The 288,358-nt window shown below is 39.7% G+C and overlaps 14 protein-coding genes across 31 annotated transcripts in view; 10 read left to right on the top strand and 4 right to left on the bottom strand.

The window, feature by feature from the left end:
• The window catches only part of LOC118811876 (mucin-5B), an 11,469-nt gene extending 6,274 nt beyond the window's left edge, over nt 1-5,195 (top strand). For 2 of the 3 annotated variants that reach the window (XR_005007504.1, XR_005007505.1), the window contains 5 exons: nt 985-1,121; nt 1,615-1,709; nt 2,320-2,442; nt 3,430-3,577; nt 4,481-5,195. Coding sequence is in view for 1 of the 3 variants with exons in the window: in XM_036576433.1 (XP_036432326.1) it covers nt 1,082-1,121; nt 1,615-1,709; nt 2,320-2,442; nt 3,430-3,474 (303 nt within the window). In the remaining 2 variants the exon portion in view is untranslated. Of the gene's footprint in view, nt 1-918; nt 1,122-1,614; nt 1,710-2,319; nt 2,443-3,429; nt 3,578-4,480 lie in introns of those variants that run through there. The other variant, XM_036576433.1, reaches the window with a different exon arrangement.
• A 5,559-nt stretch (nt 5,196-10,754) lies between these two features.
• On the top strand, nt 10,755-42,993 carry LOC118812734 (mucin-5AC-like). The gene is given in 33 exon segments (XM_036577841.1): nt 10,755-10,864; nt 11,251-11,334; nt 11,427-11,688; nt 12,843-12,957; nt 15,700-15,787; nt 16,116-16,219; nt 17,599-17,812; nt 18,236-18,361; nt 18,838-18,955; nt 19,042-19,180; nt 19,366-19,464; nt 20,871-20,937; nt 23,560-23,694; nt 23,783-23,947; nt 24,090-24,184; nt 24,310-24,436; nt 26,743-26,870; nt 26,872-26,984; nt 27,269-27,315; nt 27,407-27,510; nt 28,097-28,248; nt 28,459-28,597; nt 31,180-31,287; nt 31,427-31,606; nt 33,138-33,377; nt 34,910-35,066; nt 35,468-35,590; nt 40,309-40,363; nt 40,651-40,833; nt 40,918-41,374; nt 41,503-41,805; nt 42,352-42,548; nt 42,630-42,993. Coding segments are annotated over 33 exon segments (5,067 nt in total). The 5' UTR covers nt 10,755-10,785.
• On the bottom strand, nt 40,281-44,535 carry LOC118812732. The gene is made up of 3 exons (XM_036577840.1): nt 44,515-44,535; nt 41,673-44,430; nt 40,281-41,028 (listed from the first exon to the last, which is right to left on the bottom strand). The coding sequence occupies exons 1-2, from the start codon at nt 44,533-44,535 to the stop codon at nt 43,231-43,233; spliced, it is 1,221 nt and encodes a 406-aa protein (XP_036433733.1). The 3' UTR covers nt 40,281-41,028; nt 41,673-43,230.
• Nucleotides 44,536-44,684: 149 nt separating this feature from the next.
• LOC118812731 (putative mediator of RNA polymerase II transcription subunit 26) lies at nt 44,685-46,798 on the top strand. Its single transcript, XM_036577839.1, has 4 exons — nt 44,685-44,695; nt 44,856-45,235; nt 45,541-45,620; nt 46,221-46,798. Exons 1-4 carry the CDS (start codon nt 44,685-44,687, stop codon nt 46,701-46,703), a joined length of 954 nt encoding a protein of 317 aa, XP_036433732.1. The 3' UTR covers nt 46,704-46,798.
• A 7,364-nt stretch (nt 46,799-54,162) lies between these two features.
• Nucleotides 54,163-74,137, top strand: LOC118812730 (intestinal mucin-like protein). The gene is made up of 17 exons (XM_036577838.1): nt 54,163-54,314; nt 54,509-54,750; nt 57,672-57,855; nt 59,158-59,359; nt 59,573-59,748; nt 59,836-59,905; nt 60,025-60,146; nt 60,337-60,368; nt 62,045-62,192; nt 64,314-64,354; nt 64,651-64,776; nt 65,079-65,177; nt 65,286-65,417; nt 65,552-65,591; nt 66,540-66,657; nt 67,675-67,819; nt 73,907-74,137. Exons 1-17 carry the CDS (start codon nt 54,209-54,211, stop codon nt 74,135-74,137), a joined length of 2,214 nt encoding a protein of 737 aa, XP_036433731.1. The 5' UTR covers nt 54,163-54,208.
• Nucleotides 74,138-75,254: 1,117 nt separating this feature from the next.
• gtf2h1 (general transcription factor IIH, polypeptide 1) lies at nt 75,255-86,118 on the top strand. Its single transcript, XM_036576412.1, has 15 exons — nt 75,255-75,439; nt 76,716-76,871; nt 80,044-80,236; nt 80,413-80,578; nt 80,703-80,796; nt 81,315-81,464; nt 81,654-81,733; nt 81,842-81,966; nt 82,193-82,280; nt 82,385-82,473; nt 82,564-82,681; nt 82,817-82,907; nt 83,299-83,414; nt 84,790-84,882; nt 85,275-86,118. Exons 2-15 carry the CDS (start codon nt 76,718-76,720, stop codon nt 85,359-85,361), a joined length of 1,644 nt encoding a protein of 547 aa, XP_036432305.1. The 5' UTR covers nt 75,255-75,439; nt 76,716-76,717; the 3' UTR covers nt 85,362-86,118.
• An 837-nt stretch (nt 86,119-86,955) lies between these two features.
• hps5 (HPS5 biogenesis of lysosomal organelles complex 2 subunit 2) lies at nt 86,956-103,791 on the top strand. 5 transcript variants are annotated; one of them, XM_036576401.1, is made up of 23 exons: nt 86,956-87,114; nt 88,386-88,491; nt 89,158-89,268; nt 89,358-89,422; nt 89,565-89,757; nt 90,768-90,898; nt 91,004-91,237; nt 91,474-91,545; nt 91,798-91,886; nt 92,903-93,081; nt 93,256-93,423; nt 93,685-93,844; nt 94,661-94,778; nt 95,537-95,683; nt 95,772-95,834; nt 96,016-96,593; nt 97,738-97,858; nt 98,790-98,939; nt 99,671-99,790; nt 101,134-101,247; nt 101,539-101,645; nt 101,772-102,168; nt 102,468-103,791. In XM_036576401.1, the coding sequence occupies exons 2-23, from the start codon at nt 88,390-88,392 to the stop codon at nt 102,526-102,528; spliced, it is 3,480 nt and encodes a 1,159-aa protein (XP_036432294.1). In that variant the 5' UTR covers nt 86,956-87,114; nt 88,386-88,389; the 3' UTR covers nt 102,529-103,791. The 5 variants fall into 5 exon arrangements, with proteins under 5 accessions (XP_036432294.1, XP_036432296.1, XP_036432292.1 ...); XM_036576403.1 differs by having other exon boundaries at nt 88,381-88,491; nt 93,256-93,414; XM_036576399.1 differs by having other exon boundaries at nt 88,381-88,491.
• A 4,669-nt stretch (nt 103,792-108,460) lies between these two features.
• epx (eosinophil peroxidase) lies at nt 108,461-118,659 on the top strand. The gene is made up of 14 exons (XM_036576406.1): nt 108,461-108,500; nt 108,706-108,838; nt 109,577-109,706; nt 110,418-110,624; nt 111,571-111,949; nt 112,399-112,559; nt 112,845-113,103; nt 114,085-114,255; nt 115,115-115,352; nt 115,551-115,762; nt 116,573-116,737; nt 116,887-116,970; nt 117,695-117,797; nt 117,910-118,659. The coding sequence occupies exons 1-14, from the start codon at nt 108,461-108,463 to the stop codon at nt 117,965-117,967; spliced, it is 2,340 nt and encodes a 779-aa protein (XP_036432299.1). The 3' UTR covers nt 117,968-118,659.
• An 883-nt stretch (nt 118,660-119,542) lies between these two features.
• Nucleotides 119,543-130,644, bottom strand: rab3il1 (RAB3A interacting protein (rabin3)-like 1). Of its 4 annotated transcripts, XM_036576417.1 has the most exons (12): nt 130,462-130,644; nt 128,459-128,761; nt 126,402-126,594; nt 126,002-126,097; nt 125,788-125,865; nt 125,468-125,695; nt 123,949-124,077; nt 123,665-123,777; nt 123,139-123,162; nt 121,763-121,862; nt 121,531-121,597; nt 119,543-121,406 (listed from the first exon to the last, which is right to left on the bottom strand). In XM_036576417.1, the coding sequence occupies exons 2-12, from the start codon at nt 128,665-128,667 to the stop codon at nt 121,321-121,323; spliced, it is 1,323 nt and encodes a 440-aa protein (XP_036432310.1). In that variant the 5' UTR covers nt 128,668-128,761; nt 130,462-130,644; the 3' UTR covers nt 119,543-121,320. The 4 variants fall into 4 exon arrangements, with proteins under 4 accessions (XP_036432310.1, XP_036432311.1, XP_036432313.1 ...); XM_036576418.1 differs by lacking the exon at nt 123,139-123,162; XM_036576420.1 differs by lacking the exons at nt 128,459-128,761; nt 130,462-130,644 and adding an exon at nt 127,080-127,399.
• A 1,086-nt stretch (nt 130,645-131,730) lies between these two features.
• Nucleotides 131,731-140,306, top strand: best1 (bestrophin 1). Its single transcript, XM_036576408.1, has 9 exons — nt 131,731-131,882; nt 132,609-132,703; nt 133,393-133,626; nt 135,270-135,424; nt 135,619-135,696; nt 136,648-136,800; nt 137,014-137,094; nt 137,270-137,421; nt 139,036-140,306. The coding sequence occupies exons 1-9, from the start codon at nt 131,731-131,733 to the stop codon at nt 140,063-140,065; spliced, it is 2,130 nt and encodes a 709-aa protein (XP_036432301.1). The 3' UTR covers nt 140,066-140,306.
• Nucleotides 140,307-141,715: 1,409 nt separating this feature from the next.
• Nucleotides 141,716-143,156, top strand: trex4 (three prime repair exonuclease 4). The gene is given in 4 exon segments (XM_036576432.1): nt 141,716-142,151; nt 142,257-142,516; nt 142,518-142,673; nt 142,675-143,156. Coding segments are annotated over 4 exon segments (702 nt in total). The 5' UTR covers nt 141,716-142,087; the 3' UTR covers nt 142,897-143,156.
• Nucleotides 143,157-143,878: 722 nt separating this feature from the next.
• On the bottom strand, nt 143,879-152,307 carry mpi (mannose phosphate isomerase). Of its 4 annotated transcripts, none has more exons than XM_036576422.1 (9): nt 152,201-152,307; nt 150,893-150,968; nt 150,416-150,543; nt 148,020-148,220; nt 147,746-147,887; nt 147,225-147,404; nt 146,973-147,146; nt 146,519-146,727; nt 143,879-145,487 (listed from the first exon to the last, which is right to left on the bottom strand). In XM_036576422.1, exons 2-9 carry the CDS (start codon nt 150,906-150,908, stop codon nt 145,269-145,271), a joined length of 1,269 nt encoding a protein of 422 aa, XP_036432315.1. In that variant the 5' UTR covers nt 150,909-150,968; nt 152,201-152,307; the 3' UTR covers nt 143,879-145,268. The 4 variants fall into 4 exon arrangements, with proteins under 4 accessions (XP_036432315.1, XP_036432314.1, XP_036432319.1 ...); XM_036576421.1 differs by lacking the exon at nt 152,201-152,307 and adding an exon at nt 151,262-151,368; XM_036576426.1 differs by lacking the exon at nt 152,201-152,307 and adding an exon at nt 151,214-151,258.
• scamp2 (secretory carrier membrane protein 2) lies at nt 151,305-165,298 on the top strand. Its single transcript, XM_036576431.1, has 9 exons — nt 151,305-151,482; nt 157,139-157,216; nt 158,332-158,418; nt 158,658-158,772; nt 159,954-160,082; nt 160,395-160,554; nt 160,762-160,863; nt 163,424-163,541; nt 164,021-165,298. The coding sequence occupies exons 1-9, from the start codon at nt 151,426-151,428 to the stop codon at nt 164,165-164,167; spliced, it is 993 nt and encodes a 330-aa protein (XP_036432324.1). The 5' UTR covers nt 151,305-151,425; the 3' UTR covers nt 164,168-165,298.
• Nucleotides 165,299-166,109: 811 nt separating this feature from the next.
• On the bottom strand, nt 166,110-280,541 carry LOC118811856 (neogenin). Of its 6 annotated transcripts, none has more exons than XM_036576393.1 (29): nt 280,009-280,541; nt 240,217-240,525; nt 221,799-222,074; nt 220,333-220,483; nt 209,404-209,540; nt 203,208-203,362; nt 202,225-202,345; nt 189,537-189,762; nt 188,332-188,486; nt 186,935-187,083; nt 186,651-186,789; nt 185,872-185,921; nt 185,084-185,225; nt 183,945-184,055; nt 179,238-179,432; nt 178,940-179,035; nt 175,935-176,170; nt 175,398-175,536; nt 174,722-174,829; nt 173,554-173,748; nt 173,274-173,306; nt 173,050-173,115; nt 172,820-172,958; nt 171,128-171,345; nt 170,963-171,055; nt 170,486-170,650; nt 168,722-168,967; nt 167,708-167,829; nt 166,110-167,177 (listed from the first exon to the last, which is right to left on the bottom strand). In XM_036576393.1, the coding sequence occupies exons 1-29, from the start codon at nt 280,088-280,090 to the stop codon at nt 167,094-167,096; spliced, it is 4,338 nt and encodes a 1,445-aa protein (XP_036432286.1). In that variant the 5' UTR covers nt 280,091-280,541; the 3' UTR covers nt 166,110-167,093. The 6 variants fall into 6 exon arrangements, with proteins under 6 accessions (XP_036432286.1, XP_036432288.1, XP_036432287.1 ...); XM_036576395.1 differs by having other exon boundaries at nt 171,164-171,345; XM_036576394.1 differs by having other exon boundaries at nt 173,050-173,112.
• Between the last annotated feature and the right edge of the window lie 7,817 nt (nt 280,542-288,358).

The following is a 288,358-nucleotide window of genomic DNA, read 5'->3' as shown; positions in this document are numbered from 1 at the left end:
GTTAAGTATATCAAAAAATGGTTATTTTGTAAAATTGGAACACAGTAGATCTGTCTCTTCGTACAGATTTTCGTAGATCTTCATAGTTTGTATTAAGCACAGAGCTAGTATAACAAACTATATCCATCCACTTACAACAGGCACATATCAAATACAATTTCTGAAGTCAAGCAGTGCTCTCTCTAAATTGAGCTGCAAAGGTCCTAAATATATTATTCAAACACACAGATTGTAGATCAGTTCGGTCTCAGTTGGTGCAATCAGAAAGAGCATGATTTACCTCTGTAGGCATGTTTAAAGCTAGGTGACAGAATTTCATGCGCATGGTGACAAATAGCATATTTTCATAGTTAAATTAAATTCAGAAAGCTTATACAACTCTCCCTCACTTTCTTCTTAATCACTCACGTCCATCAGAACTGCTCTTTCAGTCTTGTCAGTTCTCTTCAGCTTCTTTCTCTCCCTCTCTTCTTGTGTTTAGCAATACATTAAACTTGACTCAGATTTACAAGAATTCAAGGAAATATCAGTCATTTTTTTTTGTTTTTGCCGCGTCCTTTTTTGTCCCTCTTGTTTGTTCAAACTCTCACACTCAGTATGAGGTGAGGTTAATCCATAGACTCTATGGGTTCCATTTTGACCTCACAATAAATGCATAATGCATGTTAATGCATAATGCAATGCATATTTCTAGAAGTAATGCTAGTCAGGAAAGATTATTGAGTGTGCAAAAGCTGTTGTGTTTGAAATGCTGTTCCCTTATTTTTGTCTCAGATCAAATCACAATTTTCAGACCTACATTCTACACCATTGCTCGAACTCTAGGCCTTTTTTTGGTGATCCAAATGGTTCCAACTATGCAAGTGTACATAGTAGACAGCTCTAAAAAGAAAGGAACATTGAGCGGTGTAAGGAAATCTTTTATCTTGCTTTCATCTTTCATATGCTGAAACTTCTGGTGATAATGTGTGTCTTTGCCTTTAGGTTTGTGTGGGAACTTTAATGACATCCAGGCAGACGACTTCAAAACAAAATTAGGACTAACAGAGGGCACAGGTGCAACGTTTGCCAACACAAGCCTATGTCCAACTCTCCTGACGTTAGTATGAATGTGGAAAAAGGTACACGCTTTAACCTTCAGAACATTTTAATGTACATGTATCCAAAATTGGGGCAGCACGGTGGCGCAGTGGGTAGCGCTGTCGTCTCACAGCAAGAAGGGCCTGGGTTCGATTCCCAGCCGGGTGACCGGGGTCATTTCTGTGTGGAGTTTGCATGTTCTCCCCGTGTCTGCATGGGCTTCCTCGGGGTACTCCGGTTTCCTCCCACAGTCCAAAGACATGCAGTCAGGCCAATTGGACATGCTAAATTGCCCCTAGGTGTGAGTGAGTGTGTGAATGTGTATGTCTGTCTGTCTGTCCTGCGATGGACTGGCGACCTGTCCAGGGTGTATCCTGCCTTCCGCCCAATGACAGCTGGGATAGGCTCCAGCACCCCACCGCGACCCAGAAGGATAAGCGGTTTAGATGATGGATGGATGTATCCAAAATTAATGTAGAAGCAGCTTCTGTTTGAAATCTAAATTTGAAATTTGAAAATTCTCTGCCCTTTCAGAGAAATATGCCAGGGAATGGTGTAACATGCTTACTAAACCAAAGGGAGTCTTTTCACCCTGTCATGCTGAAGTCAACCCAAAGGACTACAAAGACGTAAGAGTATTTCTTTTTTCACATCAAATGTGCAGGGGCGAAATTGAGCTATAGCCTTGAAGATGTTTCCAGTAGTCTCAATTCTTTTTCTGAGATTAAATATATGGTACAGTACTATTTGATTTGACAGTTTAACAGTAAATCACTCAATAAATGTTTCAGTCTAACTCTGTGTATTACTGGAGGAGCCTGTTGCCAAGCTGGTCAGCTTAGACTTAGTTAGAATCAGTTTCCTCTCTTTCAGTGATGCACACAAAACTATTTTAGGCCACTAATGCTCCCTTGTGAAGAATCTTCAGTCTGGTAAATGTGTATGTGGGTTAGTTTGCATAACCAATGTGTACAAATACTTTTTCCTTTTCCAAAGAAGAGTGCAGCTTCACTCAGTGTAGTTACTGGAATAAATATATTACCAAATCATATATTCATTCAGATTTTTAAGGGGAAAAAGAAGCTATTTTTGGCTGTTATGTTTGCATAACCATGCAAAATGGGCCATGGGTTCAGGCCCTAATGCTGCCACGCCCCTGCCTATGAATACATTACATGCATAGATGCTATTAGAGGAATTTTATTAATGAACTAAACTGTGTTGCTTTATCTTTTGCAGAGGTGTATTTATGATACATGCAACTGTGCCAAAAGTGAAGAGTGCATGTGTGCAGCTGTGTCCTCCTATGTATATGCGTGTGCCGCCAAAGGTATGGATACAGCTGGAGAAACGCCATATGCGGTGAGATTTCAAACTGTTTAAAAAAAACAAAACAAAACAAACCCCCCATTAAACTGAGTACAGCACAGCTTACTATTAAGAGTTGCTTCAAATCTAATAGTAGAATTGAGAACAAACCGCTGCTAAACTGGGAGAGTAGGCTTTTCATATTCACTTGTATATTATTAAGGTCATAAGTTTGCTTTTTAAGTTTTGAATTGCAGATATACAGCTTTACATTGGTAATAAGGCATGGAGGTAAAATGCGTGTGTAAACTCTTTTTATTAAAGTGCAACTTAAGTGGGACTTCATGAGCAGGCAGAAATGGAGGGAACGGGGTATCAATGAAAACAAGAACAGAAAAGAAAGGGTACAAATTAACAATTTTTGGCAAAGAATAAGATTAAGACAAGGACCAAGGAAACAATAATTAGGAAACACAACAATATTTACAAGGTGGAATTAAACAAAATACACATATTGACAAGGTGGAGCTACAGGGAACAGGCTGGGGCAGAGAGAAAGCAGCAGAACCTTTGTTTGGAAACTGTGACAACAATCGTAGGTCATCCTCCTAATTACTGTCAATGACAAATCAGCTGAAACGATGAGACATGTTAGAACATTAGAGCCAGGTGTGTTGACCCTAAGAGTCTTTAGAGTCATAGACCAGAACCAGACTTGGACACAAACTTCAGTTACATTAATTTATTAATTAATTTAATTAAAAAATAAAACAAAAATTCTCCTTCTTTCTTTCTTTAGCACTCTTTCCCACCCCATAACAATTGGATGAAAAACAGTAGAGAACACAGTCACCTGTTTAACTGAACAGTACTGAAAGCGTTTGTTTTTAGGTGCCTCTTTAACCAGGTTTAACTACTTGCTGATGAAACAAATTTTGTTACATGTTCATCAGTATTTTATCATCACTTAGAGCAGTAACTGAAGTGTTGAAGAATTTCTCCTACTATGAACATGTTTTTCTCATGTTTATCTCTCTGCAGATTGTCCAGGCAATAGGAGTACTACTACAGCCTGAGCAGTTGTGAGACCACCTGCCGCAGTGGATATGACTACACCTGTCAGGTGATTCACACGCCTGTGGATGGTTGTGACCCCCTCTCGGGTCATCAGCAAGGATAGGACTACATGGTAATAATATGAACTTAAAGCTGCACTTTGTTAGAGATTTCATGACCACATCTTATGTCTTTATGTATTAATGTCACACATAGGCTCAAAACGAAGATCTGTCTTGATGTTTAGGTCGCAATCCACAGATTCATCGGCTTGGAGAAGGAGTCAGAAGTAGCGTTGGGCACTATTCCTAGCTCAGATTTTTCCCCTCTTTCTATAAGTCCTAGTTATCAGTGAGCTCCCACAGCACCATTTAGTGAGCCTCTCTAAAGTATAAATGGGCAGAATGTGTTTATTCTGCTGTTCAGAAATGGAATAGGAATTTTATACAGCATCATTCTGAAATACTGTATACCTTATTAGCGTTATACCACCCAACCATATTCTGAAGCACAACCGACATTACAAAATGCTCTCCCACACGTTGCATGCAATTACACATTTCCAAATCCCCAAATCTTACACATTAATAATTCTTTGTTGAGGCATCCCTGTTAAGCACTTGTGTTTAACATGCTGTAACACAGTGTTTCTCAACCCTGGCCCACTGTCCTGGCCTTTTTTGTAGTGTTTTCCCTGCTCCCAGCACACCTGATCCAACTAATCAGCTTATTAATAGCCCATTATTACATTTTTAAATTGGCTGTGTTAAGGCAGGGAAAGCACTAAAATGTGCAGGACAGTGGGCCTCCAGGACCAGAGTTGAGAAACACTGCTCTAACACAACTGGTTTGGCTCATAAGGCAGATATCAAACCATTCAGTCACATGCTGTATATCAGAGCATGTAAAACATAATATATATATTCTAGATGTAATATACATGTAATATACAGTTCCTGGTGTAATATATCTGTAAATAAACACAGATCAGCTTAATGTGTTGTTTCTTATAAGATGTTATTCTGTCTTTCCTTAGCATATGCACTCAAGGCAAGCTACCCTGCACTGGGCAGCAGCAAGTTCCAACTGCTCTGTGGACAGTGTATAAGTGAATCTGCAGACAGTGGTGGATAAATGCATGAATATACCAACAAGTGGATAATTAAGTGTGTGAACCAATGAATGAAGAGGTAGATCTTTTATCATGACTTTAATGTTTTTATTTTATAGTTTTGTGTCCATCCCACACAATTCTGAAACTCCCTGAAAAAGTTTTATATTACACACCTTCTTAACCAGTACTTTAAGGCATGAGCTCTGTGTGTTTCTGACCGTCTACCATCAAATGTATACAAATGTTTTGAACCAAAGAGAAGAGATACAACTTATTCTATATAACACAATAGTGTTATGATGCAGACACATGGATAGATGTCAAAACACAAACAGCAAATTCACAAACACTGCAGAGAAAAACACAACAGCAAAATCAAATAACTGACAGCAAATAGGTCATTCCCCTGCAACTTACCTGGGCCCTGTCCAGTCACATCATGGATTTACATGAAAAAATCAAGCAAGAATTTCAAATTAGTTTATACATCCATACAAAATTTCAGAGGTATTATCCAATGAGTTTTTAGGTTTTGTCAAACTCCCTAGATAAGATCTCACTCAGGAGTCATGGCAGAGATGAGTCTGTCACTCTGGGTGCTACTTCACAGCTGTTTAGTGAGGGTTTTTTGTGTACACTTCACATACTGGAACTTTGTATTGCTATGTATTTGTCTTGGTCTTTACCGTACTGTACATCGTAATAGTACAGTAAACAACATTTGAAGAAATTGCTCTTGCTTGTAAGTAAGCTAAATTTATGGGTAATCACATTTTGTGGTTTGAAAATGTAAAGTGTCATGATTTAAAATTTGAAAATAAAATATATAAAAAAAAGAAAATGTAAAGTGTTTATTCAGTGGTTGCTATTTATCTATATTACACATATACACATATATTACATGTGTGTGTGTGTGTGTTTTAGTAAAAAGTGAGTTGTTCTCTGTTACTATGAGGTTTTAGGTTACATCTTTTGTAAACATGCCTACTTGCTTCCTTCAGCAGTTTCCCATTATTCACCAGAATCAGTCTGATTTATAATGATGTATCTTCAATGTGAGAGTAACTTTTGAAAAACTGTAACTGTTTTGTGAGACTTTTTTCCCACTAGCTGGCAAAGGAAACCAGCTATTGTTGCTGCAAGGAAGTTGAATATCTTATTGTAACCATAAATGTATTTACTATCTTCAAATCATCATAACAATGGAGAGAATGGATTACTCAAGTGACGGATATGATTTGTCTGATGAGGAGGACAAGCTAAAAAGGTAAATTCAGCAAGGTAGTCGTACCTGCTAAGGTGTCTCTTACATCTATTTTCTGTTAAATAAAGACAGAATTGCTGTTTTCTTTACAATGTAGTTTCTTGAACATGCCAGTGATGCAATGATACAAACTAGTGCTCAGGTGTGCTAGATGAGACAAAATGTGCATACTGTGGGGATGCCAGGACTGAGATTGGGAACATCTGGTGTAATGTATGCTCAATATTTTACAGAGAAAACACTGATAAATGAAAACATGAAAATGACCAAAAGAATAATTCTGTCAAATTAATAAGGCTTAGGCACATAATGCTGTGCTATAAAATCGACAACAAAAACATTAAATGGGGTGCATGGCTTCCCCAATGTTGATGTCGTGCCGTACTAGGTGAGTCAACCCCAGCTCCTCCTCTTCAAAGGCAAAGCAGTCCTGAAATTCCACTAAAATCTGCCACATTTCTCGCTGCTGTTTGTCCAACTCACCCACACTCTTTTTCCAGACGTGGCTGTCATTTTATTTTCTCCTCTGTTAGGTGGGACCCGAGTCTCTGATTTGTGTCCTGCCGGGCTATTTATGTATTTATTGTCCAGCTTTCACATCCATAAAGAACCACAGAGAAGACCATAGTCTGGGCATTTCTGATCTTTGTTTGTAGAGACAAATCATTCCATTTGAAGAGCTTTTCAAGCTCTTTGAAGTGCCAATCTGCATGATGTTTCTTGAGTGCTGGATCCTCTGTTCTTATTCATTGAGCCAGGTAGGCAAAACCTGCCCACTATTTCCACATCTTTCTGCATAATTGGAAAAGTTAGCAGTCTTTCTTGTTGTCATAACCTTAGTCTTCTTCATAATGAGCTGAAGTCCCTTTGTTCTTTAACCTTCCTTATAAGGGGCCTTCAGGGCCTTCCGCTATTAGTGTGGTGTGATCCACATATCGAAGATTATTGATATCTCTTCAACCAATCTTAAATCCTCCATCATCATCTTCCAATCCTGCTTCTCTCTTTATTTGTTCTGCATACAAGTTGAACAGGTATGTTGATAGTATGCAGCCTTGTCTGACTCGTTTTCCAAAATGGAACCATTCCGTTTGTCCATTTTCTGTCATGACTGTGGCTTGTTGATCACTAGAGTGGTGAGGTGCTCTGGTATTTCCATTTTCCTGAGGACATCCCATAATTTGACATGGTCAACACAATCTAACGCTCTGCTGTAGTCAATGAAACATATGTTAACTTCCTTCTTGAACTCCTTGGTTTTTCCAGTAAACCACTGAACATCCTCAATAATATCTCTTGTTCCTCTACCTTTTCTGAATCCTGCTTAATGTGGCAGTTCTCTTTCGATGTCAGGCTCTAGTCTGTGTTGAATGATCTTAAGCATAATTTCACTGGTGTATGATGTTAAGGAGATTGTGTGATAGTTTGCACACTCTTTCTTGTCTCCAGATTTGTTGGCATAATTTGTTGAGTACTTTATATAATTAAAGCTTGAAATTAACTTTCCAGAGTTCTAAGACTACGACACACAAATGTACACACCAAAAAGCCAGACAGAGATGCTGTTTCACATTTTTTTCTTTGCATTTTCATTTTGAAACATGCTAGTCCCTAAGGCTAAGGTCAAGAATTGCTGAAATTAGCTCCCTTAACAGACACCATGCAAATAACTACAGCTACATACTTTTATTGTTTGTGACTATTTAAAAGACTCTATTTCTGTGATCCCTGCTTGGGAAGATTTCATAGAAATTCTTAAGAGTTATATTAAGTGAAAGAAGTTCCATTGGCATCATAGATGTAGTTAATTTCCAGGTTAATCAACCACTTTATATTTTAAAGTACTTTAAGCATAATATAAAACACACATCAAAAGAAGACCAAGAAAAAATTATACAATCAATGCCATAACATAATCTTTTTTTTTATATTGTGTAAAAAATACATTTTTTAACCCCAGTTCCAAAAAAGTTGGGACGTTGTGTAAAATGTAAATAAATGTAAATTAAAAACATGATGCAATGATTTGCAATTCTCATAGACCCATATTTCATATTTCATAGAACATAGAACACATATCAGATGCTGAAAGTGAGACATTTTACCATTTCATGAAAAACATTAACTCATTTAAAACTTGATGGCAGCAACGTGTCTCAAAAAAGTTGGGACAGGGCCATGTCTACCATTGTGTAGCATCCCCTCTTCTTTTAACAACAGTCTGTAAATGTCTGGGAAGTGAGGAGACCAATTGCTGGAGTTTTGGGAGAGGAATGTTGTCCCATTCTTGTCTGAGGTAGGATTCTAGCTGCTCAACAGTCCTGGGTCTTCTTTGCCGGAGTTTTTATTTCATGATGCACCGAATGTTTTCTATTGGTGAAAGGTCTGGACTGCAGGCAGGCCAGTTCAACACCCAGACTCTTCTTCTGTGAAGCCATGCTGTTGTGATGGATGCAGTGTGTGGTTTGGCATTGTCTTGCTGAAATATGCACGACCTTCCCTGAAAGAGACGTTGTCTGGATGGGGGCATGTGTTGTTCTAAAACCTCTATATACTGTTCAGCATTGATAGTGCCTTTCCAAATGTGTAAGCTGCCCACACCATAGGTGCTAATACAACACCATACCATCAGAGATGCAGGCTTTTGAACTGTGCGCTGATAACAAGCTAGATGGACCCTCTCCTCTTGAGTCTGCAGGACACGACCCCCATGGTTTCCAAAAAGAATGCGTACAGGGATTTCTCCAGATTCTCTGAATCTTTTGATGATATTATATACTCCAGATGGGGGATATTCAAAGTCTTCGCAATTTTATGTTAAACATTTTTCTGAAATTGTTCAACAATTTTTGATGCAGTTTTTTGCAGATTGGTGAACCTCTGCCAATCTTTGCTTTGGAGAGACTCTGCCTCTCTAAAATGCTCTTTTTATACCCAGTCATGTGAATTAGTTGCAAATTGCTCCTCCAGTTGTTTTTTTATTAGTACTACTTACTTTTCCAGCCTTTTGTTGCCCCTGTCTTTTTTGAGATGCGTTGCTGCCATCAAGTTCTAAATGAGTTAATATTTTTCATGAAACGGTAAAATGTCTCACTTTCAGCATCTGATATGTGTTCTGTGTTCTATTGTAAATAAAAAATGGGTCTATGAAATTTGATCTTTGGGCCCTCAAGTGGCACTGCATTAAAAACAGACATGATTCTGTAGAAGAAATCACTGCATGGGCTTAGAAACACTTCTGAAAACCATTGTCTGTGAAAACAGTTCATCACTGCATCCATAAATGCAAGTTAAAACTCTAAAACACAAAGAAGAAATCATATAAGTAGGATCCAGAAATGTGGCCACCTTCTCTGGGCCTGAGCTCATTTAAAATGGACTAAGGGAAAGTGGAAAAGTGTCCTGTGGTCCGACAAATCGAAATTTGAAATTCTATTTGGAAATCATGGATACTGTGTCCTCCGGGCTAAAGACCACTCAGCTTGTTATCAGTGCACAGTTCAAAAGCCACTATTCATGATGGTATAGCGGAGCATTAGTGCACATGGTATGTGTGATGTGCACATCTGTGAAGGCACCATTAATGCTGAACGATATATACAGGTTTTGGCAACATATGCTGCCATCCAGATGACGTCTTTTTCAGGGAAGACCTTTCTTATTTCAGCAAGACAATGACAAAACCACATTCTGCATGTATCACAGCAGCATTCCTCCATATTAAAAGAGTCTGGGTGCTGAACTGGCCTGTCTGCAGTCCAGACCTGTCATACACTGAAAACATTTGGAGGGTTATGAGATGAAAAATACAGCAAATGAGCCCCTGAACTGATGACCAGCTGAAATCCTATATCAAACCAGAATGGGAAAACATTTCACATTCAGAACTACACCAATTGGTCTCCTCAGTTCCCAAACACTTATAGAGTGTTGTTAAAAGAGGTGATGAAACACAGTGGTAAACAGGCCCCCATCCCAACTTTTTTAGAATGTGTTGTTGCATCAAATTCAAAATGGGCATATATTTTCCAAAAAATAATAAAATTTCTCAGATATGTTGTCTTTGTGGTATTTTCCTTTAAAAATATGATTAACACGATTTTCATATCATTGCATCCTATTTTTATTTACATTCTGCACAGCATCCTAAGTTCTTTGGAAATGGGGTTGTATTTTTAACAAAAAATATATGCATAGTACATTGTATTTCATAATGAACATATAAACATGGTTTCTGTTCTGCTCAGTTCTGCTTGTTATCTGGATTAGTAGTTAATAATGGAATGCCTAGGGCTCTTATTGTTTATTTTTAGGAAATTGTTGACTTGGTGTCTTAGACCAATACATCCTGTAGCTGCGACTGTCTCCAACCATGGATAAATGTAACATTTGTCACACACTGAGTAATACAGTTTCTTTAGCATATGTTTGATCTTAAGCACGTTTCTATGCATTCTAAATTTATTTAACTCTGATTTAAGAGATTGACATTGTTAAGATAAGACATTGTTATCTGATGATCTGTGACAATTCAGAAATAAACACATATTGAACACATAGAACCTGTTTGATCTCAAACACACAATTCTATACATTCAATATTTAAATGATTTTGAATTGTTACAGATCAGATACACTGTAAAAATATAACTTAAAAAAATAAGTAACCTGGTTGCCTTAAAATTTTGAGTTAATTCAACTTCAAATTATAAGTTAAATGAATGTAAAACACATTATTGTTCTGTTTACTTACTGCTAGAAGTTCAATGAACTCAAACGTTTAAGGCAACCAGGTTACTTTATAAAGTTAAAATACTGAATCATTTTTTACAGTGTAACAATGTGTGTCTTAAGTCAAAGCTCCGCCCTGAGATCACTGTTCACTATTCATAAGCTCCATGTCTCTTCAGGAAGAAAGCACAGAGAGAGGGAACAGCAGCCTCTCACATACAGCCTGGCACCCATGGGTACCCTCACCATGCTGCGAGTGTGGGTGCTGAGTGTGGTTACATTACTAAATGGAGCTTCAACACAGCAAACAGGTTAGAAAGTCATGATGGACTTATACACGTCAGTTCTTGGTTATGATTTATATTAGAACTGTAAAAATGTTATGTTTAGTAAGTTAAGTATCTTTTCATTTTTCTATTAGTGCATGTTAATTGAATTGCTTAACACAGCTGATTTTTCAAAATGATTTTGTTGCCTTGGTGATTTTTCTCAATTTAGACATATTAGAAATTAATAATTTCATGAGATGTGGTTTGTTGATATCCTTGTTTACTTGTATGCTTTTTTTTATATATGTTCTTCAGTAAAACACATCAAAATACATTTTAAATTGAGTTTATTACTGTTGTTATTGCTGTTATTTTGACCAGCATCTTTTATCAGTATATATGTCTTTTTTATTTTGTCTCCCACCAAGTGTCCCAAAGGTATATACTGCCAACAACACGGTTTATACAGCCGACAACACGAATCATAGGTGATAGCTATCAGAGTCTTTACGGTAAACATATTCCTACAATATTAACCCAAATCTCCATTACATTAATGGTTATTGAAGGCAGCATTTAAGAGAATATGTTACTGTTTCATCAGGAATCAACGTGGATCACAACCTGCAGGTGTGCAGCACATGGGGAAACTTCCACTTCAGTACATTTGATGGACAGTTCTTCCAACTGCCTTATACCTGCAACCACATACTGACCACCCTGTGTGACAGCACCAAGACTGACTTTAACGTCCAAATGAGGAGGCAGTATATCAACAATCTCCCCACCATCAGCTCCTTCACCATAAAGATACAGGGGGCTGTAGTCCAGCTTCTTGGTGGCAACATAACCATGAATCAGAAGATGTAAGTGTTTTTTGAACGTATGTGATAAAAAACAGACAGTAAGAGTGAGCAGTTTTGCGAGTGTTTGTACTGAGAATGTTACATTTTAGGCTGCACTGAAAATGTGATTTGGTGCTGTAACTTAAAAAAGTAACCTGGCTACTAAATATTGACTTTATTGAGCTTCATTTGATAAGCTAACAGAATGAAAGGCAGATTATGGCTCTGTTTGCTGACTATTAGATGTTTAATACATTCAAAATTTCAAGCCACCTCGTTACTTACACCCAGTTAAAATACTAATTTCTTATAGTATCAACCTAATTCACCAAAAAGTTGAGGCAGTAGGAGAAATGAAAAATAAAATCAGACAGTAATGATGTGCAAATCCCTTTTGACCCATTACAAAGACAAGATATTAAATGTTTCAACTAATTGACTTAATAGTTTTTGTTCACATACACTTATTCTAAATTGATGTCTGCACTGTGTCACATCACCTTTTGTCGTAGCTGTGAAAGTGGATTTTTTTTATTACAGATATATGTTGTTTTTAAATGTCTTGCCCTTTACGAGGTTTCTCCAGATAATCTAAATCTTTATATGACATTCTGCAGCATAAAGGGTAAAAGACCTTAAATTCTCGCAAATGCTTGTTGAGGAGCACTATTCTTAAACTGATGATGCATTTTTGGCAAAGTGATGGGCCTCAACTCATCCTCACTCATAAAGGCCTCTGCCTTTCCTGGATGCTCCTTTTATGCCCAAGCATGATTGCATCACCTGTTTAAGATGTTTTTGGACCATTTTACAACGTTTCTAGTCTTAAATTGCGACTGTCACAACTTTTTATATTGCAGGTTTCAGCATGTGCGTAAAATTTATAAAAATTAATGAAGTTTGAAAGTTAAATGTTACATATACTGTTTTCACTTAAATTAAGGTCAAAGCGAATTTACTTTCTTTTTTAATTAGCATTTTATCTGAGGTCCCAACTTTTTTTTGGACTTTGGTTTGTATATTTTTGACATGATTATCTTGTGAAGGTTGTTCCGATCTGTATGGAATTCATTATAATACAGTACACAAAGGCTTGTTTTAAGAGTTGAAAATGTTTCCACAAACCTCTTTTTATTTGATTCTAACATTCTCATAATGTGTGTATTTTTAAACAGTGTGGACATACCAAGCAATCAGAATGGAATTTCCATTGAGAGAATTACAAGTTTCATTAAGATCAGCTCCAAGCTGGGATTGACTGTCTTTTGGGATGAACGCAACTCTCTGTCGGTATGATCGAACTAAGCTTTTCATTTCATACTGCATTTGCTGCGTATGATTAAAACTGAAGGGAAGATGAGCAGGAAATTTGAGTGTAAATTCATCTTAACTCTTCAAATTAGCACCTAATTCTTATGCTTATCCTACACTTTAGAAAATCATAATTGTAATCTAACTGAAATCAATTATAGATACACTGTAAAAGAAATTAGTGCTATATCTTTCAGTAACTAACCTGGTTGTCTTAAATTTAGTGTCTCCTGAACTTCTGCAATCAATATATTAACAGAATGAAACACAGATTAATGTTCTTACTATTACTATTAGATCAATGAACTCAACATTTTAAAGGGATCTCTGACTGTTAAGAGTATAAGCCTTAAAACTGTGTAAATGTGCAATACTATTGAAATGTGATGTATAAACCAAATAAAATGGTTTTGTTAGTTGTAAAAAGACATGACAACCAAGCAGAATTCCTCTACTAAAAGGTCACTGTTGTTGCACCGTGATAATGTTAAATGGTTACACTGGAATAAAAAAAAGGTTTTATCAAGGACAAGATAATGTTATAGCTAAGGTTGGAAGGGTTGAATTATATATCTGTTTAACTAAATTAAAGCTTTAGCCTGCTGTTTCTTCGTTCAGCAGAAAGGAGAAAGAGCAATCATTGAATGCAGCAAGAAAAATGTCAACTAGTAGTCTTATTTTTAAGAAGATATAAAAGAGTTAACTTGGTTCATACAACATATTGTAATAGTATTGGACATGTATACCATATTGAGGCTTACATGTCTTAACAGTCAGTGTTCCCTTTTAGGCAGCTCAGTTACTTACGTAATTAAGTTAAAGTGGCAATTTTATGCGGCATAATTTCTATGTAAAGAAAATGTTGTCATTTTGAAAGAAATAAAACCTTTTGACTGAAAGTGTATTTGATATACTGAAGGTGACAGATGATTGACAGCTGTAATGAAGCATTATCAGCTGTCGGATCCTTCACTCAGTGTCAGAACTCGCTTGTTGACTGAAAGCTGTACTGTGGTTTGTTAAAAGTCTCTCAGACAAAACGCAAACAGCACATTTTCATGTAAAGAGTGTTTACATACAAACAGTAAGAAGGAAAGATAAATATTGAACAGGATATGAAACTTACATGTCATAATCTAATCAAACAGGGGAACATTCCAAATGGTTAAAGAACATTGGGAAAACTGAACTGTCTGGTTCTGTGAGTTAAATGCTGAGGAATTCCACAAAGATGTTTGGCAACTGCTCTGCAAACCTGAATATCTTTGTTTACTACAGCAGCCAGCCCCATATGACATCTCTCCAGTTAATCCCTGTAGAGAAAGCCAGATAAGAAACTTTGGCAAAGAACCACGAAGTAACGGTTCTACCTGTTATTTTCTTAATAATTTACTAGCGCTGCCACTGATTCAATGGCAGCTGCTAGGAGTTCACAGTAACTGCTCTTGTAATTGCAGCTGGAATCACATCACAATCTTTATATCAAATCCCTTGTTTTTTTAAAGGGGTAACTGCTTGTTCTTACAGTTGCATATGTTCACTAAGAAATCAAATGCTTTTTGGTGACATATTTCATTTATAGAATAAGAAGAAAAAAGGAAGAAATATTCGCATTATAATGTCTTTTCAAGACACAGAAGCTTCATTTGTTTTTGTTTTTTTTTGTTTTTTTTTGTTTTGTCTTGTTTTGTTTTTTTATAAAATGAGTAGTAAACTTTCTTACATTCAGAAGTCTCTGATCCTGCAGGTATCATTCCTGTGTAGTTCCTACTGAGGTGCACTGATAATACACCTACATTTTAGTCCATTAATATTTAGGAAGACTGGAGCTCACATTTATATTCAAGGCACTGCATTAATTCATTTTACTTAATATGATATTATTATTTTTTAACTTTTCATTGCTAAGTGATCCACTGTTGTTTCTACACAGTAGAACAACAAAAGCATCTTACACAGTAGAGTAAGATTGATCACATTAAAGATATAAACAGTCCTTTGGATTGAATAACAAACCCTGTGTCTGAAAATGATATACATTTTAGACTGTTGTAGTCAGTAAGTATAAATATGTTACATTTTTTGGTATGAATTTATTTTTTAACTGATATTATGTAATAATGACATCATGGCTGCAGCAGAATTGTTATCTATGGAGTTAAATTTTATTCTAAAAGTTTAAAATAAAATAATAAAATCTACAAGCAAAATGTTAAGCATCAAAATGTCCAAAATATGTTGCAAATACAAATAATGAGTTAAATCAGACCTAAGTTTTCAAAAAGATTACCTCATTTTCACTCATTCTGAAATAAATGTATTACTCATTTTGTTAGTTTTTGCTTTCATTTTTTCTGTTTGCATTTTTTTGATATATTTTTTTGCTTCTGGAATCACTCTTGTGCTTCTGAGATTTTTCTTTTGCTTTTGACTTTTGGCATTTTTCGAGAGGGGGCAGGTCTAGAGGAGGGGGCTCACCTGTAGATTTTATTGATTTATTTGAAACTTTTGCCACAAAATTAGGTCCATAGTTATCAATTGATCTTATATATGTGCTGCTGATGAAATGTATTTTTATACACACATACATTAAGTACTCAATCTTATACAGTATACATACTCAGATGTTTTTATTGTTGTTTAAGTGCTGAGAAATCCAGTGAGTATTCTCCATTCATTACTATTCAGATAATCACAATATGTACTGTATCTACTCATCAGATTGAGATATCCACAAAGTACAGGAATCAGACCTGTGGACTTTGTGGGGACTTCAATGGTGTCAAGAGCAATGAGTTCAATGAAAAGGGTGAGTCAAATCTGTTAAATAATTGTTTTAAAATGTATATTAAGTGTAAAATATACATTTGTGCCCTGGTTGTATTAACTATTACTGTTCATAATATTTTTAAAGTAACAACTGCCTCATAAACAGACTACCATACATATACTTCTCAGTAACTATTGATGAACTGTTTACTTCTATGAATAATCAAAATACTAATCTGACAATTAGAACATAAATTGTAATGATTCTCTGCACAGCTGTAGTGTTTTACTGAAGACTATAGTGATCTCCAGATCATTATCTTCTGTCTTAGTTACATTTTAAGCACATTTCATATCCATTGTAAAAGGTGAGCAAATGACATCACAACAGTATGGCCTTAAATGGAAGATGGATGCACCTAAGGAGATATGTGAGGAAACGGCGCTCAATACTAAGGAATGTCAGATTGAGGTAGGAGTTCTCCTGATATTTCAAGGATTGACAAGCTCTTTTTTTTAACTAAGGATGTCTTCTACAGCACCAGCCAAAAATGACATGGGCAGTGCCCACCGTAACTCCAGCTCACACCCAGCAATTCAAATTAAAGTACTAAGATTTTGGACTATTGTGATGTTCTCCCTAAGAAACTCAGTGGAGTCAGGGGTCGGGTCCATAACTGAATCATTGATTCCAACCTGCAGAAAAGCTCAAAACAGCCAGGGAAACACTACAGCCTTGCGTGCTAAGAAACAAAATCACCACTCACTATTTTTTTTCTTTTTCCCAGCCCACCACCACACCTGTGTTCAGGCTCTATTAGAATAAAGGTCTCTGTTTAGCTACATGTGTAGCAACACCATAATATGTATGGGATTTTTTGACAATATGTATGGGAGTTTTTTTGTAATGTTGGTTTTTGTTTACTTCATGTCATTCTATAAAATGTGGAATGTGTACATGTGTGTCTGTGGCCATGTATTTGCATATTCCCACAAATTCCCACAAAAAAAAGAAAATACCACATTTTTATTCAGGTTTACTAAAATTTGCACTTGGTTACAATCTTTATAACAGTAACAGCATCTTTTTATATTTTGCATTAAAGTAGACCTGTGCTTTAACATTTTGACACAGACTAGTAAGGGTATCAAATCTCACTTTTACAAGTGCCTAGCTTATGATCAATTCTAGAGTTTTGCATTCAAAATATCTTCATGGGAAACTAGTACAGTGCTAAAGAACAGAAAGCTCTGCAGAAGTAATGACTGATAGCAGTGGTTGTGAAGCAGTGACTGGATGGCCAAGAAAATAAGGAATGGCTTGGGTTGGACTGCCCTGCAAGTTCAAAAATGATGCAGAAGGGGTTAGGACATTTTTGGCCACAATACAACAAAAATCACAAAAAATTAAATCAAACGTTTGTCTTTTAAAAAAATTGAGTTTGTACTGAAATTTGAATATAGAGTACCATTAAATAATTGTTAGTCTTCGCACACACTTTCTGTCAGGCCTTGGTGTGTGTGGATTCATTCTGTTGTTGGAGCGCCTGCTTTTCCTTGTTTACAATTTAAATACATTTCTATTTTTATTCACACTTTTTCCATTATGTAAACATTCCAAATAAATAACAGCAGTCAGCAAACAGCAGAGGTAGTCTTTCTAGGGTATTTTCTCTTTTACATTGCTGTTGATTTTCTTTAAACTATGCTACTTATGCAGTGCACTTTCAACCACTACTTATGAACCTCTTGCAAAGAAAGTCAATAAATTCATTCATTTTTTTCCTAAAGATTTGATTTTGGGCAACTTTCTAGCCAACAGTTTCATCAGTTTCATATCATCATTTACAGAAAACCAAATGTGAAAAGCTGCTTTCTGATCCAGCCTTCAGTAGGTGTCGCAGACTCCTGTCCACTGATGCGTTTGTGGAAGCCTGTGTTAGAGACATGTGTCAGTGCAACAGCAGCCAGGCTGTGTGTGTGTGTGACACACTATCTGAGTTCTCACGCCAGTGTGCGCATGCTGGGGGCAAGCCGAAGAATTGGAGGACCAACAATTTGTGTGGTAAGTAATTAACATAATCAACATAAATTTAGGTGTCATCTGCACCTTGTGTGATGAGGGCGAGGGAGCAGTTTTGTAAAGTAGTGCATCTGAAATACACTACTACTAAAGTGCACTTAAAAAAAGACTCAGCATGTTATGGGCACTTGTTCCTTGTCTCCTTGGTGCAATGTATTCTTCATTACTGTAAAATGTATTCTCAAAGTGGTATTGCTGGAATCTGCAAACCTGGAGCTCTTGGCTCATTCCCAGAGTTCTAAAACTTAACTATTGCTCAGATGTTAAGACATTTTTGAGAGGCGTGGGGTAATTCTTTACTGAAATCTATCATGAGACTGAAAGTAGGAGTTTATATCATTTACTGACCAGTTTTTGTTTTTTTTTCTGAGTGGTAATGTTGTCTCCTGTGTTTCTCCTGTATAGGTAAGAAGTGTCCATTTAACCTGGAGCACAAGGAATGTGGGAGCCCATGCAAAGACTCCTGTTCTAACCAAGAGGAGAGCCAGGTCTGTGCTAAGCACTGTGTAGAGGGCTGTTTCTGTCCATCAGGTAACCCTCCACTCACAAACAAAAGTAAAATAAACCAAACAAATATACCAGGACATTGTACTATATGCTAGACATAGTTTCATCATCTACAAAGTTCTAAAGCCAAGGTGCTCCACCCCTGACTTTGGAAAGTAATTAAAAAACTGGTAACTGTAATCTTGGAACTTTCAGCTGATTCCCAGAATTATTCTTAGAAAAAATTTCATTGGGGAAACAATCAGTTCATTTAGGGAAGTATAGGACATTTTTCAGGCTAGAGTAAATTAGCTATGTCAGAAAAGTATGATCAACAGAAAAACAGCAATAAGAAGAAAGAACAGGCTAGTGTTCTGGTCAGCATATCTAATTAAGATTTGTTTTTAATCTGGTGAAAATGAATTTGTATGTTGTTCCCCTATTTCCACCATTTTGCATGCTGCAAGTTTTGAAGTCTAGCATCTGCAAAATAGTGCTCAATTACATGTCTCACTGTATAGGACTTGTGTTTAACGACATTGAGAAAAAAGGCTGCATCCCAGTTGATCAGTGTCCCTGCATCCACAATGGAAAGATTTACCAGCCTGGACAGTCATACAATAGGACCTGTCAAAAATGGTAAATGAACAGATAAATGTTCACAGATACACACACTGATTGAAAAGAAAAAGCATTGTTTTCATCTTTCACTCTGTTGTGGTCAGTGTGTGTTCTAAAGGCCAGTGGAGCTGTAAGAACCTGGACTGCCCTGGCACTTGCTCTTTGCAGGGAGGGTCACATATCACCACATATGATGGCAAAGCTTACACCTTCCATGGAAACTGCCACTACGTTCTTTCTAAGGTCACAAAACTCATACACATTTATTATATAAGGAAGTTTAAACCAGTGACTGTTCAAAATACGTTCTGTAATGTTATCACTAGTGCAACATAAATGCTCTTTTTATGACCTGTGGGCAAGTTGTAATACGAGTAGCAGTTGTTCGTGTATCAAAATGTTTGAAAATATACTCTTTTTTTCCTCAGGATAATAATGTGACTGTATTGGCGAATCTGGTGCAGTGTGGTCAGACGAAAACTGAAACATGTCTAACTGAGGTCAAGTTCATCATCCCAACAGCTACTGTAAGCATTTCCAAGAATATAAACGTTTTTAAATATTTTAAATAGCTGTTGACTGGTCCAGACATTCCTGCCTTAATCTCATAACCATGTACTTTTCATATTAGTTTCAGAGCGTCTGCTGGTGTAATAAGCCTTAAGAGTACTAACTGAATAATAAGTCTGCAGTTTAATTTAAGGAATTAGGCTGAAACCAGTGATATAAATTAACTATTGGAACTATGGGTATTACAGCACTGCGGCCTCAGTTTAGCATATTTCTATTAATCCACAAACCAGGGATTGATTACTGACCATTAGGGGCCCATTAGAGGTCCCATGACCAGCATAGTTAGTTTGGCTTTTTTAAGTCACAGATAACCCATACATTAGCAGGTTCGTATAGCACAAAGTTCATCAATTAACATTTTTCACATTGGTACAAAATATACAAAAAATACACTATATGGCCAAAGGTATGTGCACACCCCTTCTAATTACTGAGTTCAGGTGTTTCATCCACACCCATTGCTAACCGATATTTAAATCAAGTACATAGCCTTTTAGTCTCCGTAGATAAACATTGGCAGTAGAATGGGCCATAGTGAACAGCTCAGTGACTTTGAGCATGGCACTGTCATAGGATTGCCACAAGTGAGTTTATGAAATTTCTGCCCAGCTAGATCTGCCCCAGCAAACTGTAGGTGCTATTATTGTTAAATGGAATTTAACACAACTGTCAGTTGTGTGCTTCCAATTTTGTGAAAAATTCCCCAGTACTGATAACATAAGTCCACAACAGTAGCACTTAGATTTCAGGAGAACTTGGCAATCATAAATGAAGAATGAGGGATATTTTGGGTAAATTGGAACACAAACAACAAGACTATGCACAACACAGGCAGGACAGATAGGGAGTAATATCTTGCCAACAAACGGACTGCTGCCATCTTCCCCTAACTGTCTACAAGATCGGGTTGGTTGACACATGTTTCATGTTTATTGAGTGATCATTACAATTACTCAAGTATGATAATCTGAAAAAATACTTGTTAATGCACTAGATGCCCAAAGATTTATAGACACCCCTTCTTGTCTTATTGAAAATAAAATCCCCCCTCATTGGGCTGTTCTCTTGAGTGATCAAGCTCCATCCAGTGCCAGTTTGAGATGAGCTGGATTGACATTTGTGATCCAGAACTAATCATCTAACACAGTACCTGACCTCACCTATGCTCTAGTGGCTAAATGTAATCAAACCCTCACAGCAAGGTTCCAATGTCTAATGTAAAGCCTTCCCAGAAGAGTAGAGGCTGTTACTGCAGCAGAAAACCTAGATAAGCAGATGTCTACAAACTTTTGGATGTTTAGTGCATTGTCTCCCAAACTATTCACATCAAAACTTCTTAAATATTCATCTCTATGAACAGGTTACATTCTTGTCCATTGGCACTGTACGAGTGAATGATATTACAAACAATCTTCCAATTTTTGTTGGTGAGTTTTCAATCATAAATACTTTCCATTGTTACCTTATGGCAAAATAGAAAGACTGTTCTTGAGTTATGATGTCTGTCAGTGCAATGGGTGAATAATGGCAAAGTGGGAAATTTCAAATTATATCACTTTGTTTGGCACTTGATCCTCATGTCCTGAGTCATATGTACACATGACTCAAGTAAATGTGGTCATAAATAATTTAACAGGATATCTTAATTAAAGAAAGCTTAACAACATAAAAAAACACATGCCCAATCCCATTTCTTATTTTTATTCCTACCCCTTATTTTTGATTGTCTCCTTGCCCCTTGGAACTGAGCTACAAAGAGTAATGGTTGAAATGTTCTCCTACGAAATTAGATTACCCCCAAATAAAGAAGAAAATAACATCATTAACAGGCTTCTAGCGGTGCTGTGTAGGTGACCCTGCCAGTCTGCAGTGACAGCAGAGGAGCAGTAAAGTTCAGTAACCTCACTGCTCATCTTTAGTTAAATTCAGGGCATCATATGCTTTCAAAGAGGGGGGATTATTTATTATCACCCACCCCTAATTCTTTAGTGATATGAAACCAAAGTCAGCACTGTTTAAAGTGGAACAGGTCATTTAGCTAGCTAGCTACTGAGACATCAGCATACTACTAGCAATTTTTAATGCTTGAAGTAAAGGACAATAAAACAGTGAAATTACAATAAACTGGGATAATACAATGGTTATTGTAATTTGTAACAAAAAATTACTTACATTTATGGGTTTCTTTGGTTGCTTGGACCATGTAGCCCTAACACTTCACCCTACTCCTCTATCTCAACAAAAATTGGGACATCCTACCCCTAGGAGTGAACGCACAAAATGGAGGGATAGGGCTAAGTGGTAGGAGCAAGGGGTGAAATTGGATTGGGCCCTAGATTTGTTTAGATTCTTTATTCAGAAAGAAAAACAACAAATAAAAATGATTAAAATTATTATTAATAATAATCAACATATACATTCCACCGAAAAATATAGTTCCTTTAGAAAATGGCATCGTTGCCAAGCAACCATGGACCGCTGAATGAGGAGAAGAATGTTCGGTGACTCATCGCTGTATATTGTGTTCATTTCATGAACTTCTTAAGTTTTATTTCATAATAATGAGCATATGATAACACAGCACTGTTCAATGCAAAAACCTTAATTTAAGTACTTTTTGGTCACCAAATTCTCACCGTGAGTCTTAATTGGCATCAGTCTAATGGCATCCCTCCTCCCATCCTGAGGCTGAATCTCAAACAGCTTCCTGCTCCCTACATAGTGCATTATGTAGGAATGTAAATCCTGGCTCCTGCACCCCAACAGTGCCTAATGTACCAAAAAAAATGGTCATTTGGCATTCAGCCACATCCATATTTCACAAATAGTGCACTATTTGGCTGTAGAAGCTAGAATTTCAGAAGGTCCATAGCTAGCACACTATTTAGGGAGTACAGAGCCCTTTTGAGATTCAGCCTGGGTTTGATGCTACTTAAGGCAGATTTGAATGAAACATAGACATTTGAAGGCTATAAGCCATTAAGGTGACATTTTTTACACTCTTATATTGCCATTTTACTGTAAATCGTATTGTAAGTACTTCAAGCCTGTGATATAGTAGCATCCTGCTACTGGCTGGCGCCTGGATCCTATGCACCCTCCTGAAAAGGGTCTCTTTCTGTTGTTTATGTTGCCTGTTAGTTTAAGTTGTGTCCATGTGTCTATTGTGTTGTTCTGTGTCAGGAAGTGAGGTTGTTGTGAGGGTAAGTCACTGTAGGGATGAAGGTTGTAGCAAGAGGTGACCTCCCCCATTAGTTCAGTGTACTGGATGTGCTTTTCCTTTGGTGTGTTGAATAAAAAGCACTTAGCTGCAGCAGAAGCATGGTCTCCCCTGCATCCTGCTTTCTGCAGATGCCACAACATGAATGATGTGGTTGGTGAGCATGTTTCTTTTCTTTTAGCCTGTTAGCTAGCTAGCTGGTCAGCCTATTTCTATTAAGAAAATTAGTTGTGTGCCCCTCAGTTTAAACAAAACAGGTTTTTACTTCATCAGAAAACTCAGTCATCCATGCAAGCATCATTAATGTGGGGTGCTGGAGCCTATCCCAGCTGTCATTGGGCGGAAGGCAGGATACACCCTGGACAGGTCGCCAGTCCATCGCAGGGCAGACAGACAGACGTACACAGTCACACACACATTCACACCTAGGGGCAATTTAGCATGTCCAATCAACCTGACTGCATGTTTTTGGACTGTGGGAGGAAACTGGAGTACCCGGAGGAAACCCACGCAGACACGGGGAGAACATGCAAACTCCACACAGAAATGACTCTGGTCGCCCGGCCGGGAATCGAACCCAGGCCATTCTTGCTGCAAGGTGACAGCGCTACCCACTGTGCCACCGTGCCGCCCTACTTCCAAACAATGAACTCAATAATCATTTTTGATCACTATATGCACATTAAAGTATGGAGGATCAAGCTGAAGTGTCCCAATTTACCCTTAGTCTCACTTTACCAATATTCACCCTATTTCTAGACTTGTATTGCTAATTAGTGGAAATCAAAGCCATGGTGTTTGAAGTGCTGCTTTCTTATATTTGAATCAGATCAAGTGACAATCTTCAAGCCTTCTACGTTCTACATCATCGCCCACACTGCAAGCCTTCAGCTGGTGATCCAAATGGTTCCAGTCATGCAAGTGTACATTGTAGCCAGCTCTAAAAAGAAAGGAACATTGAGCGGTGTGTGTTTCCACCTGCTGCTATAGCACTATGAAAATCTTTTCTTATATAATGAACTCCACATGACTAATGTAAATCTTTCAATTAGGTCTGTGTGGGAATTTTAATGATGTCAAGGCAGATGATTTCAAAACCGAATCAGGACTGAAAGAGGGCACAGCCGCGACTTTTGCCAACACATGGAAAGTTATGACCACCTGTCCTGATGTTAGTAACTGCCATCAAGACCCCTGTAGTATGAGTGTTGAAAAAGGTAACTTTAACCTTCAGATAGATGTACACCCCATAATTATCAAAACTTAATATGCAGAACAATACATTTAAAGTAGCAACTTAAGCATGAAATGTACATGAAAAGTTTTAATTGTATAGTTTGAAATTCTATGTACTTTCAGAGAGGTATGCCAAAGAGTGGTGCTCCCTACTTACTGACCCAAAAGGAGTCTTTTCTCCCTGTCATGTTGAGGTCAATCCAGTGCCTTACAAAGATGTAAGTTTAAATCATTCATTACAGTAGCTGTTTTACATCATGTGAGTATGAATTAACAGCAGCTATCACGTTACAGTTCAAAAATTCTTTTAAAGCTTTTAACAGTGTAAATCATTTTTCTGTAGAGGTGCATTTATGATGCATGCAAGTGTGCCAGAAGCGAAGAATGCATGTGTGCAGCTGTGTCTTCCTACGCCCATACGTGTGCTGCTGAAGGTGTTCTGCTTCAGGGCTGGAGAAACACCACCTGTGGTGAGATTCTACTTTGAACAATTGAGAAGTTTTGTGGGAGTAGAACAGCAGTAGTTCCAAATTTAGCCGTAGAAGTTTATTACATCTAGGACAGACACTATTAGATACCAAATTTGAAAATGACTAAATTTATTGACTTTCATTGTTTTAATTAATTTCCATGCCCATGCCCTTGTACCATACTAAGTATAAAAAATTGTGTGTATACAACTTTACCATTATAGGTTATCCTTATCCATGCAAGAAAACTCACTGTATCTATTACTAAGAGTGATCATTTGGTTAAAAAATACGTCACTCAAAAAACTAGTCAGAGCTCAGATAGGTAGACCAATAGTTATACAGTGTAATTAGCATCATTCTGACTTTGCTGTATGGCTGTATGACCTGAAATAAAAATACAAAAAGAAAACAATGATAAGCAAATCATTTAAACCCCATATTTTATTGAAAATAGTGCAAAGACAACGTATCAGATGTATGTAGATAACTGAGAAATACTATTTGCCCATTTTGAATTTGATGCCAGCAACACGATTCAAAAAAGGGGACATGTTTACCACCATGTTGCATCTCCTCTACTTTTAACAACACCCTGTAAGCGTTTGGGAACTGAGGAGACCAATTGCTGTATTTTACCATTCTTGCTTTATATAGTATTTCAGCTGCTCAACAGTCCGGGGTCTCCTTTGCTGTATTTTTCATTTTATGATGCACCAAATGTTTTCAGTGGGTGACAGGTCTGGACTGCAGGCAGGCCAGTTTAGCACCCTGACTCTTTTACTTTGGAGCCACGCTTTTGTAATACATGCAGAACGTGGTTTGTCATTGTCTTGCTGAATTTAGCTTCACTAAAAAAGATGTCAAATTGATGGCAGCATATGTTGCTCCAAAACCTGAATATATCATTCGGCATTAGTGGTGCCCTCACAGATGTGCACGTCACCCATGCCATGTGCATTAACGCACCCCTGTACCATCACGGACGGCTAGCCTTTTAACTGTGCACTGATAACAAACTGAATGGTCCATCTCTTCTTCCTGAAGGACGTGGCTGATTTCCCAAAAGAACTTAAAATTTTTCCACTGAGCTCAGGCCCAAAGAAGGCGGTGGCATTTCTGAATCCTGTTTATTTATGGTTTCTTCTTTGCGTGATAGTTTTAACTGCATTTGTGGATGCAGCGACAAACTGTGTTCATAGGCAGTGGTGTCCAGAAGTTTTCGTGAGCCCAAGCAGTGATTTCCACTGCAGAATCATGTCTGTTTTTAATGCAGTACAGCCTGAGGGCCCAAAGATCATGGCCAGCCAATATCAGTTTTCTGCCTTGTCCCTTGCCTACAAATTTTTCTGGATTTTGGAATCTTTTAATAATATTATGTACCATAGACAATAAAATCCCCAAGTTCTTTGCTATTTTACGTTGAGAAACGTTATTCTTGAATTGTTGCACTGTTTTCCCCACACAGTCTTTCACAGAGTGGTGAACCCCTCCCCATCTTTACCTCTGAAAGACTCAGCCTCTCTCTGGGTTGCTCTTTTTATACCCAATCATGTTACTGACCTGTTGTCAATTAGCCTTATTAGTTCTGAGATGTTCCACTTGCCCTTATACATGGATATATTGGAGCATTTCACTGCATCCTCTTCATGTATTTTTGTTGCTGTTCTATTCTTGCTTTATCTGTGCACTTTTTATTTTATTTATTTATTTTATGCTGCGGTTGTCAATCTCTTTAAATTAAATTTTGTTACTTACAATACAACATCTCCAAAACCAAATATTTCAGTTGTGACAATTTTGACTAATTTTAAGCTTAACTTAAAAACTGCTAGCCAGTACATGACTACAAAGTAGTCAGTTATTGACAGTTACTTAATTGCTGAAAATATGTGTTTCTGTAGTGACCGTTCTTAAGAGTACACCATGATTTTCAGACTTTGGGACACATTTACTTCAAAAACAATAACATTTCTCAGTTTCAACATTTGATATGTTGTCTTCATTGTATTTTCAATTAAATATAGGGTTTAAATGATTTGCACATCAGTACATCACTTGAAAAAATCAAAACAATCTTTTTAAAGACAACAAAAGTGTGTTTTTTTCACAAGTGGAAATTTAGGGCTTAGGGTTTGCGACAGACACTTTCCAACAGAAAGTACCTTATAAATGATGATTTTGTATATGTTTATCTCATTACTCAAATCTCAAATTCTCAAATTAACAGAAAAAAATGTTACAGTGGGGAAACATCTGGCTATGTTGTTGTTACATCTATGTTGTGCAGGCAAGTTTCTCCAAAGATTGTTCAGGCAATATGAAGTACTACTACCACCTGAGCAGTTGTGAGACCACCTGCCGCTCCCTCAGTGGATATGACTACACCTGTAAGGTGTCTCACACACCTGTGGACGGCTGTGCCTGTGCCAAGGGGTACCTACCTCGATGACAAGGGCAAGTGTGTGCCTGCCTCCAGCTGCCCCTGTTACCACAACAATCAGGTTGTGGCCCCCTCTCAGGTCATCAACAAGGACGGAACTACATGGTAAAAGTATTAATATAATCAGTGACTCTGTTCCCTGTACCCCTGTTCAATGCTACTGTTTAACCTGCTCTAACACACACAGTTTAACTCTTCAGATAAATACCAAACCTTTATGAGTTCAATCAGGTGTGTTGGAGCAGACAAAGCAAAAAAATAGTCCTAGAGGATAAAACAGAATCAAGGGAGACTCTAGGACTGTGATTGTGTACAAACCTTTTACTGCAGTAAAATTATATGTAATACACACATATCAGATTAATGTTTTATTTTTAAACTTTTCACAGCACTTGCACTCACGGCAAGTTAGAGTGCCTTGGGGAACTGAAAATTGGTGAGCATTAATTAATTGTACAATTTGATTAATGGAATTGTGTCTCTTGGAATTGACATATTTGAATTGCATGTTTATGTTTCTGGTTTAGACTGCCCAGCTCCCATGTACTACTTCAACTGCTCCAAAGCTGGACCTGGAGCAAAAGGTGTAGAATGCCAGAAAAGCTGCCACACGCTGGACGCAGACCAGTGTGTAAGTACAGTAACAGATGGGTGGTTAAATGGACAGACAGATGGATCAATGAATAAGAATGTCTGTCAGAGAGGGTGAATGGAGAGGTACATCATTTAATGTTATACAACTAGGTGCCAGTTTTATTATATATCTCTGTGTCTATTTCATACATCTCTGCACCCAATGAAGAAGACAGTCCTCAAATGGCTTCTGTGTCAATATATTTACCATTTCTTCTCTATGTATTTGTGCCTGTCATCAAACGTATAGAAGTGTTTAGAAGCCTAAGAGACACAACTAATGTAATAAGATATAAAAGTGCTATGATGTCATATGGTGTGATATCTTACAGAGGATTCATTAATTGTGTATTTAGTTTTTACTTTGATTCAGTTTTGACTTTATTTATATACAGAGAACATCATCAGTGCCTATAGTTACGGTAAATGATACATTTTCTGAAATTTTCCCTGTATGTTGTGGGTCACAGGTGAGCACACAGTGTATTAATTGAATTAAAGCTTCAGAATGAATCAATTTCAATGTCAGAGTCTATAGTTAGTGTAAATAGTAAGTTCCCTGTGTGTTCCTTCTGTGTTCCCAGATGAGCACACAGTGTACATCAGGGTGTGTGTGTCCAAATGGTCAACTGGCTGATGGACGGGGAGGGTGTGTAAAAGAAGAGAACTGTCCATGTTTTCACAATGGAGTCTTCTACCAGCCTGGACAAACTGTTAAAGAAGACTGCAACACATGGTGAGCAAAGCTAACGTGGTGCCATTTATGTGCTGCTGTTGGTGCTGATGTTGTATGCATGTATGTTGTATGTATACTGTAACATGCATTATAAGCACACAGGCTTTCTACCAATGCATTTGTCAACTGATTATTAACTCTCAAACTATTTCTGCTTATATTATGAAGTCTTGCACTGCTTTAACCAGAAAAATGTTATGGATTTTTCAGCACTTGCAGAAACAGAAAGTTTCTCTGCACAAGCAAAAAGTGTCCCAGCACTTGTACCATCTATGGTGAAGGTCATTACATGACCTTTGATAGTATGAGATATTCTTTCAGTGGAGACTGTGAATACGTGTTGGCCCAGGTATGTTATACAATGATTGTTATGCTATATACGGTTATTCTCTTACATCTCCCAATTTTCATCTCTTAAAGCCCCACTTTGTAGCAAAATACTGTATAAACAGAACTACAAAGTGAAACAACAAAGTAATTATTTTTTAAAACAATTATTTTATATTAGTTTTCTTTGTAACTTATAGAGTAAAACATTTGTAAAAGTGCTACCCAGGGCTGTAACTTTTCCTTTCATTTATCTTTTTCCCATTCCTCCAGTCTTCTACAAACTGCCATTACTGTTCCATAAACCCGCTATCCTGTTTAATTTCATTCAATTATTCATTTAACTATTTATTACAATTATTTCCAACCTGTATATACTAAATCCATTAATAGTTACATTGATGGTATTTCATTAGTCTCTCTCTGTCTCTCAGTTTCTGTCTCTTCTGCTCTCTTCCTCCTCTGTCCTAACGGATTACTGAAAAAGCATACATGAAAAGTACTTTATAAAAGTCCATCTCTACCAAACCCCAGCTAATGGAAAAGAAGATACTCATACAGTTAACAAGATGTAATATAGACAAATGTATATGCTGATTTCTAAATTACAAGACCAACACAATCCAACTTTGAACAACAATCAATTTCTTATCTAATCATTAATATAGCCAACTACAGAGTCTGTAGCCTAAATTAAGCAGCTGCTGGAACACAACTAAAGCATGCTGATCCAAATAAACGAGTTATAGGATTGGCATTTTACAGTCATAATCTGTTAATTACCCTCATAAACTCTCAAATTTTTATCATAGCTATATAGTATGTTAGCCTGTGTGTGCTGCATACCTGTAAAGTTACATCTCAAGAGGTCAAACATCTGGGTAGCATTAGTGTAGTGTCTCGTACAGAAATAAACACAGCAAGCAGTTCAGGGCACTAGCATTACTGATTGGTTGGTGAGCGGAGCAGCTCATCATTTTGCTTAAATGCTCCATCTGAACTCATTCATTTTGGACTCCCTCGGAAGTGCCCTCTAGCGTTTGAGAAGTCCGGACATTACAGAGTGGTAATTCTCCTCTCTACAAGTTCTCTGGCCAAATGTCTTGTTGTTGAATTCCGGGTGACCCCAGTTTTATACATTAACAATGAAAGAGTACAGAGCGTCCTCCTGACAGTCCACACTGATAAAGCTCTCCTCCAATACTCATTGATTTTCACCTGCACTGCGGTCGCCATGGCAACATTTGCATGGCTTCATGCTGCCATTGGCTGTGTACAGTGCTGTGAAAAAGTATTTGCTATTTCTTCTATTTTTGCATATTTGTCACACTTGAATGTTTCAGATCATCAAACTACTTTTTATATTAGACAAAGATAATTCAAGTAAACACAAAATGCTGTTTTTAAATGATGATTTCATTCAAAGTGATTGTCCCCTTAGCTGCTAAATCAACCAGTTAACCAAATTCAATTCACTATTTGGTTCAGTTTCACTGCCCACACCCAGGCACGATTATGGCCAGACCTGTTGAATCTAAACATCGCTTAAATAGAACCTGTTTGCCATGTGAAGCAGGCTAGAAGGTCTTAAAAAGCAGCACATGATGCCACATTCTAAAGAGATCAGGACAGTGATCCAGAACGTGTCCAGATCAACACAAAGATGGATTACTGAACGCAAAATTAAGCTTCTGCCGTGGCCATCTCAGTCCCCTGAACTAAACCCCATAGAAAACTTGTGGGGTGAGCTAAAGAGGAGAGTGCATAAGAGAGGACCAAGGATCCTGGACGATCTGGAGAGATTCTGTATAGAGGAATGGTCTCAAATTCCCTGTGCTGTATTCTCCAACCTTATAAGATGTTATAGGAGAAGACTAAGTGCTGTTTTATTGGAAAGGCAGGTTGTTCAAAGTATTAAATGCAGGGGTGCAAATAATTATGGCATATGTGGTTGTGTTAAAAATATTTTTTTCTGGATAAGGGATTTTTTTTTTCTCAGAATAAATTTACTTCCATTACAGGTTGGATTTTTCCCATTTTTCAGTGTGAGATTAAGCTAATTCACCAAAAGGTGAATTGTTTCTAACTTTTTTTATTCATATCTACCTGGGGTACTAATAATTAGGAGGGGACTGTATTTGGATTTTTTCACAGAAAACAATTTCTCAAAAATAAGTTTGTGTAGACTATTTTGGAAGATCATCAGGTGCCTTAAACTAGACTGACAGACAGGAAATGGCTTTCAAGGTACATTACTGCTTAATGAAACTATGCAGAAAATCATGTCAAGTATGATAACAACATATTTTTTTAACAAAAATGTCAGCCAATAAAACATCTATTTCAGATAGCTGAGTGAAGTTGCCTAATGTTAAAGTCATGTGGCTGTTTCTTGATTCAACTCAATCTGTCATAGCAGGTTAAATGTGGCGAGTATGATATCATAGTAATTCTCCTGTGGGGAAAATTGAGCCACCGTTGTGACGCTAATCTGACTGAAATAACCTGAAAAATGATAGATGCAGTTTACTTCACTTTGCCTGATTCATTTCTTAACAGTTGTCATACCAAAATATGAAATCTAACAGCATCTGCTCTTTGCAGGATTACTGTGGCAACAGTCTTAGTGGTTCATTTCGTATCATCACAGAAAATATCCCCTGTGGCACAACTGGGACCACCTGCTCCAGATCTGTCAAACTCTTTCTAGGGGTGAGGTTATCACACAGCTTCCTCTTAGTATCATTGCACTTCAGTACTATCATTAACACTAGTCAATTTAAGACTTTTGAATTGTTGACCATGAAAAGTTGATAAATATTTTCGTTTCTTCCTTTTTCAATGTTTGTAGAACAAAGAGTTCATACTGTCAGAGGAGAAAATTAAAGTTTTCAGTACTAATAATGGCACAGAAATCGCTCACAAAATCTACACTGTGGGGATTTACTTTGTCATTGAGGCCAGTAATGGTCTGGTTCTGCACTGGGACAAGAAGACAAGTCTAAAGATTACACTCGATCCTTTGTTTAAGGTAAGTAAAAAGAAAATCAAAATCCATGACTTTTTTCCTGCATTACACTGCTGAAAATGATATCAATGGAATGATCTTAAACACAGCTTAAAGATTAAAATACCAAAGGCTTCAATAAGACTAGTTTGGATAAAATGAAGAATAAAATGACTTACAACAAATTAAAAAAAATCCAGAAATACACACTCAGTATGTGAAATGCCAATAAAAACAAAAAGCAGTGATTAGCCACTTTTGTTTGACCTGTATTAATTATACAAGAATTTTTTTGCATGTGTTACGGCAGAATGGCTGCGTAATCAGAGACTGTGGGTGCTAAACTGGCCTGTCTGTCTCCTATTGATAACATGTAGCGCATTATGATGTGCAAAATGCAACAGCAAAAGATCCATACAGCTGAAGATTTGTATAACTGCTGAATGACAAAAAAATCTACTTTCAAAACTGGATCAATTGGTGGTGTAACACAGTGGTAAACATGCCCCATTCATGCCTGCAACATGTTTTTCTGAAAACATGTTGCAGGCATGAATTTAAGTAGGAGCTTATATTCACAAAAAACAATTAAGTTGATAAAATAAAACATTAAATAACTTGTTTTTGTATGGCTTTCGTTTAAATATGGGTCAAAGAGGATTTACTAATCACTGTTTCCTATTTTTATTTGCATTTCACATACTGACCTTTTTCTTGCAGTTAGATTAGATAAGAGGTACAATATTATGAGAAAGATTAGATATATTGGCTAGATTCAGGATTGACATGTAATGAAATCTAAGCATCGGGAATACGTATTCAGAATACAGAAATTAAGTATCTGTATTCAGTCCAAGTTGAATTTTATGAAGGCAGTATTCAGAATACAGTTACCTTTAACATTTTTAGGAGAATACTTTTGTAAAACGTACCCAGCAAATAAAAAAATATCATCTTTTAAAATAGTTTACTTTTTTAAATCAGCACACTGCATATAAAGACATACTCTAAAGAAGAACCCAAAAAGCTAATTTTTTACAAACCTAAAGCTCTGTTGAGGGACGATCAAACTGAACAGTGTGAACAGTAGTGGACATGTTCACAAACATCAGTGTTGTTGTGTTGTTAACTGAAATTCAAATGGCCATTTAAAAGTTGAATTTGCAAGATTTGGTTATCAGGATATGGTGAATTGTTTGCTTACTTCATAAGACAGCAGTGGGTTTGTAAGAGCAGCAGCAGTTGAGAATTTTGTAACTTCATTTAAAGAAGTGAATTTTTCATGAAACATATTTACAAAAGAATCAACATGAAGAAAACTGCCAACCAGTAACAGTGAGGATGGTAATGGAATACATTACTGAATACATTTTGAACAGTGTATTCAGTACTCAGCCATCCCTACTTTTTTTCTCCCCAGCACTGTCTAAGTTAGAAATCATTTCACTTGACAATATATAATTTTTTGTGAGATAATGTCTGGATTTGTACATTTTTTGGTCATTTATTTGTATTATTATTCATTTTTGACCCATCCCACTCTTCCCCATAACAGAGAAAAGTATGCGGACTGTGTGGTAACTATGATGGCAACGGGAAAAATGACTTCGTGACTCGTGGTGGGGAGGAAGTGGTGGAGCCGCTTGAGTTTGGAAACAGCTGGAGAGTTTCTTCTGCATGTCCTAAAGCCAGCATTATCAGCAGCCCCTGTAATATGAGACCACACCGACAGGCCTGGGCCATCAAACAATGCAGCATTATCAAGAGTGATGTCTTTAAGTCATGTCACTCCTTAGTGAGTATCCTTTCAGGGAGATGCTAAGAAAATTTAGTAGTTGTTTATTTTATTTCCAGTTAAAGTGGTGATCAAGCACAAGTTATCCAATTTTCAGTGTCAAAACAAAGCAGAAAACATATATTTAACAGCAACTTACAAAAAACTAAAAATATCAATATTTAACTTGTACCACTCTTTACTTTTGTGCACTCTACTGCCACTTTAACTCTTCTATCCTTCCAATCATGTCAAAAACCTCCCAGATACACTGTTAGAAATAAAGGTTCTGTGCAGGTACATTATTAGTTCATCAAGGTAGAGGTCTGCACTGCCGTGGATTCCTGCGGGATCCGCGGGTCCCCCAACACAGTATCTAATTTTCAGTGTTGCTCACATGAGCGCGCATATAGAGAAATCCTGCAAATTAATGAATAGCCTAAATAAAGTAGAATGATCACTAAATCATATATGTAAACAATGTAACAGTAAACAGTTAAAATGAATAAAGTCATTCTCGAGCAACGGATCACATGAACAACACACAAATTCTCATAGGCTTGATCCACACATACTGCTCCTGTGTGCCGTGAGCAACATGGAAAGTCTTGCTTTTCATTTCGGTGCCTATGTTAAGTGGTCAGAGCTTTGAAACAGGCTGTCCCAGATGCCGCGCTGAAGCAGTTTTATGAAAATTAAAGAAGATCGTGTAAAAAATTAAAAAGGCAATTTTTTTCATGTAATTCATGACGAAATATTAGTTGAACATACCGTGCTGCAAACAGATTTCCTGGTTGGTCTACCAGGCTTGAAATCACACGTTGGCTTGGCTAATCACACGTTAGAATGCTGTCCAGGATGAAAAACATACCTTGTGCAGTTATTATATATATATAAATTATATTTTTGTTGAGCAGAGTGACTGAAGTGACCATTTATCTGTCTAGAGAAAGGAACGGCTGTATAACTGTCTCGCTGCTTCGCTCCGCAGCTCAAACACTGTATGTATGAAAGGCCAGCACGTTCCAGCTGTAGTGCTTGCACTACCGCATCACTCACGCCACACAGAGGCAGCATGTGTGAATCAGGCCTTAGAGCGATGCCGAAGCATTCAGTCCTTCGGCTACAGCTGCCAAGCCCAGCAAAACACCAAAAATAACTGCTCAGTGGTTTAATTCCTGCTCTGTGTTTACTGGGAATAAATGCCGTTTGGTGAAGTTACTTACAGTGAGCCTTATGACCACGACTGTCAGGTAATTTCAGCAGAGAATAATGTATTTGTGAATAGACGGGAGGGAGCGGTTGCGGGAGGGAGCGGGACAAATGATAAAGATTTTCTGCGGGAGTGGGATTAAATCTCGTGGAAGCGGGTGAGAGTGGGAGCGGGACTGAAAATAGTCCTGCGCAAAGCTCTACATCAAGGTACAAACAATGTAAATGTATCCTTAAAGATGTTTTGCATTTGCAGTGCTATATAGTGCAGGTCATGTTAATTGGTCATATCCTGTAAGCTGTTCTACTATGGTTCTGTTTTATTCTGTTTCTCCTCTCAGGTGGATCCAGATCAATATTACGATATATGTGTGCAAGACACGTGTGCATGTGACACTGGGGGAGACTGTGAGTGTTACTGCACGGCTGTAGCAGCGTATGCTGCAGCATGCAACGAGAAGGGAGCCTGCATATCGTGGAGGACCCCAACCATCTGCCGTGAGTCTCAATAAAGAAATCAATAGAAGCATCTCTCTTAAAGTGTCAAGGGAAATGCTTTTATTGATGTAATTCACAAGCACAGTTGTTATTAATCATTATTAACTACAAGTATAGCCTTGTAGTATAGTTTTATCACTAGTTGATCTTTAATTAATCATCTGGATCAGCTGAAAACAGTAATCCCCACAATTGTATTTAAGTGATTTAGCTTCATTTAGTTGTTTTAGAAAAAGTATATATTAATGTTTTTTTTAATTCACATTGACTCTAATGGAATAAAGAGAGTATTGGGGATATGAGATAGTCTAACTGTACTAACCCCTGTCATGCAAGCATAGCACAAAGTGTCATTGCCCTTGACTTGACAAGCCACTGACTGACTTAAACTGTTTCTGCAGCTTTGTTCTGCGACTACTACAATGTACCTGGAGGCTGTGAGTGGCACTATAAACCCTGTGGGCAATGTGTGAAAACCTGCAGCAATCCCTCAGGAGACTGCTTCAATCAAACTCTAGTAGAGGGTAAGACTTTCCTGGCTAATACTTGGCCATATTTAACTATGTTCTGTAGATTACCTTTTGACTCTCTGAATGCGCGAATGCTGATTGTGATCCTCTTACATTTAGTTAGAAGCACAAATGGGCCTGTCTGTTATTTAATCTTAGTGTCTAATTACATACAAGAAATAACAGGGCAGATAATTCTGAAAAAATTCACAGATGAGGCTGCAAATGTATATATTTTTGCTCATAATTACCAAATAATCACAAAATATGGAAAATGTTTAGTAACACTTCACTGAAGGTCAAGTAAATAAGGCTATATGACAATAACAGAAGAATTTCATGACAACTACCAAACCTGCATAAATATTTATAGAGGCTTATTCCAATAAGTGGCCATTGTCATAAAGGATATTTTTGTTCACTTTGATGTTGGCATAACACCCATGTCACAGGTTTTTGTGACAATGTCATAATACTTTCTGGAGTGAAATGCCATAGCATGTTATAACACCTTACTTTGTGGCATTGTGTCCATTTCACAGTGTGTCCATTTCTATTAGTGTCCATTTCACATGCAGTTTATAAAATGCAGAATCAGAAGTGAACTTATATATAGCAAGTATGTTGCTCTAGACTTGAGAATTAAAACTGTGTTTAAAGTGTTCTTGTAATACTTTGCTGTTAAGGAAAATGAGAGATTAACCATGCGCCTGTTGTGACAGTAAAGTGAGGTTGGGTGAGGTTAGGTTTTAAGTAATGGAAGTATTATATTAAGTCTACTTCATGTAACATATCAACAATATATCTACTTAATGTACGTAATATATCAACAGTGCATCTTCAGGATATTCACCTCATTGTATTCAGATACTTCACTACTGCTACTTCACTGATAAGTTGTTGATGTGTTAATCTAAAAAGCGAATCTAAAAGGCAAATGTTGACTTGTGGTATTTCACAAGGATCCATTCTTAGGCCCTTATTGTTCAATGTTTATATGTTACCACTGGGTCAAATCCTTAAAAATAACAAAATATCTTACCATAGCTACACAGATGACACCCAGATCTACTTACCTCTCTTGCCTGATGAATACAGTACCATTGACACTTTGTCATTGCCTATCAAAAGATGAGTGTATGAAAGAAAGCTTTCTTCAACTAAATAAAGACATGACAGAGGTAATTGTGTTTGGTAGTAATGACCAAAGACTAAAGATCAGTGCTCATCTTGACACCAGAGCTCTGAGGGCTAAAGATCAACTCAAAAATCTTGGCATAATTGATTCAGATCTGAATTTCAGCAGCCATGTAAAAGCAAAAAGAAAACAGCCCTTTACCATCTCAGGAACATATAAAAGTTTTAAAAATTCATGTGACAACAAGATCTAGGAAAAAATAATTCATGCACATGCATTTATCTCCAGCAGGCTGGACTACTGCAATGGTCTCTTTACTGGCCGTCCCAAAACCGCAATCAATGCTTATGAGAACTAAAAGATTAGAGCACATTACTCCAATTGTCAAGTCACTGCACTGGCTACTAATTAAGTACAGAATTGACTTTAAAGTCCTTCTAATTGTCTATAAATCTCTAAATGGCCTTGGACCAAAATACAATGCTGATGTGCTGGAAGTATATGAATCCAGTAGGTCTTTCTGATCACTCAAAACTGATCAGTTAGTAGTGCCCAGAATCAGAAACAAACAGGGCAAGGCAGCATTCACACACTTTGCTGCCAACTGCTGGGACAAACTCCCAGATGAGGTCAGATATGCTCCAAAAGTATCTTTAAGTCCAGACTGAAAATGTTCTTGTTTACTTGTGTCTTTTTTTTAGCACGGCACCTTATCTTAATCATATTTTTATTTCTTTTAATTTCTTGTCTTAGTTGCTATCTTATTGTCTTTTATTTTGAGCTATGTACTTTGCATGTTCTTTTGCATGACTGTCTTTCAGAAGCCGTTGTGAGGTGCTAGATCTCAGGATGTGATAACTTTGCTATTTTCACTGCACTTCCTTAGCCTTGTATTAGTTTCTTTTAATCACTTAATTTGTTTTATTTTCTGTTTCATTATCTTTTATCTTCAGCTCCTGAATTTTATTTTTTGATTCACATGACATCTAAATGTTGTTCTAAGCTTCATCAGCTCTTTTTATTGAGATTTTGAACATTTGCTAGCATGGGTATCCCAAGGATTGATTAACAGCTTAGAGGTTGGTATTACTCTGAAGTAAGATTTTGTTCAGTTATGGCTGCTATTCAGCTAGTGAAAGCGCAAGCGTTTGGTGCATTTCCTCCCTTGGGGTGCTGGAAATGACTTGAGTACATCACACGGTTCTGTTAAGCTTTATCAACTCTTTGGAGGTTTTTTAAAAGTTTGCTAGCATTTGTATCTTCTTCTTACTTTTTATGCACTTCTTATGTTTTTGTAGCAATCCTTGCAAAAGCACTTCCGAGGTGCTGGATCCTAGAATTGTTATAATCTGTATTATTATCTAATGCTTTTATTTTTCTGTTTGTATGAAGAACTTTAAATTGCCACTGTGTATAAAAGAAAAATATGAACTAAATAAACTTGAAATAAACTTGCCTTGCCTTCCCTAATAAAACTGCCGGTGCAGTGCACGTGAAGTGCTAGTTGCTAATAAACCTGCAGGTGCAGAAAATCGAATTACTCAAGCATTTTCCATCCCTGTATATGACAAAAAATAATAAAAAGGTCATGAAAACAGCTACCGTTATTCTACAAGATAATGATACACCAAGAAGTTCGATACTGTGTTTTTTATAAATTAAAGTCAGTAATAATAGATCGGGACACACAATCTTTTTAAGTTTATCAGTCGATAAAGGTATTGTTGTGTGAAAAACAGATTAAAAACAGGATTTAACTTAAACCATAGCAGCTAGTATACAATATACAAGTCAGTAGTATACAGGTTTGTTATTATCAGCCTTAGGAGCATCTAGTTTGTCAAACTGGGAAGATTTAGAGGTACACACTTTGTTCAACAAATACATCTTCAAAATGGGTTGACATATACAAAACCCAATTCCAAAAAAGTTGGAACAGTGTGTGAAATGCGAATAAAAACAGAAAGCAGCAGTCTGTTTTTTGTAAATATACACTCATTTTGAAATTGATGCTTACAACACGTTCCAAAAAAAGTTGAGGCCATTAATTACTGACAGTCTACACTTTGAGTGGAATACCTAATAAGAATTTCAGCTGGTTCACACTTGACCAGCACAATGTAACTACATGTTTGGCTAACATGCTTTTTGTATGAAAGCATATTTACACCCGGCAGGAGGAAAAAGTTGTAGTTTTTTTTATCCTTCTTTGTATCAGGATCAAACTTTGATTGTGACTTGGTTAATCAGAATAATATTTCAAAACTATGAATTATTACTAGCTGTGAAAGTATGTGATTATTTCAACATCATGAGTAATTATTTGGAAAAAATAATACATTAATTGGTTAGAAATTAGGTTTCAGAAGTATTACTAGATAAGAGTCTTTTTAATGTTGTATCTGTATCAATATAAGTTAATTTTACACTTAAAGCTACCACACACTGATCCAACTGTGTGCAAAAATTCAAACATTGCTTTTAATGAAGATTGCACACCGTTCAATCTTCATTAAAGTCACTCATTTTGCCACTACTGAATTAAGTTAAATCTAGAATGAGACTACAAAGTGCCAGTAGATCAGTAGATCATAGGTGCCTTGAATTTACGCAGAGAAAGACAGTTAAGTCTTTTAGCTAAACAGACAAATGCTAGCAGTCTATTACCTAGATAGCATTACTAGCCCTGTCTTTTTCACCTTATGTCTTTCAGATAAAAAACAGTCAGTTTGTGAAGACGTAGTTAGCTGATACCATCTATAAGGATTTCATAAATGATGTTAGAAATTTTGTTCTATGAAATTTATATGAAAAGAGTGCAAATGTGAACTTAAACTTAGCCTTTAGCAGCACTCTCACTGTTACACACTGTATGGGGTATAGCTGTGCTTTGTACTGTATCTGTTACGTGACACTGCATGGCAGGCTGGTGTGTGGTGGCTCTTAGAAGCTGACTGGAAGATACATTACACATTACATGTTCTCAAGTAGCCTAAAATGAAAACTCCTTGCTAACAAATACATATTTGTTAGCATATAGCATGCCTGTCAATAGCATTTATGTCTTCATGGTTGCTGTTGAAGTTGTACGGTAGCTAAAGTATCTAAGCAGTTTAAGATGTGCTTGAGCTTTAAGCTTCTTCAGTTTTAAACTGGACATAGTTTGGTGCACTAGATAGAATGGATAAACTGGTTGAATTGGTTGTATGGTTATGGTGGTAAAGCTTACAGTTTATCTAGAAGGAGTAATTTAATGTTGAACACAAATAAATCTTGAAAAAACATTTGGTCACCTCATGCATTCAGTTTATCAGAAAATTGGCATGTAATTCAAGAAAATAACATGGGACCAAGTTCAATTTTCTATCTCTTATGCGGGTCTCTTTACTCTTATGAAGAGTGAGAGAATGAACCAGTATACCACCCACGATCCTTTTTTTTTATTTTGTGCTAAAAATAAGTGTAAAGTTAAATACTATTTTTATAGTAGATGTAACATAATGAAAGAATAAAAATGTGAAGAGTCTTTTCTCCTGGTATGTGTACTCTGAGCTTTTATTATTATTCTTTATTAATGGTAACTTTTTTCTTCTAGGATGTTTTCCCAAGTGCCCCACAGACAGGCCATACCTGAACGAGGAAACCATGAAGTGTGAAAACTGCTGGCCATCACATACATCAACAACAACAATAGCAACACAAAGTAAAGCAGGTTCCACCACAAAAAGTTCAACAACACGTATCTCAATGTCCACAACAACAACCAAAATTACAACAGTTGGCTCAACAACATCAAGAACTCCCTCAACCACAGCAAGGACAACAACACAAACTACAACGAGGCCTACCACAAGAAGTTCAACAACACGTGTCTCAGTGTCCACAACAACCAAAACTACAATAGTTAGCTCAACATCAAGACCTCCATCAACCACAGCAAAGACAACAACACGAACTACAACAGGCCCTACCACAAGAAGTTCAACAACACGTGTCTCAGTGTCCACAGCAACAACCAAACCTACAACAGTTGGCTCAACAACATCAAGACCTCCATCAACCACTCCATCAACCACATCAAGGACAACAACACGAACTACAACAGGCCCTACCACAAGAAGTTCAACAACACGTGTCTCAGGGTCCACAACAACAAAAACTACAATACTTAGCTCAACATCATCAAGAACTCCATCAACCACAGCAAAGACAACAACACGAACTACAACGGGCCCTACCGCAAGAAGTTCAACACCTTTTTCAGTGTCCACAAGAACAACCAAAACTACAACAGTTGGCTCAACAACATCAAGAACTCCATCCACTACAGCAAAGACAACAACACGAACTACAACAGGCCCTACCACAAGAAGTTCAACACGTTCCTCAGTGTCCACAACAACAACCAAAACTACAACAGTTGGCTCAACAACATCAAGAACTCCATCAACCACAGCAAAGACAACAACACGAACTACAACAGGCCCTACCACAAGAAGTTCAACAACACGTGTCTCAGTGTCCACAGCAACAACCAAACCTACAACAGTTGGCTCAACAACATCAAGACCTCCATCAACCACTCCATCAACCACATCAAGGACAACAACACGAACTACAACAGGCCCTACCACAAGAAGTTCAACAACACGTGTCTCAGGGTCCACAACAACCAAAACTACAATACTTAGCTCAACATCAAGACCTCCATCAACCACAGCAAAGACAACAACACGAACTACAACGGGCCCTACCGCAAGAAGTTCAACACTTTTTCAGTGTCCACAAGAACAACCAAAACTACAACAGTTGGCTCAACAACATCAAGAACTCCATCCACTACAGCAAAGACAACAACACGAACTACAACAGGCCCTACCACAAGAAGTTCAACAACACGTGTCTCAGTGTCCACAAGAACAACCAAACCTACAACAGTTGGCTCAACAACATCAAGACCTCCATCAACCACTCCATCAACCACATCAAGGACAACAACACGAACTACAACGGGCCCTACCACAAGAAGTTCAACAACAACAACAATTACAACTCCAACAACACCTGCTTGTTTGCCCTTGACCTGTCAATGGTCTGAGTGGTTGGACACCAACTACCCTGATATTGTACCAAACAAAGGAGGAGGCGAATTTGAATCTATAGCTGCCATGTGGAAATCAGGAATCATTTCCTGTGAGAAACCAGCAAAGATTGAATGCAGAGCCAAAGAATACAAGAATGTGACGTTAGCAGATTTGGGTCAAAATGTGACATGTGACGTTTCTGTTGGTCTTAGATGTTATAACAAGGAAAAGAACTTTCCACCATGTTACAACTATGAAATACGGGTAGAATGCTGTACACTTAATAAAACCTGTTCCACCACTACAAACCCATCATCATCAACGACAACAACAGGAAAAACAACCAAAGCCACAACAGGCCCTACCACAAGAAGTTCAACAACACATGTCTCAGTGTCCACAAAAACAACCAAAACTACAACAGTTGGCTCAACAACATCAAGAACTCCATCCACTACTGCAAGGACAACAACACGAACTACAACAAGCCCTACCACAAGAAGTTCAACAACACGTGTCTCAGGGTCCACAACAACCAAAACTACAATACTTAGCTCAACATCAAGACCTCCATCAACCACAGCAAGGACAACAACACGAACTACAATGGGCCCTACCACAAGAAGTTCAACACCTTTTTCAGTGTCCACAAGAACAACCAAAACTACAACAGTTGGCTCAACAACATCAAGAACTCCATCCACTACAGCAAGGACAACAACACGAACTACAACAAGCCCTACCACAAGAAGTTCAACAACACGTGTCTCAGGGTCCACAACAACCAAAACTACAATAGTTAGCTCAACATCAAGACCTCCATCAACCACAGCAAAGACAACAACACGAACTACAACGGGCCCTACCACAAGAAGTTCAACACTTTTTTCAGTGTCCACAAGAACAACCAAAACTACAACAGTTGGCTCAACAACATCAAGAACTCCATCAACCACAGCAAAGACAACAACACGAACTACAACGGGCCCTACCACAAGAAGTTCAACACCTTTTTCAGTGTCCACAAGAACAACCAAAACTACAACAGTTGGCTCAACAACATCAAGAACTCCATCAACCACATCAAGGACAACAACACGAACTACAATGGGCCCTACCACAAGAAGTTCAACAACAACAACAATTACAACTCCAACAACACCTGCTTGTTTGCCCTTGACCTGTCAATGGTCTGAGTGGTTGGACACCAACTACCCTGATATTGTACCAAACAAAGGAGGAGGCGAATTTGAATCTATAGCTGCCATGTGGAAATCAGGAATCATTTCCTGTGAGAAACCAGCAAAGATTGAATGCAGAGCCAAAGAATACAAGAATGTGACGTTAGCAGATTTGGGTCAAAATGTGACATGTGACGTTTCTGTTGGTCTTAGATGTTATAACAAGGAAAAGAACTTTCCACCATGTTACAACTATGAAATACGGGTAGAATGCTGTACACTTAATAAAACCTGTTCCACCACTACAAACCCATCATCATCAACGACAACAACAGGAAAAACAACCAAAGCCACAACAGGCCCTACCACAAGAAGTTCAACAACACATGTCTCAGTGTCCTCAAAAACATCCAAAACTACAACAGTTGGCTCAACAACATCAAGAACTCCATCCACTACAGCAAGGACAACAACACGAACTACAACAGGCCCTACCACAAGAAGTTCAACACGTTCCTCAGTGTCCACAACAACAACCAAAACTACAATACTTAGCTCAACAACATCAAGAACTCCATCCACTACAGCAAGGACAACAACACGAACTACAACAGGCCCTACCACAAGAAGTTCAACACGTTCCTCAGTGTCCACAACAACAACCAAAACTACAACAGTTGGCTCAACAACATCAAGAACTCCATCAACCACAGCAAGAACAACAACACGAACTACAACGGGCTCTACCACAAAAAGTTCAACAACACGTGTCTCGGTGTCCACAACAACAACCAAAACTACAACAGTTAGCTCAACAACATCAAGAACTCCATCAACCACTCCATCAACCACATCAAGGACAACAACACGAACTACAACGGGCCCTACCACAAGAAGTTCAACACCTTTTTCAGTGTCCACAAGAACAACCAAAACTACAACAGTTGGCTCAACAACATCAAGAACTCCATCCACTACAGCAAGGACAACAACACGAACTACAACAAGCCCTACCACAAGAACTTCAACAACACGTGTCTCAGGGTCCACAACAACCAAAACTACAATAGTTAGCTCAACATCAAGACCTCCATCAACCACAGCAAAGACAACAACACGAACTACAACGGGCCCTACCACAAGAAGTTCAACACGTTCCTCAGTGTCCACAACAACAACCAAAACTACAACAGTTGGCTCAACAACATCAAGAACTCCATCCACTACAGCAAGGACAACAACACGAACTACAACGGGCCCTACCACAAGAAGTTCAACACCTTTTTCAGTGTCCACAAGAACAACCAAAACTACAACAGTTGGCTCAACAACATCAAGAACTCCATCAACCACATCAAGGACAACAACACGAACTACAATGGGCCCTACCACAAGAAGTTCAACAACAACAACAATTACAACTCCAACAACACCTGCTTGTTTGCCCTTGACCTGTCAATGGTCTGAGTGGTTGGACACCAACTACCCTGATATTGTACCAAACAAAGGAGGAGGCGAATTTGAATCTATAGCTGCCATGTGGAAATCAGGAATCATTTCCTGTGAGAAACCAGCAAAGATTGAATGCAGAGCCAAAGAATACAAGAATGTGACGTTAGCAGATTTGGGTCAAAATGTGACATGTGACGTTTCTGTTGGTCTTAGATGTTATAACAAGGAAAAGAACTTTCCACCATGTTACAACTATGAAATACGGGTAGAATGCTGTACACTTAATAAAACCTGTTCCACCACTACAAACCCATCATCATCAACGACAACAACAGGAAAAACAACCAAAGCCACAACAGGCCCTACCACAAGAAGTTCAACAACACATGTCTCAGTGTCCACAAAAACATCCAAAACTACAACAGTTGGCTCAACAACATCAAGAACTCCATCCACTACAGCAAGGACAACAACACGAACTACAACAGGCCCTACCACAAGAAGTTCAACACGTTCCTCAGTGTCCACAACAACAACCAAAACTACAACAGTTGGCTCAACAACATCAAGAACTCCATCCACTACAGCAAGGACAACAACACGAACTACAACAGGCCCTACCACAAGAAGTTCAACACGTTCCTCAGTGTCCACAACAACAACCAAAACTACAACAGTTGGCTCAACAACATCAAGAACTCCATCAACCACAGCAAGAACAACAACACGAACTACAACGGGCTCTACCACAAAAAGTTCAACAACACGTGTCTCGGTGTCCACAACAACAACCAAAACTACAACAGTTAGCTCAACAACATCAAGAACTCCATCAACCACTCCATCAACCACATCAAGGACAACAACACGAACTACAACGGGCCCTACCACAAGAAGTTCAACACTTTTTTCAGTGTCCACAACAACAACCAAAACTACAACAGTTGGCTCAACAACATCAAGAACTCCATCCACTACAGCAAGGACAACAACACGAACTACAACGGGCCCTACCACAAGAAGTTCAACACCTTTTTCAGTGTCCACAAGAACAACCAAAACTACAACAGTTGGCTCAACAACATCAAGAACTCCATCAACCACATCAAGGACAACAACACGAACTACAACGGGCCCTACCACAAGAAGTTCAACAACAACAACAATTACAACTCCAACAACACCTGCTTGTTTGCCCTTGACCTGTCAATGGTCTGAGTGGTTGGACACCAACTACCCTGATATTGTACCAAACAAAGGAGGAGGCGAATTTGAATCTATAGCTGCCATGTGGAAATCAGGAATCATTTCCTGTGAGAAACCAGCAAAGATTGAATGCAGAGCCAAAGAATACAAGAATGTGACGTTAGCAGATTTGGGTCAAAATGTGACATGTGACGTTTCTGTTGGTCTTAGATGTTATAACAAGGAAAAGAACTTTCCACCATGTTACAACTATGAAATACGGGTAGAATGCTGTACACTTAATAAAACCTGTTCCACCACTACAAACCCATCATCATCAACGACAACAACAGGAAAAACAACCAAAGCCACAACAGGCCCTACCACAAGAAGTTCAACAACACATGTCTCAGTGTCCACAAAAACATCCAAAACTACAACAGTTGGCTCAACAACATCAAGAACTCCATCCACTACAGCAAGGACAACAACACGAACTACAACAGGCCCTACCACAAGAAGTTCAACACGTTCCTCAGTGTCCACAACAACAACCAAAACTACAACAGTTGGCTCAACAACATCAAGAACTCCATCCACTACAGCAAGGACAACAACACGAACTACAACAGGCCCTACCACAAGAAGTTCAACACGTTCCTCAGTGTCCACAACAACAACCAAAACTACAACAGTTGGCTCAACAACATCAAGAACTCCATCAACCACAGCAAGAACAACAACACGAACTACAACGGGCTCTACCACAAAAAGTTCAACAACACGTGTCTCGGTGTCCACAACAACAACCAAAACTACAACAGTTAGCTCAACAACATCAAGAACTCCATCAACCACTCCATCAACCACATCAAGGACAACAACACGAACTACAACGGGCCCTACCACAAGAAGTTCAACACCTTTTTCAGTGTCCACAAGAACAACCAAAACTACAACAGTTGGCTCAACAACATCAAGAACTCCATTCACTACAGCAAGGACAACAACACGAACTACAACAAGCCCTACCACAAGAAGTTCAACAACACGTGTCTCAGGGTCCACAACAACCAAAACTACAATAGTTAGCTCAACATCAAGACCTCCATCAACCACAGCAAAGACAACAACACGAACTACAACGGGCCCTACCACAAGAAGTTCAACACCTTTTTCAGTGTCCACAAGAACAACCAAAACTACAACAGTTAGCTCAACAACATCAAGAACTCCATCAACCACTCCATCACCACAAGGACAACAACACGAACTACAACAAGCCCTACCACAAGAAGTTCAACACCTTTTTCAGTGTCCACAAGAACAACCAAAACTACAACAGTTGGCTCAACGACATCAAGAACTCCATCCACTCATCACCACATCAAGGACAACAACACGAACTACAACGAGCCCTACTACAAGAAGTTCAACACCTTTTTCAGTGTCCACAAGAACAACCAAAACTACAACAGTTGGCTCAACGACATCAAGAACTCCATCGACTACAGCAAAGACAACAACACGAACTACAACGGGCCCTACTACAAGAAGTTCAACAACACGTGTCTCAGTGTCCACAGCAACAACCAAACCTACAACAGTTGGCTCAACAACATCAAGACCTCCATCAACCACATCAAGGACAACAACACGAACTACAACAGGCCCTACCACAAGAAGTTCAACACCGTTCTCAGTGTCCACAAGCAACAACCAAAACCTACAACAGTTGGCTCAACAACATCAAGAACTCCATCAACCACATCAAGGACAACAACACGAACTACATCAGGCCCTACCACAAGAAGTTCAACACCTTTTTCAGTGTCCACAAGAACAACCAAAACTACTACAGTTGGCTCAACAACATCAAGAACTCCATCAACCACAGCAAGAACAACAACACGAACTACAACGGGCTCTACCACAAAGAAAGTTCAACACACGTGTCTCGTGTCCACAACAACAACCAAAACTACAACAGTTAGCTCAACAACATCAAGAACTCCATCACCACTCCACAACCATCAAGGACAACAACACGAACTACAACGGGCCCTACTACAAGAAGTTCAACACCTTTCTCAGTGTCCACAAGAACAACCAAAACTACAACAGTTGGCTCAACAACATCAAGAACTCCATCAACCACAGCAAGGACAACAACACGAACTACAACAGGCCCTACCACAAGAAGTTCAACACCTTTTTCAGTGTCCACAACAACAACCAAAACTACAACAGTTGGCTCAACAACATCAAGACCTCCATCAACCACAGCAAAGACAACAACACAAACTACAACGGGCCCTACCACAAGAAGTTCAACAACACGTGTCTCAGTGTCCACAGCAACAACCAAACTACAACAGTTGGCTCAACAACATCAAGACCTCCATCAACCACATCAAGGACAACAACACGAACTACAACAGGCCCTACCACAAGAAGTTCAACACCTTTTTCAGTGTCCACAAGAACAACCAAAACTACAACAGTTGGCTCAACAACATCAAGAACTCCATCAACCACATCAAGGACAACAACACAAACTACATCAGGCCCTACCACAAGAAGTTCAACACCTTTTTCAGTGTCCACAAGAACAACCAAAACTACAACAGTTGGCTCAACGACATCAAGAACTCCATCCACTACAGCAAAGACAACAACACGAACTACAACAGGCCCTACCACAAGAAGTTCAACACGTTCCTCAGTGTCCACAACAACAACCAAAACTACAACAGTTGGCTCAACAACATCAAGAACTCCATCCACTACAGCAAAGACAACAACACGAACTACAACAGGCCCTACCACAAGAAGTTCAACACGTTCCTCAGTGTCCACAACAACAACCAAAACTACAACAGTTGGCTCAACAACATCAAGAACTCCATCCACTACAGCAAAGACAACAACACGAACTACAACAGGCCCTACCACAAGAAGTTCAACACCTTCCTCAGTGTCCACAACAACAACCAAAACTACAACAGCATCAAGACCAACACAGCACAGCACAACAGAAACCCCATTTATTGTGATCACAAAGACAACACAAACAATCCCCGTATCACCAGTTATATGTGTGTGCACATATCAAACCAAGCAATTCACCCCAGGCAAGTGCTGCTTTTATTTTACCACTGCTAAAATTTTTATTTTGATGTTTATTCCTTGTGAATTCTTAAAAGAGTGTCTTTTTCATGGTCATGGTGCAAGCTCAAAATAAAGCACCAAATTCCACCACTGGTTCCTGTGAGTGTGGCAGGTATGTTTTCACTATGTTCGTGACCCACACTAACCCAGCGCAGAGTGGTGCACTTAGACTGAATACATGATCGACAGGCATGTTTAAGCATGCTACAGCAGTATCAATTCAAATCAGTTTCTCTCATTCCCTGTAAGAGCTACTGGAGGTGGAGCACTTTGATATTTTCCTAATGGCTTGTATAAAATTGACACATTCCAAATTTAGCGACTCTAATTTGTTAATTTATAACAATCTACTATAACACACAGACTCTACTGGCTTTTTGCTTTTATAACACTTGGTAAAAACAAATACAATGCAGTAACATATATCAATAATCAATACAAAATAATCAAATCAAAAAAATTAATTACAGTTTTCTCTCCTGTCAAAGCACATTTAATGATACTGTGATCAACCTAACCCTCACTGTCACTTTCCTAGCAAAGCAGAAGTGTCTTTTTACATGAGTAGCACATTCTCATTGCTTTCACTCATTTTTCACACACATTTTCAAAACAGTTAACCAGATCTCACACAAAAGTACACTGAATAACTCTGTAAAGCAAAAGGAAAACATGTAGTGACAGCTTACAGAAAATTTTTGGTTTTATCAACCTTCAGTACCCGTGTGAGATACATGCACTGCCATGGGCAACTTGGGTGAAACACTGGACAGGCAAAAAAAAAAATTATATGCTAATCTGATGGCAGACATTTTATTTGGGTATGTATATGTAAGATTTATTATTAACAATTTATTTCATTTTTGTTTTCATACACTTTTTTAATTGTAGTATATTTAGTAAAAGTCATCCAGTGACTGTGCCCCAACAGTTGTAGAATTTGTAAAAGTTTATGTTTGTTATGTAAATGTTTGGTCTAAATTTCACTGGATACTTCAGTTCAGTATGATCTGAATGGCAAGGCTTTCTGTTGTATACATTTTTTACACATCCTTCTACAATCTCCCTGTTTGTCCTCTTTTGTGACAATGTTGCTTTCTACTATCCTCACCTTTTTTAACAAGAGCCTAAAAGCAGAAACATTTGTTCTGAATATCTCAGGAAAAGTCTTTTTTTCTGTTTTTGGCTGAAGGAGGTGTGCAGTAAATTGCCTTGAAACACATGGCTATAGTATATCCAGTAGAGTCCATTGTCTGTATGTTTCACAATTTATATAATGACAGCCCTACCTATTACCTATTCCTCATTTGATAGACATTTATCCAAAACCTCTTTTATCCATGCTTACAGTCAGCAACTGATTGCTGAGTTAGTTGTTTACTGTACCAGTAAAGAAGAGAGTTGAGTAGGATTCAGTTGTGAGTAAATTTTATTGCTGACAGGGACAAATTCAAAGGTTGTAAAAAGACAGTCCAGATCAACAACAAAAATAAAACAAGCAAAGGGTAAATCAGACCATGTCCAACACATGAAAAACCAGAGACACAGGCAAGGGTCAAAAATCCAAAAATAACAAGGCTCAGAATTTGCAGAGAACACTCTAACTAAGACTTTGCAAGGATCATCTAAAAACACAGGCTATATGTAGGGAAATGAATCACAAACAGCATTCAGGTATGCACAGTCAGCTGCCTAAAACTGTGGTGAGGGTGACCTCTGCAGGCAGGGTGGAGGATCCTTAGGTGAGGTTGTGACATTAACACGAGTGCCGAAAGTAGAAAGTAGAATATTTTCTATAAGTATTGTCATAAAGTTCAAATTATGTTTTACACAGCTTTCCAATGAATTTTTGGGTTTTTCTGTAAGTACCCCATGCCCTGCGACTATATAATATCCACCCGCAATTCTGGCAGCCGTACAGGACCATGAAAGAACCCCTGAGTGAAGCATACGCATGCCGAAAACATCACCATTTTTCTGTTTGTCGTAGCGACCCTAAATGCCTAAAATCCCCACTGTTTTCACTATGGGAATCTCACTATGGGAAACACCTCAGGTCGACCACAGAATGGCACTAATGGCATTTGTCCAAGAACAGACCAATCACATTTGTGACACGGGAACTATAACTCTTGTATATAATTCCCTGCAGCTTCCAATTACAACATTCTCACACTGTTTCCTTTGAAGACTACAATCTTTTCTCCCACTTTATTGTTTATAGACGAACCATTCAGGATTCTTGTTGCCAACCGTTGGATTACAGTGATTTCCTGCTTTTATCACCAAGCAATACAGTTGCCTGGTTTTGTTTTTGCATAATTAGTTCATGCTAGCTAGATAACACACGTCTGCAAAATAATAAATCATTAACTGCACAGTGCCCCTTTGATTTAAAAAGGAAATATAATGTTTGCAGTGTCTTAAATTCAGTTAGCCTACATAACAGTTGCTAACTAAATTAATGTGGTCTAATACGCATACATGTAAGGCTACAAGTGGTGGTTACCATGGCTGTTACCATGGCTGATCCATAGCTGACTTGCTTTTAAACAAAGATATACAAACATTTATACATCTGTGCTATTAAATAGTTGTGTAAGTTCATGCTCACTTACTGCTAGTTCCATATTGCAAAAAGCTGCCATACAGCCTTCCTTCATGGAAACAGAAAATGCTGTCCAGTCTTATCTGCAAAGGGCCTGTGTGAGTTCAGGTTTTCATTCTAGTCAAGCAGAAGCGCATCTGATTCCACTTGTGCTCTTGTTTTGTTGGAATGAAAACCTGCTGCCGCAGAAGCTCTCTGTGGACAAGACTGGACACTCCTGGTTTAAAGGAAAGATAATGAGGCATTATGGGAATCTTATAGAAATTTGCTTTCCTTTCGTTCTTTCTGAGTTGTTAATCATTTCATTTTTACTCAATTCTACATCTAGGGTCTTTCATGTACAATGAAACTGAGGGGGCCGGGCAGTGTTCCAGTGTTCAGTGTGGTCCAGCATGTGAAATTCTTACAACGCCCCAACCTTGCCCTTCCACGACTCCTCCTTCTCCAACACCTCCTACTTCTGCTGCCCGTAGTACCACCACTAGTGTTATTCCTACGTCTCAGCCACCTGTGGACTGCCAGTATGTTGATCCACCAAGAAAGGTAATGTGGATGAACACAACCAGATTCATTAAACTTTGACTACAGTTTGGAAATGTTCAACCTGTATGTTTTTAGTTAAAGCGGACTGAACATGTCTTGACCACTAAACAATAGACAATTTGAATTTTAAAAAATAACAATAACTGTTTTCTCGTTTTAAACAATGTATATGAGTCTTGTGAATTTATGTACCGAATAATATGTAGGTGGCATGTACACAAGCCACAAAAAAGTTTGCTATTTCAACCACAATGGGTGCTTCTGAAGAGACACAAAAGATGCAACAAACAAATCTCTAAACAGTTCCATTAGCACAAACAAAAAATTCTCAAGATTTTAACATTTTTTTCACACTTCTCTCTCATAAAATGACTAAAGTGTGTTCTTGTGACTAACAACAAAGCCAATTACAAAAGTTGAGACGGTAGATGAAATGCAAATAAAAACGGAAAGCAGTGATTTATAAATCTACTTTGATGTGAAATCTACTTGTGTTTGAGCAAAAATAGTGCAAAGACAAGATATGTATTTTTATATTGGCATTCCTCATACTGTCCCAGCTTTTTTGGAATTGGGTTTGTATTTGAGTTTCCAAACTTTTCTGAATGTCCTTCACATGAACCATAGACTATGATTTGACCTCATCAAAGCTGTAAACTTAACCTCTACATCCACCAAATGTTAAGAGAGTTGTTTACAGGGTTACAACACTGACCAGGGTATACACATGTGCATCTTCATTGGCCATTTATTTGTGGGTTTACACAAGGGGTAGATAAATGAACATTTTGCATTTCACATACTCCATTTAGGCTTTAAAATCTAGGCACAACGGTTCTTTAGCACATGCTCTTTTGACTCATTAGACACCAACCAGCCACTTCATTAAAACCACCTCCATGTTTCTACACTCATTGTCCATGTTATCAGCTCCACTTACCATGTAAATGCACCTTGTAGTTCTACAATTACAGACTGTAGTCCATCTGTTTCTCTGCATACTTTGTTAGCCCTCTTTTACCCTGTTCTTCAATGGTCAGGACTCCCACAACACCACCACAGAGCAGGTATTATGTAGGTGGTAGATCACTCTCAGTACTGCAGTGACACTAACGTGGTGGTGGTGTGTTAGTGTGTGTTGCACTTGTACGAGTGGATCAGACACAGCAGAGCTGCTGGAGTTTTTAAACACCTCAGTGGACTGAGAATAGTCCACCAACCAACAATAACCAGCCAACGGCGTCCTGTGGGCAGCATCCTGAGACCAATGATGAAAGACTAGAGGATACTAGTACAGAAACTGTGCAGCAACAGATGAGCTACTGTCTCTGACTTTACATCTACAAGGTGAACTAAGGTAGTTGTGTCTAATAGAGTGGACAGTGAGGGGACACTGTGTTTAAAACTCCAGCAGCACTTCTGTGTCCAATCCACAATGCCAGATTAAGATTTTCAGAATATAAAAATAAAAACTATAAATTCAAAAACTTTAATTCACAGTTAACTTTACACTGTCATTAATTATACATGAAATAAATATTAGTAATATGTAACATTTTAGTCCAACTTTGCTTTGTAACTTTTGGAGGTTATTCTCTGTCTGTCTTCTCTAACACTTATTCAGAATCACCCCCTAACGTTAACTGAATATACACCAAACAACATACATACATTTGTATTATTAATGGAAACACAGTAATACTAACATTCTGATCTGCCCTCAGGGGTGGTTTGAATTTTGTACCAATGAACATCAACAAATTAATAATACCCAGTTGAGCCACAAAGGAAAGTAGACCAAAACAAGGCTGAGACAGTTAATTTACGCTCTCGAGACCAAGTACTAGGAGCAGTAGGACTACACTAGGAAACGAGTTTTCATACAAAAGCATTTGAGCCAAACATGTGGTTGGTCATGAATTAATTAAGGAGTTGCACCTGTGTTCATTGGCAAGAAAGTTTTTATTTGATAACTTGCCACCCCTCTGGTGCAAAGAGACAGTAGTTTGTCAGTTATTATGACCTCTCTTGGTAAATCTGCCCCCAAAAATATATAATTGCAATGTGGAAATACTGTATCTTTAGGTGAAAGCAATGGTTTGAAAGCACAGATAAGGTACATGATTTATTTTAATTTCAAATAGTACAATATTTATAAACTGCTTGACTGTATGTTTGCTTTCTTCTTTATGTTCCTCATAATGAAAGAATGGAGAAACCTGGACTGAGGACTGTTTTGTAAAAACATGCAGAAATGGTTCAGTATGCTCCATGTCTGAGTGCAAGGATTCACATCCTGCTATACCAGTGTGTGAAAATCCAAACTCTCAAGCAGAGAAGATTAAAGATGGGTGTTGTTTCCATTATGAATGTCCATGTAAGTTTTGTCCGACTTCAACTGTTATCTAAAACACTGAACATTAAGCAAATATTATAAGTATATAGTGCCGGAAATCACAAAAACTGTACTTAAGAACTTTAAAGTATGCATATGCATTTGCTGTAAACAAAGTAAGGCAAAATAAGTAGCTCATTGATTGCATGATAATTTTGTTCTTTTTTTTCCAAAAGGTAAATGCATGGGCTGGGGAGATTCGCATTACGTGACTTTTGATGGACAGTATTATGCTTTCCAAGGAAACTGCACATATGTGTTGGTCCAGGAGATCATCAAGAAACACAACTTCAGTGTCCACATCAAGAACTATTATTGTAATGATGATCAGAGCTTGGCTTGTCCTGAGAGTTTGACCATATACTATAAATCATATAAAATCAGCTTGATACAGACAAGAAACCCAACTGTGAACACAGTAAGTGTTTTAAGAGTGAAATTGAAACAAACTCAAACACTGTATTATAAGTCATTTATATTATTATATTAGACATTCTGAGTATACTTTATATTCTGCCAAACTAGTTCAAAGTCTGAGTTGAAAAAACCTTTTAGTGTTTTAACTTGGACTTTAAACTGAAATCATTTTGCTTTAAGGGACCCTGTACTTTAATTATGTTTATTATATGTAAAATAAAACATTCTATTTGTCACTAACAAAACAGTCATAACACTACTTAAACTTTACCAAAAGTTTCAGTTATGACTGTTTCATTAGTTATAGTTTTAGCTGATTTTGAGCAGAACTCAAAAACGATAGCCAGTACACGACTAGCAAACACAACTTTCAACAGTTGTACACACATTAACTCATATTTTTCATTGAACCACAAAAAGTTTACTTTTTTGAAAATATTGCAGTGTTGGCAGAAGATGAAAACAAGAGTAGTCATGTTTCTGCTGCAAGAAGTGCTCTTTGTTGAACACACTGGAAGAAAGGGGCACAAACAAGACAACAAGGGCACCAGTAGCCACACGCTTCAACCTGACAGTGACCCCACCCCACACACACACACACACACACACACAAACCCCCCAACTAAACCCACACCCCAACATATAATAAAACAGTCAACACATGCACAACTTAAACTGACAGACAACAACAGTAAACAAACACAGTAAGTCCCTTTGTTGGAGGGCGCATGCTACCATGAGCCTTTGTGTGTGGTCCCCTGCCTAGCCACACTCTGGGTACTAGTGCCGGCAAGTAGTGGGACACTACATAGCCCCCCTTTTAAAGGTCAGCTGGTCCCCAGCAACCTACCAGCTTGGGGATCGCTATGTCAGTAAAATATCTTTGAGACAGGACACTGTCTCTCAGCTCTAAGTGGGCAACATAACGCAAAAGCCCTGGTTCTCAACGACTGAGTATGGACGCAAATCCTTGACAAAAAAAAATTGCAAAAGAGTTTGTAATTCACTTCCGAGTTGCTTTGACATTGTTTGTTCGATGGTCTTCTGGTTGGCAGCAACTACAACCGGACTGAAAATGGGTGGAAATATGTAATATGGTTTCTGATGTTTATCATTTCCAAAATATTTTAGTTTAGTGTAACACAACTTGCATATAGTGTGGCTCCCGTCCAGGTCCTTTTCCCTACAACTTCATACAAGCCAAAGTGTTTCCATAGGCTAGCTCAGGGGTCGGCAACATATGGCTGCTTCACTGCCCTAGTGTGGCTCCAAAGCAGAATTAGATTTTTGGGTAAAAATAAAATAATCCTTCTTTGGAGTAAAATAAAGCTCTTCTGATCGTTCTTAATGATGCTAATTCACCAACCCTGAAGATTGGCGTGCAGACTGCAGTTCACATAGCATCGCAGACAATCTTGTTACGAAACAACGAATGATGAACCTAGTAACGAAAAAGGCAAAGAGAAAGATTTGAGACGAACACTGTAGTTGGTTTCCTGGTATGCTAAATCTGCAACAAGAAACTGTCAAACACTGAAAAGTTGTGAAGCTGAAGTCAGCTTCTCTTTTGAATTTTCCCGTTCCACCTTAAATAGTGCTGCATTAACATTCTGGCGCTTCAGGCAGAATTTAAGGTGGAATGGGAAAATTCGAACAAGAAGCTGGAGAATGAGAAGTGACTTCAGCCTCCAAAACAATATAACAGAGATGTTCCTGCCGGAGATGGGAGGAAAGTGGCTCTAACTAAAGCTTAAAGCAGAGCAGAGTAAGTCTACGTTTTTGTTTATATTTTTTAGCCTAAACTAGGACATTAACACATATTGGACATTAAATGTTGCGGCTCCCAAGGTGGTTTGATTTTTGTTGAAAGGACAAATTGTCTCTTCTTAACATTTGTGTTGTGACTCCTGACCTAACCTGGCTTTTAATACAGAGGGTGCCGGTCGGATTTCTCGCTCATCCAGTTGTGTTTTTGTTATGTGCCGCCACAGAGTGTGCGGGCGCTGCACTTCCGCGTTTCCAAGTTCTGCCTTTTGCGTTCCATCAATGTTATTTTTTTATTGTTGTACCAAAATAGGCTGCCGTATCAGGAACAATCTGAATCTGACCACAGGGCAAGCATTAGCTGGATGTTTTGTAAAAATATACAAGACATAAATGGATTTATAAATATAATTTGCCATTTGATATTTGATTATTGATAAATATATAGATACGCACCTGAACTGTGTCAGTATCTAACAAAATGTAAAGGTAGCTTTGAGGAAATTTTAAAATTGTTAACTCCAAAGTCCAAATATTCAACTCTATGGAGCTCTTCTACTGCATATGGATCTTCTCTGGCAGTCATGGCCAAAACATGTGCAATAGCCAAAAAACTGGCCAGACTGGATTATCATCAGGCATATCCTTATTATTCAAATGTGCCGAAAAGTAATAGATGGTGATACAAAAACTAGGAACATGAATGAATGAGGAATAAAGCTAAGTAATACTACTAGAAAATGGCAAGACCCCAAAACTACTGGGGACAACAGAGAAGTCAGTCCATGATTTGTGAACAGGTACAGGTGATGATGTTGTGTGCCAAAGTAGAGCTGGAGCAGGAGAGGAGCAGTGAGTGCAAAGAAATCATAAAAGAAGGTACCAGCTCACCTGCTGTAAATACTGCTTAGTGCTGAAACTAACCAGTCTGTTACGGGAGGGAAAGTGTCAATAGTTAGTCTCCAGTCAGTGCTGTACTTATACTCCATTCTACATGCAGTGCCTATATATGCACTCATGTGGAACAACAAAAGGCCTCCTGTTAAACCCTGCTTTGTGGAAAAAGCAGCTTTTTGTACTTTGTTTAAACCTTTTAAACAATATTGAAGAGATTGCATTATTAATCATGCAAACCCAAACTCTTTTATTTTTTACCAGGTATTGGTCAATGATGAAAAGAAGAACACAACTTTCTCTAATGCAGACTTTACCATCACCAGTACTGGGATTAGGATGATTGTGACCATTCCTGCTATCAGTGCTGAGATTAATTTCGCAGGCATGAACTTTTTAGTGACCCTACCATCTTCTTTATTCCACAACAACACTGAGGGACAGTGTGGTAAGTGCAACTACAGGTCCACAACAGGCCATGAATGTTGAATATGGGTGACAAATTAAAGGAAAAACCAACACAAAGTGTCTTAGTAGGGTACTGGGTTACCATGAGCCACAAGAAGAGCTTCAGTGTTCTTTGGCATAGATTGTACAAGTCTCTGGAACGGTACTGGGGGAATGGAATACCATTATTACAAAAGATATTCCCTCAGTTAGTGTTTTGGTGATGGTAGTGGAGAGTACCATCTAACACATCTGTCCAAGATCTCTTATCCAGTTGGGCTGCAGTCTGATAACTGCAAATGATTACCTTCATTTTCATATTCATACAACCATTCATTGACCCCTCTTGCCCTGTGGATGTGAGGGGGCATTGCTATCAGGATAGAAATGTTTCATCAGAAAATAAAGTTTATCAATTATAATAACTTTGTACTGATTTGCAGTTACCTTCCCTCTGAGGGGAGAGGTTGACCCAAAACATGCCAGCAAAATGCCCCCACAGCATAAAAGAGCCTTCTCACTGTAGGGATAATACTCTTTTTACTGATGTGTTTCCCACAGATTTGAATGTAGATGTCTCTTTAGTCACTGTTCTTGTTGAAACACTAGCTAGTTGAGCTGTCTATTCTGACTGAAGCTCCTGCTGTTTGTGCCCCAATAATGAACCAACTTTCAAAGGCACTTTTCCTCTTGTCATCTTGTTCCAAAATCAAGAACAACTGGTCCTGCTCAGCATTTTTATACATGACACAGAGCAAACTAGGATGTGAATTGCTTAACTGTATCATGCAGTGCACTTTTCTTAAAAGGCAACAGCATGAGTATCTCAGGTTTTCCTTTAATTTATCACATGTCTGTATGTCTTTGTCACACAATTATGGTAAACATTTACTGGATTAGGTGATATAGTGGTATTTTGTGTTTTAATGTATTTATATTGTAAAACTATTGTATTTTTGGTGTGCTATGTTGTACTTAATGTTATACTCTACATCCGTATCATTGCTGCTGGTCCAAAACATAATAGCATCACAGGAGAAAGAAAAAAACTTCTTATTAACTGTAAACTGAATATGATGAGATTTTGTTCCAGTTTTGGACTGTTTCTATTAGTCCATAAAATAATAGATAAAGTAGACAATAAAAAGGGCAGCTGAAATTTTCACACTTCATAAAATATAAACATTGACACAAATGGAGATACAAAGTTGTGTTCTAACAGTAACAATATGCAAACATGTCAGAAGGTATATGTGCAATTTTTCTTCTGAACTGTTAAGTTTTAACTGAATTGTCTTGGAAGGTGTTTGTGACAACAACAGGAAAAATGACTGCAGACTACCTAATGGACAAATTGGGTCATGTGAGACAATGGCAGGTGCTTGGAAAGTAAACGACACACACTGCCCCTTTATACCTCCCACCATATCCCCAACCTCAACAACAGCTACCAAAACCACAAATGCACCATGTGACCCAGACATCTGCAAAGTCATCCTCAGCAAGTAAGGCAGATGTAATAATGAAGAGATATGGTTATAAATGCAGTACATTCAGAGTGGTTGTGGATGGCCTAGATAGATTCATACTGTCACAGTTTAATACTAACATTACAATATGTCTATAAAATATGTGTTAAGTGAATGATGTCCTTCATAATTTCTACAGTCAAACTGGATTTGCTGTAGTTCTGTAACACGATTTATGTTCTTTTATAGGGTGTTTGAAAAGTGCCACAACTTATCGTCCCCCGATCCTTTCTATACGGCTTGTAAATATGATGTATGCCACAAGGGGAACTCCTCTGGCTGCTACAGTCTGGAGGCATATGCCAGCACATGTGCTGATGTGTCTGTATGTGTGGACTGGAGGAATTTAACCAATGGACTTTGTGGTGAGGAGCAGAAAATAAAATTATCTTTAAAAGCAGGATTGGAAAATGTAGATGATCATTTTCATTAGTGTTCATTTCTTTTTATAGCATACAAGTGTCCCAGCCATAAAGTCTACAAGGCATGTGGGCCCAAGGTGGAAGAAACCTGCAATTCAAAGTAACTGAGCAATTACAATAATCAGTTAATCACTACTGTATTATTTTAGCCCGTCATTCTTTGAACGTTATCTGTTAATAGTAAGGGCCCAATCTTTTTTTTTTTTACCATCAATCCAGGTACAATGAGAAGTTTGTAGATTGTAAGTCTCAGGTGTGTAAAGGATTCAGGGAAGGATGCTTCTGTTCTAACGGCACCACTCTGTTTAACACTGCTACAGACGTTTGTACACCCTTCTGTGGTAAGTTAATACTGTGACTCATATAATATAACAGATGCAGTTCTATAAGCCGTAATACAAAGGCAAATTTTACTATTTTGTGTTTCTAGACTGATCTCTGAACAAGAAGTGCTCAGACTGGGCTTTTTTTAAACTTCTTCAGTAAAGCAGTCTATAAATGTATCTGTAAATGTATTTTTTTGTGTCTTAGGTTGTGTAGGTCCTGATAGACTGCCTAGGCAGGTGAGTTAACTACACAGTTTGAAATTTTCTTTTGTGAAGCTGGATCCTTCTACTGAAATGTCCACTTTTTTATCTATCTATAGGAGTCACTGGTGTTACTGATCGTCATTGGTGTTACACGTAAGAAAGGTAACACCAGTGACATTTTTAATGAAAAATGCCATTTTACAAAATGGCTGCTACAGAGTATCAAACCACATGTTGTCAATCATGGAATATCCACTAAAATATGTAATTTAATCCATTTGTTTCTATTTTTTCACAATTACCCAAGAATAATGTAAGTCATACCAGTGACGTCAGCTGAAAGCTTCATATGTAATCATGAGCTGAATGAAAAAAATTCTGACAACTGAAAAGACACTGTGGACTTACCATGTGATTGTCTTTATAGATCCTCAGAAAATAGGTAAAAGGAAGTCAAGTGATGTCATCAGTATGATTTCAAAATAAGAGATATTTTGTTATGCAGTAACACCAGTGACACAACTTGTGGGGACAACTTTCATTATATTTTTTATAATATTTATTTGGCATTTGTTTTTTTTATGTTGTTTGAATCATATATTTCATAGTCATGTATAGATTATTGCAGTTACAATTACAGAAAAACATGTTTTTTACCTCAAAATATGGCAATCACCCTTTACACGTGACTGTGAGGACAAGCACTTCTGTGGTGCTTGGAATTCTTTGGCTCAAGAAGGTGTAATTTTTAAAATAACTTATTGTTTTATTTTAAAATATAAATAAACTGTAACCCTAACATGTTTTTCTGGTGTAATATATCTGTAAATGCTAGGAACACAAAAATGGACATTTCCACAGAATGACTCAGCTCTGACTTGTTGTAAAAATGTAATCAATCAATCAAAGGATGACAGCTTGGAAGAAAGCAAATATTTTATTAATACAGTCGAGAAACAAATGCATGAGCATACAGCTTTGAAAATGACAAAACACATATGTGGCTTTTTATAGTCTAACAGAGCTTCACTACCTTGGGAGAGGTGAAACATTACTCATAACTTAATATCACAAGGTGTTCTCCGTAGCAAAGACAGGTTCAGCAACAGAATGTGACCCTGAGGTCATCACCTCTCTCTAATGGTTCAGCGAGAAAAGCAATTACATAAAAGAGGAACTGAAAGGAGACGTACTTTATCAAATCACAAATGATCAACTCACTATATTAATTAAATCAATAAAAATATTGATCCTCTACATTGATTGTATTGTATTAAAAGAATATTAATTACATTGATTCCAGTGTATTAAAGTCCCACAGGACCCATTCTCATCTGAAACTACTGACCACATACCTTCCTCAGTTAGCACTGCAGTTTATCTCCCTGGCATATTGGTGGAATGTTTTATGATTTGCCATAAAAGGTTTTTGTAGCATATGAGCACCTAGTATAGTGTTATGGAAATGTCAATAGATGACTTTATATCTTTTATAACATTTCTGCCTGTCCTGAATATTCAAATAGTACTCAGGAAGGTGAAGATTAGACTCTACTTTAAATTCATCACAAAATAATCTAAAATTATTTTAAAATCCAGCACATAAACTTATAGTTCATGGAATACTGTAGATACACAGAATGGGATTACGGAGCTTTAGGAAGCAATCTTACTGTTTTGTTTGCTCTCACTGTGTGTTTTTCCTGCAGCCAGGAGACAAATGGAAAATAAACTGTGAAGATTGTGAATGCAGTGCTGAGAACATGGGTCCAATATGTAAACCTGTCCAGTGTCCAATCCTTGAACCCTGTAAGCAGGGCTATGAGATCAAAACAGATGATTGCTGTCCCAAGTGTGGTGAGTGATCAGTACATTGTTTTAGGATTTATTCCATTAAAAGGACTAGTTTTGAGACTAAAATCCAATAAAATATACCAAAGGTACAAAGTATACGCTAATATGCACAAGTGTTTGCCCTGTATTTTAAGTATAGATATTCATGTTAAGCCTCAGCATGTGTTTAGCTTTAAACTGCACAATTTTACCAGAAGCGGTGAGACACGGCCTCCGCAGCAGAACGTTTCTGTGATGCTGTGTTTTGTAAGAGAAAGAAGCTGCCAGAGTATTTTATACATGCTCGGAACAAAATAGGTCTCTTTGTCAGGGAATCTGACCTCCGCAATTTAGATCATTAAATTCAAATGTAATTTTGTTGTTTAAGTGAATAAATATCACATATAACCAGTAAAGACATCAGGACTGCCCCTTTGGTATCATTTAATCACTGCAGTAGAAATAAAAACTAACATTAGGGCAACTTTGGAGAGCACCCTGGGTCCTTGCAGGCCAAAGAGCATATATGAGAAAATTATACTTTATTAGGAAAAGTTATGTTTTGCTGACAAGCAGTCACAGCAATTTGCTAAAGAGAATATATGTATATAGGTACACCCAGACATGTAGCCACAGGTGGGCACTGATTAATTACATGCATACCCAGTAAAAAAACTGTATTTAAGATACATTTTTTAAGAGAATGAAATTTGATTTTTTTCTACTGCCATTGTATTTAGTCATCATTCCTGAATGTGCAAGGTAGACCCAGTTCCCCCCAGCCTTCCAAAGCATGTCACCACATATGAGCTGCTTAGGCAAGAGAGGACCATTTGAGAGGAGCTCTCCATTCTCTTCCATTCTTTCAGTCTGTTTTCGGTCAAAAAATAAACATCATTAGTATTCCTATTCAGAGATCAGCTGTTGCAGACTTCTCTTCTGCCGTTTGATCCACAGGTTGGACAATCACTTTATAGTTTCAAAATGAACATTTTTGTCTGACAATACAGAAAATGATGTGATGCTGTGACTTAAATGACTACGCTGTAATGTTTGAAGTAGAGGTTCCTCAATAGTACAAAACACAGAGAAGGTCTGCTGAATAATAATAATAATAATAATAATAATAATAATAATAATGGTGAACAGTACATTTTACAATTTTGTTTAGTTTATAATGATCAGTATTATAAAACATGTGCAGTTGAGGCTATGTTGTCTTTCTCTTGCCTTGTTGTTCTGTTCTCTAATTCTACAATGTATCTAACAGAACTAACTAATGACGGAGGAAGTAGTAACCAAAATTTATTATGTGGTGAAAGTGTACTGTGTTGTGCTGAATGGTTGTGGTTTGTGTTCTCTTCAACACGTTCACAAAAATGTGCTGAGCAGTTCCTACGTACAGTATGATTAATTGCACCTTATGCTGGAGATTTGCGTCATTAAGGCGCCTGTGCAGTCTGACATATTCCTGCTATCCACCAACATGATTGACCTCAGCTGGTCCCAATTTAAAACAGCAGGGAAGAAAGAGTCCAATTTATATACCCTGCCAATGGCTAGACCAAAGACTTCTTCTTTAGAGGCTTTAAAACTTACAGAGTGCACCCTTCCCCCACTCATATTTCAGACAGACAGTTACACACTTAACCATTTCAGAGACTTCACAGGTATCACATAGACCATTCGCATGTTAACCAAGCAAGTGTAACGTGGAGTTTCGTTATGTGTGGCCAAATCTATTCAAATCAAATAAACTATTTTAATGGGAACAACCCCCAACCTGCATTGTAAACATTTGCATTATAAACATTTGCTTTTGTAAATGATCAGGCAAAATAATTCATTCATAAATGAAGGGAGAGTTTTCTAAAGGATACATTTAGGCTTTTCTGTTGTTTCCAAGGAACTTTGAACATGTATTTAAAAAGCTTAGGATGCATTATTTGGAAGTGATCAGTTACACACTAGTAACACTGATTATGCAGGCATTCTCCCTCTCTCTCAGCAATAAGTCTCAGTCTCGCAAGCTTTACTTTATATGACACACACTATGCCTCTATATTACACCTAGAGTTTATCTTTTAAAGACATTTGATGAAGTATTTTTGCAGTTGTTCTCAGTCTGCCTTTTTGTTTTATCAGGGCCCAAGCCAGTCTGTGTCTCAAACAACACAGAATACTTGGTAAGATTTATGTTTCATTACTGGATTTCACTTTGCCCACCAACGTGGTATGATTTATGCATATTTTAAGCTTGATGTAAGTTTCTTGGCTTACCTCATTTGGAACAGACTACACAGTAAGGATCATCTTTGTGAATTCAGTAATACTTTCACATGCGACATTTCACTTATGATGAGCAGTTCAGCAAAATTGTGTGGGTGGTGGTTTGCAAAGATGTGATATAGCATGCTGAACAGTTTACAGTTGGAGAGAAAAAAACATCACTGACAGCTGACTGTGTCATGTCCTTTTATAGCCTGGAGTTAAAGTTCCAGATACAGACAACTGTAAGGACTGCAGCTGTGGTTCCACCGCGGACCCCAAGACTGGACTACGAGCTATAGAATGCTCTATAGTGACCTGCAACAAAACCTGCCCTCAGGTAACGGCCTTAATCTACATTAATAATGTCTAAACAATGAACTAAATGGTCACACATAGCTTTTCATCTATTCCCAGTGTCGCTAGAACATATGGTCTTCCCTGTCTGTATTTTAAGTGAAACTTAAGTGTAACCAAGGCAATAAAACAAATTTTCTTACAACCTCACTGCATGACTTAATCCTGGTTACTTCTCAATTATTTTGTTTTAGAAGCAGCTTGTGTGCAAAATAAACTTCATGTATTGTGCCATAGTAGTCTTGCAATAAATAGAGGACTAACTAACGCTGTTGTTTTATGTAGGGCTTCAGCTATGTACTCCACCCAGGGAAATGCTGTGGAAGATGTGTACAACAACAATGTATTTATACAGGACCAAACAAAAAAGTATACACTATTGAGGTATGGGCAACAGAGTGTGATTTTAAATTAGATTCAAAAAGTTACCTATGACCCCTGCTTTACTGCACCGTGGTCATTCCTGTCTTTGTGTCTCTCATACCATTTCAGGTTGGAGAGAGCTTTAACCCTCCAAATGAAAAGTGTGCATATAGCTATAATTGCACTAAAGTCAATGATGCATTTACGTTGGTGGCAAACAAATCTACATGTCCAGCATTTAACCCAGAAAACTGCGTAAATGTAAGTTGATCAATCTAATTTGCTATGCAAAGCCGTTTACTCTGGTTAACTTGCATTCGATTTTTCAGAATTGTAAGGAATGTAATAGTAATGCATAGTAATCAATAATTACAATTTTACACTGTTTTCTTAAGGGCACCGTGACAACCACACCAGATGGATGTTGCAAAACTTGTAAGATGATAAATTTTCTTTGTCTCCATTTCTCTCTCACTAATTACTAATCAGTTTCATTCAAAATGTTTAATCAAAATGGTCCAAATAATGCTTTTAACTGATTTAACCACAAAGAGCTGTCCATAGTACACACAGTCCTACCCTACACCTACCCATAATCTTAATTATGTCCTGAATCTTACTAACAGAACAGTACAATGTACAAACCGCCCTCTGAGGCTATTTTACATGGACTTTACCTATAGTTTCGAAATTGAATAATACATTATCATGCTGCTCCTTGGTTTGGGAATGCAAAAATTTTATAGCATTAGAAAAGAATGTATCAATGTTTCTGTCTTTAATGTGCATAATAATTGTGCGTTTGGTAACTTATTATATCAATATGAGCTTCTTTGTGCCCGGGCTGTCTTCATCAGGCATGGGACACTTCTGACATAGACTGAATGGTCTAAATGTTGCATTTAAAAAAGAAAAAACATAATTCTGGTCCTAAAGTGTGATTGGCTGAATTCTGAAGCCATTGTAAAATACTCACTGTACACACATCAATTGAATTCTGTATCAATGTGCCAAGTAATAGTGAAACATAAAACATTTACTCTTCATAGAAAAATCTTTGGCCGTGAAGTTGCTTGGCAACTAGAATCTAATAGATTATATATAATAAATTACATTTTAAGTATAATCTTAAAAAACACTCTATTGTTTGGTGTAAGGTTAAATGTGATTATTATTATTATTAAAAAATTAAAAAGTTCTAGTTTTAGTATATTGTATTTAGTTGCTGTAAAGCAGTAAGCCACTTAAGACCTTGAAGTGATTTTACTGTAATGCTGGTGCATAAAATCAATGTTTGAACTGCTCTTGCTTTTCTTTGTGATTTTTTTTCTTCTTCCACCTTAAAGTACTTTGACTATAATACACCTGCATTTCTTCTCTCAGGTGAGATTCAGAACTGCCGTATTCAGAAGAACAACACCTACCTGGTGGTCAATAACTGCACATCTGTACGTTCTGTGGAAATAACCTCCTGCTCCGGCGCCTGTGACACCAGCTCAATGTGAGTGTGTTCACTCACAAAAACACACATACACATTTGAAATAGAGGTATAGAAACAGGTAGAAATTGTAAAGCAGGAAAAGGAAACTTAAAGTAATGGTTCTGCAAAAAACAAAAAATCACAAGGTAAGGCTAACATTGATAACAGACACTAGAACTCAGTAGTCACCCAAATAGCCCAAATAATTTCTGTAAAAAAAAATACTTCACCAAAACTTTCTTCAGCTCCCCCAAACCGCTTCTAGGTCTTCTTTAAGCTTATCCAGACTTGTCATGTGGTTTAGGGTACAGTATGACTTACTGTGAACCAAAAAAATAAACAAAACTGCTGGACCTGCACCTCAGGTGTAGGAATGCTGATCTACAATCAGTTTTTGTGACAATACCAGCCCTGGTGTTGTCTGAAGTGGCTGACCGCAGGGGTGACATTTTGTTCATTTTTATAGTTCAGAGAAGTTTTGGGGATATACTTACAGAAAAAAGTAGCTATTTGGGTGATTATTGCATACTAATGTTTGTTAGCAATGTTAGCCTCGCAGCTCCAGTTCAAAATTTGGACACAATACACACCTTGGCTGATTGAAAACTGTGGATAAAAACAAAGTGGAAAATTGGGTAAATTCAATTTTTTGCCAGACTATTATTATAAAGGGCCTGTATTATTTATTCTTGTATAATTTTTCTTGAATTTTCTTGAAATTTTGTTTTTCCACCTACAATATTTGTGTGGGTTTATGTATCTTAAACAGTCATAGTTCATTTTTACATGACCATTTCCAACTTCTCTTCATCCCTGTTTATTATCTCAGATCTGATTAGCTGTCTTATATTGTGTAACACTCTTTATAACAGGTTTTTAACAATGTTGACATACTACATCAAGTTCTTTAATTTCAAAAAAGTGAAATAAGTTTTCCTTGATATGGGTCCTTTAATGCCTGCTAGGAAGTTCAAGATTTCAGCACTTCTGTTCCTTTCTTCATTCCTCTGGTAACCATGTCTCTTGTGTCTGTGCAGATATTCGATGGCAGCTAACATCATGATGCACCGGTGCTCCTGCTGTCAGGAGCTGCGTACCAGCAGCAAGCAGGTGGAGATGAACTGTCCTGACCGGCGCCAGTTCACTCACACCTACACTTATGTTGAAACGTGTGGCTGCCACGTGACAGAGTGCCAAAACAAAAAGCTGTGAATAAAAAAAGCACACTCAATTCTCACCAACTATTTTCTATAGTCTTTACATCTGATAATGGAACGTTGTTGATTTGAGTCCAAGTTACGCATCAAATGGTGAGATAAATGTATTTCTCTCTGCGCTGTAATGCCATAAGTTCTTTTATTAATGATTAGTATGTTATATGATCGATGCATAATTTATTTGATTTTTGGGCTACAGGGTTCTATGTTTTGCTATCTAAAAAAGGGCACAAAATGGATGAGCATTATAATCTCCTGCATGCTTTGTCTTAACTTCTTGTCCTAAATTCCATTTCTTGAAATATTATCTTCTTTTGAAATAGGTCATTTCTTTTAGAATCAATGTTTAAAAATAAAATTAAGCAGCATCAATCATGGTGTGTATTGTAATCTGTTTGTAAGGAGTTTTCTACAATGTTTCTATACATCTGCAGAACTGTTTAAATTCCATTATACAGTAATTAAACTAGTAATAGATTTGTAACGTATTTGAGCTTTAGTCAACATCCAAATGTTATTGTTACGCAAAAAGTCCAAGAAGGTCTACATAGAGGCTTTCTCAGTTTACTTACATATCCATTTGATTTCCTCAATTGGCAGATAATCCTCAGGTGGTTTATGCATTAAGAAATCTATCTCTGAATCTGAGGAGAGGATCATGCTCTTTAGTGTTGGCAACATTCACTGTTAGGCGTAATCTGCACTTATCTGAAAAAAAAAAATCTGAAAAATATGCAGGACGAACACTTTGCTGCAGCTAGCCCAGAGGACACCTGGAAAAGCATGATGATGCAAAGACCTACAGTAGGGTAAAGAACCAAGTGAAGCCATAATGTATGTCTAATTACTCTATTTACTGTCTCAATTGCAACAGTTTCTCTGGCAATATGAAGTACAGCATATGAAGATCATTGTAACATTGCTGAAATGTAAAATATTTAGAGGTGGAAGACTCCCCATACACTGTAAAAAGTGACTCGTCAGATCTACCTTAAAAATTTCTTACTTCTTATGGTAACAAGTAAATTAATTCAACCTAAATAAATACTTGGAATGAACGATTCTACTACATAGTTTTAAGTTGAATAAAACTAGTTTAATTGCTTGTTACCACATGAAGTAATTTTTAGGTCGATTTAACGAACCACTTTTTACAGCGTAAGATTCAACATACTGAATATTAAGTAACCTCCTAGTTTCAGCAATACAGCTTCTTCCAGTCATGAGGGGTTAATTTGACATTTCCTTAGAGATGTTTGAGCCGGTCCTTGTACAGCTTTACTACATCACAGTTCTATAGACAGACCTATGTCGGTGTACAGTACAGTTCTAGAGACAGACCAATGACAGTGTACATTACTTCTATAGACAGACCAATGACAGTGTACAATACAGTTCTATAGACAGACCTATGACGGTGTACAGTACAGTTCTAGAGACAGACCAGTAACAGTGTACATTAGTTCTATAGACAGACCAATGACAGTGTACATTACTTCTATAGACAGACCAGTGACAGTGTACATTAGTTCTATAGACAGACCAATGACAGTGTACAATACAGTTCTATAGACAGACCAGTGACAGTGTACATTAGTTCTATAGACAGACCAATGACAGTGTACATACAGTTCTATAGACAGACCAATGACAATGTACAATACAGTTCTATAAACAGACCAATGACAGTGTACAATACAGTTCTATAGATGGACCAGTGGCAGTGTACATTAGTTCTATAGACAGACCAATGACAGTGTACAATACAGTTCTATAGACAGACCAATGACAATGTACAATTCAGTTCTATAAACAGACCAATGACAGTGTACAATACAGTTCTATAGACAGACCAATGACAGTGTGCATTAGTTCTATAGACAGACCAGTGACAGTGTACATTAGTTCTATAGACAGACCAGTGACAGTCTACAATACAGTTCTATAGACAGACCAGTGACGGTGTACATTAGTTCTATAGACAGACCAGTGACAGTCTACAATACAGTTCTATAGACAGACCAGTGACGGTGTACATTAGTTCTATAGACAGACCAGTGACAGTGTACAATACAGTTTTGTAGACAGACCAATGACAGTGTACAATACAGTTTTATAGACAGACCAATGACAGTGTAAAATACAGTTCTGTAGACAGACCAATGACAGTGTACAATACATTTCTATAAATAGACCAGTGACAGTGTACAATACATTTGTGTAGTCAGACCAATGACAGCGTGCAATACATTTGTGTAGTCAGACCAATAACAGTGTACAATACAGTTCTATAGACAGACCAGTGACAGTCTACATTACAGTTCTATAGACAGAACAATGACAGTGTACAATACAGTTCTATAAACAGACCAGTGACAGTGTACAATGCAGTTCTATAAACAGACTAATAACAGTGTACGATCCAGTTCTATAGACAGACCAATGACAGTGTACAATGCAGTTCTATAAACAGACCAGTAACAGTGTACAATACAGTTCTATAGACAGACCAATGACAGTGTACAATACAGTTCTATGGTCAGACCAATAACAGTGTACAATACAGTTCTATAGACAGACATGTGACAGTGTAAAATACATTTCTTTAGACAGTCCAATGACAGTGTACAATACAGTTCTATAGACAGACAAGTTACAGTGTACAATTCAGTTCTATAAACAGACCAATGACAGTGTACAATACAGTTCTATTGTCAGACCAATAACAGTGTACAATACAGTTCTATAGAAAGACCAATGACAGTGTACAATATGGATCAAAAATTAAAGGTATACTATTTGACATTGTGTATGCGATCTGAAGTTCTGCACATGCATGAGTCATGACAGCTTATCAGACATGCTTGGGAGTTTACAGGTGCTAAGTTACTATTGGTAAATCTGTGTTTAGGGGTGAGTTTTAGAGAAGTATAGCTGGGATTAGGTGCAACCTGAGCAATGACTGACACATTCCTCAGCAGGTCAATGACCTTGTCTCAGCTCAAACAAACAAGTTTATTTGTTTATTTTTAAAAATCAAATAGGTCAGATGATGATAAGTTTCACTGGATGAATTTTGAGAGGCAGAGATCACAACTTTAGCTTTAATATGGATACACATGCATGCTTATATACTTCATGGGGTTGTGTATGTGTCACGCAGTGTCTAGTAGTTATTGAGCCTTGCTCTCCTTTATTGTATTTTATTTCCATCATATAAGTGGGGCTCGTGTGTTATATTGCATTATACATGGTACCATGAGTGTTGTTGCTAGAGGAGTCTACAGGAGGCTTTAGCAGCAGACAGCCCTCCACTCTCTTTCAGGGGCTCAAAACTTTCAAAGGAGCCTGTGCTATCAGATCTTTACGTGTGCTCAGAGCAATCCAGTGAGGAAACTACACATTTATTGTCATGGTGTGAAATGATCTTACTATCATTTACTAGCATTTACTTACTAGATTTTAAGGAACTGCAACAGGATGCAGGCTAGCAGATAGGCCTATCCTCCAGAATGTTTTTCAGCACTATGAAATCACATGCTAAATCACATACAAGTTCTTTGTGTACTTGCAGCTAGGAATAGTATTGGCAGTTTTCCTACTTTTATGTTGGGCCTCAGGGTTTGAAAGACATGCAGACAAGTAGGGGTGGGAATCTCTAGGCACCTCATGATTCGATCCGATTCAGAGGGCTGCGATGCGATTATAAAACGATTATCGATGCATCTCGATGCATCTTTTTTTTTCTATACATGATTTCTATTTTCTTACTGTCTGAGGACTTGGTAGTTTTAAAACAAAGTATTTGTAATGATCCATAATGCATTTACGTCCAATATCTTTTATTAATAAAACAAATGGAAGTGATGTGGCAAGTGAACTAGAAGGCTCTCATTCACTGCTCTTGTTTGGAGACGCTGCTGCCACTCATCTGCGATAAAATGCGCTGTTACGGTGAAATAAGATCCAGTGGTGATGGATGACCACGCAGCACATTATATATTCTTTAGTGATTTTATAAGTTCGGTTTTGGTCTCGTGATAGAGCGCGAAAGACTGCAGGTCACGTAGCAACGAGGTTTCGCCGAGCGAGTAGCGAACGAAAAAGGAAAAGTAGGAAAAGGAAAAGGAAAGATAGACGAACATTTGGAGATGAATGGACTTATTCGCATTTATAAGCAGTGCAGTTGGTTTCCTGGTACGTTAGCTAAATCTGCAACAAGAGCCTGTCACACACTAAACAGTTGCGAAGCTGAAGTCGCTTCTCTTTCTAATTTTCCAGTTCCACCTTAAATGGTGCCGCTTTTACATTCGGCGCCTCAGTCAGAATTTAAGGTGGAACGGGAAAGTTCAGCAAGAAGCTGGCGAATGAGAAGCGACCTCAGCCTCGTAAAACAGTCGAACGCTGAGAGACATTTTACAAGAAACTAATCAACTTTTGAGGAAAGGTTTTCTAGCGGAGTTGGAAGAAAAGCAGCTATAGCTAAAGCTTAAAGCAGAGCAGAGTAAGTCTGTGTTTTCGTTTATATTTTTTAGCCTAAACGAGAACGTTAACACACACTGGACATTAAATGTTGCGTCTCCCAAGGTGGTTTGACTTTGTTGAAAGGACAAAATGGCTCTTCTTATTATTTGTGTTGTGACTCCTGATCTAACCTGGCTTTTAATGCAGAGGGAGCCGGTCGGATTTCTCGCTCATCCAGTTGTGTTTTTGTTATGTGCCGCCACAAACTGTCCGGGCGCTGCACTTACCCACTTCCAGGTTCCGCCCTTTGCGTTCCGTCAACATTACGTTATAAATTAAATATTTAGAAAATCGATTTTTGACATTGATGAATCGATTCAGAATCGTCCACGTCTGCATCGCGATGCATCTAAGAATGAATTTTTTCCCGCACCCCTACAGACAAGCACAGATAATTAACTCTATTTGGGACTCTGTGGTTTTTCTTTTCATTTTGTATTTTTATACAGTTAAAGCAGCAAAAGCAGAGAGGTGGCAACCCCACACCTGTAAAGAAGGATGATGTCCTGACTGAACACCCCGTTTTCATGATTTTTTAAGCCAGAGCATAACTATAGTGTTGCACCTGTACTGCTCTGACTGGCTTTCATATTTGTAAAAACTGACCAATCATGCAGCAATTTAAAGTTTATTTATTATATAACAAACTTTTAAAAAAATTTAAAAGACTGTTAGTCAACAGATACCCTGTAAATAATCTAAATGTGAGTAGCTTTGAGCAATGTGCCAAAATATTTTGGGTTCACCCTTTTTTCCAGGCCATCCTTCAATTCAGTGCGCAATAGCATCAGCTTACATGTAGCAATTTTCATATTTTGACTTTTTCATGACCTCGTAATTCAGAGGATCCAGTGATATTCAAGAGAAAAATGTTCACAGGACAAACCGAATCAGTTTGCAACATTTTTATTTATCACAGGATTCTCTCATAGAGAAATTCCTATTAGACTCGGAGCTCCTTATATAGGCATAAGAGCATGACGCCAACTACAGAATGACGTCTTCAGTGATCTATATGTCTACAGGTAAAACCCTAGTTAGCAGGCTAGCCTGTTAGCATTCACATTGCTGTTGCTTTTCTTACATTTTCACAGCAAAAAAGAAAAAGACTGCAGCAACAAAAAAGTCAGGTTAAATAGATCTGTGTACAAGTGTAATTACCTAAGGCTGGGCATATATGACTTTTAACATCGAACTTTGAGCTGCATTTTTAATATATGAAAGGTGCTTTATGAATAAAGCAAGTGCTGTACATGGGCTTTTCTCTGTCTAACAGCTCGTCCTCTACCCTCGCTCACGTCTGTCTCTCTCTCTTTCTCTCTTGTGACAAGAATAGTGCTCAGACTTTAGTAATGAAATACAGGTTCAGAAAAAAACAGTAGCGAATCAGCAGGAAGGTGAGTAATTTTTCTGATGAGCACAGAGCCCAAAGCACATTACTGTGGAAATACTACATGAGATAAACTCCTCTGTAAGCTGTGTAAGACTAAACTGAAATACAGTCTTGCAAGCCTGTGTCACTTCCCAGCCTGCCACCAGAGGCCGTCCTGCGTTACCTCCTTCTCCTGTCATGTCCCAGTCTGGCCACCAGAGGCCGTCCTGCGTTTCCTCCTTCTCCTGTCATGTCCCAGTCTGGCCACCAGAGGTCCTCATCACCAAAATACTGGCCTGTTGCCATGATAACGTGCCACCCACCTGCTGTTTCCTCATTATCTGCTCCTTTAAAAAGTTCCTCGGGATCAGCAGAGAGGATTCATGAAGGTTTATTTCGGATATGATTTTTGGTTTTGGTCACAGTTTGAGAAGTATTGTGGAGCAGAAACAAACTTGTATGCATCTCATTCATTTCCAACAACTTGTTTTGGTTCAGCAGCTCTCGGAAAGGCTAATTATTCATTGCAGAGACTGCAACAGCCAGCATGTAGCTTGATAAACAGTTGTTTCCTATCAGACTAATACAATCTGTACAGGGAAGCTCAGATCGCTTGAGAGATTACTTGATTGCCTTTAATAATTGATTGTTTGATTAAGTTCATAAATGTTAAGTTACATAATGCATGGTCATAAACCAGCTTTAACTCCATGCTGGCTGAAAATGATTCACAAAAACACATTTCTTCTTTAACTTGCATTCCTTCACCGGCGCCAATTGCACTTCAGCTTTCAAAGGCGAAGAAAAGGTGTTAAGTATCAAAAGTCCTGGTTAGGTGTGGCACATCGACAGCCAATCAGATCAACTCCTCTCATTCCCTTTAGGAGCTGAGCATGCGCTGGTGGTGAAGCACAGTGATAACTATGTTCCTAATGGCAAAATAGGCTGATTCCATTACTTTTATGGATAGAGAAAATCTGATCGTCATACAGATTTCACTTTGATATTTTAGTAGTAAACTGGACCACCATAAAAACTATAAGATGACCAAAGCCGTGAGAGGTTTTCATGCAAATCAAATATTAGTGCATTTGAAAAGCTAGATTCTAATATACATTTTCTCTGATTTGAGGTGAAAATTTTCCCCTGCTATGGTTTAGTGTTTTAACTTTGAAGCATCATGTTGCTTTTTCAGTTATCTATAGCATTATACATTAAATTCTTATGTATTCTGATATGCTATGTATATCTTATGTAAGTTATTCAGCTATGTGCCTCTCTACAGTTGAGCCTTAAACCCCAAACATAATTACCATTATTTTGTCTCAGATTATGTAAAATAATAAAATAAAATGTAAAAAAAAAAATCTCCCAGTTGTCTCTAACCACGGGAAGACGCAGATAATGCAAAAATGACTGATTTTGACGTGCAGAGTTAGTACTCGGGAGGACTTTAATTTTGAAGTGTGGCTCTTTGACAGTGCACATGAAGAGCGCGGCCACAGTGTCTGCGTTCAGCGCTGTGGGTGTTTGAGGGAGATGGAGAGCCCGGAGGCTGCGGGGGCTGATACGTTAGGCGGCGGTGTTCACTCTGAATAACGCAGTAAATACTGAGATTAAGGTTCTGTTTACCTCAGTAACTACGGTATAAACACTGAGGTAACAGCTTCAGTAACGTCGGAGCCCCAGGAAAGTATGGTTTGAGTCTGTGTCCATGTCACCGGTTCTCCGCTCGCACTGCCTCATAGCCCTGTAGCCTGAGCTAGCGGACTAGCTCTGTTGAACTCGCTGGCGAGACGTTAGCTAAACAGAGGGTGGCTGAAGAGTTTGAAAATCACTAGATAACTATATAATACAGACTACTACGTCCCGAGTACTCACACTCCGCGTTTGGCTCGGCTTCGTCTGTCCCGTAATTAGCGTTAGCCATTAATTCTTATCTTTCTGATCAAGCTTAGCTATCCTATCCTCGCTAGCCACGACTGTCCACTGTAGCAGTGTCTTGTGTTAGAAACGGGTTTCGAGTTAAATAACGAAAGAGCCATCAGGAAACGGGATCCTGTGTCTGAGGTCTGCAGTTCGAGCTCGCTACGTGACACATATTTCGACACGAACTTCATAACTGGATTGCTCTTTCTGTGAAGTTGAATTACCAGGGTGTCCTTACTGTAGCCTCCAGGGTTCAGGGCAACTTTAGGGCAGAGCTGTCAGACAGTTTGGCTAACTTATTAGTTTATACTTAAATAGTCCGTCCTGCTGCCTTGTAACTCACAGCAAACAGCGCCCTATAGCTACATAAACCAGAGATTGGAAATCCATGTAGGCTTTGTAGCTGTAACTTCTAACTGAGGCTGTCTGTTTTAATATTTAGTTAGCTAACCTTACACGTTCGTTGCAGTCAGATGACAAGCTTTTTAGCTACATGTGCTGTTTGACTAGGCAGCATACGGTGCTGAGTTAAGTGAGGATAGGTATTTGGTAAATATTGAGTGTTTAAAAGTAATCTAGTTCGGACTTTGTTTAGCCTGCGGGCGAGAATAGTTCAGTCTAGTTCAGTTTATGCAGTTTTTGATGGTGTTTTTTTAAATGTGACCTGGATCTACTTTTATACAGGTGCATAGAGTTTCTTTGTCATTGTATAGAGTACAAGTACTAGGCATCTAAATAATTTCTGTACATTGCATGCTGTAAAAAATCTTTTTTTGCTTTGTGTATGACAGCATAGCCATAAACATGCATGTGATCCTGGTATCAATAGAGGGTCCTAAGAAATCTTTCCTTATGTGCTTCATGAGGTTTGAGCAAACACAAACAATGGAACCAAGCCTAACTTGCTGAGAGCAAACAGTGGGTGTGCATGAGCAGCAGGCCACATAATTTTAAAGGAAATGTTGATGGACTTTGTCATTGTGCATGTGAGTGCTTGATTTCCCTGTTTTGTTTATTTGTTTGTTTTTAAAAACAGTGATGGCGGCCCTGTCGGAAGAGGTGCTGTTGGTGGTGAAGAGGGTCCGACAAAGGAAACAGGATGGAACGCTTTATCTTATGACCGAGCGCATAGCCTGGGGCCCAGAGGGAAAGGATCGCTTCACTGTCAGCCACCTGTACGCTGACATCCGCTGTGAGTAACACCGGTCTGTCTCTAAAGGCCAAATCTGTAAACACGCCGTGTGTTACAGGTACTGCCTCAGGTAAAGGATCCTGAATGAATGTAATATTGACTGTGAAATAAATCACAATGTTGGTCATTTTAATTAAGAGATTCTTGCATTTTTTGTTTTCTCTGTTTGAATTGAGTCAGGCAGTGCGATGTTAGAAGAAGCTGACATCAAGTTTTCCCTCGTACCAATCAGAATTAGAACTATTCCGTTACCACACCTCCACCACTACACAAACCAAAGCCTCTTTAGATGTAGTTTCAGCTGTCAGTTGCCTCATTTGCACATCTTGACAACAGTGAGCTTTTCAGAGCAAGATATAGTCGCTGGATTGGAAAATGTTCATAAAGTTCTGCGTTTAAAAGGTATACAAGTTTTGTTTGGGGATGCATGATGTCAGAATCATATTAGCAAATGATGGGCAGATGATTATATTGGCCAACTTTTGATTACATGTGTATCATACTCTGAAAGAGTAGAATGTGTTGGTGATGCCAGGTCACTACACTAAAGTGTCTGCATATTATTAGTTTTACTGCATTGTTAAACTGCTAATCCAAATGGATCAGGTCCCAGTTTATACATTTTTATAACTGTTTATGTATCTGCATCAGCAACAACGCTGGTAGACATGTAGATGACATCAGTATTAATTCACAGTTCCCATATTAGTGGAGCCCTAGTTTGGTCTGAAGCATCTTATGTTTGCCTATGGACTTACTGCTTCTGCCTTACATGTGTCTGTTTTTGAGCCTGTTCACACCTTGCATTAACACGTTTTGTGTCTGGATTGTATCTGGATAAACTCTTGCTGGATTCCATCTCCATTTTTCAGATGGGCCAAAAGAGGTCCATTTTTACTTTACCCACATTTTCCTGCATATCACGTGTAATTTCCGTCTTACTTATGTTTACTTTTGTCTTCGTTAAGATATGAATAGAAAAGCTCAGCTTTGACGTTTTCATGGGCCCGGAGTGCAAGTAGGCTTTTGGTTTGGAGCTAACTCCAGCCTCGCGTGTCCTAGTCACCTAATTGTTTCACTGTTTTTCTCATCTGCCACTCACATAATTGTACAACCCCATTTCCAAAAAAGTTGGGACACTATGTAAAATGTAAGTAAACACAAAATGCAATCATGTGCAAGTCATTTAAATCCTATATTACATTGAGAATAGTACAAAGACAACATATAAAATGTTGAAACTGAGAAATTGTATGGTTTTTTGAAAAATATATGCCCATTTTGAAATTGATGCCAACAACACCTTCCAAAAAAGTTGGGGCAGGGGCAACAAAAGGCTGGTGAAGTTGTATAATGCTAAAAAAACACCTGGTGGTTGATTGGCAACAGGTCAATAACATGATTGGGTATAAAAAAAAGCATCTCAGAGAGGCGGAGTCTTTAAGAAGTAAATATATGGAGGGGTTCACCACTCTGTGAAAGACTGCATGATCAAATAGTACAACGGTTCTCAAATAACATTTCTCAACATAAAATAGCAAAGAACTTCTGCTTTTCATCATCTACGGTACATAATAACATTAAAAGATTCAAAGAATCTGGAGAAATCTCTGTATGCAAAGGGTGAAGCCAAAAACCAGTATTTGCTGGCCGTGATCTTTGGGCTCTCAGGTGGCACTGCATTAAAAATAGACATGATTCTGTAGTGGAAATCACTGCATGGGCTCAGGAACACTTCTGAAAACCACTGTCTGTGAAAACAGTTCATTGCAAATGCAAATTAATACTCTAAAAAGCAAAGATGAAACCATCTATAAACAGGATCCAGAAATGCTGCCACCTTCTCTGGGCCTGAGCTAATTTAAAATGGACTGAGGGGAAGTGGAAAAGTGTCCTGTGGTCCGACAAATCAACATTTGTTTTTGGAAATCATGGACACTGTGTCCTCTGGGCTAAAGACCACTCAGCATGTTATCAGTGCACAGTTCAAAAGCCAGTATTCAAGATGGTATAGGGGTGCCTTAGTGCACATGGTATGGGTGACATGCACATCTGTGAAGGCCCCATTAAAGCTGAACGATAGATATCTATATACGTGTTTTGGCAACATATGCTGCCCTCCAGATGAAGTCTTTTTCAGGGAAATCCTTGCTTATTTCAGCAAGACAGTGACAAGACCACATTCTGCATGTATTATAGCAGCATTGCTCCGTATTAAAAAAGTGTGGGTGCTAAACTGGCCTGCCTGCAGTCCAGACCTGTCACCACTGAAAACATTTGGCACATTAGGAAATGAAAAATATGACAAAGGAGACCCAGAACTGATGAGCAGCTGAAATCCTATACCAAACTAGAATGGGAAAACATTTCACTTTCAAAACTACAGCAGTTTGTCTCCTCAGTTACCAAACGCTTACAGAGTGTTGTTAAAAGAAGAGGTGATGAAACACAGTGGTAAACAGGCCCCCGTCCCAACTTTTTTGAAATGTTGGCATCAAATTCAAAATGGGCATATATATTTCTAAAAACAATACAGTTTCTCAGTTTCAACATTTGATATGTTGTCTTTGTGCTTTTTTTCCTCTAAAAATATGGTTTACATGATTTGCATATCATTGCATCCTATTTTTATTTACATTCTGCAAAGCGTCCCAGCTTTTTTGGAAATGGGGTTGTACATGGATGACTGAAACGCATTCCGTTTACACTTGCGTTAAATGTGCTTGAGATTCATCTTGACCACCTTCGATTGTGGTTTGAGTGGTCCAATCACAATCTGCTCACAGTGTTTATACCTGCCATTCCTTGTGGTCAAGTGAAATCCAAATGTAATCTGATCAGCAAAAATGCACGTTAATGCAAGGTGTAAACAGGCCCTTTGCTGAAATGGTTGTCATGACTGGTGGTTTTGCATGTAGTCAAATGGCCACACTGAGCGACGAAACTCATCAGACTCTTTGGCTTTCAAGACTACTTAGGTAGAGCCTGACACTAGAAAGCTATTAAAGATGTTGTTTGGTTCATATTGTCTCCTGTTGTGGGTTTAGACAGCGTATAGACCAAGAAATGACCACTTTGTGTTTTAATTATGTGTGGTGGGTTTTAGCTGTTCGTGCTGGTGCAGGTGACTATATAATTTTAAGACAACTTTTTTTGCTTTATGAACTTGCAGGTCAGAAGATTAGTCCTGATGGCAAAGCAAAGATCCAGCTTCAGTTGGTCCTGCACACGGGAGAGAGCACCACTTTCCACTTTGCTAATGAAAGCACAGCTCTAAAAGACCGGGATGCTGCCAAAGACCTCTTGCAGCAGCTCCTGCCCAAGTTTAAAAAGAAAGCTAACAAAGAACTAGAGGAGAAAAACCGGTGAGATTCCTTTTATACATGTTAACCAATTGAGTACTTTTTTGCAGCATATTCTCAGTTAATGTGGGCTAAATGCTTGCAGCATGAGAAGATTTTGGCACATTATGCATGAAATCACAAAAAGAATGAAGCACATAAATACAAGTAGACTGTATTTTCAAACTTTATTTCTCCAGGATGCTGCAGGAGGATCCTGTGCTGTTTCAGCTCTATAAGGATCTGGTAGTGAGTCAGGTTATCAGTGCAGAGGAATTCTGGGCCAGTCGACTAAAGCTGAATTCTGTAGATCATGCCCTTTCCAACAACAACAAGCAGGAAGTGGGAATATCGGCAGCTTTCCTGGTGAGCCAAAGACATAGCAGTGTTGCCTTTGCTAGTTTTCTCTTCAGGGCAATAGATATGAATCTATCAGTATGTATTTATATGAGAAAATAAGCATTCTAATGGCATGTTGCTGTGGCTACAGGCAGACATTAGGCCACAGACTGATGGATGTAATGGCTTGAAATACAACCTGACCTCTGACATCATTGAATCAATCTTCAGAACCTACCCTGCAGGTGAGAAGTCATTGTGCTAGCTCTTTGCACAATTGAGTCTGTTTGTATTAACAGAAGTATCTTCTTATAACTCAGACAGACTGTAGAATGAATAAAGGTGATTACTGCATAATAATGGCACAGAGATAGTTTATAGTGGAACAATACCCATGGCCACGATTTGATTGGGTTCATAATTCAATATTCACACGATATGCACACAAAATACAAAGAAAGAAAAATGATGACAGTAATCCTGTTGTTGCACTTGCCCATGGCACTACAGCTGGGAGACAGGAAGAGTGCTGGAGAGAGTTATTGATTTGTGCTGATTGTTTGCAAACATTAGTGTTCAAACAATGCAGTTGCATTACATGGCATAAATAGTAGTATATTCATTGTCCGCAATGCTTTATCACATTTTGCACATGAATAAATTATGATTGTAAAAAGACAGATTTATCCCTTTCATACTCATTATTCTAGCTAATATGTAAAGATGGTCTATGCTGACCCGCCAAATCTTATCTCTCTTTCAGTTAAACAGAAGTATGCTGAAAATGTGCCTCACAACCTGACAGAGAAAGAATTCTGGACACGGTTCTTTCAGTCACACTACTTCCACAGAGATCGCATCAACACTGGCCAGCAGGATATTTTTTCTGAGTGTGCCAAGCAGGATGAGAAAGGTAACATGCCAATGAATTGTTTGCAAAACATTTAAATACTCCAACACTTACTTATAAACTTTCATAAAGCATTCATTAGATTATCTGGATATTAAGAGTTCTCACTTTACTGGGATAAAAATAAGTATACTTATATACTTAGCCTCCAAAATTTTGTAATTTCTCACCTCTCATGCTTTTTTGCCAAAGGTCTGAAGTCCATGGTTGTTCAAGGTGTTAAGAACCCAATGGTGGACCTAATGTCTCTGGAGGATAAAACATTAGATGAGGTAATGTTAGCAACAAGCTGTGGGAACTGAATTCTGAACATTCACTCCATTTGCAGTACTGATAGAAATTCTGTATTGCAATTTAACAATTGTGATCTTTGTCTTCAGGGCTATGGGTCTTTAACAGCTCCTCCCAACTCAAGTAAAACTGTAAAGGAGAATAGCAACTCTGCCATCATTAAACGCTTCAACCATCACAGTGCCATGGTGCTGGCAGCTGGCCTACGCAAAGTGTGAGCATTAAGGGAGTAGGATTATAAAGTTGTATGCAAAAGTGTGGGCATCCTGGTCAAGTTATGTTGTATTGTGTGTGTGTTTTTTTTTTTTGGAAGTGAAAGTAAGTTATCACATCCTCTACACCGAAGATACCTCTGTACATTTTAAAGCACATAAAACAAAAAATGAACTGTGTGAAGTGTAATGAATTTGACCCACATAAAACCCTCTCTCTCTATGCAGAGATGCATCCAGTGACCAGGCCAGTGAGACCAGTAGCACTGATGGAAATTCCAGAGACTCAGACTTCTTCCAGCCTCCAATTAAAAAGGTTTAAAATGTGGCAGCTTATTTAAATATTCTTTTAGTGTTTGTAGGACCTGTTTAGGCATTTGTGCTTTGTTGTCTTTGTTGTTACTTTGGTTTCTTTTTTAGGTGAAATTGCAAGAGGCCATTGAGTATGAGGACTTGCAGAATGAGTCTGGGCCTAAAACCATTGCTTTGAACCTGAAAAAATCAGACAGGTAATTTTGAGATAATCCAAAGTCATCCGTTACAGGAAACGTACTCACTGTGCATTACTGCAAAGTTGATTTCTGTCTTTTTTTTTCCAGGTATTCCCACGGTCCAGTTCCTCTGCAGTCTCATCATTACTCCACAAGTCAGGATATCATCAACTCAGTCAGCTGCATTCAAGAAGAGATGAACTGCTACAAACCCTGCCTCACTCAGGTATACTGCCTGTTAGCATGCTTTGCCCTAGACCAAGTAGCTGTTAAACTGTTTTAACTACGCCATGGAGAGAACAAATTTGACTTGTCATTTGGTTTCATTACAAAAGCGCAGGCATTCTCTGTGTTATTTTAGGTGATGTCCAGCAGTACTGCTAGTTCAGCTATTACAGCCCTCTCTCCTGGAGGAGTACTAATGCAAGCTGGAGCCCAGCAGACTGTCAGTCGTGAGTTGCACAAAAGAAATCTTTCTAGGATCTCTTTTTATGTAAATTTATAATGTTCTGTAGTCTGTTAGTATTGTAATTTTATGGCTGTATTTGTAAAGTGGTCTCAAAATCACAAGTTTTAAAAACAAGGCATGTGTTTTTTTGGTTTGGTTTGTTTGTTTGTTTGTTTGGTTTGGTTTGTTTTTTGGTTTTTTGGTTCATGTTGTTTGCTAATTATTTCAAAAATAACTCCAGGTTTTTAATCCATTGTTACATGTTTGAGCCAGAGCCTCAGGTGCATTTTTGCACATTAGAAGATAAATCTCTTCCTTGTCTTCGGATTTGTATACCGTCAAGGAAATTTTCCACTAAAGTTTCAGTTCATTGACCTCTCTGTGCTTGTGTGTAGAGTTGGTTCCCACTGATGTTCAGAGTGAGCTAAAGCACTTGTACACGGCAGCAGGAGAGCTACTGCGGCACTTCTGGTCCTGTTTTCCAGTCAACACACCCTTCCTGGAAGAGAAGGTACAGATTTTATTTTACAGCCTCTGTCAGAAATGTCTTCAGCAGTGTTTTGTAATCACATCCATTAAAGTATTAAGTATGCAGACGTTTTGCTTAGTGTGAGTTTACTTTGGAAAGAAGTGTGCCAATGATGGCCACTAGACGGCTATTCCTCTACTTGTATACCTTTAAAATAGTGTGCATGTCCAGTGTTATTAAAATATGATGTATAAACCAGATGGAAACGTTTATGTAGTAGTAGTAGTAGTATTGTAAAAAACAATATTAGGCAAATTGCTCTACTATTAGGTTGTGATTGACACAATGATTTAATTTGGTTGCACTGGACTAATCCAGCAGAAAATAAGACAGTTTTTTTTTTCTTGTGTAATGTCATGTTTTACTTAAGGTTGGAAAGGCTGATTGATATGTTTGGGTTGATTGAAATATTTAGCCAACTGTTCTTGCTCACTGGACAAGATAAAAACAACCTTTTGATGATGCAACAAATATGGCAACCTCCTTGTAGAGCAATGTTGTCTGTTTTTCATAATAAATAGTGTTTTGCTTGGATTGTACAACATATTTCAATAGTATTGAACATGCACACAATATTGAAGCTTACATGTCATAATAGTCAGGATTTCATTTATGTAGATTGAACAGATGGTAGACTAGAAACACAGTACATACTTTGCTTTATTTAGGGTTGTCTAAGCCTCCAGTCTCAGTTTTTTTAATATTGAATATTCATCTCCCAAGTCCGGATCCAGTAATTGTATTTTCATGGATGATACAGCTGTACAGTGCACACGAAGTACATTTATAGTTGGTAAAGCCAATCAAATATACCTAGGCTGTAATTATGCTACAGTAAAAATGCTACTGTAAAATTACTATTTTTGTTTGTGTTCATAGTTTGTGCACAGTGTGACACTTTTTTTCACATGACTGTATTTTATATTAGCTTAAAAATGAACTCTGTTACTCTAACTACTAAGTTTATAATAGCCACGTACTCACTTTACGCATGGCTGGTTTAACTGTGTTTTGATCAAAGGCAGCTTGTTTAAAGGCAGTCAAACACATTGCCATTGCACATATTACAGGTGGAGGCTAGGCTGTTTCATTTTTCCACTTTAAAATAGTTCACACATTTAAAGTGCTTGTTAGCTTCTGAAAACTTTTGCAACTTGTGGATAATATCTGTTTGTCACCTCTATGACATTAACATAAATAGGATCAACATTTTCTCAGCCCTATATATATGAAATATCTACCAATTAAAATATGACTTGATCCTTAACATCACTAATTTTGTTTTCTGTGGTGGTTATTTTTATAAAAGTAACTACAATTTTAGCAGTAATCTTAATTTTGTCTCTCCTCTGCTTAGGTTGTTAAGATGCAGTCCAATCTGGAGAGATTCCAGTTGACCAAGCTCCACCCATTTCAAGAAAAGATCCAGCGGGAATACTTAAGCACCAATGTAAGGCCACTACCCTGTCCCTTTTACAGGGCTGCAGAGAGACAGTAGGACTCACATTTGTCAAACTGCTCAGATCATAAATACTCCCTGTACTGCTTAGTGCACCAGCACTCTACAGCCGTGCCTTAGCCAGTCAGAGCAAGTCTGCTATATTGATTAGTTTCAAATGTCGTTACTGCAAGCATTAACAGCAGTGTGTGCACTGCTTTAAAATTGTATGTGTTACTAGTTTGGTGTCAGATTATCACACAGTATCTTCTACAGCAAATTTAGAGATGCACTCTGCAAATGTTTCATGAGAAGCCAAATAGCCACCATTTTGGCTTAGCTAGTGACTTTGGACATTTGAAACATTTGACACAAGTGACATTTATGATTTTTAATGGTCACAGCTGACCAGCCACCTGGAAGAGATGATCCAAGCAGCCTATAACAAGTTCCATGCCTGGCAGACGCGCCGTATGATGAGGAAAACTTGAAGGAGGAGAAGCTGGACATATTCATTTGAAAGAGGCGATAGGCTGTAGGGGAAAGTGGAAAGAGGGAGAAAGAACTGGCTCTCCCTTTTTAGGCCAGCAAGGCCGCTCCACCCAGAGTTGAAAATGTAGAGGGAGAGGCCATCTATGTCTAGATGGACAGGACTCGACTCTCTCTAGTTTGGTCCATGTGAAGATGGACTGGGCCAATCACAATAACTGTAGTTTTCCTTTCGCTCTTATTTTGTTTGTAATGTTTAACTTTGTTTTGCTTTTTTCTCTCCCTTATGTTCAGTGGATGAGAAACTGTCTGGCTTCCTAGTTAAGAATGGAATCAGACATGTACTTTGACAGTGTTGAATTTTATGACCAAACTGTGGGCTTAATGATACCAGAGGAAGTATTCTCAGGAACTAAAAATGTTCAATGCAAAGGACTTTGTGAGATGGGGAATTTTTAAGTGATGCACAGAAAAGGACTAAAAGACGAAGAGGACTTTATATCATATACCAATTTATACCATGTCAATGCAAAGCAGTATGGCTCTGTAGAGACTTGGGGCTCACTGGACACCCAGAGGTCCGTGAGAGGGAGGGGGTATGAATAAAGCAATACTGTAAAAATACTTTTTCTATAGTGCATTACTGAAGTGTGCTCCGTGCATACAGCCAGCTGCACTGCTCTCTGTGTCTATTCTAACTGCACTGAAGACAAATTTCTGGATGTTACTCGAAATAAAGTAATCGAGATTCCTACTGTACTCATCACTGCATGTGTCTGACTGAGCTTTTACATTTTTTCCCTTGTTGCGGCAGAACCTCACTTCCTCAAAGTGTTGTGCATCACTGCTGCTTTCAGGAACTTGCATAAAAATGTGTTAAGTAGTTTAGGAATGAGAGAAAGAACTTTAGTGATGATGGTCCAGGGAACCAAATTGTAATTTTCTTAGATTGCAATCATAGTGACGATTTCTGATTCTTGTGCCATTTTCTCATTATTCAAAGAGCAGATGGGCTTTTAGGAGCACTTGATCAATACCTTTTAAAACTACATTAGCAGTGGACTAAACTGAACTATGATGACACCTTTTTCTCCACTCCATCAGATCTATGGAGGATATTGCAACATTTACATTTTCTGTACTTTAAACTTGATCAAATCTTGAATATGTTTGTCACAATGCAATTGTCGCTGTTGCAGAGACTGTTGGTGTGAGAGAAAAGGGTCACTTTAGTTGATCTGTGTAATACTGCACTATGCTGATCCTCTTGGGCCTCTCGAATTGCAATCAATACAAACCCAAGTTGTCTAATGGACCGTATCACCACGTTATGCTTTTCAGTTCTGCTGGCGCGTCTGCGCCCTTTTGTAATGACTCGAATACCTTACAATTGTAACGATTCTAGGGCGGAGAAGCATTCACAGTAAAGGTTTGTCACTTTGTGGCATAAAATACATTTGTTTCCACTGTTGCATGGGATGCAGAAGTTTGTCTGGAAAAAAAATCCTTCAAAGTAGTTCCCTCTGAGGGGACAAATCAGTGCGCTTCAGAGAGCGGCGTCGGTTTCGGAAGTAGTGCCGGCTGGTGTGCGAGTGAGCGAGTGTGTGAGAGAGAGTTTTCTCTCCACTGTCAAACGGTGAGTGTTGAAGTTGCAGCAGTTCGGACAGCCTTCAAAACTAAATGGACAGAAGTGTCAGAGCAAACTTTAACAGGACATGGATATGACCTAAACTGGCCCACATCTGATGAAAAAAGGTACGGACGTTTTCCATATTTGTCAGTAAACTCTAACTTATTCTCTAAGCTCGCTGTCTTTGTTGTTAGCCCGACCTACTTGACAGCTAACGTTAATCCTGCAGGCTAAAAGTAACGTTAGAGTGAAGAGATCTTGATTATTCACCGAAAAAAGTAAGTCAGCGTTACCTGGAATCCGCTAGCCAGATAGTTCGAGCACAGTTTTAACTTCCGAAGAGTGAATATATAAATTTTTATAGCTAACAAATTCATAAGTGAACGTTAAATAGTAAAAAGTATCTGAAACTACAGTAAGCGGACAGTCCGCCCCGCTCTGTAAAGTTACTGTTACTGTTAGCTAGAGTTAGCAGGCTAATGCAGGTTAGCTCAGCTCTGCTGTTCTCTCTCTCTCTCTCTCTCTCTCTCTCTCTCTCTCTCTCTCTCTCTCTCTCTCTCTCTCGGGTCTCGTGATGTTCGGTCATGCTGATATGCTGAAGTGACTGCAGTTAAAAATGATGTCGGTGACACGATTCAGGACTGTTTTAGTGGTCATCAGTGGACGGTTGGGGACATTAAAAAGTGAAGTAGTACCTGTGTGATGTTGAAGTTTTGTCGCTGCCTGTAAAACTCTGTACGTTGACCGGACAGTAACCGCGGGGAGGAGGAGGAGTGTCTGTCTGTAAGTCTGCTGCTTTAACACTGTCGGAATGTGCGAGCTTACTGTCAAAAATGTCTCCTCGACGAGGTTTGTGTTTCTGTCCACTGTTACAGCTGACAAACCGTCCTGTATTTCCTGGACGTGCCTGAAACCGAGACACCTTTATGTTGCAAATCGCGCTGAACAAGTTAGCTAACTAGTTAACTAGCGATTGAAAACAGAAAGGAAACTAAGTGCGACTTCTCTAATGACTCACGTAGGTGGCGCAGAAAAGTTTTAAACAAGCTCAAATGTTGTTTAAACGATGATGCGATGGCGCATACGGTCAGATGTGGTCATGCTTTTTAAATTAAATTGACCCTCATCATATGACTAGCAGGCAGCTTGAAGAAGGAAGCAGCAGTTCAGCGGCAGTGTCACCGTTCACCAAGGCCACGGGACAGACTTGGCCCAAACTCAGTAACTCATTGCTCTGTATTGTTGGATGATTGATGACATCCCTATGCACTCAGCTCTCTCTCTCTCTCTCTCTCCCCCCCCTCTCTTTCTCTCTCTCTCTCTCTCTCTCTCTCTGTCTGTCTCTCTCTCTCTCTTTTTTCTCTATGTCTCTCATCATTTATTTCTCCTAGCTCAGCAGGATGATTCCTGTGGTGCCTGAGTCGTACACTCATGTCTTGGCTGAGTTTGACTGTTTAGACCCCTTACTCTCTGCCCTGCGGCTGGACTCGGGCAGACTCAAGGTAGTAGAGCTACTCAACTGATACGGCGGATTTCATTTATGTGCACAGTTCTCATCATGCGCAATATTCATATTTAGATTGGTCATTTTCACTCCACATGTATGACTAGTTTTTTAAGGTTTGAAAGCATGCACTGCTTTTAATGTGCCCTAACGTGTTTATTAAGCTGTGTTTAAATTGTCTGTTGGTTTGATTATTTTATGGATATGCTGTGTTATTTTCTTCCATGCAGTCTCTTCCTATTCATCTGTGCCATGTTCATACACAGCATATATCCCTGGTCAGGTTACATGTTTTGTTGATTTGCCAAGTGAAAATAAGTTGGCATTTTCTAAAGAAAACACACTTATATATGATACTTGGCTGCAAATTATTTCTTTTTATTTGTTGAGCTCAATGTATTGGAAAAAAACACAAAATATAAAACGTGACTTCTGCACAGGTAAATTTATGTTTTATTATTTTCCCAGTATGTTAAATTTAGCAAATACATAGTAATTGTAATAGTTATTTTCACTTTGAAAATCAGCAAAATATCTGAGACATGCGCTCTTGAGCTTTTGAATTAAAACCTCATAGATTCCAATCCAGTCATGTTGTGGGTTGGATACTTATGTGTTCCATGTTTTTCCTTTGTTACTTTGTGTGTCTGTGTGTGTGTGTTAGTGCACATGCATTGCAGTGTCTAGGAAATGGCTTGCACTTGGCACCTCAGCAGGAGGGCTGCACCTCATCCAGAGAGACGGCTGGAAACAGAGACTCATCCTAACACACAAGGTGGTCACATTGTCTTCACCAAAGTGTTGAAAGTTTGAATGTTATGTTAAAATAATGAGAAATAACAAAGTTTGCTTTTTCCCACTCAGGAGGGCTCTATTACACAGGTAGCATGTTGCCCCCATGATGAAGACTTTATTGCTGTGGCAACAAGGTACTCCATCTTAACCTCTGTGCTCTACATTAATTAATTTCAGATAGACTGTTAATATTCCTGAATGTAGTTTGCATTTGGATTGTGTATGTGTGTTTTGAGTGTGTTCCCAGTGTATGTTTATGGTGCGTATTTATCTCAGCGAGGGTCTTGTGGTGGTGTGGGAGCTGCAGTTGGAGCGGCGGGGACGTCCTGAGCGTGCATGTGTGTCATGGGAGCACCGTGGACAGGCCATAACAGCTCTGTGCTGGGATACAGCAGCTCTTCGTGTCTTCATTGGAGACATGGGTGGAAAAGTGTCCTTTCTACGTGCTGGATCCTCCAAACTTGGCAAAGTATGAAAGGGCACCCTAATGCCTCACCATTCAACTGTACAGGTTTTAGATTCATCTTGAAGGAGCTTCCTGTTCTAAAATCTGATTGGCTGAGCAACTTTTGAAGCCATTGTAAATTACTCACTGTACAAATGATCACATACTTCAAATGAATTCTGTATTAATATGTCAAGTTCAAGAATCTTTGTACTGTTAATGGAAAAATCTTTTTTTTATTTCTTACGTTGCTGGACAACCATAAGCTACTGTAAATGACATTACTTGGAGAAAAAAAATGTGAACTGTTATTATTATTATTAATAATTAATGAAGTAATTTATTGAAAATAATTTTTTATCATTTTGCAATAAACCATTTCGCATAATGCTTAATAAAGCCCTTTAAGTGTTAATATCACCATAATATACAACCTCTTATTGTTTGTTGCTTTAAAGGGGAATTCCGATGATTTCTCAACATTTCTACACAGTTATATTGTTAAGATGGAAACAAAGTCAGTAAGAATGTTTCAATGTAAAATGCAGCGTTCTAGAGTCAGAGTCCAGCAGTGTTCTAGGAATCTGAGATTCTGAAATGTTGAATGTCTCTAAAAGCTGCCTCACAGAAACACTAAATGGTGACTCATAAATTGCCTGGAGCCACAAACACTGTTTTACAAATACAAAAAATAGAAAACATAAAAATACAATTATGGCAGATGTTCTGTGGCAGAATAGTACCCAAAGCAAAAATGTTTTTGGATTCACCTCTGCTTTACTGTTATCAACAGTACATGCTGAACTCAAAAGCAGGGTAGGTTTACTGCTGAACTGCTGAACCATTTCACATCAAACCACTCTGAATGGCTTTTCATCACAGTGATTGAATTAAACAGAAATCTTGACAAATTGGTGGAATTCCACTTTAAGTTGACATACTCAAATGATTGCATAATGTTGACCTTTACCTGTAAACACAGCAAGCATTTCAAAGGATTCTGTTTGTGTGTCTTTGCATGTACATTTCTGCAGGGTTCAGCGTTTGTGATCTTCCCAGTTCAGACTGTCACCACAGTAGACTCTCGTGTGGTGCAGCTGGGATACCTGGAAGGTCGTCTGCTGCTCTCTTCACTCAGCCGCTGCTACCTCTGTGACACTGAAAGGTGTGTGTATTTTGGATGTTTGTGTTTTCATTAGTGTGTTTTTAAGCAAATCTCATCATAAAGTAATAAGTCACTCTCAGATATTGTTTAAATACTTTGTCTCAGGGAGAAGTTTTGGCGAGTGGGCAATAAGGAGCGTGACGGAGAGTATGGAGCGTGTTTTTGTCCGCAGCAGCAGCAGGCTGGGCTGAGGGGGGTGGCTGGAGCTACCGGCCACCTGCTGTACTGCGCTCGGCCAGGCTCGCGTGTCTGGGAGGCCAACTTCAATGGAGAGGTGCTCAGTACTCATCAGTTCAAACAGCTACTTGCCTGCCCTGCATTGCCTCTCATCTCGTACAAGTAAGTGTTTCTGGATCTTTGCGTGTCTGTGGCACAAAGAAGAAGGAGTAGTTATTCATGTTTACTGAGAAAAAAATTAAATACAGGTTCCTAGATAGAAGTTTATAGTTGGACACAAAGTGCACAACGAATCTGGTATAAAGTGCATATCCTTGAAGCTGTCTTTGCCCTGAATTATTCCTGAATATTTTTTTTGTTCATGTTGATTATGTTTTTGTTGTTCTTGCTGTGTTCAGGAGTGAGCCACATTATAACCCAGGACAGAAGAGTCCTCAGTCCCTTGCTTTTCCTCGACTACTTCACTTTAGGTAACTTTCAGGAACATTATGAATTACGTTTACACAGATAAAGAACTGATGAATATATAAAACATTGATTGTAGAATGACTGTCATAGATAGATATAGATATGTTATAGAATGTTGTTTCCTAAGATGTTTCAAGTGCACTGGTGAAATTCATAAAATGCTTGTCTGTGTAAAATTGACGTTCATTTTTTACTGAAGAGGGTAAATGGATTTTTATGAGTTTTAAATGAGCTTTTGTGTGTTTGTGTTACAGTGATCAGAACCTCCTGACATGGACAGATTCTGCCATTTATATATTTACACCCCAGAGTGGACAAGTGTTGCTGTGGACTGAGGTCAAAGGTCAGAAATAGTGTGCGGGAATGGCCACTGCTTCTGTATTCTTAAATTAGTATATTTTTAGAAATTATTTGGCAGCTGAACTTATACCAGGTGCGAAGAGCACTTTTCATTAGGGTTTATTAAACCACTAGCCTAATGTGTGATTACTTGGCAAAGAAACAATATTATGCTTGTAAACTGTGGAACTCAATTCCACCTTCTATTAAACGGTCAAGTTCAGTTCACACGTTTAAAAAACATTTGAAAACGTATCTTTAACTTATTATTTAATTAAAACTCTACATCTCTTTTTTGTTTCTTTTTAAGTTGATTTGTCATTGTCTTGTCTATTACTGTAAAACATTATCACTTGTCTGTAAAGCACCTTGAGTTGTTACCGGTATGAAAAGTGCTCTATAAATAATGATATTGTTGTTATTATTAGTATTAGTAGTAGTGGTAGTAGTATATAGTTTTTGGAAAACATGTCATTTACAGGTTCACAGGTACATTTTTTCACTACTATTTCATTCAAGCTTCATCCCTACATAATTAACAGAGTGGGTTGAACTGTTACGTGAATGTAATGTTAGGAGTCTCGCCCAATGGAAGTGTTTCTGCCTTTGTGCTTCTAGTTTTTGAATGGGGGGGATCAGACTATGCTAATCTAACCATTTCTAATAGCAACTACTCACAGACACCTTGGTGTCATCAGAAAAAAGTTAATGTCATCTTATAAACTAAGACAACTGCATTTTGGTAATCCAAGGGCTTTATATGCGTTAAAATAGAATGTAACAAAAATGATAATAATATCACTAATATCACTATTATGAGTGTTAAGATTTAATATATGATCATAGTTATTTCATGCAGCAATACTATTTTTTACCTCCAAAATATTACAGTTTTACTGTACCGATTTTTTTTCTGCTGCCTATTATTTTTATGTAGATGACTGTTGTTCGTCCACTGTTGACATCACTATTTGTTGGTGAAAATGTTTTCTTCTGTCTTCTTAATCTCGGCCACCCTAGATATAGTAGACATCGCGGTGTTCCGTAGCGAGCTGTTCTGTCTCCATGGCGATGGGCACTTGTCTCACTTGTCATTGTTGCCTGCTGAACGTTGTGTGGAGAGATTGATGAGGCGAGAGAGCTGGACACTGGCTGCCACTGTCTGCTGCATGTTCCAACACGCTATAGTGGCATGCAGGGTACGCACACTTACGCATGATTATTTAGTCTCACATCAGTCTTGACTAATTCACACTCTCCTAACATACCAACTAGGATATGTTGGCACAGCTTGCTTCCTGTGAAAGAACACACAGGCACAGATATATATATATATATACTCTTTTTCATTTTTGCTCACTTTTCTCCCACAGGCAAGAAAATCTATCCCCACTGACCGCCTGGAACACCTCAAGGCCCAGCTTAGCTCCACCTCCCAGCAGCAGCTGATCAGCCAACTGGAGGAGGTTATCAGCAAGTTGGAGCCTTTAGACTCTGCCTGCAGCAGTCGCAGAAGCAGTATCTCTTCTCACGTGAGCCTGGTAGTTGACAACACAGGGTCAAATTTAATCGAGCTAATACCTAACCAGTTTTACTGTATGTACTTGTCAGCCAAAGCAGGATCCTCGGGGTTCCAATATCTGTATCATTTTATAAATATTTGTATTTGCAGCTTCAGTATAAGATGACAATCTTTTAAGGACATAAAGATGCAGAGTGAGACATGCAATGACAAATGTCAGTATAATCAGTGATGTTGAGAGCAGAGGTTGACTCTAATGTGAATGCATCTTCTTCATTAGGAAAGCTTCAGTGTGCTGGACTGTGGCATCTACCGTGTCATCAGCCGTAGAGGCAGCCAGTCTGATGAGGACACCAGTTCCCTCGTTAGCCAGTCAATGCTGGAGGAGGAGAGGCTCAAGGAGTTTAACTTTGCTCAGGAAGAGGAGCAGGGGGAGCATGGTAAGAGGGAGACGGACAGAGAGCAGACACTAACTAAAATCGAAGAACAGGATCTACACCATCAGATATAGTGAAAAGCTTTTTATCTGTCTGTAGTGTAAAAAGCACAAGGTGTCTGATACAATGTGACTGACAATGTCTTGCCCCAAGAGTCTGTAGGTACATTTATATTGTGGATCAAAAAGGGATTTTGTTTGACACACTTGAGTAACTGACTAAGATTGCGTAGTAGATTGTGTACTTTGTATAGTATCAGAACTGTGAGTGCTGTGAGTGAAAGGTGAGAACATGTGAAATAAAAAAAACCTGAAAGCCCTTTAAAGGTCAGTTTGCTGTTCATTTCAGCAGTCTAGCAGACCATACAAGCATCTCTTACAAAGCACAGTGATTGTGTTCAGGCAGATTTCTTTTTCTTTTGCTTTTTTATGACTGAATATTTTAACCACGTGAATTACTTTTTTTTTGTGAATCACCTCTTTTTTTTCCCTGTATTTCTTTTTTTCCACTTCTCCTGTTTATGTCATCTTATATCTTCTCCTTTTCTTTAATTTATTCTGTTCCCTTTGGCTGTTCTTTGATTTATTCTGAACCAATTCATTCCCTCACCCCTGCTTTTTACCCTCATACCCCAACACTCTAATTTTATGCATTTTACATCCTTTCACTCCTATCTCATCTTTTCATTTCGTGTCTTTTTTGCCCCTCTTCCATCTGTGTTGCTTCTGTTCTTCATAACCTTTTCTCCATCATTCTGTATCTGTGCTTTTCTATTTCTCTTCTGCTTTTCTCTTCCTCTGTTTTTCCATTCACATTCAGACTCTCAGTCATGTGTGCGTGTAGAGGGGGATAAATCAGATATCGGCCTGCAGTTTCATCTGCCACTCTCATTCCGCCCCAAACCACCACGCATCGCCCTGCAGGCTGTTAAAGACAGGTATTCTCACTGAACCAAATGCACAAAATCTCTGCTGCGTTCTTTTCCACACCCCATTTACAGGAAGGTTACAACTCAGCTAGTCAGGCACTAGTGCAGAAATGGCCCCTAGCAAATACAGGCATGATTGTGCTATATAAGCTTCCATATATTAGCATATTAGAGTCCAGGTGAACACACAAACACACCCCCAGTATTACATTATATTGCAGTATACAATATAATAAACAAATCCACCCGAATAGATAAAGATCTGGTACATTTCTACGGTACACGTCTAGTTACACATTCATAAAAAAAGTAAAAAGACTCATCTAGACAAGATCCGTTTTCTTTGGCCAGCTGAAGAGGAAGTGAAACTAAACAGATTTATCAGTGCAGAAAAAGTACCTTGCTAAAAGTAGATTATTTTTGTATTGTAACTTCCTCTTTCGACGTTTCTGCTAGATTAAGAAAGAGCCATCACCTTCACTGCTGGGTCTTTTTTCATTTTGCGTTGCTTCATTCCATATGAACGGTATGTTTGTTGTTCAGTCTTGTAGTTTCTGTGTTATTCTTATATTACACAGTCTTTATTTATCATGTTTGTTTACACTTCAGGTTTACGTTTAAGTACTTGTAAGAAGGTATACGTAGTTTGGTTTGTAGTGTGAGTCTCATCTTTAATTCTTTAAGTCCTCTTTGGAAGCTTTGAATGAATAGTGGTGAAATCATTATGTGTAGCTAATCTTTTGTGTTTGTATGTTTGCATTTAACAGTGTGTCAAGCTTTATGAAGAAGACCACAGAGAAGATCAACACACTGCAAATGAACTCTGACCTTTGGACCCGACCTGAGCATAGGGAGAGCGGGCAGGGAGAGATCACAGCCTCAGCTGCCCCATTCCCAGATGAAGTGGACAATGAGTGTGTTTCTTTTTGGTGATCTTTAATTGCATAATGACACCTGTTCAGTGTAATCATTGACTTAGTTAACTTTGTTTTCCAACCTTAGAACAATTGTTGAGCATGCGGAGAATGATCTACAGGAGCTGAGAGCAGCAACAGAGAAGGCCGTGTGAGTACCAGCCAGAGATGAGATTGAGAAATTGAGTGTTTTTCAAAAGTATATCAATATAGTGTTGAAATCAAGGCTCCTCTCAACAGGGAGTCCCCTTTACATGTCCAGAACCCTGGCCTAAACTAAGTACAGCTTTCCTTTCTCCCTCTGTTCCTTTTCTCTCTCTATCTCCCTTTAGCTTACAGATCCAGGACCCTCTAGTTCTTTTGGAACCTGGCTGCCTGACACAGGTCCTCCTAGAGTGGGTCCCTGTTCTGGAGAGAGTCCTGGGACCAGAGGACCATGTTGACAGAGAAGGAGATAATAAAGAGAAGAAGGAGGAGAAGAAGAGCTTTGAAATGGAAGATGAAGATGCAGATATTCAGTCATGTTCCACCTTCTCTCAGTCTGACAGTGCAGACAGCTCACAGACAGAACAAGACCACACCTCAGCCCTACAGAAGGGAGAAGGCCTTACTGATAGCAGCCTCAGTTCTGTCCCTCCTGCTCCGGTGTTCTCATCACCCTTGGCGGCTCAGGTGAAATTGATTCAGCCGCACTTGCCCTCTGACCTCCAGGATAACCTCACTCAGCTTGCCTGTCTTTACTTGGACCTGGGCTGCCCAGGTGGAGCAGATGATGGAGGAGTGGAGAAAGTGTGTGTGTTTCTGCGGAAGTTCTTTTTCCTCCTGGATAAGGAGAGAGTCAGGAGGATGTGTATGTTGAGGTACAGAGAGCAACCAGATGTCTTGAAGGCGTATATTGCTGGCATGCTGGGTAAGTATCTTTTTTTTTCTACCTAAAAAGTGATGTGTTAAATAACAATACTGTTATGTGTCCCCTCTTTGAACACTACAAATTTCATATTGCATTACATATTGTTTCATATTAAAAGTAAAACAAAATGTGTTTTGTAAACATACAGATGTGTGTAGTTAAGGACAGAATGTGTTATTTTTAAGACAATATTAAGATTAAGACTGTGTTGTTTGTAAGAGTGTAGTATCCATATTCACTGTTTAGAGACAATTACGTATGGGTGGGCAATATGACAGTATTATTGTTATAAATTACATCACAGTATTTTTTCTGGCCATATCATGGGTGTCACCAGTGCTTAAAGACCAATAACCAACTACAATTTATTTCAAAATATTATTGAAATAAATCATTGTATTTATAGTTTTGATAGTATTATTAAATATGGCAGTATTGATGCTTCTTTGTCTGTTCCAGCTTATCAAATCACAGAAAAAGTAACCATGCATAGAGATGCATATTGTGTATTGTGAAAATGTCTTGATGTGTCATGATATTTTATTTTTGCTATGTCACCCATCCTTAGTATTACACACTATTTACTGTTACAGAGAAGGACCGGTTATTTAATTAGTCTTGCTTCACCTTTAAAATAAACTTGCTCTCTATTCAGACATCGTACCAGAACTTAGGACAGTGAAGTCTCTTTGAACCCTGTCTTATGTAATTTAGCCAAATTTTTAATGAAAAGCAAGTTTAACAAAGGTGTGCCATTCATAGTACATACGCAGGCAGCAGTAAGATTTAGAAAGAATAAAATTAAGTTCAGATCCACAAAGTTTTACACATAATGAATAAATAAATCTGGTAATCTTTTTGCTCCCTGCTTAAAGTCAGAATTGCCTTTTTATTACATTTTATAATGTGTTTGTACAGTGCGGTAGCACTACTTTGTATACATATACATATGTAAAGCAAATTTCCATAAACCTTAGTGGTTAGTTACGCAGTTTCATTGGACCTTAGTGGTTAGTTTAATCGTTTAATGAGGTTACATCAGTTGTGTCAGGTAACATCAGAGAGTGCCAAACCAGTTGACTACTGAGCAGTGGAGTGCTTCTTAGCCTGTCCAAGTAATTGCATTGTGTATATGTGTCATCAGAGTTCACCCAGGGCAGTAAGGTGGTGGAAGTAATCCAGAAAGGAGACTTGCTGAAGTCACTGCGCAGTCTAAGAGAGCTGCAGCCCTGGAATGCTCCCATGCTTCTGTCTCACCTTTACAGGCAAGTTGTACATATGTACAAACACGTACTACGTTACACTTGATTCAGAGTTAGAATTGGAGCGGGGCTGGAGGGGGGCTCCTGTAATAGTATAGGCATCTCCAATAAGAAAGACAAAATTTAACTTGAATAAAATAAGTATTTTCTGTCTAAATGAATGCCCTCACATGAGATGACTAGCCTCTTTTTAAAATTTTCATTGTGTTCAACATTAGATTCTTTCCCTTGAAAATACTGTTAACTCACCCGGCCTGAATTTCTAACCTAACTATACAATACACTGAGCCACACCACTTTGGTTTAAAACTGCAGGTGCTTGAAGCGTGAGTACCTCTTAAACTCCTGAGAAACGAGGTATTTTTTTTCTTCATCAGAAGCCATGAACACACAGAAAATAAATGTTGTTAGCAGCCATTGTATAAACCAACAGATTTTTTTGGCAGAGATTTAACTTCTTACCTTTTGATTTGAATCATGATTTTATTTCACTTGCTATGGAACCAAACCTGCCTACTAAATCAGTTTGTTTCACTGCCAGAGTAATATATTTTAATTAATTAACTGAGAAAAGGAAGGCCATTAGACCTCCTTCCCCAGTTGTCTTTGAATCAGCTTCTATGTCATAAAGAGCTTGACATGTTTTTCTTTTCTTTAATTTTGTCATTTGATATTAAGAGAGTCCTTCCTAAGAATGCTAGTAAAACATCTGCAGGGATAACCCACACATATATATATTACGACCATAAAATACATCAATATATAGGTCACCTCATAGTCAAGCCTTCCACTAGGGGACACTGATTTGTTCTGTACTTAGTGTTCAATATGGTCACAGGATGCTGCTCTGCTTGTTAATTAGTTTTTCCATTTATTTGTTCTTAATTAAGTAATTTGTGAAGTAAAGTTTTTTGTTCTCTTTTCTCTGTTGTAGACTGTATGAGAAACATGGAGAGGTGGCCGTTCGTGCATACCCTCAGTTCTACCCTACAATCCTTCCCTCTGACGTCATGGCCATGGTCCAACCCAGTCACTTTTTGCCCTACCTAGACAATCTGATTCAGTCCCAAGTTGAGGAACAAAGGTATTCATAACAAATAACAGGAGTTAGAAACGTTGTCAGTGCTTACAGATATACAGATACCTGCCAGAGTAACCTACATTATTGAGTAAATATGCATAATTAATTGCACATGTAGTGTACATGTTTAAAGTCATTTATGAGCTCTCGCTCTAAAGTGTCTGTCCTGACAAGACTGTTTTCCATCCAATTATATGGGCAGACACGGAATGATTTGTTGCACATATAAACAGTGTAACGCATGCTGGCTTGCCATTTCCCTCTCACACACCAAATCCTAACACAACCGATGTCAGTATTGAAGTGTTTATAGGAGAAGCTACTGAAACCTTTCTTTCACCACCATTAACAAAATGCCAGATGGTAGAATGTCAGATGTTACTGAGAATGGTGTCCAGAGACTCTGAGAATCTGTTTAGATCTTTTGTAATAATTTGTCATTTTATAGCCAGCCTCTGTTCATATTTAAAAACCACGAGCAGTTTAATAAAATTGACATTTGTGTATCAGCATTCGTTATGCACCATGAGGATATGTTATCATTGCTCAGCTAGTAGTCATTCACACAAGTACATTTAAATTATTTCAAAATTATTTACTAATGCTGCTTCTGCTGAAATGCAGTTGATGAATGGTGTAACTAAAAAAAAAGTATCTGACATGTATCACAAAATTACCTATTAGTACACCTCTAGACCAGCTCCTTCAGAACAGACATCTCTCTCTCTCTCCAGACTCTCTTTCTTGGGGTCACTCCTTCAGCCTGAAACATTGCGACAAGATTGGCTAGAGCTGGCTCTTACCCATGATGCACCGCAGAGAGAGGATACAATTACAACTGACGGACAGCCAAAGTATAAATCTGTTATTCTTTAAGTGTGTTTTTGTATGTAGACAGAAGAAAACTTACTCCTGAAACTGAGCAATTGTTGTATTAGAAATCACGGTAACACTTTCTATGAATGTCACCTTTGTAAGCATCTATAAACACATTCATAACATGTTATAATGCATTCATAAGGCATTATAAACATGGCTATAAATATTTATAAAAATGTATTATATGTTATAGCCATGCTTATTATGCATTATGAATTGTTAACGTAGTACATTATAAGTACTGATCATAACAAATTATAAGAGCTCATAAGTTGTATTTGTCCACTCTAAGTAAAGTGAAGCATACTGTAGTAAAGCCTCCTCCAGTGTAAAGAGTGAGGCTTCAAGTTGCAGTATTTACTGAAGAATTTACTGAAACACTAAAACATACACAATAAAGCACATTACAGGCTTCAAATGTCAGAGTTTAAACTAGGGCTGCCATCAGTGTTTTACCCAATGTGGGAAAGTCAATGTACGCCACCGTTAGCTTGGTATTTGTCTTTACGCTTTCCAAGCTGGGACTGACTTCTTTGGCACTGACAGTATAACATGTTATCGACACTACTTATAATGCATTATATTAACAATTCATAATGTATAATAAACATGGCTATAAAGTTTAATTCATTTTTATAAATGTTTATAATCATGTTTATAATGCCATATGAATGCATTATAAGATGTTATAAATGTGTTTATAGATGCTTACAAACATGACATTCATAGAAAGTGTTACCAAAATCACTATATATTTATAGAACATTTAAAGGACCCATATCCTACATTTTTCTTGTGTTTTATTTTTTTCCCTTGAGGTCCACTTATAAAATATGTGTGGTTTATGTACCAAAAATGATCCTAGTTCAGTTTTACATGACATTTTACAAACTCTCTTTATCCCTTAGAATTAAACAGGCCGTTTTTTGTTTCTGCACCTTAAAGACTGATTTAAGATAAAACAAAGCTCTGTTTTGACTGGCTATCCTGTATTGTGCCTCATTCAAAAAGCAGTCCAGGCTGAAATACTCTAGATGTCTTGGTTCTTGTGAAAATCACAGAAACAATGAATTCAAAATGTGCTGTTTTTGCAGCTTAGTATCCATTTAATAACTGTTCGGACTGGGTAGTGAATGGAATGTTTTTTTGACTTTTGATGATTTTTACATATTTCTTCAAACTCCTTTGTTTCAAAAAAGCAAGGGAAATTTAGTGTACCATGATGTGGCCCTGAAAATACAGCATATATTTTAAATAAAATATATACTGTGCAAATTTATTATAAAAATATTTCTAATGTTATCGCTCTTGTTGAAAGGTGGCATTCTCACTACTTTTGCTGGGGCTATGGGCGTCTGTTATCACTGCTGATCCGCCTGCCTGCTGACCTTGCCTCCAAACAGAAGATGCTGGAGTCATGCAGAGAATGTGGGTGAGTGCAGCAATGTTCCAGCTCTCAGGGATAAAATACTACTCAAAAATGAAAAATCTTACCTTGTTTTTGATCATTTTTTGTGGGAGAGAGAACCTAGTGCTACAGGTTTATGTCTGTGGAATGAGTGTTTCTCTAGGATTCAAATAGGGAAAAGGGACAATGTTTGATCAAAGCATTAAATCGTTCAAGTTTTTACATTAAGATGCTGTAACTCTGCTCTCCTGATGATACAGGGGGAGCTTCCTTTGGCTCCTGTCTTGTTTAACAGCAGATTGTATCCTCTCACAGGTTCTGGACAGGCTACTTGTATTTGTGCAATGAGCTGCAGCGCCGCACTGAGGCGTTCTCTGCCATTTGCAGACTGGATGATATGACTCTGCTGGAGGAGCCCAATGGTAAAAAGCTCTCTCTATAGCATTGCTGTTAGTGATTTAGGACTAGTTGTACATAATGTTAAATAATGATCTTTATGTATTTTCAATATAGATTGTTCTGATAGTGTTGTTTCTGGTTCTCTGTAGGTATAGTTCCTCAGACAGTTGAGGAGTGGATGTTATTGATTCAGCTTTGTCAGCAGCACCGCAACAGCAGCAGCCCCTCAGCTTCAGCCGTCACCCTTTCATCCTCTGGCGACGCCACCTGTCAGTCCATTCCAAACAAAAGTAACAGCACCAGCAGCGATACCTGCACAAGTGACATGAATGGTAAAGGCATCAATAGTGGGCCTGGTGACCCATCTAATGATTCAGTGGATTGGAGCAGCCAGGTGAACGTGGAGAAGTTGACGTTGTGTCTAGCTCGAGCTGTGGGACCTGATCGGGCTTTAGCAGCTCTGCAGGAGTGTGGAGTGCAGTTGGAGCTCAGCCCCCACTCTACACTCATGTGTGAGCTTCTGAGAGTGGCAGAGAAGAGGCAGAGGTGAGGGGATAAAGAGTTTTTGGATGTAGTGACCCCTACAGGATATCTGTCGCTACTGCAGCTATAATGATTATGAGACACAGGCCAGTTTTGCAGACATGGATTAAGCATAGTCTTGGACTAAGTTGTGTCAATATTTTTCCATTAAAAGTTCCATTAATTTAGGGTCAGGCTTAATCTGAGTCTGTATAACCAGGCTACACTATTGCTATGAGCACAGTATTTACAGGCTGCACATCTTCAGTCTCATATGGCTAGTCTCAATCATTCTCTCTTTGTCTTTGTTACTCTCTCTCCAGAGCTCTGATCCAGACTATGCTGGAACGGTGTGATCGATTCCTCTGGTCTCAACATGCCTAATGGAGATTCTCCTCTGGGTCTTCCTTCTCACATCCTCACTGCTCTCTTCACCACACAGCAGGACATTCTGAAGCTTCCAGCATCTACACTACAGTCTGCCCTCTTTAGTTATGTCAGGGATAATAGGTATAATTTTCTCAGTGTTTGAGTGCTGGATCTATTTTTGCCTTTCGTTATCATTTTTTTATTGAATATATGAACAAAGGAGAACTGCTTCTGTATCTGCACTCTTATTCTGAGAGGCTTTATGGTTCCCTGGACCCATTTAAAAACATCTTATGTTGATGGTGCTATTTATACATACTGTTTTTAATATTTAGTGGCTAAGATCAGATGCATTTTCCCAGGACCACCATTTTGCTATTTGCTTCTTCCAGTAGGTACTTTGCGTGCTGCGTAAGCTAACACTGTCTGTGTTTCAGAATCTTAGACCTGCATGAATTTCTGAGTAAGGGTTTGTTTGTATTCATTGGATTGTAAAAATTTGTTTGGACCATTACAAAGAGTTATGTGTGAAACTACCTGTATAATAGAATGAGCATTCTACTGCAACGACCCATGCAAGCATACAATCTCTGAATCAGGCAGTATCCCACAAAACAGTTGCCTGACTTAAAGAGGGATTCTAGTCTTGCCTTAAGTCATTCCTTTCATTGTTGACCTAAATTTCCTTAAACTATGTAAAGCCCGATCAGGAATTTCCGAAAGTGTGCCATGGTCAGCTAGAGATTAGCTAGAGTTAACAGAGGTGGTAAACGTTTATTATTAGTTTATTATTGTGATATTTTTAAAAGGTTATTTTCCTGATTTTTGAAGGCGTCCTTCACTGCAGTATCACAACTCGTCTGCTTGTTGCAGCAGTTCTTGATTTAGGCTGTGTTTATGACAGTATTAACAATGCATTTTTGTTTCTTCTTGTTTCTTAAATAATATATGCTTAGATTTATTTATTTATTTGCATCTAAAGGTATTTTTCTTTGAGAATATATGTGAACATTTGTGAGCCTTAAAACAATCAAACAAAAAAGATCCAAGCACATTTCTAATATGTCAACAAGAAAGACTTTTCTTGCAACTAAAACTTTAGGCCTTGTTGGTGACTTGCTGCTTCTTGGAATGTTAGTATTGTGGCAACTGTGGTGAAGATGATAATAAAGATGTCTTCCATAGGAATAATCAAATTATTTATTCATGCATGTTATGTGTACAATTGACTCTAAATGTACTGGCACCAATAAATATATAAGAAAATGTTTAAATATTTTTTAAGTGCTGAAATACTTCCAGCATAAAGTATTCTTTGAATTAGTCCATTGAATAAACACTTTCATGTTGTCATTTATATTTCCCCAAAGAGGACACCCCTGTTTTCAGCATTGGAGCCCCCTTTGGCAAGAATAATAACTACAAGTCTTTTTGAGTAATGCTTCATCGGGTCGGTGAACATGTTGGACTGTTCCTCCAAGCAGAACCTTTCCACCTGGCCACCAGGATTTTGGATAAAATATCTTTTGATTATGATTATTTTAAGTACTTCTAAGAATTACTGATGCCATTGATCTTCACAATGGCCCAGATTTCCCATCGGAATTTATCATACTCTTTCCAAAGATTGTGTGATGCCAAATGTACCTGGGATGACTGATGACTGTACAAAACTACTTCATCTCCTCTGACCACAGCATCCAGTCAACTCCATACAACATGGTTCAAACAAATGTTTTTATATGAACAAATGACCAACAGCCCCTTTCCCTTTTCCAGTAATACCTCTCCTTGTTGATTGTACTCTCTCCCTGGCCCAGGCTCAATCAGATAGAACTCCCACACACCTGGAGAGAAGAGTAGTGATAGACAGAGGATTTGAGGAGAGAAAAAAAGAGTACGTTCTGGAGGACTGATAAGAGAAAAACTTCAAATTGGAAAGTGAGGACTGCCGATGATGTCAGAGAGTGGATTCCAGTCTAGTGCTTCTTTAAAGGTTTTGATTGTTCTTGCTGAGCTCCTGCATTTGACTCGGTGTAAGGAAAGGTTAAATATGCTTTTGTGCTAACTGATCGTTGGGCCTTTGAAACTAAACCTTGCCTCAATGACATACTGACCTACAGAACAGCCTGCCTGCCACAAGATGTAGTGCTCATTCACTGCCACCAGAAAAGCTAAGGATGCAATTACCATTAACATATTAGAGTTATAATATATGTATAATAAATTTAAATTACTAGAATTATAGTGGTTATAGTATCCCGTTTTACCGATTGACCATTTTTCTGTTCTTTTTTTAACTGAAGAACCAGTTACAGTGAGTTCCTGTAATTGCTCAATTTAAATTCAGTTTAAACTCCTCATTACTACATATAAAGCATTTAAAGTAGCTCCCTCACTCACACATATATTCATTTCTTGTTTTAATATTTGCTTTGCAAGCATATTCATTGTTAATATATTCAACGTAGATATATTGTAGTGAGCGTGGGTCTTGTGCAAAATTGTGCAGTATTGTGCAAAAATCAGAGACCACCCCTCACTTACTTAATTTCTTTAATTACTTAAAGTCAAAAAGGCCATTAAGTACAAGTTATTTATTTTTTTCAGTAGATATTTCTGAAGAGATTAGATATAACATCATCTACTTGCATAAGGAAGGGGGAAGTCAAAGAAAATTGTGACAAAACAGGAGTTTCCAAAACTGAAGTTCAAAAAATGATTAAAAATAAGGAGAAAATGGGACTTCCAACAACCATGCAAGACCTGGTAGACCACCAAAACTGTCACAATCAGATAAACAGCACTTAAAGCTTTCATCTTTGTAAGAGAGGCATTCCACTCTTGCTTTAGATCTGAAAAAATCCACAGGTGTTTCTGTCCATCCTTCCACTGAGAGAAGACAACTCAACACTATGAGTCTGAAAGGATGTGTAGCTGTCAAGAAGCTGTTACTGAGAAAAGGCAATAGACAAAAAAAAGAAAATTTGTAACTCAAAACAAGGTGTTGGTGTTCTCAGAATAGTGGATTGACCACCCCAGAGTCCAGACCTCAACATCACTGATTGTGTTTGAGAAAGGGTAAAGAGTAGACACACTAAACACTGAAAAATTAGGTATTATAATTAGTAATTGAGGCTTTTGTGTTATTGTTAAATGTTTTCTGACTTTTTTATTATTATTATTATTATTATTATTATTATTACTACGCTTTATCAGTTTAGTGTGAATAGAATACACAAAGCATTCCATTAACATGCATTGCGTTATAATAAAAGTGAATAAATGTAAAGGTTTTTCATTTGGACAACTCAACAGCTCTTGGGAACAGAGGGGGGTGCATGTGGTAACCTAATTAAAAACTAGTTTGATAACCTAATTAGATAAACGATGGAATTGGGTCTGACTTTTGAGAGTATTGGGGTGGGATTGTGTGTGTGGGAGTGCGTGTGTGTGTTCGGTATTGTTTGATGTGGGATTGTTGTCACCGTCCAGTCAGATAAGAGAATTCTGCACATTCCGAGTCGACTGTAGCCAGACTATAAAAGTCCAAAGCTTCATGATGACCGATTATTTCAGAGGGTGACCCACTCACGCACTGGTCTAGTCTATAATAATAGTGATAAAAATAATATTTGGGCACTGGATTATACGCTTTAGTCAGTTTTAGTGCATATATTAGCTCAGATGTTCAGATTAAAGGAAACAATGTTATAGTTGGTGCAGAGAGTCAACCTGGTGTCAGAATCAAGTGATCTTCAATACAGATGGATGCTGTTCGCATGGCAAGTATAATTAATTACATTTTATTGTGATGCAGGTGTGAGTACTTCTGAATATAAGGAACACATTCAAGAATCTTGTTTCTGTTGTAGGTGCCTTTTTCTTTCTTCACTCTGGCACTTATGATGTGTTTGCTGCCCCTGATTGCAACTCATTTTACTGGCAAAAACTCAACAGGTAGAAAACTTTGTTTTGCTTCTCAAATAGAGAATTGCCATAAAATATTTCTATAAATAAAATGTATTTAAATATACATCACTGCAAGCGGCTGCATTTAGGTCCATTCAGTTAACTCATGAGGTAACTTGGTCATTTTAAAATGTGGCAGTGAATGTCAAACCTGAGATAATTAGGTCAGTAGCTGAGATGGTTGAACAGAAATAGTTTGAATTGAATTGGAAGTGACTAAAGTGAGCCTGCTTTAAATTTGTTTATTTACCAATTACACACAAATGTTGTAATAGAAAATAATAAAAAAAAAAATGTTTGGTGTCCCTGTCAGAGGTTTTGCATGTTTTCTTTGATGTTTTTGCAATACCTTATATAGACAAGACTAATCAGGTTTATGTTAACTGCATCACACACGGAAATATTTGTGACAGTAACTAAAAACAATAAAACAATAAGGTAATTAAAAATAATAAACCTACAATAAAACCTACCAATGAAGAACACAGCTTATTTTCATTTTGGGTCTCCATGAGTTTGATAGGCAGTGTATTTGAAAAATGAATTCTAGTGATTTTTTTCAATTGTGCAAAAATCAGTCCTTAAGGTGTAAACAAAGTCATTAGAGTGGTTTGGTGTGAAATCATTAATTGTAGAGAAACTCATTTTTTCCCTTTTGGCCCTTCTTTATTTCCTCTATTGTATTCTTTCATTAAAAACATCAGAACATACATCATAACGGTTTCCTTCAAAGATTCTTTAGAACAACAGAAAGAAAAAAGACAAACATAACATAGGTCGGGATAATCAAATTCTTTTTGTAATAAATTTTCATCCGATCATTGTAATAATATTAATAATAAGAAACTAATTTCTTAACAGTGGTGGTAATAGGAACCAGGTGTCGGGACGTCAACAACCGGTTTATTTACTAACAAAACCACAGAAACTGCTTGTGTCTTCTGAGTTTTAACATGTAATGTTGATAATGGTGATAAAAAGCTAAATCTAGAAAAAATTCTTTATTCGGGATTGCCTTAAAACACACAGCATGGCAAACTCTCTGTTATAAATAACCTTTCAAGAAATACATTTTAGGCCAAAACCTTTTTACAAAGCTATTGTTATACAATGTCTAAGACATCAGGCTGCGTATTCAGAACGATTTGTGTCACCACCACTGTAAACTGTTCTGTTCTATAAAACAGAACATTTCACATCAAACCACTTTAAATTGCTTTCTTGACATTGTAACCTTTTAATTATGCAGAAATATGGACAACTTGCCTTTAATTTCCCTTTTAACTAGTAAAATGCATTTTGGAGCGATATTTTGACCCGACCTTCAAGACTGAGTAGTTCTTTACAGTAATTAACCCGCAGCTGTGTGTGCAGTGTACGTAGGCTCCACATTCATTCAGGAGGCTTTGAGGAGAGCGAGAAAGCGGACTGATGCTGCCTATGCACACACCAGTGAGAGGTAACAAATTTTTTGTTTAATTTTAGGTCGATTTTGTTGCAAAAAATTGTTGTGTGAATAATGTTAAAAAGTGGTGAACATTAAGTCTCATGCTTGCATTTTTTGCAACAAACATGCCTCAAATGTGTGTATGATTTTTGTTTTTTTTTCTTTTATTTGTTTGTTGTTTTTTATGTATGACTAAACATGTTAGAAATGAAGTAAAAAGTTATGAGATGTGAAGAAGGATATATATATATATATATATATATATATATATATATGTATGTATGTATAGTTTATACTTGCATCAATTCTGTGAGTATCTCTGAGGGTTAAGGTTTTTAATAAAGTAGTTAGATCATGATGTTTTGGATTATTGATCTTTTCTATCCTCTTAGAGTGAAGATGTCTGTATTTGAAGGATCTTTTCGGCCCACTGACCTGCTGGCTCAGTTTAAACAGATAGGTTCCAGTACCAGAGGTCATATCAGCGCTGCAGAACTATTCGACAACACAGTAGAGGTCATCAGAGAGATGGTGTACACTCACACTATGGCTCAGCCTAATCATACTGGTACTGTTACACATAAAAACACTGTGGCTCAGGCCAAATATGTGACATACACCCAGTTTGTATCTGACCAATCACATTCACTCTCACAGGGTCTATTCATTCCTTCTCCACTTTCTCCAAATCTGAAGCCCACTGTGTTATTTTTGCCTCCATGTATAAGCAAAAAAAATCTGTACAGCACTGATTGGTTGTGTATGTGAATCAGAGTTGCTGAGTGTGGAGGACATGGAGACTTTGCTGGACGCTACAGGGTGTTCCACAGAAATGAAGAAACCTGTGTGCAAATCTGACTGTCTCTCAGAACGCTACCGCACCATCACAGGCCACTGCAACAACAGGTACTCACATACAGAACCTTCACTGAACACTGCAACAAGTATTCATATACAGACCCTTCTAGAGTAGCCATCTAAATCCATGCTCAAGCTAATGTCTTGTTACTTAAACAAACTTTCGATTCAAGTAAAGCAAAAATACCTTTCTAAAAGCAACATGAGGGGAAATACAAAAGTACAACAAGCTTCTAGCATATAGAACTGCAGTGGAACATCCAGCATCTATCAGCTTAGGAATGGAAGATTGTTAGACTCCATTCTTCTGTTTTTTAATACACCCTTTGTCTGAAATAAAAAGATAAACCCAAAGGTCAGAGCTATGATCAGCTGCAAAGCTGTAGAGATAACAGTCACCAAGATAACATATTGAAACTAAAACCAACCTGGAATTAGTAACTAAATGTTAATGATTAAAATATAACTGAGTAAAAGGTAGATTCCTTCCTTTCCTCACAAATACAGCTCAGTAGAGGTAGAAGTATTTAGTTACTATGCACCTCTGGTAATGACACACAGGATCTCCACTGGACACTGCATTAACAGCACATACACTGTTAGCTTTGCATTCACACCCACCAGCAGCCAACAATAGCTTCTCCATTCACAGACACAAACAATATGACAGGAACAGCCACACATTTTGTTGAGTACAGCTGTATTTTAAAGACAGATGCACTTCTAACAGTAATTATGTGATGGGATTCCCCTTGGTGTTAAAAGGGACTTTTTATTCCTCTGCAGACAGAATCCTCTTCTGGGGGCTGCTAATACCCCATATGCCCGCTGGCTTCAACCAGAGTATGAGGATCTTCGTGGGGCACCCAGGGGCTGGAACCCCCAGCATACCTATCACAACTTTACACTGCCTCTAGTAAGACATCACTCAACATACATAACCTGTCTTTAGAACATGTGTAGGCATCAATTGCATTGCCACACTGGAAGTCAAAATGAATTGCTTGTATGTGCACTGATGTTTAGCAACTGTTTTTGGTGTCTCTGAAGAAAACCATCCCTTCTGTTCAGTTCCTCACCCTCCTAACTGCTTTTAACTTCTGTTAGGAATATATTAGTTTCTTAGTAGCTAATTAAATGATTTATAGTACTTCCTGAGTAGTAGGTCTACAGGCCTGTAGTTTAACACCTGAATAATAAGCCTTCAAAGAGTTAAAGAAGGAAAAGCACAAAGAGTATTGGATGAGAAGACTTTTGGCAATGACATGGTTTAAGACTAAACAGATTTAAATCCCATGGAGAATATGGGCCAAGTTGGGGAAAAACACTAAAAATGGCAGTGAAGAATGTTTACTTTATAAAAGCAAGACAAATGTGGTCATGAGGCAGTCATCAAGTCTAGAAGAAGACCTAAAACATACTGATAAACACTTGTAGTTGCCTATCTCCTATATTTTCTATATTTGAATCTTAATTCTTGGTGTGTATTAGTCATCATTACAAAAACAATGTTAGAGTAATTCCTTTTCACTCTGCATATCCTATTCAAAGTGACATTGCTTATTTGCACTATATTTCAAGTAAATAACAACCATTATACTGCATCCACTCCTGTCTCTTGGCTCAGGTTCGGTCAGTGTCACAGGAGGTGTTGTATACCCATAATGAGAATATCTCTCTGGACGAGTCACTGTCTCACCTGCTCGTCGAGTGGGGGCAGTGGATTGACCATGACTTCGCACTTACCCCTCAGAGCCCGAGCACTGCCTCATTCAAAACTGGAGCTGACTGCACACGCACCTGCAGCAGAGATACGCCGTGCTTCCCTATCCAGGTGCTTACACACACACACACACACACACATCATCTAAACCGCTTATCCTTCTGGGTCGCGCTGGGGTGCTGAAGCCTATCCCAGCTGTCATTGGCCGGAAGGCAGGATACACCCTGGACAGGTCGCCAGTCCATTGCAGGGCAGACAGAATACACAGTCTCTCTCACACATACACACACACACACACACAGGGGCAATTTTAGCATGTCCAATTGGCCTGAGTGCATGTCTTTGGACTGTGGGAGGAAACCAGAGTACCCAGAGGAAGCCCACGCAGACACGGGGAGAACATGCAAACTCCACACAGAAAGGACCCTGGTCACCCGGCCGGGAATTGAACCCAGGCCATTCTTGCTGTGAGGGGACAGCGCTACCCAGGCATACAGTGCCAATGAAACATTTTGAGACACCTAGCTCAGCGCTGATATTAAATCAGGGCATCATCAGAAGACACTTTGATGAACATAAAGCTGAGGGTTCCAAAATATGCACACATAATTTGCAAATAGCTATTTTTATATATTAAACAAACTTTTGCAGGTATTTTGTTCTTACAACATTAAAAACAACATAAAAAGAAGAATAAAAAAAGTTTCCTTATTATTTCTTTAGTTTCTCCTAGACAACAGTGGATCAGATGGTAAGAATCTCAACCATTTCTCATCCAAGACTAACAGCTTCTCAGTTTTGATGCTGTGAATTATTGTGAACGATTAGCACTTTTATCTGGACGGGAGGTACCTCATGTCTCCTTTTTGTCTGAAGCTATTTCTCCTACAAGTTTTAGAAGAATCACCATTAAGTCTCCTGAGCTATGCACCATTTGAGCAAAAATGTCTTCCTCTGATTTTCCCCAACCATTTGATGGCCAGTGTACATGCATGTTCATTTATGAAGGCATTGTGTATACAAATCAACTCTCTCTTTCTCTCTGCCCCTCTCTCAGATCCCTCTCTCTGACCCTCGCACAGGCGTTCAGAGCTGTATGCCGTTTTTCCGCTCTGCTCCGAGCTGTGTGGGCCCCTCAGCTATGCGTCGTCACAGAGAGCAGCTGAATGCCATTACGGCCTTCGTAGATGCTAGTATGGTGTACGGGAGTTCAGACACACTCGCTCTCGCTCTCCGCAACCTGTCCTCGCCGCACGGCCTGCTTGCCCACAACCAGCTGCATTCTGACCACGGCCTCGCCTACCTGCCTTACCTGCCCCGCACACATACACAGCTGGACCCCTGCGGCCCACGCCAGGAGACCAGTACTGTCTCACCGTCACAAACAGCAAAGAACACAACATCCATGGGGAACCTGACCTTCTGCTTTCAGGCGGGTAGGCCACTGTGGACTGGCTTTATGTGTATTTTTAAACTGCATTTGTTCAAATAGTTACACCCTGGTCCTACCTTAAGCATGATAGTTGTGATGATTAACTTTTGGATCTATAACAAAAAAAATTGCTTACAACAACATTTGTTTGCATAGGTGATGCCAACAAATGTTTAATTTACACAAGACCACAACATGCTGTTGTAGAAGTCACATTTGTTAGAAAAATAAAATATAAATTTGAAGATTCCACAATCAAAATCAGTAGAGGCAAAGTTTCAGTTAGACTCCCAGAATGGAAAAAACAGGTACTGCTGCATTCTCTCCACAGGAGGCTGGAGTATGACGCAGAACTAACTGACCTATTAATAACTAGACATACTACTAGCAGGTACTCTTCAGGTCATTATGAAGCTGTTCTGTCTGTTATGTGCTGTGGTGGATGTGTTTCAGGTGACTCTCGGGCCAATGAGCACTTGGGGATGATTGCCCTACACACACTGTTTCTAAGAGAGCATAATCGAATGGCTGAGGAGCTTCACAAACTCAATCCCCACTGGAGCCCTGACACGCTGTACCAAGAGACCAGGAAAATCCTTGGAGCTGTCCATCAGGTTAAAGCTGTGGTTTGGACTCTGGTCCTAGATTAGCCTGTCCTGCACATTTGAGTTTTTTATGCTGTTCTAACATACCTGTTGTTCAACTCCGAAAGAATCTGTAAATTAGCCAAATCATTGGATAAAGTGGAAAACATAGAAATATGTAGCACGGGTTACTCCAGGACCAGGACTGGGAAACACTATGGAAGTCTAATCTCAGTTCCATCCACATATGCACCAAATTTGAGTTACACTTGAGTACAATGATGCCTTTATTCTATTCACTACTCTCTCTCTCAGGTCCTGACGTGGGATCAGTACCTGCCACGTGTTCTGGGGCAGAAAGCACACTCTGAGCTCATGTCCCCCTATAATGGCTATGACCCTGAAGTTGACCCCAGCATCACCAACAGTTTCTCAACCGCGGCCTTCCGCTTTGCCCATGTAACAGTGCATCCAGTAGTGAACCGACTCGGACCTGATTATCAGCTCCACCCTGAACATCCACCACTGCCTTTGCACCGATCACTGTTCGCATCCTGGAGAGTGGTGGAAGAGGGTGCATGTCACACGCACACTAATTCTGATTCTCTGTGTATCATATGTATCATGTACAGATTAGGTTTCAGAACAGGTCCACAATAATATATTCTTATAATAGAATATCACACAAACAGGCAGCACAGCTACAGTGCTAAAAAGCAGTCTCGGGACATTCCTGAATGCAATTTATGTCTTGTTTTTTCTTATTTTCCGAGCTAGCAGAAGATTACTTTTCACGTTATTCATTCAGATCCATCGGAAAAGTTATAACCACCAGTAATATCAACCAGGTTTATAAACAGAAACTTGATCTCAGCACTTAATTGAAAACTTAAGCAAGGCAAGTAAAAGTGCTCAAATATTAGTGGGACAAGCTTTACTGTCACTTTTTGTTGTGTAGGTTATTATTTAGTATTTTATTTCAGATAGTATTTTGTAGCATATCCTTTAATTGGATGACAGAAGTCTTCTAGGCATTTGAATGGTCAGAGTATGGCAGATATTTGAACGCTTCACGTCTTTGTGCATGACTTTAGTACTTTTTTTTTACTATTTTTTTCTGTAATCTTTCTCATGGACATTCTGTTACCAAGAGACAACATTTATTGACATTTATAGATTTAGGTGTGTTGCATGTTGGCTTTCCAAGAGTAGCTCTGGAGATCTTTGGTTGTTGAACATGACATTTGGATTAGTGTTCCAACATTGTATTTATTTATTTACTTTCTTACTTACTTACTTAAGTGAAACTGAGGTTTAATTGAAAGTCTACTACTGTGCAGTTGGAATCAAAGTGTTGATTGAAAATGTATAATGTAGCTGAAATATAGATGAAATTCTATACTTTTGAATGTGTTAAAGCATGCTTTCCATAATACATCAACAAATTAAATAACTACAGGTACAAATAATGATAGAGGGCTACTTTGGAGCACTGCATACTGTCTTTCCTGTGCTCTGTCAATGTGTAAGAAGTGATCTTTTTCTCTCTCTGTAGGTGGTATAGATCCAGTTCTGCGAGGGTTGTTGTTGTCTCCAGCAAAGCTGCAAGCTCCACAGAAGATGATGGTGGAGGAGTTGACCGAGAGGCTGTTCCAGGCTCAGGGGGGCCTGCCGCTGGACCTGGGGGCTTTAAACCTACAGAGAGGACGAGACCACGGCTTGCCTGGTACTGACCATCATATGTATCAAGCTATAAGTAACAGCACAGTAAGATAACAGGTTTTGCCTTTTGCTTACATGAATATGACATAAACATGACAAAGCTGATCCCAAATTATTATTCTGAGATGTTTAATACACAGTGTACGTCTAAAAGTGTCCAAATACCTCTTCTATTTAGTGAATTCTACTACTAACTACTGACACAGATGTTCAGTTGTGCATACACAGCTTGTATTATCTCCATAGAAAATCACTGCTAATAAAATGGGCCCTATGCTCTGGAGCAGCTGCACATGAGCCCAGGGCCACTATGCCCGATGCCAAGTGTACCTAGAGGGCTACAAAGCCCCCCAGCATTGGGCTGTGGAGCAGTGGAACTGGAGTGACGGAGTTCCATCCAGTACCTTTGGGAGGAGTTGGAGTGGTGTTTGTGATCCAGAAATAATCATCCACCATCAGTACCTGACCTCACTAATGCTCTTGTGGCGGCAAGCAAATCCTCACAGCAATGTTCCAACATCTATTATAAATGCCTTTTCCGAGTAGAGGTTGTTACTGCAGCAAAAAGGGACAAACTCCCTGTTAATACCATGATTTCAGAAGAAACATTGGATAAGTCCACAAACTTTTAGACATCATACGTCTGGTTTCCTGGACAGAGATTAAGCCTACTCCTGGAATACACAGGATTCTGAATGAAAAATTTCCATTGAAAGGAAAATGTAGTCTGTGACTAGGCTTAAACCCTGTTCGGGAAACCAACCTATAGTTTATTTAAGTCATGTTTTTAGACAGACTGTGCTCAACAGTTAGTAAATGATGTGATGTGTAATGACTCATCAACCCTCCCTTTCACTCTGCAGGTTACAGTGCATGGCGCCAGTTTTGCGGCCTCTCAGTCCCGGCAAATGAGTCAGAGTTAATAGAAATTCTAGGTAATGTAGGCTTGGTGCGTAAGCTGCTAGGACTGTATGGCACAGCCCAGAACATTGATTTGTGGGTGGGGTCCATCTCAGAGCCAGCACTGCCAGGTGGGAGAGTGGGGCCTCTGCTAGCCTGCCTGCTGGCCAAACAGTTCAGAGCACTCAGAGATGGAGACAGGTGAGCAGAGGGAAATCAGTGAGTGAATGAACAAACAACTGAGGCAAAAATTACAAACAATAATGAATACAGATATTCCTTGAAAGTCTAATTTAACATGTGCTTACATATGATATATGAACAGATGGTCTGGCAAATGAGCAAATCAGTGAGTAAATGAATGAACACATGAATTTTCCTTTTATTTGTCTCTGTAAGGTTCTGGTGGGAGCGAGAGGGTGTTTTCAGTTCTGCTCAGAGACACTCACTGCGCACTGCGTCTCTCTCTCGCATCATCTGTGACAACACAAACATTCGCCTGGTGCCCTCAGACGCTTTCACTCGTACACTGCATCCTGACCAGCTTCTGCCTTGCACACACACAAACATCACACACTTCAACCTCTCTGCCTGGAAGGAGCCAGACACTGGTGTGTGAAACAGAGACAGTGTATAGTGTTTATTTCTGTTGTTAGAGTTACAGTTACAGTGTTGTGTAAAAGACAGAGGCCATTTACAGTTACAATGGCCAGTAAGTACAAGTTATTCATTTTTTTGTGTCACAAAAAAGCAGAAAACATATTTAACTGAAAATTACACAGAAGCCTCAACAATTAAATATATCAGTTTTTTTCAGTATTTAGTGTGTCCACCTTTTGCCTTCATTACAGCTTATATTCTTTTCAGTAGACTTGCTTTCAAAGAAATCAGCAGAGATATTTTTCCACACCCCCAAATTTTAGTCTTAGAAGTTGCATTTTCTGTTTCTAACAAGCCAAGTAGTTCCAAACACATCAGTGATGTTGAGGTCTGGTCTCTGGGGTGGTCAGGGAATGGACAGAAACGCATGATTTTTTTCAGATAAGAAGCAAAAGTGGAGTTGAAAGCCTTAAGTACAGTGTATCTGATAGTGACTGTTTGGTGGTCTTGCAAGGTTGTTTGGAGTCTTGTTTTATCTTGTAATAACTTTTTGAACTCCAGTTTTGAAAGCTCATGTTTTACTTGTGTTCTTTTTATTTCACCTTCCTTGTACAAGTAGATTATCTTATGTATAATCTACACAGAAAAAGTGTTTTTATCTCCTTAAAAAATGAATAACATGCTTAGTAGTCATTTTGACTGGGAATTAAACAAGTCGAGGGTAGTTTCTGACTTTTACACAGCAATGTAGGTGTATGGACTTTAAAATATATATAGTTGTATTTATCTTTTTTTGTATCTTATTTTCTTTGTTGTTTTAGACCCTGTGTGTGGCTCCATCCCTCGTCTGAAGGTGGGTTTCTCTGTACTGTGTGATTCTGCAGTGCTGTACCAGTGTCCCTCTGGCTATGTGCTTCATGGGGCTACACACATCACCTGTGACCCCAACACACACTTATGGACTCCACAACCACCCACCTGTCAAGGTGTGTGTGTAAAGGCAAAGGTTTTATGCAGTATTTAACTATGAAGATGTGTCTTTGTAATTGGTGTGAATTTGGCTTCAGTTCAGTCAGCTAACATGAATAATAGTGTAAGTGTGCTTTTAACAGTTATGTTTATCTGCGTGTCTCAGATATAGACGAATGTTTCAGACAGCCTTCCGTCTGCCCTCCAAACCTGCAGTGTATCAACACACCAGGCTCCTTTATCTGCTCAGGTATGCACTGTCCCAGACAAAGAAGACATGAACTCTTTGTCTTGGTATGGAAGCCCATTCCCACCAGCTAGAGGAGAGAAAACATTGCCTGATTTTGCCAGCAACATGTCAAAATCTCAAAATGAATACATTTTGTGAAAATATTGACTTAGTATCTTGAAACAATATATTTTTTTTACTTTTAGTTGAGCTTCTATATCTCAAATGACGGATTTTCTCAAAATATCAACTTACTGTGTACTGTGAAAAAAATCACTTATCTACTCAAATTATTCACTTAGTGTCTTGAAATAACGCCTTATTCTGTATATATTTCAATAGAAACTCTGGCATATTTCCAAATAATGAGTAATTAAATTTCAAGAAAGTAAGTAATTATGTTGGGATAGTAAGTTGATATTTTAAGAAAATAGTAATTTATTTAAAAACAACAGAAGTCAAAATTTTCAGAAAACAAATCATTTAAAGATAGAAATTAATTACTTCAATAAAATCAGTCATTATTATAACAAAAGTTAGAAAGTAATTATTTCAGTATGCCAAGTCAAAAACAAAAACAGAAAACAATCATGGCATTTTTGTTCTCCTTTTCCTGGCCAGAATGGGCCTCTATATCTTGGTTCTCACATTCACATGCAGAAACATTATGCAGTTTTCATTTTGAAATTATGCAGATTCACCTGCGATAAAGTTCATCAATTAATCTGATACACATTGTCCACAGAGTTTGCATCTGCTCCTCTTTCTGCCTCCTCCGTTGTTGCTGCAGTTATGGCAGTGCTGGCAGGAGTGGGCATTATGGCCCTAATCATGATCTGCTACAGAAGGTGGGTGTTTTATTGTTTTATTTTACCTTTGTTTAAACATTGCTTGACTGATTGATGGTTGATTATAATAAGTTGATGATTTGTTTCTTAATATCTCTTTTCTTTTTTGTAGGTTTTTCCTCAGAGAGGCAGAGCCAGTTACCAGAGCATGCTGTGAGAGGAAACACTGAAATGGTCAATGTTTACATGAGTGTATTCAACTTTTTATATTTATTTATTAACTAGCTAAATGTCTCCTCTGTAGAGAACATGACTTAAATGTATTGTATATTGTCTTAATACACATGTACAGATACTCACGTGCTTATCTGACGCTTATGCTGCTGTTTTTTGTTAAATCACCTATATATGAGTCACATTAAGAACAGAAGCTGCGTCTAGGTCACACTGCTCCAGGAAGATTTCCTTTAGCCAAGATCATCTCTCCTTAACACAGCGAAACTGGTCTCAGCTTAATATTCTACTACAATCACAAATACAGTATTTTTGTCAGTGTACAGACTGGCTTGTTGTACAAAATGTGTGTGTGTGTGTGTTGTGTGTGTCTTTAAGAGCTGACTCATGTAAACATGCTTTTCATGTTTTCTTTGCCGTGGCTCTCTGTGAAACCTGTTCTGCGGCTTACAGTGAGACGTGGCAGGTTCATTTTCTTTGCAATGGTAGTTTTCTGTTGACCCAAGTAGGAGGCATATTAGGTTTGATTTTTTAGGCATTCCCATTTGAAGAATAAGGGATGTTTCAAATGCAAATCTTTTTCATCCAGTAAGCCAGACAAGAAGAGTTGTGATATTAACTGAGATGCACATTTTTCCTTGTGATTAGTGAGTGTGTCACATATGATCAACTAGAGTTGCTCAATAGACTCCACAGTGAAACCCCATACATCACTGCAGAAGTCATGACGGTTGGAATGTAGGCATGGGCGATACCACTAATTTACTTTCTGATCCAATACCAAGGCTAATCCTGACACCAGTACCGATACTAATACTATTAAAAGTCTTTTTGTGCACATAAAAAGGAGAATTCTTTGCGATTTCTACAGTGAATCCATCAGTAAATGTGAACCTTAAAATTTTGAAATTTGTAAGCATTAAATTTGCATTAATTTTAACTATACAGCCAGATACACTGAGAAAGTAGAGGCAAAAGTAGTTCCTATACTACACATTTATTTCTACAATCATTTTTCTACTTTGTCTGCATCACATACCTTTTCATTTTTATAAAAAGTTAGTCATCTTACTGCTTAAAGTTCCAATTCCACCCTAAAATCTGTTTTTCCATGCTATGCTGTAGTGTTACGTTGTATCCCTCATCCTCATTGGTTTGTATGAATTTATTATTTTATCACTAATTTTTTCATTCATCAGTACGACTACAATATTTGGTTTTGCAGCAGTAACTATCTGCCTTACTTTTGCATTCACCATGTAAAGGGAAAAAAAATCCTCCCACCTTCAAGATACATCAGAGGGTGGTCTTTAACCTGGAAAATCTCACTACTTTGACGGTCCTTTAAGATGCGAGTAAACTTTCACAACAGCTGTAGTGATGGTTAAATGTTTCATTTTTGCTGGAATGTCCCTTCAAAGAATTTCATGCAAGAATGGATTCTCAAATACAAATGTTAGCATCACAGTATCGTTACTTCAGTATTGGGCTGCCACCACAACTGAAATGTATACTTCACCCTGATCCTACACACAGCTTCTCTGGTCAATATTAGGTACAAACAAAACTTACTCATTCAGACCACTCAATGTTTTATTGCATTAATCCACATGCGCGTCAGGAGGAGGACTCCTAATCCCCCAAGGTAGTTACATGTAAAACACATTAAAATAATTTTTTAGGTTATGTAAACTTGATTAACATTTTTCCTTTAAGTTCTAAATGTAAAATAAAATCATAAACCTGCTTTACAGCATTGTGCAAATCATCTAAACTAGCGTTAGGTGATATCCACAGACATGAGGTCCATGTCTATGTACTTTGTCAGTCTACCTTGAGACGAACAGAAAAGCCTCTGCTGAAAGTGTTTACCTTTTAGGTCTTGAAAAAAGTGAAGCAACTAAATCTGCTAAACAAGTATTCAAGTTTGCTTGGCTGTGTGCTGCATCCATATTGCACTGGAGCACATTCTGCTCAAAGATATCATGATTGTCAAACCTGCAACCATTATTATTGAATACAATATCAACTGGAACCAAAGGCCCATCTGAATTCATTACAAAAACAATTCAGGCATAACCATCAGCACTGACTGGTGGCAGAAATGGACAAAAGAGAAATGGACATCATGCACAAATGAGTGTCAGTAAAATGTAATAAAGTTATAATGCCTATGTAAAAACATGCAACCATGCAACACAAGCCAAAACAGGGGTTGCTCAATCCTGGTCCTGGAGATCTACCACCCTGCAAGGCTTAGTTCCACCTCTAATCAAACCCTGATCCAAATAATAAAGGCCTTCAGGAGGCGTGTTGTATCTGAACTGTCCAGGGTGGTAGATCTCCAGGACCAGGTTTGAGCACCCATGAGCCAATACCTCGGTTTCCATCAGGGAATGATGAATTGTCAAAGCAGGCAGATACAAGCATTGCTAATGAAAGCTCATTGTATACAATTCTAATGTTATTCATAACGACAAAGGCTTCAGTAACATTGTGAGTGAAATGGAACATGTACATCTTTGACATACATATATAATAATTATTGACAACTGACATCCATAAACATACTGAGGGGCAGACACAAGTATAGTATTTGATACAATGCCAGGTTAAAATTTGGGGTTAAAAATAAAGGTTGTTTGTGTTTCTCTGTGGCTCTTTCTAGACTAAATTACATTAAATATTGACTGTCAACAAAACATAAATGTTACCTATAATTAGGTTAAATCTATGCCTGGGAAAGCAGCCCTGCCAGCTCAGGTACTGAACTCTTTATCTCATGCACCATTTCACTGTAGTGCACCCTGGGAAACAAAGTGGAGCAGTGCTTATCAAAGCAGAAGCAAGATTAAAATTAGGCAAATAGTGTTTGACACGTGTAAACTCTTTGGAACACTCCACCAATGTGCATCTGTCATTTAAACTCAGAGACTGTGGGTATGATGAACGTGAGAAGGAGGGACTGTTCTGAGGTATGACTAGAACATCTGTAATCTGTGCTAGCCAAAGAAAATAACAAAACATAACCTCAACTATGATTCCAGGCTTATTCCACAATGAGAACCGCATTTATGTCCAAGGGTCTGGAGTGTATATAAGACATGGGAAACGTTTCTGTCTACTTGGTCCAGTCACTAACAATATAATACTGATTAAACATGTAGCACACTAGCTCATCTCATAAGTCTTACCACTTGAGCTGTTCTGCTACTGTGCTGTGATTCTGCTTTGGGTTGGAGCTTTCTTTCCTCTTGGCTCTTAAAGCAACAGACAAATGTCTATGTCCGATCACCTGCCATTATCAAATTGCTGTGTGTACAGAATGGCCATGTTGCATGGGTGTCCTTCAGCTTTCGTCTGTAAGAAAGAAACCCAACTTGGCCACAGACATTTCCCGCCGCAAACGCATCACTTCCCAAAACATCTGCTCAGCTGCAGAAAAACAAGAAAGAATATGATATGAATGCCCTCTTGTGATCCAGAGCCTATTTTTAATCATAATCAAAACAGATATTCAAATAATAAAAGTTATTTATCCATCTGAGCCAACACTCACCATCCTGTCTGACCAGGCCCTGCTGGATGTATCTGATATAGGTGAAGAAGTTGCACACTGCTGTGATCTGGCCAGAGGGAAAGAGAAGATTTGCATATCAAATGTACCTCAATGTGCTGGAGACTTAAATAAGGTAAGAAAATGAAAACCAAACAGATATCCTAGACAATTAGTGCTCAAATTTAGTGCAGAGGAATTAAGTCAGTGCTGACAGAGAAGGAGAGGTTTGTACCCTAGCTCTGCTGGAGGGAGAGATATAGTAGTAACTCTCTTTATCTCCCAGTTTGATGCGATGTCGGCAGGTGCGGGACAGTCCACTCAGCGCACACTTCCTGTGTCGGCGTAAACGTGCTTGTTAACAGAGCTGTCAATCACCCAGAAGCTCTCTCAACAGAGAATACAGGCAAAACATTCAGTTCAAATGCATCACTATAAATTGGTGCATACAGTTTTGTGAAAAATTCTGAGACCACTCTTCATTTATTTAATTTCAAGAAAAAATAATCCACAGCAAGGGGAAAGTCAAAGGAAATAAACAGGAGTTTCCAAAACTCAAGTTCAAAAAATATTCAAATGTAAAAGGCAATGTGGCTTCAAACTGTCACCATCAGATCAACAGAACTCAAAGCATTCATCTTTGAGAGAGAGGAGAAAATTAAGCTCCACTCTTACTTCAGATCTGAAAAAATCCACAGGTGTTTCTGTCCATCCTTCCACTGTGAGAAGAATAGCTCAACAATATGAGTCTGAAAGGACGTGTAGCTGTTAAGAAGCTGTTACTGAGAAAATAAAATAGATAAAAAAGGAGAACAAAGAAGCTGCTGGTGTTTTTACAACAATGAACTGACCACCCCAGAGTCCAGACCTCAACATCACTGAATGTGTTTGGGATTACTTGGATCATGAAAAGTAGAAAATCGAACCAACTTCTAAGACTGAACTTTGGACGTGTGGAAAAACATCCCTGCAGGCTCCTGAAAAGAATGGATGCTGTAACAAAGGCAAAGCATGAACACAGTAAAAACTGAAAAAATTATATTTAGTTGTTGAGGCTTCTGTGTAAATTTCAATTAAAATATGTTTTCTGCTTTTTTTTCTTGAAGATGAAAAATGAATAACTTGGCCATTTTGACTGAAAGTTAAATAAAGGACAGGGTGGTCTTTGAGTTTTGCACAGCACTGTATATATGTCTATATGCATGAGTGTGTTTTTCCACAAACTCCATAAAAAGACAAGCAATACAAAACCATTCCAATATAAAACCACCTTATTCATACTAGTAATCTTTTTAATGAAGGTCTCTTGTGTTTGAGACTATCTGACTCGTATCAGCATTTGATCAAAATACAGAGTAATGAAAACTTCCATGACAATGTGTTTATAGTGAGTTAAAGATCAGACAGAAAAAGAACATGTCGCTGATGACGCAACATAACAGAGTCTGTCAGGTACAGGTAAACATATTGAATGCAGACAAATTCAATGCAAAAAAACTGCACAAAATAAGTTGGAAAAAGAGAAGAGGAAATAATGCAGAAACGTTATTGACCCTGTGAAGCATGTTATTAGCTGTGTTAGTGACATTACAGTCTCCTAAAGTCACTTACGTCTCTACTGGTGCTCGGCAGCCACTGTGAAAACAACCCCAAATCAAACTGTGATCAGACTAATTAATCAAACAGAACCCAACAACCCAATCAAAACAATGTGACATACAGACCCCAGCTTAAATCTGTGCATGATTATGTGGTATGAAGCATACTAGATGAAACAAAATTCATTCTGTAATTAAGCATGAAAAACTGCAGCATTTGAAGCTGCGTGATAACCGCTGTTCTCCTGAACAACAGAATGGTGGTGCATTCCAGTATTTCCAGTTTGCCTCCTTTGGGCATACGTGAGGACAGTAACTGAATGCAGTGTGAGTCAGTGAGTCAAATACATTTAATTAATTTCTGCTGCAGTGTTCATATTTATATTTAAATCTCAAATAAATCAAACTACCATGTTTGAGATTGAGAATTCACTCAGGTTTGGCTTGATCACATGGATTCACTCAGAGAAGATACCAAAGCAATGTTAACAGTACCATAGCGAAAAGAAATGCTGTCATGTGTGGTGTGCATGACTCACTTGGGGCCTCCACACTCAATAGCTGAGGCCTTGACCATAGGCAGCACTGTCATAGCAACAGGCTCAATAGTCAAAGAGTTATTCTCCACTGCACTCTGAACTGACTGCGACAGCTAGAGAGAGAGAGAGAGAGAGAGAGAGAGAGAGAGAGAGAGAGAGAGAGAAGAGAGAGAGAAAGAGAAAGAGAAAGAGAAAGAGAGAGAGAGAGAGAGAGACAAGATTATTTGCACAAATGTTCACTGTATACCAATATATGCAAAGCATATGCACACAAACTTGCATACTTCAGAGCGTGTGAAGGAGAGACAGGGCCCGATGTCCTCTCTGTAGATGCGGCTTATGAAGGCGGAGGATTGATCCAGGCTTGGAGCCTCCTTCCAAGACAAAAACTCAGCAAACAATACTGAGTCCAACTAGAAAGAGAGATGGTTAACCAAATAGGTAAATAATTTACATTTTGTTGTTTCGTCTCTTTACTACAGCATGCTTGGTTTGAAATGAAACAATGGGGATAAAACACAGGGTATAGAGTCTTCACAAGCAAGCCAAACAAAAAGCTGAACACAAACAAAAAGGTTCTGTTTTAAGAAAATTATGCCCAATTAGGCAATGAGGTTTAAAATGAAGTTTAAAAATTAATGAACGTGTTAAATACACACATGCAGAACACAAAGCATAAATAAAACTACTAAATGAGAGTAACATGGTTGTTTGAACATGGTGAAAAAAAAACACACAAGTGGGCAGCCAGTATGACCAACCATGTCCCAAAAAAAAAAAAAAAATAAATAAATAAATATCATATGGTTCCATGAGCATGAGAAGGGGTTGTAGTCACACAGACCCCCTGTCTGGCAGTTACCTGATGAGGGCTTTCTCTCGTAGATCACATTCAGATCGAGAGTGAGTCAGACAAGACACAGAACCAGAGAGAAGAAAGCAGGAGCTGCAGACAGAGAGAGAGAAGTAGAAAGAAAGTGGCATCAGTAATAGACAGAGGCAGATGGAAATAAGGGTAAGAGTGGTCAACAGTGGAGAAGTGAAAGGCGACCATATGGTTTGTAAAAAGAGCAACGAAGCAAGAGAAAATGTGAAGAAAAGCGTGGCAGAGGAGGAGAAGGAGGGAATACAGGCAGACAACAGAGGAAGTACACTAGTATTAGTTGGATGAATTGGTATTTGGTATCCAAGCCTGTGCTGGTGTCAGGCTTGAACAAAGCAAAGAATCTACTACTTCCAGTCTGTGCAATCCAGCCTTAAGACTTTAGTCCCTGTTCATCTGCTATCGGCCTCAGTGGCTCTGCTCACAGACGAGCACGGACTGTCTGATATTTAATGCTCATTAATTGAGCCACAAATGTTGGAATTTTGTCAGTCTCATTCCGGCTGGCTTTCCACATATTGCTGTATTCTCCTGTACACCAGTTTTAACTGAGAGGAAGCATACTTTTGCAAGTAACTGCTCTGTGTGCTGTGACAGTAAGTTTTTCAGAGCAAGATGATGTTCATGGCATTTCTTTGAAGCATTTAGTAACTACTAGTAACGCACACATCCTTGCATGTTTGCTGACGTGTGCCACAGTATTGCATGTGGGGGCGTAATTTTGTTGAAGCCCATTTTGAGAATGACCTGCTCCTACACATGAGGCTAAAACAGTCAAGGACCCTTTTCTGTCAAAGTAAGCGGATCTTGGCCACATTGAGTGATGAAACCGATCTGATTATCTGACAACAGGCAGACATCTGGCTTGCGAGACCACTGTTCACCCAAACCTCTTTGTCTATGTTTGTGTATGTATGTACCTCTTTGTCTTCTCGGTTTGTCGGTGGTGGTGCAGAGGGTGGCTCCTGCTGTAGATGAGGCAGGCTGAGGGTGGCACTCTTGTTACGTGTGTGACCACCAGGGCGAGACAAGGTTGCTCTGGAGCCTGTAGACTGCAGCTGTGGGTGCAGCTGGCGGTTGGGGGAGGACGGAGTGGAGGTCAACACCAGAGTCTTTAGGGCAGACACCTCCGCCTGCAGGACATCAATCTGAGAGAAGGACGAGAAGGCATGTAAGACCAGCCTTGATGAGGATGTAGAGGAATATGAAAAGGATGGATGGACAGAGAAATAGAGGTTACCTTGCCCTGTGCCTCCTTCAGTTGCTTTTCGGCTGCAGCCTGTTTTACATTAGCCTCCCGGACCATCTTATGAGCCTCCTGGAGAAGTGATGCATGTTAGTAACAACATAAAAAACTTGGAAAACACATCAGCTATACTGAGACAATGATCTTCATTACTGCTTTAAAATACATGTGCATATGATAGGATTATGTACTCACTAAACTATCTCACCTCAAAGAGACTGGCAGTCAGTTCCTCTAGTTCCTGCTCCAGCTGGTCTCTCACTTGAGACAACCGCTCACACTCCTCCCCCTTCAGCTTCAGCTCCTGCAGAGAGACAATATTAATGGAATAGAACAAAATGGAGTAGCATGGAAGTGAACGGAATGGAACGGAATAGTATAGAAAATAAAATAAAATAAAATAAAATAATTATTGTTAAATTGTTAAAAATCCTTGTTGAGATGAAAACAGATGACATGAGATGAGACTAAGTCACTGGTATTGGATGTTGTGTGTAGGTGACAATGAGAGAATATATGACTTCACTAATATTGTGACTTTAAGTAGAGCACCGCTGTAATGGACTATCCTAAAGGTATCGTATGTTTTTAAATGAGTGCATGTCTACCTTCTGGGCAGCGTCCAGCTGCTCTCTGAGGAACTCTGTGCCCTTTTCTCTAATCTCCAGAGAAGAGCTCCGCAGGCGAGACACATTGAAGGTGTCTCCTCCTTGAGCCCCTGCCTCTTGTTGGAGCATTATCTCTCCTTGTCCCCCTCCCAGCACTACACTAGGGTCTGGCTCAGGCTCCAGGTCTATCAACCTGCAGAGACACGTATGGAATCCATTACTCGACTTTTGACAGCTTCCCCACAAACACCAATCCCACAAGCAAGAAACAGGCTAATCAGTATAGGCTAGGCCAAATTCAGCTAATCTAGGGAGCAGCAGCAGCAGTATTAGTAGTACTATCAGTAGAAGTCTTCCTCACACAGACCAACGCTCAAAACTGAAACCCATACGTCGTCCTTTTGGACATATTAGTGTCATTTGTGTACAGATTCAGTAAACTGAAACATGTAGTGCACTACACAGGGAGCAGGGAGCCATTTGGGATTCGTCCATACTAATCAAAGCACAGCAAACAGCATATCACCACAACCAACAACAAACCACACGGCACAGTGAAACTTAAAATAAACCTCAAAACACTCAGTACTCTGTATATTCTCTAGAATAAAGCTGAATCTAGACTTTAGTGTAACTTTTCAGCACGGTATGTCACTCAGACCGGATCCCCACCCTTACGATTCCCTTCGCAGTCCGACACAGCAGCATCCGCTCCAGCTCCAGATATAAAAACTCAGCTGAGCTTCGGCTCTTCCTCTGAAGCGTCCACCAAAAGAACAGCCCAGACACGGACTGAGGACCTTCAACAGACGCTCGGGACTTCTGTGACGCGTTATAACCCGAAGAGAAGAGAGCCAGCCGGCAGACAGACAGACGCAGTCCCGGCGCTCCTCTCACACTTGTGAAGAAAAGTGTTGAGGCAGCTGTAAACAGGTCACGTGACCCTCAGGCGGCTCTGCGCTTCATATCTGTTCTCAGGAAGCCGCGAGACTGACAGCGGTACGAGTGATTTGTTTAGGAAAACTGACGTTTTATTATCATATGGTTAATATTACAGAACTCATCGGTATTAATTAACATTATGAGTAGGTCTGTAAAACATATTTCTTCACTGACATCGACACATGCTGGGGCTCATCATGGGCTGCTGCTTTGGTTTAAGAGCTCTCGTCCTTTAAGAGGTGCTGGTCACTTTTAATTATTGTGTGTATTACATTACACATATTACTGCAGAAACGGCCTACAAAACCAAACAAATGCTCACAAATAAAACAGACAAGCTGAGGCTGTTGGTTAGGATATCATTAGGCAGTGCCAAAGGAATCCTCTCATACATACGTTCACTCACACACACACACGGGGCTAATCCACAATTTTGGGACCCTGTGTAAAAAGCACTCTCTATGGCCCTCCCTTCCCAAGTTTGTGTTCCCAACCTGTATTATTTTATTTTTACTGTTTTTATTTTATAGGTCTACTTTATATTACATTTATGTGGTTTTATATGCAAAAAAAACAAACAAAAAAAACAGTCACAGTTCATTTTTACATGGCCATTTTAATCAGGCTGTTTTTGTTACTGTACCTTTAAATTGTATAAATGAGCTCTGTTCTGATTGGCTGCCCTGTTTTGTGCCTCTTTCAGAAAGCAGTCATGGCTGAATCACTCCTTATTACTGAAACATGAATGGGCGTGGCCAAGCTGCTGTAGGTTAAATAGTGGATATATAAATGTGTTGGTTTTTGTGACATCATAAAAACAGTGAATTCAAAACAGATTATTTTTGCAGGTTAATTCCACATATGGACCGTATGGAGTCCAAGGTGAATGGCACACAATAAAACTTAAAAAATATGTACGTAATAAATCAAACGCAATTTTGTTTTTCCATTATATGGCGCTTTAATATTGTACACCGAAGCAACCATTTTAATCAAGACCCCTTGAGGACCTCACCCACCTATGGGTCCTGGGTAGTCAGTTCCACTATTCCTCCAACTGTAACACCCCTGCCCACTCACATTCACATCTTCACCACATCATCGCCACCACATACCTTCCCACTGGACATCTCTCTTCTTTAGCTCTGCTGTGCTTGCTTCGTCGGTGATCTGAAAAGTCATCATTTCCAAAAAACGTATGAGAGGAGTACACTGCTATTCCTGAGCTACCTGTCACCAGCACCTCGTACCCTGGGCTCGATCTGGACACTGGGGGAGGAGAAGAGGACAGCTGCACAACATGAATCCCTTCAAAGGCATCCATCTTCCAGTGAGAGGTACTAACACAGCTCCAGGTGTCTATCAGGGTCTCTGGTTCTGGGTACTGACCTCCATTCTTCTCAGAAATCTCTCTGGGCCTGAATGCAACAAAAAGAATGTCTCTCTCTTAGAAACACTCTTACAAAGATAACAGGGCTCTCTACCATTCTTCACTGAACTGCCCAGTAAAAGTTGAGTCAGAGTTGATATTTCTTTTTCAGTTCAGTGTTAAGTCAATGTTAGTTTTCTGTGTGCTTTGATTCATGGGTTCCCATTCATGATATCATGTGTAACTAGAACATGCCCCTTAAAGGGCCCATGTCCTACGTTTCTTGCATTTTTCCACTAAGGTTTATGTCAGTTATGACATTTGTGTGGTTTTAAGAATTAAGAGCAGCTGCTTTTTACATGACATGTTTTTCAACCTCTCTTCATCCCTTAGAATTAGACAGGACTGTTTTTGTTGCTGTGCCTTTAAGATTGATATATGTAAATACAGTTGAGTAAATTCAACACGGGATGTTTTTAGTAGCTTAGATGACATATATGGATTTGGAAGGTATGTTCTGAAAAGTTAAGTGTTTACATACTTCATCAAACTTAAAAAAAAAACAAATAGAAGCTCATTTTTAGCTGTTTAAGCTGCTTTTAGCATCAGTGCATTAGTTGAGATGTCTGTATATGTGAGACACAACTTCTCCATCATTGTCTAGACTAAAAAAAGCCATTGTTTTGAAAAATTTGTATGATGTACTTTGGTCATAAGCCATTGCTGATCTCCTCTACACTAGTGTGGGTTAATCTTTGTCTCTTCTGTGGTTAAGACTTCAGAACATTAAGTGCTTTTAGCTAAATGAAGCTGTTTCCTGTTTTTGAGGCTTTGCATTTTGTGTTGTTCCATCTGAGGTTCTACAAGCGTAGTTTCTGATCTAACACATCTCTGCACTCAGGAGAACGTTCTTGAGATGTTTCTATGCTAATTTTCACAAATAAAATATTCTTTGCTTTCTTTCATCTTAATGATGTACTGATTTTACTATGCTGGTATTTTAGTTTTGTATAGATAATTGTTCACTCCCTGCTTAAAGGGGGAATCCACCAAAATGTCTGTAGAATTAAATTAAGATGTGAACAAAGTTATTGAGAATATGATGTGAGTTTGATGTGAAATGTGCTGTTCTAGAGAAACACATGTAGATTCCCTGAATATTTTAGATAGTATTTGCATTGTAGATATCATGACCCCAGTTCCTCTCACCACCACTGTAAAGAAGTCAGAGTCAGTAAGTCTCTCTACAGTGAGTCATTTCACATCAAACCATTCTGAACAATTTTATTTGCAGAAAATTTGAAAAAATTGGTGGTAATTCTCCTTTAAGTTGCATTACATCATTCCCCCATGATGTCCTCTGACTAGCCCTTATGTGCTTGCACTGTAAGTGCAGCAGAACACACCTGAACACATCAGCCTAATTAGAAGTAACTGCATAACCAAGCGTCCTAATACTAGTGGTGCCCTACAATGTGATAATGTGCAAAACATGCTGTTAATGCATGCCATGCACTTATGCCCTAAACATAGATTGCATTCCATTAATAACTGCATCCTGTCAGATTCTATCGTACAGAAAGTACAAAAACAGAAGGATAATTATGAAACTGAATTAAGTTAAAAATTGCATTTTCTCTGCTGATTTTCTGCATAGCCAGTCTGTCAGTTCTAAAGAGCAAGAGAGGGGTTTAGTGTTAAATGTAAACATAAGTACCGCATGCTATCTGAAAATAGAACTTCACCTACCTGGTGATGAACAGCGCTGGTATGGCTATTGAACTTAGGTTTTTGAGGAAAGCAATGTTTGCAGAATATCTGTGACAGAGAGTATTTAGCAGCTTTGAAATCCAGACGGTTTGTCCAGCACAAAAGAGATTATGGGAAAATTGGGCAGCCAAAGTCTCGCTCTGCTGTTCGCTGCCCGTGACCTCTCCCTCTGGCCGCCCTGGTCAGCCACGGGTTAAAGAGTAACTAAATTGGGCCAGTGGGCAGTTGGCATTTTCTCCACCAGATGGTGCTAGTAGAGTATCTGGAGCAATGTAGTAGTGCCAATATTCCTTCTCTTTAACCGCAGTTATTATAAATGAAGGTTCCAAAGCCTGTTCATTTAGCCTATTTATGGCACCTTTCAATATTGCATAATGTTATTCTTTATAGAAAAATTGTGTCCTGTTTGTGTGTGTGTGTGTGTGTGTGTGTGTGTTGGCTATTTTGCAGTGAAAGATTTGCTCAGATTACTAAACTGCCACTTGCCCACAATGCTCTTTTGTTGCTGAAAGAGATTAACATGTCAAGTGACCGGAGGTGTGGGCGTCCCTTTCCCTCTTTTCTTCCTCTCCTGCATCCCTCGCTCCACTGCCACTCATCAAGGCTGTCAACCTTCGCTTCATTACGCACCGTGAGTAGCTTTGATACTTACTGCCTTTCTTCATGTGATTAGTATATATAGGGGGTAAGTTTCTTATGTGTTGATTACATTAGCTTATAGACCACCAGCATGTAGGCACAGATTAAACTTCAGACTGAATGGTACTACGGCAGAGAGAGCTCACCTTCAAAAAAGGATTTTTCTTTCTTTCTTTCTTTCTTTCTATGGGTTTCCCTTAACAGCCTTGATCTCAAAATGAATAAGAGTGCATGCATGATACTCTAGTATCAAACAGCAGAGGTCATCAGCTGTGGTCCTGGTGGGCTGGTGTCCAGCACTGATTTTGCTGCTCAGGCATACCTGATTTAACTCATCCACTACTAGTTTAGCAATGTTTGAGCAGAGACATCAGCAAAATGTACTAGACATCAGTCTCTAAAAACAGAACTGCTGACAATGTCATACATTATATTTATTGTATTTTCTTGATACTTTACATTATTCATCATCTTATGTGCATGCATATGTGTCTTTTTTGTGTATTTTCATGTAGAATTCCAGCAACAGGTTCTCAGGTGTTGTGATATTGTGGTGAGAGTGGTGTGCGAGGTGCTACAGCTGGTCCTCCTGGCCAGCAGGGAGCAGAGATGACAGTGACGTACTCGCGCAGGGTTGCAGATGCCCGCCTGGGCACCTTCTCCCACCTGCTGCTGCGCTGGAAAGGCAGCATCTATAAGCTCCTGTACAGAGAGCTGCTTATCTTCACTGTGCTGTACTGTGCCATCAGCATCCTCTACAGGTACAGGCAGACAAGTGCTGCTGCCGCTCTGCTTTACAGTTTTACCTAAGGAGGCATTAGCAACTTAAATCAGTCAAACAACAACTTTTCAGATGGGCAACTTTTAGCAGCGCAGAGCTTGTGCTGTCTTGGATTTTCCATTTAGTCATGTTGTACTGGAAATGGCTGAAAGTATGTCATTTATCACTAATCCAGGAGTGGGGTCATCAGTCCTGGTGGGCGTTTGGTGATTTCCCTACTCTAATACACCTACTTAAGCTAGTAATTAACTAATGAGTTCAGTCAGGTGTTCCTGTATAGGGAAATGCCCAGACTTTCCTGGACTGCAGCACAGCACGACCATAAATCCACAATTCTGCACTGACCAAATACATACCAACATGCAACATAAGAATAAAATGTAGCTGTAGCTGTAGCTGAATTAGGGATAGGCGATATGGCAAAAATTTCATATCACAATACGTAAAGGCATTTTCACGATAAATGATACATATAATGATGTTTTGCCGCATTTAAAACTATTAAACTCTGAATACAGTGATTTTTATTCAACATTTCACACACTGCACTGCATTAATTATGCTGTCCTTGTAATGAAACATGCAGATGATGAGTCTTCTTTAGGTATGGATGATACCCATGACATACTTCGAAAACCACCCTGTTTATCATGACAACAATAAAATATCATGCCATTGCCCCCTCTAAGCTGAACATTGTTTGCAGGTTCCTCTTGGATGATGGACAGAGAAGGCTGTTTGAAAAGCTCGCCATCTATTGTGATCAGTATGCACAACTCATTCCTGTGTCCTTTGTGCTAGGTGAGTGGATGTTTCCTGTTATCTGTTATAGGTAGTTTACAGGACAAGGAAACATTCTTAACATTGAATGGGAGTTAATGGGTTCCCATGAAACCCAAGTAAATTTGGACCATTTCTGTTGCTCCATTCATCATTAAATTTTAAAACATTGTGAAAAGCAGCTTGTATTTTCAAATTATGTAAAAACAGTTAAAAACAGCAAAAGATTATACACTTCGATAAGGAACGCTTATTATCACAGCTTTCTCTGTCTTTCCTGCGACACTAACAATGTGATGGAATTAGATGTGCTTAACAGAATTAACCCCCTTAATATGTATAGATTATTGATGATTTTTATTGTTGCCTTTTCTCACTGCAGTCCTCTAGATCTTTTTCTCTCTCTTTCTCTCTCTCCTCTTTTTATTCCGTTGACCAAAAATAAAGATATTTGTTCTATATCAGTGCTCTCAGAGATCCCTGAGGGCAAAGTAGCAGTTAAAACCATAACAGGAGTGGAATTTGAGTGACGATGCCCATGAGGGTGAAGGAATGAGTGAGTGTGCTCTTGAGTGACCTGTAAGACTCGTTATGATTGTTCGATGTAAGCAGGTGTGTAAACAGGTGAACTGAAGCAACACTGGCTGCATGTTCAATCTCCGAAGTTGAGTAAATGTTCAATTCAGTGCATGTATGTGTTTGTTTGACAGGTTTCTATGTGACCCTTGTGGTGTCACGCTGGTGGGGACAGTTTGAGAGCGTTCCGTGGCCAGACCGCTTGGCTGCCTTGGTGGGGGGTCATGTTCGGGGAGCAGATGAGGGAGCCAGACTGATCCGCAGGAGTCTGGTGCGTTATGCTAACCTGTCCGGCGTCCTCATCTACCGCTCCATCAGCACTGCTGTTTACAAGAGGTTCCCCACAATGGAGCACCTGGTACAGGCAGGTACGCAGCATTTACTCTGCCTGCTTAATGTTACTCACTACAGGTGAGCTTTATTAAACCCTACCTACATCTCATCAAGGCTTACACTCATACCAGCACAGGTACACTGTAAGCTAGATTACACTCTTTCTCTTAGCGCACATGCTTGTTGATGTGCGGATAGAGTAGCTCGAAAAGGTTTTTCTCAAGTTAATAAAGTTATTTTCATGTTTCGGGGTTCACAGTTGTCTGTTATAAAATGTGTTAAACTCTAGAACTATAGCTGTTTATCTTTGGAAAATAACACCTGAAAAAAGTACATATATGAATAATAAAATATAAAACATTAGGGGCAGATCAATTAACCAATCAATATTTAAACTCTGAGTACATTGAGGGAGACCCTCATGTACAATGTAGCTGAGCCAATACAGAGATCAGGGATTGAGAAGTTAAACAGTAAAAAACATACCAAATGCTAAAAGTATATATATTCATAGTAGTAAATAAAAAGAATAAATCAATAAACCATTAAAATTACAACATAGTAACTTAATAAATAAGATAAAATAAGTATAAATAAAATATATAATAAATGAAATAAATATAGAAAAAAGATGCAATACAATAGCTTGGCAATTATATACAGTAATATCTCATACAGTGTGGATTTAAAGACCTCAAACTATTTTCCATGAGGTATTTTGGATGTTTTGTTCAATATTTCAAGACTCCTATGAAAAATAATGCATCAAATGATAACTGATGCACTTTATTTATCCATTTACATTTATTCATTTACAATGTATGTCTCATTTTTGTCAGATTTCTCTTTAAAACACTTTTTAGTGGTCTACTTAGGCACGGTCGTGTTGAGCATTTAAGCATGGGAACTCTGCTGATATAGATATCTGCACTTAAACACTTAAACAAAAATTATTTACCTTGAGATTTAAAGTCCAGTTTTGAAATATGATGAATTCTAGATATGTTTTTATTATAACTTAATTCTCAATATCATACAGCTTCTCTGTCATTCTAGTCCTTTTTACTACAGCTCTGTTCATCATTCTGAACACATCTTCTAATCTAATGTTCTAATGTTGCACATATTAGAATCATCTTATAGAATCATTTTATTTCATTTGTAATCAGGTTTCATATTATTTAAAAAACACTGATTCCAAACTTTTGAACATTCAAAAACAATAGAGTTCACTACAACAGCTGAATAGTTAGAGAAGCAGGTTTGGTTCTTCAGTGTTTTCCTTTCACAAAGGCAGTTTCAGTGGAACACCATAGAAAACTCTTGAGCAAAATCCTGGTGGTAACACAGGAAAAGAGTTGGGTTAAGTGACGTGGCCCAGGACGCTGATTAGAGCTCTGTGGAATGCTGCTGCTGTTGCTGTGGTACCCCCCAGTGTCTGGTATTGAGACTCAGCAAGAAAACAACAAGGATTAATGGTTTGTTTCTCTGGAGCCCTGACTGTATCAGCACAGAAAGGGACAAAAACATGAAGGCCAAATCTAACCAGTTTAAGATGAGCGTTCACACATGAACACACAAACGTGGGAGATACTGAACATTGACACATGTTGTAGCATTCTGTCTTTTCTCATTCTTCCGTTCTTTCCTTTTCTTTCTCTCCCTTGTTCCTCTCCAGGGCTGATGACAGTAGAGGAGCTCAGGCAGCTGGAGGAACTGCCGTCTCCTCATAATAAGTTTTGGGTTCCCTGTATGTGGTTTGTCAGCCTGGCACTTAGAGCAAGGACAGAGGGACGCATCAACAATGACGTCGCACTCTCTGCTATTCTAAACGTACGTCTGACAGCTGTTTGTGTGCCTGCATGATGAAGCCTCGTTTTGTAGCATGTTTTGGGAAGTGTTGCAGAAAACTATTCAGTTTCATCATGAATAGAGAATACAGTGAAAGTGCTGCATCACTGTGTAAACGCTTTTTCAGATAGCACTGGCAGTTCTGCATGTGTTGTGTGTCTCTTCTTCCCTTTTAGGAGTTAAGTACGTTACGCTCTCAGTGCATGAAGCTGTACAGTTATGACTGGATCAGTCTGCCACTTGTATACACTCAGGTCTGGCTGATCAAACTAGAGTAGCGCCATATTCACTTTACTAACAACCAACAAGGTCGAAACGATGAAAATGATGATGAAATTCATGTGATGAAAACATTAATGAGTGATTTACCCATAAATACTCAGCTGTATTCACTAATGTATTCACTAACCTCATTAGAAAGTCATGATTTTTGGTAGAAAAATGTACAGACTTGCAAATGCAAAATAATGTTGATTCTGTGGTAATGCAGAAAATCCATCTTCAGTACTGATTAAAAGTCAGAGACCACCCTTCATTAATTTCCATTCAAAATTGCCATCAATTACAAGTTATTCATTTTTGGGAGATATTTCTGAGAAGATTAAATATAAGATAATCCTCTTGTATAAAGAAGAGGAAACTCAAAGGAGAATAAGTGAAAAAACTTTCAGTTTTAAAAGTTTAAAAAAGTTCAGATCTGAAAAAATCAGCAGGTGTTTCTGTCCATCCCTCCACTGTAAGAAGACAACTCAACACTATGAGTCTGAAAGGATGTGTAGCTGTTAAGAAGCCCTTAATTAAAAATAAATAAATAAATAAAGAAGAAAATTTGCAAATCAAACAAAAAAGCTGCTGCTCTCAAAACAGTAGACTGACCACCATCCACTGAGTCCAACGTCACTGAATGTGTTTGGGATTATTTGGGTTATGAGGAGCAGAAAAAAACAACCAACTTCGAAGACTGAACTCTGGAGGTGCGAAAATATCCCTGCAGATTTCTTTGAAAAACTGATAAAAATTATATTTAGTTGTTGAGGCATATGTGTCATTTTCCAGTAACTATATGGTTTCTGCTTTTTTCCTGTTATTTAAAATGATCTACTTAATGGTCTTTGACTTTAGCCCAGTACTGTATGTTCTAGTCTAAATCAGTCTGTAGACTCCTTTAAAGCTCACATGTTGTTTGACTCTGTCATTTTGGGCAGGTGGTAACCGTGGCTGTATACAGTTTCTTCTTGGCTTGTCTGATTGGTCGGCAGTTTCTTGACCCGACCCAAGGCTACCCAGGTCACGACCTTGACTTCTATCTTCCTGTCTTCACCCTGTTGCAGTTCTTCTTCTATGTCGGCTGGCTCAAGGTGTGTGTGTGTGTGTGTGTGTGTGTGTGTGTGTGCGTGTGTGTGTGTGTGTGTGTGTGGGCTCCATAGCTTAAACAAACAGGCCAAAAGCACCAATATTTATTCAAGATAAAGCAAATGGCTCTGGAATGACCTGCAGAAGGCTTAAAATGGCTGGGCTCTGTCTGTGATGGAGCTCAACAATGACACTTAATATTGGTTTTGTATTTAAAGGTAGCAGAGCAACTCATCAATCCATTTGGGGAAGATGATGATGACTTTGAAACAAACTGGCTGGTGGACCGCAATTTACAGGTATCTACATGTTTTCCAGTATGGTGTCTGCATTCAGATTGCTGCTCCCCATCTCTCTGCTTTCCTTCTCCCACTACTGCAGTAGAGCACTGTAGAAGATTAGGATGGTTTTGTATACTATATAGAAAAAAAATACATCTTGCACATAAAATCTGTGTCTCTTTCTACCTCTCAGGTATCTCTGCTGTCAGTTGATGATATGTATGATCTAGTTCCGGTTGTAGAGAGGGATAAATACTGGAATGAATCAGAGCCCCAGCCTCCTTATACAGCTGCCAGTGCTGAACACCGAAAACCCTCATATATGGGGTCTGCTCTGGACATCAGGCAAGTGTTCCATAGTAACCCTGGAAGTTACTATGAATTGCTCACAGTACATATATCATACACTGATATTTAGCAACTGTTTTGAAGGGATGCTTTCTGTTTTTGTGAAAACAAGCCACAAAAAATAAGTTGACATCTTCTATTTGCTTGATGTATGTGTCTAGGAGTAGTGCAGTTGCTAGAGACTTTGCATGGGTTGCATAGGAAGGAAGCAGTCAATGCTCAATCTTATCTGCAAAGGGCCAGTGTGGCTGTGGGTTGTTATATCAACCAAGCAGGTAGAATAACTGGTACTCAAAATTTGTGGCATTTGTCTGCAAATTTTAGCACACATTTTCTGTTTATTTGAGTTTAATACACTGTTAGAAAAAAATGTACGGTGCAGGTACATTTTTCATTCATCAGTGTACAAACAATGTAAATGTACCCTCAGAGGTACAACAGTGGTTTTAAGGTCCAGTTGTGTATCTTAAATTCGTTTTTCCCAGTGGAAAAGTACGTGTTTGTATCTTTTTTATAAACTAGTTTTAACACAGAACAATAAAATAAAAAGCCTGGAGACGAGACGGGGTGTGTGGAGACAATACAACTTAGAAAATATCATTTCAATGGATTATGGTACAGTTATGTACCCTTGAGGGTACCGCCCCAGTGACAATATATTTCATACCTTAATTTCTGAGAGTGTATATGGGAAAAGAAAACATAACATGTGCCAAAACTTTTGCACAGGCAACAATTTGTTTTTTTTCAACATGTTAAATTCAGCAAATAAATAAATAAATAAATAAATAAATAAATACAGTAATTGTGCATTAAGTGTGCAGATATTTGTTGTCTGAGCTCTAAACTTTTGGATCTGACTGTATGTGATGCACATTTGTGTATTTTATGGATAACAGTGTGTCATAAGGTGTCAGAAACCACATGAGCAAGCCTGTTTGATAACTGATTACTAAACATACTGATGTAGGGTGTGATGATGTAGGTGTGCAGTTTTCTAATGGGTGTGTATAAACTTCCACCACTTGTCAGCTCCAATAGCCTTGTAGCACTAGTGCAAAACTAACAAAGCAAATTTCAGACACCAAACATGACTTGGCTGGTTGACTATATTTGAGGAAAGGGGAAAATTGTGTTTGATGTTCAGCTGAAACATCATTTTAATTGTTTAAAGTCTGAGAATTGTTTAAACAAGTGCAATTAGGTGTAGGGAAGAAAGAAGGAAAAAGAAAGAGAAATAAAACCTGCAACCACACTTGTCCTTGACTGGACAACCCTGACTTAATTGCTCAAACACTTTGCATCCATTGTTTGGTATGTATCAGTGATCAACACTTGACTAATTATTTTTGTGTTCTAAAATACAATAAGAAACTACAAGATTTCTACAGTGCTGTAATGCTTCTATCATTTGTATAGATGTGTAGTTTCATGTAGTAATTGTTCTAATTTACTATACAGTTCTTATAGGATTCATATGGAAATTCCAGTCTTATTACTGTAGTTGCTTTCTGTACTGGTATGAGTGTGCTGTGGTCTCATTATAGTTTCAGTTATGAAAACCTTTTGTAGAAATGAGCTACTTTTTAAATGTAACTCTCTCTTCCCCAGCGTTCCCAAAGAGGAGATGGAGTTCCAGCACAATCTAGAGCAGATAAAGGAACACGAAGAAGCCAACCATTCCACTCCCCTGCTAGGCAGTCTGAGTCGTCTGTTGGGTGTGCAGTCTCCCAGTTTCCCTCGCGCTGCTCCTTCTTCCAGAGTTTCTCTCCTCCGTCGCCGTCCCCGAGCTCCTCTTAGCCGTTTCCCTCTATACCTTCACCCCGAGGCTATCGCCTTGGCTGGCCACGCCCACAGCCCACCAGAACGAGACATGGCTGAGTATGCCTTTTCCTCCATGCCCCTTTATGAGAGACCTGGCTTCTACAGCTGCCCGCAGACGCCCATTCACTGTGTTCCCCCGCCTGTCCACAGGCCCCGTCCCCCCCGCAGGCCACAGGGCGACTTGGCACAAAGTTCCAGTTCCCTGGCTCACCCTCTGCTGGGGTCACAGCAGTTGCTTCCTCCGGATACCCCTGGTCATATCCCGTCCCTGCCCTCTTCGGCCTTCCCCTGGGTGGGAGGGGATGGGGAACTCCCGCCTGCACCCACTTTCTCCTTCCCTGACCCTCTGCCCAAACCACGGCCCACTCAGGGCCTCCTGTCCCATCGCCCTTTGCCTCCTCGTCTCTCTCTTGATACCCCTCCCCCAATGGAGCCACAGCCAGGACCCCCCAGCGCCCGTGGTGGTGGAGAGAGGGTGTTCTCATTCAACCCTCCCTCACGGAATCTCATCCAGACCAGCACAAGCTCAGGGTGCGCAAACTCCCCCAACACAACCAACAGCAATAACAACATCATCAACAGCACAGGTAGCCTCTGCAATGGCACTGGACTTGCAGGCAGCTCAGTAAACAACCTACGACCCATCAACAGAAGCACCACAGCCCTGACCAACACAGCCAATGCAGTCGCTCCTGCTGCTATGGCAACGCCACAAACAACCAATCAGCACAATTCCCCCAATGATTCTGGGATTTCACTGTCTGAAGGGGATTTGATTGGCGGGATGGTGCAGAGTGGGACCATGAAAGCCAGTTGAGCGAGGGAACAATACTGAGGCAGTTGAAGAGGAGGGATGGTCTGCTTCAGTATGATCAATATACTGATGCCGAAAGTTCAGACAACGACGCTATTTGTGTTCAGCAGTGAACCGAATAATAGCTCCTTTGACAAGGTGGACAAACAGATGGACAATTATGTATAATCATTCTCATGATGAAGAGAACTAATGCATAATAAGCAGGAGGACTATTGAGATGACTGAATAGAGCTTGCATCTGGTAATATTGCTGTACCTAAGAAGAGCAGGCAGACAGTACCTGTTGTCTTACACTCTTATGGTTGATTGTCTTAAAACGTCTAAACTTTTCAGATTTACCCAGCAGTAAGCAATTAGAAAAACAGCAATCTCAGACACACTTACTGAAGCACAGCAAAGTATTGAAAATGTAAAAATGTAAAAAGTAACATTAGATTTCTGCAGTATCTGCAGTAAATTGTACTGTAAGTCTTGTATTACTCTTGTTAAAGTTACTTGTTGCTAGGGTAAAAGTGAGAGGTCAGTGCAGGCAGAGGAAAATAGCAAAGGGCAGTGTAAAAGAAAAGTAGTAGTTATAGCCTTTCTCAAACTGTGTCAAAATCCAACAAGTGTACATCATATTACTGTGTCTTTTGTCATTCTGTTATATGTAGTTGGTGACTTTTTTGTTTCTGTGGTGGCTTAAATAGACTTTGTTGGTAACCCTTTCAGAACCATGTGTACAGATTTTTGCATGTTGACATCACTACTCAGTAGTCAGGTGTTTTCTCCTCATGACTTTTAAACTGAGACTCTGACGCAGTCTAGCGCAGTGGTTCTCAAACTGGTCTTCAGGGACCCCCATATAGTCCACATTTTTGCTCTATCCCTATGTTGCAAGATATCTTGGAGCAAAAATCTGGACCCCTGAAGTCCAGTTTAAGAACCACTGCATAGCGGCAGGCCACAGTACAAATCTCAATCTTGCCCACATTCATGTTAGTGAATACACAGGCTGAACTAACATTTGAAGTACAGTGGTTCTTGGCACAGGCAGCCTAGACAACTGTCTGGGGGGGGCAACCTGCCAGGGCTGGCACTCTGAAATCATTGTAGCCCCCCATGGATCAACACTGCCTTAAGGTTTGGGTAGTTGACAATTTCTAAATCATGTTATTAAAGGGGAATGCCACAGATTTTTCAAAATTCTGTATAATTGAATCATTGAGTAGGGCTGGTACAAGTTTAAAACGTCTCTGAAACACTCTGTAGTGATGTAAATTCACGGTTAAAATGAACAGATATATTACAATTTATAAAACAGATAGAGCCAAAGTACACTAAAAAATGCATTTGTCCTCTTTTATAAAGAACTGAAGAGTGATTATTGTAACCCATAGGAAAAAATGGGCGTGGAGATATATTTTTTTATATGTGAGATACATTTTAAATACACTGTATCATCCCAAAATATATTACTAACATTAATTCCCTAAAAATTAAACATTTAAAAGTATTTTGGCAATTTCCCTACATTTTCAAACATTAAATGCTCTAAAGGTTGATTTACTTTCCGTATGGGAATCTGTACAACAGTGTAAAACGGCTCCAGTCCGCTGGATGGCGACAATCAATCAAGCTTCCTTACGGTTTGAGCCACAAACATTTGGAGGACGAGCTTCAAGCGCAGATCAACGGGCTGAATCCCGAACGGCTCCGTGCCGCGCAGGGAGAGCGCTGTTTGAGTGCAGTGGACACTGCTGGGCTCCGTGGAGCATGTAGTGCACTACCCAGGGAGGGGGGAGGCATTGGGGGTTGAGCCAAGGACTTCTGACCGCGGGATTCAAACCTGAAGACACTAGAAAACAGCACAGACTTCACGAAAACGAGCCAACAGTAAACACAAAACATTTAAACATGGCGTTTACACTTCACCAGCCGAGTGGTGCTTTACTGCATTGATTCTAGTATCTGAGGTGAACCTGTTCTCTGTCTTTTGCTCGTGTTAATTTCTCTGAGAGCCCCCCGTAGCTGCAGTAGGTCATGGATTCTCAGGCCACTGATTCCCCCAGAACTGTGTTCTTTGACTTGGAGACTACTGGTCTGGGTATGTATTTATCAGCTTACCAGAACATTTTTGTGCATTATATTCCTAGAGTTGCTCTCTGTATCCATCATAACATGCTGTGAATTTGACCTTCTTCTCATCCAGGGCCCTCATGTGACATTGTTCAGCTAGCAGCAGTGAGTGGCAGCCACACACTAAACCTTTTTATGGTCCCCCGCTGTAGGATGGAGCCCGGGGCCTCCAGAGTCACTGGCTTTAGAGTGCGAAGGCACCAGCTCTTCCTGCACCGCAGACCTGTGCTCACGAACTCTCTGAGAGAAGCCCTGGTGTCCTTCATAACCTTCCTTCGCATGTTCGGACGCCCGCTTTTGGTGGGCCACAACATTCGCCGCTTTGACTGCCTTTGTGTTGGCCAGAGCTTTAGATGAGTTTGGATTGAAAGCAGCCTTCCAGACAGGAGTTGTGGGCTTCCTGGACAGTCTCCCTCTGGCTCGCCAGCTTCTCAAGGACAGTGGCATCCAGAGCTTCAAGCAGGAGAACCTGGTTAAGACTGTGCTGGGATGTTTCCTATGCCGCTCACAATGCCTTGGCTGACGTACAAGCCCTGCAGAAGCTTTATTGGGCCCTCAGTCCCACAGCCAGTCAAATTCAGCAGCACATGTTCAGTCTGGACTCGCTGAATACCATGGCTGTCAAGCCTGCAAGACTACCAGCAAAGAGTGACTTATGTGAGCACTTCCAAAAGGCAGTGAAAGTCACAGTGGACAGCAGTAGAGACGTCTAAACTTTTGTTATAATAGACCAGACAAAAACGATGCTCCTAGTACAACAATTTGTGTGAAAGGGGATATTATCTCTGATACAACACCCTCCCCGGGTCCAAAATGTGGGATTATTGTTGAAAATACTAGCGTTGAACAAGGCACCTTTCTTTGACTGCACATGTAGCCATATGACCATTCACACCATTGTAGCTACTGCACTGCTAGCGCAAAATCAGTTGGACATGGATACAAATCTAAGTGTAACCTTTTATATGTTTTTAAGAATAGTTATGAAATTCCTTCATTTTAATAAAAGCTTAATTATCTGAAGTATATATTTTCAGGCTGTTTTTTTACATGCTGTTCTTTTATGTTTTACTCATCTTTTCATACTCATATCTCAATTTTTATTTCTTTTTTACATCACTTTAAATCTCCAGCTGCCCTTTACATTGCACGAAAAGTTTGCGGCAAATGGATGAATAGAAATGGTTCAAAATTACTTGGAAATTGTGAAAAATTGTTACATTATAAAAAGGTAAGAGGTTTTCTTTCTTCTGTACAGTTACCATCTTGGAGATGGAAGGTTTTGTTCTGACAGCGATGATATGCTTGTGTGTTAAGAGCTGATCTAGGCCTTTGGAACTGCAGCACCCTGTCATTTCATAGACAGTTAACTTAAAAGGTTTATTGGAACATATTTGGTAGTAACGCTTGGGTGTAAATGTAGGTGCGGTTACACACTGTAAAAAATGGTTTCTCAGTATAACCTGAAAAAAAATGTACTTCATGCGGTAATAAGCAACTGTTTAACTCCAAAAAATACTTCAAATAAAACGGTGCAAAGAAAAAAAAAGTTTAGCTAAACAAGCCAATATTTTTTTAGCAGTTTAACCTTAAAAAAAACAGCAGCCCTGTTCAACTTTTTTCTTAACGTGTAGACAATCATTGGGGCCTCAGCAGTTGCTATATTATACAAAGAACTAAAATAAAGACACACAGAACAAGTAAAGAACTGATATTTATTAGGGTTATACAGCTTTGACAGACTCATGCCACAGCAGATTCAAAAATGCCAATCCATGCCTACATTCCAAACCTTCACTGGAGGTAGCAGTCACATTATATGAAGTCCATCTTGTAGCTTTGAGACACAACCTGCCTCAGTTCATCACAGATAAAAGTGCACAGAATTTACAGTAAACAAACATTAGGATAACATTAATTGCTGTCTTGTGTTGCTAGACAGCAGTAGTGCTAATGTAAGCAGCATCTGAGCAAACACACAAGATAACTTCAGGACCAGGAGGTAACAGTAACAACTTTCAAGTCTAAAACCTAAAATCATTAAAAACGTTTTAACATCAGATGTGCAATGTTTGAACCATACTTTGATTTTCATAGAGGTTAAATCTCCAAGCGCGTATCCAGCACAAGCAGGGTCGGATTAAAAAAAGGTTAAAACATTTTAGTTGGTTCAGAAAAAGACTAAAAGCAGTTCATTGTCATTGAAAATGACTAAAAACGTCCCTGAACAGTGATCTGTTTCTCTTAAAGAGTAAAATCCACATGATGTAGATCCTAACAGCATATTAACTATTGGTGGACTGTATGGTTTCCCTTCAAACAGATTAACTCAAACAAATCCAAGATCAAAAATAACCGTTTTAAATGCATTTTTTCTTCCACTAACCACCACCCTAATATAAAGAGGAAAAGAATTACCTTGCTGAATGCTAAATTCAAACTCAAACATATATAAAAGTAGACCAAACATGCATCTGTGCATTCTCAAATAATTCATCTAAATGTTCTACATGTGTTGAGCTAAAAAAATCGGTAATTGAGTGGTAACTCTATTCTGTTAAATATTCATGCACAGGCATTTTAATAGGGAAGAAGTGAATTGCCCCAATCATTATACAAGGAGATATTTGTTTTTGTTAATATTCATTTGATATAGTTTGTCTTCAAGCAAATAAAATGATGACGAATATGTTTGTCATGCTCTGCTCACCTGTAAATTTGAATAACTTCATAATACTTTAATGTGAAGAGAGATATGATCTGGCACATAGTAAACTTTTCTATTTAACCGTCACACCGTTAGTAAAATCTCAGTTCCCTAACTCAGCTCGGAAAAGGTTCAAACAACAGGACCACGAGGAAAAACTCCACAATATGTTCCCATTTACATGCTGGTGAATGTATGTGGTATTATACTGTTTGTTCCCTATCTGTCTGCATATTGCTGAAGTCTGTGTAATGATCCTCAATAGTTATGTTCCCTCAAATTCACGGACAAATAAGCAACATTAAAACAGGGCTAAATTCTGACATCATATCAGATCCCATCAAGATAAAACAGAATACTCAACAAAGACTCGTTCATCTACAGCAAACAGCAGGCCCGGAACATAGTCATCCCAGTTGACGATGTCACCTGCAGCGTGACGCTCTCATTGGCCGAAACGAAGAGCACAGAACCCCTCCGCAGCATGATGTCAGCGAAAGCAGCAGCCGAGGAAGCGCTGGCCTCACCCTGAACCACAAGCAGAATTCCAGCACAGTCCAGAGGGCTCACTGTGTACTGCTTCACTGAGGGAGGAATCTGCAGAAAAAACAGCAGTACATCAGTCTGACCTCAAGCAATACAAAAATCTAATTTACACAACATTTACCCCAAACATAGTCAGCCAGTCAAGACTATGTTTGGTGTGTGATGTTTGCTTCTTTAGTTTCACACTGGAGCTATGACCAAGCAATATTGTGTAATCTGCACGCCTAGATCATTGCACATGTGCCTGAACTCTGAAGAGCTCCTAATTAATCTCAAATAAACACGCTTTTGTGGTTTATCAAAATAACAAAATTTATCAAAATAACCATAAATCATATTGCCTCAATTACACAGTTTAATAAACAGCATAAGCAAGTCTTTCTGATTAATTAACAACCCAACTCAGTTTGATACAAGTGTGTGAAGGCGTAGGGTTAGGCGTGCAGTTTGTAAGTGTGTAAAATATTGAAAACAAATTGAATTCCTAGTTTCTGATTTATTTTTTCTGACATCTGATATCATATCGTGTATTGTAAAAACCCTCTTGAAGTATTGTGATATGACATTTTGCCTCACTGCCCTTCTCTACTTGGCTGGTTTACTGTATTGATGGATGGCTGTGTAAATTACATTTTTTCAAAAGCATCACTTTAATGTTTGAATCAGGAATTGCCAAAATAGTGCCATGGGAAAACCTGGGACTCTGAATTTACTACCAGAGAGCTGAACATAATGTACTGTACAGCTATATTATGTAACATTGTACCATTCTTTGCCCTGTATTAATACAGTACCCAGCAATGCCCTGTCCAATATTTGTTTACAATGTACTATAAATGGAAGAGAAACAAACAAAGGCAAATTTGCTATTTTGGTCTCTACTACAATGCAAAGCATGTCCAATAAGGTTACACACTAAGACTTCATTGTATTGAGTCAGTACAGTAACATAACATTACAGTAACATAAACAGTAATTCTGCATTAGGCCCTAGTCTGCATCCTATCTGGAAAAATGAAAACTAAATAAAATAGACTTACAGTTACGAAAGTCTTTCTATTCCACCAAGCTGTGAAACTCACCTGTATCCTCATGACAGTGAAGTCTGGTACAGGTGGATCGTACAGGTAGACGCAGGGGTCTGAGGGGTCTTGAATTGAGGGGAAAATTTTGGCACTGACTGGAGCAGGACAGTAGTTCAGCATTTCACACAACGTGTTCACATCAATGTACTTTGGGGTCAGGCCAGCCCGCACTGTGTTATCCGAACAGGCCATGCACTCAATGCAGTCTGTAAGACATATTATGGACAGGAAGAATTATGGTCAATATTGTTTACGGTGGATATTTTAGTCAGATAGTGTGTCAGTGTTTCTAGTTAGCAAAGAAATGGTGACAGTAACAATGCTTACAAAGTGTGTGAAAAATGTAAAACTTTCGTATGTTTGTTCTTACAGTGCATACAGTGCATGTTTGGATCTTGCACTTTGTAAAATACATGCTAAATTGCTAGAGATAACTAAAAGATGAAGTGACCTCCAGAGAGGTAGGCGTGAGGTTCGTTGGCTCCCAGGAACATAGCCTCTCCAGGCTGCAGCACGATGCGGTTCAGAAAGTAGATAGAGAAGCAGCCGATGTCACCTGGATACTGCGAGTGCAGCCGCAGCAACAGCTCTCCATTACTGCTTGATGTATCCTTCCCTGCAGCCGCTAACATAGAAAAAGCATAATAAAGAATTTTGGTTTCTACTTAGCTACAGAAAAAAAATAAAGACCTTACCAGCTTACCTTCTTCTGACACTCTTTTCACAAGCATGTTCAGCTGGTCCACAAATACTTTCTTCTCACAGTTCATCATCCTGCTGAAGCACTTCTTCAGAGCCAGAGAGATTCGGCCTGGGTTACCTACACTGCTCTGCAGCTCGTCTGCTGCTTCATTACCTACCAAAGCATGAAACTCCGGGACGGCTGAAAAACACAGACACAGCTAACCGTTCAATACTCATGGACATACGGCAACAAACAACCATACACCATTGTAGTGGGAAAATAATTTAAGACATCCTCTACAGGGATCAAACATTTTTCTGGTAAAAGTAGTGCACAATTTCTGTTTTTTACTGAAATTATAAAACACAAAATATAAAAATATGCCCTAACCTTATTTTTCCCCTAATATGTTAAATTCAAAATTGTGCATTAAAATGTGTAGAAGCATGTTAACTTATTGTCACTTAGAAAATCAACAAAACATAATTTGCCCAGGGGTGCCCAAATTTTGCACACGACTGTATGTGTTTAGCACTCACCTTTGAGGAAACTGATGATTTCCTCCAGAGGCCGGAAGCCACAGAGGCCTTCAAACTGTGTGAGAGCGATGGCCATCTCAGGCTTATGGTTTTTGTCGGGGTAGTGCTCAGGAAACTGGGCATGAAGTTTGGCAGCCAGCTCCTGAGACAGTAATGAATTCATCAGAAAATGAAAAAATAGCGTTAATGGAATACAGTGTAGTAGAGTATGTAGTGTCAGTGTGTATTACAGTATGAAGTCTTTTCTTTTTTTTCAGGTACCTCGTCTACTCACCCTGTTGGGATGCGCCTGAATGGACAGTGCAGTGTTGACAGACAGCACTTTAAAGAGGAAGGGGAGCTGTCCCTGAAACATGTCTTTGACCTTTGATCCCAAGCATCCTGGGTAATCTGTGATCCACTGCCCCAGTGTCCTTTGAGATATCCTGTTGTCTTTGATAAGGGCATCACCTTTTGGGTGGGCTCCCATCCAAAGCTAAAGAAACGTATGTCATTTTAATACATATTTACATAAGTCCCACTGCCAGTACATGCCTGTAAATTTTGAGGCATTTAGTAGGATCTGGGCCCAGTTTCCCAAAAGCTGCTTAGTGTTAGTGTTAGTCTTAACCGGTAGAGAGAGCTTTCAGTGTGATGCTTGCTCTACAATGTAAGAATCAACTTTGTGCTAAGACGCTTTTGGGAAACCCAGCTCTGAGCAGTTAAGATGCTTCTGAACCCTTCAAAATTCTTCCTGGAGTTACTGTCTGCAGTCACATCATCAAAAAAACGAGTAAGTCAGTTCCACTGGCAGCCAGACATGCTTATACCAGAATATCCCACAGATGAGGTGCTGTGCTTTTGATCATGCCCAGATTAACTACTACAAGTTAATCTTCATCTCATCTATGAGACTTTGTCCCAGAATTCTCCATTTTTTAAGCAAACTTCTGCCCGACCTTCTGTACCGGTGATGTGTGTCTTGTGGTAAACACTCTAAAGCACGTCGTAGTTTTTTCTTTATGGTCATTTTTGACACTTTCCTACATATTGAAGAACATTCTTAACTTGTTTAACAGCCTTCTCTCATGATTCAAAGTATTCTTCATTCATCTCCTACTAAAGTCTGCAATGGTATACCATGTGATTTTCTTTTGCTAACCAGTGCCTTATTGCTTCCTAACAGAGCATAAACAGTTAGTACTGATACACCTCATGCTTCAGTGTATAATCTGTAATCTCTGCATTTTGATGCAGTGCTTTAGTGACAGCTGACACTTCTGTAGTGCTCATGTGGAGAGACAACAGCAACACACACCAGATAAAGAAATGTTGCATCTAGAATCAAACCTAGACCTTTAATTAGCACTCTTATGCATGAACTAATGATGCTACTACAAACCAAAACGAATGAGCAGCCAATTATACAATTATTAATGCCCTCCTGAAGTCAAGGAAGTCACATAAAAATGACTGTAATTTATAAATCGTTTACCCAATATAGATGTAAATATCACTGAAGCTGTTTTATTTAAGATGCAATGTGATACAGTTCAGAGCCAAAACCGACTAACCGATATGTATGTATATTCACCAACTGGCCACTTCATTAAAAACCACCTCCTTGTATCTACACTCTTTGTCCAGTTTATCAAGTCCACTTTCTATACAGACACAGCAGTACTGCTGGAGTTTTTGTCCACTCACTGTCCACTCTATTAGACACTCCTACCTTGTCAGTCCACCTTGTAGATGTAAAGTCAGAGACGATAGCTCATCTGCTGCTGCACAGTTTGTGTCGGTCATCCTATAGTCCTTCATCAGTGGTCACAGGATGCTGCCCACTGGACATTGCTGTCTGGATATTTTCAGTTGGTGGACTATTCTCAGTCCAGCAGTGATACTGAAGTGTTTAGAAACTCCAGCAGCACTGCTGTGTCTGATCCACTCGCACCAGCGCAACAAACATTAACATGCCACCACCACGTCAGTGTTACTGCATTGCTGAGAATGATCCGCCACCCAAATAGTACCTGCTCTGTGAGGGTCCATGGGGGTCCTGGACACTGAATAACAGGGTAAAAGGGGGCTAATAAAGTATGCAGAGAAACAGATGGACTACAGTCTGTAACTGTAGAACTACAAAGTGAACCTATATAGTAAGTGGAGCTGATAAAATGGACAATGAGTGTTTTAATGAAGTGACTGATATACTGAGATATATATACATACATATATATAAATGCTCTATACATTAAACGATAAGAATGTTTTTGCCCTTTTTTCCCATATACAATAAATACACACACAAACAAACATGAAGAAGAAAAAGGCTTGAGTTAAAACACAGGGAAGACAAAAGTAGACATAGCCTTTCACAGTGACCTTTCCTTTATGCTATTTAAAGACCCACTTGTAATTTGTATCCTCTCCATGGATCTCATGGGGGGGTCATTCATGACAACAGACCTAGGTGCCAACGCCAAACAGCAAAAACACGTATAATACAAGAACAGACCTTTATTTGACAAATGAAACAGTTGGCAGGTAACACTTGTGGCAAGGCTGAGCTGCCTGAGATTCCTCTCTGGTTTCCTCCCCTAATGGCTAATGAGCAGTGTCGAGATGAACAAGGAGATCAGTGACAGATCAGTACCAAGGGGCACCATTCTACAAAGGGCCCACCCTTACCTCAGCATACGGCTTGCCATCCTCTATTACAGCTTGGGGGTCTCCTCCAAGGACAAGTTTAGCCACCTCACTGTCCAGCCCCACCTTTCCCCAGGCATAGTTCTGGACCACGCAGGACAGTGGAAATACTGTGGACAGAAAACGCTTAGCCTTGAATTTTTACCACACCCACTATGCGCTATCCAGAGAGAAAGAAGGACACTGCTGTCTCCCACTCTCGTCGTATTTATTTAAGCTACACAGCAAGTCTTTTAGCAGTAAATGCATTTCAATCCATACTTCGAGACAGCTGAGCTGAGCTGAGCTACGGTGGCTGTACTGCGCTAAAGATGAGAGCACACCTGCAGCACCACACAGCAGGGCGTTAATACTCCCAGGTCTAACAGCGGATCGTTAGTTAGTGAGCTCGATGCTCTCGGTGATACAGCTGATGTTAAAGAATGAATGAAAACAGATGAAAGCGTAGACACAACTGACCTCTCACTTCCTCCATGTCTGCAACGTTGACTGTCACGACGTTGTGACGTCAAATAACTGGCATTAAACCTGGAATCTGCAACATTTACAGAGATAAATCATTATTTACAATATTTATTAACTATTCCTGTTTAGAACAACTTTCCAGTGACTCACGCGGATTTAACCCTTACTCCATCTGATGGAGTTTATGGATTTAACCCTAACATGACCAACTAGTTCACGACTTCACGAAACACAATTTCCACTGATTTTCTCATTTATATAGTGTTAAACAGAATACTCCATAATAAGCACGGATATATATCGTAAAATCCACACCTTTTGGATCAATAATAATATAGAAGCACAAAAAAGCCCAAATCTCACCGATGACGTTTTCCTCACAGTGCGGCGCATGCGCAAAGTTCAGCAGCTGCGGAAGTGCGAAGAGGAGCTGAGAGTCCGCGGCTGAAGCAGCAGCGCAGCGCTGTTTATTTTGTTCTTCAGTTTATTTTCTCTTTGTATTGAGCTTTGGGAGAAACTCCGTCAGCATGTCCGGCTTCGACACCAACCCATTCGAAAACCCGGTAGACGTTAACCCTTTTCAGGTGAGACTGAAGACTCCGCCGTCTTTTTTAACAGTTTTGAAAATTTCCTTTCAGTTTTTAGAGGCGTTTCTCAGGAAACCTATTGGCCGCGGTTTGGTTAAACCTGATTGGTCACAGCCACTGATTGACAGCTCACTCTGCCAGTAAAAGCGCGTCTTTACTGTGAAGAAGGGCGGGGACTGTTGTAGGAAGTTCTTCGCCCAGTGTTGCTGCTACGCGCACTACTGGAAAATTGTACACCGCCCTGGCTTTTACTGACATTTTATAAAGGTTTAGTGATGGGGGCTTAACAAAAGGTTTGGACTTAATACCGTGGCATAGTTGCCCAGTTTATTTTTTCCATTCAGCTGGTGTCCAGTAAAGTTTCGGCTTATTTATCATTGGCTAAATCATCAGCACTTTGGTTAAATTGGCTAGGCCTTCTGGGCTACAACAGAGTCAACAGGCAGCTTTTCTGTGTTTGCACTCATTTATTTGTAGGTATTACATTGGAAAATAGGGGCCGAAACAACATAATGTTAAAACAAAACTTTAATGCGTTATATGGCTTTATCTAACACTTTTAACAATATTAGATAAAGCCGCATAATGTCAGTAACCCTCATGGTCCTGCTGTTTACGGTCTTCATTTAACGTTAGCTGTACTTCCTTACTTTTTGAGAAATGGTTTGTTGTAACACATTGAAGTGAGGGTATACAGACATATTGCCCAACTTACTGAAGTGTAATGAAGTCATGTGTCCGTCCTTCTGACAAAGTGCAGTGGTCCTCAGAATCTGCAGCTGATGTAGTTTCCGTGTGTTTCCACAGAGTGCTCCCAGCAAATAGCTTTTTTTCTTTAAAAGCACTCCTCCTCCTCATAAAAAGGAAATGTAATACAAATCCTCCCGGCTGTAGTATATTAATTATTAGCTCTGAGACAGACTTAGAAGAACAGTTAGTTTTGGATAAAAAAATACATCAAAGTGACAAAATCCTGTATCTCTTTAATACAGTTCTAGTGTTTTGTATGATATAATTAAAGTGACAGTTTATTGGTTGGACAGGCGAAACCTTAAGGGTTTTAATGTGGACAGTAGTGGACAGCACTCAGATTTTAGCCTGCTCTGTAGCTGCATTTAATCGACTGCCTTACTTTGTAGCATCATAGAAGATCCGGGTTCTGAGACCAGCGTATAAATTAGCCATCATGAATATCTGTAGCCTGTAATTTAGTGTCTAATAGACTAAACTTGTATACACATTAGACTGGGTCCATTGACATGTATTAAACCACAGTGACAATGGTGTTTCACCTTTGAAAAGCCTGTTTAGTCTAAGATTAGTCTTAATCTGAGTCTGCATAGCTGTCCTGTTTTGTTCCAAAAAAGAACTTATGAGAACTTTGCTTTATGATATCCAGTTTATAGCATAATTAGCCCACATCCTGGAACAGGACAATGGAGCAGCTGTTATCTTTCTTTCCCTATCTTGCTTCTGAAGCAGTGCTTTGGGAGGAGAGCACGCCTCTTTTCTTCTGCATGATGTGATTGTTGCATGTTTGCTTGTAGGGTGGAGAGTGAAGCTAAAATAGGATGATTGAATTCAGTGGACTAGAGGTTTATTGAGTCAGGAAATCCAGTAAAAGTTAACTTGGTGGCTGGCCTGAAACAAGAGTGTGAAGTACCCAGAAGTTACAGTTTTAAACTGCAAGTGTCCGACTGACTGAAGTCTATTGAATCAAACAGGGCTATTCTTGCTGTGTGTGTGTATATATATATATATATATATATATATATATATATATATATATAGCCTATATGAAGCCGTCTGTGAAAAATGTACTTTGAATGGGTTATAAAATTCTAATGGAATTAGACGTGTTTACGCTGTAGAGGTGCAGAAATGACTGCTTATCTAAATGTGACTCCTGTGTGGTGGTGTGAGCTATAGCCTAACGTGAACACTTCAAGAGCATTGAGGGAGTGCCTGCAGGTGTGATCCGAGATGAGGATCGTATCAAATGACTCAAGCCTAAGAATACGTGTAGGCCTGAATTACATTCAGAATGGAAACTTCATTATACCAGTAAATTTGCTTGCGCTGGGATTTGTCTACACTATCAGAAGTAAAGGTGCTGTGCATATATGTTTTCTGTTTATCAGGGTACAAACAATGTAACTATACCCTCAAAGGGTCAACAGTGGTTTTGAGGTCCAACCGTGTACATTAAATACATTTTTTCCAGGGGAAGGGTAAGTATTTGTACCCTTTCACAACTTAATGTTTTAAAACAGAACCATAAAAGAAACAGTCTGCAGACAAGACAGAGTGTGTGTAGTCAATACAGTTTGAAAAATACAATTGCAAAAAATGACAGTACAATTATGTTACTCAGCTAAAGGTACTACAGAGGTATCCTTGAGGGTACCACCTCAGTGACAGCTTAGTACCTTTTTTCTGAGAGTTTACATCTGTTCCTGGAGCTGAGCATGAAAAATGTTAAATAGGTCAAAGCATGTGGCTACTTTTTTAAGCTCTGATGCAAAAGTGTTACTGTTTGGTAAGTTTAGTATATTTTACGATGTAAATGGCCTTGCCTGAAAAAAGAAGTGGTTTGGATCAAACACATAATCTGTAGAGCACATACACTGCTCACAATACAGTGTATTTAAATGGAGCTGAAGTTTGTAGATTTTTTTTCTGCTAAAAACAGTAATTACTCATACATGTTCACATGCTCACATGGCCAATAGCATATAGTGAGTCAAAGCAAGGCAAGTTTATTTGTATAGCACCTTTCATACACAGTGGCAATTCAAAGTGCTTTACACAAACAGAAAAATGAAAGCAGTAGATAGTAATACAGCTTATAACATTTCTGGGATCTCGCACCTCAGAAAGGCTTTTGCAAGCATTATTACAAAGACATAAGAGGTGCATAGGAAGCAAGAAATGCAATTGCGATTATACTCAAGTCATTTCCAGCATTCTAAGTGAGGAGGAGCACCAGAAGTTACTGCTTTCATCTGTTTAATAGCAGCCGTAGCTGAACAAAAATCTTACTTCGAAGTAATGCCAACCTCTAAGTTGTTAATCAGTCTTTGGGATACCCATGCCAGCAAACTTTTAAAAAACCCCCAAAGAGTTGACAAAGCTTGGGAGAACATTTAGATGTCAAGATGTCAGGAGCTAGAGATATAAGATAATGAAACACAGAAATATAGGATAGGCGACAGGAAATGTATTGCAGATATTTGGTCATATTATATACCATACTTTTCTACACACAAATGCAGCCAGGAGCATACAGCATGGAGTGCTGGAATGTTCAGCTTACATCAAGTATTTTAATGGGTGTTGTCATAGAAAATCATTTTTGGAACAAATATACACAAACACGCATATATACACATGCCATTTCTGTGCTATGTAGCGCAGTCCATTTCAGGAGCTATAGCAGGACTCAGCCTCACATATACATATATACGGAGGACCAGATTTGCCAAATTGAAAAATAAATAAAATAAAAAAATAAATGGCTCAGTAAATTAATAAATAAATAAAAAAAAAAGTATATATTGCCTATTGTGATTGTAATTATACACATTTCCTTTTTCTGCAGTTATATATTTCTCAGTGTATTTATTTCTGTATTTGTTTTATTAATGCCATTTTTATATTTTTTCCAGATCTATATTTTTAACAGTTGTTCGCTTTATTCATTGATTCATGTATTCATTTATTTTTTCATCAGTTCTTTTATTTATTTTTTCATTAATTCATTTATTTATTTCTGTATTTCTTCGTTCATATGATAATGAGGGGGCGTGTTTTTCACGTTCAGGCTTAGCAATCAAGACCAAGAGGAGAAGAGCTGTTAAAACTGTCCTTTTACCAACTCCATAGAGAACTGCACGGACAGACAAACCTGCCGATAAATAACTCTTGATGGCTTCCACAGGCAGTATGTGAGAAGGGCGTCCAAATGTCTGAGTAATCTGAAATTTGCAGAAAAAGATGATGAACCACCTCCTCCAAAGTTCTGAACACTACTGGTCGACCTCTTTATCAGCAGAGGCAGCGAAAATGGATCAAACTGCTAAATAGACATATAAATAAATGCAGACATTAATTTATATAAGATTTTAATTATTAATATATTAATTGTTATGTATATTTATTTATTTTTAGATGTGTCATTATTCTTTGCAATTCTACTTCATATATTAATTTGCTAAGTCATTTATTTTTAATTTTATTTATTTTTCATTTTGGCAAATCTGGTCCTCCATACATATAGACACTTTGTTTTCTTTGTTTTCAACAGACAAAAAGCCTTTAATTAGCTGATGAGTTGAAACAGGCATGGTAGAGCAGGAAAAACCAGCAAAGGGTCAAAGGAGTGGGATGGAATAATGTTTCGCTCTCACTGAGGAACATATTCAATGAAAACAGCAGTCTGACTCACTCAGCAAGTAGACACGAGATGTTTTTGCAGTTATATGTTGTGACAGAAGGTATTAACCCATGTGATCAAGTAGTGATTGGTTTTGGTAACAGTGCTAATCCACCAAGACCAGATTTTAAAATTACAGAACAAAACAATGTGCATAATGTATGTTAAGTACTTTATATTGATCTGCAGTTAACTGCTCTAGTACTGTGTGTGTGTGTTGCTGAACAATACTGTACAACTCTGCAGTGATTTTTTCAGTAGTATAAATTGTAGAGATGTGAATGTAAGTATGGAGGTGTATGCATGATGTATTTTGGTCATTTTTCTGAGAACATTTCGCAACCAAACTGCTACAGTCAGCTGCTCCGCTGAATTACATTGTCTTCCACTGAAATGTTGTAGTCATGCTTACACTCTAGATGTGGTGTGTGTGCGTGTACGAGAGAAAGAGAGATAATATGAAAATTCAAAGCAAATTTTCAAAACAGTTTCTCCCAGGTAGCGGTCTATTTTATGACTGTTCATGAAGTTATTAGATTGTGATATGTTAAAAATAGAGTTTCATGGAAAAATATGCTAAATTGGCAAAAGATAACCAGAATACATCTGGATAATTCATGCAAAAATGACAAGATGTTGAAATGCAAAATTACCACCTTGTTCACTCAAACATTCAGAATCAGTGTTTTCAATAAAATAAAAAAAATGTATGTTGTGACTTAATAATAATAATAATAATAATAATAATAAATTAGTTTTAGTTACACTTTGTGTTTTTCCTAATATTTTCCCTTATATTTCCAGTTTTCTAGTGAAAGAATGAAACACTGACACTTTTGCTTGTTGAATATACAAAGGCTTACATTTAGCAGTAGGTTCACTTTTCTGATTAGTAGAACTGTTTTCACATCATCCGGTTTAGTACTACAAGTGCAGCTCTTATGGTGCCATTATAACACCATAAACTCCACTTTTCCATTTAGCTCTCGCCATCATTATTGAATTGCAGGAGACTTGGAGAGTGAGGATCTGTCCATATTAATTACAGTGTAATTAACACTGGTATTAATGATTAAAACTATTCTTTTGGAATAGGGGATAGTAAGTTAAATGTCTACACTGGCATTTTGATTATTTAGTTACAGTTGGTTGTTTCTTTGCTAAACTAAAGGAGTCATAGTGTACTAATACTTGGAGAAATGTGTTTCTTTCTTTCAGGATCCCTCTGTCACGCAGGTGACCCACCCTGGAGTGGATCATCTTGATCAGTACAGCCCTTTCCCTGCCACTGACTCTGTAAGTTGTCAAACAAACAACTTGGAGCCAGAATAAGCAAATTGTTGGCCTAAAAACGGTTTGAATTGTAAGTAAGGTCCAGTTTTTATAACTAGATTAGGTCTAAATGGACATTCTTTGGGGACCGCAAAAGTTAACTGTATGTTGAACAAGAGGGCACATTGTAAAAGCACTTCAGGGTGTTGAATTGTCTGCTACATTTGTGATTAACCCTATCTTACCTAATGTCTTGTCAGCTGTACATTCAGAGACTTCATCTCAAGTGAACTGCTTTTATTCAATTTAATAAAATTAAATAATTTGAATGAAACAGTGTAAAGCAAAATAAATTGGTTAGATAAGCATAAGAAATATTTTCCATCCATTTAAACCTCAAAACTTCAAATCAACTTCTGCCCTGTTCCACTTCTTACAAAGTAATTAGACTGTGGTCGTGTCCTTAATGCTTGTAGTAAAATGCTACTAGAGCTTTCTGTTGCCTCTGTGGACTAATTTCTTGCTCTAAATAGTGCAAAAATTCAAACCTACTGATTGTCAGCTTTGTTAGATCATATTCTTTATACATCCGAATAAATACACCAACAACATTAAGCAATAGTCACAATAGTAAGTGGGAGGAATAGAGTAAATAAAATAGATTCTATAGATTACAAAGCAAAAGTAATTCTTTTTTTAGCCTCAGCATTAAAGGGTTAAATTCCCAGCTCTGCCTTTTCCCGTCTATGACCATGAGCACCTGAAGATAGAGTAGCAGCCTTATGGGAGGGGAACATTTTGTGCCTCTTCTTTCCCTGATGTCCATATACATTGAAGGAAGCATGTACTGTATTATTATTATTATTATTATTATTATTATTATTATTTTATAGGGGTGGGACATTCTAATCATTTGCTGGGTGATGAATGAAAACAAATGTTGAAAAAGACAATAGAATGCAGACTAACTAATAATAATGGCTGCAAAGACCAACCCAATTGGGTTGAAATGTTTAAAATAAAATACACGAAACATTGAAACCAGTGTGTGAGCATTTTATTAATTACTTTGTCATTTTATTAGTTTATTAATCTAACAGCTTGTTGTATTTGTGTGCATTTGTTAACTCTGTTTGAAGGGAGCTTTGACAGGCCCCACTATTCCAGCCTCTGCTGTTCCTTCACAGCCAGCCGTGCTGCAGCCTTCTGTGGATCCGAGCCCTCAGGTCAGCATCTCACACGCTGCAGTGCAGTGTGAATGTGTCTATGTTTGTCTAACAGGGAGAGTGCAGTTTTTATCAACAAGAAATTCTGATCTATCAGAACGCAGCTCAGTAGATGTGGCTAAAATATCAGTTTGCTGCAAGCTTGTATTACCTCTGAGTTCGTATGATGCATCAACTGAATGTATGTATTGCACCATATATGTGAGAGTTGTAGCTGAAACTCTGTGCTGGTACTGTAGGCAACTGCAGCTGCAGCCCAGGCGAACCTGCTGAAACAGCAGGAGGAGCTGGAGAGGAAAGCAGCCGAGCTGGACCGCAGGGAACAGGAGCTGCAGAATAGACAAGTGACTACAGGTACTGTACACTGTCTTCAGTTAAGAAACACTCAATATGGGAAGTATTCTAAGAGAAAAGTGAGTACTGCTATGGCGTTGTCCCATGATATGGATTTTACCAGTGGGGAACCCTGAGTGCCATCCAGGTCTTCAAAGAAGGCCTGGTGATTTCTGTGAAATAAAAAAAAAATGTCTAATTTTTTTTTTTTTTTGAAAAGAGTCATCATTCTTTCAGTATTTCAACTCTGCATGTATTACAGTAATACTGTAATTTAATTTTTAAGAATTGGTTGAAAAAAACCAAAGCGTTGAATTATTTAAATGAACCATGGAAAATTGTCTGTTCACAATTTTTTTTTTCGCTGTGGCATCTAGGTAGATCACAAGCGAGCTCTTCTATTGGTTAGGACTTCAGAGGCTAAACTGAAGGCCTGATATTTCAGAATAACCATCAGCATAATTAACCAGTCAAATTTAATTGGTAAAATATATGCTAATATGTAGGTTACAAGCTTCAAATAAAACATGGAATGCAGTTTACAAGCTTCAGATGTCTGTTTTTAATCTGGAACAGCCAAATGTTTATAAATTACTGTTAGCTTAGCACTAATATACAGCTAGAATTCCATAGGGATGCTAGTAGGTATAAGTATTGTTGTAGAGGAATGTTTTTCCCTCGGTTTTGACCAAGTTTTGATGTTTATGGCCTGAACTGAAGACCTAGTACTAGAAGTCACGATTTGCAACAGGATTTTACCATTTTGAACCCAAAACAGAAACTCTGAACAGCCCAGATTGTGTTGTGTCATTGCAGCATGTTACCCTAAAGGTGGAAGCAAAGACAGCTTTTTTACCACCTGAAAACTGTGCATGAGTTGGAATATGAAGAAACTACTAAAGTGCCTCAGTTATTATTTACTCTGCGGCAACAAATCTGTTTTAGTTGCGAACTGTCTAAACTTCTTTGCTTTTATGAGGTTAAGATGGACCCCTGATTATTAGCGTTGGAAAAATTGCATCAATTGATTAGTTTGTTTGTTTGTAGTCCATATAATGGAAAACATTATGATATAAGTATCGCTCACTCCTAATACAGACATGCAGAAATATACTAGTGCACCAGAACTGAAATTTGCAACCAACAGCAATAGATGAAGAGTGTCATCTGTTGCATCATTTAATCAAAACTGCTCTTTGCAGGCAAAGAGAACAACTGGCCCCCATTGCCCAAAAGCTTTCCCATCAAGCCTTGCTTCTACCAGGACTTCTCTGAGGAAATTCCCCAAGAGCATCAAAGGGTCTGCAAAATGATGTATTACCTGTGGATGTGTAAGTACCTAACAGTGCTGCAGACAGGCTGAAGATCATTTTGTGCAATGCAGAAATGTACTTTTTATTCTCCTGACCTGCATATTCACATTTCACTTATTCACATATTCACATTTTACTTGTTAAGTGTATATGACGAGTTCTGATATCACACATGCTGTGTTCTTCTGTGTAGAAAACTGTCTGCATTTGACAACAAAGTAATCTATTTTCTCTCTTCTTGCTCCCTCTGTTCTTTCGTCCATCTCTTCTCACTGTACTTCTTCGTACTCACACTGTTTCCCATCCTTCTCTTCTCTCTTTCTCTCTCAGTGTATTGTGTGACTCTGTTTCTCAATGTGCTGGCATGTCTGGCATTTTTCACCGCTGGCACGAATTATGGAGTGGACTTTGGCCTTTCTATTTTATGGTTCATCCTCTTCACTCCCTGCTCCTTCCTGTGCTGGTACCGACCTGTCTACAAGGCTTTCAAGTGAGTGGCACCGTTGTTTTAAGCGCACATCAAAGTGTTTGAAATTCCTGTTCATTAGTTTCAACTGTGTGTTCTGTGTTAGCAGTACATTGACTAAAACTAGCAATTTCAGAGGAAGACTACCTCTCTGATATTACCTTAAGCTAGTTCTGTCTTTAGCATGTTTTGTAGAAAACAGTAACAAATGTGTTTTATGTTCTTTTTTAGGACTGATAGCTCCTTCAGCTTCTTTTTTTTCTTTTTCATCTTCTTTGCCCAAGTGGTGGTGACTATCATTCAGACTGTTGGCATACCCAACTGGGGGAACAGGTAAGTGCGCTTATTCATTGCGTCTCTTTTCAGTTTTTCTACTTTTGGAAATTTATGGCCGGTCTGTCTGTAGCTAAAGGGGAATTTTCCAGATTTCTGTGTAGTTCAATTATTAAAATGTAAAGAGAGTCATTCAGAGTGGTGGTGGTCAGATTTCTTTACAGTTGTGGTGATAGCAACCACAGTGCAAATACTTTATTTACTACCCAAAGCCTACACGTGTGAGTGTTTATGTGTAGTGTTGCTGATGGTATAATAGTGGTACATCTGAAAAAATACCTTTTCTTTGGGGACTGTTTTTCCTCAACGCACTTGTTTACGTGTTAAAGATTGAATTATGGAAAAAACTTGATCTATCTCTGCCATTAATATATTTTAAAAATACATTTTTTCTTTCAGAGCTATCGTGAAATAATGTTTTAGGCATTGGGCAGCAAATTTGTAATCATTTCACGTAATAACTTTCTGTGATGTAGCTTTTTGGTCGTGTGATTCCCATCAGCACCACTATGAATTCTGATTGTTCTGAGTTTCTCTAGAACAGAGCATTTCACATCAGACTGCTCTAAATTACTTTGTTTACTGTAGTCTTTTTGAAAAGTCTGTGGACTTCCCCTTTAAGTGTTTTACTGTGTTTGCATGCTTGGGGGGGCAATGGTATGAGGAAATATGAACATCATGATGGGCATGAACAGTGTACAAACTCAAGATACTCAGGTGTGGTTTGGTCTGGTTTGGACCTTGAATGCAGTTTCCAGTCCTGGACTTTGTATTCAGTGGTAGTTAACTGAACTGCTGAAGCTGCACTATGTTAAGATGTGGGGATTTTGAGACCTCTGGTGGAAAAGTAACTCAGGTAGAACTCAGTCAAGTACGTGTGACATTAAAATGAAAAAACGTATCACGTGGTCCGAAAAACGTCTGCGAAATCCAAGCTGACACCACTGACTTTTTCAACTGTTGTTTTACCCTGTAAAGGAAACATATTTTAACGTGTTTTTTCCTTCTGACTCAGTAATGCAAAAACTTTCAGGTATAAATAATAAATCTTATGTAGTGCAGCTTTAATGTAACTGTGGTGGTCTAGTGTCATACCTACCAGTGACTACAAAATCCAGGAATGGATACTTGATTTAAGGGTCAGATTTGAAGCCTCTTGCCTAAAACAAACGTGTGAGTGGTGTGAACGGCCGTGCCAAGATTGGTGAGACTCTCTTTAATTCAGCTTTTAATCAGTTTGTATCAGATGCTTTTCACAGTATGTAGTCCTTTTTTCACCAAACGTGATGATGGTGACATGACATTTTTTGTAATAAACAGACCAGAAAGTTTTCATTTTTGTCCTGTGTGACCAAATCACATGATTCCGCTGACGTTTTGCAAAGCTCAGGTGCTGCATTTTGTGGCTTGCTCTTAGGAAAGGCTTCCTTAATGGAACTCTTCCAGAAAAGCTTCTGGTCATGGAGGTGGAGTCTGACAGTGGATTTTGAAGTTTGAAAACCCCACCTTAATTAAACTAAACTGTGCAGCTCTGAAACTGTGGGTTCCTCTTTGTCCCTCACCATACGTGAGGGCAGGATGCTCATGTGTCTCATTCCTGGAAAAATTTCAACTGTTTCATGCTTTTCAAGCTTTATTATCGCCCTGTTTCTGCTTAATGTTAATTTCAACTGACTACTGTAGTCATTTCTTAATCTGTGCACAAACCTCTGTCTCATTTGAGTTGACAGCTCTTTAGTTTTTATCCATGTTGATAGATGACAGAGGGATTTTACATGTGTGCAAACTTATTTATACACCAGGGAATCAGGAAATGGTCTTGGACAACAATGCAGTTCCTGGAGATCAGCAACAGTAAAAAGAAAGGTTTCGTTTTCCCCAAAGATGCAAATTTCTTTGGTTTTATTTAAAATATCTTTAGGGGTGCCCATAACTCTGCCCTGTATTTTTAAAGAATACACTATTCTTAAAATAAAACAACACTTTTGTAGGTATAATAAATGCAAAGCAGCTTCTCCAAACTTTATTTTTGATTATTTTATTGATTGTTTTTGCCCAGCTTCTTGAGGGGTGTCAGTCATTCTGGAATTGACTGGGAAACTACAAGTGGATTTTAGTTGAATAAATAATTGCAAATCCATTTTTCCGTGCTGCTCAGTGTACTTGGTTACCTTTATCTCTAGGCCGTAGTGTTGAGATGAGAAGAAACAGGTAAACAAATGTTCAGTGATGTTAAAAAGGCAAAACAATCCGTATGAAATGATGTTCATATTTTTTTACACCTATAAGCTTTTTTTCTCTGTGTCTCACCTCAGTGACGGGTGTCTTTCTGCTGTCTGTTTTCTGCTCTCACTAAGTTGCAAGCACTAACACTTCTTGGACCTTTCCTTCACTGCTTGGTGTGTGACTGAAGTAGGTCTTCCACTGCATCTCTGCTCTCTATTGCCTCGGTTTTCTGCCCTCCATGTTTCCATTTATCTTCACCTTGTTAGTCTCCCGTTTGAGGTGGTTTGTCTCGCAGGATTGATGTTGTTTACACTACTGTGTCTTTTGTTCTCAGCGGTTGGATTTCGGCCTGCACTGTGGTTCGTGAACACTTGGCTGTGGGTGTGGTAATGCTGGTAGTGGCAGTTTTCTTCACTGTGTGTGCTGTGATGTCGGTCGTCCTGCTTAAAATGGTATGTTTTTATTAATTTTTTTTTACCCCGTTTGCGGAAGATGCAGAACAAAGCTATTTATTCTGTCAGTGTTTAGTACAAAATGTCTGGTAGTCAGTAGTGGTGTAAAAATGTATCAATGCATTGTTGTGCAGCAATCTGAAGATGGCAACTGTGTGAATTTGGAATATTAGAATTATTTATAATCTGTTATAATAATATTCAAAGTATGCACTAAAGTTCTCAGGCTATTTTCAAGTGTAAAAAACTTTTTTTATTGTCTGTATTCCACCACTATGTAGTTTCTCCAGCCACATTTATGTATTCAACATACTTTCAGAAATTATTCTGAATTGTACCAAAATAACAAAACTGAATTAAATTGAATTGTTGTGACAATTGAGATTTTATAAAGCAGTGAATTTCCTAAAGAATCATAAGGTCATAGATTTACATGCTTAGTTACTGCTTAGTACTCATGGTCCTTTTTTCCCCCTTAGGTTCACGGTCACTATCGCCACACCGGTGCGAGCTTCCAAAAGGCGCAGCAGGAGTTCTCTCAGGGCGTCCTCACCAACCGCACCTTCCAAAGCGCGGCAGCCAACGCCGCTGCCTCCGCAGCCCAGAGTTCTCTCCAGAGGAATTAGACCAAGCAGAAAACGTAGAGAAACCCATCACGGTGGACCTGGGACCTCCAACTCCATCAGCCATCACGAACCCAAAGCTTAGCCAAAGCTGCTACGAGATAAATGATCTGGATCTCCTCCATCATGCTTTGGTCTTTGGATGGCAGAGGCACTATTTTTTTCACATATATTTTTATGTGAAGCTGTGGGTGTGAGGTAAATAATTATGAATGCTGTGTCTGTATAGTTGTACTTATGCTTTGTGTTTGTGTGTCTTGGCGTTTTGTGGTGTATTTTTTATTATTTTTTTTTTTTGGAATATAAACTAATTTAAGGCTGGCCCACATCAGTGAAGGTACAGGATACTTGTCCGTGTATTAAAGAATGACAATGAACAAAATTGGACTTTCCCTAAAGTGATGTCCACTCAGCTTAGTTTAGGCTTGCTTGCTTCAGCTACTGTGTGATCATGCTTTAAGCTGCATTTAGTATTCACCTACAAACAATGGACTCAAACAATGTGCCTTATGATTTCAACCTTTTCATACTGTATTCCTACAATCTGATCTTCATGCAGTGCCATAACTACAAGGGGAAAAAGAAAATGACTCTTCATTTCAATGCCATTGTATGAATTAATGAATTTTGTTACATGAAAAGCAAGATGGTCTGGCAGGTAAGGTCTGAAAGCTGTCATGAAGGGAGATTTCATGCTAAGAAACTTAAATCACGCAAGTCAGCAATGACTTGTTCTTTAACTAAAATTCATCTAAGAAATGTTGCTTCTGGCTTCCTTGATGAAGGATAATTGTTCAAAGCTGCTGTCTGTTATCTCCTGGGGAAACCACGCTGAAGGGAGACTGTGCTTGTAGATAACATATGATACAAAAAGGTTCAAATCTTGAGTCTAACTGTTGACTAACAGTGGCCTTATAGATTTGATTATTGTTCTGGAAAAACATTATGATCTAAATCAAAATTACTAGATATTTGCACCTTGTGGAAGGGAGAAATGCATAAATAAAACGTACCAGTAAACATTTATGAAATAAATCAGAATATTTTTAGTGTCATTTTATGAATACATGTATTTTATCCTTTTGGATGTTTTACTGAAAATAGTGAGCAAATTAAAGTTTTTGATTAACAGTTCTTTTGTCTAGTGTTGTAGTATTTTTATAACCAGATGCGTATTTCCTTGGGATCTCACCAGTGTATGTATTCAAGCCCACATGTATACCAAGCCACACTGCACGTTTATGTATTTAACAGAAATGCTCTGGTGAATGAACGAAACTCCTTGTAAAACTTCAGACGAATTACAAAAATGTATTGAAGCACCAATAAGGAACATGATTTCCACTTGACTTTCCACATCATTCTACAACAGCGAAAACAAAAATGTCCAAGTACAAGCAGTATGAACCATAAACCGCTAACATAAAAGCCTGTAAAACAAGACAAAATTAAAACGGCAGTTTTCATAAAACCAGCTGCTTACTTATGACATCATTGTTACATAAAATAGTTTCATATTTCACATCAGCATCAGCAATCCCTTTTTTTAATCCATAGAAAAAGTGCAAATGAACTCTTGACTGTGCCCCCTCCATTCCAATGGCTCAGCACATGTTGCTCCCCCTCCCCCACCCAACATTGTAGACACATTTACAAACATTGACTTTATTAATTAGCAGAACTTCTTACAGTCACATTAACATTCATTTGTACGAGATACTGTACATGTAAATGCATCCAGCAAGGCAGAGTTCATTATATCTTCTTTCTTTCTTTGGGAGGAGTGGTGGAACAACGAATTGAGAAAAAAGAACATATTAAACCTTGCGAATCGTAATTTACATACATAATGTTTACAAAGCAAAGTAAATTTCCTCTTATAAAAAACAAACATAAGCATTTATATAAAAAGTGTCTTTTTTGGAAGTGTAGAAAGGTCAAAATCTTTTCCTTTTTAAAAGTTCAAAGAATCACTTTCCTGGGAGCCCCTTCAAATGGACAGGGGAAAACCATGGACACCTTCACTCCTGTTTGTGGTGCCTCCACCTCACACAGATGAAAAACACGACTGTTGCGCTGATCTGACAGCCTAACTGTGAGCTCATGAGGTATTAAAGGTGATGCTCTCACCAAGACCGGACCAGAGGTCCTATCAAAAAGTCTTAGGTCTCCATATCATCAGCACCACATGAACTACAGCATTGTTGACTTGCTGATGTTACACTGCAGCTGGATTGTTTTCCTTTTTTAATAAAAATAGCATTTTCAGGATCCACAGTTGTTTCCTTCAATGTCTGAATCCTATATGTACTCGCCTGTAGTGTCCGTTATGATGCATATTCAGAGTTCTATGCTACAGGTTTCCCTGGGAAAGAACACAGAGCAATGTGTAAGGGGGGAAGAAAAAAAGAAAGGAAAAAAAACTCATCTCGTCTCTGTAGACCAAGGATACTGAACATATTCATTCTTCAATGCTGAAGGTTGTTCCTTTTACATATATAAAGAAATGTAAGTGGAGCAACAGCTACTTTAAATGGCGTCATTATAAATACACCCACACATTCCCAATGGTATGTATGAATTTAAAAATGAATACATAAAATGATCATTATGCATAATGTGTGTATGTACACATACAAAATAAAAAATAAAACAATTATCAATATTCATTTGAAGTCCAAAACATTAAAAATGTCCAGAATACTTCCTTAGAAATAACAAAATGGTGTTCGCTGGAGTGCTTTTCTTGGAAATCTTTTAATTTTTCCCATCCGTCCATGCAAAATGGAGAAACAAAAATCTGAAGCTCATCCCCTGGTCAGTCACTGAGAAAGGATAAGTGATCAGTGATCAAAAAACAGCTGGGCCCTTCCTCAGAACAGGCCAGGCTCAAGTCCAGGGTTAGCTCCCTAGAGCGGGTTTAGTGCTGTCAGGCTGTTGTGATGGCGTTCAGGTCCTTCATCAAACCCTCCAGGTGAGCCATCTCCTCCGACAGCTCATCTGTCTCATACGCCTTAGAGAGAGCCATGCAGGGGAAGCCAGGTTAGAGTTACAGCCACAGCCACACAGAGAGGAGGATGCAGGATGAGAGAGAAAAGAAAAGAAGAAGGAAAGAAAAAGAAAAGAGGGGATGGGATGATGTAAAAGAGGGAGACAGAGCAGGAGATGAAATGTGTTGGTAGATGAGTTGATATGGAGGTAGATATGTGACCAAACAGAGCAAACAAATCCTGAAAATGTTTGAAACACAGCATCAATGAGACTGAAGTGAGAAAGAGAAGAATAAAGCAGAAAACACAGGTTTTGGTTGAGCATTTGGAGTATTAATATGATTTGTCAGGAAAACATTTTGTTTAGTTAGTCATTATTCACATTAGTTAGATTCAGCAAGTGTAAACAGTTTGAATTAAGCCAGGCAGCAAGTTGAAGTATTAAAGTAAAGAAGGAGGAGAAAAGAGAGAAAGAAAGCAGTTCAAAAACGGTTTCAACACTTTCAGAACAGTGAAGTGTTCAGAGGACGTGTGGAGGAAAGATTAAGCTCACTGTCTCTTTCTGCGGAAGCATCTTGCTGTTTTCTGCTTGATCAGGAGCGCTGGGTACCGTCACTGCCACCGGCGCCCGAACTCGACTCAGAGTGCCTATAGACGCCGTCTTCACGCCAGGAACTGAAACCAAATTAAAGAGAGATTTCACTGAAAGAGGCCAATAACCTGAGGTCCTGATATCCACTTTCTGCCAATGTATTTGGTGCATCAGTAGGAAAATAAGCCCTATTCACACTATATATATATATATATATATAATATAATATAAAGTGAGGGCAAAAACGCCTCCTATTAAAAGCTAAATAAATAATTATTCCTTTGTAGGATCTGTATGCAGAGATATGCAGGTATGGGTTTAGTGCCTTTGCGGACACTGTAGATGCTTGCATCTGACTGTTCGGTGACACTGAGATGAGTAATTCATGTAAAGATTGCTTCTTGATTGAAAAAAACTTCTTCATTTTCTGAATCTGTCACAAGATCAGTGTATCCTGCCCAATAGCACCATGGGAACAGCTATTCAACAGCACATAAAAGTGCAAAATCTACAATGAAAACATCAACTATTGAGGTACGGCAGATGGACTGGACTGGTACTGAAACCTGTAAAAAAATGGAGCAGTATATTCTGCAAGCTCTGCAGGACAAGATCATTTGTGAATAAGTACATGGTCCTGTGATTGTTGAGTTTTACATAGATCAGCAAATACTGTATAGAGTAACTAGTCCAAAAAATGCTTTTCCAAGTGTTTATGATGACTACATGACTGTCACATGCTGAGCACTGTTTCCCAAAAATGCTAGAAACAAAAGGTCAGAATTAGCCATGAAAATCAAATTAGCCCAATTTATAACACTGCATAAGAACAATTCACACGTCTACTTGACCAGTTAAGGAATATCACACACTAAACTGTAAACACTGCAAATCCTAAGCCTGGCTGTGCAGACCAGAGATACAGACAGAGCGTCTGAGAGAGAGAGGAAGGTGGGTTGTGGTGTGCAGGCTGACCTGGCTGGGCTAGCAGGGGGGTGCAGGGCAGGGCAGAGCTGGGTGGGTTATGAGCTGAGACAGATACAGTGGGTACAGCAAAGCTCTTCATGGGGTGTGTGGGGTGAACGTGGGCCGTGGGGGGCTTGTACGAGGGCGGATCCTCCTCTTTAATCACCACCTCTGTATGCTGCAGCTCTGCTGCACTGGATGGCTGAGTCGGGACGACCGGAGGCTCAGGGGCAGGAGCCTGCGTCCTTACAGATTCTAAGGAGAACAACATCAAACCAACACAAAGATTTACAATACAGTCATCATACTACAACACTGCAAATACTGACCAACAGTGGTTATGACTAACAAGAACACATACCAACACATACACATGAAACTGGAGAAATGAGAACGTGTATGAGAATGTGATGAATTCTGAATATGAGTGGGAGCAAAAACATTCTGAATCTGTTTAATATGAAATCCATAATGCACAAAATCAATCATAATATGCCTGTCAGTGCACCACTAGTATTATACTTACTCAGCCTTTGACTGGGCAACCAATAAATCATGCCAGAGCTTTAATTAGGCCTAAAATTTTGGCCCAACACAGCCTTTGTAACTGAACCAAGTCTGACAACACGACTGTCTGAACACGACTGGAACTGGCTGAACTACTCGCACTGGCACATACATGCGGGTTACTGGAGAAAGGTGCGTTAAGGCTGCTCTACCAATGCGAGTGACTCTAGTGTGCCAGATTTAAAATTGCTTAAAGGTAATCTATGTTAGAACTAAGAACACAGAGAAAACTAAAGCAAGGGTAAATCTGATATGAACACTCAGAGCAGTGGAAAAATTCAGAAATCAAGCAGGTGCAGCTTCATTTCTAGCAGAATTTTATTGATTTTAACATGAAATTCTGGTGCTCTCTAAAACTAAAACTGTAAACACGTTTAACTGCTGTTCAACAAGTATGAAACTACACATGTCCAAATGTTGTGCTGTTTTCTAGATATTTTGATTTGTTAAGAATCTGTTGCTTACCATACCAAGGTCAAAAAGTCAGGCATCTCTTTTTTGAGACCCTACATCTATTATAAAGGTCATACTAAAAACTTTGACCTTCACTTTGCTTCTGTTGGCTCCATTAGAGATGTTGTGCTTGGACCCCGATGATCACCACTTACAATGCAATTTGCTGATTGCCGTTTAGCTTTCGTAGTGTTTACAGTGTGTTCTACATGCATTTCAAACACAAACTAAATGGAAGCTGGCAGTCTTGGTTGCTCACAATGATAACATTGACATCTTTTTTTTTTTTTGTATTTAAAGAAATTCAACATAAAAATGAAACCAATTTCATTGCTCATGAAATGTGGCTCTCTTTTCACTTTTAGGCAACAATATGAGTTCTAGCTGGTCAATAAAAATGAAATATATCTGTAGGTTTGCTCCATAATAACTGTGAACTGTTGCTGTGCTGTATTTGGGTGAGAGGAGAGATTCTCGCTCAGAATTCTTTGCTAGACCCTCTAAAAATAAAACTCCAACGCTCATCTAATCTACACAGTTCAAGTGAATAGCATGTTTATGTTTAAAAATGGCAAATGATGAGTTAACATGTATGGTAAATGCAGGCCAAAATTCATTAAAGTAACCATGAAATCTGAACCTGATAAATATTTGAGAAATTTCTCCCCAAGATGTCTAATCCAGATCGATACAGCTGGGTTCCGTCAGTTTTGGACAAATATTTTAAGCTTTAAATCACGTCACAATTCTCACCTGAAGAAGGAGCCCTGTCTAAATAAGGGCCAGGAGTGGAGGGAGTAGCAGGAGCCCTCAGACTGATCTGATGATGGAGGTAACCACGAGGTGGAGGGTGATAATGATGGTGATGGTGATGATGAAGATAGTCAACAGAATGGATGGGATGGGCACTAATAATAGCTGAGAATGCGCAGACAAATGATGAGTGTCAACAACACAGACAGACTTAATCACAGAAGAACACAGACAAACTGTATCAGAGCAACGACACACATCTCACACAGGTTTGTTGAAAGAATGAGGGGAAAAAAAAACTGACAAGACAGGCAATTTCCTTTGGGCAAAAGCTGTATTTTGTAAAACAATTTCCAGATGCAAATGTTTTCCAACCACAGCAAAGTAATATAAAAAAGCACTAGCGACATTCTTCCAGAATTCAGAGATATATTTAAAAGGCTCAGGTTTGAAGAAATGTGGATGATGTGGGCTTACGTTGTGGGGGTTGCGAGTCGAAGGGCATCATTATTTTGGGCCTCACTCCTTTTCTGCCTGCCAGCGTTGACACACTCTCCTCAATCTCATGACCTTCAAATACAAACACATTACAACACTCACTCTCTGTCAAGAAGCTTGTGTTGGCAGTTACACTGTTCTTACCCCGGAATGAGTTGCGTCTCTGGTGGCCAGACTCACCGGATGGGTCCTGACTGCGGGGAATGGGAGTCTCCGTCATGACCGGGTTGGGCTCAGGGGATTTGTCTATGGGCTTCATCTCCAGACGCTCGTGGTGGATCCACAGGTCAGGGGGCTTCAGGTCTTTAGAGGTGCTTTTGTACTTATGGGATCCGTTATTGGACTTACAGGCAGCTCGTTTCCTAAAAGCAGGAATAGATGGCTGCTTACAGGAACATCTAAGACTTACGATCTTTACCTATTTAGATAGTGGATTAATGAAATGTCTAAAAAATGTCTCTGATTCATACACTAACTTTACAGGAGAAGACAAAAACATTCTGATCTTTTAATGTAAGTGAATGTAAAAAGTCATTTTTTGATGATCGTTGGTCCAATCATTATGAAGTTTTCATACAATGTAAAAGGCAGTTGCTGTCTTCAGTACTTACAGTGATAATTTACAGTAACAGGGCATCTACAAGTTTATGCAAATTAAAGACTTTTTAAAGACCTTTTTAATACCAGTTGTAGTGCAATTAATGCAATTTGATCACAAAACACCACTAGTAAGATTCATTCACATACTCATTTACTTTTTCACTAAGTAGCAAACTGAATTTGTACTTTCCTTTATTTTCAAAACATGCCTTTTAGATCTAGGCCTCCAGTCTGGGCCATAAATGTCAAAACCCATCTTTACAATAATACTAATTTCTTCTAGCATCCCTATGTGATTTTAGTAGTATGTTAGTGTGTTTTGGCCATTCTAGATTAAACATGGACATTTGAAGCTTGTTAAAGATGTTCCATGTTTTATGCGAAGCATGCAACAGGCACATTGGCATATCAGTTACCTTGTATATAGCAGTTTTACAGTTACTCTTTTGTAAGACGTCCTGGCTTAGAGCTGCTGCTGTTTTCCATTTCTGACAATTGACCGAAACCTGGTTACACTACAGCTCATATGGCAGTCAGTGTCTTATCTAGAACTTCAAGAAGGCCTACAGTAAATCAAAATGTGATTCCATGGTCACCTCCTAATCATGTTAGTGGTTAATCTGACACATTAGGCCTTCATTTCTTCTGAAGTGCCAACCAATGGGAGAGCTCATTTAGCTGTACCTACCAAGATACCACAGAACAAAAAATAATCCTCACTGGACAATTTTCGTTGATTCAAGAATTGAACCTTTTTGTGTCAAACCAAAAAACTTAACAGTGAAATAAGACAGTGTCATTAAGTGTAATGATACCATCAAGTCAAAATGAATGAAACATGATATATGTGATTTTATTTTTCAAAGAAATCATTTTATGAGGGCCTAGGAGGCCTTAAGGATTCCCCACGGTGTATTCATATTAACACCATTTGTTACGCAGTCAGTATAACAATGGTGGAATATGGGCAACCTTTTTAAAAGCCTCTATAAGCAGCATAATTCGCAGTTAAAAAGACAACACTATTTTTTTCCAATGTGACAAACTATATTCAGTGCAACTGTTACATATTTAAGACTTTGGGGAAGAAAATGTAAAACTGAAAGACTTTTTCGACCTTAATTTCATTTGGTTAAATTTGAGACTTTTTAAGGACCTGCAGATACACTGCCCTGAGTAAGGAGACACAGTAGGGCAGGTTTGCATGTTTGCATGGGAGAGTGTCAAAAAGCTCACTTTTTCTGATGGGAGTTGGAGCGTCGTGTACAGAGAAATGCCCCCACCACCACAGCGATGATGGTGAACACTCCCACAGAAACGATAATGACTATCACCAGAATGTGATTCTCCTGACTGCCTGTGATTCCTGGCTTATCTGAGAGACAAAGACAGAGTGAGAGTGAGTGAAAGAAAAACGAGCCGAGGTGTACAAAGCATTATTCACACGTGACAGAGTACATATTTACCGAGGGTGGATCCGAATCCGTGATCAGGCAGAGGAGAGCGTCCCCCAGGCGTACCATGGAAGCCTACTGACAACAAGGATAAAGCATTAGGTACAAACTGTCTGAGCAGGTACTTGTAAGGGCAAGAAGAAAACGAGACAAAGACAAAACGAGGCTTCACAGAGGGACGCAAGAAGCAAAAAGAAAGAATAAACAAAAGAAAGGTAGAAAAAAAGAACAGTTACCTTGATCACTTGACATTTTGTCAGAGGGTTCAGCTGAAGGAAGCAAACCAGAGACAAAACCAGAGAGAGAAAGAGGGAAAGAGAAGAAATAGAGTGAGTAGGGGTAATGGAGGCGGAGGTAAAGGAATATTTACATTCAAAGAGCTTTTCTGAGTCAGTGCTTATGATGCCAGTATCAGTGGGATGCTCATTACACCTGCTGTGAAATGTTCCACGATTTTTTTACTCAGAGATGAGCAATAAAGTGGTCTCAGGGTGGTGCTGTAATCAGCTAAATTACCTTTGGGTGTGCGGAACTGCACGGTGTCAGAGAGTGGTCCCATGCCTTTAGAGTTGCGGGCCTGTATCTTAAAGTAGTAAGTTGTGTCTAGAGTGAGCTCCTGGATCTGGTGTGTCAGTCTGTTCCCCATCACTGGCTCTACAACCCAGTCATGTACCTCTGCATTCACATCCGTACTGTAGTAGATGATGTAGCCTGCAGGCAGGGAGAGACAACAGTACTTTAACACAGAGACACGGCCTGACTCCAGAGTGGTTCTGGCCCACCCAATGATAAGCTTTGCCCACCCTAGCCGACTGTCAGAACAATTCAGACTGCAATATATTTCAAAAACTCCCCTGGGAAGCTCTGAGAATTTTTTAAATAAGAGGCTTTTGTTCTTGGTTTTAATCAAAGCACTGTATCATAAAATTAGCGGGTGGGCAGGGGGAAAGTTACAGTCAATGACAAGGCCTTAATTAAATAAAACAGTGTTGTAAAATATTTGTGAGCCCTTTGAAATTATCTGAAATTCTACATGAATGGCTCACAAAATCATCTTTATCTTTATCTAGAGTCTTATTTAACAGATGGTCCACACAACTCCCATTTTTTATCTTCAGTGCCAGATTGTGCTGTATAATATGCTTTATGTCAATTTGTATCAATTTCTGATACAACAGGTTTTTGAAAAGAATAAAGTCATCTTATTGGATGAAGCTCAGATCACATCTTTGGAGAAATTCATCTAGAAATCTATGTACTTCCAATCTTACTTTAGACATACTTCAGAAAAAATAACAAACAAGAACAAGAACATTTTAAAAATGTTTGAACATTACAAAATGCTACTCATCTGAATGACAGCTTGTTCATCCAAATGTCAGTTTAAGTCATTGCAGTTGCATTACAGAATGATAGACTTGACTTTAATAAACTGCTCAGTCCCCAAAGTATATACTTTACAAACAAAGGTTACCGAACCACTGTGGCCAGTGAGTCTGACCCATCTACTCAGGAGCTTTTCACACTGTAGCCAACAGTCATACAGCAATTTAGACTGTAATACATATAATAGAAAAAGTCAACTCTCCTGTTCAGGCCTGTGAATTATTAAAATCAGAGGCTTTATTAAAAAGCAAAGGCCAGATTTGGACAGTCAGCTCCATGGTCTTACAGCATTAGTTACCTGTGATTTTGCCATTGGCCTCAGTTGGTGGCTGCCAATTGATGTTGATGGTGCGGGGACGGCCCTCTTTACTGACCACAGTGACATCTTTGGGAGCGGAGGTGGGAACTGGAGAGACAGATATGTATCACTACACAGTCCAGCTGCAGCCTCTTTCAGCCTTTTTCAGCCTTTCAGCCAGTGTTTATACTGTTAATATGGATGTCCATATTGTGCTTTTACACAAGATAACGGGGAATTTCCGTTATGGGAATCTCTTGATTTTTCCACAGTGAAATGCTGGTAGGTACAGTCGGATGCCAAAGTTTCAAATCACATTTTGTTGACTTTCTAAGTGAAAACATTAGCACATCCCCCACAGCAGCTCAAGCTGGTCCCTCAGGGATCCCCAGACAGCCCACATATTTGCTCAGTCCCAACACACAGAGATCACAAAGAGAGCACAAATATTGATTGTCTAGGGGCCCCTGATGACCACTGTGAGAACCACTGCTCTACAGAGAACAAATTTAAATACTGCAAAATAAAACATCAAATGTCATAGTCAGAGTATAATAACTTTTGCACAGGCCACAATTTATGTTTTTTTTTCTCAATAGAGAAGAGAGAGAGAGAGAGAAAGTGCCATAAGAATTGTTGCCTGTACTGGTTGTGAGTCATAAGGCGAGGTTCTTACGAGTCTCGAAGGTGGTGCCGTGAGCAGTCATACTCCAGGTGCTGCTGCGTCGGCCTTTGGTGACCATAACGGAGAACTCGTACAGTGTGTTGGGCTTAAGGTTCGTCACTGTGTGTGTCAGAGTGGTGGTGTTTGCAACCTGAAAACACAACAACCACATTAGAATATAACTTCCAAATATTCTTAGACCTGTTTAGATATTTGCATAAAGGAAGTGTTAGATTGCCTGCATGTATTATCACTAACATAATTCCAAAAACCAAAAGCTCAACAATAGTGAGAATTTTTTTTCTTGCCATTTAAATGCAATGTCAACACTTGCCCACTTGGAGGCAGTGTAAGTATTTCTTAGAGACACTGGCTTAAACATAGCAGTAAAAAGAAGTAAGGGCAGAACAGAAGTGCCAAAGGGAACCCAAAGGGAAATCCAAAATCGATTTAATTGACTTTGAGAGAGTTTTAATGAATTTTAAAGGGCATTTCCAACATGCACATTCCACAGAGTGCTCTCTTTTATGTGTGCATGTGCGGCAGCACCTTGTACTTGGTGTTGGCTGGTATGTTGGTCTTCCAGCGGACAGTGTAGAACCTAGAGTCCGTGATCTTCTGGTTCTTGGCCAAGGAGTTGTCAGCCCAGGATACTTTAATGGTATCGTGGCTGATGACGGAGGCCTGCACGCCCACGGGAGGGAGCATGGGGGAGGGATCGGGCGCTGGGGTGTGGGGGGTATGATGGAAGAGTTCAAACAAATCAATATCTGGATCTATGGGATCTGCCAGCAGTCAACACGGTGTCAGGTGATTCAAGCACAAAGCATGAAACAAGCAATGGATCCAAAAAAAAAAAAAAATCATCAGTAACACAGAAATGAGGGAGGAAGGGGGGTCATGAGGATAAAGCGATTGATGTGTTTAAATGCAGGAGGGGTAAGAGGGAAAGGAGTGATGAGAAATTGGGAGGGCAAAGAGAAAGAGAGATACTATTAGAACAGAAAATCAATAGACTAACATACATACATACAGTTTCAGTATCTTGAAAGAGCAGAATTGTGAAGGAGCATAAAACATTCACAACCAAATACAGGATTTGAACAGTGAAAGACAGCTGAGGAATCTCTGGAACAACAATGATGTGCTCATCTGTCTTTCGCTAAATCCCAAAATAACCCCTACTTTAAACGAACAGTGAATTATAGAGAACTACGCTGGCCAGGGTTTGACCGATATAAACATTACATGAACAATTTTACCGCGCTATAACTTAGTATCAGCCGAAATTTATGAGGTCAAAAATCCTACAGTTCTAGCAGTGCTTTACTGACTGATATGGTTGTCAGTGACTGCCAAATCAGCAATCTGACTGACATAAGGGGGTGAAATCCTCAGTCAAATGAGTGATTCTCCTCATGTTAGAGGTGCATATTCAACTTAAAAATATCTGTTTTATCAGTGGAATTTTCACTCACACCAATAAAGACATGAGACCTTAATATAGGTCACCATACATTTTGGTCGGGCCTTATTATGCATCAAATGTTGCAGCCTTTGCATCATACAGGGAATTCTAAAATATCCAGCTACAGTACAGGGGACCTCGTATGACACTCTTTCATCTGGTCTTTTAAGAAATAGGTTGCAAACAGATTCACAAATTTGGTAATATCCAAAAAAGTATTTACACTTGTATATACTCCTTTCGCACCAGCTAACTCTTTATTTCTAGGTCATGGTTATCTGATGCGCTATTCTCTCACATCTCTGTCAGGCCTGCATGTCTAAACAGCGCGCATCTCCAGCTGTAGCAGGACTGATGTTTGCCCCAAAGACTTTACAAATGTTTGAGGCGAACTGAAGTTAGCCGTGACAGGCCGGCAGGGGGTCCTGGAAGCGTTGCCCCCCCCCGCCGCCACCGCCCGCTGGCTGCCTCTTTCCTGCTCAGCTTTACAGCATGCTGAAAGAGAGACACGAACGAGGGTGCCTTGGCAATGGTGGGGATAGCCTTCTAACATGCTCTTCAAACCCACTGACACTTACAGACCAAACTAATTCCCCATGTCCCCCGAGCTGTAGGGGGCACTCCACTCTGGAGCGCTCAGCACTGAGCACATCCAGAGAAAGAAAACGAACACAGACTACATTTCCAACATGAACAAGACCCGCATGTACTTCAGCAAAATGAGACATTCACTCAGACCGTCTTTGTTCAGTGTCTGTGTCTCTGTAATCAAATTTACTGTGACACATTAGAGAATGTGGGGTTTGGGGTTTTGAGTGTGTGACATACATGCTAAAGCATTCAGACATACACTACACCATAAGACAGCTGCACTTGTCTCAGGTTTGCTTAGATTCTAATAAAAATATAAAGATACGCCACATGTGTCTACCAAAGCCGATCCTACCCCTGAGATATGCTATCACCTCAGATAGTCAGTCTACACAATAAAAACGTACAACACATGAATTTTCTCAGCTTTAATAAAACAAAGAGCATTGTGAAGGCTTTGTGACACACACTGGGAAACCATGTTGTCATGTAAGCTACCTTGGGGAAAGAAGCCCCCCAGGATAAAATGCCTCCCAAACCTTTTTTTCTCTCCAGATCAAATGATAGGGACCAAATATTATTTGAACAATTAATTCAGAAATGTCTAGAAAATTTTCGTTAGAACTTTAGTTTAAAACAGATGACCATGGGGGAGCTGTGCAGAGAGCAATATATTTTTTGAGAGGAAAAAAAAACTTGGACCTTTTGGGGCCCCAGACACAGGACAGAAGGCCCACCTTCACAGTACTGCCATGGAAATATTATTTAGTTAGATTTTCATGCGAAAGACAAACTTGTTAACTAGAGTTTGTGTGACTTGCTGGCATTAGCAGTACATGCCAGCTATAGCAACTGTTAGAGAGAACTAGGCAACGTTAAATTAATTTACATAATGTCATTATGTACTTAATATAATCATAATCATTTTTAATTAACAAAATTTACATTGCAAGTGTTTCTATTTTACTCCAATTTGTCTTTTGACATAGCTTATTAAAATTAAGCGTAATCATTCAGACATGCCTTGTTCAAGGCCTCAACTTCTTTTTAAAATATATTTTAATGTTATATGTTGATTAATAGCACAATTCTTCAAAAATGATTCGACAGACAAATTATAAGTTCTATCAAAGATGACAAACCAATGCAAGATTCACTGGGTGGCTTCTTACCCAAAGTGGGGGAGCATTTTGCCTCAGATAAGCCTCAAATTCCCTTCACAAGATTTTCTTTTTTTGTTCTATTTACTGTCTTTGCTATCTACCTGTCCAGTTTATATCACCCAAGCCTGGTTTGGTCTATGCTTCATGCGCAGATACTGTTTAGCTTTACAGTAAATGGACACAGTCCTTAAGGGGGGCATTTGCCTCATTTTCCACACCCGTACTTCACAGTAAATCTGATTCAGCAGAACAAACTTGTGAATTATTTATGTGTAATAACTGATCTGTGTGTTAATGTCTGTGTGTGAATGTGTGTGTATGTGTGTGTTTACCTGACTGGGGCCTGGTGATGGCACTTTCATACACAGGTATTCCCTCACCCATGTTGTTGAAAGCCTTCAGAGTGATCACGTAGTGCGAGCTGGGTTCTAGAGAGGGAGACAGCAGTAAATATCACATTCCTCCCCAACACACTCCCACGTTCTTTCATCCAGCCCCTCTGATGCTCACCCACTCTCAACTTGAGAGGGGATCATCTGACTCCAAATGTTTGTTTTGGCGGTGGAATCTGAAAGGTTACAGATGCGAAACCAAGGTGAAACATGCAAAAGAAGGGGAGAAAATGCCTACCCAAGTTGTCGATGCTGTAGTAGCGCTGTTTGTAGTCCACTTTGACGGTTTGCGCGTGAGGGTTGCCTATGCCGTAGCCGATGCTGTAGCCCCTCACCACGATGTCCTGGTTCTCCGGAGGAGTCCAGCTCACTACAATGCTGTTTACCAGGGGCCGCACATGCAGAGAACTGGGCGCTCCAGGTACCTGAGACTCTAAAACATGCATACACAAACACACTTATTTTAGTAAAAAGGGTTGAACAATATTTATCTTTTAGATATGATTTTTAAAACTCAAATAGACTACACTGCCTATTTAGATAGAAAAGTGAACTCATTTAAATGTATTCTATAAACCTCATCTAGCTCCTTAAAAAACCTGCCTTCTATAATTTGGCCAAAGGGCAGCCAAATTCTAGTCATCTGCAGCATGTCTGACAGAGAAAAACAAACTTTCACTGTGCAAGAATGAACTTTTTCCATTGTAATGAATCTCATGTTTGTGCGTTCCTTGCATCTCAAACTCTCACGTTTGCACTTTCCACAAGCATACCAATAATACTTGGCTGTATGTGAGTCTGACTTGTGGATGGCCTCTCTTTCACACTGAGGAAACAGTGTAAAACATTAAATGTCTGTATAATACTAAAACTGGGTGTTATATTAAACATCCAACAAAGTTCAAAAGAAAAAAAAAAGACAGAAATACAATAAAACACTGTTTAAAACTACTAATCACATCTATTTGAGAACAGTCTGGGCATGGCTTATTATTCAATTGAGCACACATGATTGACCTCTCTCAGTACAGTTCTCCCAGATGTAGTGGGAAGATGTGAAACAGGCTCTACATGTGCAGATAGTGATGCTGACTAAATCACTTCATGGTTCACCAACATTAGTCAGCTTTTACAGTCGTACGCAAGAGCTTAAACATCCTGGTCAAATTACACGCTTTGTTGATTTCCTAAGTGAAAATAAGTTAACACATCCTCTACAGAGAATTTAAATATAACATTTTTCTGCAAACTTTAGAGCACAATTTACAACTATTTGTGAGTTTTATGTAAGTTTAAAACATTGGGAAAAAAACTAAAAATATAAAATGTTCCATAACTTCTGCAAAGGCCACATAGGATGCTTTACTTTTTTCGCCAGTTGTAGTGGGAAGTTAAAATTTGTTCAATTTATTATAGACCCAGTTAGGAAGACCGACCCTTACTTGAGCTCAAGGGGATGTCAAGACAAAGAACCCAGAGAGTCAATGCACTTTCTCCAACTCCCTAGTTTTTTAAAAACACACAGAGATATTTATACAGCAGTTATCACGCAACTCTCCACACCCTCCCCTGCCCTCTCCTTTTCCTGTTATTCAGACAACCTAAGCCCCTCTGCATCCTATATTCATTTTCCTGCATGAGGCGAGGATGCAACATGATTTGTTAACATATTTCTTCTTTAAAAAAATCAACAAAACATGTCATTTGACCAGAGGCGCCCATATTACGTATGACTGTTTATAGCGATTAAAGAAAGCAAGGTTTCTTTTCACTTTGCTCTTGGTTGTGCATTCACACAACCTCACATACACAGAACGTCAGCATGGCCAGATGGACAGTGAGCCAATGACAGACAGATGAGGTAGCCTGCTGGCTCATTTATGCTGTCTAGCTTAGTTATTGCTCTCTAAGTTGCTCAGACTGGAAGAGAATGAAATCTTGGGGGGGGGCAGAGTTTGATGAAGCTGTGTTGCCAAGAAAGCCTTGTGACTAGTGGGGTTAATGATTAGGACTACCCAGTTTACGCCGAAAAGCGAGAAATTTGGCAAAATGTATCAACCATTTAATGGACAATAGAATGTTATTCATAGTGTATGCGCTGTATGTGTATACAGTTTGCCTACAAAAACAAGATTAACCTAATTAGAAAGAAAAACATAGATTTACAGTGACTGGGGTTTTAAACATGCACGCATAATGAAGTGGCAAAGTTGCAGACCACCGTCTCTGTACAAAAAAACACACTGGTCAGGAATTTTGACATGGCAATAATATTGTCAAATCGCCCAAGCCTATTAGTGAGTGCCTCTGTTGCACGCTTCCTTTCCAGCAGCTCCTCCTGCTATTCCCCTGAGGACGGAGTGAAAACAAGATGGCATCTTCTCCACTCAGTCTCCAGCTCCAGCAGTCTGTCAGCAGATCAGCTCTAATAAAAGGAGAGAAGCCAAGCGCAGTCTCCTCTCTGGCCTCGTGGAGCTGGGCTCATTTCTTCTATCAGTGGGGTTTCCTAAACCTGGCGCACAGGGACGACTCTCCTATAACCACTATCACCTCGGGGGCAGGAAGAGATGCAACTTCAAAGCGAAGAGGTAAAATAAATGGAGGAGCATTTATATGTATTACAGGAGCATGGGTGCAGAGCACGTTTCAGAAACCTACAGCTTTGAAAATTAATTCATAATCGCACCGTTTGCAAGGAAAATGGCATAAGTGTGGGGAAATGCCTCAATTTATTTTTGGTACAACTTAAAAGAAAGGCTTACATTACACGGACATTTCTGCGCTGTATCACTGAAGCTGCAGAAATTCACTCCAGTCCATCTTAAGAACTTCACACATGCATTTTACAATATACACAGCCTGGCATATCACTGCCTTCAAAACCTCCCGGATTTGGAACCATTAAATTGGTTAATTGTTTCAAAGGCCATCATATTCGCACAGCTAATTCAAGTAACACTTTGCTGTCCCATTTCAACAGCTACAAACAAGCTTATGAGGGTTATAAATACAGAGAGAACGGCTCAATCAACACAAACACACTGGCCGGTTCATCCCGGATGTCTTGTCTTATTATGAGTGGAAAAAACGCCCAGTTATTAATCCAACTTAGCTGTTCTAATCGGCTGAAACGCTTATTATTATTTATCCTCCCTACTTCAGTTTGTCTCTGAATTGATGTCTTATGAGAAGCATGAATAAGAAAGTGGGGATAAGGAACAAAACCCTCTCTTTGAACAGCCAGCTGAAATCTTCCAGCTACAATGACAAACAACCACCATGACAGCCTCAATTCCACCAGTTCTCATTTCTGCAATGATATCTGATCCAATGCAATTTCACTCTGAACATGGTTAAAAGGAATCTGAACTTTAAAACCAACAAACCATTACAATGACAGCACTTTGTCTCAATTTCTTTCAATTCTGCTTTTGTGATTATAGGACTTGTTACACTGAAATGGCAGTCTTGTATTTTTAATGACTCTTCCCATAAAGAGGACAGCTAAAGCTCATTTGGCCTGCACCATGAAATGAAGCATAGACATTGAAATGGTGTGCATTTGAGACAGACTTTTGAGACAGAGGCTCAATTTAGATTATATGCATAATGCAGCTAACTTGTCAACTTACTGAAAGATAAAGTAATAAATAAATGCATTTTAACTCTCATCTGAATATCTACCTCTCCACACTGTAGCAGTCCTTGCCAAAGGCCACAGTGTGGGCTCATAGAGGGCACATAGACAGAGCTAGTGAGCAGCCCCCTGATCGCCAAAATGAGAAATGGGACACCCTTCAACCTGGTTGTCCGCACACGCAGAGGTGAACTGCAGGACAGTACACGTACCATTTGAGATGGGGCTTAAGTCATTTGGAGAAGAAACAGCCATAAACCTCAGCAGCATCCAACGAACGCACACGTTTGAGTAATAATTTTTTAAATGAGAGATAAAAAGTTCATTACTAAAAGATACAGAGTTAGTCAGTATTATGTATGTGATTTCCATTAAAGAATTTAATTAACTATTTCTCATTTTCATTACTATTCAGATGTTAAGTTAGATTTTGACATTTCACTGTAGACCTATTTAGTCTTTTGCTTTATTCAGCCAAAGTGTGTTTTTGATGGGCGAAATTTCAGCGGACTTTTCATTTACCATAACAAATTGCAGAAATCTGTACAGTGTGCTGTGTAGGCATGTTGCCCAGGTTCAGCTCATCCTGATGCATGCTATATGAGCTTTCTGGCAAATCACAAGCACAGCACAAAGTGTGCAGAACCTTCACCCATGCCCCATAAAAGCATCGAGCCTTTCCCATGTGATTTGTCAGCGCAATTCCAACATGTATCCCTCAGCCAATATGACATCTTAGTTAAATCCTGTAACCCTTATAGGAAAGATACAAATCATTCTAGGGTTTCAGCAAGGTCATCAGCATCATCCCTGAATTAAAAGATTTATCAGCCATTCGTAGTGGCTTGACTGCACTGAGGCCTCAGAGCAGAGCAGTGGCTGTCAGAGTCACTCAGGACTACCTTTGAGCCGGTTCTTATAGACTCCTCCAGTACAGAGAGGAAGAGCTGAATTATTCAGCGTGTCTTTCAGTATTGATGAGCTACAGTCTATCTGTGAGCTCCTGTTTGATCTGTGTTTAATAACCTCCTACTCTCTTATCTCCCAGGCCCCATCCAGGCCAGACAAGCCTGCAAAGCAATCAATAACAGCAGTTTCACGCTAACGTCTACTGGGAAGGAAAGTGGAGTAAGGACCTCATCCAAGTTCAAACAAAACCTTTGGTGACTTATATTTAGTCGATGCTTAAGTTAAGAGAGTGGAGAAAAATCTTTCAATAAATGAGGTTTACACCTGGACTGAGAAACGCTGAAGCAGCAGTTTAAACTCTCTCTGACTCTCCACAGCTTTGTTTTGTATCTCTCTTACCATCCAGGTCGCTCTCGAAGGTCTCGCCTGTGAGCCACTCTGTGGCCGGGCCGCTTCCGTTCACCGTAGTGGCCGACACCCGGAATGAGTACTCAGTCCCTCTCTCCAAACCTACAGCAAGACACAGCCACATCAACAGATGGATAACTGCCGGTCATCTTTTCTCAGCTTTTCAGTATAGTCATTACTTGTTTATTAGTGATATATGTTTTATTTTTTATTTAACCTTTAATTTAACTTGGTAAGTTATTAAGAACATACTGTCACGGTTGTGCAAAAACCTTGTGTTTCCATTTATATAGTTTTTCATTTTTTGCATAATTTGAAAAGCCCACTTACCCTTTGCCTTGTGTTTAAATTGAAATGGTCCAAAATTACTTTGAAAAAATATCTTGTTACATTAACTTCCATTACAAGTTAGGAAATATTTGTAATTTTCTTATTTACGATGGCAGCCTGGAGAGCAGCAGAAGCTACTAAACACACACACATATATATATATATATATATACACACACACACACACACACAAACACAATATAATAGCATCTACTAGTATAAATCGCTGCCCCCATAATGATTCAACTCAATTATAATCCTCAAGTATTTTGCATCACAAGATCTCAAATTTAACCTTGATTTGATTAAATTACATACAGTGAATGCACAGATGTCACTGGAGAAATGTCACAGTGAAATATAGAAACTATAATTAATTCTAATTCTAATTTTTTTTTCATTTCATTTCATTTAATCACCGCCTTCAGATGCACTGATGTATTTTTACACCCCTATTACTCATCCACTAATTTATATCCAATCTTGTTTTCACACTCCAGTGCTGACTTTCTGCTGTGGCTCTCCATCTCTGAACTTACGGAATTCTTGGCATTCTCCTGCTCAACTCTTACGCTCATGAGATCACATGCTGAGAATAAATACCAAAACCTTAACAAGGCACCCATATCCTCACACTGCTCAAACCCCTCAAAACAGAAGAGGCCAGAGAAAAGATTTTGTTGACTGCTTCAACTTTTCTGTTTTCAGAACTTCTAACAAGTTTACAGGAAATAAAACTAAAATTAAAGTACATACATGCTTTTGATTCTGGCATGACAGGTATAATTTGTATTACTCACCATCAATAAGCTGAGAGAGTTGGGTGGTCATGATTTCAGCTGCTTCTCCTTTCCTTCCTCCCTTCCTGTAGCGAATCTTATAGCCTGTCAGCTCCCCGTTCTGAGTTCCCAGGGGAGGCGGCTGCCACCGGACCATAATGCTCTGGGGTTTAAAAACAAAAAAAGAACACAGCAGATAACAAAGCTGAATATACCACATCTTAAAAGAGTGAGATTCACTTCCTCACAGAGAAGGCCACCACCATTTTACCTGAATTAATACCAAGTCTTATCCAGTTCAGCTTAGCTCTCTAATGACGAGAGAATATTGTAGAAATTCAGATTTAAAATTGCTTAACAAGAGATATTCATTTTTCACTTAGGCAAACAATCTGATATTAAAAATACACTTGCCTTGAGGTTAAAATCTAAAAATGCCAATGGGAATTAACAAGGCAGTTAAGCTTAGTCCACAGGGTGTGAAGAAATGAGCCATCAGATCTTAATAAACAGCTTGACACAAATATTAATAGAACTTGGTACATTAGCAAGATGAGACATACACTACTAAAAGTCTGAGCTAATACATTCTCACTGTCAGACCAAAAGCTTGTACTGTATCTCTAAAACAATAACTCTACAGGAGAAGGAAACATTCTTAACTTTCAATGTAAATAATTATATTTATAGTGATTCTAAGCATATTGGTCCATTTATTAGGAAAACTGCACAAAATGTAAAGGGCAGCTGATATTTTCACATTATGTCAAAAAATGGAAACACACTGTGCTGCACATAGTACCACTTACCCTTGAGTTCTGGACTTCGAGAGACAGGTTCTGAGGTGCTGCACTTGGTACTGCACAAACAGGTAAAACAGTGAGAAACACTTTTACAGCAGTACATGAAAAACAGAATCTTGCTCATTATATGGCAGCTCATATCTGGGCTGAAATAACTAATTTATACACAGAGCTTTTTTCAAAGTACTTCATCTATGCTGGGAGTTTATTTTGGGATTCTGTTGCCTTTCTAAATAAAGCTTTGGGGATCATTATTCCCTGGTGAGACATTAGCAGGTACCCATACAAAAATATCACTACTCCTGAGTGAATGCACGTGAGAGAGAGTGAGCGAGAGCATGTTTGAGTGTGACTGTGCTTAGAAACAGCTCGTCATTTATAACGATTTTTGTCATTAAACTGTCTCTTTTGTTCTCACGTTTTTCCCTCTTTAAGAACTGCAGAACACCACCTGCCACACTTAGCTTGTTTTCCCTGAGGTCCTGTTGTGACAACCCCATCTTACCCTTCAGCCTGAGTAAAGTTGCTGAGCATTCAGTAAACAATATGCTGTATCTTCCAGTTTGTGCGCATAATGTGTGCTCACTTAACTGGGTTAATTAGATTAGCTTATGTAGTCTGCTACAGCAAACGGAAATGAGTGACAAGGTCTTGCCTGTGCAATACTGTAATATTTACTTTGATACTAAAATATTACAAGAATAGTAAATAACTGCATGCAAAGTACACAGAGATTATAGTGGCTTGAACAGTGTAACACAAAACCATATTACAGGGATGCGCACCATCAGAGAGAGTCTGAATGGTCAGGTCTTCAGTAGAGACTCCAGGGCCATGCTTGTTGTAAGCCACCACTCTGAAACTGTATTCTGTGAATTTCTTCAGCCCGGTCATTGTGTACGCCAAGCCTACAACATCCATGTCCTGAGAAAGAGAAACAGCACAAGAACAAATAAAGCCAAAGCCTTCAGAAAGTTTTGGAAGACACATTTTCAAAAATCCAGTAATGTACAGCCACCTTTCAGGATGGCCAGCTGGATCTTTTTTTGTTCATATTTTTGGGTCTTACCTGCTCTGAGTCTTGTCCCTTCTCACTGTAGTAGAGTTTGTAGGTCTGAATCTCCCCATTGCCAGTGACTGGTCTCTCCCAGGTCAGAGTGACTGATGTGGGTGTGACAGACACTGCCTGCAGGTTGGGGGCAGGTCCTGGTACCTGAACTGGAATGACCAGATGATGGAGCACACTTTTCAGAAGCTACTTAAACCCAGTAGCTTAAAACTGACAGCTAACACTGACAAAACTTGAAGTTTTGTCTCTGGCTGTAACAATTTTGAGTATACACCAATCACAGGTTCCAAAGCAGTTTTGACAAAGGACCTTCTCAATCATGATTATCTGGATGAGCGACAGCTGCTCACTTGCTCTGAGCATCCTCATGTCAGATGAGGCTAATTACAGGAGCCGAACCCAGCTTCTTCAAAGCACATGCATTCACCAAACTTCGACTTGTTACAGGTCTACTTTCTGCCTTACATCTCTTTTGTTCAGCTGCTTGTTTTGCTCAGTAGTGAAACTTTACAGTGCACTGAGACAAAGGATGACACATTTCCTCCCACCGCAGCAGGCTCCTTTGAATAATGACATCTCACACGGAACGTGGCGCAAAATCTGCAGCAACCAAGGCACAGCTAGCTTACAGAAGAGATTTCCACTCTTGATAACTATGGAAATGTGTTTTGTAGTTCACCGTTGGTATTCAAAAAGGTACATCTACGTTGGAGTGCTGACCTAGAATCAACAGCGTTGGCTGCTGCTGTTTTAAGTCAACAAATAAGCAAAACTAATCCATAGCCAGCAGCCCTGCACCTGGATACCTTCGCTTTTGTGTTTATTGTGTAGTGATTTAGGTTATTTGAAAAACAGAACAACCAGTGTGATTTAGCAGAACAGTGCCAGGTTCATCAATCTCTCAGGAATAGCCAGTGTTGCTGGACGTATCCAAGAGTGGCCTGCTATTACAGCAAACACTACAAGGACCCAGAATAAAGAGCAAGGCCCTCAAAGCAACTAAAGCTCAATACATGATAAATCACCCTTAATGCTGTTGAGTGACGCTTTAATACCAGATAGGTCGAGTGCCCAACTGTCTGAATATTCAACATTCACCCCACACACGTAGAGCAGACCTTGCCAAAAGGAGCATTGGAACAGAGCAGGCTTCAGTCTGAAGGTGCCTGCAAAGCCCCCGGGTTCGCTCAGCTCAGTTTTAGTATGCTGGTCAGCTTGGTTCGAATGAACAGGCAAGCAGACTCTGTCTCAGCACACAAACAGGTCCTGTTCGACTCCAGAGGGAAGGGCTATAGTGTCAGAAGGGAGACCACAGACTTGGCCTTGCTTCAGCAGTTTGTGGTAATATGTGTGAGGGCTACGGGCTGAATGTGTGTGTCTGTGTGTTTATCTCCTACCTTCAGGCTGGGTGGCCACTGTAAGGGGGGTTGAGCTTTCACCCAGGCCGTTTCTGTTGGACGCCACCACCCTGAAAGTGTACTTGGTATCAGGGATGAGGTTCTGGATGGTGACCTGCATCTCTCCCGGAGCCGAGGTGTTCTGAACACGCTCCCTGTGGAGTCGAGAAGAGGAACAGCATGTTTAGCTCAGCAATAAAAGCTTGAACTAAACCTGGGTAAAAAGTGTTAACTAGGGAGGCACAAATGAAAACAGGGAGATTGGGAGATCTCTGTTGCACTTTCATTAGGTAAATAATGTGAACCAGGTAAGTGCACTCAAGCTCTATTTGAATGCTGCTGCTACGCCTGTACCAAAATGTCATAGCACAATTTTGTATGACTCTTTGCATGACTTTGCATTTCCCATGCTAAATAGTGAGCTGCGCTTTATTTATTTGATGTCATTTATAAGTTTAGCCCATTAAAGAGCAAATTACATTGTTTATTTTGCAAGTTTGGTTGATAAAAAGTACCGGAAATGTGCTAACGTGTTTGTGTATTTACCCCACACTGTGTGATTTTCAGATAAAAGGTTAATAAAAATCAGCCTTTGGCTAATTTGGCTTACAAAAAAATCAGAATCTGACATCAAAATTAATGATTTATCCCTAATGATAATAATTATCAAAATCAGACATTTGTCTGATACTGATGATGCATATTTGAGGTGCTTGATCATGATCACTATGCCAGTCTGATTCTCAACCTGGCATTACAGCAATGTCTATTTCAGTACACTAGCTGGGGCTTTACTCACCTAGCTGTTCATGCACGACAGCAAAAACAAGTAGGAAAGTTAGCTAGTCATTTACAGTGTTGGAAATATGAAGACCGAAAATGATGCATGTTGAATGTAAAGGCCCAGCAAAAGTAGGTTTTTATTTCTATTTTTTATTTATACTCATTTATGTTCTATGCTGGTAAAAAATCATTTTATATAAATAAAAAACAAAACAACCATCTATGTTCAAAACACTAAAAATGATGTAATGCATCTAACACTGAGTGATAATTATAATATAAACTAATATGGAAAAATACATCTGACATCAAGACTTGGGCCACATCGCCCACCCTTCATTAATCTGTGTTGTCTAAGCCTTTTATCACATGGTTATGGGTTTATCACACTAATGATTCTTCATCATTTTCAAGGTTTCTACCTGCTGGAGCCATCGAGGCTGTAGAAGACAGAGTAGCTGATGTTTTCTCCATGTGGCTCGGCCGGCAGCCGCCAGGTCAGCTTGATGAAGCGGGTGGAGACCAGCGAAGCCACGACGTCCCGTGGGGGCGAGGGGGTAGGGCCCAAGCGCTCCCCCAAACCGGAGGCTACATGGTCAGTAGTGGCACTGGTCAGTGAGGGGACAGTGGAAGTGGGGAGGGCAATGTCTTGGGTACATGAAGGGAGGGGAGGAGGGTCAACATGACAGGAGGGTTGGAGGGGAAACAGGGAGGGTAAATTATAGATACAGAGGCAGGGGAGGAAAGGAGGGTGAGAAAAATAGAAAAAAAGAAAAGAACATAATAAAATTGACGCAAAAAAACAAAAACACCAACATTCCACCACAAAAGACATAAAAGAAAAACACCAAATTTACAATGGAGCAAGAGCGCAGGAGATGGAGCTAATATACAGTGGGCTGGCATGCAGAACACCCACAATAAGCAAGCAAAAACACAACTACAGCACTGATGAGAGGGAACGTCTTTAACAAACTCTCATATCAGTCAGCACAATACTAATTATGTGGTCACATCTGACGCTGACATTACATTTAAAGGCAACAGAAACCATTTATTTTCTTTTCCACTGATAACAACACAGCTGAAAGCATTTGGTGCAACTAAAAATGAATTTTAATAGTGAAGATTTGCTGAAGCTATCACAAAAAGCCTAAGAGCAAGTTTTATTTTCTCAGGCCTGAAAATTTGAGATGAACTGTGCTGTCTGCTCTGCACAGAGAAAACACAGGCTGCCCTTTTACTCCTTTGTTCTTTTGGCCTTACTTCATATGTCTGAGTGCATTACTTGAATCAGCGGAGCTAAAGCTCTCTATATCATTCCTAATAGGAGCAGTCAGATCCAGCCAGTCTGTGAACACTCGGATAGAGATGTGCACTCTTGCTTGTAACACACTGAATACTGACTAGCCCATTTTCTGTCTTGGAGGCGCGGCAGACTGGAAAACGACGCATGGTGAATACTCGAGGCAATTCATTATGTTCATTTGCAGAAGGATGGGCCAGGATGCAGGCAGTCAGGCAGATAAGAGCAGGGCTCACAGCACAGCTCAAAGCAGCAACCAGCATCAGGGGTAAAGCACAGTGTGGGGGGCACAATGCGTGTGAATGGAGTAAAGCTGGGAGATGCATTGTGATTTCGTCAGCATCACAATACTGAATTGCCATTGCAACAAATGTATGAAGGTTCGCATAAGATGATACAAGCAGTCTCTCCTAGTTTGCGATACTGAATCAGAATAAAAGAAATACAGTACAATAGGATTAGGGCCGTCACGATTACATGGTTAAATCTGATTGAAACTTGGTTAAAATAAATCAAAAGCTGCCTTGATGAATCAGCAACAATCATTTGCAAGATGATAATGCACAATGCAAATCTCTCTTGTAGTAAGAAACAGAGCCTGTTGGACACACCCATTTATAAGCATTTTTAGAGACATAATGTAACATAAGAAAACATAAGTAAAATTCTTAAAGCCTTCCTTTTTGTCTTTTTCCAATAAATTATTATGGAATCGTTCTTCTATTGATGGGTTGAAGATTAATAATGCAAAACTATGAAAACTATAAGTCTTCTTTGGGAACTATCTGCCTCTCCGCCATGAACGGAATACACCGTAGGTCAACAATTTATCGCAAAATTATCATACAACAATGTCTCAGGCATCAGGCGGCATATTTGTGACCATTTCAAGAAATACCTTTCTGTAAGGGAGACTTTAGAGCCATTAAATTCTTTAGACGTCTGGTTTCCATCACCACCACTGTAAACAATTCTGACTCAGTAGAATTCTCTACAAAGGAGAATTTCATATCAAACCACTCTGAATGAATATGTTTACATCTTGATGATTTATTTATGCAGAAGAGTTGAAAAAGTGGTGGCGCTCCCCTTTATGCCAGTTTTTATTGTTTGGCCTTTATTTTTACAACTCTGACCACTCTTCAATCCTCAAAATAGAAGATGATGGATGCTCATACAGATTACCCAATTAGTACTACAATTGATAATGACAACTCTAGACCTTTCAAACTCAGGCGATCCTGAGGCTGTGATGCTAAAATGCAGCTCTAGAAACATTTCCCCCAGGAGCCTCAGAGTGACTCAGAGAGTGTGTTAAGGGATTGCCCTTCGTGTAGGCTACATCTCACTGCATGAATGAATGTGTGTGCCAAAGGGACAGCACGGCAGCTCTGTGACAGGGAGAGCGATAGCTAGGCGAGGTGGCTGCCAGCCTGAAGCGCTTGGCAGTGAAATGCCCATCTGATGCCAGCTGGAGCCTGTCACACGCAAGGCTGGGCACTACAGCTCACAGAGTGGAGCTCCTCTCCTCTCACTGAGTGGGACAGAGCCACACTGGAAACAGCAAGAAGCAGGGCAGGCCAGCCTTAACAGCACAGTCCAGTCTTCATTTCAGCCACACTGACATCTTGATATCAGACACAGAGAGCTGGCTATAGTGAATAAGACAGGAGTAGCTATGGGTGGGTTGGTCTCTAGGTTCTAGATAAACCCACAAAGTGCTCTATGAGGTCTGTATAAGAAGCACTGCACTTTCGTCAAAAACTGTTCAGGTTTAAGATCCACTCGTGGGCAACAATTTACATTCTCTTTCAAACGGGCACAATTACGTTGTAATGGCATGGTATGTCTGGTATGTCAGGGTCAGCAACTCACTTAGTGCCCGCTCACATTTGTTTGTGGCCACTAAGCTTGTGGGTTTAGACAAACCGAATTCCACAATGAAAACTCTTCAGTTTGACTAAACAGTGAATGCATTTGCTTGCACTCAATAATCCAATCATAATCAAATTTCTGCAGTTATCTGATTATTCAAATGGTCATGTAAACAGCATACTCCGATTTCTTGGATGGAGTAAGGTCTAGAAATCCGATTGAGAAATCCGATAAAGAGAGCTGGGTTTTAGCTCAGTAATCAGATTTCTCGGCGCATGTAAACTCTTACTCGGATTTGTTTCGGATTTCTGCACATGCGCAAAAACAGACAGCGGTACCGGAAATAAGCAAGCAGCGTTGCCACGAAATGGCTGCAAAACTCTTTGGAGTGACGCTGAAACCAACTACATGCTTGACGAAATTAAACATTTAAATATTCTTCATCTTCTAGATGATGTATGTTCATATTTTTAGGTGAAGTGGCGCGTTATTTTAAAAAAAAAGCCGCAGCATGAACTTTGAGTTTTACATTATGTTTACGTCACATCTTCTTCTGTGAGTTTACTGGGTTGCAAAGCAGAAATCCGATTATTGTCTGACTCATGTAAACCCGGAGTTTCCCCATTATCTGATTATTCAAGCGCATGTAAACGTGTTGATCAGGTTACTGACAAAATCTGATTTTCTGCAGCTATCGGATTATTGAGAGCATGTAAATGCAGTTAATGACATTCAGTCTTAAACCACATAAGATTATACGGTACATTAAAACAGTCTATGACCAGAGCTTAAAAATAAATAAATAAATAAATAAATCACTCCAGTGAAAGTCCTCTATTCTTCTTTATTTCTATTTGAAATAAAGGACCTGCTTTTAATTGTACTTATGTATTATAAACACAAAAGTACTGCAAAATCGAGGCTGTAGACACGCAAAACATAACAGGCTAACTTTGCAGGCTGATAAAAAAAATGAATTTTACTTTAAATAATCAGAAAGTTTATTTTTAATATTTCAGAACTGCTTTTGTTACTCACACATACTGATTATGATCAATGGTCCAGGTACTTACACAGCTCAGTGGAGGAGTAAAAGAGAAGGTTTTTTTACTGTAAAATATAGTAGAGTGAAAGTCTCTGAAGTCTTAAAAAATACCTTAATAAAGTACAGCTATTTGAAAAAATACTCAGTACTTCATGACTAACCCCACACTGAAACGGTCATAATCAAAGCAGTATTCTTCTCGTCCCACTAGGCCATGAACCAGGTTATGAAAAAATCCAAACCCAGTCTGGGCTGGTTAAATCCACTACATCCTCAGGAAAGCCGCAAAAGAGTGAGAGACGCCTACGTCAAACACCTGGTGAGGACGTACCCACAAGGTCACTCTTTCCCGGCACACATCTCTCATAAACCACGTCACAGAACAGCGGGGGGAAGACACTAGGCCACAGAGGACAAAGACAAGCCCCAAAGATAACCATACCACAGTGGGGCTCGCCACATCAATGCATTCCACAGAACTGTATCAACACTGCCTACGCTTCACTACACCCCCTTTAATATCAGTACCTCTATTTGTTAATGGCCCTATAATGCAAGGTAATGGGTGGGTGTGTGGGGTGGAGGGGGATACACACCCTAATGACAATGCTTCTGGGGCTATATATACACTGTTTCCCCCACAGGGCCGCCACTGCAGGGGGGCATTAACTCTGCTCTTCAAAGGGAATATCAACATTCAGGAAATGAGTAAGTACAGGGGAGGGATGCTGGGATATCATTCCTAGATATTATTAGATACGTACTAAAATAATAATGGAAAAAAATTATTATGTACAATACAACTGTAATGCATAGTGAGAGAGTGGCAGGTTTAGTGAGGGCTTGGTTTAATAGGTTTAATCAGAGAGAGAGAGAGAGAGAGAGAGAGAGAGAGAGAGAGAGAGAGAGAGAGAGAGAATGTTTGAAGATGGCATACTTTATCATGATAGGGAAACCACATTAAAGATTAGATGAGACAGAACTCAAATAGAATAAGCTCCCCCTCTATAAAGCAGGAGAGCTTCAGATGTTCATACGCACTTGTGATACCTAAAGGAGAGGTCTTAGACCTTGATGTTGAACAATGAAATATAAACACATCTCAGAGTGGCAGATGCTCCTGGGGACTAAATGTCAGCACCATGTCTCTTTAACACCCATCAAACGTCTGTCTAACAGTTGTCACCCTCCACATGACCTCATGCAAGAGCAAGAGTAACTCTTTCATTTCAGTGCAATACAGTACAAAGTGCAATAACAACGTTGATTAAACATTATTTAATACACTGCCCTTCAAAAGTAAATCACTGGGAATCACTGTTATTAATAAAATCTAATCAATTCTGTTGCAGGAAATGTTGAAAAACATTCAAATATGTTGTCAGGATGTGTCTAGATTAACTAACAGAGATGTGTCCCTAATAATGAACCAAAATGAGAAAGCTGTATAACATCAGACATGAAGTTGTTGTAAAAATGACTATATGTGTGTGTGTGTGCTCTTGTCTTGCTATATTTGTGAAAACCTGTCCTCACAATGATAGGACAATAAAACATTTTTGCTCAAGTGATGACATTTTGCTGGCCCTCACTTGAACATGTGTTGTTTTCATGACAAATTACACTATTTTTGGAAAAACTAAAAGAGCAGAAAAATTGCCTTTAGAATGAGGTCAGTGTTAGGTATAGGTGTAGTATTATTTTGCTACAGTAATAAAAAAATCAACAGAAACCTATAGAAGTCCTTACAAGTCTAGCAGGACAAGTGAGTGTGTGTGTGTGTGTGCGTGTGTGTGTGTGTGTGTGTGTGTGTGTGTGTGTGTCTCCATATGGTTTATCATGTCATAAATTCCTATTGATCCCAAAATGCTGAATAATTGATCTAAAAATGTTTGATCTCTAATTTACAGTTTTTAAAACTCCCTTAGTAGAATATAAAATGACCTAAGCTATTAACATGACACATTTAAGCATATTTATTATTTGTGTATTTACTTACTTTTTACCTCAGCTTTTTATAAAATGTTTGTCCATTTTCATTTTGTAAATAATTACGTTTTGCTTATGAATTGCAAATAAAAATAAACTTAAAGTTGATGAAACAAATAAAGTTGATGCAACTCGAGTGATTCCACACTTTCAAACAGTAGTGTAGATATATATATGAATCCCAATGTAATGTATTTATTCTGAGTTGCAATAAGAAGCCACATCTCTCTAAAGTTTATAATTTTATATTTTCTTTTCACAGACGAATGACTAAAAATAAAGGACGCTAGGCTGAGGCTTTGACTCTGAAACCTTTGAAACAGACACTCTGATACAACCTGATACAAGACTGTTCCCCAGACATAACACAAGTCTGGACTGAGAAGGATTTTCAGTGGTCAGTCACCACTGGTACTACAGTTTAGCCCAAGAGTAGACTGGATCCATGTATGAAAAAACTGTCTATACAAGCTTTAAAATAACCGAGAGTAAGAACAGGTCTGGATGGGCTTTCAGCTTACATAACTCCGCTTTAAGACACGGCAACAGACGTGGTTTTGACAGCCTCTCACTGGATTGTCAGAGCTTGACGTTATAAGCACTTGGGAGAAGCCCAGAGGCAAGGTGTTGCGAAGCATTAGTGAATGTGAAACCAAAGCCAGGGACATGGCTGGGATGGGTAATGTGGTCAGAAGTGTGTCTGACAGACTGTTTGCATAACCTGTTATGCATTACCTGGAAACCACAGGATGGTGTTATCACAGGAAAGAGTAGCAGGAGCAGAAAATAGACATGTCTCTAGGCCCCCCAACAGCCAAAACATATTTACGTCTGTATTACAGCTATAGATATTTAAGGCATGGTGATGAAGGAAATATAGATGAAATAGTGTTGGCCTCCATCATCATGGTCATCAGGGTGGAATGGAGAGTGGAGAGAGGTGTGGTGGGGGACAGGCAGGGACGTGTGGCTCTTCCTGCTGGGTTAATGGCCCCCTGGTTTCCCAGAGGAAACATCCTGCTGGAAGACTGGCACTCGCTCAGCACTACGGCTGAACATTTTAACAGTGTTTACCGTTCGAATGTACATATTTTTTAAAAGAAAAGAATAGTATTTAAATATCCCAATGAGAAAAACTCATTGACAAGTGTTATCCTTACATATTAAGATGCCCATATATTCAAACAGCCACACTACAGTCCCCACCCTGCACCAGCATTTGTGCCCAGGTGGTCTCTCTCACAGCTATGAAACATGGCTATAATAACCTGACCACCTCTCATTCTGCTCCAGTGCTGTGTGCCGCTGGAGCTGATGCTACTTTGCATTCTGTCCATGCTAGAGAGCTTATCTAGTGTAGCCAACCGGTCATCTCTTTAAGCAAACATACTCCCGCTCAGTCACTCCCTAGCCCCCCTCCCTCTCTCGCTCCTCTCTCCTCTCCATTCCCTCCATCTCTCAAAATCCCCCACAGCCCAGTCCAGCTCATCAGCACCAATTCACAGCCTCAGCGACGTCTGATTGCTCAATGATGCAGCAGCAGTGGGCTGTGGAATCACTACCTGTGTGAGACACGAGCAGGCCTGAAGAAAAATCCAATCCCAGTCAAGAGATTTGATGTGAACAGGTATTTCCCTGTAATCTTTAAGATATGTAGCGCACAGAGAGACAGAGACAGAGATATACTGGAGCCCAAACGCTCCTCCTGCTCTTCAACACCAACCACAGGATGAACGCTTTTAAGACATTTACCATTTAAACTGCATTTAATCCACATGTAATCCTCTGCCACTGCTGTAATTACTGAATGAAAAAGAGAGACATTTCTAGAACTACTATCACTTTCTGTAATTTAGGCTGAAGTTATGGTGTCAGCCCAGCTGAAGAAGTGAAAAATAGCGCTTTCACACCTTGTCCTCACTAGCAGTCGCAGCACGAGACAACTGTCCACACACACACACACACACACACACACACACACACACACACACACACAAATCATACACACATTTGAAAATGCTAACTAAGTACTAGCCCTCTGAACGAGACCAAAGATTTCTATTAACCTCAGGGAGAAAAAAAAGATGAAAGAACCTGCACAGTAAATAGATCTTTTACTATAAATGTTTGGTATTACTTCAGAATAAGACTTTATATATGTCTTTATAAAGGGATTATGAATGGTCATTAATTAGGCCAATTACATCACAAGCAGCTATTACACCTAAATACAAAGAGCAACAGTGACATGCTGCATGCAAAATAGTGAGCTCACTATTAAATATTGTTAAACTTCAGATCTTGCTGATTACTGATCTTACACTGTCTTCTCCATCTGTCAACACTAAACCTGTCAGCTTCATCAGATATTCATATTCATCAGACGTAACAGCTCACTGTCGCCCTTTTTATTAGCACATTATAGCTGTTTAGTCATGATTTTTAAGGTGTTAGTGACCTAATTAATAACCATCAATAAACTCATTTTAAACCAATCATAAACCCTTCATAAGGGTGTAGACCATGGTTTCTCAACACAGTCCTTGGAACCCACCAGACAACTCCACATTTTCGGTCTGACCTAGCGTGCTGGGATCTGGAATTGAGCAAATTTGTGGAAACATCAGGTGGGCTGCAAGGATCATGTTGAAAAATAATGGTCTAGATCAGGTCAGGGCTGCCCAAAGTGTGGCCCGTGGGTCAAAGCTAGGTAGGAAGGAAGTTTGATTTGGCCCACCAGAAAGCTGGCTAACCCCCACTCTCTCAGCCAACAAGAGAACACACATTTTTTACAACCTCTTTTTTTAGCTTCTTACTTTTCTTTTAAAATGTAACTTTTATATGGCAGCTGTTGATATCTTACCTTGAAGAATGGACCTTTTTTCCCGTTATTCTCATATCCATACGTAACTATGAACAATGGTAACTATAAACTGTGTGTTCTAAGGTAATTGTACTTCTGAACCAGACTATATGTGAAAATAAAATGTCAAATAAATAAATAAAATGTTATTTTTATACTTACAATAACAAAACATTTAATGTGATCATATAAAATGTACAAGAAAAAAAATCTAAGACCTTACAATTATAACTGGAATAGCTAACAGAAAGTAACTGGTTCATAAAGACCACCTTTTTGACGAAATTCTTTCATGAGTTGCTAGCTAGCTGCTTTTTGGACCCTCAGCTCACTACAAACATACTTTGGGCCCCCACACAAAAAGTTTAGCCATGCCTGGTGTAGACTATCCTGATCACATTATGAAGATTATGTCCTCATTAGTTCAACAATCAAAATGTAATAAATGAAGGTCATGTGTATAGAGAGGAAGAGGACACATTAGAAAATCTGATCTAGCTTTGAGGGTTTTTTAAGTGGTGTAAAAGTGTCTCATTTTCATATTTATAAACATTTATTCAGAAAGACAGAGGGAGACCCTTTTAGGACTGGACCTGTGCCTGCAGCACTGAAGCATCCGGCTTTGAAAAGCTATTAACCTGGAAAAGAGTTGAGCCTTTCCAGCGCAGACATTAAAGACAACTCTCCCTGCTCTACCTCCTCCTTTATCAGGGCTCCAGTGAGCCTTTTTCCCTTTCTCCCTCCCCTGACAAACAAGCATGATAAACTAGCGCAGAGCTAGTGAGAGCTTGTTTTTGTTCCCTTTGTAGCTAGTGCTGCAAGTGGGAAAACAAAAGCTCTGAAGAGAGCCATTACTCGCTCTCTGCTCCGGCTGCCATGCAGCAGGTAATAACAGAGCAGAACATCTGGGGGACTACAAAACCCTCCAGGACTTTCACAAACCGGACTTCAAACCCCACTAGACTCTGCCCTGGCCTACATTGTCTCCCACTGTGCTTTCATGTGGTGAAGGAGAGCATGTTACTGACAACTTAACCCTTAGTCACAGTTATCGTTGACTACAACAAAAGCACGGTATAAGTTACTCTTCATTATTTTTCACTGAAACAAGTGGAAAACTTTACGTTTGTATGTCATTATGAATTGAAGCTGACAAAAAGCTATTTTTGCGAGAACGCTCATGTTGCAGAACAAGAAAAATACAACATCTTGTACAATTTTGTCATAGCTTGACATTGAGGAACAGAGAAAAGTGAAAAATGCAGACTCAAACCTGTCGATACAGTGAGTAAATCGACTGTAAACCTAACTATGTAACTGTAATTAATGAAGTAATTATATAAGAATAATTGAATGGATTCATTCCAAAATGTAGATTCATTTGTAATGATTCTGGATATTACAAGTTATTGAAAAGAGCAACAGTTGATGGAATAATATGGAATAAAGGTGGCATTTATCATTATATAGCACTGATATGTCTTGTAAACATAAAGCCTACCCCCAATAACGTACGTCAAGAAAAAAGGAAATTTTTGAAAGTGGTCTATATCGCAAAATCCTTCAGTTATGTATTGTAAATCTGATGTACAGCTAAACAGCAGTGTCTCTGGAGCCCTAAAGGGTAAGCATTTAATATTTAATACTAATTTAATTATGTAACTCCCCAAGTAATTACATTTAAATAATAATGTAAACTGGCTGCAAGAAGTCTGGACTTCAAAGCCATAAGAGCGCTAAATGCACAAATTTTCCATAATGCCAGAATCACACTAATGCCAATAACCTTTAGCAGAGGTCTGAGCTGCAGCAATTCACTCTGCCTCTTCCTCGCTCTCTCACACACAAGCGAGTGTAAGAGAGGTGCTAATATACAGCTGAGCAGTGTAAATGAGAGGCTACAGACTGTGCTAACGAACAAGGGGATTTTAATTGGAGTTTGAGTTGTAGAGCCTCTAAAAGCTGAACTAATGCGTGTGCCTGGAGACTCCCAGCGTAACGGCCAGAGACACACACAGCAGCGAGGAGCAGACTTCACACACTGCAATCAATGCAGTGCCACTCGCACCTCCCATGTGCTGTCGACGTGTGAGAACATGTGCTTGTGCTGCGTCTGCAGAGACGCATGTGAGAGTGTGTCAGTGCGTCGGGTGACAATGACAATGAGACAGAGAAGGAGAGAGGGAGAGAAAGGTAGAGAGAGAGAGAGATAGTAAGAGAAAGATGAGTGGGTTTGTGCATGTGTAACACAAAGAGACCATCTCCTGTGTGATCTTTAAAGCGTGAAAAACTAAACGTGTACCTGCATGCAAATCCGCCTGTGTCAACTCATTCCAACAAGAGCATACCAGAATCAGCCGTACTGCTCCGCAACACTCAGACACCAACAGTCTATTAAAAAGAACCACCACACTAACCTCTCCCACTACTCTATCCTAAGCAATACTGCTTTTAACCAACTGTCTCTGTCATAACAAAACCTCAGATCTTCAAAATGGGAACTTTTTAATCTTGTGGAACCAAGAGTCCTGCCAGCTATCTGTTTTTTATACAGTTTATTTTGTACTGTTTATCTCTTATTTATACAGAGTAATGATAAAACAGGACTGAAGTGTGACATTAGTGTGACTAATGTCTGAATTTTTCAGCTTTGTTACATCATATTCTTTACATGTCAAATAAATGCAGCAACAGCACTGAGAAATTTGAGTTTATCTGGAGAAGAACAGATTAAATGTTTGGAGCTGGGTTAAGGGTTAACCAAAGCAGGAAAAATATTCTTAAAATTAAATGTATAATAAAGGGCCCATAACTTACATTCTTCTTGCATTTTATCTTTTCCCTTGAGGTCTACTTATAACAGTTCTGTGTTTCTACGTACCAAAAAACATCATAGTTCATTTCTACATGGCCATTTTTCAACCTCTCGTCGTCCCTTAGAATTAAACAGACTCTTTTTGTTACTGTGCCTCTAAGACTGACATAAGACAAATAAGCTCTGTTCTGTTTGGCTGTTTTGTATTGCGCCTTATTCAAAAAGCACTTAGAGCTGAAACGCTTCCTAGAACTAAAATCTGAATGGGCAAAGCTAAACTGCTATCGGCTGAATGGGTGAATAAATGTAAACGAGTTGGTTCTTGTGACACCACAGAAACAATGAATTCAAAGTTGGCTGTTTTTGCAGCTTAGTTTCCATATATGCACTGTATGTGTTTCCTTTTGAAACTTTAATGATGCTTACACATTACTTTAAAGACCTTTATTTAAAGAAGGTGAGGGAAATTTATTTTTCCATGATATCGGCCCTTTAAAACAAAAGCAATTTATCACAAAAAATTTTGGACCAATTTTGTTGGTCCATTCACTATAAATTCTTCACATAAATCAATAGATAACTGGTATTTTCAAATTCTCTAAAATAGTAATGCACACTGATATCAGAATCATATTGGTATTGGCAGATACTCATTTTAAAAAATTACAAGCATTGGATAGGTGTTTAGATTTTACCAATATTTGATAACATGTTTACTGTACTCCGGAAGAGCAGAATGTTTAGGCAATACTATTGTGAAAAAAAGTCTGTATTTTACTCATTTTACCTTTACAATCCTATAGAAATAAATGTGATATTTCTCCATAATAGTTATCCAGATGAATTTATTCATAATTTCAGCATTTTATAAATACATATATGTCAGCATCAGCACTAACAGTTGCAAATAAGTATTTCTGCCTGGACACCTGGATTCCAATTTCGGTATATCCCTATAAACATTAGCAAGAGTTTACTTTTTGGTTTTGATAAGACAGCGATACTGATCAATTCTGGACAACCACAGTGCTATCACACTGAAGACATACTGTACTACTACTCAAAGTTCATGAACTATACTTGTAATCATCAAGGTATTTTCATCCCTTCAGTTAATCGTTCATGCTGGCAGTGATTGGCTTTGAGTGATAAACAGTGACTGTGCTGGGCTTCAGTGAAAGCAATGCGTAGCTGGCAAGTGTGAGGGCAGCTCTTACCCAGGTCCAGGATGATGAGCTGGGCGCTGGCCTGAATGTTCCCAGCCTCGTTCTCAGCCAGGCACTGATAAAAGCCCTCATCAGACCTCACCAAGCCCAGCACCTGCAGGTTGTGCTGATCCTGTGGCAGAAACACACACAAATAAGACAATTATATACAGTATCAATTCATCATCCTACAACCGGCTGCCAAATAAAAAGCTGCCAACACAGGCTTTTTACAAAATGAGTGAGAAGAATTTATCACAGAATGAGGTCAAGATCAGTCAGAGTTATCTATACAAAGGCACAGATGTTCTGATATGCACTCTCTCAAACACAAGCTCATCAATTGAGTGTTTATTTGACAGTGGCATGGACAAACACGTACTGGTACTGCAGAAAACATTACAGAAGTCTACTTTACCATAGGCCCTATACATGGCAGAATGTAACACATGCAGGTTTTTTAGTACGAGGCTTGGGCAGTATGACTATATTTATTATTACTGTGCTAAATTATTATGCTTTTCTGAGCATATTGTGAAAATCGTCAGTACTTCTAGAACACAGTCCAGCTGCATGTTTCACTACAAACACAGCATAATGATTTAGCACAGCACATGAAATGTTAAAATCACTGTATTACACAGGTAAAAATGACTGTATTAATAGTTTTTGATACTATTTTATAGATGGCGCCACTAATTCTTATTTGTCTGTTACAACTTATCAAATGACAGAAGAAATAAATATCGTGACATATTGTGTATCGTGAAAATTTCTAGTAGTGTTGTTATATTTTTGTCATATTGTCCACCGCTATTCTGTATACAGGTATAAGTTTAGGCCTAAATTTAAAAGGATTTCCAATTGGAAATGGATCCAAATCAAGTGGTAAATAGCAGTTCACATAGTATTTAATCCAACATATAAAAACAGTTTAGAAAGCAGCCCCCTATAGAGAATCTTAGAACATTTTTAACAGGATACTTTGGTCTCACCACTATTTTGAAGTAGTCACTGGGGATGACAGCATCTCCGTTCTTCAGCCACTTCACTGTGGGGGCAGGTGAGCCCGTGACTTCACACTCAAAGATGATATCCATGGCCTCATGGGCGTACATATTCGAGGGTTTCTTGAGGAACTGAGGAGGAACTGGAAGAGCCAAAGAAAATCGGCGCATTACAAAAGCTGGATTGACTACAAAGCAGACGTAGCAAAAGAGAAGGGACAACCAATTGCTTGCCTCATCAACTAAAGACAATGAATTGGCAACAATGTACAGAGAAAGGCTGACAATCTCTCATTCTTTACATATACAGCCAAGAATTCATTTTGGAGCAATAAAAGGGGAAATCAATAAGGTTTAGCTGCCTCCTACGCTCAGTCAGCTAGAAAGAAAAAAGAATGAAACAAAGCCAAGATAAGATGCATTCTCCAGCTTTGACAGCTTTTGAACTCGGTGTCGCCAGTCAACATCAGCGGTAATGTATTGAGTGTTGATTTAAAGCGATAGGCCTGAAAGTGATCCTGCTCTCCAGCGGCGTAACTCTGGATCTCTGTGGGCTCGGCCTGGACCGCATCCCTGCGCTGAGCTTTGCCTCACTGCTGAAATATGCACTCTAAGGCCTTGAAGGGACTGCTTTCAATGGGCAAATGAGAGTGGCGAGAAGAAAAGCATTATTTCACAATGAGAGATGACAATCTGATATTTGATAGTGGTGGAACTGGCAGGGTTGGGGGTGGGGGGTTGTTCGGGTGGGGTGAAGGGCATCATTTCAACATTAGGGCTTGGGGACTCCCACACAGAAGTGGAGCTGGCAAGCTGCTCTAATGCAAAGAGGTGTTTTAAGAGGATTATGACAGGGTTATAAATGAAATGCCTACATTCTCTCAACATGTACTTGCATGTACACTGCTAGGCTGTATGTGTCTAAGGGCAAATTTTCAAGTGCAACCCAAACCCATATTTAGAACGTGTATTTAACAAGAATCAGAGATCAGGGGCACAGAACAAATAACATTTAGATACGAAAAAAATTAGAAAAGAACAAACAGAACTAAGAATGTAAATGACTAACTGAGAACTGTCTAATAAAGAAGGTTTCATTGCTATTGGTTAAAAATAATAATTTAATGTATAATTTAAATAATATACAACTCAGTTGTTGTGTATGTTTATGTGTACATCATGTACTTTATAGCTTTAAACACCTTAGAACTGTAACAATCCATTCTATGACTGATAATTTGGTATGTTGCATCCTTGATTTTAGGCAATAACAATTAACTGCTGACTGACGGCAGTCAAAATAATTTTCCCTCTCTAAACAGAACATACAACCATGTAAAGACATATAATGTGCAGGTACAGACAACATGTTTTAAAAAACATATAATGTGGGCCAAGAAAATGATGCTGATGCTATGGAATAAATAACTGTAGCAAACAGGTTCTAAATATACGCCACTGCCCACCAGAGAAAGCTGTCATAAAGCACAGTAAGATTGACAGTGAAGGTTCTCGAACCTTCTTCTGGTCAAGAACCTTCTTCTTTTTGACCATAGCTGCACACAGATGTGTACTAGGATGGTACACTCCGCAATTTTCAATTTCCAGAGCCCTCTGAAATAAATATGCCCTCTGATCTAGCAAATCCACCTCTTATAAAAGCAAAACTCCTTCATGTGAATGATGGCCTTTATCCATTTTAGAAATTACCTCCAATGACTTCCGACTTCACTTTAAGCACACCCAATATGTTAATAACATATGCCAGCACGTTGCAGAGAAAGACATGAAAGAAGGGGACACTCCATAATTTAGAGCTTATCCAGAGCTTGCTACTTAAAGACTTTCAACGTTTCATCCCCTCAGAAAGCCCAGTGTCACTGCAAAGAGAATGTCAGCAATGTGATCATTATATTAAGTGGTTAAAAAACCAAAATCTCTTCACTGAAGCAAGAAAATGCTCTCTACTCAGAAAAGACAGCACATTCTCTCAATCTGTATTTTTATTAATAATATATTCACTTTTGCAGCTGCTATACGGTGCATTCAGAATTTGCAAAATGCATTTCTTGTGGTCTAAAGAGGAAAGTGTACTGCTCCACAAAACTGAAATGCTTGGATAAATAAACACCTGAGCACTATTTTGACTCTGCTCTACTACAGCACTGTTAACATGGTGGTGGAATCAGAAGTCCAGAAGAGTCCGAATGATGGCTCCAAATCATGCATCACTAAGGCCAATCAACTGAGCTTTCTATGCTCTGCCCAGAAATGTGTTCTTTAATAGCATCTGATGAGATTAAACAAGCTTCACAAAACGTTCAACCTAATGGGGGGCGGGGATCACATTCACTCTAATAAGAAATTAAAGGGCACAGCTCAACAAGTCTTAATGAATACACCTAAATTTAGAGCGTGTTATTAATTTCAAAGTATATTTTGTATGCATATGAAAGGTCACACTGTTTGGTTTGATCAGGCATGGTTTGTTGTGTAATCCAGTTAACATTAGTGGGGTGGCAAATTCACTGTCATCATTTTCCACCTGTCTAGTTTTGTCATTTGTCATTTGCGTACAGCAAATAAACACTGATAACACAGCGCACATACAGTGAAAGCACACCAATCCCATCACCATCTGTGTAGTGAGTTGCAGTTTTAGATAAGGTAGTGCACTTTGTTGAAGTGGAAGGAAAGGCTAGTGTCTTCGTGTTAGCCCTCAGCCCTTAGCCTGGAGACTAGCCAGCTTTCTGTGTGCATGGCCAGCAGCTTCGGGTCATATGGCGATTTCAGTCTCTGGTCCCCACAACAAGCCAAGAAGCTACGTACCTACTTGGCTACTACTTAGAGTGTGAATGGCTTGTAATATTTAGCAAATTCCAGCAGCGTCTAATGCTCATAGCTGAAAGTGCGAATGAGATAAAGAGATGCATGTATTGTATTTGCATGAAACAACATTGAGCATTGCTTTTGTCAGGACCAAAGAAGCCGCTCTGTGCTTACAGACACTCGGCTTTATCCTGTTAGGATTAGAAAGTAATTTTGTCATCAAAAGACTATAAGATCGATCCCTGACGATGCTACAGCCATCCGTGGCCGTAGCCATGACCCTCCTAGCGCCTGTGGTATCGTGTGATTGGGGGAGCCCTAACTCTCGGGTAGAACTAGATACGACTAAATTGGAGAGAAAATTGGTGAAAAATCCAAAAGGTGAAGGGACATCCCAGAATAATCCTGCCATTGTTAATCCACAAAAATATGTTTATTAAAGCATCTCAAATGCTTTAATTTGATGAAAATATTTATAAATACACTATGACATATACGACAACAGTCAGAAATCTTAAACATACCGCGGTATACATTTTTGTTATACAGCCCAATACTACATTTTGATTATTTACAACAACATAGTCTCTGTTGCGTACATCTCTGTAGCGAAGTAGAACATAATGTAGTGACTCTGAACAACGGTCGCTACAATTTCTTTCGAGGTTGAAAGGGATTTGGAACATTTGTGGGTGAAGTGTGGATCAGTCAATTACATGTTCATTAACCATCATTACAATTACAGCCATGTTAAGATAAACCAGGCAACATTGCAATAATTGCATTTCATTCACCTGCTCCATCAAAATCAGCCGCTTCTCACGCTAGTTAAACAGCAGCTTCTCAGTAAACGAGAGATCCTGCAAACACAAACTTCCGCCAAGCCCCTGCAGGCATGCAGATCAGTCTCTGATGTTCTTGTTTTGAGTGTTTTATGAGCAGATCCCAGATCCCACAGCTCAACAAAGTGCATCCCAGAGTATCTGTGACTACATTACTGAAGAGCACATTTGTCTCAATTAATGAATGCAATCACACTGTCATTCAAAACAATTTGCAATTACCATTTTTATCACAACTGTGTCTGCATCCCAAACGTCTACTGTAGGCAGAACTTTGCGCTCAAGAGAGGCAGGAAAAGAAAAGCTTCTTTCTGTCTGTCAGTACCCAAATCACATCTGCCGTCTCTCCTGGGGAGCCGGCTTCCGCAGCACAGAGACAAACAGATCCAACCGTGCGTCAGTCTTTATAATAGAACGACTAAAAAAGGCCTTGGAAATATAAAAGCGTAGGAAAATATCATCAGAGGCGTGTCCCGAGAGACCTCCATCCGCCTATCCGTGAAGAAACCAGCAGGAAGGGTCACAAAAAAAGTGAAAACATCACACCTCTAGTCAGAGAGGTGACAGACGAGGTGATACACACACTCATAAGCACAACTATGTGAGGGGAAAGTGAATCATTCTCTTTCACAGTTTTCTATTTCTGAGTCTGTCACATAAAACTAACACTGTTGTAGCTGATGCCTCAGCTGCATTCACATCTCTTGTTTCTGAGGCAGGTATAAAGAAAAGGCTGAATCACACAGCGTCCCTATTAAACTTTTATATGCCTCAGCCTGGCCCGGCAATCAAACTTTTATTGTGTAAGTAGGCCTCCACTCAGAGACATGAAGGACGTGGATCAAAGCTAAACCCATTCCAATTCTCAGACTATAATAACAAACATGAGAGCAACACACTGTCACCATCTAAACCGCCCTCGCCATACTCTCTGAGAGCACCGCACTGTTAAAACTGACCTATATTTCCAACCGTGCAGGGTTCCTCCATTAACGTTTGCAACCTGGGTTTATTTTAGAATGTACTTGCTCTATTAAACCTTTTGAAGCATGAGAATCCTCTAATGCTCTGTGAAGATTAGCAACACTATGAGAAGACTGAGGGAAGTAAACAAGCAATAGAGAGCCTCGCTTTGAAGTTTGCTTCAACAAGAATAGCTGAAGTACAGGTACTTAACCCTGACATGCGTATACACTCTCTGGCCAAAAGTTTGTGGACACTTGCTCATCCAATGTTTCTTCCAAAATCAAGAATATTAAAATGAGTTTGTCCCTCTCTGTTGCAGGAAGTGTCTTTACTCTTCGGTGAAGGCTTTACACTAAATGTTGGAACACTGCTGTGAGGATTTGATCGCATTCAGCAGCGAGAGCACTAGTGAGATTGTGTATTGATGGTTAGATGATCAGTTCTGGATCTCAAACGCCGCTCCAACTCATCCCAAAGGTGTTGGTTGGAGCTCCATCACTAAAGAACCCAGTTCCACTGCTCCACAGCTCAGTGCTGGGGGGCTTCATACCCCTCTATCTTACACTCGGCATTGGACATGGTGACCTTAGGCTCATGTGTGGCTGCACCAGAGCACCCTGTTTTATTGTGAATGCTTTTCTATGAACACTACAAGCTGTGTGTGCATCCAAACTTCTTTGCAATGAGTGCACCTTAATGCAGCTGAATTTACTAATAAGAATGGGTGTCCACAAACTTTTGTGTATATAGTAGCAGTCAGAAATTTGGACATATCTGACTGAATGTGTGCCTTTCATACTCTTTTGAATTTTTATTTTCAATTCAAAGCAATTTTGCCTGAGAAGTGAGTAATCTGTCATTTAGAGCTTCGATGAAAGTTAGAAAATGGTGAACTACAATCATTATATCATCCTAATTACAGTAATTATACTCCCTCACTGTGTGATCTGTGGGGTAGTAGAGTGTTTGAGTATACTGAGCCTGAGCCTACTTTTGGACAATCATCTAAAGAAGTTCACCTAAAAATAGCTCATTTTAAAGCTCAGTATTTTTTTTCCTTTTTTGATTTTCTGCCCAATTTGGTTGTGTCCAGTTCCACCTACCGCTTAGGTTTCCTCCTCTCACATGATGCTACTAAGCTGGGAGGGTGAAGGCCAGTACTTGTTTTCTCCTAGACATGTGAAACTCCACCACATCTGATCAAACTGCTGTTAACGCAATATTTTTGCGCAGCTTACCATGCTTGGAGGAGAACACCAACTGCCAAATCCATTAAATCAACTTACATAGCACTAGCACTGCACCGAGTGAAGGCTGTGGCATCACTTGGGATCAAACTCACAACAAACACAACAAATTTCCTGACAACAGGGCCAACAATTTGATGTTGCTACTTAGGAGCAGCTTAGAGGTTTTTAAAGGACATCTTCATCAAAAAAGAAAAAGTGATATTGTGCCATTACCAAACGTGCACATTACCAAAATGCAAGTGGAGGACTATTTACCCTACAGTAAACCTCAGACCGTAAGCTGCATAGGATTCACACCTTGTACAGTGAGCTGGGCTTGCGTCTCGATGGTCTCATTGCCGTTGTCCGCCTGGCAGCTGTACGTTCCAGCGTCGTTCTCTGTTAGGTTGGTGATCTGCAGGACGCCTCCACCAATCACAGCAAACCTCCCATCACTGCAAACAAACAGCAAAGCAGTCATTAAGGAGGGGGGCATGTGCATCATTCAAACGTTTAACCACACAAGGTGTGATATTTGTTCATTAAATGGGACAAACTGTCAAGAGACGCTCTGAAAAGCCTTCAGCATCAACAACACTTATGAAAGCTTCTCTACTGCAAAGTGCGACAATCGGGATGTTTCACCACCTCCTGACAGCACGTTCTTCACACAGCAATGCAACCATAAGCATTTTTTTTCTGCACATACTTTCAACCATCATCTGTGTTTGTGTAGTACACAAACAAGCTGGTACTCGTTTTAACCCAACATCAGCAATAACATTATGTTTTTGTGCAATTTAAATGTTTAATCCAGCGAACCCCTATGAAAGTTTCAGACAGTGTATCAGACGTTTTCAAACAACAACAATGACAACAACAACGCTAAAAGGCTGCAAAAACTATGTACATTACACACATTTACTGTAGTCTGCATCAGCAGACTCAGAACAAGGCGAGGTTCTAGTTAGTGATTAGGGCTTTCAGTGTTTATGACTGTCTATGTTTAAACATTTGTAGACTTTTTACAAGTTTTTAATCATTCCTAATTAGGAAGTGGTTGAAAGTTATTGGGTTTTGAATGCAGTTGTTTAACCATTTTGCTGTCTGATGTTTCCTTTCCCTTGCAATGAGAATGTAAATGTAAAATAAATAAATAAATAAATAAAACAAAAATAAAGGAAAAGAAAAAAAGACACTGTAGTAAACATGATGAATATCAACATGCTGAGACAAACACACACTGTTTCAAGTTCAGTCCAAAGGTGTACAGAGATAACGTCCCCTTACGTTTTGCAAATTTCCCCCGACAGATCACTGAATGACCACAGATCAAGAATTTAGAGTCCTGCCAGAGGAGCAGTGCATGTGTATTAGAGAAAGAGAGAGAGAGAGAGAGAGAGAGAGAGAATCAATAGGTAAACACCAGTGCAAAGCAGAAACAGTGTATGGGGCCTGTGGGGACCTGATGGATTCAGGGTCTCAAATCCAATCTCCCTCCAATCTTATCCACTCACTATAGACAGCAGAAGAGGATTCATCTTAGCATCTTAGAGATATTCTTATCGACTTACAAAGTCCCTCACTTAATTGGCAATACAAATCTATCTGCAATCTATTTCACTGATGTACTTTTTCGGTTGTCAGTTAACGCTGCCATCATTACCGTTTTTATCCATGCTCATAAATACAGCTACACAGGCTGTGAGTGTCATGCCTGTACCTAGGCTTCACGGCCTAAAGCTGCTTCGGACTGAATCTAAGAGTGGACCCTTGAGCCCAAAGGTTGGAAAATTCTCTGTGTACTTAGCCATAGCTAACCTTTAATTTGACAGACACAAGACAATGTTTACATTGTGCTGCATCTAGTAGGCAGTTTAATTCATTACGGACAGTGAGCAGTAGTTAATGGGTGACTTGAGACGCTGCGATATAACAATAGATGTATCACTAAAAATGAAAATGATTAGGTTCTGAAACACTGAGCAGTAGCGGGTCCAGCAGAGCGATGAGTGGGGGGAAAAAGCCACTAACATAGTAAAAAGTGTATTCATGAAGGCAGGTCTCTGAATATCGCTGTATCTTAAGATTAAAGAGCATGTTAAAGGAGAACGGAAAATGAACGTTATCTTCAACGTGGGTTTTCCAAACATGCTCCTCTGACAGACTCTCGAGAAATTCAGCAGCTTCTTTTAGCAGTTAATCAATCAATGCCAGCTGTTTTGCTGGGTGCTACTAGGCTCTTTTGAGGACAATTACAGTCATTGGTGGTGAATGTACTCGCAAAAGATGCACACAGCATCACAGCTTTTGTATTATTATTTTTGTCACAATCGACAAGTTAAAAACAAACAAAAACAGATATTTACCCAAACAGAGCTCATTTTGAGTTAATCACTTAAACAACTTACTGCAGAAGAAAAACATGGCCATGTGTTGTGGTAAGATGTTAAGCACTGAAAATCTCATAACTAACTACATCAAACTTGCAATATTTTGCATACATTAAAGGAACGTAGAGAGTTGCTTGTAGAGAATAACAGGTTTTACATGACTTTTCATTAAACACATCAACAGATGTTTGCATATCTCTATCTCATATGTGTATGAGGTGTGGAATCTGCTGAAGTAGATGCCAAATCCAATCTGGGAGGTGCTGAATCAAATTAAGCCCTGACTAAAAGAGGCCTACTGTTAAAGATGGCCAATCCACTCTGAACCAAAACAGTGAGTCAGAAACATGTGTGAAGCTTTCAGTGTCATTTGGCTTAAATATTGTGTTGTCAAATGTTAAACCAATATTCCCCCATCAAAACCTATCCTAAACTGTTGGAATGAATATTAAAAAAGTCTATGTTTGTTGAAATAAAGAGACAGTAAAAGAAACTCATGTATAAATACACTGGCCCTTCTGAATACAAGCATCCACAGAACCTTCACACTCACAGAGCTTATCTTTGGCTTGTGTCTGATATCTAAATGCACAGAGAAATATAAATTTAGACTTACCGTCTGTAATAATAGCACACAACACTTTAAAAAGTCTGAGAGAAGCAGAGCACACCTCGGGGACTCGTGTACCTCACAAAATAACTGAAGCGAGAGAGCAAAGCGAGTGCTAACGTGCTAAGGAACTCCCAAAAGAGTGCAAGAGAGGTGGGGACAGGTGAAAGATGCTTAATTAAAAAGAAACTAAAGAGGTAGAACAGTCACTGCATACAAAGAGCTATGGTTAATTGTCTTTTAGAGCAGCAGCAGTGCTTCAGTGGACAGTGGCAAATGATGGCTGATAGTGAGAGAGAGGCTGAAAGGGGCTCCAGAGGAGGAATGAGAGACACCTTTCATGACCTTCACACATGTTTTACGATGAGTCAGTCTGCTCTGTGAACCTGACTATATATACTGACTATATATATATATATATATATATATATATATATATATAGAGAGAGAGAGAGAGAGAGAGAGAGACAGAGAGAGAGTGCCTTCATAAGTGTCACGCTTCCTGGCGCTCAGACAAACTCTAATTCTCTTAAGGACTCCAACTCCCAAGATGTATTAGTCAGTCAGGTGACCCAGCCAGCCAATCATCCACCATTCATCAGACCTCAGTCACTGGAATTCTAAGTGCTTTCACTGGTTACCTCTTGTTTGTATACACCTGTCAGTTTGTTTCATTCATTGTGAGGTACTGCCTCTGTTTTGCCAGAGCATATCAAGCCTTTCTTATTTATTTATTCTCCTATTATGACCCCGTTTTGCCTATCATTGTTGTTTTTTGCATTTCCCCCTTTGACTAAGGTTACCGGTTTGCTTGCTTTTCAATTTAGACTCATGCTTATTTTCTTACAACTCTTTTTGTCTGATCCCATGTACCATGTTTTGCTCTTTTGGTTTTTGACCTGGTCTGCTCTTTGGGATTGTCCTCTTTCTGATAAACCTTATGTTTTTTTTTAACATGCACGAGTGTCTGGTTTGTTCACCCAGCATTACAATAATATGGAGATCGATCTCTAATAGAGAAAGATCACTGGTTCTGGAGCACCTCATATACATGAAGGAGGTGAGAGGGGTCAAAATACCACAACAACAGCAAACAGACGCAGTGCATCAGCATGGTCAATTTCAAAACAAAGGAAACGGATTTTGACTAAGTGCCAACGATTCACACAAAAGCATCCTTTCATGAGAGGAATCTGTCATCCCAGGAATTCCTGCATGATCCGCCAACTTTCCAGACACACACTCCAGCGTTCCAGCCCTAATCTGTGTTGCAGGAGGGAGCTGTTTAAATATGATCCAGAAGTAAGATACAACTGATCTACGACCACCTAGCACTGCACAAATGCTAATCTCTACCATAAAGGGAACCCATGCAGGCTGCTCTGAGTTCACTTTAAGAGGCCACATTCCCCTCATACTATTGATCCGCCTGGATTAAAGAACAGGGCAAAAGCACTCTCGGACTCACTCAAGGGATTCCGTTCTCCGTGCACGCTAAATGCTTGTTTATGCTTGGCTTGTTATGAATGACCACTAGGGCTGACAAGGAATGGTCTTTGCATACCGTTCAGCAGGATCTGTTTAGTCAGTGCCTGCGGACTGTAAAATGATCTCGAGATAAGGGTTAGAACAACAAAGCATCTGGCTGCAGCCTGCATCGAGGCAACAAACAATGGTGTTGTGAACGCATGGCTAGTCGTGCAATAAAGCAAGGTAGTGTTTATGGGAAGGAGCCAAGGACTTACCTGAGAGCAGGAGAACCTTAAGCCTTAGTCAACAAGCATGGCAAGGCTACAAGACCATGAGTCAGATAATAGGGCAGAACACCGAAAACACCGTTCTGTTTATTTCTGTGGAGACTTTGTTTGTTTTGGCACAAAAACAAAACAAAAAGTAATGGAAAATCTAATTTACAGTGTTTACACCTCATCCCAAATGTAGCCAAGACATGCCTGGTGTCTGAGGTTTGCTCCTTAGTTTTACACTAGAGCTGCAAGGCTAATGTAGCTAACAAATATCATATCTTCAAAATAGTAACTTTGCAGAACAAGGAAAAATTCTAAACTTCTAATGGAAGTTAAAAATAACAACCATTTACATGAACCATTTCTGTTGGTCCGTTCATCATGAAATGGACAGGATAACTAGAGTTTTCAAATTATGCAAAAAAGTTAAAAAATGACAAAACTAGCCACGATCTACTGCAACAACTTAAGCTGATATACACTTTTGAGAAGATGCACATAAACATACTGGCACTGAGACACAGAATGGGTTCATGAGTAGGCGTAGCTCGCTGAGACCACAACACGTACACCTCCAAAACCACAACTATGCACTGAACCAGAACTGGTGCCAAATCAAACGGAGTACTTTGATGTCCGGCTGGCTAAAGAGATTCTATGTTACAAACATTTACATGATCCAATCCTCAAAATATTACAAAACAGTGAAATGAATAGTCATTCTTGGCAAGAGAGGGAATGGAAAAATGCAAAAACTTCCTCTTTGTTTTCTGCACATTCTGGTGGACACTGCCCCCAAGCATACACTTTCAAATTAAGTACAAGTAAAAACATATTAAAATATGGTGTGTGTGCTGCTGTGGGTCACCCTGTCAAGCCTGAAATAAAAATTTTAAAGTGAGAGGTTTCAGCTCAGATTTCGCAGGAGATTTCTGCACCACATCACACGTCTTTAGGTATTAGCGTCACATGCACAGCCTCAAAAAGAAGGTCTGGTGTGATGTTTAGGTGTCAAATGCAAAAGCAACATTATTCTGATGAAGATATGATGACAATAGTAGATAATTCACTCACAAGTTTTGACTGAGCTCCCTTTGAATACTCTTTCCATGTGCTTGCAGTTATCAGATTCATCCGCTCGGGGAAGGGGTCTGAAGCACAACTCGTCACAAAATGTTATTCCACACATTGTGTGCAATTACACATTTCCACCAGAGAGGTCTCCAAATCCCCAAAACTTAGTGCAGCATTAAGTGAACCAAAACAGACTTTAAGATTGAAAAGCATCAACAGTGCTCATGCAAGATGGCAGACACTATTGTTTTTGGCTTTCTATCTGATCAGTTTTAACAAACAGCAGAGGATATTGTGTGGTGATTTAATCATGCAGTTTGCTTGATGCTAATTGTTGCGGTATACGCTTCTATTACTACACTGCAAAATCACTGCATTGTAGCTCCAGTGAAAAACTAAAGCAGCAAAATCTGGACACCAAACACGTCTTGGTTACATTTTGGGTAAGGATGGAATTGTGGACGTTTCATTTTTCACCAGACTATTTCTTAAAATTGTGCCTCTCCAGCACTCTGAGATGGAAGTCAAGAAAGCAGACTTGAGTGTCAGTGTGAATGTGTCATTCTGGTCACAGTGTCTTCACTCTATTCACGCACTGCTGCCCAGCTTCTTCAGACTCAACCCTATCTCCATTGAGGGTGCGTCTTTTCTTCTCTTTCTCACTTCCGCTCACTCCTTGTCTGTCCATCTTTCACTAGCTTTAGTGTTACCTATCGGGCAGATCCTCTTCTTTGCCACTGTTGTTTCCGCTTGAGGAGAGAGGGCTGGATCCTAGAGTCCTCTTGCAGAGGCACTGCCTTTACCAGTGACATAGCTGCTCAGGGATCATGGACTTGGCTTTGACACACTTACTCAAGAAGTTAAGATGACCTCTGTATTAGCTAAAGTTTTCTTTTTCTTCTGACCAGTGATCAGTTTCCTGTATTCCCCTGCTGAGATTAAAATTATACTGTGGGTTTAGGTGTTAAATCAGGACTGACTGGTGGACAATTTCCAGTCCAGAGAGAATAGCCTAACTATGTACGCAGAACACTACAATTTCAAAATGATCACTAGATCAATGGAAAAGAAGCAACAAGGCCACAATATGGCTCACAACAGATATGCTTCTGTAAGACTGTGTACATTCTGAAGCTCAAGTTCAAATTATTTCTTAATTATAGCTCAGAGGACAGTGACTGGAGCAGGGTGAAAAAGGTTAGCCGTACTGCAACACTTCATTTCTTACTCCCGTTTGAAGCCCAGCTGCATAACAGCCTGGTGGCACTCATGCGCCTCGCAGGGGTCAAACAAGCCGTGAAGGTCTCGGTCTGGCCTCGGAGGGTCAGAGCATTGTGGATAATATCGCAATATTAGAATGTATGAGGGATGGGTAGGGCGCAGCGAGGGGAGACATCAAGAATGCATTACACTGTCGGAAGACCATTAGAGAGGCAATTACAGTGCAAATGGAGTCTGTCAGCAATCTCCATTTTAGCTTGCCAAATGAGCAAAGACCTGCAATTAGACATTTAGCCGCCCTGCCTGACGCTGTGGAGTGACGAGAGGCCGAGCTGGGAGAGCTGAGCATCATCAGGATGCAGGCAGCATGCCACGTCTTTTCAGAAACCTAAACAGCTCATGATTACTCAGCTCTTTAATACAATCAATTCAATCATCACCTGCTCTATTCCTCTGGATTACAGAAGAAGGGACCAGACCTTTAGGGAATATGTTATTTCAGAAAAATTGCAGTTGAGTATGAATGATGAGCATGGGAAATACTCTTAGACGTGATAAGCCTGTAAAAATCTTCTTCCATGGTGGTACAAAATTCTTTGTTTTCAGAAGTTATTAATCGAAGACTGAGCTGTAAAACACATCCTACAACCACACTGGAACCGCAGAAGATTCACAAATCAGTTTGCTGAAGCAAATGTATGGACAGACACATTCATTTAGGAACTGGCTTTGTGCAGTTGCTCCTCACCTCCTGTTCCATTCATCTCACACTCTCTCTAGCTGTTTCAAATCTCTAAGAAAAACACCATAAATTTTACATGGGAAGCAGCAGGGAAGAACCCTCCTCATTAATCTTGGTAATCCTGGACTTGTGGGGTGGACACCGACTAATATTGATAAGAAATTTGGACGAATTCCCCAGAGCCCAAACACTGTGATCCGATTTTTATCGAGCCAGTTTCAACCTGGTTTTCTCCACTGAAGAAGAATGTGTTGGGGAATGACCAACACCGAGAGTTTGGGGGGATTCAGGAGAGAAATCTGAGATTAAATCAACATCAGCAGACAGGGATACTCTTTTTTCATGCTTAGTGGACCAAAGGGGGGCTATTTGTTTTATTAGCCATGGCTGCATAGACACAAACAAACATAAATTGAAGGAAGTTCTCAGTAAATTCTCTTAATACAGTTACTAACAGACAACTTCAGGTTTCAGAAAAAACCCTTTTGTATATGTTAGCTCAATTTGCAGTTGTTTACCGCTCTTATTCACTGTGACTTACAGAAAGAAGATGACAAAAGTACATAATAATGCACAGAAACCCTGCAAAGAGCGGTAGCCTAAAGACAAGGGCTTTACCAGGCTTATTCAAATGCAAGTGCGTTACTCTCCTTAAGTCGTAAAGAGAAGATGCATGGCAACTCCCTCAGCCTGCTAACCAGACAACCTCTCTCTTGCTCACAGATATCAAATAAAATAAGACTGAGGGGCCAATAACCTTTTCGAAACAGCACACACAAACACTTTATCCCTCAACTACAGTTAATCGCACCAGGGTAAATACAATAACTGCAATGACATCAAAATGAACGACTGAAGCTAAGTGAAGAAGGAACAGATCGGAGACTCTGAAGGTTGATTTACATGCTGGGTCAATCTTGTCAGCTATACATAATTCATGTGTGCCTGACGGCTCTCTGGTGGAAATGGCCTGCTGAAGATAGTCATTTCCCCATTCTCATCAGAGAGCAGAGAAACGGCCATCTTACAAACAATCCAGACACAATGCAGGGCAGTTTACAGTGTGTAAATGGCTTAGTGTGATTCCATATAGGCACACAAATCAGGGAGCATGTAGCTGTGTGTGTGCATGGCATGGTTATGATGCTCTTATCAGGAGCAAACACACATACATGAAGAGCTACATGGATTCCATAAGATCAAATAAGAAGCAGAGCAGCTGTATGACAGCAGGTAGGATGGTGGTTTTCAATACAATGTAGTATTTATCATCCCCAACCAACATCCCCAAAATTTGATGTTACCGCTGTCTAAATAAAACCAAAAAACCAATAAAAAAAGTTTACAGGAGAAGTAAAAACCATCATTAAAACTGCACTAAGTAATATTTGGAGATTTGGAGACCTCTCTGGTGGAAATGAGTAATTGCATGCAACTTACAGAAGAACATTTTGTAATGTGGGATCCTTCGGACTCCTTCTCTGAGCAGATGAATCTGGCAATTGTGAGTGTGTTGTAAGAGTATTCAAAGAGAACTCAGTCAAAACCTGGTGAAGGACATGTCTTCTGAGGATGCAGGAGAATTATCTACTATTATCATCATATCTTAATCAGTATAATGTCGATTTTACATTTGACACCTATACATCGAGTCGGATCTTCTTTTTCAGCCTATGCATGTGACGTTGATACGTAAAGACATACAACATGGTGCAAAAAAAAACCTCCCGCAAATCTAACACAAAACCTTAATAGTCTTAATAAAATTAATTTTAATAAAAATATCATTTTAGGTTTTACAGGGTGACTCACAGCAGCGCATGTATACCATATTTTGGCCAGTTTTTTTTTGGTCAATTTTATTCCCCTCAATAATGCTATTTCTTTCAGTTTTAACAAAAAAATCATGCAGCTTTGAGGTAACAAGATATCATTCTACATCATTTTGGACTGCTTCTGCTGACCCGAATGACACAATTACCCTATTTCAGAAGCTATTTGTACTTCATAACCCCAGTAAATGGTTGCAGTCATATCTGCATGTCTCTCAGGTACAACATGCTACCATGAGCGTGTCTTTGAAGCCAAAACTTTAATCTGGTACAGTTCTCAATAAGGTTTGCTAAAGGAGGCCACACTAGTACTTGCATTTTGAATTGCCCTGTTTCCTAAGTGAGTTCCCTTTGAAAATAAGAATCTGCATGTTAAAATGTACCTCAGTTAAAACCAATGGGTTAGGTCTATGATTATGCCAGCACTGTCAAGGCTAATTACCATAGCAGGCAAATGGCTCTTTTACCCTCTGAGTTCTTGAATAGTGGATACTGTAATTAAGCCTGAGTGAATGTACTCTCATTACAAGGCGGTAGCACTGATTTGTGCCGAGTTTAGTTTGACATGCCAGGCCTCATTCTGAACAGAGGAAGTATGAATGGCAGCAGTGTGTGGCTGTAGGTGGGCTGAGCAGGAGCCGAAGCGGAAGCCGAAGAGAGAGAGAGAGAAAAATACTTATGGTATAATATCAGTGGTTCGCAATCCCATTTGATGGAATCCAATACATTGACTGCAGCTTTTTGTATTCACCCTACTCTAATACACCTGCGGTCGTATTACAGAAACGTCCTCAGTCTTATTAAGTTCTGAGAAGGTCAAGGTAAGATTTCCTATCTTAATTTAGGAATTACATTTTATCTTATTGAGTTATTGAATACTGTGAGTGCACCCAATACTGTTTAACCAGGCGCCACTGCTTTCAAAATTTTAGCTTTAGCTGCTGTGGGGAAACGGCACTAATGTTATTCTTCCTAATAAACAGCCACACGTTCAATTGTCTCTCCATTATTCACCACCATCGTTGTGATATGTTATTTAATGAGCTTTAATGAGCATTAACACACATAAGGGGAGGGAATCTCACACGTGAAACCACTGAATAAAACACATGTTAGGACACTTTTGGTGTTTTGTAATAAAGTTAGAACAGTATTTAGAAGCTTCTGTCTAGTTAGGATGCTTCTGTAATACTGTTTTCTTATCTGGAGTTAGGATAACATTCTAAACATAGAACATCTGCTCTAAATTTAGTCCTAACTGAAGTTATGGTGACAAAACAGATAAGAACACACAGATAAGATGATTCAAATCAACAAATATTTATGTTCATCAGGTAAGCAAAGCATATTAGAACAGGTAAAACAGAAGCATGCATGTAACCTCCTGTAGCACTGAGTCTGAGAACGACTGGTACAGTTATATAGAGACTGCAGAGAATGTATGCTCAGCAAAATCCTGTAAATCACAAATATCTGGTTGATGCAGAAATGCGTACGCCTGTCTGCTTGAAAGGTGCATCAAGATAGAAAGGCTTACTATTCCTTTCAGTCCTCTGGCTGTGTGGGCTGGGGTGGGTTTGAGCAAAGTGTGAAGTCATAGAGTGGTAGAGAAGACTACGGACACACTCACCTTTCATTTATGACCTTGCTGTCCAGCATCCAGCGAATGACAGGGAGAGGGTAGCCCTTCACCACGCAGGGTAGTAATACAGTTTCGCCCACAGCTTTGGTCACGGCAGTTGGACCCAGCAGGACCTCCATCCTGTCTTCAGCAGCAGAGTCTGAAATACAGCACAGAAAAAAAACTCAATTTAAAATACATGCTTGTCTATTCAAAACATATTTCTTTAAGAAATAGTGTACATTTTAATGAAACTGACAAGGACAAATTTAGGTTACAACACAGAGAAAATACAAAACAATGTATGGCTAGAATTCTCTGCTCAGAGATGCTCTGTGGTACAATTGCACACTGACTGCTGTCTTCTGCACAGCTGCCTAAGTGCCATTAAAATGTAGTACGGCTGCCATTTCAACCATTGAGGGTTAGGAATAAATCACAAACAGCAATTTCAGTGTTTACTGGAATATAAGGACATCTAAACACTTACTGATGAAAACGTGTAGTTTTGAAAAAGAAAATGCAATATTAACTGTATTTTATCTGGTAACTGTTAAACAGGTTTTTGACTGATTGCATGACATATGACAACAATGGGACACAAGCATATGCCTGCGGTTAAAGGGGAATTACACCCATTTTTCTACATTTCTGCATTATTCAATCATTGACATGTATGCAAAGTTATTCACAGCGCATTGTTGTGAAATGTTTCGGTAGATAAACTTACAGGAACCAGAGGTCCTGATGTTTACAATGCAAATGTATTTATTTCACTATTCAAAATTGGGTACTCTTTTGCCTTACTGCAGCTGTATGTACCTCTCCACCACGAATGGCTTTTAGATCATGCTTTAGATCAGTGGTCTCCAGCCCTGGTCCTGGAGAGCTGCCTTCCCGCAGAGCCTAGTTCCAACAACAATTTCTCACACCTGCTCCAGCTAATCAACCTCTTCCCAAGTCCCTGATCGGCTGGATGAGATGTATTAGAGTTAAGTAAGGAGCAGGGCAACCTATTGGATACAGGTTGGAACTAAACTCTGCAGGAAGGCAGTTCTCCAGGACCAGGGTTAGACTGCTATAGACCAAACCTTAACGTAGGCCATCATAAAACAATGTCTCAGACATCAGGCCACGTATTAGTAATCATTTGATGTAACAGCTTTCTTTGTGGGAGATTTTAGAAGCATTAAACTCTTCAGCCGTCTGTTTCCTATCACCAGCACTGTGAACAATGATAACTCAGTAAGTTTCTGGTACTGGTAGGATGTTAAAATCACATATGTCTAAAACACAAAGATAAACCACCGACTTACTGCAACACCTTTATTTTTTTATTCATAACAATGTGAAATATTATCTATTTTCTCAAATATTGAAATACTATTAACTTAGTAATATAGACATTTAAATAGTAAAAAATTGGGTAAATCCTTCATTTCAATTACGTTTGCATTTGTTGTCTGTATCAGTACCTGGTAAAATCTGTAGCTGTGCATCTTCACTGCTCTTGACTGGTCCCAGTCCCTCTATTACACAGCGGTATGAGCCAGCGTCAGCCTGTGAGGCGTTGCTGATCACCAGAGCTCCGCTGGGCAGCTGGACCACCCGGCTGTCCGTTTCCACGGCCTGGCCAGATTTCTCCCAGTGGGTGAACGGAATGAGCTCAGCACTCACCTCACAGCTCAGCACCTCGCTCCCCCCTGGGCGCACTGACACACCCTCCGGCTGGCTAGAGAAACGTGGTAGACCTGCCAGAGTAGAGACGCCACTCTATCAGAACATGACTTTACATAAGAGACAAATTGAGCGACTTTACACAAGAGACAAACTGTCCTGCACTGAGAATCTGACATACTGCCAAATTCTATCAATTTTTTTTTTTTTGTTAAATGATAATTCCATAGTTGTTTCAAAATGTGTGCATAATTAATATATATATATATATATATATATATTTATATATATATATGTATATATATATATATATATATATATATATATATATATATATATATATATATATATATTCTGAATGACTTTGTTTACCACTCTGAATGACCTTGTTTACATATTACTGATTGAATCATGCACAAATCCTGAAGAATTAGCACAATCCTGCTTTAATCTATTTAAGTTTAAAAAATGTGTTAAAAAGCATAAAGATCTCAATGTAAGCGTACAGAAAAAAATATTAATAGAGTTTCTATCCGTCACTCTAATGTAAAGCTTATAAGGGCACTAGTTCTGATGAACTGTGTGTCTCTGTGTAAATGATCAGTTTTTTGAAATGATGGGACAAACAAAAAAAAGGCTATAATGTAATTGAATTTTTTTTTACGATCATCTAGGGCACAAACACACACACACAAGCACACAATCGGACACACACAAGGTTGGTTTGGCCGTTTGTCTCTGCTGTTTTCTTTCATCTCATAATAATAACTTAGAAAGCAAAAGCAACTCTAAAAACACTCTGAAATAAAAGCCCAGAATTGCTGGTTTGGGCTGCTAAGGTTTGTAATGGACTATTTATATTATTCCAGGAGCACTTTACTCTTCAGCAGAGCTGCTTGTCCCTTCACTCTGCAACAGTTTAAATATACGACAGGGAAAAGCAATAGTGACATCCTAATGTTTTTACTGGCTGTTTGTTTCTCTCTGCTGATTTGGGGGTTGCTGTGGTCCAGATGAGATAGAGAGGAGGAAAGAGTGTTTGTGTGCGTGTATGTGTGAAGATGGCACCAGTCCGAGGAAGGGCTGTTGACAGGTCTGTGAGTCAGGCCTGAACCCAACGGGACGTTGCCAAATCTTCTCTCCACATAAAGTGCCAACAAAAGGCCACAGCAGGGGAATATTAGCCTCTACAAACATTACACTGCAGCTGCTTTATACTGACCGATCAAGTACCCACAACACAACACATTACGCTAATCTAATGGAGGCTTCACGTAGAAATAAAGACCAGCACCCTTTTGCTCGGTCAAAAGGTTCAGAACAATGGTGCTTCTGCAGCTCTGAGTGAACTCAGCCAGCACCCCAAACGCCGTAAACATCCCGTCAGACAAACCATACAGACAGCATCAACGTGTGCAAACATACTGCTGGAACTATACAAACACAAATGCAGCCTAGACAACACTGCCTAAATATAACGACAACAAGCAAAGGGTTATAAACAGTTACAATCAAACACACACACACACACACAAACACACACGCACAGCACACACACACGCACAAACACACGCACACACACACGCACACACACACGCACACAAACACATGCACACACACAAACACATGCACAAACACGCACACACAAACACACACACACACACACGCACACACATCAAGAAGGGGAATTCCACTGATTTTTCAAAATCTTGCATAATTTAGTAGTTGCTATGTAAACAATATCATTGAGTGTTTTTTTACTGGTGCTCTGTAGAGACATGGAACCAGGAACCAGGGGCCACGATGTCTACAACACAAATATTGCAATTCTGAATCTTTATATTGTGGCTGTTGAAACAAAACCTCACATCTCCAAAACTTTCTGCGAAGAAGCTATTAGAGGCATTAACACTTTGGAGGACTGGTTCCTATCACCACCACCGTGAACAATTCTGTCTTGGAAAGTTTCTTTAGGGTGGAGCATTTCATACCAAACCTCTTAGTAACACTGTTTACATCCTAACCATTTAATCATGAAGGAATTCTGAACAATTTTGTGGAATTCCCCTTTAAGATGGACAGTGAAGTTCAGACAGCTAAACCAAGGCTGAGAAAAAAGCGAAACATCTGGTTAGACTGCAGCAAAACATCAGAAACACCACCGTGGGGTTTCTGGCCTTAATAAAGAGAATATTTATTAATGCTTTGGATTCCAAGGCCCATGCTCACACAATAAGGGTCCCCAAAGACCCTCTGATGCTACTGTAGCGCTGCCTGTGAGGGAGAGAGAGTGTGAGCATACAGTGATGCTACAGGCTGGCACTGATCCCTCTACTCACACACAGACACAGGGAGATCATTAAACACAGCCGCGGGCTGCTGCTGCCCTGGGGGGTTGGGGGTCCCAACAACCACACAAATAAACACAGTCACACACACATACTTCACTAAGCCCTTCTATCATTACTCACCTTACACAGTTCACTAGGAGAAAGTCTGCAGATAAAACAGAGAGCCTATGTCTCTCTCTCTCTCACTCTCTTACTCTCTGGGCTGGGACAGTAAAGCCTCTCTCTGAAGACTCCACTAACTCTGCTCCATTTGATCAGTAATGACTCCACTCACTCCATTTTATCTGTAATGGGCCAAACCTTCAGTCATTTTACAGCTCCATACTAAATCCCTCAGTGTCTTGTGTGCCACACACACACACACACACACACACACTCCCTCTCTCCCTTTCTCTCTCTGTACCAGTTGGCGGCAGCAATAAAGCTGCCAGTGTGTTGTGCATATGGGTACCAGACACACAGCTTGCTTTCAAAACCCCTGGCACACATTCCTCCTCCTCTCTCAGCGTCTCTTCTCTGCCATCCCTCAGCAAACAGGCAGAAAAAAAGCCTCTTCAGTCCTCCGCCTCAGATGAACACGGACCGGGAAACTGACACCGATTTCTTCTGCCCTCCACAAACATTTGCTGGAACATTACCGCCCTCACTAATGCCTGATCCGGCCTGCTTGGCCTTGATCCTCTGACCAACGCTGCTGACCACCCTAAGGCTGCACAGTGTGAAGGAAACAGTGGCTCTGTGATCAGGAGCTCCAGGTGAGGGTCTGTGGCTGAGGACCCCACACACTGACCCAACCCCAGCCTGGACAGAGTAAACAGAGCTTAGGCTCGCAGCATACTGAGACCACACAGTCACCATTCAACGCCACCAAAGGCAACTAAACTACATGGACCACACAAACACGCTGCGGCTCTACAGTACAGGAAATGCATCCGAGTATAGCCGAGCAATCTGCTCCACAAAGATGAAGTCTACAAAGCACACAGGAACTCTGCCTTAAACAGGTCTAGTGAAAACTTCAAAAACACCTGTGGAATTAATACCATCAAAAAAGTTAGGCTTCTATCAAGTAGAGCTATTTAGACTCACCCTACTTCCCAACACGCCTAAGTGATTTAAAAGCATTAAGAAGGACACATAATCCCACAAACAATAATAACAACAGAATTTTATTCATAAGATACTCAAGGACACTGTACACAGAGGAAGGATAGCGTTCCAGAGCCCTGCACACTAAAAGCCTTATCTCCAAAAGTGCGTAATCTGGAGGGTGGGACAGAAAGTATGAATTTGTTTGAATTTATAGTGATATATAGTGATGTATTTGTGCAACATTTGAACCGGCTTTGCCATAAATTACCAAAGTAGTTCAAGTTATACCTTATCGCAACACCCTTACCACTCACGTGTAAGTAAAATATAAGGTTAGGCTTTCTTGGTCAGTTTCCATGTCAGTGTTACTGTTAAGCCAATTAGTTGTATCGGTAACACTGTATTTGGAGTGGTTCTTTGTAGATGATTAATAAACTCAACATATTATCAGTACCACATCAACAGCAGATCAGTGAAGTAGCAGTAGTGACGCATCTGAATACACTGAGGTAAATATCTTGTAGATGTTCTGTTGATACATTACTTACATTAAGTGGATGTATTGTTAATATGTTACTTCCATTACACAAAACCTAACCTTATCCAACCTTACCCAAAACATAATCCTAATCCTAACCTTAACCTCAACCCAAAACCTAACCCTAACCCTGGCCCTAATCCTAATCCTAACCTTAACCTTAACCCAGAACCTAATCCTAACCCTTTATATGTTTTTGACGTTACTGAGAGTCCGTTGAGTGTTTGTTTCATCTAAAAAAGACCACTGAAAAAAGTGTCACTGAATCTTTTACTGTAACAATGCACCATAGTAATGTAAATACTCAAGGCTGCTGTTTGTCCTTCACTTTTAAGTACTTGAAGGCCATTATTGTTATGCCATTATTCCATTTGTCGTAGTTATTAAATGTTCACAGATTTTTTTTGAGTAATTGCTGCTGAGTGAGCTTTCTGTTTTTGTTGTAGTACTGAATGGATTATTGAGAATCATTAAATTTCTCTACCACCAATAGGAGAACAGCATGGAATGATGTACAACATGAGCACAAACTGCAAACAGATGGCAGTGTCTACAGCAAATCTTAAAGCGAAACCACACATTTTTAATCATATTTCTTCAAGGTTTAACTTTACGCCGAGCACTGATGGATGACCAAGCAGAATGCTGCCACTGTTCTGAGAGGTAGACCTCTCACCAGAGAACATTTATCGTATAAATCTGAATCTGGCATTCAGCACACATGTACATAACTGATGTCCCAAGCTCTGTCACAGAATTTGGACAAGATTTTGCTGGCTACACCTTGCACAGTTATCACAGCAGGTTTGAGCCCCCCAAAAGTCAGACACATTGTTGCTCTCCAGCAAAGAATACACAACAGTCCACTCACTCCATTCTAGCACTTGTTTTAACCGTGAGCAGATAAAGAAGCCTGTAGCTGGCAGCCCGCTATAACTTACATGACTCATACCCCATGAAGGGAGGGTGACAACATGGTGTTAGATCATTCATTTCAAATATCACGGCTAATACACTACCAGATTAAATATTTCATGAGCCAGCTGAGATGACTCAGCATATTTCTGTTTTAATATCTTAATATCGATCAGAGAGTGAAAAGTTGAAGCGGGGTGAGAAAGAGAGAAAACGTCAGACTAAGAGGACAAGACAACTGTATAACAGATAATGGATGGCCTTTGTTATTTTAAAGGGCGTTAAAGATGAAACTCTTAAGCTGGTCAGGACTATCAAACCATAACTGGAACAATAAGGATTAATATCCCACATCCAAGAAAAACATTACTGTCTGGCACCTAAAGCCTAACAACAGCCGTTCACACGCACACACAGATGTGAAAAAGTGAGAGTTATGCACTCACAGGCCCTGCACTAGATTTTAACAGCCCTGGAAGTGACAGACATTGTAATTACTTGGAGCACAGCCTCATGACAAATGAGCAACAGGGATCAATGCTGAACGCCTAACTAATATCAGCTGGAACTGCAGCAGAGCTGGGCAGGGCAGAGAGAGCTCTGAGGCCCAGTGAAAACATTAAAGACGTCGTGAATCCAAAGAACCACGCTGCCACAGCAACCCAAGCAGCTGGAGCCCATATGGGCTGAGTATACGTTCAGCTTTTGGCTGAAGACAGACGTCCCCTACAAAAACTAACCAGCTTTCCTTTTCATCAAACAGTGGCGTCCGTAATAACAAAGATCTTGAAGCCCTAAGGAACCTAAGTCTGTGTTTTTTTTCTAAGTAGCTTACTTTTACTCTAATGGAAACACAATATGCAAATACAAAATATACTGTGAATTACCTTCCAGTGTCCACTAAACGGTCAATGTGTTTAACCAAAATTCTCTTCTCTCAATGTAATCTGGGATGTCCTAATCTTCGGACATACGTATGAAATCAGTATCTGCACCAATCACAGGGCTGATGTGGTTTGTGCATACCACACAGCTTTAAGAAAGCTGTATTCCCCTATGGGCTCTTTGTGTTTGAATCAAAGAAACTTACCGAACCAAAGCTAAACACCAAGCAAAAGCTAAACTAGCAAGCAGTATACCGGCCATCTGTCAATCCATCCATCCATCCATCCATTCATTCAACTGGCCAGGCCAGCATTCCCTGGATGCGCAACCTCCATTAGAGTGAATAAGAACATTACTGTCTTTAAGACGTAGCCATATAAAGGCTGGATAATGTTTTTAGTGAGCCGTGGACACAGGATATGGATATGGATATGTAGTGTTAGTTTCACTTATTTCTTTCCGTTCATGCTATTGTGTTCAGTTCTGCTTCAGGGGTGTTGCAGCATGGGAGTATTGGACTGAAAGATGTCAAGCATGCCTGCTTATTAGAATATTAAGACCATGCCCAGACAGTTCTCAGATAGGTCTGATGAGCAGTGCTTTATCTACACTGTTTTGCCTGTGACTTTAAAGGAGAAACCTTTTCTAGTGGCTGCTTTTCTGCTCTTCTCCAATCTGGAATAGTTTCAGCCGTATGATTGGAAATGTGGCACTGGACCACCAAACATCAGAGCTAGGCTTTGCGATTCCCTCCCCCGTTTGAGGTTACTCTGCTTCTTAATCTGGCAAACGGAGCCTCAAAACACACAGAAAACTAGGCTGAGAAACAAAAGTAGCCCAATAAACTAGGCCTTAACCTTATAACTGCATTTACTACAAACTCTTTTTCCCAAAACAGGGAAAAATATCCAGAGACGCTCATCTTCTTTTTCTGCCTAGTAAGCAGTCGGTGGAAGAGCTATAAAACAGAGGAAAGGCGGGTGAGATAAACGGGGTGGCTGGCAGGAGAAGTAAAGCTGAACACGTGAGAGGCATTTTACGCCCCGTCTCTGCACCGCCTGCTCAAGCAGTAATGTGACTCTGTTAATCTTAAGCACATCAGTAATTCAGAACGACCTCCACATAATGACGCAAAGGCTGTATTTAAATATGGCTTTAATCGCATTGCGGAGAGTGTGTTAACTCAAGGCCAGCCCTAATGGAGGACGAGAAGAGGAGCAGGCATTAAAAAGGCCAACTGTACCAGCTGTGCATCGATCAGTTTTTCTTTTAGGCATGTAAGCCACCAGTACCGAGGGGGACAAATCTGCTCCTCCAAGAATATTCCTTTGCCACAGCGATCTCGTCTTCCCATACCAGAGGAAGAACAGATGTGCCATTATTAAAAGGTCAGGGGTTGTACTCATCTTCAGTGCTCCTTCCTCTGGGTAATAGTGCGGATATACCGTCTCACTTCTACCCAAGAACAACTTCATGGACAGACTAGACATAATCCTAGCGATCAGCTGTGTTACTGAGATTACTGAGATACTTGAAAGATACAGAACAAAAAGAAGACAGTAACGATGAAAAGAAGCAGCTGCTCAGGAAGCATGTATGTGTTTCGATGAAAATGGAATGTATTATCAGTACATTTGTCAGTATATTTTAATATATAAAGAGAACATAGAGTAATATATAGGGATGTGAAAGCTGGGGCCGATGCCAATGTCTGATATTATCCATGTAAATATCTGCCAGTGCTGATACATAAATATTTACAGAAAGTAGAGAGTGGAACTACATCTACCTGTATTTCCATCACAGAGACATATAACTTTTATTTGTAGAGGGTTATATATGTAGTAAAATGAAGAAAATGCAGATATTTTAGCACAGTAGCGCAGCATCACCTAAACATTTTGCTCCTCAGGAGAAAATGATTACATCATCAGGAATCGGTTTAAAATATTGGCGAAATCTAAACACCTATCCAATGCTGATCTAAACACCTATCCAATGCAGACTAATTTTTAGGCAAGTATCTGCCGACATAATTTGTTCACTAGATGCACGACAGCAGGAGCTGTTTCTACATCATATCTGAAAACACAGTGACCGAGATCAGCATGTGCGCAGGAAATTCAGATCCTAATTTTGGAAAGACCACGAGAGCACTAGCCAATTAGCCTACCGAGGACAGGCTGAAATCATGGCATTAAAAAGGTCAGCTATTACAGCACAGACCAAATGAAAAGGTGATCCTGTTTCACAGGCCATCAGAGACTGTGACTATGTATAGAACTAAAACTGCTTCAAGATCAGTACTTTACTCCCTACAGCCTCTCCTGATAAAAAACGAGAGGTTAGTGAAAAGGTCAATAGTGTCATCTTTGGCCAAGAGAGTGAGAGATGATTAAAGCACTGATTAGACTCCCTGCAGACTTAGCTGCACCGTAGATGCTTGTATTAACCTTGGACCTCATAAATGATATGTGAAACTGTCCATGTGGACATCAGAGTTGTTTGCTTATCGTACCTACATTCATTGACCATTTTATCAGGTACAACTACCATATGCTTTAGGTGCACTTTGCAGGTTTACATTGGGTGGTGGATCATGCTCAGCACTGCAGTGACACTGACATGGTGGTATTGTCAGTGTGTGTTGTGCTGGTGCGAGTGTATCAGCTGTGTTGCAGGGGTTTGTAAACACTCCATTAGTACTACAACTACTTTTGTTGGAATACCTTGTATACAGAGACTACAGCACATCCATGAACAGTTGGTGTTTGTCCTCCTCTAGCCTTTCATCAGTGGTCAGATTCTGACCACAGGACCACTGTCAGATGGATATTTTTGGCTGCCAGATGTTCACACGCACACCTATGGTTCATGTAAACTGCATGGCTCGATAGTCAAGGTCCAACTAGAGTCTTAGTCGACCTACGCCGAGTGCGATTAAAACATGCGGTCCAGTATTGTTGATTACAGACCTCCTGTTATTCACAACTCAGTCAAAGTCTAAATACTTTATGGTAGGCCTATGGTGGTGCAGTGGCGGTCCCTTTCCTTTGATGGACAGAATAGAGGGGGGCCAATCTAGCAGCAGCAAGAAATGAGCTACAGTCTGTAATTGTGCATGACCTAATAAAGTGGCAACTCGAACAATGACTCAGTTTCATAGATGTTAATTTGTTGGCTTTCTTATCAACCATTCTGCAGATAACAAATTCGCCAACAAACAGTCAGAGACAATCGGCATGAGTGCCCAGGAAACATTAAATAACAACGAAGTTCCTCACAGGTTCAAACATATCTTGGATGAAGCATGGGCAGCTCAGTGCTGCTGCTGAGACTTTCGAAAAGGTCTCAACAGCAACAAGTGATGATGACTGAGAGAAATCTATAAATGAATAAACAAAAGACCTAGAAGGGAGGTGAGAATGTCAGCAGTAGGGGACTAATCTTGAAGCCTCTGACTAATCGTAAGAGAAACAAACTGGAAGGCACTTTATGGAGAACTTGGAATCTATCTGGAATCAAATACAGCTCAGTACATATAAGGAAAAAACATAAAAGAACAGGCTTCATAAAACTACATGCACTACTCACTTTGATTCTCGACTACAAATATAAGCCATCTCATAAATCAAATGAAAAGAAACTGAGTGAGACGGAGAGAGAATATGCTGAGCACAACCAGGCCGACTCAAAAAAGTCCTGATATGTTTGGAACTTTGAAGCAAAGCTCTGTAACTCAATTAAAGCCGGGAGGGGAAGAAGAACCTAAATGGAATAGGCAGAGATGAAGGCTGAGTTTGTGAGGGGGAAAAAAAAAGAAAGTGGCAAGAGAGGAAGGGAAGTGGATGCAGCCTGTAGCCGCAGTGCGTGACTCTGTGTTGCGCAACTGTTTCTGCCTGCAGTGAAGAAGCGCGTTAATAGCTGAAGATGAATAAGGGAAATTCTCTCTCTCGCACATCCCAGTGCTCTTTGGCCATACAGATACTGGGAGGCAAAAGAGACCCACTACTGCATTCTGCATCACTGAGATCAGACCTAATCTACAATCCGCCCCCCATTAGCCCCTCCTGCTGGGCTTGCACACCCTGCCCATCCACTCGTTTAATCTCTTAATTAATGGCCTCCTCTCTCCTCGCCTGCTGGTTAGTTGCGAGATCACCAGGAGGTGACACAGCACATCTGCACACAGAGAGAGAAGTACTATTAGTGCTGAAAACAGCAAATAAACAGAATAGAGATTTCACACAGCGGCGGCACTGAGGTCACGTATGAAAAAAAAATGTATTATTAACCCCTTACACCAAATTCACACCAAGCTGATGTGTTACAGAAGCAGAGTACACAAGAAGCGCAAGTGACCGTGCATACGATCCACACTGCCTCTAGCTCAGCTGTCAGGTAAACACTTCAGATGGGAACATCAGCTCCTTTATTGTCCTTTTCTTTTATAAATAACAAGCTTAAAGCTTGACAGCACAACAAGCAGATCTGTCTTTTGCAATGAAATCACAATTACTTCATCATAACAATGGCGTCCATGTGTCCTGCGCAGGAGATTATCAGCATCTCATATGCCAACTAAATCGTCAGATTTTAGTAAATTATGGTGTTAAATGTAGTTTAGAACAGTATAGAAAGTATGAGTGTGTGACTGGATGTCTATGGAGTTTATCACACACTGAAAGACTGGAAGGGCTGGTGTTTTGATGTACCTAAGACTGCGATAGCGCGATGTAAATAAGCGACAATGAACATCATTCATATGTGTCAATGCATTGTGGAGAACGCACATTCTATTAATTACGGCATCAAATGCAACCGCGCTGTGTAAGAAACAAAGTTCACAAACGGCCAGCACCAATCAGCATCCTTCTCCATGAATTTCCTTGGTAAGCTGTGCAACAACATGTGTACAGTCATCAGTTTTATTTGCTCAAATTTCAGTCTGGAGAGTCAAATTGAATTGAAGGTTAAGCGTATCGCTGCACACCTAATTATTTATATATAATTACATAATGCCATTATTAATTAAATAACGAGGCATGTAATTAATTACATTAATTTAATTTCCATTCTGTATCGACAGGTATGACCCTGCATTTCTGACTTGTTCTGTTGTTTCGGTGTTAAGAAATGAGAAAACGTAAGGTTAAGGTTTTTTGTTTTTTTTTGTCACACAAGAACAACTGTCAGTTAAATAAAGCATCTCTTTACAAAAAGAATGTGGTATTGATCACAAGCTTAGAATCTGCACTTTCCCCAAAACATCTGTGCTTGTTTCAAAAAAAGTAAGATGAAGAACTGGTTTCAGGGACCATACGGGACCTGCACTGTTAGAAACAAAGGTCCTGTGCAGGTACATTATTAATTAATCAAGGTACAAACAGTGTAAATGTACCCTCAAAAGGTACAACAGTGGTTTTACGGTCCAACTGTGAACCTTAAATAAGTTCTTTCCAGGTGAAAAGTAGATATTTGCACATTGCATAATCTAATGTTTTCAAACAGAACAATAAAATAAAAAGCCTGAAGTCAATACAACTTATGAAATATCATTTCAGTGGATTATAGTAGAATAATGTTCCCTGACTAAAAGTACTGAGATGTACCCTTGAGGATACCACACCAGTGACAAGAGGGGTACTGCCCCAGTGACATTTCTGCGAGTGTAGAGGGATCTAAGAGTTTGATCTACCTGTACAAGTACATTTTTTTCATCAAGGTACAAACAATGTAAATGCACCCTCAAAGGTACAATAACGGTCTTAAGGTCCAGTTGTGAACCTTAAATGATTACTAAAGAGAGACTACATTCACTTTCCCAGCAATAAGGTACATATTTGTACCTTTTCATAAACTATTGCTTTAAAATAGAAAAACAAAATAAAAGTCTGGAATCTAGAACTGTGTTCCCTAACTAAAGCCACTGAAGACCTCAAGGGTACCATTCCAGTCACTTAATAGGTGTCACCACAGTCACAGTATCTTTTTCCTGACAGCGTAGGAGGACTGATAAATGTTCCAGCCATTTTTGGTGTCATTAGAAACCAAACAAACAGTGGCTAATCTGTGATGTAGTGTGACAGTGCTGTTCACCTACAGTGCACGGAAATGGAGCAAGTGCATTCAAAACACAAACAGCACAACTGCCCCCCTACACACACACACACACACACACACACACACACACACACACACACACACACACACACACCTGCCTCTGCTAGTTTTTTATTTGCAGCTGCCGGTGTGCTGAAACTGGTCTGCTGGAATCCCAGGGGCCATTGCACATAAAGTTCAGGATAGCCCACAGGAAATGAGGACACACACTCACTTACTCATGAATGCACTTACTTCGCACGGCCCTCTTTCTTTCAGAGTGCTGTTTCCTCCCCCTTCACCCAAGGCCCAACACACACACGCTTACGTCCCCATCCTCAATTTAACGCTTCTGCAGTTCAAGGGAGACAATTTAAAGCAGGATAGCGCTGGTTCTGACAGTTCGGTAACAGGATTTATTTCATATGGTAATGCTTTAAGCTGCTGCTTCATTCTGCACTCCATTCACTTCAGCTGGAAAGAGTGCGTTTCAGAGCAGCACTGCTTTCACCCCTACTTCTTCTTCTCTGTCTGACTGACAGCTCGCTCGCTGGCCTCCAACACCCGCAGAGAATGGACAGACAAATACGCTTCCCGCTCAAGACCAGCAAACAAAAAACTATCTATTAAACTGAGGGAAGGGAGGGAGAAGCACGGACAATAATACAGTCCTCAAGCATTACGTAATCAAAGTTTTGCACAAAAAAAGGAAAAAGTAGACGTTTATAAAATGAAAAAAGTCACCATCAATCATGGTGATAAATGAGGATATAAACACATTGAAGCCCATTTTAATCTCTCTAAACAAAACAACGTCTAAATAAACTGCTTCCAACTGCTTTTCAAGAGATACAGCGTAAATATTTATCCTGAGAGAGAAGTGAAAAATTAGCCAAATCCGGTGACTTTGGGGGTTTGTTTAGTGTAATACGGTAACAAACTTCAACTAACCTCTGAGATTCAGTGAGTGTAGGACAAGAGGATCAGAGAGGCAAGACATTCACCTGCCCATCTTTAATGGATGGTGATGCAGCATCATAGACATTCATTACAGAAAGCCATCGCAGCTCTGTTACCTCCACGATGGCATGGCCATGAGCAGAACACAAGGTTGAAATACAGCAGTGAAATTATCCAAAGAGCTTTTAAACGGCAGCTCAGCAGGGATGAGTGAGAAGATGAGGCTGCACTTCTTCAAATAAAGAAGAAAGTACTAAACACGACGCAAGCAGTTACTGTTCTTGGTTTCATTATTCTGTGCTTTTTTTGTAGTTTTCGCAGGTTGCAGTTTTCAAGCTAGAACAACAGAACTTGTAAAGAACTATGTATAGCCTATACACAGCGTGAGCAAGCTGTGGAGACAGATCATGCGTGCGGTTTTCCTACAGCATTCGTTCAATCACAATTTATTCCTCTGTAAGAAATGAATGGTGTAATGATGAGAACATTCAAATCTAACTGCCACAAATGATGTCAAAAAAGACATATTTTACACTGCCCCTCATAGACAGTACATCACATACACACACAGCAACCATACCATAGCAATGGCATAGCAACCACCTGGGATAACAGCAGCTGCCCAGCAACACCTTAGCAACCATCTGGGATTCCATATCAACAGCATAGCAACACTTTAGCAATCACCCGGGACACCACGGCAACAGCTCAACAACACCATGGCAACCACCTGGGGTTTTGCCAAGCACACTTAATTTGTTCACAAACTTTCCCCTTTCATTGTAAATGTGCCACACAATTCCATTAATATACACTAGAGATGGCATTTAATGTTACATATCGCAGGTTTGTAAACAAAACAATTTTCTTGACTGTTTATTTGGAGTGTAGAACAGATCTGTTTTAGGAGGTAAACAGTGAAAGACAGGGCAGAACCACAAACACCTTCACTTCCCAGACTGCACCATTTCAGGCAATAATGGGCAGCAGCAGGGAGCAGAACTGACAGGCATTAAAAAGAGGACACAAAAGAAGAATAGAGGGTCATCACAAACCAATGGACTTAAATGCATTGTTGTCAATCTACTTCCTCTAAATGCTTGTCACTTCCATTCACTGAGCAAGAAATGATTTTTCCAACGTTCCTGCTGATCCACTGGATCATATTCAGTGCTAAAGCTCAGTGCAAAAGGCTGGTGAAAGAGAGACGGAGACAGAAAGAGAGGCAAAGAGAGAGCAATGGAGAGTAGCTTGCATCTTCTGTGTGTAGGAAAAAAAAGTCACACTTGAAGGCAGATTCTTCCCTGGAGGGGACAGAAAGAGGGCAAAAAGAAGAGTGAAAGAGGCAGACAAGGCAGAGAGTCTGAGAGCGTGCGGGAACTTCAAATGTGCCAAGCGTTTAATTTGGAGACGGAACCTTTCCATCCAAAAACTCTGAGAAACTAAAACTTGTATTTCAGCTTCCAGTGGCTTGTGTTTGATTGAGAGAGGGGTTTGTGAGTGTACAGGAATATGCCTCTGATCTCAGATACTAGAACAGACTAATATAATCTATTATCATGAAACATAATTAGATGTTGTGCAGAGCTTTGAGCAGCATAATCCAATAGTCTTCACATGACTATTCGCATCTCAAAAACTGGCCTGCAATGCGCTATACAGATGCCTGGCACTGTAAGCCAGGCCTTGATGGATATTAGCTGAGCAGTGAACAGAAATTTCCATAAATGTTGCATGCACTGTGAACTGTAACGCTCTCACTTGCTTTCATAATAATATATACATCATTAAGAAACCTCATTAAGCTAAATCATTCCACTCACGTGCAGTAATGTAACTGAAGCTACCAGACACCAGAGCAGCGAGATATTTAGAACTACCTCACCTTAATATAAATCATCTCCTCTGCAGCCCCCATTATAAAATCTGTCTCTTCCTCTTTCTATTAAAGTCTCACTCTGCTTCTCTAAAGCCCCCCCACCTCTGATGCTGATCTGGTATTCGGACTCTGTGCCAGAAGTGCATGTTCAATATTCATGGAAGTCGAGGTGCGCTAATGAAGACGTAGCACTGTGTGCATGTTTGGCTTTCACCCAGAGACCGATGTGCCACTCACAGGCCTTTACTGCATGTCTACATGCACCCTGGACCTCTGCATGCAGAAACAGGCTGCAGGCCAGTACAGGAGGCTCCAGTGCAGTATAGCGGTCATGAAAAAGGACATGAAAAAGAATTCAAGGTCAGCATGCTGCTTATTCTCCTTCTGCTGCAAAAGAGCAAGCTGATCTGTACAGGTTATTCTACCAAGCCGCTGGTAGTGATGGTCAGGTGATTATATTGACAGTCCCTCCAAAAGGTTTACAGGAAATAATCTTCCATTTAATTTAAAACCATAAGAGTAAGAGTCAAATTCTGCTTCATGCAAACACACATAATAGGACTGTTAAGATCAAATCTGATACTTGAATATTCACTGAATTAAAAAAAAAAATCAATCCTGATTCTCTTTAAATACTAACCTCAACACAAACGAATACCAAACGAAAAACGCAAGTATGTCCTCGTGTGAGGTAACCTAATGACCAGCTTCAAATGGCAGACTTTCTTGACAAGCCAATGCCTTGAATGAGGACGCTTTGTAGTACAGTAAGCTAATAATCACGCGATGTTTATAAGGTGGTGAAGCTGCATGGCTAAGCTGCAACACAGCTACCGCAGCTACAGACTTTTGCTTTTACTAGAGCTGGTGTGTGTCCTAACGTTTTCAGTGCAGCCACGCTTTTTCGCACATATTAACAGCGGGGTATCACTGGTGTGAGGATTTTCTGGAAAAGTCCTTCTTAAAGATATGTCACAGTAGGCCTATGTACCTTTATGATGACCATCGCATGAGTGGTGATCTCCAGGCTGAGAATCACTGGTTTAAACACTGGTCGCTTGATAATTAATGCCGATGGCCCCCTGGCACCTGGCAGGTGTAGGACACACAACATTGACTTGGGAATCTGGTGTTTATCTTCTTACTTTTTTCTTTAAAAATAATGTATGATTAAAAATGTATGTATTTCTCAAATATTGAATACATTTGAATTTCAGTCAAACAAACAGAAAATTCTAATTGGATTTCTAATCCCATCTGACAGCCCTAATGCACAATGACATTCCATGTTTGGAGCGCTGATATTTCTGTGCTTTAAAGGGGTCATATGGTTAACACAATTTTCCTTCATTTCCTGTGTTTTTACTTTCATCATAGTTCTGATGTCACAACCACGAACTTATTTACATATTACTGCCCATTCAGCCTACAGCTGTTTAGCTCATAGATTAATGTTGAAGTGACTCTGAGTATCGTTCCTGCAGACTGTCTTTAGTGGTTCTTCCGAAAGCAGATTATGTGAGTGAAAATGGTTGAACGTTGTGCTCTTACTGGCTTTTAGGAACCAAATGCATCATTACATGCCACCCAAAGGATCCAGGTATCCAATAGGATTGGCTGATTTTATTTTTTTCAGTCTGACCACAACCATCAGTTCCACATATCTGCGTAGACTGCCTCTTGAAAGAGGTACAGTACAAGGTAACCAATCAGTGGAGAGATCATTTACCAAAACTGTCTGTTTGATTCTAAGGGATAAAGAGAGCTTGGGAGATGGTCACTTATTTAACTGCTTTTGGTACATCAAATTGCAAAGTAGACTTCATGGAAAAAAATGAAAAGAAAACCATAAAATATGGCACATTTATAGTACCTGATTCATGCACCAGTCAGACTCAATCTAAACCTGACTTTTTTTTTACTCCACTTCACAGACGCTTATTCATAAAAACGACCTGACCCAGAGGTATTCATAAAAAATGCTGTGCTAAGAAGACTCATTCACTAAGCAGCACTTTTACAACCACCACTGTTCTGTTCCCTCAGGTGTATTCCTAAACTGAAGATCCAAGAAGAAACTGCAGTTCCTCTTTTTTGCCTTTTGCAATATTGATTGTGCAGCCCCAGAATGCATCAGTACATACTGCTTAAACACAGGACAATGTGCTGGATGTTCAGGGTAGTGTTCTCATGGAGAACAGGCAAGAGCTCTATGCCAACATCCCTGCTTCAAACAGCCCTCTTTCACTGCCCTGACATAAAAAAACAGACACACACACACACACACTCTAATAGTATCTCTCTCTCTCTCTCTCTCTCTCTCTCTCTCTCTCACGCACACACACACACACACACACACACACACACACACACACACACACACACACACACACACAAAAACACACGCACACAGTCATTGTCTGTAGTCTGTGGGAACATCAGAGTGAATATGAAAGGGCAAGCAATGCCAACATCTGGGGAGCAGAGTGACACAGAGCCCGTTTTAACACTTTGAAGAAACTTACGCCTTCCTTCCGCATTTCCACCAGACAGAGCAGCAGGAACGCTCTCTGGAGGCTGTCGCCACTTTGCTTTCATTCCTCTCCTCACACTTAAACCAAGGAGAGGGAAAAGGGGAAGCCGGGTGAAGGAAGAGGATGCAGATCTGAGACCTCTCTTATGAGCATCAGAACGTCGCAGCATGGCCTGGAATGTACCACCTTCATCCACCACCACTAAAGCTGCTACAATTGGCTAACTAAATCCATGAGTCATGGAATAAGGGGGAATGGACGCTGATTATAGCTGACAAGTTGCTATAAGAATGCTACTTATAGTATGCTACAGGAAGCAATAAAGGCAGTATGGTTTCTACTAATTCACTGCACTCTTAAAGAAGAATAAATCGACTGACTGAACTACGCCTGCTGCAGTTTCTTCTCACAACGTCGCCATCGAAATTTCTGTCTTCCAGGCAAATTATTCCATTCTGCAGAGATTTTTAGGGGCTCTGATGTGTTCTCTTGCCATGTATCTTGGGTGTAATGAACATTTGGGTCATTCTCACAAAACCACCTTGATACATGTCCACAAATATTTTATAAGCATCACACAGATAAATGGCATTTATATCACCTATACAGTGGTCACCAATCCTCCTCCTGAAGATCTACTTTCCTGCAGAGTTTAGTTCCAACCTGCATCTAATATGCTGACCTCCTCTTACCTAATACCAATGCATTTCATCCAGCCAATCAAAGATGTCTGAAGAAGTTAATTAGCTGGAGCAGACGTGGCACACTGTGGTAGGAACAAGGTTCTGAGGGAAGGCCGATATCCAGGACCAAGGCTGGTGACCACTGATTTTGTGGGATCAACTGGAGCTCTGTGTAGTACAGCAAGAAGTTTGAGCAGTTTTTTTGGGACGTTTTTTTTTTTTTTGAAAAGTTGATTATAGCCCTAACCATCAACACAGGCAGCCGTGATCCCTTTACCTGCTACAGTCAGGCGAGCAGTGCGGCTGCTGATGGTGCCCAGGTTGTCAATGGTGGCCACACACTGGTAGACGCCCTCGTCAGGTTTGTTGTGTTTGGAGTGCACCACAGTGCTGACGAGAAGAGAGCCGTCCGGGAGCAGGCGCCGGCGGTCGTCTGCTGCCAGGTTGGGGAATGTGCCGTCCTTCTTCCATTCCACTCGCACTGGAGCCTTGCTGGACACAGAGCAGTTCAGCACAGCAGGCAGCCCGCGCACAGCCAGCGTGTCCACTGGCTCCACTGAGAACCGGAAAGGAGTGAAAGTCCTCACTGCACAACAGAGGAGAACACATGAGTGTAGAGTTATCTGTCAATGATTTCATTGGCCTGATTTTCAGCTTCCAACTTTTCAAAGTCAATTAAGAACCCCTAACAAATAAACCAACAGCACAGTATTAACTACCGGATTAGACAACTTGTCTTTGATTTACACCTTCACTGAAAACCTTCATTTCGTTAAGTAGGTTATTGGGAATGTTATTTTACACCTTTTACATTTCTTAATGAATAAACTAATGACATGATACACAAACTGATGCTTTATATTTGGCCATCTAGGTTATAACGTATTCATGGGTTAATTAAAAGTGAAATTAGTCCATTCACGCTTTAAAAAAGACTTTAAAAAAGTACAATAAGGAAACTGGCCACAGAATTTTTTTCTGTTTGACATAAATAGCTCAAATTTGGTGTCCAGCCACTTTATGCAACTGCCTATCCAACCAATTTTTGAAATTTGTAATAACTTCATAATTTCATAAGTGTGTGTCTGGTCAAATCATGCATGTGCGTATGTGTGCGTGTGTCTATGTACTGTGTATGCGTTTGAATGGAAGCGTGAAAGAAAGACTAAAAAGGAGGATTTAAGGGAAACTCCTGTTCTAATACAGATTGGCTTCCCATTAAAATGTTCTGGATTCCACTGGACAGCGTACACTCTGTGTGTTTTGTGTATATGTGAAGTGACTTAAAATATTTCTGGTGATTTGTTGAAATATTGGACTATTTTATCACTTCATGAGAAATAATCAAATTGTGAAGAACGGAACATTTTTTTTTTTTAAATATCAAATTAAAAGAAGTAACCCTTTTAGACCAAAGAAAAAAGCAAGAAAATTGGACACTGTTAACCACTGGACACCTAAACCACTGATGCCCACTGTGGGCATCAATGGTTTAGGCATGGCTGGCTGCCAGTTGTAGTGCAAAGTTGTACTGTGCTAAGAAAAACTTTTGGATTCTGAAGTGCAACCACAAAGGATTTTTCAACATCGTGTTGCATCAATCATACTCTTCAGTACCCACTGAGCTGCTGATGCTGACTGATGGATGCAAACAACACATTCAGTAAGACAGAACAACACTTAACTGTATAAGCAGACTCGCTATCTCCATCGAGCAAAAATGCTACTGATTAGTGAGCTACTCGAATTAGAAATGACAGCCCTACTGTGAATGAGAGAGGAATGAGGCAGTGTGCAGAGGATCCCTTCCAAATGGGACCAATGTGGGCATGAAGACCAGTCAAACCCAGAAATGAAGAATAAAAAAATAAATGCTGAAGAACTGCTGTAAAACTGTGCTTGGTGAGAAACAGCAAGAAAGTAAAGCGAACAGCTCCGAGACGGTACACTCAAACATATGACTTGGAACTACATGTGCAGCTCGTTACTGCAGTAGCAGTAGAAATTGCTAAATTACGGTCATTTTCTTCTAAACTGCAAAGCCAAGGGTCACAAATCTCTGCTGTTAAGCTAACAGTCCTTGCCCTCTTTTTACTGTGTGCTTGTGAATAAAAGTCTTTCTGTGGGAGGTTATATATGGGCGTAATTGCAAAACATTTATCACGTTGCATAATTTAAGGAAAAGGAAAAGAATGAAACAACGTTTTTCAAACGATAATAAGACCAATTATCTGCATCAGCGGGGTGGCGCAAAAACAATTAGCACAAAACGTTTTGTAATGGAACAAACAAGCCATTCTATATTTTCCTTACTGGGAAAATGACACGCTTCTTCCAGCCCATATAAGGTATTCCACGCACTACAGGCTCTTTGACTCCAGCTTGCGTTTTCAACTTGTTTGTCTGACAAATAATTGCTGGAATTTAGTTCTTCTACTGGTTATTTTTAACTCTGTTCAACTGAATGCAGGTTCAAAAGCACTGTAAAACTCAATTACAGCCAAGATACACAGCAAAACACTTCAAAGTCCTTTACAATCTTTGCAAAATCGATCAAAGTTCTTCCCTTTTAATATCAATAGTAAAGGGTGATTAAAGATCTGAGTCATGTACAGAAGAACCCCCCACAGCTGTTGATGGACTATTCCAAGAGCTAGTTAGTCTAACTTAAACCATCGATGAGATCCTCCAAAAAAAGGCTTTTTAAAACTAGGTCTACGATTAGTCTTTCATGCTGATTCTTGTATTTTATCACCTCAGTGTCGGATAATAAAATAATTGCTTTGCGAAGCTGGAAAACATGAGCTGCTCTGTGTGCGTGTTTCTGTGTGGGATCAGTAAAACAAATATCTCAAAGATCGATGTCGACATGAAAGCTGAGGATTTTCTAAAGTGGAAAGCTGTAGCTATAAATAGAGACAAAGAGCGAGCAGGTTCCCACACGTTTCTCTGAAATCCTCCAGAAGAAAAAGTCCAGTGTGGTCCACAGACTGAGGTAAGTGCAAACAGAAGAGCAGACTTTGCATATTTTCTGCACTCTACATAATGTCAGTAAGGGCTGCTAACTTTCCCAAACTCATCCTCTTCAAATCCCACTACTGGGAACAGAAGTCGTAAAGAATAAAGGAGGCTTCTCATCCCATAAACAACAGCACAGGGCCTCCAGCAGGACGTGCATTAGCTCTAACTTTGCTTTTGGCAGCTTTTCAAGCGTGGTCTAATATAACTATCTGCCATAGCTGCTGCGAACTGGTCCCCTAACCCTTCATGAAGTAGCGTGTATGCCTGAGGCTGCGGAATAAATGAGTTGCTATCTGTGAATTATCCATTACCTAATAATTTATGTTTGACAAAATAAGATTTAACTTTTTATTAGTGGCAGCAAGCCTCTCTCAGAGCATTAGCAGTGACAAAAAAGCCTGTCACTGCGACAGGCTGTTAGGACTAGATCAACAAAATCACATTTGGTCACAGAAGCTTTGAGGCTTTCTTCCATATCAATGTAGACTATTTGCTACCCCTTGTTATGCTCAGAAATGCTAGAGGTTCTGCATAAAGTATGCAGTCTCAAAATATGAATAAAATATCAGCCATTCAATAAGCCTACTTACAGGCTCTTGGATCCAATGAAACTAAACCCAGCCTCATGAATTCTAATTACTCCAGTTCAACTTCAAATTAACTGTCTGTGACTAAGTCTTTTACCAAGTAAACTAACCCATAAAACACAATCTGCTTATCTTGAGGGTACTTTCTTATTTCCTCACATGGGAGGAGCTTTCAAGATAAATGATCTAAGAGCTGTGCAACCACTGATAGGGCTTATGAGGATCAATGTACCTACCAAAGCCAGCACTACACTTCAAATGAAACAAGTTCTGCTGCTTTGGAGCAAAAAGAAGTCTTTTAGGTAGGAAAGACGAGGTGGTCTGAGGTGTGTAGTGTGGTCGGTCTTCTTAACAGGACTCCAAACACTCTGTCTTTTGTTCTGAGACTCCTCACCCAGTCTGCGATTGGTCCTAATATCACATGGTCACTTGGACCAGAGGACCAGTTATTAAAATTACACACACAATTTTTAACACACATGAGGAGTGTTCTTCTTCTATATAATTGTGTGTTTGGTGGCGGTTCATTTAATACTGGAAGTCAATATAAGTCAATACATCCTTCATCCTTCAGGTCTTCTTTAGGTTTATGCAGATTTGTTGATGTAGTTTAGGACACAGTATGACCTCCTATAAAAACAAACTAAAAAAATGAACAAAACTTGTACAATGTGTAGCTGAAACTACGTCGACAAGTCTGCATGAAGATCTGGATGCGGTTTAAGTGGGTTGAGAGAAGTATTTGGGATGTACTTACAGAGGTGACTTGGGTGTCTGTTGACTTGTTTGTTAGTGTTTGTTAGTAACCTTGTTGCTCTGGCACTAAATTAAGAAGCAAAATCTGAACTCGAAACAGGTCTTGGAGGACCGACTACATCTGGGTTAAGTGGAAAACTGTGTACATTTTGCTGAGCCATTTCTTAAAGGCTGCATTTTAAGCTGCTTCAATCAGCAGCTCTGGTCTCTGATTATTATACAACCATTGTAGGGTTGTCAGTATCAATAATATCAGTAATCAAGTAAATCTACTGCTGATTATTCTGCATTTTTTTATTTTTGCAATTTGCAATTAATGGAGCAATCAGACTTCTAAAAAAGGCCAGACACTGACAACTGGACTGAACAATAACAAACCAAGTCTTTCATGCATTCCAAAATATTTGCACTGAGAAGGTAAATGCTAATCAATGATTTTTAATCAAGTAATCAAGGCTAATTCAATAATCAAGACAGCCCTAAACCATAGCATGATGCAACTTTCATATCATTTAACACTGGATTGATCTGGAGAATCCTGAGATCTTGTGTCCCTATTTACCAACCGCAGAGAGAAGCTAGCGTGATGGCAGAGCGTATTATACTGGAAAGGCAACATTTCACAGTGAGGGAGAGCCTAATCTTCCTAGGCCAACTCTGATGCTGGAGTAAGGGGTATGACGATGCATCCTTGACCCCAGAGCAGCAAGACAGCCAGAAAATGAGGCTGTCGGCATGATGAGTATGAGCTGTTACCCTCCGTCCACACGCTCGAGAGAAAAAATATCCACTTTAGAAACGGCCTCAGTCAGCTCAACCGCACCAAGTGGGTAGGAGAGGAGCTTCACAGAGAGATGAATGCTACTGAGGGCGAGAGAGAGCAGGAGAAAAGGAAAGAGATGGAAGGACAGTCAGAAAGAGAGAGAGCGAGAGAGAGAGAGAGAGAGAGAGAGAGAGAGAGAGAGAGAGAGAGAAAGAGAGAGAGAGAAGCGGGGGATTGAAGGGGAGGGGAGGAGTGGGGGGGATAGGGCACAAAGCCAGAAGAATGCAGAAGGAGCAGAAACTCAACTATAAAGTCATTTTTCTCCCAAAACCACCCAGAATCACCAGAGAGATTGTAACTGGTTTAAGTACAGAGGGAGTAACTGGGTGCAAGATTTATCCTGACGAATCATGTAATCTGTTAACCCCTCTGACAAGAAAATAAAGAACACAATAACTAAAAAGCCAAGAATGGCACAAGTATACAGTAAATCCACAGAGAAGGTACTGGTCATCTATACTGGTGCACACCAACAGCAGATACTTCAGATCAGGGGTGCTCAATCCCGGTCCTGTAGATCTACCACCCTGGAGAGTTCAGATCCAACATACCTGGCATATAGTCAGATCTCCCTGAAGGCCTTGATTACCTGGATCAGGTGTGTTACATTAGGGTTGGAGCTAAACTCTGCAGGGTGGCAGATCTCCAGGACCAGGACTGGGCACCCCTGCTTTAGATCTAGCACTCTGAACCAGCCAAATCCCAAAAACCAAGGATTCAAAAGTAATATGTGCAATTAACACTAGATCCAGCAGTCTACACAGATGCTAATGATCAGATCTGCTTATTGACACGGACTAGGTAAAAGAGGAGCTACCCAAGAACCTCTTATGTGTCACTCGTAATAAGAACATTAATGAAGACTGAGGCATGTCAGGACTGCTAGCCAGGCCAAACAAGACACACTGAATTTACTTCAATTTAAACAGCCTATTTGAAAAAAGAAACACATTACTGTAGTGCTGCTTTAAAATCCTAAATATCGATCTCCCCTCTAATAGAAACCGTTAACCAAGAGCAGCCAACCAGCACTCCCTCCATCAATCTGACTCACCCACCTCTCTCCTGACACTCTTTCATCTTCAAGAGTTCCTCACTTCCATCCTGCACTTAGACATTTCTAGGAACTGTTCTCAGGGCAATTCTTCACTATTTGTACTATCAGACAGCGCAGAGGAGAGAGACACATCGGAGAACCTTTAAAAGACATAAAAGGGCCCATTTTGAAAGAGCAGGGGTGCCTGGGCTTTCATTTATCAGCTGAATCATCTGAAACCAGCACTGGCTTCAAAACTGGCTGAATTATGCTAGCTAGTGCAGCCTCGGGGAATGCAGGTGTCTGTGAATGAATTAGTATGAATTAGTAGGCTAGAAATAACCTGTCCTCAGGCTAATGCGAGGCCATGACATCCACAGTCACTGCTACCCTACATATTGCAAGACCAGACAACCAACACACAATCATATACAGCTGTTGATGGACAGCATCAATGTCCATTATGAGCATAACTAAACTAAAGCTACATTAACCTGACAAAATTCATGTTTTGCTAATTTTTCACAAAATGCATAACATTCCACCAGTGACATTGAAGATGGTACACAAGGGAATAAGCCACATGTAATCCATTTCCATCAGGCTGGATATCTTGACACACACAGCACTTAAAATGCAGGAGCCTGTCCATGTGGGACAAGATTTCTGTTGGGGGAAGCATCTGCTAATGGGCTGGAGAAAGAGTCTGCAGACAGAGGAGAGGCACTTAGGGCCTCCATGTCCCTCGACATTAGTGTGAATGTAAATTTACAGTTGGTGTCTACTGCCTCAGTTGACTCTCATACCACAAAAAATTAAGCTTTAATATGAACAGAAACCGGCCTGATATTTTTATTTTAAAGGGGAATTCTACTGATTTTTCAAAATGTCTGCATAATTAAATGGTTAAGATGTAAACAAAGTAATTCAGAATGATTATAAAATGCTCTGTTCTAGATAAACCAACCAAGTGGCACGCATATCTAATTGCAGAGAGGTATATGCATGCCACTGTAATGCAAAAACATACTGATCTTTTTCTGTTTTAAGCTTATTTTACTCAAAGACATCCTCAAAAGACGTATAGATTTACCAGAGGTTTGGACAGTCAATAAAATGGATAAATGTGCATTGCAGACAGCAGAATCTCTGGTTCCCATCACCAGCTCTGTAAAGAATTCTGAGTCTGTTAGTTTCTCTAGAACAGAGCATTTCACATCAAACCACTTTGAATTACTTGGTTTATATCAACAACTGACTTAAGCTTAGTAGTTTTAAAGAAAAAAAAAAACATAAGATTGGTATCGACTGATCCTCAAGGTTTCAATATCAGTATCAGTATTGGATAAGAAAACAGTGGCATCGTGTCATCTGTAACCACCATTAAACAAAACTACATGTATGCCAAATTCAAATAGGACCAAAATGAAAATAAATATACTGGAAAACAACAAACCGCTGCTAAATGAAAGAGTTCATCCCAAGCTGGAGCGAATAGGACACGGCGAGTTAACACATGAACAGCTCATCTGCTCCGCTTCTGCGGCTGAAACGCTCATGAGATCTTGAGGTGAGGTAATTGATCGCGACACAGCGATGAGGGCTGATTTCAGTCGTTTTACTCCACCATCATTCATGGTGAGGGGAACCAAACAGCAGCGCTTGGGGGGTTATTGGGGGATGCCCCCTGGGCCTCAGGGGTTACCATGGAGAGATTTTTCTCACCAATGGCCTATGCTCCACAGTCTTCAGAAGCAGCAGGAGGGGGAAGTCACTTCTAGTTGTTCTCCACAATAGTGCTATTCACAGAGTATCTAGCGGATATGGAACAAAGACTTTTCCCATTAATCAAATAACAACAATACAGCCTGGATGTTACAAATACATGCAGCGCAAGCGAAAAAGCACAAAATTTGATGCTAAGTGATTCCCACGGGCGCTCTGAGGCTAAGCCAACTTTCCCTCTGTTTATTTGGAGTTTCTCTTGCATTAAACTAACACTGCCAGCGGAAGTCAAAAATGAGAAATTTGTGATTTACAGAGCAAAGTGGGCTCCACTTCTCAAATACTGCAGACAAATAAGTGTTCCAGTCCATGAAATATAAATCAGGGTTAAGGTGTGTGTGTGTTTGTGTGCGTGTTACTGTCTCTCTCTCTCTCTCTCTCTCACACACACACACACACACACACACATACACATACACATACACACACACACACACACACAGAAAAAAAATATTCAGTTCCTTTAAACTTTTAAGGTTTTTCCTCAGTGCTTCTACCTTCAAATGCATTCAGCTGTGTATACAGAATAAGATCTGCAGCACATAAGCCTGTCAAGAGCACACTCAAGCTCCAATCCACTTAAATCCTAATATTAAATTCTCCCTTTTTCACCTTCCTAAACAGCATCCCAAACAACATTTCAAACACATTACAATCCCTAAACGAAAAAGGCCAGAGCAGTGTAGCAGACAAGCCTCTGCTTTACGCTCAGGGACAAGAGCCAGGTAGGAATTGATTCTAGATGCCATTAGCTCACCGCTATAACGGGGGGGAATACAGGGCCATGAACATTGAACATCAGAGCAAAACAGCCCTCTCGAGCAATAATTCTGCACTCATTTGGACACAAAGGCGAAGCTGGAACAGAAAAGGGAAGGTAATGATGATAAATAATAGTCCGGGATTCAATTAATCTCCGAGTGCTTCCTCAGGGAAGGGCAGAGCATCAGGGAAATCTGTGCTTCAGCAAGAGCCACGCTGTACAAGCATGTGACAATATGAATAACAAAGACTTCCACTGTGCCATCAATAGATTATGGAATATTACACAATTAAATCCTCTCCTAGAATCTTAAAATTAGGCAGCCTAATGAAGGGAGGTCTGTCTGACGACAACTGCTTTCAGAGCTCAGCGACTTCGACAATGTATAAATATAAGTAGGTTTCACAGTCCTTTAAAGATGAAAAATGCCTGCCAGTGAATCATTTACACGCATACATGGACATAAACAGTTATGTTACTTTTATATATTTTACACATGTGCATAAAACCTAAACGGTTATGTGGTTATTATTATACAAATAATGTTTCGGTTTCTCTCTTGGGCTATGCGGTTTGGCATTTACGAGCCAGTTTTCTCTTTTGAAAAAGCAGCATTTTATCAGGCTTAGGTTTTACTAGATAGTATGTCTAGTGGGAATTACAAAAAGGCATAAAAGACTTAAAAAAAAAAAAAGCCATAAAAAGAGTAAATCCATGTTCTGCAAAATTACGGACCTTTGTGTTCATTCATGCCATCATTGAGCAGGTAAATGTAAGCCTTGGTTCTGCTTTTAGAAGACTGTGAAAAATGAAGCTCAAGTGTTGCTCAGCTCTGTTACGTCTCTTACAGTATGAAATTGTGCCATATACTGCATGACGGATATGATATGAAACTGTTTGAGATAATAAATTACTTGGCATTTTGACTACAGTGGAAAGGAAACCTGCTTGTTTTGGGTGTTATAAAGCACACAAATGGACAAAAACTGTTTCGTTTCACACACACATACACACGTTTTTTTTTTCCCCCCCTTTCATAGCCCTCCCTAGCCTAACACTCGTGCGCACACAGGTTGGGGCGGCCGGGCAGAACCATCAATCAGAGTTAAATTACAGTGGAACAGTCCAGCCCACACAATTACTGCCACACCAGCCCTTTTAAATCAGCACAGTGACAGATGAAAGATAGAGAGACACACGCACATAGAGAGAGAGAAAGAGAGAGGTGAACATATATTGTCACTACATACGCTGCAAACCTCCCTCCCCCCAAAAAAATTGATGTATGCATTTCCAGAAATAGTAAAGGTTATGCTTTAAACTGTACTGGAATGCAGCTCTGTTGGATTCTACTATGTGAAGTTCTGCTGTGGAGAAACATTCTGACCTGTTCTCATGGGTCTGCTGAAGAAAAGAAGGGGGGAGGACTGCATGACCATTGCCAGGAACAATACACATCCACCATTGCCATGGCAACCCACTAACGGTGACAGGCGCTTCAGAGTAACCAATAAGGTCCCACAGGAATGGACCCCTCCCCCTCCATCCAACCTGTGCACGCATGGCCTTGGGCAGGTACGCTCAGCCAGCGGAGACAGATGAAATCAGGAGGGATGGCAGTAGAGGGCTCGACAGCACCTGTGCTGTACCCACAGGGCCCCCCGCAGGGCCTCCAACAGTGGGGGTCCCGAGTGACTGACAGGCTCCGGGTGGATAAACCTGTGGTGGTCTTGCTTCTCCACCCAGGTGGGCTGTTTGTGACTGTGAGCATGTGTGTGTGGCCAGAGAGAAAGAGAGAGAGAGAGAGACACAGAGACAGAGACACAGAGAGAAAGAGGGAGAGAAAGAGAGAGGAAAGATAAAGAAAGAGAAAAAGAGGAAGAGAAAAGAGTGAAAGAGCGAGAGAAACAGAGTTTAAACCAATCGTCTTAAGTTCTGCTGAGAAAGCAGGAGATGCGTTATGTACCTGTGATCGTCTTCATGAGGGAGATGTGAGAGACTGACACGTGTGAACTGTGTGTAAGTGTTACAACGAGAATGAGAGCGAACGGCTCTCTGTGTGGGGAAAATGTGTGTCTGTGCGTGCGGCTGTGCTTGTGTGTGTTTGTGCACAAGTGTGTTCCTGCATGTATGCGTGCATGTTCACTGGCCCGGCAGGTCCTGGCATGTTTCCTGATTCACTCCATCATGGAAGTCGGTCTAACTTCAGGAGTCTCGAGTCCATTAGCTGCTGAATAACTCTTATCTGTCAGCAGCTCTAAGAGAAGAGAGTGGACTGCAAATTAAAAGGCAGAGATTTGAAAAATGATGGCAGCGAGGTGTCGGCGCGCAGCGCAGCGTTTTCATTAGCCCATATTTGATGGATCCTGCATGGAACACGGACATTGATTTATGAAGAGACGCTTACAGCTCTATTACAAAACTCCGCCATGTTTTCTTTTTTTTTTCCTCCCCTGCACACAGGCCTTGACTTCAGTGTTTGTTCCAGAGGGACTCCTTACTGAGGGCTGCAGCAGAGATTAGGTTAATTGATCACATGATCAATACGACTGTCAGCTGTATCAGAATCACCTAATAGAACTGATCAATAATTTCAAAAGGCCCTTAAAACGTACAGTCCAAACAGTGCAGAAACACAACAAATGACTGCGAATTCAGGTCATATTTCAGAAAGAATAGGAGGGTACATTATTACATTTGTAAACGATTACTGTTCACACTCCAAGATTAAAAACAGCATCAGAAATGAAGAGGAACCTCCAGGATGCTGCTTTAAGCCTGCTAGTCTTTAAGTTAACACCATATGAGTCAATGCACTCTATTGGACACAGCAGGGGCTGACATTTCCTTTCTTGGGTTGGCCTCTCAGTCGGTGGTCAAGTGTTGACGTGACATCAGTGTAGCCAAGGAAAAACACGTCCAAGTGTTTGAAGTTTCCAAGGGAGATTCAACATTCTTGTCTGTTGTTTCTAAGTATTAAATAATAGAAAAGCTCTGTTCCACCACTTTGAGCACTCATTACCCAGTTCTTAAGCTCTTCAAAAAGCGAATCACATTTCACTGTAATTACAGGCCTTGAATCAGACAGAACTCTCTCCAAGAGCTGGGAGTGTGGTAGCACATTTTCCCTCCTTCCTATTTTTATGTTGTTATTTTATGAGTACTTTCTCTCTCTCCCTCCTTCCATCTCCCTCTCTCCCTCCTTCCATCTCCCTCTCTCTCCCTCTCTCCCACTCTCTCTCTCCCTCTCTCCCACTCTCTCTCCCTCTCTCTCTCTCCCTCTCTCTCAGAGTCTGTGTGGCTAACTATCTTACAAGAAAGAGGTTTGTGAGTGACACACAAGAAAGAAGTTTGTGAGTGACGGCTAACAGCACATAAGAGCTTTAAAAGGGTAGCTAAGAGACATTTCCAAAAATAAAGATAGAGACCAGAAGACATTTCTTTGGACGAGACATGGTTACGGGAGAGAGGCCATGACTTGAAGAAATGCTTCACAATAACACAGACATGTGAGTAACCACAGCTCAAAGCACAGGCATTTAAACAGACAGCACAGTCCTCAGAGCAGCAGCTCTTTACTGCAGCCGGGATTTTAGCACAGGTAGCCTACTGTACCCATCGGCCTAAAGTGGTGACAAGAGGGGGACCCAGTTTAACAGTTACAAATGGTCCACGGTAGGAGTGGGAGACATATGCCTTATTTGAACGGGATTAGTTTTCCATGGGGAGCTGGGGTGACGAGTTTATCTCAGGACGTCTATAACCCTGCGTTATCACCAGCAGCGTCTTGTCGCCCAAATCGCTAGACGCTCATCATCAGTCTGTGGCTGTTTCTGAGCTCCAACTGACTGTTGGTTGCCATGGTTTCACAGACGCCAAGCAGAAATCGGAAGTATTCCCACTAAAAATAAAAATCCTGGTGAGAAATCACTTGTGTGCTTATTTTTATTTAATCCCCATGTCTGTGCAGTCAGTTTGTGAGGAAAACAGTATTTGGTCTTTTCAGTCACGTCTATTTGTGGCGAATGCACCGCCGCCATTATTCCACCTCTAGTAGGAACTCTTATCTAGGAACCAAAAAGGAGCATGCCGTTTCACAGTGGAGGAGATAAAGCGCACACTACGCTGCTCAATGCTCAGTTCCTATTGGTTGTCGCCACATCGCTTCGCTCCTTATTTGCATAAAGTTAAACTTCACTCCACTTTGTTGTGACGCTGACTCCGCCCACTCCGCGTCACCAGTGTTCGCATATGGAGTTAATTTTGTGCCAAAATGTTTGAGGGAAGAGCATGATGTTTGAGAGAGGAATGTTACAGTTTGTAATGTCTGTAATGTCATAAGCCTTTGTAACGTAATGTTTGTAATGTCATAAATCTGTTATGTCACTCGCCGCCTCCTGTCGCCGGAAATTGCCAGCTTTCATTGAAAACGAACGACCTCCATCCGCTTCGTCCCATCGCATCGCCTGTACTACAGAAAAGAGTAGAAAATATGTTAGAACGTTTAATTTAGCCATTTTTCGTTTTACCTTTTACTTTTCTGTCTTAAGTGATTTAGCCGTTGTTAGCATCGCCATTAGCCTGAATTCACAGCAAACAGTCAACTTCACCACATAAAACTTTCTTTTGTAAATTTTACATGTTCTGAGTTGTACATGTAAGACAGGACAGTACATTAGCCTGTTCTTAGCCACAGAGAACAACAAGGCTGAAGTTAGCGTCCTGTTCGATTTTCCACCTTAAAGGTGAAATGGGAAAATTCAAACATGAAGACTTCAGCTTTAAAGAACACAAGTAAGCGCTTCTTTGAGTGTCTCCATACTTAAAAAAACTTCTTTCCACAGAATACAACAGCGTTTTTACCGACGTGTCGATTCGCACAGAACTAATAACCCGAGGACTAACATCACTGAGATACACCAGTGATATTACACTACTCCACCTCCTCCTGTAAAACTAACCCCGTCCCAATAAATTTAAATCACAACGGTATTCTTTAGTCAGGCAATAACCATTCAACCGCACTAGGGTCGCACTGATACTGATATTGATATCGTATCAGTATCAGCACCAATAATGGCCCTTAAATACAGTATTCATATTGGCAGTAGAGAAAACCAATACCATGAAGCACTTCTGACACATACATGCACACCAGTAGATGGACCTTGACTGAAACAAGCAACATCTTGGCAGTTTAAGGCAGCAGTAGGCCACTGCAAAAATCCATAAAATTCTTTTTTTTTTATTCTGGGTGGTATACCAGGTGAAATTCTTCCTATCTTCCTACCCTTCAGCATAGCAGACTGCTTTCCAGAATAATAAGCAATTGTTAACTTAAAAATATGTTTTTTTAAGCAACTATTATCCAAGTAAATGTCTTTCGTTCAAACTTAGTATGTGTTATTTGTGACGCAGAATAACTGCGAACTGGGCTCACCTCCACTATTATGTAATAATCTAACATGTAACACTGTTACCATTCAGTGGTTCTCCACGTTCATGGGGTTGGAAATCAAAACACTACCAAACTGGCACATCGGCACCCTTCTTCTGGGCAAGTCTATTATACTCTCTGACAAAGAGTAGATCTCATGTATCTGAGTTTCTTTGTTTCGTTGGCATGTTCACCAGCATTCTTTGCTAGAAAATCTATTCTATAATCCTTTCAAAGTATGTCTGTGTGTTGTTAATTAGTTGGTGACATTCTGTTTGTACAGCCTCTATTTCAGTGCGATTTCTTCTATTGTACACACAGATTCAAATGACTGTACAAAGTGAACAGCTAAATAAAGCACAGCAATAAAAAAAAAATGTACATGCTGCATGTAAAAGAGAACAAAAAAAAAACAATAGGCCTCATTCACAAACCATTCTTATGAAGAAATTTGGGCTTAAAACCCACTTTCACAGTTTTTACAAACATCGTAAAAACCGTGTTTTCTTATTTGGGATTTGTAAGGACAGAATCAACACTCAAGAGCACAAAGGTGTGAACAGTTCTGCGGTTTAAGAACACATTATGAATCTGACATATACTTTTAAGACCTTCCTGAAGAACAAATTTAAGAAAAAACTTAGGAAGATGGTCAATGGGGCCCAATTATTTGCACAGCATCAGCACTTCATTAACCTTTCGCATTATTCAATATTATCAATTATCAGCCCCGAAGGCTAGTCCATGTGTGTATTTTCACATGTGTGAGAAACATGGACCAGAGTTGGACACTCCTGGCCTACAGAAAAGTGCTTCATAATACATGTTCATTAAGCATTATCGTAATATCAGCATTTCCAACTCTGATCTGATATATAGAGAAGGCTGAAATACGCAAATGAGCTTTTAATCAGTCACTAAATGTTTTATTGTGGTTGTGAACATTCTGTCCAATCCCAGAGGAGTGATTCTGTGAGAGTTTAATGAATCAAGACATTCACGTGATCCATAATTTCGGTCAGAAATAATGCAGGCCGGTCATTAACTGTCACATCAATGGTACACCAGTGTTTACAGTGCATTTCAAGTCATATTGCAATTAGCATTTTAATCGTATTGTGATATTTTATATCCATATTGCGGAGCTTTAGCTCTATTTCCTAAGTAGTCTTTGGTCAACAGGAGGTATTCGAGTTGTGTTTTCTAAATAAGAGAACGTGCCCAACCAAGCACAGCTGAGAATGAGACGTGCTACAAATTTAGGTGATAGACATTCAGTAGTATTTCTCTACAAGTGAGCATGCTGCCACACGGACTGACAAGCACAGCTGAAACACAAGCGCATCTGAGAGTGGGAGAGAGAGAGTGTGTGTGTGTGTGTGTGTGTGTGTGTGTGTGTTTGTGCACATTTGTGCGTGCATGTGAGGGAAGAGCAGGCTAACAGCAGGTGCTTCACAGCTGAAGAGGACATCACCAGAATACATAGCAGCCTGCCTGTGACATCTGTTAATGTGCAAGTGCGATTTTTTTTTGTGTGCATCACATCAATACACGACTTACTCTCAGCTCCTCGCCTAACTCACTGCACCAAGATCCAAAGCGCTCTGCAGTGGTCTGCGCATGTGCCTCTCTGTGCATCTGTAAATATCAAGCCACACTGAAGTAAACTCCAGTAAAACAATGCTGGCAGCAATCTGACAGCCATCAGCCTTAAAACTTTTTATCGTTAACGTCCACTGGTGCCTTTGCGGACGTGCTGGGTTGGGCTGGGTTACAGGCGAAACGACAGAGGCTCTGCGTGGTCTACAGGGGGAGATTAGAGCAGAAGAGCTGCTATACATCACTGCCTGTGCAGGTGCTCAGGCGATAAATCACTAAGAAGTCTAGGGGCCACTGACTTCAGATCAGCGCTAAACACAGGTGCAGCACAGCTGCCTCCACTGCTGCAATCACTCAGGCACTTCTGGGGTCAGCGCCGGGTGCAGGTCTCTCTGCCAGGCGAGATTCAAAAACTAGATTCTTAGGAGTCAGCAGAAGATGCCCTTGAATGCTCATCCAAGACCATTTTTTTGTTTGAAATGTTCAGTGACTTAGCAAAGGCTGTCCAGTCCTGCTTTAATACACCAGGTTCAGCTCATCATGGGCTTGACAATTTGATGACCAATTAAATTAAATTAAATTAAAGTGTTAATGGAATTGAGGGGGAGGATCAAATGTACATAAAATACAATGTAGCTGATGAGTCAAAAGACATGTTTGGTGTCCAAAGTGCGCTTATGTACTTTAATGCTAAGTCATAAATCTTATACCCACCAATTAGCATCATCTAAACTTAAATCAGCACACATTTACCTCAGGTTTCAAGGAGTCTAAATTTGATTTAATTGCTGAACTATCACTTTAAAGCAGGAAAATCAATCTTTGCTGTTGGCTTTCAATACTGGACAATATTGTCCCAGTTAAACAACATGTTTATTGATTTTCTAAGTGAAAAGTTAACACATCTTCTATAAAGAACATACTTCTCCACATTTCAATGCACAATTACTGTTTAGTTGCTAAATTTAATAATAAGAAAAAAAATAATAATAAAGTGTGGCCTGCACAAAAGTTATGGCATATTTTATGTTGTATTTTACCCATTATGTTAAACTAGAAACAGATGTTATGCATTAAAACTAGCAGAAAAATGCCATATTTAAGTTTGCTACCTGTAGAGTATGTGTTAAACTAAGGTGTTTCAACTCTTTTTGAAGGTGTTTTTAATGCACAAATGCTAAGACAGCACTGAAATATAAAAAACATATAGTTTAAGTATTGTTAACATACAGTATAAGGCTTGTTTTAAACATATGCTGTGAAATGTGCTTCAGTAACTCAAGAAAGGCCAAAAACTCTGCATTCCTAACCTACACTGAAAGAAGGCCCACCAGACTTCGTCATGTGGCCTGGATCTGGTTTTCCTCAGGTTTAATCTAATGGTGATGTTAGTAATTTGGAAAGTTTTCAGATCAGGTAAACTCGATTTAACCTACTGACACAGTGCCACAAAGCCTCAAGCTAAGAGAGGATTTAGCTGAGAAACACACACATGCTGATGAGCTCTGATTGATTCCTGGATCTTTTCATTCATTCCCCCCTTCATGACAAACAGCTTATGCTACAGCGGGACTAATCTGATAGGGCCAATACCGAAAAATCTCCACTCCTGCCTCATGGAATAGAAACGGGGTCACTTGGGCATCATCTTTCACTGGTCTGTGCTCAATGCGAGATGCTTACCTTTTAATGAGGAACGGTGTCACGCCACAATCCGATTTACTACTACGAATTGATTCTGGGAAGATAGAGGGACTTTGCTGGCTGAAGGTGACTTTGAGCAGCTCTGAGAAAGCATGTGCAGAAATGCTGGAGTGCCGCAGACTGGAGAGTTTGGTATTTAACCCAGCAAGCCACCATCACAGGAGCCAATTCAAATGCGGTTAAGCGGGAACTCATCATCCAAAGAGCGGCACTCTGAAAATGTCACTCTCAAAATGGTGGAAAGGGCATTTTCAACTACATAAAAGCCTCCGTCAAGAGGCCGCGCTAACCACAAAACTCACACTTTCCATGACTTCTTAAGACTGTCTTTCTGGAAAAGCCTCTCTTTCTCTCCTCTACTGAAGTATCCAGCGTTCCACAGCCCTCTTAACCTCGACAGTAGCATGGCACTTTCCAGAAAGGTAAAGAGAGGGTGAATGATGGTGAAAATGAGTGAATAAATGATTATTATTGATGATCTCTGCTTCACACCTGGGTCTCTGGAGCTGGACCAGCATAAATTCCAACCCAGCCTGTCTATAAAGGAGCTCCACAGCAGAAGCCTCTGAAATCCATTTTGAAATCTGAAATTCCCAAATTCTGCTTCTTTTTTTTTTTCTTTAGGTTTTTGAGTTTCCGCTTTTTTTAGTGTATGTAAGGTATAAAAAAATGTAATAAGTATGATAACACAAACAATAGAGAGATGATACTCTGCATTCTTTTTACTGAATCTGCTGAAATAATATTCAGTAACACTACAAAAATTCAGGTCAGCAAGAAAATTTTTAAATAAAAAATGAATTAAGAGTATATTTGATGCTGCTGCCATTGCAGTGACAATTGTTTAGTGACAAAAGACACATTTAAAAGTTCAGAGGAACGACTTCAGCTTGGCAGACTAAAGGTGAAAACACATCAGCCTCATTGTGTGCTCTAATTTTTACAGTTTTTTTTCAGTCAACTACCTTAAACATGGGCTTTTCCAAAGTATAATAAGATTCCTGCAAAGAACGGCGCTCAGTAAAAGAACAATCAACGTGAACAAATGATCCAGAAGATATAAAAACATTACGCAAATGTTTTTAACGCAGCTTAACTCCTTATCTACCTGAAATCCATTTTTATACTGTTTTCTCCACATCAAGTGTAAACCTGTATATAAATATCAGACAAGTAAAACATCACCAAATTCTCTCTCCACAAAGACACACAAACCAGAAAACACGAGAACTATTTTCATGATTTTTTATGAAATTCTAATACTTAACAATATAAATTTGAACATACTACACCACACTACTGTACAATCAAAAGAGTATCTGTTGGGATGGTAATGTTTTCAGTTTTGTTATGGGTTTTTCCTGACAGTCTCATCTTCAACAGGGGAAAATGAAGCTCAATTAGTGTCAAATGAGGAAACCAAGCCGGCCAGATTAAAACTTTTTCCTTCTGAAGAAATCCTTGGATAAATATGTAGTGCGTTTTGGATCATCTTGCTGCATTATGATCTTCTGCCTAATAAGTTATGAGGCATTTTTAGGACATGAGAAGATGTTTGTGTATACTTCAGAAATCATACTGCTGCCATCTTCACTTAAATCATCACTCAGTGAGCCACATCAAGAAGCAGTCATACACGTTTCACACCATGACACTGTCCTGTGTGCTTGGGATCATTTGCAGTCCTCCTCTTTCTCCTCATTCTTCCCTTTCTATCACTTTGATAAGTTTATCACATTTATAAGATTTCACTTCATCTATTCATAAAACTTTATGATTCTTCTGGCTGATCGTTGTAGACCACTGCAAACTCCAGTCCATTCTTTCTGGTATCAGTGCTGATGAGAAGTTTGTATTGTGCAATGTAACTCATGTATTTGTCCTCTGGAGGTTTTCTGTGAATGGTGAGTTGTGCCTCTTGTCACCCTTAGGCTCTGCAGACTGCCTGCAATTTCTTTGGCTATTCTTGGGTTTTCTTCACAGCTCTAATGATTTACTTTCGTAACTTACTGTGGTCTCCCTAGAACAACCTGTACACCGCACAGTTGTCCACTCACCCCGTTATTTTTTCCTTGTCAAGATATTCAGTACCACTAATTTGCTAACTCCAACTGCAATGCAGTGCAACGGTGCTTGTTTTAATCTCATCTTCAAACCTTTCATCCAGCAATTCTTCTGAAATCAAGGGCAATAATAGAAATTTGTCTTCCTGCATTAACAGCCTCTACTCTTCCAAAGGACTTTACACTAGATAATGGAAGACTGCTGTAAGGATTTAGCTGCATTCAGCCACAAGAGCTTTAGTGAGGCCAGGTAGTGGTGTTGGATGATCAGTTCTGGATCACAAACTCCACTCCAACTCATCCTAAAGGTAGGACAAAGATGGGGCTTTATAAGCCTATAGCTCGGTGGTTCTCAAACCAGTCCTCAGGGACTCCCTGACATTCCACATTTTTGCTCTATGCATTTTGAGTTGGGCTGGAGCAAAAATGTGGAGGTCCCTGAGGACTGGTTTGAAGACCACTGCTCTAGCTGACACTTGGCTTGGCTCCAAAGCATTCCAATCTATTGTAAATATTTTTTTTATGAAGCTTACACAAGCTGCGTGTGCACAACTGAAAGCCTGAATTCACTAATCAGTGGTGTCTGGGCACTTTTGGAGCTTTTATCTCAAGACCAGACTCAAAATCACCAGTGGCTACAATCAGTCTTACACATTCAAAGCATTTACATTTAATTGAGCACAATTAAGGAAACATCAGGCATGTGCATCAAAAATTAACAATTTATGTCACTGCCCCAATATTTTCACTTTCATTTTTACTGACATTTAGTACTTAGTCATTTAAAACAGAGGCTCAGTTTTGATTATGCTTATTTATTCATACAGCACTGTATGAAGGCTATAAGGTCCCCTCTGAGTGCATTTTCACCTTCATCCACCAGGCCAACAGCTCTGCTGCATTCTAGTAACAGAGTGCATTGGAGATACTGTGTGGTGAGGTACTTAGCAAGCAAATTCACCACAGAGTAAACAACTTCATTATTCAAGAGCCCTGCATCAGGTCTTAGAAGATAGAGGAGTGGGGCTGCTCCACTGAGGACTTCTCCACTGCTGGATGGGAAAATGTACTGCTGGGGGAGGGGGTGTTCTGTATGCAGGGAGGAGGTAGCTGAAGGAGGTCATTTGGGTAAACGGTGAGATCCACCACAGTTCAGGGCAAAGGCAAGGCAAGGCAGGGCAAGGCAAGGCAAGGCCCCAGAGCCTAAGCAGAAACAACCTTGCTGGGGGTAAATAATTCAGTGTTGTCCTACACTCAGTGTCAGCAGCTCTAGAGAATGTGATGATATTTATGGCCACATGCCTGGAATAGGGAGGGGTGTGCATGTGCATGTGTGTCTATGTATATAAAAAGACATAGCAGAGTGAGGAGCAAACAGGAGCAATAGGAATATGATGGAGGAAAAGAGCATACGGTATGGAGGAGGAATAAACAAGCAAGAAAACGAGAGGGAATACCAATAAATCTTTCAAGCGAAGGTGTTCACGAGGCCGTTTGGCAAGAAATTACATCATGTTGACTTGTCGGCTCAACAGAGAGACAGACTAGCAAGGATTTATGCCATGAAATCAGGGTTTCTGTCACAACACTGCGAAAATTTGTAGAACGGACAACAAATCATATTTTACTAGCGTTTGGAGCAGAACGGTGAGGTGCTTAACACCTTTCTTCAAAGCTGAAGCAGTGTTTCTGCTTTTGGCAGCCTCCACGACTGCAGAGTTTTTGTGGTCAGAGGATCAAGCTCAGCAAAGCAGTTTCTGGACGGGAAATCAAACTGGCACGCAAGTGCAGTTCAGACAAAGGCCAAAGACATGGAGCGTGTGGTGAGAATGAAATGTGTGCGCTCACACACAGCCAGGGGTCACACGGTTAAGAATTACCCTTACGTCACTCATATAGACTGCTTTTATACCCTCTCCTGACCTTGTACATGAGGATTAAATGAAAAACGTGTCAGCGATGTTGATTTCAAATTACTGCAGAACATACAAGATATGGAACTTAGGCAGTACAGACCGAACTCTAGGCCGTCCAAGCCAGGCTTTAATAAAGAGGAAGAGGAGTGGGGGAGGGTTGGAGGCAGAGAATTACAATGCCATTACAATGCAAATAGGTTTAGGGGTGGGCTGTTGCCGTGACAGCGCAACAGTAGTATCACACCACTCAGGGGATTTGATTAATAATCAAATTAATTGGATGGCGGCACGCCTCCCTTCAGCGGCTGAGACAGACATTGGATTCTTTGAAATCTTCTACAGGGAAGCTGCCTGTCGCAGTGAAACAGCTAACCAAATGTATGAAAATGAAACTACTGAGCTTAATTCAGAACTGGAGCCTATTTAGGCATACAAAGCAGCTGTGCAGATATGGGTTTTCTTTACAACGTGTGAACACCCAAACTCTCAGAAAGAGTAGGAGCCTTACAGGGGAATACCACCAATTTTTCAAAATGTCTGCATAATTGAGTCATTTAGAGTGGTTTGATGTGAAATGGTTCATTGCAGAGAAGCTTATCTATTTTGCCTCACAATGCCATGCATGTACCTCTCTGGCTTGTAAGCATTTAAAAATGTGTTTAATAAGCTAAAATCTTCTCAACAGTGTGTCGGGCAGCAGGCAGCATATTCATTACCATTTTGTGTAATAACATTCTCTGAGGGAGCTTTTAGAGGCATTTAACACTTTGGACCTCCTCTGCTTCCCATTACCACCACTATGAACTATACTGACTTGGTATGTTCTCTAGAACAAAAGCATTTCAAGCGAATTCATTTGTTTGCATCTTTGCATTTTATTATGCAGAAATTTTGAAAAATCACATCTTTACATTACATTATATCTTTCTGCCTTGCTAGAGCTGCCCTGGTCAATTATTATTGTGAAGTGAAAATGTTACCATGAATGGAAACATCTAATATCTTGTATGCTTCCGAAACAAACCAGTAGTCCACACACGCTCACAGAACAGGACCTCAAAATACTGAAGTTTAGAAAACACAGAAGAATCATCCTGTCTTCAGCTGCAACACTACAAGCTCCAAACTGCCTCTGGAAGCAACATCAGCACTGCAACTGTTGGTTGCAAGCTTGATTGGGTTTCCAGAGCACTTCAGAGTATTTCTATCACACCACTGTAAATGACTATTTACATCTTAACCATTTAATTATACTGCAATTTTGAAAAATCTGAAAAATGAAGACTGCTTACATGTTTGACAGAGCAGTGAAGGTGCTCTCTTTCTCCTTCCCTTTATTGCTCATATAAACACACAGAAGGTCAGACCGCCTGGCGCTAATCCTATGGCTTGTTGGAGATAAGGTATCAAAACTAATATTGCCCCACTCACAGCTATCATCAGTACTATGTACTGTGCAGTAACTTCATTAGCAGAAATATAATAGCAAATGTAGAGGGCAAGACAAGGTGACCCCAGCTTTCTAAACCTTCCCGTAACACTGCTGCTTAACAGAAGGAGAGTGCCAGTCCTTCACCTCTTGGTATAATAAATGAGTACTGCATCTATCAGGAGAGGGGGCAAATTGAGCAGCCTACTCATGCTTGATTAATGCTTGGCTCGGCACCCGCAACGCTAACGGAGTGAGGGCTCTGGGCCGTGAGAGCGGAGCTCCACACCGGCTCTGTGATGGGGCTTTGGAACTTTTTTGCCATGCTCTAATCAGCTGCCTCTGTTGTCCGTGCAGATGCTTACAGCTGTGTTAGGCATTCAGTGGGTACACCAGCCATTTTTCAAATCTCCAAATTGGCAGTACAAGTTGGCTGAGTGAATTCTGATCATGCAAATACTGTTGGCATTTTTCACACAAAGCGTAAGCAGGTTCAACCCACACCATCATGTACCTGGTCTAAAATAATCTACTGCATTGTACTTCCTGCAAGTAGTATATTCAAATGGGAAAGGATAATTATAGAGGTCCAGGCACACTGTGCATGATATGACCAGCACTTCCATCAGCGTGCTCTAATTAAAGGGAAAGGAAAAAAGCTTTATACAGGTAGAAGAAGACCCGGTGCAAGATCGTAGCTGCAACATGCCCATAAACTCTGCAATTTTCTCCCGTCCGTAACGCCGCAGGCACAAACAATTCTAACCAAGAATCGAGAAATGTAAGGTGAAACAAATGATAAACGTAGTTTTCAACTGCTGTTGACAAAACCCAGCTACACCAGAGGGATTGTACTCATACAGTTATGGTACTTGAAACAGAACCACACTGGTCACACTTTTGATGAAAAGCATCATGCCTTTAGAAACTAGATCAGTCCAAAAACACAATCAATGCTCAAAACATCCTCAGAGGGAATCATGATATGTATGAGGATAGGATGCTGAGATTAATCAAGAAATCCAAGACAAAAAGGCTATTTTCTGAACACACCGGGACGGAAACATTACGTGAGCCCTGTCTGAGGTAGCAGCATTAATTAGTGCAGAATTAAGTGTTAATGGCTGTTCTGTCTGAACTCTCCTCCATTACGGCCATCACCATGGTAACCGGGGACTGAAAGACAGGGCTTATAGAAGAAGAGTTGGGCTTGCTACACAAGGGCCCCAGGGACCAATAAAACCAAGTGCATACGGACACACAGCCTGCACAAGTTGGCCCTCAGGGACGTAGAACAAGCTTCGTTCACACCAGTTCAATTTTTAAAATTGGGAAGGGCATGTCTCAGATAAGCACCCTGTGTACTAGCAACCCTAGTAAGAAAAATGTGAGAAAGAGCTAGTCAGACAAAATATAAGTGACAAAGAAATGCAAGGAAATCTGTCCTCGGTTTGTAGGATTATAATTATAACTATGGTTCCAAAAGGCTGCAGTCTACTCCTCAATGTTTGTGCAAGTAGTGATCACCCTATGAAATGCAACAGGACGTAGTGTACTGTTAATCCCTGGATGAAGTACTAGAACCGTGGAAAAATTACCTGTATGTTGCAAACTGATTGAACTCCACCATCCCAGGCTGTCTTACATGAAAGGGTAGAACTTAGAACTATTTAGCACAAAATGTTAGAATTCTGTTTCAGACGATACTGCCCTTCAAAATTCCAGGTAGTCGACGGTCAAGTACATCAGAATTGATACGAGGGAGCGTTTTGAATTTAATTAATATCCACTAATAGCCATCTTTAACATTTTTAATTTCTTTTCTGTATGAGTTCTGAGCTCACCTGAGCATTAATCTGAACTTATTTATCATATTTTTTTTAATCTAATCACATGAAACTACTGATTTTTAACCAGACAAGAGAAAATTCAAAGGTGACTATGAATTAAAGTATGTAAATTACACGTAATAAAAAATCAAATGTGTGCTTTACAATAATTATCCAGGATCCATGATATTTATGTTCTTGGACATGAATAGTTTAAATGCATGCTGAATAGAAAACACACACAACAATGGCAAAGTATGGAAATAGACTTCATGGACAAAGGTATGTGGACATCCCCTCTAACTGGCTATTTCTCACCACACCTATTGATAATAGGTGCATGAAATCAAGCATAAAGCCATGCAAACATCATAGAAAAATACTGGCAGCAGAATGTGGCTTAACGTTACACAGTCATAGGTTTCCACCTTTCCAACAAGTAAGTTAACCAAATTCCTGCCCTGCTAAAGCTGCCCTGGTCAACTGTTATAAGTAGAAACTTATTTTAAATGGAAACGTCCGAAATCAAGAACATCTCAGTAGCAAACCAGTAGTCCACACCAGGTCATAGAACGGGACAGCCAACTACTGAAGCTTAGAAAGCGCAGGAAGAAATTGACTACTGTGCACAGAGCCCTGATCCTGTCCCCATCCAACCCGTTTGGGGTGAACTGGAATGCACACTGCGAGTGAGCTCCTATCACCCAACATTAGTGGATGACCTCACTAATGCACTTGTGGCTGAATGGATGCAAAACCCTGCAGACATTTTCCAAAATCTAGGGAAAAGCCTTCTCAGAAGAGTGGAGGCTGTTACAGCAGCGGACAAGTGCGGACAAACTCCATCTGAATGCTCATCGCTTTCGCATGTGATGTTCAACAAGCATACGTGGATGTGCTGTTTCAATGTTCTCATCATGTATAACATATCATAGTCAGTCAGTGCTGATATGTTCACAGCAAAGCATCTGTAATGGCAATCATTCGTCTAAATCAATGAGCAACACAAACGCGAGACCCCTCTATAAGGTAGCTCCACAGGTCTGCAAGCTTTCACAGGCCAAAATTAGAGTGGCAGTATGAGAATCCTTCAGCCTCTGAGGACAGAGTTCATTTTCTACCTCAAAAAACATAACAGATGCAACGGGCATTCCAAAAAAGGCCCGGCCTCCACCCCAGACAGCAGAGAGCTTATCAAAGTAAATATGAGAACCAAAGACACGTCAGTGACAAGCACATATCTTTCCTGCTGCCGAGGCCTGGCAGAAAATTATGTTATCGACGTATCAGGGCTATATCTGTGCGTCTGCTATTAGAATAATATCCTGGCTTGTCCAGATATTGTCCCATTGAATAAATATGGAAGGTGTACAGGCACAAGGCACCATCTGCTTCTCATCAGATTATTCTCACTTAATGTGAAGACTGGAATCAAGGTCAGGGCCAAACACTGCTGTGTAACAAGATCAATCTAAAACTTTCTCTGAAAATAGACCTTCAAGGTAAGTTTACTTCAAGTACTTTAAGTAAAAGTACTTTAATTCTGAACTCTCAGTTTTCTGTTAGAACTAAGAAAAACCTGTATGTAAAAATAAATCTATACAGGTGGACACAGATGAACCAGCTTCAAGAATGCAAACTCATTGCCTTTATATAGAGCAATAAACTCTCAGCAATAAGCCACTGTGCCTATTTCACCTCCTTCTCTGATCATGACTATATCTGACCAATCTCACTTCTCTCATGTTTTCACCACTTGTGACACAAAAAAAGAAAAAAACGAAGTGCTTAAAGATTTGACAAGACTTTTAGAAGCCGTCATTCACACTTACATCAAACGATCAAGTCAAATGTTTGTAAACAACTGAGCAAATGTGACTGATTACCATACTTTTGCCAGAATTTGCAGTTCTCATCATTCATTTAAATTAAGCCCATATTTTAGTTCGGAAAATATATATGCTGCATGCGCTCACCGAATGATTAAAGGGTTGTTAGGCTTAAATATTCAAAACACAAGATATTTTCTGAACGTTACTAACAACAATGCCAGACAATGCAAAAGTCCTGAGAACCACTAAATTAACGCTTTTTTAATCTCAAATAATCTAAAATAAAATACATGAAATTTTGCTTACATTAAAATCTACATGGATGGAATGTTGGCAAGCAAGTGACCCTTCATGTAGTTTAGCTTCCTGAATTACAGAATACCATTTTTGTTAATACCTCACAAAGGCTCTGGATGTCAGAGTCAAGGGTATATCTGCTAGCTTTCAGCATCTGATGCTCCTAAACTTGCTGTGGCTTTTTTATATGCATAAAATCTTTAGAATTCCTCTCACAGAGTAGATCCGCTTCACTGGAATAAAGGCTGGTTAATCTTGGCTGGAATACAGCAAGCTGACCACAGCATACCAGGCCACAGGCCTGTGATATGGATTTGGCGTCGCACTGCTCTCACAGTATAGTCATTCATACGAGCGCTCCTCTCAGTTGTGCTGAAGCCTGCTCTATTTTCCCAGCGAGTGCGTCTTGACGGGGAGGAGAGGGAGAGCTCCATAAGAGGGATCAGTTTTTGGCAGGCGAGGGTTACAGTCTGTCAGTGAGGTTTCTCTATGTTGAATTTTTTTTTTTACTATCTTCATAGAAGAGGGGTCCCTGAGACGTTTCATGAAATGAAATAACTATTGAAAAAAATGGGCTAAAAATGAACATAAGAGGGAGAGAAGAAAGCACGGATCTGCTGAATACCGTGGCAACAAATCAAGGGCCCATTTTCATGGTGCGCTGCTAAGAAGACACTCATGCCAAGACCAGACAGATTTGTTGTGAGCATCCTGGTAGAAGGCAGCCATGTTCTTCCTTGACTCGACATGCAAGAGAAGTGCTTAAAAAGCGTCATATGCGCCGTCAGCATCCTAAACACATGCTTGTCTCTGTTGCATCAGCTACAGCGACTTCACTTCTTAAGGATCCATCAAAGCTGCTGGTGATGGCTGATGGGAAACAGCTTGCATTAAGAGCAGAAGCAACTCCTGAGCTTCAGCTACAGTAGCTGTGAGCATTAGAGAGCACCTGCTCTGATGGTATGCATCCAAGCGGGCGAGTGTGTGTGTGGTCTCTAGCCACCAACTGTATCAACAGAGATAGAGCATAATTGGCCCTGTGCCATACAATGGCTTGGCCACACAGACTGTTTGTGCTCTTGGTGAAGCTTGTTTTCTGACCCACAGTGCTAGACAGACTTGCTGGAGGGAGAGCAAACCAAGCTCGGCCACCGAGGGGACAGATCAGAAAACAGAATGGAAAAGGGCAGTGGTGAGAGAAGAAGATAAGAACTCCCTCCTGCTTCCGATGCTTTAACTCCAGCCACGCCCACTCCAGTCAAGTAGTGTGTGTCCATTACAGCTGTATGTGTGGGGGACTGCAACCAAGACATTTTTCGCAGAAGCTCAGTACTGTCGCAGAAGCTCAGTACTGTCTGTAATCACAGGAGAAAAGACCGCAAAAGAAACCTGAAGCACAGCGCCTTTAATCCACCGTATGATAACAGCAGGCTGAGAGTGATCATAATAGTAAGATTCCTTTTCAATATATCACTCCTGCTGAAATGATAGCTTTACAAAAGGGGAAAAAACTCTTTACCTTAACGTCTGTTATTACCAACTGCCTATTTCAGTACTGGTTTTAACACTTGGCCTCGTCATTTCCCTTCAGGGAAATACCCAAAGTCATTTTCTGGGCCGTTCCATTACTTTATTAGCTCAAGTGAAGGGTGTTGGATGAGCCCTCCGAAGAACGAGGGATTGACTTAGCAGCAGAACATGCCCACAAATAATTGCAACCTGATGCATTTCCCTTTTCAACTCTGAAAATAATGACGGACAAACTGTTTATAAGCCATAGCAGTGAACTACTTTAAAATAATTAACATTTCAAATATATATATATATATATATATATATATATATATATATATATATATATATATATATATATATATATATATATGTATATATATATTCATATAAGGCTACGAATACCAGTCCACGTCAAAATATAGCTTATGATATTCAAACGTTGTCACTGACACACACGCGCACACACACACACACAGCTTTCAGGTAAAAGGGTGCAGGGAATGGCAGTCAGCGATAAGGTGACAAGACACTAAACAACTCACAGACAGGAGCGTCAGAATAAACACCCTTAGCCTTCCTCTGTCAGAAGAGCGCAATAACACAACAGCTCAGCCTGCAATGACACCAGCAAAACAATCTATTTCGGAAAGGCTCTGTGTCCTACAACAGAAATAGTCTTATCTTTTATACTGGGTGTCTCTGGTGTGACAGAGTGCTTTGATAATTATAGAAATTTAGGTTACTGTTAAAATCTACATATTCAAAACCAAACATGTCCCACGGACACTTCTGTTACAGCAGGCCAGAAAGTATGTTAAGACTAAGACTGCATCTTCTCATTCGGTAAACAAAAGTTAAAATGCTTTGAGCGCTGGTCTCTCTGCATGTTACCACCCTGTTGTTCTTCAATACACAGCCTTTTCAAAAAAAACAGTAATTAGCAAGCAAGACCTCAAAGCACACGCTAACCCTTCGGGAAGTCTAATAATACATACAGTTATGTTAACAATACATACAGGCTCCAGCGCAGCACTCTTCTCTTAGCGTTGGTGGAAGCCACCCTTTTACACTGATCCCAGACCAGCTTTGTGGTTTGTCTTATAATGGCTGAGATTTGAATTCGGATAAGGGAAGCTGCTCTTGGAAGAACATAAAAGGCCTTCTTCCCCTGAGAGCTGATATACCTGACCACCCTCATTAGCCTCAGCAGGTTAAATGTTTGCTAGAGTAGGGGTGTGTCCCTAAGGAGCCAGAAGTGGGTCAGCGGTGAATATTTATTCAATACAGGTACACTACTACAGGCTGTTAATTGCACTGTAGCCCCTCTAGTTTTGATCTAATCTAAACCTTTGATTAGTACAAATACAGATAACATTAAAGTCCCTACTGTCACTTCCAATGTACGGGATACTCTTTCTTAAAGCAGGTTTACACTGAGATTTTGGTCACCATAATGCTGTAGCAGACAAACTGTGACAGAATTCTTTGATCGTGAGATAAAATCAGTGGTCTTGGAATGCTTAAGGTGACATGCGTCACACCCGCCGATTCAGTGCCTTTGCGACCAAAGACAGCCTTTGTTAAGCAGTGTCAGAAATTTTGGTCCAATTTTTCCAATTTGATCGCTGCGAGAGGAGAGAGAGAGAGACAGAGAGAGAGAGAGAGAGAGAGAGAGAGAGAGAGAGAGAGAGAGAGAGAGAGAGAGAGCAAAAATGACAAATTAAGGTAAAAAGTTTATTACAAACAAGTAATAGCTTACATATGTTAGCATGACCCAGCATTCAGCTCTCATATAGAAACTGACCTGCCTTGAAATGGCAGAGCTGTCTACCACATAACAGAACGAAAGATGAACCTAGTTCCCTTAAGCTCCCTTTGGAGAATGGACATTCCTCCAGCCATGGACAACTATCCTGAAACTGCCCTGAAAACTCTCCCTCTTCCCTGTTTAATGCATGTTTTTCTCTCGCAAAACATAACATTGAGGGCTTTTTTGGTTGTGCAGCTACATTTTTTGGTTAAAAAAAAAAAAAGCCATTTTCTTGCATCGCATGTCTATCAGCAGAAAATCTCTGTTGTATAATATGGTCTGCATTATAAGGGAAACTGTCTGCCATGGAATTTGACCAAGATTTTATTCGCAGCATGACATTCAATGAATGTATAAGACCACCATTATTGCACAGTCCACAATAGGCTTTTCCCATTGAACAGACCCTTAACAAATTTGTTAGAACAGTCAAATTTTTAGGCCCCCAAAAAAATAATACATTTAGCCACAACACAGGATCCACAGACGTGGGAATCTACAGATAACTGGATTTCATTCATCAAAATATCTCAACTGTTCATATCAGTAAACAATAAATATCAGCATTAGCCTTGTATACAAAACAAACAGTTCTCTGAAAGATCGTCCCTGAGAGCCAAATCAAAATGTTACTTTTATTTTACATCTATCCATCTAGCAGATGCTCTTCTCCGGAGCAGTCAAAAGTGGCCAGATTAGAAAACAATTGAGGGCTCGACTTCTTATAGTGAGACGAAGAGACTGAAGTCATCTAAGAAAGAAGCCATGTGCTCTGTGTGAACGTCTGAGAGTGAATGGAGGAGCAGGGAGCCCTGCGCTGCGTATGTGAATGGGGGAGGGGACAGACTACCTTGAGAAGGGTTTGTGAAAAGAGGTAGGGGGGTGGGCAGCCTCTATTATTAAAAGGGGCGAAGGGTACGAAGACAGAGATCTAATGTGGGCCTCCAGCACAGGAGCGCCTCATTCCAAGCAGCAGTAAAGCATTCCAAGACTCTCTCTCCTTGTTTTCCAGTCTTCTGCAGAACGGAGCAGAGATGACTCATGTCAGAGAACGGCTGTAGGTGAAGCTAATGCTCGGTAGAATATTCTCTTCTCAGACACTGGGATAAGGAAGCACTGGAAAAAAAACACCAACAAAAACAGTAGCTCCCAGTAGCTTTATTCTCACGTTCCCTCTCTTTCTCTTCCCCTGGGCTCTCCCTCTCGCTCTACGGCTCTTTCTCACCTGTCTGTGACTGCCCTTTCCATTACCGCTCCAGCCTCCTCTTCTTCAACAGACGCTGCCGTTGCTTTTATCTCCACGCTGCAGGCATTCGTGACAGCCAGCCAGCTTAAAAGCAGCACCGCGCTCAAACTCTCAAGGGTGAAAAACAGATTAAAAAACATTGTCCACAGCTCTGCGGCTTCGTGGAGTAAAGTTAGAAACATCTCTGTTAATCAGCTGGCATCTCTTTGATCTGCCACAGTTTCCAAGGCAAAGCTGCAGCTGGAAATAAACCATGTTGTTCCTCCATATGGACCAAAACACACAAATGGACGTGAGGGAGTAGAAACAGACAATAGGTTTCCTCAAGTGTTCCTGGTGGATTTTAAGCTTTTACAGCACAAAAAAAGCTTTCTGAATATGTTTGTCAGGAAGGGCTTAGGCACAAAAAGAAAAGAAAAGAAGAAAAAAGAAAAATATTCAAATCATTTATATGGCTTTAAGGAAATTTTACAACTATTTGATTTGTCAGGATGTATTAAGACCTGGAATCTCGAAACTCAGTGGGGACAACTTTGATTAAATCAGTCACAGCACACACAACATGAGTAACATGATTCATACATAACTAGAAATACATTCATACAGTGATAACACAACAGAAACCTTTCTCTGCTAACTCATTTCAGAAGCTACATTTGTGATTTAGTCACTAGTTCAGCCCTACTTCCTAGACTCTTATGTTGCTTCCTGCTTCAACAGTCAAGCTCCCCAGAAGCACCAGTCAGCCGTAATAAAGGCAGAAGCTGATTCAACAACAATAGGCGACAGATGAGTGCCTGAGGCACTCTTTTGCTTAAAACTGCACCCCGACCCTGTGGGCCAACAAAGCTCCACAGGACAAAAACCAGCCCCAAAGTCCCCAAACGACTAACCAAATTGGTCATGGCCAATGATCCTTCACAGCTTAGCACAGTCCTATATAAACAATTTAGCCATTAATCATGGCCCAAACAGCCAAAGGAGGGAGACCGGGACATGCTGCAGGTCACTGGGGAGACATAAGGAGTCATTAAATCACCTGCACAGCTTTTTCATTAGACCGTGTAATTTACAGTCAGGGTGAAGGTGATGATACAGCCCACTGTGGTAAATGAAAAACCAGTGAGATTACTGGTGCTTCTGAACATGATGTATCCCGACCCTGAAGTCCCACTGAGAGCTGGACGAGTCATAATCTAATTACCATGTTTTAAGGAAGGAAGGAAGGTTTTCTAGATAATACAAAAAGTACCCTGTAATGGACCCTATAATGATAGCTGCTCTCAGACATCAGTGACATAATTTTAAACTAACTGAAGAATGATCACTTTTCTGCTATAAAATGTGATGAAAACAGGATATTCAACTACTACCGCACCACCTCGGGTATTTAAGATGGTATGTTTACTGACCGCAACAGATTACAGACTAGTCAAGAAGTGCTGCTTTTAATAACACGCATGTGGAATGTAAATCAGGCAGCCAATCAACAGTCTAGATTTTGGAACAAGTATGCTTATTGGCTCACTGATGCAATTTATGTTTTTTATTGAATTACATGGAATTTTAACACTTGGTAGCACTGAAGAAATTCAGTCAGTACCATAAAAGTACTGATTGTCGATACTCGGCCCTGATCATAATCACAACCCTGATATTCTGTCTACACTGTGCAGCTGAAGCTTCTCTGCCATTCTGTTCTCATCCCACTCAATCTCTACAACAAACTCATACACAGCCATCCAGGCACATATTTACTCAGGGAGCTCAAGCTGACAGCCAGCGCTTCCTAATTGCTTCCTGCATAATACACAATAGTTTCCCCTCCGGAAGCCTCATCAATACAACCCATTACGGCTCAAAATACAAACCACTGTGGCTGAGACCAGGAGACTCAAAACATGGAGGTGTGCAGACCAAATGCCCCATTAATACAATACTATGGCCTGCTCCCCATAAGCCTGTCACTATTATTACCTAATCACAACTATACAACATGACTGCAGTCATTTTCCACAGGTTTTAGCTATCATAATAGTATGTGTTCATCACAACAAACACAATGTGAATTAGGTGAGTATCTAATCAGTCAGGGTGAGACAGATGAAGGTAAATGAAAGAAAGCAGAAAATGCATTTATTGAGACATGTCATGGGGTTTTATGAAAATCTCTGACTGCTGCTTCAACACCTTTAGAGGGCAGCAGTGAGAAATGTTTGTTTATATGAGCACGAGCTGTTGAGAGTTGGGAGCTGATAAGCATTGACAGCTAGAAGCCAAGATAGCTCTGGCATAGTGATAGACAGATATCGATATTGGGCTGATATCAGCAGTAAATGCTGGATCAGAGTGAAAAGGTATTCATCTGAACCAATCCTGTAACAAATCTATCCTGAAATAGCACTCACTCACATTCTGTGACCTGATGTTAGCTGTGTATTGGCAATGTTAGACTCTGTAATTTAGTAGTTGTACATAATGAGTTAAAAAAAAAAAGAAAAGAAAATGACATTCATTCATTGCACTTTTTTATATGGCACTTAAACGCCAGCTAAATTTTATGATGGTGACATGCCTTCTTGTTAGAAATTAGGAATCATTTCCAGTTACTTCTCCTAGATGAGTACATGTATAGGTGAAAAATAGACTAGAGACTACGGATATGAAGCACGATGTTTACACATGCATACCTTGGGATACCTTTGGGAACTTCACCAAGACCATCAAGGCTGTATGCAGTGTTCTTCATTTAATAAGAATAAAATAGGAATAAAATAATTAGAATAGAATAAGCTAGCATGCCCAGTTGCCCAGATCTGGGCTCACTGTGCTCACAAAGCCCTGAGGGAGCACTTGTACTCCTCACCCTGGCTTTCTGTGGAACACATACACACACACACTTCGTTTGGGCTTGCCAGAAGCCATGGCTCAAACAGTTCCAATAACACCCACTCCAAGGTATTTTGTGTGCATGTGTAGGCCGTTGGGGGTGTGGGGCAGAGAAGCAAAGTGCTTCTTTAATTATCACTAGTCCACTGCCAAAGTCATCTGTGCTGCGGTCAGCTTCTGTCACTGCCCCTGCTGACAGCTTCCATGCCGAGTTATTAAAGTGGGCGACAACACTGTTGGTGTATGTGTGTGTGTGTGTGTGTGCATGTGCGTGTGTGCATAGGAGCGAGTTAAAGAGCATACAACTGGCAAACAACCTCTGGGGATCCAATACAGAATATTACATGTAAACAATCACACATGTACATACACAAATGAAGAAAAGAGTATTTTGTTCAGGCAAGGGGTTAAACTGCATCCCCAGAGACGAGTCCTGTGTGAAGAGTTAAGGAATGTGTACTGCTGTCATACCACAGGCAGTGAGTAATTGCACGCCTTAACTCATGTCTAATTAGCAACAGCAATTTCACTGTGATGGAAGAGAACCTACAACAACAGCAGCGCTGGATTCATTCTCGCACATTAAACAGGAAAAATATTTATTATCCACTGCTACTTAAGGATGAAATTAATTGGCTTCCTGACAATGTAGAAGGGGGAAAAGGAACTACCAAAAAATGAATTCATATCAGTCTTTTGGGGCAGCATCTGTGCTGAGGGATAGGCTAGTTATGAAAAGTTCACACAGGGTTCACTGCTAATTTAATCCACGAACTCCCCTGGCTTGCTCAGGGGATGAGAAGGTCGGAGGACAGAGAAAGTCAATCATAAGTATCAGAAGATGCCATAATTGCCTGACACTTCACAATTCATTCACTCAAAGGTCAGTCTCCTGCAGTCCATTCCCTTGGAAACATCTTGAAACATCTCTAAAGAAAACTGGTGCTGCTGTAGATCCTGATGTTCAAAGCAAACCAAAGCACAGTTGCTCTAGGACCTCATGCAGAAACTAGTCAGTTTCGCGGCATGTCGGCCTTGTGGGTTTTAAGGGCGTCTGTTCCTGGCTCTCCAGCGAATCAATGGACGATCCAGCAGAGGGCTAGCTCAGGCCAGTGCTTGCCCTGAAGAGACAGAGCTGCTACTCCATAAAACTAATGAGAAGAAAAGGCCAGTTTATCATTCACAAGCCATCTCCAAGCCTGGCTGTCTTTTATGGCTGCTGTGGACTGTATGGAGCAGCAATGTACTGAAGGGCTTTTAAATGCATCACTCATGTTAGGTGGATGGACATTTGTCTGCAACATTTTCCATTTGTTTTCAACAGGAAGCCTCAGATTTGCCACACATGGCTGCGCAGTGCATGCATTGCACAAATAAATCTGGCCAATGTGATGCGTCTACCCAATGAGGAGGCAGCTGGTGTTTGCATGATTTGTGTCTGCAGCTCAAGGTAAGAAACATTGGCTCCATTTTTCAAACATTCATGTGTGACATTGAAGACACTGGCAAAAGCTAATATATTTAAACACAACTGTCTACCTCCAAAATTTTAAATCTGAGCAAAAAACGATCGGTTGGTTGATAACAAACCAAAATGACTGATGTTGACTGCAAGCGGTGAGTAACAATCTAAATCCTAATCTTTCTAAGTTTAATCTTATTAACGTTTTGAAAAATATTAGTTTAATGATGCTTATTACGTTGACTTTCTGATCACTAAAAAACAAAAGAAGCATTACTTATATATCGACTTAGCAAGACTACATTTCAATTGGATTTCTCAGGGAACTCGCACGCAGACACGCACATGCGACCAGCTGAAGGGGCAGGTTGCTTTCCTCACTGTCGACGTGCCGGAGTGCTTTAAATGCTCCACAAGGCACATGTAAGATTAAGGCACTAGCATGACATTTCAAACCTGAAACATCTTATGAGTTTCATTATGTTGATCCATGAAGCACAAAACTGGCCATCAATTAGGGCATTCATTAATGTAGGTTGTGGTCAGGCCTGTAAATAGATTACTGAAGTTAAGGTCTCCAGGTAAGAAAACAAAATACCCACAGTCAGAATATCCTTGCACACGTGGGCTGCTGGCATAGGCCCACAGAGCTAGAACTGTTTTAAGAAAAAAGCAAATCCTCCTGTCAAACATCATCCAAAAACAGCTTTACCACTCTTGGGCACCAAACACAACAACATTTTAAAACCTAAATCTGCACCTTCCTCATTGTAACCCTTACATCATTCAGAGTGAGTGGGAGCACTGTTCTATATAGCATGTCTGAAGTATTTTGTGATATGGAAAAGATCCAGCAGAGGATGGGAGTTGAATCTGACTGCAGGTCTGTAGGTGGGAGAAGGCACAGCCAAACCAAATGCAACCAATTAACCACTCTGTTAAGGACAGCTGTTTTATTTTAATTATTCATGGCAACCTTGAAAACAATCCTAAGGGAAAACACTGACAGTTGCTGAACGAGTTGTGCAAGTACCTCATCTCACCCATAAACTAGTATTTAGAACAGATAAGACCATCAAGAAGATGTAAGTGCACATCAATGTCATGTTAATTGAATGAATGTGAAACACTTTCAGATTCCACTAAAATATTTGCCAGTCCATCACTGTATATTCGCTTTGCTAGCTGTTGATTTCCTCAAGTGCAGAGTCAAGGGAGTTCATATATATTAAAATCGCGCAACCATGCCCCGTGCCCAACATTAAACAGTCGAAAACAATTGCATTCCAAGTTCTAGGCAGCCCTATGTTGACTGAAAGGCAGCCAAGTTTGGCACATTCAATTTCTCACAAATGGCTGTCAAGGCCTTCAGCTTCAATTCCCATACATAACTACGCTCACCACCCCCTTATATACTCACTTTTTCATTCTGAGAACACTAGTATGCCAGGCTGCTGTCAGCAAAAGCTGTGTTGACAAAGTTAAAGTGAAGTTCTAGCCTTTAACCCCACTTCTACTTCTTCCTGTGTCTTCGCAGGCAAGTTCAATAAGTCAACAGAGGTGTTGAACAAGCACTAATAATCAGCTAGGCTTTCTATTCACCAGGGAGGCTCGGAGAAACCAGGAGTGGCCCTGGCCTTTGGATGCTGGTGACCCTTCCACCAGCCAAAGCCACACACCTAGGGGCTGGCTAGTCAAAGATGCATTCACAGATTCAAACACACTCTGCCACTACAAACAGCAACATGAGACCCAACTCAGACTGGAATTTTCCATCTTGCCCAAATTCACAAATTTACTAGTCTCAGTGGCTTCTGAAGCCAAAGCCACAGCATTTCAGTGTGTTGCACTGCCACGCAACTTGGCTTATAGAATGCCTCGTCAACATGAGTTCAAAAATATTCATCCAACTAAATGGGGTTGCGCAAAACAGCAAAAACATGCATTTTATGGTCAAAGACGAAACCAAAAAAAAGGGTCCTAGGTCTAATTTTGGCCACTGTGTTCTCAGAACATTTGCTTCTGCTCAGAAACACTGAAATAATAGGCGAAAATGAAGATGCTTGTGAGTGATTGCAAACAAGGACCAATCTGATCACTGATAAGACCACTACAGGCACAATTCCTTTCCACTGAAGCAGAGCATGCCAAGAAATTATGCCTATTCCATTCCCCACAGCAGAATGAGTGGCACTCAATGAATGACTGAACCAAGCCTCAAATGAGGGCTTTAATGAATACTCTTCACCGTCTATGTCTATATCTCTACACAGGGGTTTAATTAGCCAGGGTGATTAATCCATGTCTCAGTATATAGGATAGGATGAGGGGCAGCTGGGGGGAGATAGATGGCTTCATTCCATGGGCAGAGTTAACAAAGCAGTGTGATCAGGAGCTGGAGCAGTGCAACAGCTGAGAGAGGCCTGCAGACACCCTGCTGCCTGTTGCCATTCACACTTAGACAAGAGCTCACAGATAGGATGTGTTGGGGTGTGTGTGTGCGCTCCGGGCCAGCTGCAGGCAGACAGACCACAGCACAATGCAAAGGAGCAGCAGACTGTGTGTGTGTGTGTATGCGTGTATGCCCATGCACGCGAGGACACACTAATTTCCCCTTGGGTTCAGTGAATAAGATCGCTGCAGTGATATCCTGCTAACAGCGAGAGGGGGGGGTAAAAGGTTGCAGTAAAATGCCAGTCAATCATTTTTACTGACACTGATGAGGATTAAGCTCGCTTTCAAGATCAGAGCCCCCCTACCCCCACACCGAGCTCTAGCGCGAAGGCTGAGATAGCTACAGATGTCTCCATTTCTGCTCATTACCTGCTGTGCCACAAGCAATTAAGCCAAGGCATTTTAATGATAAAGTGACCAGATTCTGCCATTCTCTGAGAGAAACGAGAGATGACAGGCTGCTTCAGGTTTGCAAATCAGAACACTGAGACTTTTATGACGCCTCAGTCATGAATGTGACGACATAAATTGGATACTGCAGCCCACACTGCCAAAATTTCTAACCAGCATGCGTTCTTTAGGCATGTATAACTGCCATACACCTTGAAACAGACCACCAGTATGAACTGTTGAGTGGCAGTCAGAGCAGACATTCACTAAAATACTTACTTATCCAGGGCATCGTATAATGAATGCTGTCAATCTTCGAAATAAACGAGCAATCTTATAGTAAAAGAGCAGGACAAATACGAAGCACCTACCAAATAGGGGTCACAGAAGATCAAACACAGTGTGCTTGGCCATTGAGAGTTACATCAAGCTACAGACAAGGAAATTAGCTAAATAGAAACTGAGCATCAACTGATCTGACACTTCTTTCTTTGAGACGTGTGGCTTAAAATTCACATCTGCAAGACTTAAAGTTCAGAAAAAAAGTGTGTTAAAAAAAATGAACTTATTTTCAGAAGGGAAGTCTTTAGTTAGTAACTCAAAGCTTTCATCTCTAATTTCTTGCCACATGCACGAAACCCCATTTCGAACCAGCACACACAGGTTTTCTCACCTCTGCATCATCCAGAGTTTGCTTTTAAGGAGCTCAATCACTCAGCAAAGCCAACCTGTCAAATCTCCCACAAACCGAAAAGCTGATATTAACAGATATCCCCTCAGGAGGAGTTCAGGATTCAGGATCAAACTTCTGACAAATGGAAAATCCATTTCTCAACAACCTAATCACTGCCATGAAGTAGCCCTTACCTGTCTCCTGTGTTTATTACACCACATCAACCATCAGCTCAGTGGTTCAACACTGACCAGCATCATCAGTCAGTCACAACATGTGAGATTCTCATTTCTAATTTCTGCTCAGCAGCCTTTCAGCTGTCCACTGCACATAACAGAGCATATGAACCAGAGGAACACCACACTAGACCCGGTTCCTGTGTAAAGCAGTGCTCATGGGTGCTCTGCTCTTCTCCTCTATCAGCGCCTTTCCTTCTATGCATCACAGGAATGTCAAATGGTTTCTGGTTGACGACTTGAACCGACCAGCACATTAAGATGGCAGAACTCGACCGCAATTATTAGCTACTAAAACATGAATGGCACTGCGCTGAGATCCACCGGCCGGTGTGATGCATTAGGTGCGGACAGGCTCGAGACTGCAGCATTCCTGAGCGGAAACGGTAACTAGAGGGAAAGACTGGAAGTGATCAAGTACTTTAATATACCCTCAGCCACTGGGGAAAACGACTGAGAGAAAGGAAAAAAAGAGGGAGATAAAGGGGGAAAGAAAGAGAGAGGGAGTGAAACTTACCTTTATCCGCTTTATCTGCAGCCACAAGGCTGGAGGTGAGAGTGGAGAAAAACAGGAGCCACCGCGCTCCCCGCTCCGCCATCACTTTCAGAAGGAAAAGTCCAAAACAAGCCGGAGAAAAACGGTCCGAGTTATCCACCGCGCGCCTCCTCGGCTCTAAGTTCAGCTCTCAGACCCGGTGAACGAATTTCACAGCGAAATGTTGGCAGCGGCACAATCCCGGAGAGGTGTGAGGCTCCCCCGGGAGACACATTGAGCTCTCCGGCGTGCGGCGACGGCGAGGAAGAAGAAGGCTCCAGTTGTTTTCTCCAACTTGGCTGGAGGGGCTGGAGGAGGAGGCATGAAGTCAATCCATCGCCGCTGGAGAACCGCACACGAGCCGGAACTACTCACAGCTACAGCGCGGCGGCTGTAAGGGCGACTCTAACAGCGGAGCGGCGCGGGCAGGCCAGCTCACTCACCCAGCTACTGAAGAGCATTGAAACACTACAGAGGGAGACCGGGTGTGTGTGTGTGTGTGTGTGCGAGGAGACGGCGCGCCGTGCTGTAGTAGGTATTGACCCGCGAAAAACCAGGAGCTGGAAAAACAGATGCGTGGGATTCTGGATTCGCTGGGCGAGAGGAAAAACACGGAGTGGAAACAACAGGAGCGCTGCGTTTCTTATTCCAGTACACTGATTAGGATCTGTTAGTTAGGACTAATTTATACATAACAACCAGTTAAAACTAGTTTAGAATTGACAACCAGTTGAATCTAGTTTGGACATAACAACCATTTAAAACCATAGTCATAACAGTCAGTTAAAACTAGTTTACGAATGACTACCAGACATAACCACCAGTTAAAATTAGTTTAAACATAACATTTAGTTTAAAGTAGTTTGGATATAACAACGATTTAAAACCAGTTTAGATATAACAGTCAGTTAAAACCAGTTTAGACATGACAACCAGTTAAAACTAGTTTAGACATAACAACCAGTTTGTAACTAGTTTAGACATGACAAAAAGTTATAACTAGTTCACACACAACAGACAGTTAACACTAGTTTATAGTCTAAATTAGTTTAGTCTCAGAAAGCACTCAAACCTAGTTTATAACAACCTATGTTGTTACTGGAGCAGGCTAAAAAGTCAATAAATAAATGAACAAATGAACATTTAAACATTTCTAATAAAATCTGATTTGCTAGCTCATTGTGCAGTTAACTAATGAGATGATGAAATGGTGTAAGCTACTTTGTTTGGGGAAGTCTGTAAAAGTCAATTATCCCTTTACAATAATATAACAAACATGCAGAAGTCTTTCCTAACCTTGACTTTAAGCAGAATTAACTGGAAGACCTACAGTGACTGTCCACTTAAGAGTGCCATCAGCTGGTTTCTCTGCTCAACAGCAACTTAATAAATTGCCTAACTTAACAGCTTAAAGGGGCCATAAAAAAAGGGTATGAAATTAAATACCTACACCTCAAGCCAGCAAGGTGCTGGTTGAACATAAACTATGAGCTGGCTTTGCTACAGAAATGAGGCAGGACAGAAAATAAATAGCATAATTTAGATACTTTGCAGAGATTCAGCAGCATAAGCATATTTCTTAGAAAGGGCATAGCATATACATAGCATATCATATAGACACATATATACAGGACATTAATATATTGTGAAAAACAGAGAACTGCTGTGCACAGCTTTAAATAATAAACTAAAAACTACCAGCAGTTTTATGTTATATATTATCTGTTAAAAATGCACAGAGTGTAAATATTTACATCATTATCTTTGCTTAAAGTGTAACTTAATATCCCGTATAATCAGAACACATACAAATACTGTTATATTTAATGTACCATGACCGTTTATGGACCTGTAAGAATCTACACCTAGAGAAAAGAAAATCAGGTCTTATGCAAATACAAAACCTGTTACGAGATGAACTCTTCTCTTGTAAGGGTGGAATTTAATTTTGATTCTTACAACCCATGATGTGCATGGAAGTTGGGTTGTGTAATTAAGCTGGGGTTTCTGTCAAGTGCGGAAAAAGCTCCTGACTAGTTACAGCAGACCAGGCCGCTTCTCATTAATCAAACTCTTTTGTGTGGGTGAGTGTGTGTGACTCATTGTATCTGGCTTTTGTGGACTCAATGTCTCGTGTATCTCTTCTCCGATCCTGACAGCTCCAATTATGGCCAGCTCTTCGGCAGTCTGAGCACTCTTCTCACACAGAAATTCGAGCAAAAGCAAGCAGCAGGAATGAAGGTAATGTGTGTTATTAGGGGTAATTCTGCATTTGAATAAAAAGAGCACATTGTTTGATGAGTGGGCTGGCAGCGGGGGCAAGAAAAAGAAAAAAAACGAGGCTTGTATCTTCCAGGTAACATTTAGATGCTGCTTAAAGACTGGCCTCCCCTCAGATCTACTCCTGTATTATCAAAAATGCAAATACTAATCTTAATGTAGATCCATATCATGAGGCCAGGCCCCTGCAACACTAACTGCTGTTATGGACATTATGTTGCTTTGTCCCTGTTTGATAGAAGACAGGTCGATGCTAAAGCCAAAAGAAGAATGAATTCTTTTCTGGCTCAGGGATGAGAGCTAAAGGTGAAGGCTGTGGAAGTCACAGAGTGTAGACTACTTCAAAAGCCAGACAGATGGAGAAATTACACTGAGCATCATTTGATTACTGCAGGAAGTGGCTGACATACAGAGGCTCAAGAGTGATTGACAGGCTGGATGGGACAGACCTCATCTTTTGTCTGAGAGCGAAAGGAGCAGTGAGGGAGAGGTCGTCATTCCTCCAGCACCTCTCTCTTCCCCCTGGGGCATGAAGGGATTAAATCTCGCATGACCAAACTCCATGGATTAGTGGGGGATTACCAGAGAGTAAGAAAACACTGGCAGAATTAATGTGATCATGGTAAGATGTGAAAACCCTGTTACTTGGAGAGGAAGGATGGTGGCGGAGTGTACATTAGAAAGAGAGAGAGAAAGAGAGAGAGATTGAGATGGCTCCAGGCCTTGCAGGGGTCACAAGTGAATGAACTGATCTGTTAACTCCATCAGCAGTCAATGACATGTCTGGGCTGGTGTGTATGATATGCATGAAGATTTCAGCAAAGACAAACATGCATGTGCACAGGAGATAAGGTAACTCAATTACGTGTTTCTACATTTGTTAGATAACCACCATTCTTAATACTTTGTTTGTCCAAAAGTTTGTAGACACCTGCTGATATCACATTTCTTCTGAAATCAAGAGTGTTAGTATAGAGTTCATCCCCCCTGTGCTGCAGTAACAGCCTCTACTCTTCTGGAATGACTTTACACTAGATGTCAGAACATTGCTGCGAGGGTTTGATTGCTTTCAGACACAAGAGCGTCAAGTGAGGTCAGGTACTGATGTTGGATGATTAGTTCTGGGTCACAAACTCATCCTTGAGCTGTTAGCTGGTGCTCCATCAGTCCAGAGAACACCTCCAGCTGATGCTTGGCACTGGGCATGGTGACCTAAGGCTCATGGGTGGCTACTCCATAGCATCCCATTCTATTCGTAATGCTTTTCTATGGAGATTATACAAGCTTCACAGCTGAACATCTGTGTCAGCAATGGACGCACCATAAAATAGCTAAATTCATTCACGTGAATGGTTGTCTGGATAGTCTTGGACATGTAGCCTGCATGACATTCAATAATAGCAAAAAATGTGATATTTCAGAAAACATACACAATTGCTGTCTGAACAAAACTGGTAACATTTCAAGGAAGACAAGGAAAATACATTTTAATGTATATAATGTAATGATTTTATTGGCATAATTGCGGATCGCTTCTATTGATCCATTCTTCATGAAACGTTCACACACTGCAAACAGCTGCTTTTGTTTTAAAATGATCTAAAAAGTGATATGGTTTGTTTTAATAAGACAGTAATGGTGCATATTGCGTCTATAGACAGCATGGCAAATCCTGCAGTCAGATTTTATAGATAATAAGACCACTTTAATCACTGCATATCTCTTCATATGTGGTGGGACATGTGAGATAATGAAGTTACAGAGAAACAGATAACCCTATAGTCTAATATGTAATTGCAGAGCTCATATTGAAGGGTACAGGGAGTGTCTCACCTTCATCAAGTTAGTTCGTGTTCAATAATTGAAGGGCTGTGATTAAATTTTCACTGTCTCTTGTCACCTGTCTTGAATAATAAAGGGTGTGAATGTAGCCTGGTTGGCTGTGTGGTTGCTTGGTGCCTCTGCTGTCATTGCATCTCTCATCACTGAGACAGGATGCCCCCTCCTTCCCATCGGCTCTCTGGAAGACACATACAGAAGGGCAAGGACATCATGCCTGTCAATCAAGCCCCTCACGTGCCAAGCAGCCTGAGGAAGGAGGCATTTGACCGATGGTGGAGGGCAGCAGGGGAGAAAACTGTAAGCCCATATCTCCTCATTTTCTTTATGTTCATTCTCCAAGCACTCAAGGATGTAACTCCCCCCCTTTGTGGGAGACACCAGTTGAACTAATCTGTTCAGGTTTGGTCATTTTTAGTTCCAGTTCTGCGCTGGACCCACATTTTACATTCTGTATACCCCCTTTGTGATTAGTAGTCACATTCAGGGATGGACTGACCATCAGGAGGGCCAGAACAATTGCTGTGTGGGTGGGCCGCTGAGAGAGTGAGAAAGAGAGAAATGCATGGTTGTTTCTGATATAATCCCATGTAAAATGGATAGAGACCACCCCGGACAAATGGCAGATACTGGAGTAGACACATTAGCAGTCCGCTGCATTCTCAGTGTGTGACCATTGACCAGTCATACAAATGCTGTTGCACCCAGAACAAAGCATAATGATAACAACTGGGAAAGTTAAACCATGAAGGCTAGCTAGAGAAAGACAGAGAGGAAACCTCCAAAAGACATGATTTTTGGGGGTCGTGATGGGGAAGGGGGTGATTTACTGTGGTTGTAGTGGGCTGATCTAGACAAAAGTCCAGGGCTGAATAACTTACCAGGGTCCTTTCTGTGTGGAGTTTGCATGTTCTCCCCATGTCTGCGTGGGTTTCCTCTCACAGTCTAAACACATGCAGTCAGGCTAATTGAACATGCTAAATTGCCCCTAGGTGTGAATGTGTGTGTGAATGTATATGTCTGTCTGCCTGCTTTGTGATGGACTGGCGACCTGTCCAGGGTGTTTCCTGCTTTCCACCCAATCACTGCAGGGATAGGCTCCAGCTCCCCCCGTGACCCAGAAGAATAAGCGGGTTTGAAAATATGTGAATTTTCCTCTAGTCTAGTTTATGGTATTTCCTGATTTGTTGTCTATCTTATACCCTCATCATGCTCTTGGTTCTCTTCTTGCCTACATACAGTATTTGAATTGTGCCTGGCCCTGAACTTCTGGTTTTTGGATATGTCTGTGGTTTTCGAAGGGTACCATTAATAAAGCACCTGCTCGGCACAGTCATTGTCCTGACCATCATCACATTACTGTTTATTTGTCTGAGTGCCTTAAAGCATGTTATAAAACATTAATAAGGCAATTCCAGAGTTTAAAATAATATATCAATGTCATAAACTAGATGAGATACTGTATGTGTTATACTGACCAGCATTGCATTTGCCTCAGTGACTTCCATTGAATCAAGTTTTTTTCATTTCACTTATCAATAAAGTTTCCCTCAAAGCGTTTTGTGCCCCCATTTCATCGTTTTGAATATTACTCACCAAAAACAAAGCATATTGACTGTTAAGTGTGTTGTTTCTCTGTGTACATTTTTCTGGATGAGCCACAGGCTCAACAATCATGCTGTTAAGAAGTAATATTGGATGTAACCTTGGAATCTGTAAATTATTTATTTATTAAGTGTACCTGGAGCAGTCTCTGCACTGTTTATTTTCCATCTTAGATAATGTGAAATTGTACAGACATCCTTGTCTATAATATATACGGGTGTTATTATCTTACCACACCAGAGAACCTACGCCATTGCATTTGACGTTTTATTTAAGGCTGGAAAATAGAGTCTAATAGAGTGTTAATAATAAGCTGTTATCCCACTTCAGAGAGGCTTAATAATTAATAGCTCTCAGGATAAATCAGGCCACATCACTGTATGTATTTTTCTCTTCATTGATTTTGTAGTTGTAATGCTTTACAAATTGTGACACTCTTTGTTCTGACATGGTGATCACTTTGTCTTTGGGCTTGCAATGTGTTATAAACTTTAATTGTGCAAAATATGATGTCAACAACTTATAATAACCCTTTAAATTCCCATGATTATGGTATTCTAAGACTTATTTATGAAGTAATTACATAGAAAAGGTGCAAACGCTATTCTTAGATTTCCAAAGTGAGGAGTCCAAACTTTCCTAGGTTGGTATAAATACTAATAGCAAGTTATTAGACATAACTGCCAACTTGATGGCATATGACTAATCCAAAAGCTCTAATTAGAGCAGCAAAATGTCAGAATCCACCAATGAGAGCTTTCTCAACAGTTTGGGAGCTCTAAGGTCACACATCCTGCCTGTCAAAGAGCGGAGGAGTGCTCATCTTGAATCTGTCTTGCCTTTTCATATTCTGATGAATGTTATTACATGAAAAGGGAGGAGACTGTCCTAGATCTGCGCTATCACGCTGAGAAAAATGACACATGAAGACTCTTAGCGGAACATGTTAAATGTCATTTACTCCGTGCGCTCACTCATGCTGTTTGGTGGAGGACCCATTCCACCAAAGGCAAAGTCAAAGAGAGAAGTTTTGGGTCATGTGTGCAAACTCTTCCTCTTGACATTAGCCGATGCACTCGCTTACATGAGGACACAAAAAAGAAGAAGAACATCACTGTGAAAATGGGGGCAAATCCTCAAACGGCACACACACTCATCCACACAACCAGACACACATAAGCATTAGAGAGGAGGACAATGAGACAAAAGCCTGCAATCCTCCACAACCAGGGATCCGGCAGGACTTTCATAAAAAGAAGCTCCTCCGTCTCTCCCTCCTATCAGCTCCCAACAAGATGCTGTGAAGAAGAGAGCTCAGCTGGTTTCACGCTGTGCTCCTCTGCCATGCAAAAGCGCTCTGAACTCTCTCTCTCTCTCGCTCTCTCTCACTCTGTTGCAATGACAAGGCCATAGGATTGTTCCTGCTGCACTGCTTTGGAACACTGACATCCAATAGCAAAGTAGGCCACTTGGTTTTAGAGTGCATATGCTGCTACTTGCTAAATATCTTTGACTAGTGAACGATTATCACAGCAGCTTTCGCTCTTAATTGTCTCACACATGGAAAGGAGCTGAATTATTGTTCTGGTACAGTGTTGTGTGGCGCTTAACAATGGTTCAAGCGCTATCCTTACTCGATTCCCCTGGAGACGAGATACAGCAGCCGAAGCCTTATCACTGCAACTTCAAACGAAACTCCCTCAAACCTGAAATCAAGGCTTTGTGGCTTTCTGTAGGAGGGTAAGCTAAAAGAAGGGGATAAAAAGGGAGAGAGAATGAAGGAGAGAGAGAGAAAGTGAGGAAAAGAGAGTAGTCTGAGTATAATTTAACAGCATGCATATTTCAGAAGATGAGATGGTTTTAAGTGTATGTTCTCCTCTCTTTCTTGCTCTGTGTGTGTGTGTGTGCTGCTGAGCCAAGAGTCCTCGCCTTTACATCCCAGCAGGGTGCCAGAGCCGATGAAGGGCTGTTTGTGGAGCGCGGGGCATTAAAATGCCGACTCACTAACCACTTACCAAATCCACGCCGACTGGCATTAGGCACCACTGCTGTGCTCCTACTCAGTCTTCAACAGATTCCTTTTAATTGGCCATCAGAGATACTTGGATTAGAACTGGATACTCTGTGAGACTGTGTTTTTGAAGATTAGCATAGTTAAAAGGGTTTAACCAGACCGCAAATATTTTTTCTCCCATTCTCTGTAATCCAAAACAAACATCCTCTTTATATACAAGTTTCACCAAGTTCAGTTCAGGTTAATTATCCCATTAACGTAAATCCACAAATTGTAAAAACATATTTAAGGATGTTATAACACATTTGTTGACAACGAGCTTAGAAATCGTCCTCAAAAAGTGATATTTTTGACTCACTATCAAGAATGCCAAAAAGAATTTTATGAATTTCAAATCTTTGTTCAAATCGTTATTCATTTTGCAATGACAATATACTGAGGCTTTTAATTTTTATTTTAATTTCAATTCTTTGCATTTTCTTTCCTGTAGCACTCAAAGGTTAGTGCATGCAAGATTTCAGAGACAGCCAAAACAAAGAACACAGTTGCACATTATTGTGTATTTGTCAGTACAGATGGCATAATAACAGTTTC

The sequence above is a fragment of the Colossoma macropomum genome, unplaced genomic scaffold (assembly GCF_904425465.1).
Source record: "Colossoma macropomum unplaced genomic scaffold, Colossoma_macropomum, whole genome shotgun sequence".
Lineage (NCBI taxonomy): Eukaryota > Metazoa > Chordata > Actinopteri > Characiformes > Serrasalmidae > Colossoma > Colossoma macropomum.
Note: the sequence above shows the minus strand (reverse complement) of the source record. Positions and strands in the feature narration are given on the sequence as shown.

Excerpts from the sequence above, each read along its gene's own strand:
- LOC118812732 (XM_036577840.1), bottom strand. The coding sequence starts at position 44,535 with ATGATTCCTGATTTCCACATG. Across the intron at positions 44,431-44,514 it reads TGATTCCTGATTTCCACATG|GTCAAGGGCAAACAAGCAGG; the intron begins GCAGCTATAGAT and ends GACCATTGACAG.
- LOC118812731 (XM_036577839.1), top strand. Across the intron at positions 45,236-45,540 it reads CAACAACCAAAACTACAACA|GACAACAACACGAACTACAA; the intron begins GTTAGCTCAACA and ends AACCACATCAAG. Across the intron at positions 45,621-46,220 it reads AACTCCAACAACACCTGCTT|CAAGGACAACAACACGAACT; the intron begins GTTTGCCCTTGA and ends CATCCACTACAG.
- LOC118812730 (XM_036577838.1), top strand. The coding sequence starts at position 54,209 with ATGTCTGAGTGCAAGGATTCACATCCTGCTATACCAGTGTGTGAAAAT. Across the intron at positions 64,777-65,078 it reads GCAACAAAACCTGCCCTCAG|GGCTTCAGCTATGTACTCCA; the intron begins GTAACGGCCTTA and ends TGTTTTATGTAG. Across the intron at positions 65,592-66,539 it reads AGATGGATGTTGCAAAACTT|GTGAGATTCAGAACTGCCGT; the intron begins GTAAGATGATAA and ends TTCTTCTCTCAG.
- gtf2h1 (XM_036576412.1), top strand. The coding sequence starts at position 76,718 with ATGGCGGCCCTGTCGGAAGAGGTGCTGTTGGTGGTGAAGAGGGTCCGA. Across the intron at positions 81,465-81,653 it reads TGCCAAGCAGGATGAGAAAG|GTCTGAAGTCCATGGTTGTT; the intron begins GTAACATGCCAA and ends TTTTTGCCAAAG. Across the intron at positions 81,734-81,841 it reads AGGATAAAACATTAGATGAG|GGCTATGGGTCTTTAACAGC; the intron begins GTAATGTTAGCA and ends CTTTGTCTTCAG.
- hps5 (XM_036576401.1), top strand. The coding sequence starts at position 88,390 with ATGATTCCTGTGGTGCCTGAGTCGTACACTCATGTCTTGGCTGAGTTT. Across the intron at positions 93,082-93,255 it reads ACGCTATAGTGGCATGCAGG|GCAAGAAAATCTATCCCCAC; the intron begins GTACGCACACTT and ends TTTCTCCCACAG. Across the intron at positions 98,940-99,670 it reads TCCCAAGTTGAGGAACAAAG|ACTCTCTTTCTTGGGGTCAC; the intron begins GTATTCATAACA and ends CTCTCTCTCCAG.
- epx (XM_036576406.1), top strand. The coding sequence starts at position 108,461 with ATGGTGTACACTCACACTATGGCTCAGCCTAATCATACTG. Across the intron at positions 110,625-111,570 it reads CGCCGTGCTTCCCTATCCAG|ATCCCTCTCTCTGACCCTCG; the intron begins GTGCTTACACAC and ends CCCCTCTCTCAG. Across the intron at positions 111,950-112,398 it reads GACCTTCTGCTTTCAGGCGG|GTGACTCTCGGGCCAATGAG; the intron begins GTAGGCCACTGT and ends GATGTGTTTCAG.
- rab3il1 (XM_036576417.1), bottom strand. The coding sequence starts at position 128,667 with ATGGATGCCTTTGAAGGGATTCATGTTGTGCAGCTGTCCTCTTCTCCT. Across the intron at positions 126,595-128,458 it reads GAGAGATGTCCAGTGGGAAG|GTTGATAGACCTGGAGCCTG; the intron begins GTATGTGGTGGC and ends GTGTCTCTGCAG. Across the intron at positions 121,863-123,138 it reads TGCCGAGCACCAGTAGAGAC|GAAGTGTGCGCTGAGTGGAC; the intron begins GTAAGTGACTTT and ends ACGCCGACACAG.
- best1 (XM_036576408.1), top strand. The coding sequence starts at position 131,731 with ATGACAGTGACGTACTCGCGCAGGGTTGCAGATGCCCGCCTGGGCACC. Across the intron at positions 132,704-133,392 it reads TCCTGTGTCCTTTGTGCTAG|GTTTCTATGTGACCCTTGTG; the intron begins GTGAGTGGATGT and ends TTTGTTTGACAG. Across the intron at positions 133,627-135,269 it reads GGAGCACCTGGTACAGGCAG|GGCTGATGACAGTAGAGGAG; the intron begins GTACGCAGCATT and ends GTTCCTCTCCAG.
- mpi (XM_036576422.1), bottom strand. Across the intron at positions 147,147-147,224 it reads GAAAAGAGTGTCAGAAGAAG|CGGCTGCAGGGAAGGATACA; the intron begins GTAAGCTGGTAA and ends TTTCTATGTTAG. Across the intron at positions 145,488-146,518 it reads TCACTGTCATGAGGATACAG|ATTCCTCCCTCAGTGAAGCA; the intron begins GTGAGTTTCACA and ends TTTTTTCTGCAG.
- scamp2 (XM_036576431.1), top strand. The coding sequence starts at position 151,426 with ATGTCCGGCTTCGACACCAACCCATTCGAAAACCCGGTAGACGTTAAC. Across the intron at positions 157,217-158,331 it reads CTTTCCCTGCCACTGACTCT|GGAGCTTTGACAGGCCCCAC; the intron begins GTAAGTTGTCAA and ends CTCTGTTTGAAG. Across the intron at positions 163,542-164,020 it reads CGGTCGTCCTGCTTAAAATG|GTTCACGGTCACTATCGCCA; the intron begins GTATGTTTTTAT and ends TTTCCCCCTTAG.
- LOC118811856 (XM_036576393.1), bottom strand. The coding sequence starts at position 280,090 with ATGGCGGAGCGGGGAGCGCGGTGGCTCCTGTTTTTCTCCACTCTCACC. Across the intron at positions 185,922-186,650 it reads CATTCAGACTCTCTCTGATG|TACCAAGTGCAGCACCTCAG; the intron begins GTGCGCATCCCT and ends CTGTTTGTGCAG. Across the intron at positions 179,036-179,237 it reads CTACAGCATCGACAACTTGG|AACCCAGCTCGCACTACGTG; the intron begins GTAGGCATTTTC and ends CTCCCTCTCTAG.